The sequence below is a fragment of the Haliotis asinina genome, chromosome 8, assembly GCF_037392515.1.
Source record: "Haliotis asinina isolate JCU_RB_2024 chromosome 8, JCU_Hal_asi_v2, whole genome shotgun sequence".
Classification (NCBI taxonomy): Eukaryota; Metazoa; Mollusca; class Gastropoda; order Lepetellida; family Haliotidae; genus Haliotis; species Haliotis asinina.
The window spans coordinates 19,416,908-19,705,265 of NC_090287.1; the positions used below are offsets into that span (position 1 = coordinate 19,416,908).

A 288,358-nucleotide genomic window follows, 5' to 3' on the forward strand; every position below is an offset into this window, starting at 1 on the left:
AGCAGCGATCTACGCAATTGGGATATGATATATGACAATTGTCAACCAGGTCAGTGAGTCTGACCACCTGATCCCGTTAGTCGCCTTTCATGACAGGTACGGGTTGAATATCAATTCCAAGCCGGTTCTTCACGAGTACCGTGTCCTGATGAAGCACAGGTACGGAATTGATAAAAACGCACACCCAATACATCTAAGAGACGAGGCAGATAAAGACCTCCATATAAGGCACAGGGACGAGGCAAATATACTTCTTCAATATGTCAATGAAGAACAGTATCATACAGCCACCTTACAGCACACAGTTGATAGTTGATAAACACACCTGCCGACACGAAGCACAGGAACGGGGTTAATACATGAGCATGTCGATATCAAGCATAAGAAAGAGTTTCTTAAACATTTCTAGGATTAGAAAACGTCTTCCAGGTGACACTGGTTCATTCGTTGTCAGGTACACATTTTTCAGTAAAACTGCTGAAATATGGTCAATGATGAACTACACTGACCCAAAAAAGAAACGCATAGGTGAAAATCCAATGTTATGAGAGATGATTTATTAACTTAAATTGCACACAAAGTAATGGAACTTGAGCAATGATAATTCACACGGGTATTAACAAATGTGTGTCAAGACATATACAATCATTCACAGTGGTATTAAGCGTCTCTATTTTCCATGGCATAGTGAGAAAGTCAGTATCTGGTGTGACCACCACGGGCATCAATCACTGCTCTGCATCGCCTGGGCATTGACTGTATAAGACGTCGTATCCGCCTTTGTGGGATTCTTCTCCACTCATCTCGCAACGCATTCACCAACTGTAGACGTGTCTGTGGCTGCGGCTGTCGACGTCGTAACCGTTTACCCAATTGGTCCCATAAATGTTCAATTGGGTTCAAATCCGGCGATTTTGAGGGCCATGGAAGAACTGTAATGTTGTTGTTGGCAAGGAAATCCGTGGTAATGCGTGCTGTGTGCGGTCTTGCATTGTCGTGCTGGAAAATTTCCCTTCTAGCGTCAATTGTAGGAACAACATGACGGTTCAGAATTTCATCCCGGTAGCGTACAGCATTGTGATTCCCTTGCACATGCACCAACTGTGTCCTGCCGTTCATAGATATGCCCCCCCCACATCATTACACCTCCCCCACCGTGTCTGTTGACCTCACGAACGCACTGTCGAGCATATCTCTCATTTCGACGTCTGTAAACACGCATCCTTCCATCATGTCTGTACAGCAGAAAACGTGACTCATCGCTGAACCAGATCCTCCTCCAATTCAAGAGGTTCCATGCCCGAACGTTCCTGCACCACTGAAGACGTGCACGACGGTGATGGGGATGCAGAACAGGTCCTGCATGAGGTCGCATAGATCGAATTCCATGCTCTCTTAGGCGATTCCTGATGGTTTGTGGAGAGACTCTACGCAGCCCAGGAACGTGATCAGCGGTATACGTAGCAGTGACGGCCCGATTACGCAGATGAAGCACCCGGATGTAGCGGTCTTGTGCTGGAGTTGTCACCCTTGGTCTCCCACTCCTTGGACGGTCTCTGGTCGAGTTGTGTTGCGTGTATCGTTGCCAGAGACGGGAAATCGTGCTCTGCCTCACATTCAGACGTCTGGCAACTGATGACTGACTTTCCCCAGCTTCCAGACGTCCAATGGCTCTATTTCTGTTTTCTTCATTTAACCTTGGCATTTTCCGCGTCGCATAGAAAGAAATTCGAAGAATGAATCGCAACAGGACCTGTCCCCTTTTATAGCCATCATAATCAAGATTGAGATCCTGCATTTGCACGTGCATAATGCTTTCAGATTTTCCCACGTGCAGATTATACAAAGCGTTTTCAAGGTGCTGTGGTGTGGCGAATAATCACCAGAGGTTGTGTTTGTTTGTCTGTTTTGATTGTATTGACTATAAAAACACTTAATATTTACATTAATTGTCATTCCATTCCATATTTTCCGAAAAAATCTACTTTAAAAATGAGATTTCAGCTATGCGTTTCTTTTTTTGGGTCAGTGTATATAGTGATAGTTGTCAGCAAATCTTAGGACGCTGGTGTGATCTTGAGCGACTGTTGGCCCAGATCGAGGCGATATAAATTTAATATTTCGGATATAAAGTTCGCTCTACATCAGTGTGTTTTGTAATAAAGTATAGTTTTGCCCTGAACTATTATAATTAAGGCACGATGACGGTAGTCCCAGTGCTATGATATTATAATATAGTGTTATTATATACGAGGGTTAGCTGAAAAGGTCTAAGCCTGAGTGGTTTTTCCCCACCAGGTAGAGACAGGTGTTTGCCACCAATGAGGACAATCATATAGTGAATCATAGACACAAGAACTACAAACGTACTAATAGTTTTACCTCAATTACAGCTCTTTTGGTACACCTACCCTCTGAAATCATCAGAAATGGACAAAACTGAATACAGGGCACTCATCAAGTACTTGCAAAAGAAAGGGATGTCTCCAACACAGATACATGCTGACATGGTCTCCACTCTAGGGGATGATACTCCTTCATTTTCCACAGTAAAGAAGTGGGCTGCAGAATTTAAGCGTGGCAGACAAAGCCTTGATGATGACCCACGCCCAGGAAGGCCTTCAACAGCAACCACCCCAGAAAACATCACGCGAGTGCTCGATATGTTGATGGATGATCGACGATTGACTACTCGACATATTGCTAGTGTAGTGGGCATCTCTCATGAGAGGGTTGAGCATATTATCACCAACGAATTAGGAATGACTAAAGTTTCTGCAAGATGGGTGCCAAAGCTCTTGACAGCAGAACAGAAACGTGTCAGGTTCCAGACGTCCCTTGACAATTTGCGTCGTTTTGAAGCAGATCCAGAAGATTTTGTGGCACGATTTGTAACCATGGATGAGACCTGGATACATCACTTTCAACCAGAAACAAAACTACAGTCAAAACAGTGGAAGCATCCTGATGCGTCGTTTTGAAGCAGATCCCGATGATTTTGTGACACGATTTGTAACCATGGATGAGACCTGGATACATCACTTTCAACCAGAAACAAAACTACAGTCAAAACAGTGGAAGCATCCTGATGCGTCGCTTTGAAGCAGATCCCGATGATTTTGTGGCACGATTTGTAACCATGGATGAGACCTGGATACATCACTTTCAACCAGAAGCAAAACTACAGTCAAAACAGTGGAAGCATCCTGATTCACCAGCTCCGAAGAAAGCCAGGTCTGTTCCTTCAGCTGGAAAGGTGATGGCATCAGTCTTTTGGGATTCCAGGGGTATTCTGCTCAATGATTATCTTGGAAAAGGTCAAACTATCAACGGCAGATACTATGCTGATCTACTGCACCAGTTGCGAGAAGCAATCAAAGGAAACCGACGAGTGATGATCGCTAAAGGTGTCCTCCTCCACCAAGACAATGCGCCTGTTCATAAATCGGTGGTGGCCATGTCAACAATCCGCGATTGTGGCTTTGAACTCATTGACCATCCTCCTTATTCACCTGATTTGGCTCCTTCTGACTTCCACCTGTTCCCCAAAATGAAAAAGGAACTCGCCGGTCGCCATTTTGCAAGTAATGATGACGTCATTTCCGCTGTGACTGATTTTTTTAGGGTAGCTGAAGAAGATTTCTTCCTGACCGGGATTCGGGCCTTGCAGCATCGCTGGCAAAAGTGTGTGAACTTGGCAGCTGACTATGTTGAAAAATAAATTACAAACATGGACTTTGTAATTTTTTTTCACAGTGAGGCTTAGAACTTTTCAGCCAACCCTCGTATATATATATATATATGGAACCATATAAAGTTCTGCTACATCTATTCAATAAAAGAGGCTACAAAACGCGATCAGCAAACCCGTTAACTGGGAGCACATTACACGCGTACAGTAAGTGAGTAAGGTTTCACACCACTTCATGCAATATTCCAGCAATATCACCACGGGGAACGATAGAAATGGGCTTCACACATTTAACCCATGTTGGGAATCGAACCCGGGTCTTCGTCGGAACTTCTATGGCGGAGATTATATTTTACTTGCCCATATACCCGTGCCACCAGCCAAGATTTCAGCCATGCAAAATAATTGCTACAAAGATTTAAGATGTCAATGCCACACATTAACATTAACTTACGACTATCTTAGTGCTAAGAGGGCTCCGAAAATCTAAGCCCTATTATTTCACCCGTCTTACCTTGCTGCTTGGCAGGTTTGTGGTCCAGTGTTGTCCAGACTTGCAGCTGCCAGGTCGAGTGTCCCTCACAACTCTGATAACTGATAATTTGCTGTTTCTGTTTCCTCTAATAAATTTCCTCTTGGGAAATAATCATTTTCCTTAGAAGATCTGTCACGCATTGTTGTTCAGTAGCATTCCAGAGTAATGGCCTACATGTGATTTATCGACCTGTCTGAAAAACGTCAAGATTCATAATGACACCCCATGCACGTGTAGGAGGCTCCCATGTTGTGCATGTGCTTCCCATGCTTTGTGCTTACGTGTGGTGATAACGTGAAATGATCCTGCATACAGAAGGTGAATGTCATTCTAACGTTCCTCAGTGGGTTTTCTGTCTACGAGACTTCAAAGTTCAGGTTCCCCTACTATTTGTGGAAGAGTACAGATCATTTTGATGGTGTAAACCCATGTTGCAAGTTTAAGACACACGTTTCAAATGTCACAGACCGGGATGTGAATGAATATCTAAGTTCATGCACGTTGTTCTTAATTTGCTTAATCAATTATCCTTTTCTTTGTATAAACACTCTATATTTACCAATCTATAAAATCTCTATACCTGTCTACTGCATAACATACCACTTAATCTCTTTGAACTCTGTACATCTCAATCAAAACGTATCACTTAATCTCCTTGTTTTCAGTTTTCTCATTCTTAAATTACATCTCACTGGCTTCCTGCACATGTTATATATTTGGCGTGTAATCATATTCTGTCATTCAACTAATGGAAGGGGCAAGAAGTAGCCCAGTAGTTGTAAATCTATACCATTCGTTAGGACGCCATCTTCCAGCATCTAAATGCCCATCAAGCATCTTCATCAAAAACCTTCATCTAAACGTCGTTCCCATTGTAATACAGAAGCTCTTCATCCATGTATTGTTATCCTTCCAAACACTAGTTGAACTTACTGTTTAGCTGTGTGTCATTTGTGCGAGAAATGATTGAGACGACTCAGTACAGGTTAATGAGTAAATAACTTTGTTGGCACCTGTGCACCTGCATCTCAAACACCTGGTTGTACATTTCTCTGCACTCCTACCTCGTAACAAACAGTGAACAGTGTGAACTGTGTCAATATTTTAATGATAATTTGTTTCAAAAGATCTGAAAAAACTCACAGAGTTGGTATGATGTTTTGATTATGATCAGCGTTTCATTGAGCATTTAATACATCTTGGTTTTTGAGTTAGACTGCAATTCATCGGTTCGCCCTTGAACCAAACGGACTATGGTAACCGCATACTTTTTGTGAGTCGAACCAACAGACGTTCGTTCACAATACAAGATACATAGGTGGTTGTGACGTAATGCGTAGATGTGACGTCAACAGCTTCGCACACTGACGCCATCTTATGGAGCGAAGAATAAGATGGCGGTGGGACTAAATCACGTTTTCCTCTTTTTCTTTTTTGTAGTCTGACTCAACACAAGGCACATTCCCTCCCGTAAGCCCTTGTCGATAATCTTCGTCAGTAAATTCTAAAGCTTTTCATACTCATATTCAAAAGTTATTACTTGATGTCTATGGCTGTCCTTCAGAAAGACTGAAGGGGGACATCTGGATAATATTCCCAATTTTCAGGCTTGGAGACCAAACTGGTCACTAATACTATTCCCAATTTTGAGGGGTACGTAGTTCAGTCCCCGTGTAGTTATTCTTTCAGATGGATGCTTGAACTAGATTATTTGGGGACAGGTTCACCCGTGACTGACAGCATGATCAGATATCCATGATTACCATAGATCTCGATAGGGTTCGGACGGTGGGGTAGCCTAGTGGTTAAAGTGTTCACTGGTCACACCGAAGACCCGGGTTCGATTCCCCTCGTGGGTACAATGTCTGAAGCCCATTTTTGGCGTCCCCCGCCGTGTTATTGCTTTGAATACTGCTAAAAGCGGTGTAAAACTAAACTCACTCTCTCACTCTCGGTCAAAGGGTATGATGTAGCTAGAATTTGATATACTCGTACTTTTTTAAACAAAGCTCCTACTGAAAACAGTGCATGTCTCTGATTGGGAATATGTTGATTTGGTCATCAGGCCAGCAGCTGCTTGTGGAATGGCCAGGCATTCTTGTCACGTTGAACGTCTTGGACAACGCCATGTGAATTTCTGACAACACAGTGCGACCCTGCAAGATATATAGAAACGATACATATTTTGAGAATGCCTTAGAAACGCAAAACGTTAGGAATGCCTATTGTAAATATGGAAGACTTTCTTAGACATACATTGTCTTCATGTAACGACGATATAGATGAAGAGAAGATGCAGATTTTACTAATTTGAGGGATACCTACAGAGTAGGAAGTCCTTGACAGAGAGTGTACATATTGCAATTATTTTTTCTTGTTTTGACATACAGAAAATCAGCTAACAACTGCTATCTACACCGTCCTCTCGCCACGCTCAAAGGCCAGAGTGCGATTCAAGAAACGGGTACTATGTGTGAAGCCCATTTCTGGTTCCCCCGCCATGGTATTGCTGGAATATTGCATAAAATCATACTCACTCACTGTTTGTAAATATTCCCTAATTTTGAAGTGATTCTCGGGATCAGACCTATTGTGCAGAGCTCTGACCGCCGATGGTCTCTGTTTTGACTTTTAAGATCAATGTAATCTGTCTTGTAAAATAATTCTCTGAGCAGTCATTACGTTTCTCTGCTTTGTACACATTATCTTCACGTGAGAGTCCAACCGGAAGTACTCCATGACAGCCTTTTGTATGGCATTGATCTGTAACGTAAAACAAGCCACGAAGAACAGCATGACCATCTTATTCTACACTACAGACAGGTCCCACTGACTTCGGAAACATTAATCTGAGAAGAGGTGTAATATTTCGATTTGAATCACAGGCAATGGATGCATAGGATATACCCTATACTACCATAAGAACAAGGTGATCCACCCGCTATATTGGATACTTCGATCAACCTCGATTCTCGCTAATTTCTCGCTTGGAATGGATAAACATGATATGTTCCGCGAGGTAAGTGTTCTTTTTGGCTGTGCAACTATGGCTCACCTTCATGAACCCCTCTATTTGGCCTTATAAGGCCGTTTTGACCGCTTATTGACCGGTATCGCATTTCTGTAAGACGGATAGTTACGCTACTCGATCGGGGAATCAGCACCGAAAGCTACCGAGCTCTCTGATTTCAACCTCGCCATGTGTATGTGTTGTGATGGTAATGAGGAGCAATCAGAGAGCACAGCACTTAGCATTTGGTGATGATACCCCGATCGAGTAACGAAAACTTCCGTCACACATTTAACGTACAGGGATTGACAATCACACATTTAATAATAACGTACAGGGATTGACAATCACACGTTTGACGTACAGGAGTTGACAAACACACACTTGACGTACAGGGATTGATAGTCAGACACTAGACGTACAGGGACGAGATTCACAAACACACGTATGACGTACTGTGATTGACAGTCACACACGTGACGCACAGAGACGAGATTGACAAACACAAGACGTACAGGATTGACAAATACACGCATGACGTTCGGGGATTGACAAACACAGACTTGACGTACAGGGATTGGCAATCACACATTGGACATACAGGATTGACAATCACACATGTGACGCACAGGGACGAGATTGACAAACACACGTTTGACGTACAGGGATTGACATCACACACTTGACGTACAGGGGTTGACAATGACACATTGGACATACAGGGATTCACAATCACACACTTGACGCACAGGGATTGACAATCAGATATTTGACGCACAGGGATTGACAATCACACATTTGACGCACGGGCATTGACAATCACACATTTGACGCACAGGCATTGACAAACTGTAGTCGTGCACATGGCGTCCATGGACAATACTGATGGGCTCGTAGGTATGGATGATGCATTGGAAAGAGACAAATAACAAACGTGTCACAGCGCGTACGATGGATGGGTGGAGAGGGAGACAGAGAGAGAGAGAGAGATGGGGTGAGAGACAAGGACACACACAGCCTTGACACAGCCTTGAATTCACTTACGGAGTATGCCTTCGTACATGATGGCGTGATTCCAGCCTTCTCAAGCGCCCTGTCAAAATACATACAAAACTCTCTATGATGCTCACAAAACTCTCTATGACGTATTTGATGAAGTGTCTGTCTGTCTGCTTTGGATGACTGTGCGCTTATACCTACAGGGCAACCTAGGACATCATGCACTTCCCACCGATATCCAACATACACATACAGTATACTGAGTTGACCAGGCCTTGTCGTTTTTTCATTTTGTCGACCGTCCGATTGGCAAGCAGCATGCATCCCAGGACACTCTTCCCAGAACACTGAACGAGGCCACAGTTCATCGCTCATTCGCGAATCATTTCCTTTACAGCTATTTCGTATTTTCCGCTGGTCAGTGGGTTAAAGTTAAAAGCTGGAAATATGCCAACCGTATATTTGTTAACAAATTCCTAATGGGTAGGTTTGGATGTTTGATAGAGACCGCAAGGTCGAATATGTGACAGCTCAAATCATACTGCATCAGAAGTCGGTGTAGTTTTATCAGCGGTTACAAAGTCACAGTTCCTACGTAGTGTATTGACGAGGCAAGGCAGTTAGGAATAGTGTTTAATGCAAAACAACTTACATTTGCGGATTAAATGCTGTTACATTGTTGAGACTCAGAGCCTTTTGAAAGTAGCGAAACTCATTGTTCGTGGCTTCCAGGCTTGCTGCGCATGTGCCGTGGACTTTCCATTCGTGTTCCCTGAAACGATGTGAATACATAAGGTGCATGTACATTGTATAGGGTACAGATGGTCGGTCAGAACATGGAGTTAGGTGTTTCACTGTGGTAACTGAATGCGTACTGCGTTTTGTCATTGCATTGTGTCTGTGCAATTCACCGGCGTGTCCTGAACTCTCAACCCCCGGGAATTATTCAACCTAATAGCGTGGCATCAGAAACACACTAATAATCTGGTGAAACTATATACAACATGTGTACACATGTGTACAAGGTGAGATGTACCACTGATGGTCTATATTAAGTAAATGTTCAGAGTACAGTGTTAAACGTGGAGCCAACTCGCTTTATCTAGATACTAATCCCGAGACAGCACATTCCCAGATTAATGCATGACATGTGTGTTACAGTAGTAAGGGTTAACTGCATTGTTGCATATATATGTGAAAGTGTTCATGCTGTAAGTAAGTAACAAAGCATTGTCATTGCTACTCGCATCACCAACCACAGATAGGTGAGGTTTGTGTCGTTAAACGGGTTTGGCCAGCTTGCCTCACGGTGTTCTGATCATGTTAATACTGGGTATAAGAAGTTCTTAGGACTACGAACGGTTCGAAAATAGCTAGCCTGGCTTTGGTAGTTCATGACTTACAATGAGCCCTTTGACACCTCGTCAGCGTCTTTATTGATTTAGTCAACTCCTTTGTAGAGTGAACAAGAGAACAGAATAACAAGGAGTTCTATTGGTGATGGTTATTTTATTTACAATACATTTGCACAGCATTTTTAATGTTCAGACACACTAGGCAGCAAACTACCACAAGCATGTCACCGCTAGTTCATACATCATAAACTCAAGTTCAGTATTCAAAAGTCTGGTAGAGATTTATTCCACTCATCGACGCGTGGTTGGCTTGTAATGTAAGCTACAATATAAGTATGTAAGGTGTACAGGCAACAACAGCTTTATATCCTTCTGGAACCTGGGCAACAGGAAGGACTGAAAGTCTAATGAATATCCGGAACCATCTGCGCACCTCACATCTGGACTTCAATAGGTAGCGAGTCCCAAGGACTGCACAAGGCGGAATAGAATCTGTCCCAAATGTAATAAACATCCCCACAGGGCTGCGTTTGGAAATACGTCTATGAGCACATTGTGCATGGCATTTTCGATATCCACAATCAAGGTCTTAGGTTCAAAGCACAAATCTTAATCTAAAGCTTTCAAGTATTGATCGAAATATTTGTGCAAACCGCTTGGTAGGTTTTCTGTGTATTTATGACTTTAAGAAGGTTTTTTGACTAAGTTATTTAAATTAGCACTAAAGTGTTGTCATATGAACTGTTTAATGTATTTATGCATGTATGTAATCATCAGCTAAATCATGTACGAGATCAAACCGAAACCAAAATAACCGGTAACTTTTTCACACCAACAGGTGTTGTTTCACCTTATTCATAAATGAGCTTGTGACTAAATATTCATGATATTATGCTACTTTTGTTTGCCAATGATGTTTTAATTTGCTCTCATACTCTTTCAGGGTTACAACAGAAATTAAATGTGCTCCAATTTTCCCGTGAAAGATGTGGATTTCAAGTCAATTAATCCAATGTCATTGCATTAAGAAATGGGGGTTTTGTTGCTAAAACGTGAAAGCTGGGTCCTAAACAACATAGATCTAAAAATTACAGCAGATAATAAGTCTTTAGGTGTTCTATTTTCATCAACGCTAAATTGGGCAAATACATGTCAAGCGCTAGCGGCTCAAGCTGCAATGCTACCTCTGTTCACATTATTTCGAAGAAAGAACTGCACACCCTTTCCAGCGGCTTGTAACTATTTCATAGCATAGATTCACGAAACGTACTCTGTGAGTATGATATATGGGGGACAAGATCCTTTGGAGTTATAGAAGAAGTTCACACACAGTATTTAAAATGTTTCTTACAGGTTGGGTTCGGATCCAATAAGACTATGTTTCGTGAAACAGGGCGCCACACGATATCTGTTTCAGCACAGATAAAGGTTATGAAAAACAGGATGAAAATACTTCTTATGAATTGTTCTTTACGAATATCAATATCCATACGAATGCCACATAATGTTAAAAAAATTAGATGATGCTGGAAAGCAAAACTGGATGTTTCCGGAATTTGCTATTTTACACAGGTTTTATCCAAGTTTGGTTATTACAAAGTGTAGGTGATTCAACATTTGGGAAACTGATTTCCCAAATTGGCATACTTCTAGCCAGTGTTTATCACTATTCAGTGAACTCTTAATGTAACATATCAAATACAAACAACGAGATACTTTACGAGCACTCGCCATTTTTCTTAAAAATGTATTTCTACTGGGATGTAAATATTAATAGAAACATTGCTGCATTGTTCACCACGTGACACGTGTGCTATCAGATACAACTTTATTCTGAGCAATAATAATGCTTAAATGCGTATAATAATATAACAAGTTATTAATTTTGGTAGGATTATAGGGCAAACATATAGGAACGTACACTGGCTTCGTTTTCTTGCGATCATGACATTTGTACCACTGGCGGATGAAGTTAAACTTCAAAATGGTTTCATTTGTTATCATGATAGTGAAGGTGTAAATATTAATGGGAACAAAATAGAACATTTGCCAATTAATTCCAAGACGAACTCGGGAAATATGGCTCGGGTAGTCTCGTGGGAAAGACAAATTGAATAAAGAAAGCAACAATCAGTCCCGGGGAACTGCTCAGCGTTCCCATGCATTGACATGTAACAATATGGAATCAATGAGAGCTAATAGCAACATCCAGATAATCCCTTATAGTCACTTAACGATTCGTGGACAATAGCCTATTGAGTACATCCCAGCACATAACATTTGCACCTCTGTTAAGTAACTTTAGCGTTACAAACCTTAAAACCCATTGGCGTTAAGGGTGGCAGCGATTTAACTACGATTCGTTACGTCTGATTACAAACACCTTAATTTGGCAGTTGCCCATTGAGGTGGATGCGCAGCTGTTTCTATGGGATTATTGAAGCAATGGCCATTAGCAATATACTTGCATAAAGAGATCGCTCTGTTTTAGGTTAGAGCTACTTCCATGGTAAGAGTCTAGAACTGTCGATTTGCACGATATTTATACGAAAACAGACATCCAATGTTCACTTATTTCATGTTGTTTTCTTTGCCCCGTTTGCCACGTTTTGTTTTTACTGGTGACGATAGGGAATGCCTAATGTTAGTTATTTTGAATAGGCGATTTGTTTCCCAAATGCGAGATGTTTTGTCTGAATTATACGGTAGAATTGTTTGTTTTAGCTTCGAGAAATGAGTGTGTAGACCATTCTCTTTTCCTTTCCTGATGTGACTTTCTTTCCACTAAAATCAGCATATAAATCGTTAGCGTAATACTAGCGCAATGCTGTCAATACACGTCGTATTTGTTCAACTTTGTGTAAATGCTAAAGATGTTGATCATGCATTACATTACAAATGATTACTCTTGGTGAAGCCAGAGGCGATCGGGTAGCCATGTGGTGAAAGCGGTCGCTCATCACACTGGAGACCTGGAGTCAATTCCCGATATGGGTAAATGTGTAAAGCGCATTTCTGGTGTTCCCGGCCGTGATATTGCTTGAATACTGCCAAAGGAGACGTAATACCATACTCACTCACTCTTCATGAGGTCAGGACGAGGTAATACTGAGGGCACTGACCCTTGAATTTCGTGTCTTTGTTTTCACATATTGACCTTTCTAAGAGGAATCATTCGCTTTGTTTTACCGATTTCAAGTTTAAACTGCACGAAGCCTTCAAAATATTTAATCATCCTCTGTTTCGTTGCAGTAACGTTTGAACCGAGAATTAAAACTACCAGACGCCATCTTGTTTTTCCAGCAGATGCAATAGTCACCCCATTACACATAACTGTTAATCACGTGATGAGTCAATGTTCGAGGTCAGTCACGTGATTTGAAGATCTACATTAAAATATTGCTTCTTCCAGTCTGTCAATGTAACTTTATATTTCACAGTTGCGATAAAACAATAAGTGTTACGTTACCTCAGCCATTAAGATCCATAACGATCAATTTTGGTTGGTAAATACAAGCGTTGTCAAAACTGATCTACACATTTTAAACAGTAGTTTTAAATGAAAGGCCCATTATTGCGTCAACATGACGAATACGTATCCTAAAAATGACAATTTTGCCTATTTGAATACAATAACACTTACAATAAATATATTGTTTATGCTGTAGGTACTACGATCGAGCATGAAGAACTGCACTGTCACGTGTTCCAACTCGACGAATCAAGATCAAGTCAACATTCAATCAGATACGGAAATATTTGCTGTCTTGATGATCACTTGTGCAATTCTAGGTGTTTGTGGAAATGTTCTCTGTGTAACTGTCCTCTCGCGAGTTCAACAAGAAGTGAAAGGGACGCGTCTTTTGAAACTACTGTCAATCACAGAAATATTTGCCCTCGCCCTATGCCTTATGAGCAAAACCTTACCGGATTTCATATCTACAAGACATATCTTTGCTGCCCTGGAGTGGTGTGTGTCCCCTCTTACATTCTCTGTTTACACGTACGAAGTGTACGTCACTGTGTTAATTGCAATGCAAAGAGCGCTTGCTTTAACGATGCCACTGACGTTTAAACGATACTTGAAGAACTCTACCATTAACAAGACGTTGATCTTTCTGGGAGTTGCTTCAGCTGGGCTCAGCCTACCTCAGTGGATTGCCCTGTGTCCTGAGTTATACTTCAATCAGGAGCTCAACAGGACATGGCTTCACTCCTCATGGAATCCGTTCAGGACATCGTATGGATACTCCGTGTTATATTCGGGCTATGCAACCTTCATAATTCAGTGTTTCATCCCAATCGTAGCTCTTGCTGTCTTCAACTCCTGTCTGATTAAATCCAGGATACAAATGACGAAGAGATCCGTGATACCAAACGACAAAAATAATAGTAAAAAACTTATCATAGTTGTCATTGCCATAACATCGATATCGCTTTTGACACACATGATTTCGGCAGTAGCAAAGGTGTGTCATGAAAATCCCTATGTAACAAGACTAAACGATCTATTCATAGTTGTTAAACTTTCAATAAACTTTGTATTTTATACCCTTTTTGGTAGAATCTTCCGAGCAAGTTTGTTAACGGCCTGTAGAATAACAGAACCTGGAGATCGGTCACTGGGGGAACAGCGAATATAACTTTTATATGATGTCATTCATATTCAATACACGGTCTACCAAAGGATTTACCGAAGGACTTTGTTAATATATGGAACTATATATTAGGTATTTGTCGTTAGTGAGTGACGACGTTTTTGTGTAGGTACTATCTCTGTCATCATTCACTTGATGGAGGATGGAACACACGCGGAAACGTCGCCCATAGTAAAGAAGAAGTTATTCATCCACGCATTGTGTCCATCCTTGTCACAATCTTGCTCAGCTCCTTTTGACACGCGGCTCTGCTATATATGTGACCAGGCCAGTTAGCTAGAGTTGACAAGGCTTGTCGTATATCTTGGGCGCGGTTAAGTAAACTCTAAAACTGGCGGTAACAAAAGTTACAGAAATTGTGCCTGTTTGGATTGTGCAATAGCCCTCCGTTCCATATATCCTCCCTTTCAAACAAAACACTGTCTGAAGGTCACTTTAAGTAGTGTGTGTACTGTGTGCAAATATGTAGAATTTGTAGTATATTATATGAAGAATTATCGTTAACTGGCTTCAACACATACCCTGCACATATGCCATATAACGACGTTAGAACCTATACTGAAACTTCGAACATTTTTCAATAAAGACGTCGTTCGCTCACATTTTCGAGTCATACTAGTAGTCCTACTTCAAAATACTTCTCGATAAATCTCCATCCGTTCTGTGGACCCGTGAAGGTTCGGGGTAGAATAGGCCTTCAGCAACCCATACTTGCTGTGAAAGGTGACCATGCTTGTCGTAAGAGGCGACTAACGGGATCTGGTGGTCAGGCTCTCTGACTTGGTTGACACATGTCATCGGTTCCCAGTTGTGCAGATCGATGCTCATGCTGTTGATCACTGGATTGTCTGGTCCAGACTCGATTATCTGAAATATTGCTGGGTATGGCGTAAAACACAACTAACTCACTCATCACCCGTTCTGTAAGTTTAGTTTTACAACGCACTCAGCAGTATTCCAGCTATATAGCGGTGGTCTGTAACTGGACCAGACAATCCAGTGATCAACATTATAATCATCCATCTACGCAATACGATGACATGTGTCGGCCAAGGTAGCAATGCCGACCACCCGATATCGTTAGTCGTTGGATATCATGTTTTACTTGTATGTCTTATTTATGGTACTATTGTAAATAAGTAACCCCAAAGAGGATAATTCTCAAAACATAGCATATTGTGAGCTAACTGCTACAAACAACACACAACAAACATAATTAACCTATATATTTATAGTATATGGTATATTCCTGTATATATCCAAGCTACTGCAACTGTAACGGCCAAAGTGTACAGAATATGTTAGTAATGCGAGTACACTTACCAAATTTTCATGTAGTAATGTGTTAGCTCAAGTTTGTTTTGTTGTAGATAAACAGGCAAATTTGGCATTTGTTCCATTGGTTCATTGTTAAAGTTGTTTTTGATTAGCCACAGCCACAGCCACAGCCACAGCCACAGCCACAGCCACAGCCACAGCCACAGCCACAGCTTCCTCGACAGTTGCCACAGGCACTGCAGGCAAAGTGAATGAACATCCCCTAGGGTACAACTCGTCTGACTGGTCCCATAGGCTACGACCCCACACAGTTCTGGACTCTCATTGGGGTTTAATACAAGATAAAATGTATCCTCACTGATGCCGGTCCTAGTGTCGATGTTGAGAGCATGCCGGATTGGAGCGCTGTTGATTATGAGAGATCATTAATCTGTGGATTGATAATAAAGTATGCATCTGGAAACCAGCTTTGTGTTGAAACTGTTTTTGCTGAGTATTTTATCAATCGGGGTTTCATGGTTGGGCATTATTTATTACATTTTGCATCCATTGTTGCTATTTCAAGAAGTTAGTAATCGTCCTCATCTCATTTATCCTTATCCAACATCTGTTATTGTACACTTTCCCCAGTAAGATACAGATGCTATTAAGTTTTTAGGTTGAGTTCATCAGGGATTCGAACCAACACTCCCAGAGGGCACAAAGCCAGCGATCTAAATCACCTCGGCTTTGTAACAAATGGTAATCAGACAGTTTGTAGTCCAGTTGGGGAAATTACGTTGACAATATGTAAATATTCAAATATCTTAAGGTTTCTCTTAATCATTGGTTTGTAGATGTATACACCACTCTGAACAATAATCTCCTTTTGCTTGGTATTGACGGGTACTTAAGCATATTTCGATAGTGCTTGGTCATGACAGTCTCTACAACCTCCAATTCTCTCCAATTAGACATGAATGGTCAGATGAAATCTCTTTTGTTCACAACCTCAACAATAAAAACCAAAGAGATAGTATAAAGTGGTTCATACTATGATATGTAGCGTCGACAAACAACTGTTGTCAAATAGAAGTGACAAAACCCTCTCGACATCTATAAGAAATCTCTGTTATAAGCAGATCGATTCCTATTTGATAACACGATCTTATTAATAGATGCGAATGCCATTCACAATTGATTCATATGGTTATGGAAAGCGCGTTATCGCTTTTTACACGAAAAGGTATATCGGTACAAAGTGTCACATGCCTTGGTGTATTTTCTTGTGTACTCGTATAGCTTAAACAGCAATAAACTATGCTTAACCATGGTTACTGTGCACCCAGACAAATACCCTTCAAACGCTCCTCATTCACGGACCCAGTACGCCAAACACACACACACCCGCAAGCAGAAAAAGCATGTAAATGACGTCATAGCTTTGGTATAAAATCGTATACATATCTGTGTGGAACCTTCCGTTATGCCCACACCATTACATAACAGTACAAGCAGCTTTCTGTATGTACATTATGAAAAAACTAAGAAAGAAAACATGTTATAAATATATGTTATTGAAACAGCGATGTATTTGTTGTGCATTAGACTTCAAAGATGTGTGATTCAATATGAATCAATCTCTTCAAAGAACAGTTAATTGCAATCCATCAACTGTCATCAGTAGCGTATCATATCAGCAATTTCGAAACCTGAAGTTAGGCACTAATTTGTCAAATGTCACATAACGTTTTTCTGCAAGACTTCCTGGTTGTGTATTTTCCTTTCATAGAAACAAAGGATACAATATCAAGGATATGATAAAACATACTGAATACACTTTAGTTGGCCATACGTGAGTCATCATCAGTAAAATTCCCATAAGTTAACTCTTGCAAACATAATTTTCATGAATATTGTTTCGGTCGACTTGCTTTCCATTTCGGTTGGAAAATCATCTCAGCTACATGCACATAATTTCGAATGATCATTAAGAAAACGGAAAAGGTTTAAACAGCATATATTATACATACCACTCAGGTTTAACATGTCTATAGAATATATTTAAAAAGCTGTGGTACTTAAGCAGGTGTCATTTGATGACTAGTCAACGAAAAGATGAAAGAAAACTTGCAATTTGCAATGACTTCTACTAAATGTATGAAATTATTTTTGCAACAGTAGTTTACCATGTAGTTCTATGGGAATTACATTAATGATGACTCACTTGTGGCCATTACTGTACGCCGCGTAAATACAAGTTGATTCTACTTCTTCCTTAAGTAGTAAACCAGATCTATTTCTCATATTCGTCCCCAGTAGACGACCTGACCAGATAGTGACTCTGACGGTCCTTAGGGACATGCATCTTTGGTTGTATTGGTGTCAACGTCTTCTGGTGCTGGGAATGGCCATTGTTTTTTTCTTTTTTTTTCCTTTTTTTTTTTTGCTGTGAGGAACATTCCATCAATATACCTTAGACCTGTAAGCAGTACAGTGGATACAAGACAAAAGTCACCAAGTGGGTAAGATAGTTTTATCAATATTCCTGCAATATCCATATTCTTTCGGGACATCATAAATGAGCTTCACTCATGGCACCCATATGACGAACCGAACCCGGTCCTTCAGCATGACTGGCGAATGCTTTAACTACTTGACTAGCCAACCATCCCGTTTGTGCTCGGAATATGGGAGTAAAACAATAGTCTGGATAATAGTCTGGTATTTCAGTGGGACATGGACAGGCACAAGAGACAAGTGGAATCATCATAATACATCCAACTTGAAACTTTTCAGTTTCAGACACAATTATGTATGAGCCACTGAGGAATACCTGGATTACTTCTGAGTGCAACATGAAGCAAACTGACATTCACTCACTTAACTATCCCAGAATCTCCATGCTGACAATATTGCTGAGTGCAGCATGGCAACATTCACTGACTTAACTATCCCAGAATATCCACGCTAAGATAGTCTTAAGATGTTTAACCAAGCCTTGAAATGTTGTAACTATATACATACAAAGCAGCTGTAATCCACATCAATGTTTAAGACATGCACCGTTAAATTCTTAACACTTTTATAATACTATGTTCATTTTCCTAAGAACATATGGGGAATCAAACCCGGGCTTTCGATGTGAAGGACAAACGCTTTGACCACTTGACTACCCCACTACCCTCAAAACACCTAGACCTGACTACAGTGCTGGCTGACAGTTCTACCTTGCAATACAAGATCACATGGATGTAACCGTATGTGCAAATGTAACATTATTCAATGATATTTGATTTCGATCCTTGAAAAAGAAAAAAATGTTATTAACTATATCTATTGATAACACGCAGTTCCAAAATACATGCATGCAAAAGAGAAATATTACATTTTCTGCTCTGTTGACCAGGACGGTTCGCTTTGTGTGAACATAGAGGTCATGTAACCTATGGGTGTTTGGTAATACAGCAAACTAGTACAGAGAACTGTGTATATTTGTGAACAGACTAACGGAAATGCACTAATTGTTCAAATGTTCATGCACGGATACTTGGACAGTCCAGTAGCTGTTCTCATCACTTTAATAGAGCACTATGATTCCCCCGTGACGATATGGTATACATACATTATGTAGAGTAAGCTGAGAGATAGGTAAGATTATTTAGAGGCATTGCCAGATGGGAATTAAGTGCTCTACAATTAACTAATTCCATTTTAATGATTAATGTTTGGTCGTTTAGGATGCTATAGTATGTGTGTCTGTCTGTGCGCGAGCACGTGCTTCTATGTGTTCGATTTAAACATATTTTATTTTAAGAGAAAGAAAATGGGTTGACAAACAAAAGCCTATATACATACCTCTCATGAACATGTACATATTTACAGAAACTGCTTACTACGAATTAGTTGTCCATAAAGTAACAGAGGGTATTCGTACCACACGTTTGCTCGTTGTATAAAACATGGTATTTCATTGTTGAACTTTATGAATTATTTCATAGGTCATGTTTGAAAACAGGATTGAATGGTGAACAGAGGAGATCAATTTTTGCTTAGTTTCCGAGTCTATAATAATATTACCATATAATACAGAAAGTATGCCGTATCCATGGTGATATCAGTGCACAAAAAAAACGCCACTCTTTATACAACGGACAGGTGAAGAAGTAAAGAATATTATCTTCTATCGGGTGACCGCAATTGCAAGCCCGTTTTGAAGAGATGTGTCCATCGAACTTGTTTAAATTGAGCCTGAGGCGTGCATGGATTACTGGACATTGTCTGTTACCAGTGTTGATGCCAAAGAAGAGCGAGGCACTTGTACAAGTATTTATAAAACGTTTGAAATCAGTGTGATTATTAAAAGAGCTTGTTCATTGTGTCCGATCGTTCCATTGTCTGACCCCATCTGGCACAAAGGATCTAGAATAGAGAGCAGATCTGCAATAGATTTTGTCCCGTGCATTTTCTTAGCGTGCACTTGCAGTTTTGTTTTTCGATCTTCTTTAGCCCAAAGGGTAAAAAGTGCCTACAGCACGACATATTGTTGGTACTTGTCATGGCAATTGCTTTATTCCAGTGGTCTAGTGGGTGAAATGACGTGCTTTCAGTTTGTTAGGATTGTAAGCGACATTCTAATCTCTAGTCCAGTTAACAATTATGTGTGTTAGTGTGAGTTGTGTGTCTGCTTGCATGCATATCCGGGGTGTGACTGTGTATGATGTGTGTTTGTGGTTTATTTATGAGAAATGTGTGAGACATGTCTGCTTGTATGATGTGCAAAGCACATGTGTTCAAGTATGTATGTAATCATGTGAAAGAGTTTGTAAAGGCATATGTGAGTGTGTGTGTGTGTGTACGCATGTGTGTATAAACGTGTGTGGGAGTGTGTGTAAGCATGTGTGTGTGTGTGTATAAACAGAAGTGAGTGTAAGCATAATGTGTGTAATGTGTGAGTAAAAATGTGCAGGTATGTGTGTAAGCATATATCAGTGTGTGTGTGTGTGGGTGTGGAGGCATGTCCGAGCTTTTGCACGTGAGTATGTGTGAGTGTGATTGTGAGTATGAGAGTGTTTGTGTGTGTGTGTGTGTTTTTGGGTTTTTTTAAGCCAGGAACGGTGGGAGTACCTTTATTGCGTGACATTTCAGTACTATTTTCTTTGCAAAATGATAAAAAAATATATTTCTTTCACTATTTTGGGGTAGAAACTACCTTATTTATAACAAGTACACTGATTTACCCCCCTGAATGACGCTCCAACCAAATCTCGAATGTCCAAAGTCTTATCCCTAATCATCCCATTCATCAAACGGCACCTTAGACTTATGATATGTATATATACCTGGAAGCCAGAACCGGATGGGTGCTGTGATTATTTTGGTCGTTTATGTGCCCTTTTGCAATGAGCGTTCGCTTGTTTAATACGATGTATTGTATAAATGTTTGTTATAAAACTTTAGGCCTGTCCCTTGGGATGACAATGGATTAAAATACAAAGGTAGATTAATTCTCATAATAGTATTTGAAGGATCAAGGCCAGTGGTAATGGACAGTCATTATTCTGCATCACCTGGCACCGTCTGTTATGGATTCTGTAACAATAGCCAATGTGAGATAGCAATCCTCCTATGGCGGTTGGAATGATCGTTGGCTTACGGCTGCATTTAACCATATGTACATAAACTTCAATACAAACGGAAACCATTCTTAAGTATTTGCACTGCCTATCAGCGGATTAATGTTTTAGAAATATAAGAGTGAAATCTGAGGGATTTAATTCCACGTTACTTAGATATAGCATGTATAAGTGATGTTAAATACGGTAATCAATGCTTTGAATCTCGTCTATCAAACGGAAAAGCTGCATGTGTATTCTCTTCAAGTTTTGTCCATATACTCCACCATTTGCCTGCGTTAATAATTGATTCACCAAATCTAGTCAATAACCATTAGCCTGTGTATAACTTTGCTTTTGTTGAAGGAGAGACACATACTGTGCTAATTTACATCGATGGTTGTTAACTGCTCTCACCCATGTAACTGCAAGCCTCACTGATGTCCCGTGACGTGGGGGCACACACCAGTCAACCGTTTCCCTGTGGACTAGGGTTCTGTTTCAGTACATTCGCTGCCTATTTAAAGGAAACAGGATTTGTTATCCGGCAAACCGACCATGTGGGTACCTCTTGTGTTTACCTTCGGTTTTTACGTTACAGAAGCTGTTTTTCATCCAAATGAAGATATTTCACGTAAGTAGAATGTGTGTAGCCTGGTCTGCTCGGCTGTTGTTTACTGGCTGTATAAACTGCACATCAAAAGAAACGCAACCTTGGCTTTTTTGTCAAGTTTTTAAAAAGAAGACATAAACATGAACTATTACTTATATGAGATTTAATTTTTTCGACACTTGCCTTTCTATTGCTGTTTAGTATTTTGGTGTAATATAATATGATTTTAATATTTATTAGTTTTGCTTACTTGGTTATTAAGATAGACACATTTATTTTACATTCATATAAAATCTTTGACAAAAATAAACCTGTAATCAGACTGGAAAACGTCAGCTCTTCTCAATGATATCACACTACAGGAAGTTCATTCGCCGATACTTGGACGTTGCTTATGTTGAAAATCTGAAACATATTATTCTTTATCGAATCATAAGAACCAGGAAGTCCTTATTCTAAGTTGTTTTATTCTTACGGGAGCATACGGGAAAGTCATATTTATATGTGTTGGGTTTTACACAAGTATAGAACAATCCATTTTAACCTCCCCCCCCCCCCATCTGTGAACAATCAATTTACGGAGCAGTGTCAAAAGACCCATTTATTATCACCTCTATCACATTAAATATGAAGCGTGGATATTTCATGTTTACATGAAACAAATTTAATTTTTTTAACGACTATTCATTTGGGGTCTTTCCTTGTAGTCTTACGGCAGTGGTTAACTAATATTTGAGATTTATCTTAACGGTCTCTACACGTCTTGAATGGACAATCCTACTGTCGATGGCATTAACAAGTGTTTGTTGTTTCACGCGTCACAGAAATCGACAACCAAATTCTAAGAACAGGTGTTTTTAAAGAAAAGCAACAACAGGCAACTGCTGATGTAATTTTATAGTTGTTATTACTATGCTAATGGAGAAAGGTAAGTGTGGTATTTATTTTATATTATTGATAACTAGATAATATTCAGGCATTTGTCTGATATATGTTATATCATAACAAGTTCCGTGAGCAAATCAACACCTGCTGCCATGACACATGGGAGGGTGACGCAATAGCAGCTTAACAATATAGATATTAGACGTGACCCTCCATACATAGCGGTGGCGCATTGAATACGTCAAGGGGTTGAGACCAATCACCAGGGGAATAGCCTGGGGGTGTTCTTGAAAATGTTGATTGTGCCAACTCAGTTACCGTTACCGGCTGGTTCTAATCCTGCCGTTGTCTGTGTACATCTCATCCCAGCGTTGGACTGCCTCAAGGTGTCTGTTACAACAACTGGAACATGTGGTCCTCCAGTATTCTCCTGCAATGTGACGTTACGTCATTTGCTCAAAGGGTCCAAATGTCTCGAATGATGTCGTCCTGGTAGACTATTGATATGGCAGCGATTAGTTTCCACGAGTTGTGATGACGCCCCATAACTTTGCACGTCTGGCCCTCATCGGACCACGATGAAAGGTCATCGACTCGTGTTGGCCATCGCATAACCCTCAGAGCTTTGCGTTCGCTGAAATGTTTGGGACTGATGATGAGCTCCTTGAGCTATTTATGTGCGGTTGTTCTCTAATCCGTGTCAACACACAAATTGTCCCCGCTGTTAATTTGTCAAGATGGTATTCTTATCGTTGAAAAGATTATTGTCGTGAGTTCAATAAATGATGAAACTCAGTGAAAATTGGCAAAATGTACATCAAAACGCAGCTGTTTACACACGCTATGCGTTATGTTTTGAAGCATTTTGATGCGTGATCCTCGCGCAGTTCATGTGCATAAGGTTTGTAGTTGGTTCTACCAAGTTAGTGGAGTAATTCATCTTCGATGTAACCACATGTTCATGTCATATAGTGAATGCTTTAAGTGAGTCTAAACGTTTGATGGATGTTATATGTACCTAACCAGCCATTCAATTCTCTTCAAGTTCAGAATCACGTGTGGGATCAAAAATGGACATTTCACAGCCCAAATGCACATTGTGCATGGGCTTGAGCGTGTAAAATTATGAATCACGACCATAGAGTCATGGATTTGCATTTTAGTGTGTTTTTCAAAGCTGATGGTCAGCATTGCGCCACCATTTCCACTTTTGAATGTACGATAGATCCTGTGCCAAGAAAATATAAACTAGTGCTCAAAAGAAACTATGCAAAATGTTAAATAAAATTCAATTAAATAAAATATAAATCAAATGGTAGAACCACACTCATGCCGGATTAAACGGTGAAACGTAAAGGCGAATCACCTAAACGTAGCTAAAAATAAAAATAACTGATTTTTTTTCTGATGAAATACGAAATGCAGATACGTACAAGCGGTATGAAACTTTCTACGCAACACGTCAGTAACACAGTTAGTAAAAAGAACAGAAAAATATGCGACGTTTGAGGGACATCAAAAGAGAGAGAGGTGTCGGAATGGCCATACAATGAGCCAACCACACCGACATTGCCAGAACCTTTAGCTGCATGGAAACAACGGTCACAAGACGTATGTAACGACTTGGGAATCGAAAGCGTCATGGTGTGGATAGTAAACGGAGGCAATCTCAAAACGAGACTTATGGTTATTCATGGCAAGCTGAATGGTCTGGGATACAGGGAGGACTAGTTATTCTACCATTTATCCAGCAACAACCACGTGACGTTGCCTTACAACACGATTACACAAGGCCTTACACAGCAGGACTGACAAACGACTTTTCGGCTATGTCCGGAATGAAATTGTGTACAATTGTTGAAGAATTGAATACTCTATTGAAATTAAACAGAAGTTCATTATATATGTTTTTGTTTTCTTTAAAGGTTTGGTTAAACACACTGTACACTTTCTTTTGATCACTAGTTTATTTTATAGTATTGTTCATGATGTCTTCAAGACAAATGCCGGACATCCTAAAATTTTGTTTGTAATAAAATCTTCACCTCTTCCTTTAAGAGGACAGTGGAACAAAAATGGCAACCACCTCGAAATTTGTAAACTGTTATTCTGAAGCACACTACTTGCGTAACGTTCGCATTTGCTGGGGATAGATAATCTGTAACTTCTGGCACCTGATTTGCTATTGTCTAATTCCTTTTGACCTCACAGGGTGTTACGGACTCCAGTGTCAGAATGGTGGGACTCCTGACCTTGAACTCTGCAACTGCGATTGTCTCCAAGGATACAGAGGGCTATTATGTGATATAGGTGAGCTTGTCGAAGTGAGTAAGTCGCTTTAAAAGAAATAATCAAATTTGTTGTGGTATTATTGCGGCACGTATCTTCGGAAGACACGACCATATGTTGTTCTTCAGTATTTATTTTATCACGTGTAATGTTTTCCCTAAACAACTGCTGTGCTCGTCTCCATATATATTTAGCATATTAGTTCCACAGTCTTAGGATTTTTTATCATTTTTGTAGAAGATACTTTCATCAACATAAAATTGGTCTAATTTCTACCGAGATGAAAGTATAACTGTGGTATAGACAGCGCTGTCAAAGCAAATGCAAGTATTATCTCTGGTGCAGAAGTACCATCAACGTAAATGAAAGTAGTGACTATTGTACAGAAAATACTATCCACGTAAACGAACGTATTATCTTTGGTGAAGAAAGAACCATCCACATAGACGAAAGTATTATCTATCCAAAGTATTATCCATGTAGATGACAAATGCTTTACACCATGACACTGATACGCTTCCGTATATTTTCAATAATGAGGGATTTGGTAGTAAAAAGTACCACGACTCTTCTGTCGGTAGACTTCATAGGAAAACTCTTTTCCAGAAATTCAACCCAGTTCATGGCCTGTGGGTTCATATAGCATGCTATCAACCGTGTTTGGATGTCCGGAGACCGAAAGTCATGGCTGGAATATTGGCTATATCAACCTGACGCTGTCAAATGTCACCACTTCTATTCAACGGTTTCCAGAACGATTCCGACTGTTGGGGCCTTACCATTTACAGACATTCCAATTCAATTTCTGTTCACGGATTCACGACGAAGTCGAACCTACAGAAAACAAATGGCCTGCTGGACGCTACTGTTTACTCAAGGCTGAAGGAAAATTATGCTTACATGGTGAGCTTTTGTTTATTCCCTTCACTACCAACTTCTTCTTGTTCTTCTTCACACTGGTAAATGAATCAATCCTTCAGTTCTGTTTGACACGTTTTGTTTGACTGACAATTGAAAAACAGTTGACTTAACTGACCTGAGAATTGACCCGTATTAGCATGTATGTGTGCCTTCCACTGGCTCTTGCCATTGTGGGCGACTGCAGGTGGCCCGCGATGAAATGCTACTTCGACCACGTAAGAGTCTAAATAAGCAAAGCTTGTGCCACTTCTCGTACACGCGTTCTCTGCGCAGGTCCAACTTATCTGTACTTGCCAGTAATTACCTACCTATAAGTGATAAGCATTTTAACGGCGGTAAGTATAATGTATTTCAAGCTGGACAGGAGCACCGATTGTCGGATGATAAGGCTCACCACAACCTCGTTTGAATCTGAACGATATTAAGCACAAGATTAGTGTGGGTTCCCTCAAGGCTAAACCACCGTCACACAGGTGGAAGCAGTAACTAGCCATCTTGGATGTAATGGAGGCCACTGTCATAATGTGGTGTCCGAATGAAGTCAGGGCCTCAAGGAGGGCGTTTCCCATCATGGGAATGTGCGTGACTGACTGAGTGTGTGTGTGTGTGTGTGTGTGTGTGTGTGTGCGTGCGTGCGTGCGTGTGTGTGTGTGTGTGTGTGTGTGTGTGTGTACTTTTATGTTTTTTTAACATGTTATATCTGGGATTACACTTCCCTAAGTAAGCACAGATTCTAGTACATTGTGTGTGTGTGTGTGTGTGTGTGTGTGTGTGTGTGTGTGTGTGTGTGTGTGTGTGTGAGTGACTTAGAGAGAGAGAGAAAGAAAGAGAGAGAGTGGGGGTGGTGGTGGTGGTGGTGTGGAGGAGGGGTTGTGTGAGTGTCATCCGGGATTCGAACTCATACCCTCAGTGTCAGAACCTCAATCGCCAACACACAAAATTAGCCAACTAACCCGCTCAGCCACCGAAATGGTGTAATCATACTTTCATGTTTTGGGGGGCTGTACATGAATGAGTGCTTGTGTATGCTTTTATGGGAATATGCATGGATGAGAGCGTGTGTTTACTTTTATGGAAGGGTAAAATGGACTTGACACTCTGGTGTATTCTTGATGTATTTTTTTGCTAAAGTATGTTGTTCCTTCATCTCAATTCACAGGATTCCGAGAAGGAATGCTTCCATTATCCGACTATAGTTTGTGGGGGGACGACACTGGGGGTGTTGTTCCTGAGGTAGACATCACAGACCAGGGGATACAGCTGACACTGTGTTGCAGGGACGACGACGGCATCGACACCATTACACTACCTACAGCTTTTCCTTTCTACTTGATGAAGGTATCAAATCGATGGAGTGTTAATACATTGCTACAACCCCGTACACATTGCTGTGTGGCAGTGTAAATAGTCAATATAGTGTTCTGTTGTATGAATGTCAAAAGTCATTAAGACTATTGTCGACATGCATGCACACCAAACAATCAACTTGTCTTTTCAAATACACTTCTGTACCGTGCAGGAATATATTTAGCAGCATTCACAGACGCTCGATACAATGTGTTGGGTGTTGAAGGCTCTCTCACACACGTTCGACTTCATCTTCTGAAGCCCATCGGTGTCGTAAGAGGCGATTAACGGGATCGGGTGGTCGTGTATGGTGACTCGTCGGTTGACACGTCATCTTGTCCCAGTTGGAATATGAGTGTGGCGTTAAACAACAAACAAAACTGGTATCTGTGTCACTAGAGTCGATAACAGTTCGGGTAACGTAAGTAAGCCCTATCCCTTGATTGTGTTGTCTAGGACGTTTATTGATCATCACCTCATCCTGGCTGTGGTCCAGACCCCATTAGGTTCCCTTTGATACATACAGAACACTAATGAGCTGCCGCGTTGTATCAATTTTATGAAACGCGTTAATAGTTCTGGTGTCAGATGAATGAAACAATTGTTGGTTTTACAGTGGAGTGAGTTCATAGTATTGTATACTGGACAACAGAATAAACGCAATTTTCGAAAGAAAGAAATCTCATAAAAGTAAGCGTTCATGTTTATGTCTTCTATTTCAAAGGTTGACAAAAAGCCAGAGTTATGTTTCTTTTGCTGTTCAGTATGTATTGTATTTACCGTATTTAACGTCTTCAAAGTTCCCAGTCGTGTGTAAATATGTAGACATCAATGTGGCCGATTACATAACTCAACAGGGTGTAACTGATAAAAACCCATTTAACAGTGATACATATTAATTTCATTTAAAAAATGTCGACCTTTAGAATAATCGGGGTTTAATTTGTTCCACAACGCTGTCATGACGTTGAAGTAACTCCCATGCTTATATCTAGCCTTAATGGCTGCCGTTGAGCTGCGATCGCTTTGTGGGATTCGTTCATGTTCAAACACGCCACAAGACGCTCTGACGTAATTTGTGAAATAATATTGCCTGGCACGGAGGACTTAAGAGCCATGTAAGAGTTTCTAGGGTCAGTTTCGTGGTGATTTGTCATGCTGTCACTTAATAAATCCAAGAATATTGGAAGTTTTCAGTGTGTGTTAACGTGTGGTCTTATCATAAACAAAAGCACGCGCTTTGGCATTAAACAGGGTGTAATACAACACGTGGTTATGAAACTGTCGTAGCTTCTGCGCGTGAGTAATAATTCATTTGCTCCCTGTAATGTTTATCCATTGGAATGGCACATGAATGTAACATGAGGACACCGTTGTATTTGTATTATTGGAAGGTATGACGTACAGAAACTGCAGTGCAAGGTAAACCATATGAGTACATCCACCAACACATTTTTAGCTTCAGTACGTGAACATGAGACCCATAGACTTGAGATATTGTGTGAACCTTGCACTTTTGTATGATCATTGTGTGAACCTTGTGTGAATACTTTAAAGTATGCTAGAGTAATTCATGTTAAGACCAACATTTAAAAAATGCCTTTAGATTCAAATGGTGCTTAATGATTGTTGTTTGAGCTGCACAAACTTTAATTTATTGACAACATTCAGCTCAAACCACATGCCCATGTGTTTTTCTATCTTTTGGTTTTGTTTACTCTCAAGCCATCTCCGGTGGCTGCGTGTCAAGCCGTTACCAACATGGTGGTCACAGAGGAAGAGTTCTCCTTCGTCAAGACCTCCAACAGGAGCTGGATGAACGGGGACGGAAGCTTTGTGGCAGAGGAGTCGGAGACGTACTTCAACGTCACATTCTGCTACTATGAACCTTATGGTATATTTCCGCCTTCATTTCAAATTGACATTTTGAATTTTCTAGATTTCGGTTACTGTGATTTTATAAAAGTAATCTTCAGTTTTGCAAATTTCATCCAGTTTCTCCTCCGCACAATATATGTCCTTATATCTATTGGACAGGGATTTTCCCCGTATTTTCCAGAACGTTCCTTTTGGGATAATATAAGCTACAGTTTGGTTTGGACACTTGTTATGAAATGGATCATGCACGGATAGAGTTTGTATTTCTTCAGGATGAAGTTGAAATGGAATGTTTTCATATAGTAGTTTTTCCGTTTGCATTGTCAGTTATTTGTACTAGAAATGTCAGATTTCGCGGAAAGTAATCATGCCTGCAAACATTATCGTTATCGTTTTATTGCTTCCGTAATGAAGGTTCTTCATCTAAAACTAATAGTTCTAATAATTATTCATTTTCATTGGAGGCGGCGGAGTAGCTCAGTGGTTAAAGCGTTCGCTCGACCCGTACTCGATTCCCCACATGGGTAAAATATGTGAAGTTAACTTCGGGTGGCCCCGAATTTTGGAATCTTGCTAAAATAACAGTCCAAAGCTATGCACACTCACGCGCACGTTGTGATAAATGTTTGATAAGATATTATATTGACGCGCTCTTACGACACGTACAAGTATACTTTTATCTACAACGACTCCTTCAGTATTAAACTGTAAGGAATAGGTTGATCAAAGGCTGTGGTGCTCACGAGTTTCATAGCTTCTAAGGATAATCAATGTCCAAAGGGGTTGACGTAGTCGTCGTAGGCGTCACAGTTTTCGCTTGAGAGTTGCATCTTTTTGTGGTGCCAGAACAGTCTGTCCCAACCCTGTCATGTACGTGGTAAACGTCTAAGGTCTTCTTCATCTCTTAGGGTCTTTTCCCATACCTCGTGTAATATTTCCATCACTGTTAACTCATTTTATTTGCAGATGGACTTAACTGATAACATGACATTCGCGATACCTAATTAAGATTTTTCCGACCATGGAACAGCAATGTGATAAAAAAAACCTTCTTACGAGATATACTTAGGGTTCAATGTCCTGTCTAATTTATCACGTATGTTTGTTGTTATCTGACACCCATGTGCCGCTTGTGGAAACTGTAAGTAATTAGCACAATATGTTCGGACAGTATGTGTATTTGTGTAAGCATTCAACAACAGCGAATGAGGACTAAAAGGCAAAGTGGTGTAAATCGTATGGCAGAATGAAGCCATGAAAGTGGCATGTAGCAGAATTATGTTCTAAGAGATCGCAAAATAACGCTATGAAAGGAATAGCTTGTTGCGCACTCGGCAATATATCAACTACATGGCGGCGGTCTGTATATAATTAGCCGAGTCTGATCCAGACAACCCTGTGATCAACATCATGAGAACCAATTGGGATAATTAATTGACATGTGTCAACCAAATGATTCTTGTTTTGGTGATCCTATCCCGTTTGTCGTCATTTACAAGCATGGTTTGCTGGAGATCTTCACGGTTCTATAAGAATATGTCCAGTGGAACAAGAGATCTTACAATGCAGTCGCCACTGTCTACATCAGTATCATGATATAATGCACTAGTGAGACAAACGTTCACTTCCGATGCATTAGGAAGACTTGTGCCAGTTATATGGAGCCAACTGACGTAATTTAATTTAGTGTAACATAAATATTTTTCATGAATATACATTTTCGTAAGAATCAAGTCAATTCTTTGTACATTTGTGAGGATTCATCTAACCTACAATCAAATAATTTCTGTTTAATTTTCCGTTTCATATCTATTGATTAGCACCACGTTAATTAACATATGTACAGTGCCGAAAACTCCTTTAACACGGCTGCCTACATGACTGAGCATTGTGGAGCCATACATAAGTTGATATAGGTATATAATGTCATTAGTTAAAAGTGGTGGGAAACCTGAAATAACATGTAAGTCTGTGGAAATTATGCCAAGTGACCTAATATGACTGGCACGGGTCTGAATCTTGGACTTTCCCCGTGATATTTCCAGAACGCCGCGAGTGCATGTACAGTGAGGACCAGGGTGCATCCTATAGAGGCTGGGTCAACGTCACCGCCGACGGCTGGGCGTGTCAGCGCTGGGACAATAATTCGTATCCTATCTCCCAAAGACATTATGATGGGGATTTTGATGGGAACTACTGCCGTCAGACATGGCACACTCGTAGCAGACCATATTGTGTCATATATGACAAACTGTATGGGTGTGACATACCAATATGCAGTGAGTAGTGTCTGTTGTGTCATGACAATGTTCTTTACCACAAAGAGGGTGGGGTACGGGATAGAATGAGAGTTTCTGAGACGGAGGCTGTGGTACAAGAGACGGATAGGGTGTGTGGAGAGGGTACATGAAACGGATTAAGGGGGTAGAGAGGATACATGAGACTTATTGGGTGTGTGGGGAGGGTACATGAGACGGATGGGGTGTGTGGGAAGGGTACATGTGACGGATGGGGTGTGTGGAGAGGGTACATGAGACGGATGGGGTGTGTACAGAGGATATATGAGACGGGTGGGGTGTGTGGAGAGGGTACATGAGACGGATGGGGTGTGTGGGAAGGCTACGTGTGACGGATGGGGTGTGTGGAGAGGGTACATGAGACGGATGGGGTGTGTACAGAGGATATATGAGACGGATTGGGTGTGTAGAGAGGGTACATGAGACGGATGGGGTGTGTGGGGAGGGTACATGAGACGGATGGGGTGTGTGGAGAGGGTACATGAGACGGATGGGGTGTGTGGGAAGGCTACGTGTGACGGATGGGGTGTGTGGAGAGGGTACATGAGACGGATGGGGTGTGTACAGAGGATATATGAGACGGATTGGGTGTGTAGAGAGGGTACATGAGACGGATGGGGTGTGTGGGGAGGGTACATGAGACGGATGGGGTGTGTGGAGAGGGTACATGAGACGGATTGGGTGTGTGGGGAGGGTACATGAGACGGGTGGGGTGTGTAGAGAGGGTACATGATACTGAGGGAGGGTGTGGAGATAAGACGGAGGATGTGAAGAGGTACATGAGACTGAGGGAGGATGTGGAGAGGGTGCATGAGACTGAGTGAGGGTGTGGAGATAAGTCGGATGGTGTGGATAGGTACATGAGACAGAGGGTGGGTGTGGAGATAAGACGGAGAGTGTGGAGAGGTACATGAGACTGAGGGAGGGTGTGGAGAGGGTTCATGAGACTGAGGGAGGGTGTGGAGATAAGTCGGATGGTGTGGAGAGGGTTCATGAGACTGAGTGAGGGTGTGGAGATAAGTCGGAGGGTGTGGAGAGGTACATGAGACTGAGGGAGGATATGGAGAGGGTGCATGAGACTGAGGGAGGATGTGGAGATAAGACGGAGAGTGTGGAGAGGGTGCATGAGACAGAGGGTGGGTGTGGCGATAAGACGGAGAGTGTGGAGAGGTACATGAGACTGAGGGAGGGTGTGGAGAGGGTGCATGAGACTGAGGGAGGATGTGGAGATAAGACGGAGAGTGTGGAGAGGTACATGAGACTGAGGGAGGATGTGGAGAGGGTGCATGAGACTGAGGGAGGGTGTGGAGATAAGTCGGAGGGTGTGGAGAGGGTTCATGAGACTGAGGGAGGGTGTGGAGAGGGTTCATGAGACTGAGTGAGGGTGTGGAGATAAGTCGGATGGTGTGGAGAGGGTTCATGAGACTGAGGGAGGGTGTGGAGATAAGTCGGAGGGTGTGGAGAGGGTGCATGAGACTGAGGAAGAGTGTGGAGATAAGTCGGAGGGTGTGGAGAGGGTGCATGAGACTGAGGAAGATGTGGAGAGGGTACATGAGACTGAGGGAGGGTGTGGAGAGGGTACATGAGACTGAGGAAGATGTGGAGAGGGTACATGAGACTGAGGAAGATGTGGAGAGGGTACATGAGACTGAGGAAGATGTGGAGAGGGTACATGAGACTGAGGAAGATGTGGAGAGGGTACATGAGACTGAGGAAGATGTGGAGAGGGTACATGAGACTGAGGAAGATGTGGAGAGGGTACATGAGACTGAGGAAGATGTGGAGAGGGTACATGAGACTGAGGGAGGATGTGGAGAGGGTTCATGAGACTGAGTGAGGGTGTGGAGATAAGTCGGAGGGTGTGGAGAGGGTGCATGAGACTGAGGAAGAGTGTGGAGAGGGTACATGAGACTGAGGAAGATGTGGAGAGGGTACATGAGACTGAGGAAGATGTGGAGAGGGTGCATGAGACTGAGGAAGAGTGTGGAGAGGGTACATGAGACTGAGGAAGATGTGGAGAGGGTGCATGAGACTGAGGAAGAGTGTGGAGAGGGTACATGAGACTGAGGAAGATGTGGAGAGGGTGCATGAGACTGAGGAAGAGTGTGGAGAGGGTGCATGAGACTGAGGAAGATGTGGAGAGGGTACATGAGACTGAGGAAGATGTGGAGAGGGTGCATGAGACTGAGGAAGATGTGGAGAGGGTGCATGAGACTGAGGAAGATGTGGAGAGGGTGCATGAGACTGAGGAAGATGTGGAGAGGGTACATGAGACTGAGGAAGATGTGGAGAGGGTGCATGAGACTGAGGAAGATGTGGAGAGGTTGCATGAGACTGAGGAAGATGTGGAGAGGGTACATGAGACTGAAGAAGAGTGTTACACAACACATATACTTTGTATTATTTGTATTTACATATTCAGATTCCACTGACGATTTTCCCAATGTCGCAATGAGGAAGTTGTACCGATCCGCTCCGCAGCGTTCTGACTCCCCTATTGAAAACGTTGTAAATGGCGAAAAGGGTAATTATATTAGGCTTTTTTGTTATTTTTGTTTGTTTGTATTTTAAATCTCCTCGTCTCAGCTGAAAGTTCTAACTACCTGTCAATATCTGTGATCTGTACTTAGGGGGGTCTGCCACATAGGCCTTGGACAAATGCTATTCTTGTGCTCGCTATCATTTGCAGGAAAACCAACATTTGTTGTCGCGCGACCGTTTGTCGAACCATGGTTACAAGTGGATCTCAATGAAGATTATGAAATACACTCGATTACAGTCTACAAGGCCTACAGTAAGTAGAAAAGAAGAAAATGCGCAGACTCAGCGCGCACAGCTGACATGTACACGTGAATCAAACTAGATAGGAAAGCATTTAGTGTTTTAAACCTTTAGTGAGAGAAAATTTTTACTCCGCTTTTAGCAATATTCCAGCAATATCACGCAAGGGGACACCAGAAATGGGCTTCATACTAGACCCTAAGTAGACCTGTCTATTCTTTATGCTCTTACTACATGATGAATCAATATTCCTTACAGATTGGTACCCCTACAACACCCGTCGACTTGCAGTTTACGTCAGTCGAAAACAGTGGGACTTTCTCCGATTCGGAGCCTACAACTGCGACGGCCCTTACAACCCAGCCAGAACTACAGCATTCCGCTTCCAATGCCGCCGGCCGTTGACAGGCAGCTTCGTTACACTTCACAACTTCATCTACTATGAACCATATTATCATGACAGCAATTATAATTATTTTGAGGTGTCTGAAATAGTCATCCGTGGAAGAGGTAACTCTTGAACATCGTTAACATCCTGATTTTCGTTATATAGCCATTACCAGAATGTATAGTGAATGAGATGTTCCATTGCTCATAGTAACTACTTAAAGAATTAATTCATTTCAAGCTCCATTTGACATTCAATATTTGACATTTAATATTTTATATTTCATTCAAGCAACGGGCTGTGGGAAATCCCTGGGCGTGAGGACTGGCGATGTTAAAGATTTCCAGTTCCGTTCTTCCAGTGATAGCGTACATTACTATGCATATAATGCAAGGCTGAACAGAGCCACGGGATGGTGTGCTCATTCGGGCGATCGTAACCCTTACATAGAGGTAAGTCACTATATGGTCACATTAATACACAATGCCAGAATGACTATTTGTTTTGTGGTATACTCTGAAATAGGAGCGACCAATAATTTCCAAATTTATTAGACATTTCTTAGTTCGATTCCGGCTTATGAGGGACATGTTTTTGAAATAGTCCAAAAGGTACCGTGCGGTCGAATAGCATGTGAACAACGCTAGTCTGAAAATTTACGCAGACATCACAAGCTGGAACTGGTGGAATACTGCTCGAATATTAAATGCTAGAGAGCTTGGCTGATTTGCAAACATTAAAACGCTGTATGCATTATTCCATTGCATAAAGGTAAATATGTATTTGCACCTCAAATTAAACTCTGTTTTATTTGTTCCAAAGAGTTACAACTGTTTCGTATTTATAACGTGTTTGTCACATACTTAGGCCTGCTCTTTTCAGTTTGTGAAGTGATATTTTAAATTGTAACAAGTACATACATACATACGTACATCAGCTGAGATTTAAGGTTGCATCTTTCCTAAATGTATAATGAATGGTAATTTGTTCATTTCACAACTCCTGGGAATACAACATGTTCTTGTTATCAAAATTCCATGGTGGAAGGGTATGAATCTTTCTCAGAGGCTGCCTGATCAAAGTTACAACGTCCAAGGCATAAGGAACGTAATAAAAAGAACGTTTACGGTTGTCACATGCCATACCTTCCGATGTTGATTTGCCTTTGCATGTGTTTGTGATAGGTGCCTGCAGTAGGGCAGGATATGCTCACCTATTAGCGAACACCTGTTATCATCAATATTTCATGGTGATTCATAAACAAATGATACAGTCGGATTGTATGAACGACTATCGTGCTTTCAGGAGAAAAAGCCGCTATTGTTTATTCATAGACAAGGTATCTTGCAACCTCATTAGCTAAGAAATCCAAGATGTGATTCGACGTAATTGTTGTACTGTATCTATGAATAGCTTCATCAACGTCTACTTTAACAGTCCTTGTATCCGATATGGTTTTTAATATTTGTATTCTCTGGAATAAAACTGGTTTTCACGAAGCATACAAGATGCGGTTGCACAGTCAACCTGCAGCAAACTTACTGGTTTGCAATGTTAAAATGTCTAATATTATTAGCCAGAAAGACTATAACGATATTACTTGACCACATTTTTCATCAAACCAAGATCCCATGGAGATCCCACTTGGAACTTTGTCTTCAACAACCAACTACTAGAGACTACTAACGAGATCGGATGGTTAATCTCGCTACTTTGGTTGACACATCGTATCCCAACAGTACAGATTGATGTTCATGTTGTTGATCAGTGGATTGTATCATCCAGACTCGTTCTACAGACCGCTGGCATATATCTGGAATATAACTGAGTGCGGGGTAAAACATTAATCCATGATGTACTCATTAAATTATCACCATATCAGTGCTATGCGGAAACACTACAATGCTCAAATACACGTATGAGTGAGTGAGTGACCAATATTCCACAGCGGGGGACACAGGAAATGGCCTTCACACATTCTACCAGTGTTGGGAATGTAGCCTGGTCTTCGGCGTGACGAGTTAACTCCTTAATCATCACTAGCCCACCGCCCATACATTCAAGATGTTCAGTTTGACAACACTTTATCATTTGCGAACATCGATAAATCCGGAGCCCACCGTCATTAGTTACGAAATCCCCCGGACCAAGATTCAGATATCAACAGGTGTAGTTACATTATTTATAAGGTAGATATGACCAATATGGACTCATGTACTGATATATGGCTGTTTAGGTGGATCTGCTGACCCCAATGGTTCTAGAAGCAGTTATCATCCAGGGGTGGAATGAAGACAGGAATCAATATCTGCCCCAGAACTTCACACTCTGGACTGGAATGACTGAAGGCAACCTCACAGTCTACAAAAACGCAGTGGGAGAACCTAAGGTAAACTGTCCGTTTCTAAGCCTTTTTTCGTATAATATGAAAATCAAATCGCCACCGTTGCATTTCCCACTGTCATTGGTTGGACGCATGCAGATGGTAAAGTGATGACATGATAATGTTGACCACGTCTACATGCAGCCGTAATGTCATCATCGTCACCGTGATGTCATCGTTTCAACAGTAATGTCATCATCTCGGTCGTAACGTCATCATTTACGGCTTCTCTTTCGTTGCAGGTGTTTCGTCTTGATTCCGCATATGTTTCAAGTGTATCACAGAAATTCCTCCTGTCCACACGACTTCTAACAAAGGTTGTTAGACTTTATCTGTACCAGGAAACCTCGCCTGTTTGTGTGAAGTTTGACCTAATTGGATGCCCCAAACGAAGTAAGGAACTTTTGTCTTGTTCTACAGAGCATTTCGAGTGCGTCAGTTAGTGAGTCCCATGACAGGAAACAATATAAACAATTATGATATTTACTGGTAATTAATGTTGGTAATTGCCCAGACTGCAACCTATGATCTGGTTCCTTTGTAAGGTGATGCTAGTTCGGAATTAAAATGTTCTTGATTTAACATGTATTGTCTCAAAATCACAAGGTAAAATTACGCATACAATCAGGGTGTTGAAAGTGTGGAGCAGTAAAATATACATGCTACTCTGTGTTCATCACAGTCAGCCTGGACCTGACATGCAGTAAAGGAAGCACAAATATCGGCCTGTACAGAATGCCAGGTCACAGTTTCTACCAGGAATCCTTCAATGGCAGCTTTGTCGTGTCCAGTGGTACCTCAGAGAAATGCAAGGCCCAGTATCTGGAAAACACGCATATCTATGCTTCTTATCGGTATTCGCGACCGGATGATGTGTGTACATTCCTTATCGGAAATAGGCATAGCCGTCACAATCAACACTGGTGGATCAGTGGAAAAGGACAGACTACCGATTACGGACAAGCGTTGTGTCTGGCAGGTAGGACGAAGCTTGAAAATCTATTCCCTTTGTAGTTAAAATAATCTTCTAAATAACCTTATAATGCATTTTCAGGTGACAAGAATATTATTGATTTAATTTTACATTTGCAGTTAACTGTGTGGATAGACTGAACTATGAGTTATACTTCGGTCCCTTTTTCAGACGCTGCCGATGTTTCCGAATGCGGTGGCGTTGTCAACGGCACTGGGGAGATTTCTTCTCCATCCTACCCTTTCTACTATGGAGATAACATCAACTGCACGTGGACTGTCAGGCTGGAGGAAGGGTCCTTTGTCAGACTTGAATTAATCGATATCGATCTGGCAACAAAAGAACAGTCTTATGTAATAATGCTTTTTCTCGACGTTTTAATCAGTGTTCATCTTTTGTCAAGAGCAAACCATTGAATAGTTTAAGGGATTTGCCATGCATTTCATGTTCGAGACAGAATATAGTTTTATAGCTATAGTTTCTCCGGAGAAAAAGAATATTATCGAGGACAGGTTGTCATATTGAAAATACATTCCCCACCCAAAATGTGCAATGGTTGGTCCTTATGAGTGAGTGAGTTTAGTTTTAAGCTGATTTTAGCAACATTCCAGCATTACCACGGCGTTGGATATCAGAAATGGACTTCACATTAGTGGCATAGAATAATGTTGGGAGAATAAGCTCATCTCATTTCCAGGCTGGCAAAATATCTATGACTACTACTAGAACTTTTGAGGTTGGAGCATTGTCAGCTTGGGGTGTTGATGATTTATTATACGACAAAATGTTATGGATGTCAACTTCTTCTTTATTGTTTTCACAACGTTTCTGGGCTATTCCTTGCCCCTTCGTCAGGTGGACGAAGGGGCAAGGAATAGCCCAGAAACGTTCTGAAAACAATAAAGAAGAAGTTGACATCCATAACATTTTGTCGTATATTTGAATACCGACTTCTAAATGCCTCCCAAGAACCTCATCAGACATCTTGATAATCGATTGGTATGATAAATAATTCAGATATGCTGACAAAAAATGTGGTTCCGTAGAAAGTGTGTTGATCATGTCTCTCTTTATACAGGACACAAATGCATATTTCGACTGTGAAGATAGACTAACAATATCAGACAGCCACAGAACCGGAAGCCATATTGTTGCGGTACTGACGGGACATACATTTGAAACTCTCGAAGGGCCACACTATTTATCGTCGTCCAACGAGATCTCGGTAAACTTGATCGCATGTCCGAGAATAAGAGAAACTCAGGCTAGAGGTTTTACCTTAAAAGTTTATGAAACAGGTATAGTGTTTTCTAGTCACATCATGAAACAAGTAAATTATGTAATTACAGCAGAACATTGAACATGAACATGTTAATAAGTCATTATGTATGTCACGATGCAATTTGTCTTCACTTAACGAGTATATTTATTCCTTTGTCTTTTCAGCATTGAATTTATAACGTGAATTGTACTGAATATGGATTTGTCAAATTAGGAGGAAAATTTTAATTAACAGTCAGTATTATTTGGTTTCTTTGGATAATTCGGAAATATCCGTTTGTAAATAACAAGACACGTTGATTGGGCATTTGGAATACTTACACCAGCACGTTTACAATGCCGAATACAATTAATTACGCCTTAACGGCTTTAGTCGATTTCAGACTGCAGTGTTGTGTGTCAGGTCACGCCTCTTCATGCCCCTCCAAATAATTATTCAATAAATTAAATCAAAATTGCTATTATCATGTGTATTATAGATATTAACTCATTTCTACCCGATTTCGTCTTGAAGACTGCGGAGGTTGTGGTCAGGGCGAGTCCAGCTGCTCCAGACAGGCCGTGTGTTCTCACCAGTGTGGCTATATCTCCAGCGCTGCCTTCCCCAACTTCTATCCAGTCTCAGCCAGTTGTCACTGGAGGATACAGGGTCAGATCGGACAGTATGTCACGGTGACATTTGAGATGATTGACGTCATAGCTGTTGGAGAGTGTGAGGGTGACTACGTCAGCCTCTACGATCTTGATCTGGCAAATGAGAAAACGCTACTTGGGAAGTTTTGTAAAGCCAGAAGGCCAATAGGTGACATCCAGAGCAGTTGGCAGGTGATGGATGTTGAGTTTTATTCTGACTTCGACACTGTTGGAACAGGGTTTCTTCTCAAGTATTACTTCAGAACCATTGAACTCAGCACTAGTTCAGTGAATACGCCAGGTAACAAATCACACATTACCCTCAGACATCTTCGTCAAGTAAAGACACCAGCACACAAGGGTTAACCCTGTCTCTTTACATGTGTCATAGTGCCTTCTGTTTCAGAAAATCTTTTAATTATTTCCGCTTGCCTTATCGTGTTGCATATATATTTAATGAATCACGCCAGGGTGAAGTACTTTAATGAAGGACGAGGACTATTTCTAAGGACATAAAACTTCTTTATTCTGTATAGGCGACGTTTCGATATAGATTTTAATGTCGTCGTCAAGAAAATACTTTAATGTCCAGTGGAAATAATGATGCCGAATTACCTATGCAGTATGGTATTTCTCAACCGCCCCATCCGTTGACAATAATAGATGACATTAAAATACATTTTATTGTTAAGACCTGCTGCTACAATTTAGATACCAATTTTGCAGGTACTTGTGATAACAACTGGTATGCATATGAAGACAGTTGTTACCGCTTCATCACTGCCGATGATGGATTGTCTTGGTTTGAGGCAGAACGTCGTTGTGTTGAGGATGAAGGCCATCTCGTCAGCATCGGTAGCTCGGACGAGGCTCTGTTTCTCCACTCAACCATCCTTAACAATTATTTATTTACCGAACAGGAAATATATATAGGTAAAGGCGAATGAAAATACACACGTTATTTGCTAAGAATATTTGTCAACGTGATATGAAGTAACGACATGACCATTGTTGAATAAATATGCTATGTAAATAAATACTATAACTATCACTGTCGATAAATAAAATGTAAATGCACACTGTGGTAAGCTAAGGGGCCAGCATTGACTGAGTTCAGTGAAAGTCCACATATCTATTTTGTTTCCTTTTTCTTTTACCCATTACAAGTACATCAATATTTCTTCTTTGTTTGACAGGACTAAGAAAAACAGGACGCGGCAGGTTTGAATGGACGGACGGGAAGCCATTATCACACACAGAATGGTAGGCTAATATGAACGTACTGAACAGAGGACCTTTTTAAAAATATATGAAAAGGTGTAGATATATTTATCTGTAACACCATAATTCTTATTTCCTTTTCATAAATATATGAAAAGGTGTACATATATTTATCTGTAACGTCATAATGTGACGTCAATATACACAAAAGTAGAAACATAGTGATTAAGACATGAGCTAGGTGTAGATTTTAGTACATAAATATAACATTTAAACAACTCCATCAAACATTCGTGCTGGTCTGTCATTGTTGAGTGACGTCCACAGATAACATTTAAAATGAATAATCAATCTCAGGACGCAGATGGTAATTTGGATGCTAAAATTATATAAATATATATAATGATTCATTCTGTCTAAAGGTATGCTGGTGATGCTGACGGAGGTCCCCAGCCCGATGGGTTTGACAGAGAGGCGTGCACCATGATGGACATCTCCAGCATCAGATCCACCGACAACTGGCACGACGTGGCCTGCGCCTTTGACAAAATCTCACAGTACATCTGTGAAAAAGAAAACAAAACATCGGATCGATCAGGTGAAATGATTTTACATCTGCTTAGCTTAATGTAACTTCTTACACGAAACCTATGTTTTCTACGAACTTGGCATTTGAAGCAAGGTTACGGCTAAACATTTCACGGCATGCCCCCAAGACCGATATCAGGTAAAATATAAGAACGTTACGTTGTTCATGTATTCACAGTACTGGTGGGAGGAGCTTCAGTGATTATGATGGAGACCTATGACGACAGTCAGATCAAGGCCGGCTATTACTTCCCTTGCACAAGCGGCGAGCACATATCTGCCCTGTACACGTGTGACGGAAATATCGACTGTACGGATGGTACTGACGAGGAAAACTGCACTTCAGGTACAGCGTTCAGTTTTGTTGAACGTTACTTTGTACAATGTACGAAAGATAGCAAGAAGTTTCATTTTCTCACAATAAGCGTTAGAGATGCTTGACAGTAGTGAAGCACAGGCGCTCGTGTCTTTGAGAGGACGAAAGATTAAACAATATTTTGAGATGATTCCCGATTTGAAAAATGCTTTACGGTACACAAAATGATCGTGTTGTGAAGCATTTTGAGTTGGGAGTCATCTCAAAGAACTTTTTTAATCCGCGCAAAGACTCGAGGGTCTGTGGTCGTAAGATGCGACTAACGGGATCGGGTGGTCAGACACACTGACTTGGTTGACACATGTCGTCACATTCCAGTTGCATAGAACGATGCTCGTTTGTTGATCAGTGGATTATCTGGCATAGACTCACATACTTACAGATCGCCGTCATATAGCTAGAATATTGCAGAGTACAATCAACAAACCAAGCAACGATTGAATTGTTTCAAACTGCCATGTGCAGACAAAATGAGTATGGAGGATATTCAGTTTCAAACTGGTTTGAAACATCAGAGTTTCGGTCTCTTTCTTCGATCATACAGACGCCTGTCCACTTGGCATGTTCACCTGCACTGATGGAGGATGTGTTGACTTTGTCTTCTACTGTGACCATGAGGAACACTGCAGGGACGGGTCGGATGAAGCCAAGTGTGGTAAGGGTCAGATGGCGTTACCGTGTATTTCAGTGTAACAGTTTTCTCTAAAAATTGTTGCATCTAACTAACTTAATATTGCTAAAGTGGCGTAAAACAATACCCAATCAATCAATCAATCAATCAATCAATCAATCAACCAGTGAATGTTGCATCTAGAACTTTCTGTCCCGCAGTGTTCCGTGAATGTTCCGCTGACCAGTGGACATGCAGCAGTGGACAGTGTGTGTCAAATGACCAGAGGTGTGACCTCCTAAAGGACTGTGTGGACGGATCAGATGAAGAGAACTGTGGTAGGTACCCATCTATTGAAATAAGAACAAGATAATTCCAGTGAAAATTCGCCCTAGGTTCATCATACATTAGGCTGTTTTAAGACAGTGATCGTACGAGTTTACTGTCTCAATGCTGTGGTTCACACACCTTATGAGGGTTAATGGGTTAACAAATAATTAATTTGACTTCCTTGGGATCCCTTAACATTGGCTGGGTTTTTTTTTTGTGACTTAAGAGATACCTTACTTTCTATTTTAATCGTATTTGGAACAGGAAGCTGTATTCTGGTGACAATCTTTTTGCTAACTTATTCTTTGGGCCATACTGTTTTGTTATTTCCAGAAGTGTGTCGGGAGCCGTTCTTCCAGTGCTATGACGGGCGATGCCTGCCCCCTGCCAGTGTGTGTGACGGTTTCGTGGATTGTGGAGGGAAGTACAGGGAAGATGAGGGCTCACAGTGTACCACCAAGACTCTGCCATCCTGTAGAGCGTGGTATGCCCTCGGGGCTCGGGACGATGGCAAATACAGCATCGTCCCACAGGGAACTTCCGGTACAACCACTAAGATACCTACATGACTGATTGCGATCTGACGGATGTGTAGATATAGTAATGTTAACCAGTATACATACTTGTTAGAGAGACCCGTGAAGGTCCCGGGGTAGAATAGGCCTTCAGCAACCCATGCTTGCCATAAAAGACGACTCAGCTTGTCGTAAGAGGCGACTAACGGGATCGGGTGGTCAGACTAGCTGACTTGGTTGACACATGTCATCGGTTCCCAATTGCGCAGATCGATGTTCATGTTGTTGATCACTGGATTGTCTGGTCCAGACTCGATTATTTACAGACCGCCGCCATATAGCTGTAATATTGCTGAGTGCGGCGTAAAACTAAACTCACTCACTCACTCACTTGTTAGAGACGGGATTCCATAAAAAACTACCTTAAAACAAATTTAATTTGTATGGCCACAAGGAAGAAATTACCCATTTTTAGACTGAAAACATTTTGAGAACGAAGAACGATATCCCATTGCAAAACACAATGTTTAGTGTAGTGCTATTTTATGTCTAAATATAACGTGGATGAAACCGAAACACATAACTCGTCTTGAAGGTCTCTTCATGCCGTATATGAATTCTTGAACCCCTATGCTGTAAATAATGTTTCGGTGTGTCTCAGTCTTGAACATCTCTTTTCCAGAATCATTTTCTGTGGAATGTGCGTTCAACGTGACTGGTGAAAAGATCACCACCATAATTCACCATGACATGGAAGACTGGACAGTGACTGCCAATTCTGCATTTCAAGAGGATGTTCATTACACGCTGCCAGAACATGTCATTGCTTATGTCATGTCCATATCTGATGCATGCCGCCAGTCGGTGCGCCTTGACTGTCTCCAGGCGTTTGACTTGATTCAGCTAAACTCCGCCTGGTATGATGTGAACAAGGAACGGAGGACGTTTGTGGCTGATCCCGGAAGTAACTGTAGCTGCATTCTCACCGACGCCTGTGTTGGTAACATTACTAAGTAAGTAGTCCATTTTACTTTACAACTACACGCTTGTGTTTCCATAATTAGCTGAAAGATTGGTGTCGAAGAGGAAGAGTAAAACGAAAATGTTAAGGAACTGTGAACGCTTGAAGGTGAATACATCTTGATGAGTCATTACTGCAAAACGATGCGTTGTCTACATCGACGGTTAGGTCATCACTGTGATGTGGGCAGTAGTGTAGCCTAGTATTTAAAGCGTTGGCTCGTCAAGCCGAAGACCCGAGTTCGATTCCCCAATATGTGAAGTCCAATTCTGGTGTCCCCGTCGTGATATTGGGAGAGTATTGCTAAAATAAAAAAAAACATGCATGTTCCAAAAAAATATTCTTAATCTGGATATTACATCAAACAACATTATCTATATATTTTGTAAGTCAGGCGTAAATGATATTACACCTAGCATATGTACTATGCCCAGGTGTGCCTGTGACAAGACAAGAAGGGAGCTGTTTATGGTGGATGACAACACATGGTTTACCGACAGCGGGTACATTAATGACATGGACAGTTTACCAATAACAAACATATGGATGGATGACACCCTGCGGTTAGGCCGCGTGCGGCATAGTGTCGGGCCTCTGATCTGTGAGGAAGGCAAGTACATACTCACTAAATAACATGCAGTACTTGTGAGAAGAAGCACACATTGAACCATTAGTTCATGTGAACTCTAAAAACGCAAACTAAAAACCAACCTTTTCGCTGATACCGATTAGTGCCTTGCGCATGCAGTGTATGGAGTTTAAGCTCAAAACAAGCAACCAATATTATCATTAAATTCCAACGTAATGAAATTCTGTTCTTTCCAGGGTTACAGTCCAACACAAGTTCCCTGATGTGTGCGAGCGGTGTAGTTGTTGACATCTCTCACAAATGTATCCTTGATTACGACATCTATCAGGTCTACATGGGATGTCGTGACCTCACACACATACAGGATTGTGGTATGTTGCAATCCATGAAGTTTGTCTATATAGTTACAATCTGTTCTTGAGCAGATTCTATCAGCCTCTGAACCCTGTGCTTAGTCTTGAAGCAGTAGATACCAATCATGACACGACGCATTGTGTATGTGGTGCTCTTTTTAACAGAGAAGCACGAGTGTCCAGCGGACCACGTCAAGTGTCCCTCCAGCTACTGTATCCCCATGAGACTAGTCTGTGACGGCCGGCCGGACTGTGCTGATGGGATGGACGAAAGACGATGCAGTAGGTTTCCTTTTATCTTTGATCTGATGGAAGCTGAAAGACAATACCATCTGTATATCGTGTAAATGTTCACATGTAACAAGTATCACGTCCTTGGGATTTTCGCTTGATTATAAATCTAACGCCTGAAGTGTAATGTATTGACAGGGTCTATATTGATATTGCAGCTAATTTCACCTGTCCCGGTAGATACAGTTGTCGGGGTAACAAAGTGTGTATCCCATGGCAACAGGTGTGTGACGCTGTGAAGCATTGTCCTCTTGGAGATGATGAATACTTCTGCAACCAGATCTGCCCAGAAGAGTGTATTTGTGACGGAGTACACATCAATTGCAGAAGGTTTTATCTGGATATTATTGAGCAGCTACCTAGGTACACTAGAGTGCTCGACTTAAGTCAGAGTTATAATGTAACAATCAAGGACAACACGTTTTATCACATGGAGAGTCTAGCTATGCTGAATCTTGCCAACCTTGGTGTGCATGAACTGGAACAGGAGTGCTTTAATGGACTGGAGAATTTACTACATTTAGATCTACGCAGGAACCTTTTGAAGAAAATTCCAAGGCATGTATTCAGAAATATGAGAAATCTGCGTACTTTGCTGCTTGAGGGCAATGATATACTTGAGGCATATCCTGGGTCGTTTGATGGACTTTCAAACTTGCCATCACTCGATCTGTCAAATATGGCCTTTACAACCTTAGTTGAAGAAATGTTTCTTGGGTTGTCCAGTCTTATGTTCCTGAATCTTTCGCATAACAAACTCACCTTGATAGAGGATAGGAGCTTCAGCGGGGCCGGCAAGGTCCAAACGCTTGATCTCACAAATAATGACATTACTGAATTCACGGGAGACATATTTTCCGGCCTTGGGGAGCTCACCTACCTTCACAATGATAAGTACGTATTCTGCTGCTTCAGACCACACACTGTTCCAGAAGATCAGTGTCTCCCTGCGGCTGACGAGTTCTCTTCCTGCTCAGACCTGATGAGAAATGAAGCACTCAGGATCTCAATGTGGGTCCTGGGTTTCACTGCTCTTGTTGGTAACCTTATGGTAATTTTGTCTCGATGCATCTATGACAGACAAAGTTTGAAACGCAGCAATGATTTCTTTGTTGCCAACCTCGCTATTTCTGACTTTGTGATGGGAATATATATGGTCATCATAGCAAGTGCTGACACCTTCTACAGAGGAGTATACAGCTGGAACGATGAGGCTTGGAGAAGCAGTTGGGTGTGTCACCTGGCAGGTTTCCTAGCTACCCTGTCAAGCGAAGCATCCGTCATGTTTCTCTGTATGATCACGGCAGACAGAGTCCTGGTCATCAAATTTCCTTTCAAAGATTTCAATATCTTCAAACGATATTCGAAGTACATCGGTCTCTCGGTATGGATTCTGGGTTTGCTGATGGCAGGTTTGCCTCTTTTGCCCATAGATTATTTTGCAAGGTCGTTCTACTCCCGATCAGGAGTCTGTCTAGCTCTACCACTGACCAGGAACAGGCCACCAGGATGGGAGTATTCTACCACCATCTTTGTCATCTGGAACTTCATCTGTTTTGTCTTCATCGCTTTGGGCCAGGCTGTTATCTACCAGGCAGTAAGAGAAAGTCAGAAACTGAGAAAGGGACGGACGACCAACGACATGGCCATTGCTAGGAAGCTGTCCTTTATAGTTCTGACGGACTTTGTGTGCTGGTTCCCTATCTGCGTCATGGGTAAGTTATATTTCTTCACGGTGTATAGTTTTCACATAAGCTTAATTTGCATAGTTGCAGTACACATGACATGCATTATCGTCAATACAGCACATAACAGAACCAGACAAATACAACTTCATACAGTATAATTAGATTTCCCAACAACCTTGTTTAAGGACACAAAACCCATCTATATCAAAACAAAGAGATGTGAAGATATCGATAAACAATCCGACCGTTGGTATGTACATTTTGATTTGGAATGAATCAGGTTATTGCCCTGAATAACGTGAACTAGCACGCCTCCCAGCCAAACAACGCAGAATTGCAATTGGAATACAGTTAACATGCTTTGATCTGCATATATCTAAACCAGGATACCTTTACCAGCGTATCATGGCTATGTATTATTTTGATAGTTATGTCTAAATATTGATGACAAAATGACTCGGGCGAATGTGTTCTGGGGTGTTCTCGCGTTTTCTCGCGTTTTCTCAAATTCATTTGACTGAACAAACAGTCATATGTTGCTTTGACATTGTCGTGTACCTTGAGCTCCGAAATACCCGAACCATGCAATCTGATTGCAAGGAAGACGAAAATACATATTTAATTGTAGATCGAATGATTTCTTGCTGCAGGTCTGATGGCTCTCCAAGGTCATGCTATCAACTCTGAAGTGTACGCATGGGTTGCAGTGTTCGTTCTGCCGATCAACTCCGCCCTCAATCCAATCATCTACACCCTGTCATCAGTTGACACCATGAGAAAACGAAAGGTTTCAGTAATCTCTTTTGTTCACGTACTCAAGTACCAAGTAATAATTTTGCAAACATAATGTTTGATTCGAGAGATGTTTGTTCCTTGCTCTAACTCTATTTTCAATTGCGTGTTTACAGCTGAACAGAGAAAAGACGTTCTCAAGTACAACTCGGTCCACTGGTATGTGTTTGATGTTTGAATCGGTTACAAACAAAATGAATGATTCGTTTTACAATGCTTGTAAATGCTTGTTTTACAATGCTGTTTTGGTCTATCGCAAGTGTCTGAACCTGAAATCATTAACACTTTTATATCCATAATATAAACTCGATTCAAATGACAAAAAGTTTCGAATTTGCCATTCTGATCATTTTCTGTACATATCATTTTAGTCAGTACAAAACATATATGCAGTTTTGCTTACTTTTACAGTAAGGACAAGGTCGTCTGTCCCTCAAATTTTGCGAAAAGAACTCCTCTTCCTCAGCCAGCCCCCGAATTCAGTCTGTCTGTCCACTTACATTGGGTCACTGATGTCAGCCACTCAGATGCTGACCATTGCTCATCAGCTAGCAGGCTCTATCGACCTTCTTCACTCTAATGGGCTGGTCAATGGCATGGTGGAGACAGACAGCGTATACGTTGTCCATGATCAGGGGGTACGTTTGGAAAAAGTGTATTTATGTAGAAAACTGTCCGATCATGTTAGGTTGGTTGGTTGTTTACTGCGTTCCTCAGCGATATTCTAGCGATATGGCAGCGGTCTGTAAATAATCGAGTCTAGGCCAGACAATCCAGTGATCAACATTATCGGCATCGATGTACGCAATTGGGAAACGATGTGTCAAACAATGCAGTGAGACTAACCACCCGAATCCATTAGTCATCTCAAACGACAAGCATGGGTTCCTGAAGATTATAACCCGCATCTTCACGGGCACCTAAGACATCTAAGACACGTTAAGACATCTAAGTGTATTTAATGTATATACTGTGTCGTGTCATCTGGCACATAAATTAGATCTTTAACTGTTACAGTGTATGCAATCGGATATTGTAACACTAGCACACGAATTCCCGCCATGGGGTAGCCTAGTGGCTGAAGCGTTTGCTCGTCACGCCGAAGACCAGGGTTCGGTTCCCCATACGGGTACAATGTGTACAAAACTAAACCCACTCACTCACTCATGTAAACATTTTCATTCACAGATTATCAAAAGGGTGACTGCAGCATGTGTGCCCATGGCAACAGATATCGAAGAGGACTTCAGTAAGGATATCCAGGACTTTGGTCTTCTCGTGTCCAAGATGTTGAAAGCCTATACAGTTGCTAAGAAACAACATCTTGCAAATATGGTCAACCAGTGACAAATCCCATTGTTTCAATACAAACACGTGTTCATCTGATACGATGCCGCCTGACGACCATATCCTTTTACTGGACTCGATGACAAAAGCTATTGTGACATACAACTAACGTTTCACACAATAAAATCTGCAATATAACCAGTGTGTGTTGTTGTCTCATAGTATAGTTTTGGGGGGCCATTGGAATTGCTAATTCTTCGTGATGACAGCAGTTAATAATAATAGCTAATAAACAGCTACTCTAATTCTGTTTGCGTCTGTAAAATATTTACTGGAACGGCATTTTAGGTTTAGGGCTGATTGAATACAAATCTTTCAATGAATTGATATAAACTGAAAATGTTATCAAGATATGTGTTCACTTTAGATATGTAGACTTAAACTTCGGTTGACTGTACTGCATCGAGTAAAATGCTCATAGATTCAGTCGGCAGGAATTGGAAATATGACAGTGCATATGATGAGAGTGGTTAGTATTTTGAAGCTGTTCTACATTTTCTAATCAGATACCATGTTACAAACTATTAAAAAAAGCTTAGAAGGAATGTGCTAGGCACCGATGGATATAACCTAAAGCTAGTTTTGTACCCTGTTCTTTATTTAGTGACTTACCATGGGATTGTTAACTCAGGCCACGATTTCATAGCCAAAAGCAATGATTTAAACTGTACATAAACTGTAAAAGCGTATATTGTGGCTAAAAACGACCTCCCAGTCACATTTCCAAATACTGACGGTTGATAATATTTCATGGAACGGTTTATGGAACAGTGTTATAAATGGATACGAATCGCCTTTTCGTCTTTCCTGCCTACCGGAGGTGACGCCAGTTTGCTGTGAAGGTTACAGTGCCATAAATAAAAACATTATTAAATAAACTCAACAGCATCACAAATATTTGTTTATTCTGGAAAGTATCAAAGGAATTCAAGACAGCCATGTGACATTTTATACATCAACACAGCAGTTATTGAGACAATAACTGAAAATAATTAATTTTCCCCATTTATCTGTCTCAATAAATTAAAAATTCATAATCATAAAATACCATGCTTTTGCGTTCTCCCTTCTTCGGGAACCGTTTAGAAAAGCTAGACAAAACTCTTGTTGTTGTCAAAAGAATCAACTTTAGATGGAACTGTAGCCCATAATATCGACTTGTTCTTGGTACCTTCAGTTGTTTGACCTAGCAGAAAGGACTGTCTGGTTTTAATTTTGAATTATCCTTACAAGAAAATTAATCTTACTTTAAATTCTCTGACAAAAATCAGTTTCCCTAACCGTGACACATATCTTTAAATTCCAGGAAGCACAATTCGTTTCATTTCCTTCTAAAACCATCGTCATCAGCTGAAATGTCATGACACATCCATTCTCTTTCCTTAACTGGTTTCCAAAGCACGATACAAATCAGTACATCAGTACAGAAATAATCCCTGTCTCGAAGGTTAACCATAATCCTGAGTTTAACCATATTCCTGAGTACTACAACTGAGGAATTACTGTCTAATTTCAATGATTTTGAGTTATCTTTTCCTGAGACTTTCCCTTGAGGCCAAACGAAATTTGTTGTTGACATTAGTCAAAAGTGGATTTTGCATTGCACTGAAATTCTATTGTAAATTCACAGAATACATCAATTGAGACAAACGACAACAGTACCATGTGGATTCCAAACTGACCGAGGGATTTTATTGATATTTTGACGAACGTATTTCAGTTCTGTCAAAATATGTGATATTGCTATTAGATATAGCACTAGCCTTATCCGAAGTTTACTGAGAATTCTGAACATTAATAGCATTAGAGCACTTTGTGGAGGTACGATTTTTGGACCAGTAGAAGACTTCCCCTACCCCCGATGGAAATCAGTTGTGTTCTCGTTCATGCAGATATGTTTTTTCCCAAAGGGTATCTTACAACGCTGGCTCAGAATTTGTTTAATCAAGGTTACAACATTCCAGACATTCCACGTTTGACGAATTGTGGTTAATTGAGATGGAGATGTGGTAAAACATTTGCTTGAATCTTGCAAAATATTTGTACAAATTTCTATGGAACTTCACATTACGTCCGTTACCACTCCTCAATAAGCAATTGAAACAGACCTTTTCCACACCCAGAACATTTTTCTGCTAAAAGCAGAGTCTCAGTCCATGACTATCTGAAAACATGATACAAACCCGTGTTTTGCCAATGTTTTGCGAATGAATATCGATGGAAGGGAGAAAACTCTATTTTTTCTTAGTGGCGTCTGCAAAATCTAGCGATGGCTACGAAGAGATTTGCTTTCATTCCAAAAAAAAAATTTTGACTTCGTTTGATTCACAGGTTGGCTGAAGTGTACAATCCGATACTTATGCTTCAAACAGTTCCAAATTAACGTTGAGGTGTTCGGTAAGATAAATACGTTGTTCACTGGTCCCTCAGGGGCCCACGGGCGGATGTACCCTCGTGACTAGTGAACAACTTATAATATAGACCTCGACTGCACCCAAGATCTTGCGAAGACTGCTCGACCAAGAACCACGTTCGCAACATCCGGATCTTTCATCAGCGTTGGCTATGTGCTACTGCCACCAAGACTGATGATTCCTTTCGGACAGATTCTGAGTTAAAATTTAGGTTCCGACTTGGGTCTTAACTCGTAGCGTTGCATACAGTTATTCTGGTTAATTGGGCATGTTGACTATTACAGTGGAGATGACATGGGAATATGTGATTATTTTCAGGGTTAGATGTTTTGTTTTTTTGATGTGATGACAGTAGGACCTACTAGCTACCACTAAGCGCTTGAAGAGGCATGTCAGCGAACTATTACAGAGCTCGTGTTCCTTATTCATAAACCCGTGAAGTTCCGGGTTGTAATGTGTCTGCAGAACCCATGCTTGTCGTAAACCAGATAGGGTGGTTAGGCTCGCTGACTTTGTTGATACATGTCATTGTATGATCACTGGATTGTCTGGTCCAGATTCGATTAATTACAGACCGCCGGCACATAGCCGAAATATTGTAAATTGCGGCGTTAACAAACCAGTCAATCAGTCCTTGATAATATGATATTACCCATGCACTTAGGCGTTTAAAATATTTAGGAAGAGGAAGAGAAATGTTGGCTCGTGTTTTACATCATGCCCATATATTCCCTTCTCTCGTTTTCGCTACCGTTGACAAAAAGTACAATTAACAAACATGCACGAGAACTTCCAGTTAGAGCACTTTTGACATGTGACTTTGATTTTTCAGCTCGTCTGTCTTTTGTAGAGAATGTAATCAGTCATGTCAACACCTTTCGAAAGTAACAGATAGCTTTGGCGCAGACCTCTACCACACATAAACAGAGATATATTCAATACTAATGTGGACATCGTTGTAGCCACTAGAGTGATCATTTCAGATGACATTGGCAACGGAATCCTTTATAATGTTATAATCACTTCGAGATGAGTTTTCAGTATAACATTAGGCATTGCAATGTATTATGCCAGCATCTAACAGTCAGTGACAGGCATGAATAAAACAGTTATAGACACAATGTGACAGCTCTTACAACTAGTTCATTAAAGACATCTCGTCAACAATGTATTTTTGTCTAAATGTTTTGCGTTAAGACGTTTTGTCGTGAAAACGAAATATGACACCTGATGTAATCACCAACATTATTCCATTTTTTCGGGGAAATTTTTCAAGTCATTTGTATCCAACACAAATCAGGATGAACCGACATGAAATGTGTTGGGTGAAAAAAGATGAACATTAAAGTGTATCAACATGATTTCGAATGATATTAGGTTAGCGGGACTCGCTACAAATGACATTTCTTTAGGAAATATTGACTGTTGAAATATTCTCCTCCTATTCTCGAGGTACTTACGGATATTGGCTAAAAAAATAATGCATACAGTTCTTTTCGTATGTTTGCTTGTTGTTTTTAAATGAAGAGATTCCCCCTCTAACATGTGCATCTATCAACTGATTGATCCATCAGGTGTATTATCCCACTTGAGCTCGATGAAAAATATGGTCGTCCGCCGCCGAGTTTTTGAGGCGTCTCCTATTCTCGCGGCATAACGGGAAAGGAACGTTATTAGGTGTAAGGACGGGGAATCTTATCGGAAAGGGCGGGAAGAAGTTACGATCTTTCCAAGTTGGTTACAACTCACGAATATTTGTTACATTGCAAAATTTTGATAATTCACAGACTTGGTCCACTTCCTAGTTACCGGTCAATGATGTAAACACCCGCTAAGTACCACGCATCAGCGATCTCGGCAGAAAATGTGTTTACCGCGAGAATAGGAAACCCGCGAGAATAGGAGACGGCCCTATATATTATTTTAACGTTGACCTTTTCTTTTTTAATTTAAAAAGCCGAAACGACTACAATCGACTATCGAATGATGGAGATGATTGCAGGAGGATGACCATGAGGACCCACAGACGTCATTGATAGTACTTTCAACATATATAATGCACATGTACTATTCCGCACAAAAATAGACTCAGTAGTATAACTGTAGCTTGAAAATCCGGGGTAGAATAGGCCTTCAGCAACCCATGCTTTGCCATAAAAGGTGTCTATGATTGTCGTAAGGGACGACTGACGGAATCGGGTGGTCAGGCTTGCTGACTTGGTTGACACATGTCATCGGTTCACAGTTGCGCAGATCAATGCTCATTGATTACTGGATTGCCTGGTGCAGACTCGATTATTTACAGACCGCAGCCATATAGCTGGAATATTAATTGCTGAAAGTGGCGTAAAACTCAACTCACTCACTCACTCACTCACTCATCACCAAAACGAATCATATCCGACCTTCATGTGCTAATATCATTATTGATCTCTTCACTGGCTAATGGGTGGTTAACGACCTTTCCCTCCGCTGAATGTTGCGCCTACTTTCAATTTTGAAATGCTTGTCTCATCTGAAGAAAAATAATATGTGACAAGACTGTCGACCGAGTAAAGGTACGTGTCCAGTGTACGAAATAGTTTCAAAATGTTGCTAGCCAGTCGTGATAACTATGCCTGAAAGGTACTAGCGCATAAAAATACTTCACCCGCCCGAAATCTGAGTGCAGAAACTATACAAACGATTACATGAATAGATGAGAATAAAGTACTGTCGGTATGATACGGGTTTCATCATTAACCTGCTAATGTGATAAACACTTTTATAATGCCATAATATTGCATGATTTAAATGTGTATTATATCTTAACAAGTCGGAGAGAGTGCTATATATTTCCAAATACTCCAACGAAAAGCCAGTCGAACCAGTGACTGTAGTGGATATTTACTGTTCCCATTTGAATATACTAGCCACGGACTAGTTGGATAGTTATTTCGTATACAGACAGTATCACTTAAGAACGATTTTAACGACAATGTCGTTCAAATAGCATGTCAGATGCGTAGTTACCATTACAAAAGAGGCCAGAGCTTACACACGATTTTTGCTGTTAAAGTTGACGAAGCTCCCAATATTAGCTAAATGTAAAGCTTTGCAACCAATCGGGCTAACACAAAAGATGGCTTTATTTCGCACCTGCCTGTACTGGGTGGGCATAAACATGTACCGATGTTAAATGATGTTCATTTATATCAACATAACTTCGTCTAAACAAGCCGTATCACGTGACAGTAATGTTGCCACATTATTGCGTCGGTGAGTTACAGGACGCGACAAACATTTAGCGGTTTTCTTACCCAATGCGAGGTAATTATCTCCCCTAGTAAACAAGTTTGAGTGAAACGAAATTTTATTGGTGTATATGTTAGCGTATAACCCAATCAGTGGTCGTATTTCATTGCCCGGCGATGTTTACAACATGGCGGCAAATTTCTCTTAAACTGTGGTGATAGGTGCAATTCTTCGTCAAAATATAGACATCCCTCAGCTTTTTCCTGCATTATTTGACTCCCTAGGTACTTCATTTATGTGTTTAAGAAGGATTTTCATTTGTCTGTTTCTATTTTTAGAAAGGAGATCAGTAAATAGCTCCGTATGTTCATGTTGCAGACAGGGTGCATCATGTTTGGACTTGCTCGTACTGTTCAAGTGTGGGATTATTCAGTTCGTGAATGTGTGTTATATTATCGGTAAATAAATGAGCAGACTAGCTTGACTATAACGCAGGCAGGTATTACTTTTTTCGGCCCTTTGTTTCAACGTGAAAAGGCAGTAGAAAGTGTTAATGACAACGTGTCTTGTATATATTTCCAGTAGATAATTATGGACTCTCAAAGCATTGAATTTTCGGAGGAGGAAATACAAGAGGAACTTGCACGACTAGGTTACAGAAATGTCCCTGAAGAAAAATTACGTGAATTCAAGAAAGGTACGGTATTCATTAGCCACATTCACATGTGTCTGAGATTAATGTATGATGTGCAAACGATGCATGGAATATTATTTTCTTTTTATCAAATATTGCTGTTACAGAGTTTTCTATGGTAACTACAGAGATGTGTTGCATTAGAGTAGCTACATTGGAACTTTACCAGCAGGAACCAGCATGGGATTATTGAATTTGCTTCAGATCAGTCAAAAAGCTTTTGCTAGTTCAGTGGTGTATAATTACTGTAAATAAGCAGGTACTTAGATAATTGTGTACCACCATGTAAATGTTGTAAATCTGTAGATGACATTTGCATATTGATATGTTGACAATATTTCTATGGAAGTGGGGATGATTTGCCAACCTGTTTATTGCTTGTTTGTAAAACACTCCATAATTACTATATTAGTGTCTCAGATTTGAGCTCTGTTTTGGCTCTCACTGTTATAAGTGATGATCATACAAAACATTTTGAAGATGTTTCTAAGGATTGGTTATAATAAAGATCATTGTTCCTAAGGCTGATAAATTGTAAAAATGTCATTTAACCATATTTATCCAGCAACAATCAATTGTTATATATTACCAGTTATTGCCATAATATATATTTCAGACCTCCAAAGGTTAATTCGACAAGAGCGCAGCAAGAACTCATCCTTCAACACCAGTGGCTCATCACACCCAGGTGCTGATGGTGTTGACACGTCAGCGTCTTCAGGTAACATGACGATGATAACCAAAAGAAACATTTTGTTACCTTGGATAAAGATTACAATACTGCCATGCATGCAACCTCACCTGGGCCATGATGATCAAAACTCTCTTAGTGCTCAGATAGTCAATTAGTCATATGTACCATACATTAACTTACAACTATGTTAATGCTAACAGAACTTGCAAAATCTAGGCCCTGCTCACTCGAATTGTAAATAATGTTTTTGTCCCAACTAAAATCATGACAAGTCATCACAAATGGATCACAAATTCTTTAATAAGAATTTGCTTTGACTACTGTTTTGGATCCCATTGCAAGGTTTGATGGATAAAAGGCAAATTAACCGGCACTGTCGTGGACTTGGTTGGCTGGTTGATCTTGTTGATCATGTTGCTGATGATGTCTGTATGTTTTTGCTTGTGCTCTGTCAAGAGTTTAAAGTTTGATATGTTCTGGTGAACATTTCTAGCTGTGTTATTGTCACCAGAGATATTATCTTGGTTTTACTAAAGTGGTAAATATTTGTAAGTTTGTGGCTGTGCATCCAGGGCTCATGTCATGAAATAGCAGAACTCTTGCAAGTCAGACTGTCAAACTGAACTAACACATTCTCCAAGTGTAAGAATACGTGGGTGATCACTTCAACCATAATTATTCTTTTGTTTGTTTTCAGCACATGGAAGTGTGAGGCAAGAGAGAATCCCATTAGAGGAAGTTTCTGACCAGGGTTACCTTGATCACAGAACTCACATGTATACACATGTTAGTATTTTGAAATCATAAAAATTAAAAATTTGAAAATTTTCTTATTAACAGTACTTGCAAGTATTATAAAAGGACATGGTGGGACAACCCATGCTTGCCATAAAAGGCGACTATGCTTGTGGTAAGAGGCAACTAACGGGATTGGGATCTTGGTTGACACGTCATCTGTTCCCACTTGCGCAGATCGATGCTTATGCTGTTGATCACTGGATTGTCTTGTCCAGACACCGTTATTTACAGAACACCACCATATATCTGGAAATATTGCTGAGTGCGACATAAAACTAAACTCAATCACTCCAGTAACTTATGCCTCTAGTAAGATGTATCAAACGATTCAAAGTGGATGAGATGGACATCAATTGTCACTCAGTTGATTGCATGACATTTTTATCTGAATTTGTGGGAGATCACTCATAAGTATGTGGTCACTAGTGATGTGGCCGTGATAAAGCCAAAATAAAGCTGGATGCAATGAAATCTCTATAACAGCAATACATTACCAAAAGAAACTAAAACAGTCAATAAACTATTGATGAACATCCTGATATATGTTTCCATTGGAATGTTGGTGTCTAGTTTTTATGTGTAAATGAATCTATTCAACTGTAATATTTTAGAGAGGGATTGGAAAGGAGAATAAATATGGAGTGGAGCCTGTCTTGAAGAGGCCTGTGACTGTTCAGTCCACAAAAGGTCGTGGTGACATGATCAGGGATGATGTATCAGAGACTGACTCAGAACGAAGGATGGTGAAGAGGAAAACATTAAGGTGACTTTGCTAATTACACTTTCAACCTGACAGTAATCATAGGTGTATCAACATGTAAGATACTTTACATCATGTAGGTTTGTGGCCCAAGTGTTATAGTGCTGTATGTATAGCTTTCTTAACCTGAACAATCATGATGCAATTAGGTTTCTTTGGCAAATATGGATGCTTAAAACTTGTGTACATAGTCATGATAGTGAACAATGGTGAAAGGGCATTGAATAATTGTCAACAAATAGAAATTGTTCGAAAGTTCAGTAATCATGAATTAATTTTTTGCACCACCAAGACTTATGTTCTTTGATAAAAGATGGTTGCTTTCGGTGATACGATGCCTAGTTAAGTCTGGAAAATGTCTAGAAGCAGCGTATGATTCACTTACAAGGCAGGTTGGAAGCAGCTTCTTGGACTGTTCAAGCTGAGGTTTCTCAGTTTCTTTGATATATTTTGCAGGAAAAATGACAAAGGCTCAAAGTTTATTGACGAATCCATGACAGAAAGTGATGCTGGTATGTCGTGACAGTTTCTGTGTGCATGTCTGCAGCTTATTGAATTTTAATTTGAGAATGATTTTTAAAATAAATTGATTAACATTGTTTGAAACATTAATATTGATTATAGAAGTCTGAGGAAATGTATGGATTTCTATGTTGTAGTTCATGGTATATTTGCTACCATTTGCAGTGTGGTTTGTATAGAGTGGTGAGGTTATCTCCCTTTGGTCAATTAGCTATAGCATCGTGAGATTATCTCCCTTTGGTCAATTTTGTGAAATCAGTTGTCATTATCAGACTAAATAAATAATAATTTTATGTATTTGAAGGGAGTATCATTGATGCCAATGAACGGCTACAGCGACTAGCCTTACGAGATTCAGATGACATTGCCTTAATCCGACGACCACATTCAGCTCCTGCAGATGTGAGTATCCCAGCAGATAGGTTGTCTTTCATAATTACTTTTATATGAAATGTTGCAAGCTTGTTCATCTGCAGAATATGCTGTGTTGACCAGGTAGGAAGTACAAGTAATGCTGAAATATCATGATAATTTTAATTCAAATTCAATCTTTTTGTAATTGATCTCTTTATGAACATGATAAAAGTCCATCCATTTCCAGTTTTTTAAAACTTATTCTTTCTGTTGTTTTATCTGTAGGCTCCATATAGACTATCACCTGATGATCCACGTCCTGCCTCTGGTGAGTGTCAAAATACACATCTCTTAAAGCCTGTGAGATAGGTTTACCACTGATTACCACTGTATTTATGGCATGGTTCTTCAGCCTAATTTGGGAGAATAATCCATGGAGATGCAGGTGTCAGATATTTACTGCCTTGTTAAAACCCACAAACATGGGTATGGTGCAGACAGCAGTCTAAGAATCATAATCGGGGCGAACTAGGAGGTTCTCAAGTGCTGCAGGTCTTCACACTGAATTGCATCAGGCTTGCCACACCATGTGGATAGTGATGTTGTCCTAGAAATTGGCATCAAGGACCCCAAGCATTGTGTCCATGAAGATAATGGCTGGGCAAGCCAGCATACAATCTCACATGCACATCCAGAATATCGAGCCTCAGTGGCAAATTTGTGTTCTTTCAATATGATGTGGAATGAGTTTGTGATGATACACCCAAACACTGCATTCCTCTGTCAGTTCATATTGAAATTGAAGTCTTATAGGGTTTAAGCAATCAGTGTGTTTCTTGGGATATTTTAATCTTAATTTAACATTGAAGTAATGAACCCATGTTACAAATTGTTACAGACTTATGGTCCTTGTTATACGTATCTTGATTTAGCACACACTATGCTCATGGCAAACATCTTTTCTCATTTAACAACTTATGAATACTTGTAATTTAAAAGTGGGAACAAAACATTGGAGGGAGATATTGATGACCATGTCTTCTTGTGCAACCTGTGATTGCTTTTGCCTGTCTGCTTACTCACAAGGTCTGAGTAATAATCGTTATGTTTACTTCAAGTGATCCTTCGAACGGCTGATCATCCACACACCCGCAATATCCGGAAGTCAGACCCGGTGGCACGATACCAGCAGTTCCAGCAAGCCTGGCAGACACAGAAGGCCCCTGGGGAGAAGGGGCACAAAGGCCTTCGTTGGAACATACGGGAACAGATGCTGGTGCATGAAACAATTGAGAAGGTCAGTATTTCAACATCATTCAGTATGTCAAATGTATGTCCTCATGGACTCGGCTTGTATAAGGTATATCGGCAGAAAGTTACATATACTCTTTTAGTTTGTTGGCTATGACCTGATACTCCATTGAGGATAACAGTCTGTATTGTGAGATCTGTTATGATTGTTGGTTATAACTTAACAAATGGAATTATGGTAATTTCTGCAAACATTTTGAGATTGTTTTTTTAGGAAATATTTTAATGCAGAGTAAGATATTTCAACACACAATACATACATGTTAGTTTGTGCTTGCCTATTTCAGTGTTTTCATGTATGTGACCAAGAAGTGTTGCACCTGAGGTAAAATTAATAGTCTCATTGGATATTCTGTGAGACAGAGGACATAGGTTGATGAAGCTTAGCAATTTTTATATCTTTAAAGACGTAACTGAAAGATATTGTGTATGTATTGGGCATGTCAGTAATTAAGCAAATTTAACAATTCTTCTTTATTTTTTCAGAGGCCTCAGAGAGTGTATGTTGCCAATAAGTATGTGGTGCCCACAGAAAAGAAGAGACAGACCCTTCGATGGCAAATCAGGATGGATCTTGCCCATGGCAATAAGCCTGCTTGTGGATTCTTTCATGAATATTAATTATGAAGTGAAGTTATCTGTGGACTGAATATTTGCTGCAACCTATTTGTAAGAAATGTGTCAAGTCATGAATTTGTACATGTTAGACTATTTACGTAGAATAGATTTGTAATTTATTTTTTAGAAGTTGAAGATGACTTGTAATTTGTGATTCATGATATGCAAATTGCAATTTGTGATACGACATGCACGTTCATAAGAATCAGTACATGGAGATACATGTGCGGCTTAGTGCATTTGAGTTGATTGACATTTTCTTTCAGTGAATAGATCCATGTGGCTTCTTTCTCCTACCTAAATTATGACTGCATTTAGTGCCTTTGGATAATATCATTAACACCTCCAGTGATTATATTTTTTCGTTTTATATGGTATTTGGAATTCACAATTCAGTGTTTTATATGTATTCATTCGTGATATGTACTTGGCGATTACATGCATTTGAGCACCAATAAATTTTGCGAATGCTCAAGTTTTTACAAAACAGTAAAAGACAAGAAAAATATATGACTGAATTGAAATGTTGTTACTGAAAACGCTTTTAGAAACTTCAGACTTGTTTTAGTTACGACTGACATTACACAAACCAACTGTGATCTTGTATTGGATATATATATATATATCATGTAAATATTAACTAGTCGATTGTGACTGTGGTTTGCTATTTGTACACAGTATCTAGATATACTCATTAACTTTCAGAGTTCTGCATCATGAGCATCATTTAAATCATTAATGAGATGAGCTGTTTTTTAATGTAAGTAGTATCGGAAGTTTGGATGTTGTGTGTGGTGCCATGTATATTTTAATGATATGGTGTCTGCATTTTGGAAATTGTATAGAACAGGCTGTCTTACTTATGTGTTTTTATGTAAAATAAATACCATGAATGCATAAATTCTCATTTTGTTGATTCTTGTTGGAATAACCATAAGTGACACTCACTAGAGTAAGATTTAGTTCGTAGGTTTCTAGAATTCAGCAAACCCCTTTAAAAGTGTGGGGTTTCCAGCAAAGGAGGAATTGGATTAGGACAGTTTATTCTGACAGGAAACTTATTCTGGAAAAGTTATAGGGTCACCACAAACAAAATGTAATTACATTAGTCATAAATGAAGAACCATTTGAAATTAACACAGAGCATATGATAACTTTGTCATGTAACTCTTCGAAGAACAGGAAAATATGACAAAATGTTCAGATTGTCATCTTGTCACCCATAGGCCAGGAGGTCTATTTGCAAAATCTGACATAACTGTTGAAAAAGGGACAAGTAGTGAACAGTGACAGCTGCAAATCTTCAACATTTCCTGACCCATTAAGGTCAGGGGTAGAATAGGTCTTCAGCAACCAATGTTTGCCACAAAGGGCGACTGTACTTGTCGGAAGAGGTGATTAATTTGATTGGGTGGTCAGGCTTGCTGACTTGGTTGACCCATTTCATTGGTTCCCAGTTGTGCAGATTAATGCTCATGCCGTTGGTGACTGGATTCTCTGGTGCAGCCTCGATTATTTACAGACTGTCGCCATATGACTGAAATATTGCTGAGTAAAACTCGCTTACTCATCATTTCCCTCTTCATCTTTAAGGGATGTTGGTGTAGCCTAGTGATTAAAGTGTTCACTCATCACGCCAAAGATCCGGTTAGATTCGCCACATGGGTACAATGCGTGAAGCCAAATATTGTGTCCCTGACAATGATATTGCTTAATTTTAGGTTAAAGAGATGTAAAACATTTGATCACATTCATCTAATGTTTGTAAAGGAAGCTGATGCATTCATGACAAAATACATGTCGTGTTTCTGCTTACTATTCATATATGTGTTGCAGAGAGAGACATATATGTGTATCAAAATATGTAGAAGGCATATCTGGTCCAGTGGTGAGTAAAGAACCTACAGAAAACATATGCATCAGTACTGTTACATGATACCACTTATTGCTGGTTTATGGTATTGTTATGTTTGTGACAGTGGTATTATCACTGCATATAGTTCCTGAATTGAACCTACTTGAACTACGTCAGAACAGTTTACTTATAAAGTTTATATTTACTTAATGGCAGGTATTGATCATAGCATGTGAACATCTGAAATAATTGTATGGTGTGCCAAACAGGCCAAAAAAATCATGCGCACATAATTATGGTATCAATATTAATGCCTTTCGGGTTTAAAATCATAGGTGTTGCAATACCTTTTGCCATGTGCATATAAACAAATCATGAAGCGCTGAAAACAGACAGCCACCTGTACAGTTGTGACTGACATCCAATGATTGAGGAGAAAACATACCACCACCTTGAGCAAGCACTAGCTGTGCGAATAAGTGCACCTTGCAAATATCCTATAATAACATAACAATAATGTGGACAGAAAACGTTAAGGTCGCCGGGTCTTAAATGTTTACCACTCTGGTGTAACAACATGGCTCTTGTATGATACATGAATTGTACTTAGTCATTCCCTTATGGGGAGGCTAGGTCATTGTTGGGTATATTTAACAGAAACTCCCTTCAAATTTTGTGTCGTGTGGAAACAAATCACAAGCAATGTTTGGCTCTAACTTTAATACCTTTCCACTGGAAATAATGGATTCTGGCAAGTTTCTTTCTGTCATAAACACCAGTTTCTCTGCAATGACATGCTTACATCAAACATCACAAGCAGATATCGCCTTAATCACATGCAAATTTCTGCAGCACCTCCAGCAATCACATCACGGATGTAACTTATACACAGAGAACATGAACCAAAAAGAATATGTATTCATAATTCATAATTCAAAGATACTTTGCTAAAAGATCATGAACCCAGACAGTACTATGTTGGGTGATAACGTACACTTTTTGCATGACATCACACATTTGACGTCAATGCGCCATTCTCGTCTACTGTCTCCTTATCAAATTTACCTTGTGGATTAATAGCAATCACTTCCTCACTAGTCTGTACATTAACCCATACATAAGGCATATAACTTGGAATATTTCCAACATTTGTTCTGAACTGGCCTTCTCATAAGCTGAAGACGTCACATAAAGCAGCAATCCCACTGCCCTATACAAAAACAATAATGCATGCAGGGTTGCTTATTTACAAAAACGTTTATTTCAACTGTATATGTATAATACAAAACACAATATACAATGTAAAATGTTCTAGATACATTGAGAACTGACACTGTACACAATTTTTGTCATTTAAATGTAATCTGGCTAGATGTATTTCAGTTTAGATGCCTATTGACTTTACCAGTAATACAAAGGTTTTGTTATTGTACTATAAATGTTATTTCACAAGCGTTCTTTTTATCTACCACAATTAATATAATCACTTCATTGCCTTGATGTTTGATACAAGTTGTCAATCTGACCCGCTCATTATCGCCATGTATACAATGTTGACTGTTAGTCCCATTTATGGAGATTCCTAATTATCAGGTTTTATAAATATTAGTTCAGACAGACAGTCTCTCTTGAAAGAGTGAAGAGTGCTACCAAGAAAGAAATTTGATGCCTAATTGTCAAAACAGAAATGCAATGCTGTCATGAAGGGGTGTACCAATGGTATAACTGCAGTCTGAGAACCATGACTATATACCATGCTCATATATCATAGTTTTATGAATACAACCAATAACAGGTGAATGTTAGCAGATATTCCATGATATATGATATACCGGTATTAAGTCAATCCTCTGTGAAATCAGGACACACATCATGTAGTAAAAGACATACATAGAAATCAGTTGTGGAAATTTTAAAAGTCAGTATAATATAGGATGTCCCTATATACCTGCAGAAAGTGTTTTAGCAATACTTAGTAAAGTATTTTTTAACAATGACATTACAAGGCATTAAATTGAAATAATCCTAACTACAAATGACTAGTTTTATTTAGTCTTACGAAGCCAAAGATAATAACTAGGAAATAGATATAGCTTTGAGAGGACATGGAGACTGTTCCAGCTTTCATACACTCAAATATCTAACAGTGACTTGTATTATACAAGCATACAGCTGCAACAATGAAGACGAGAAAGCACATGAACACATTCACATCTTCAAAAAACATACATATCTACAATGTTCACATGCTTTTATTTTACAGATCATTCTGCTAACATAATGTGGAACAACTGGAATCAGACAAAGAGGTTTATGAAAGGACAAAAACTGTGATATTCATATTTACAAATACTGTTAAACAGTCAGTTTTGAATGGCGCATTCATCACTGTAAAATCACAACTAGTTACAAACATTTTAAAGAACTTATTGAAATTTGATATTATTAATTGATACTAAATCCTGAAAATATATTGTTGATTTGTCTGAAATGTGGTGTTCAAATTTAGTTTTTGCATCAATAACAACCAAAAATAATCAGTCACTGTATGTGTCTTGTAAAATACCTGACAAAGAATGAATAAATTGTTAAAATAATCATAAAGGTGGTTAAAAATATCAAACACTGTATCATATCGTTCATTTAAATTCTTTGGAAAACATGGAAACAATATCAGAAATATTTAGACATATTCCCTATCAAAAGACTAATATCATTTTGGAATGCATTGTTTTGTCAGAAAAATGGAATATTGTTCAGTATCACTCAAGCATAAATGATTGGGTACACATTATGAAAATAAATCCACAACTTTTTAAAGCTCTCACAACAAAAATTATGCAAGGTTTGTATTACTGTAATAACACAACAAAATGTGTTCATATCTTGAACTGTTTCAATTATTTCATAAAGCAATTAGATGATCGTCTGATTTATACTAGTAGTCTGCGGAAATAAGACTTCTACAATAACATTCTTAACTTGCTGAACCTACAATATTGCTTGCTCAAAATGTAACGTAGATCCATGTCTGTGGTAACTGTGCAATCATTCTTTTGATGATTTGAACAAGGACCCAATACTTAACATACTAATAAGGAGACAGAACAAAACAGCCTTCACTTGGTTGTTTAGAATGCATTATACTTGTTTGTTTAGAAAGTAGTATCTAAAATGTCAGTAAGTCATGGAATAAAATTATGTAAATGCATAAAACAAAAGGAAATTAAAGCACTGATCATATAAAAAGTATGTAGAAAATAATATTAAACAAATATTTTGATTTAGTTGAAACAAAAGAATAATTTGACATTTGAAGGTTCAGCCAATAGTGTTATCATTTGTTCTTGTAATCAGTGTTCTGTCATCAAGACAGAAAATCTAACTCAACTCAAGAGCACTTTATGTATGTTCTGAGTACACATAGTATCAACCACTAACATCAAACAAAAACAAAATTCAACAAAACTTGTTAATTCGGTAAGTGCAATAGTCAATATTCTTGCCTATAAGGTGTTATGGAATATCTATAATGCAAAATGTATTTGCATCCTTTGTTAATATGAATATTTCCTTGAGAGTACCTGAGAATAGATTATAGCAAAACACCTCAAGGTTGTTACAACTACAGACAAAACGTATCGTATAGTAGTAAAATTAGATTCCTAATGTTATAACAGAACTTAATGCTGTTATACTTGATAGTTAACAGAACAACTGATTTGGTAAATCAAAACTAGTATAACACTTTAACGCAGTGACAAGACAATATAGCAAGAGAGATTTTAATATTTTTTTCAATGTAACAACCAAGAGTGTTTTCACAATAATCAAATTAAGGTAGATAAATTTTCATAAATCTCTCAAGTACACTGATGCACCTCACAGCAGATTTGGATTAGTCAACGAGTCTACAAGGATAGGTCATGAGTAAGACCTGAAGGTCAAGACCTCAGCACCGCGTTCACTCATTTTTCAGATCACATTTGCAATCAACATGTGTGGCATGGAGGAAATGGTCAGGATACAACAAGGGAGAGAACTGCTCCCTAAACTTGCCAGTCGAGTCCTCTCACCAGTCATGCACATCAGTTCTTCGTTCAACACTGAACATGTCCACCTTCATTTCTATTCACAAGCAATGCACTTTGATATACATGTGAGCAATTATCTGTATCTTGTAAGTAGTATGATCATGTATGCCCACATAATGATACATCAGATTATGGTCAGTTTTTGCAAAGGAGCTTTTCTGTTCCATTAGCTGCAATCATAACTGAATTAATCGCACTGTTTCCTTCAATTTTCTCCAAGAAGCAATCTTCATGACTACAAATCTGAGTATCTCAAACAATTTGTAGATGAAGTTCCTGTCTTACAAATTGTTAGTTTTGCATGAGGAGAGAACTCGTCAACCAACAGTCAATCATTCCTTGAACGACTTTACTATCAATATAAGTACAGTCTGATAAAACTGGGACAAGCCATTTTTATGACATCATCCTTCTTATCACAACTTATGACATTCTTTAACACTCCAAGAATGATGGCAAGGAACTGGGACTGATTCTCCTCTCAGACATACCATTCTTTTACATCCTTCTTCTTCCCTCTTTTGCCAGTCTCTTCCCCTTTACCTAACAAAGCACCATTGCCTTGTTGCTTTTTAGATTCCAGATAGGAAAAGTTCTGACTTTCATCCACTTTGTATGTTCCTTCATCTCGACTCCGAAATTTGTACAGTGCAAATATTAATATAAGAATAGCAACCAGAACTCCTGCTGCTATTCCAATGATGAGGCCTATGTTGACAGGAGTACCACCTCCATTGTTGGCAACTGAGCCCCCACTTGTCTCCCCTGTTGGACTAAGGGCTGTGTTGCTACCATCACCACCTTTAGGGTCCAGGCTTGTTCCACGGTTGGATGTTGAACTCATAACCTCTTCTGTCCGTGGTCTTGGACATTCGGACCCAGCACATGGTGTTTTCCAAGATGGTCTGAAGAGGAAGGCAAGTGCATCTCCATTAATGATATATCAATCAAGGGTTTTCAGTATTCAGTGATTCCAATGGATTTCCATATATTCTAGACGTCTACACAAAATAGACATTATTAATGCAACATGACAGCCACAGTCTATAACTTGTTACCACCCACATAAATGATGCTGACATTTAAAAAAGATTTTTTGAAAATTCTTTTATCTACAAAGTTGATGCCTACATCTTTGATTAAGAACTTATATCTACATACTAGTAGCTAATATTGACTTCTACACATAGATATTATAATTCAGTCTGTGATATTGTCTTGTGACTATAGCTGGATATAGTTTATGCAAACGATTGATGTTGCCTTCACAATCAAAGATCTATTTAGATGTTTGTCCTTTTCTATTTTTCACAACCTACAGAAATAATTTCAAATGTCAAACTATCTGTAACTGTAAAACAGAGACTCATATAACAGAACTGAGAAGCATTAAAGTGAAGATTTTTTTATACAAAGCTCACATAATACCTCAATGACAAACCAATCTGAAATTCAAACAAATTGGTCATGGTCGATGGATGGCATTTAGACGTGATGTACATAAAGGAGAAATTTATGGATGTCAACATATGGTGAAAGAGTAAGAAGATACTCTGAAACATCATGATTCTCATACTACAGAAGTCGACATATATAAATTTATCCCTTAAACTGGTCATTAATTTAGCCAGAAGTTACACAAAAACAAACAGACACTGTACTTTTGTCAATTACTCAAGACAATTTGCTTGCCAAAATCAGTAATCTGATTATACACTCTCCTACATAGATTGTACATGTATTGTCTTATATGAAAATAAAAGCATCTCCCACATAGATGAAGGTATCCTCTGCGTAGATGTGATTATATTTGTTTTGTTAATGGCATCCTGATCCCAAAGGTCTGTGCAATTTGAAACTGACCCTGGCAATCACTACCAAATGACCACACATTCCCCACTCCAACCCCTTATATAGCTACAGGTATTTTTATGTAATATGAATGCCAACACACTATGAAATATTAATAACTGTTTTTCACTAAACATTTCTTTAACAAACTTAAACCCCATCTGGGATTGTGTGTGTATTACAGGTGTGACAATACAGAAAATTCACAATACCGTACATACTGCAGTATCTTGGAACGATAAGATTCGATTCGATTTGATGCACATCACCATATGCTATCTTTAGTCATTTTCTTTTAAAGCATATATTTTTTACCAAGTAACAGTGTAAATTTTGACATAAACATCAATTAACAATTTTAAGGTCAACAATATGCATTACCACACGAAAAAAAGAATCGATATATTTATCGTCTGATAAAGTATCATGACTATCGATACTATGATATACTGTCACAACTCTAGTGTGTATGTGTGTGTGTACGTGTGTTTAACACAACTCACACTTTCATTTTTAAGAGTGGGCTCTTTCAGAACAAGCTGAGGCTCACACTTAAACAATCATCAATGTTTCACAATATATGATGTGTCTCAGTTGTGATTGCCGGAGTTAGCGTCGATGCATCAGCAAAGTAGAATCAGGTTGTAATTCGGGGGTATGTATTCAAATACCCGATGCCCATTGAACTTTGAATGACACAGCTGTATTTATTCACAAAATTATACACATATTTGATGGACTAGAAGTCATACTTCCAGATTCAGTTGGTGGTAAGTAACGGAGAAAACCTTACTTTTTCGTAGTGGTTGTTGGTGGTGCCGGTGTAGTTTTGATGATGATAGTTGGAGTGATGATGTCGTCTTCTGTGCCAGAGCCAACTGAGGTGCAATCATCTTCATCATCACTGTGGCACCCTGGTCCCGATCCAGAAAATATTATGTCATCTGTCACTCCAAGCTTTGGTGTTGTTTGCTGTAGAACAAAACAAATGGGAACATCTAAATGAATGGAAGTCAAATGGTCATCACTTGTGCAGAAATCATAATTGTTCCATATGTCTGCTGTAAGCATATCATTAATAATTTGATCAGCTAACTTCCTTGGTCTGCATTTATATCATATAAAGCATACTTCTTATACGTATATATGTTAATAACAAATTCCAAAAATATTACTAGCATAATTTCTTTCCATCACTGACCACAGATAGGTATATCGATTTGTCAGTTTTCTCATTTTACTTTACTATAGAAATCCTATTTTGTATAGAATCTCTGATCTGTAAGACAAATATATTCAATAGTTAGTAAGTGAACATGACTATTGATTCACATATGGTGCATGTATTCAAATAAGGTGCCATGAAGACAAGACCATAGACACTCACAGTAAAGGTTCTAGAGCACCAACCATGAATAAATAGTACACAGACTGAAAGAAAACTAACACACTAAGAATTGAAAAAAGTTTATTTGAAGATGCATATTACACTAGCATGCCAATATTGTGCCACAATGTACATTCATATGTATATGAATATATTTACTGCTGTTACCATGGTTACATTGCAAAATCTATTGGCATACTCATTTCAAACGAATACAGACTTTTCAGACTTTCAAGATCTTAAATATTTAGAGGATAATATTTTGCGATAAATACAGTGCCGTACTGATAGATGTGCAATAATTTTTAAAAATCTTAAGTAATAATGCTGGTATGGATGAACACCTGTTTGTCTTAATTTCCAATTTCACAGAACAAGATTATGGCTTGCAGTTCAGAACTCAAACTTCTTTTCAGAATTACTGACAAACTGTATGAAATGAGAATGTCCAGTTCATACTGATACCATTGTATCTCCTCTTAGATATTTCCATAAAATATCTTAGAATAATATATTGAAAAATGCTTCATGACTGCTTAAACATAGCTCATAAAAATCAAATTGATACATTTTCATAAACATGTATACAAGACACTGTCTTTGGAAAACTGAGATTGATATACATATACATAAAATGTTTCAAAATGTAAATAAATGAGTATCACTCTGCAGCTTTGCACATGCATCAATTCACAAAACGAAGCAGCTAAAGCCACAAAAAGACTACATCTTAACCTTTAGCCTGCAAGATGCATACCACACAGAACAGACTTAAAACTTATTTTAAATGTCAATAATTAATTCCTTCCATAACTTTTACATTTACTGTTCCTGAATATCATGAATAATTTTTATTAGCGTTCTAAAGGTGAACATTTTGTACACCTACATGCTTTCTTGCCAAGTTACATATACACAAAGCCAATATATACAGTCCCCTTCCATCCATTTGAATTAATAAAAGATGGAAGAATATTATAAATGAAATGTCAAATATAATGTAAAACATTTAAGATAATTGTCATATACAAAAATGGCCAATATTTGAAGACCAAATACTAACTAAAGACTCTATATACCAGAAAACATCTTCAATCTCCAATTCATGCCCAGATATGAAGATAAAATACCATAAAAGATGATGTGGGTCCAATTGTACTCAACAGCCCAGCCATTCTGTTTGTCCAAACAAAGTGGCGAGATGTGTCTTCAGTTCGGTTCTTTGATAATGGTGTTTGGACTTCGTTGTCTTTGGACTTGAATACCAAAACTTTGGTAACACTAGAAGTCTCAGGTTCCTCCTCTGGTTCTTTGTGAGTTGTTGATGGTGGGTCTGACATTAATAATGTTGTAATGATTTCTGTACTTGTATCATAATCTGAGTAATCCTCTGCGTCAATCTCAGGCGTGTCACTGCCACTTCCTTCCTGAAAACGATGACCTTCCATGTCCACAAAACTTCCCCCGGCTTCAAAATGGCAGGTTCCTTCTTCTGATAAGACTCTTTCAGGAATATTAGATGCAATCTGTTCCCGTTGACGCCAGTCAGGGGTTGTACCCTTTCGTCCATGGGTTCTTTGATTCCGTGACTTTCCCACTTCCCAGGCCTTTTTCACGGAATTGTCATCTGGATCCCTGTCTCCCAATACAAGCATCCGAAACTGTCTACTGGACAAGTTCCTGTCTCTATGCCTATGTTTTCTATGTGAATGTCGAAGTCTGTTGTTGCTGACAATTTCACCATTGTCTATAATGGATCGTTTCTGATATGCTTTCACATTACTTGATGGAGGTATGGTGACTTGTGAATACTTGGTCCATGGTTCACCATTTTCAGTTAGCTTGAAATTGATGCAATGAAGTTCATATTAGCTTAAGCTTAATATCATGCTCATTATTATAGATTTAAATTTTTTTCCTTTTCTACAGACCCAAAAACCTTTATGAAATTCAATATTATTTGAACTCCTTGTGAAGATTTGATTACTTTCCCTAATATCTAATAATTTCTAAACACATATCAATGATATAATCAGAATTCTGCAGTCAGTTCCAATTTTGACAGAGGTCTCTTGTAATATGTAAGTAGTTTTGTCACATTGGTATATTGCAATGTTACAGTTCCAATAGTTTGATTTGATATTCATCAGATATTAATTCATATATGTCTGCAAATATTATTGATTCATTAGAGGCTCTGCCAAGGTATTATTGTACTTCTAAATCTACAGAATGTAAGAAGTCCTTTACAACAATACTTCACCAGCTAAGGAAGGAATGACATTCTTTCCTGCTCGTAACTTCATCAAGAAATATCTTCCATTTATAGCAACACAGATCAATAATTCATTTCATTTGCTCTACCTTACTCCCTGTATGACTTGCTCTGATCAAACTGTTACAGCAGCAGTTTCACAAAAAGGTGAAGAATGACTGTTAATGGCCCTCTGTAGAAGGTCTCAACATATGGTAAAAACAGTTTTAATGGAAAGGTTTAAAATTAATCAAAGAAAGTAGCAGACATTTTTCTTCCAGACCTAACATGTCTTCACTGAAATGATATTTGATTCATAATATTTCACAAACAATTAAGTCTTAACCGATACTGCATAAAAAATCTTATCCTATTTCTTTTTTTTGAATTGCAATACAAACATGTAACTTGGTTTGGGTTTAAACACAAAAGCATGTTGTGGCTTTTCTACATTAAATACAGTACATGTAATCAGCAAACTGCCTGACTGGAGATCTGGTAAACATTCTCAATACGTTCATTAGTGTAGAATGTCCTTACTAAACTATTGGCTTACCAGCATAACAAGATTATGTTACATGATTATTTAATGTAGCTCCACTATTCTGTTTTAAGCTACAACCAATTAGCCATAAATGATCAAACTAGAGCATCCCAGCTCAATCTTGAAAGAAAAGTTATTAAATTACTGATACATCATTCAGTGATTTTCTTAAAGAAAATGTTAAGCCATTCAACACACCACCTCCTGGTGTAATTATTTTTGTCTTTTTTTTTAATATCTGAATTAAGTGAAGTTAACAGAACTATTAATGGATTATATTGATTAGTTTTAGCAAATGGAAATAATTACAGTTCATAACAATAACAAGTGTTCAATTCAATGATGAATTATTCCACAAAGACTAACATGTAACAACAACAAATACGAACAAATATAACTGTGATCAATGGATCATCACACCATGGCCTGATGCTAGGAAGGTTTGATGGTCGAACAACTGCTACACAATTCACGTCTGCAATTGCACTCTTTAGGAATTAACTCTAGACAACCACTAGAGGTTATAACGTCATTAATTCCATCAGTGGACAACAGTTAAAACAATATTGGGCAAGAAATCCCTTCCTGAAACGAAGACTGTTTGAAATGCTACACACGTATTGATTTTTCCGCCTCCTCCCTGTGATCTATGTCATGGTAGTCTTTCCATCACAGAACTTGCAGTTATGTGAAATGAACACGAAATTGAAAAATATAACAGATACATATGGCTACAGTGAAACGAAATCTGAACCTAGGCCATTCAGTGTGGAAGACACAAACATTGGCAACATTACCTTGATACACATGATAAGGCAAATGATGATAGGAGAAGAAGGTTTCAACATCGTGATCTCTCAGTCCTGATAGGCTAGTGTACTGCCAGGGAACTGTAGGAATTTCCAAAAGCTCTCTTTTGAGCTAAATCGGCAATTAGAAGAGTCCACTCTGAGTGAGACACACAAAGCTTGTTGATGTATCGTCAACAGGCGCCAAGTACAAGGTAAGGACAAGCCTCCAGCTTGTGTATGTGGTAGGACAGTCCACAATTAGACTACCCCACTGCTGCTGCCAGTACAGGTTGACACTGAGTCTCTGAATCACAATGCTTATGAATATTTCACAATCAAAATGATAATGCGAGAATGGCAACTTCTTTAGAAAGAGCTACCTACCTAAGACAACATGTTGCATCAATAATTCACTACTGGAGATGGCCATGGATTTCTACTGCACTTACCCTGAACCCCATAGTTGATTGCATTTCCGACTCGTCTGGTATTGTGTTCCCTTTTTTATTCTTCTGAGACTTCCTTCTGCTGAATGAAAAATATGTTTCCATACTGTTAAATCAGTGTGATTTGCATACATCCATATGCATATTATAAAATTCAAAGAACATATATACTGAAGGAAAAAGAAAAGGGGTCACATGAAAGGACAGGTGTTCCTTTTTTTCAAAAGCTTCTTCGCAATCTTTATATCCCATAACATATGTGGAGACTTGGTTAAGAAAGGGAACACTTGTGCTTCCATGTGATCCTTTATTTTTTCCTTCAGTATATTAAACCACTTCAATATGTCTGCCACCATTACCTTGCCTTTGCATGTGACACAGGTGATGAAGGTGAGACAGTAAATCTCCCCTTTTTTCACACAACCATATCATCACAATTGGAAGACACTCACACACACGTTTATGGTGTAGTAAGCAATATACAAGGGTTTCCATATCACGAACCAATCTGACATTGATAAAGAATAAATGTAAAACATTAAACCTGTTGTCAATGGACTGTTCTATGTTGAAAGTGGGGAGTCAAAAACAAACATAATTAACTGATTTCACTCTGTTCTGTTTTAATAATTTTTGGCATAAAAAAACCCAAAAATCATTGTTGGTTACTGGTAGCAGTTAATTATCGATATGGGTCAGTAACTCAGACAAAATTTGAAATTACTTGGTCCTACTGTACATGGGAAACAAATGTCTGAATGACAATCTGAAATCAGCACATCATTACACAACTGTCAAATGGACATCCAACTAGCAAGTACAAGTTTTGAAAGAGTTTTCGGGAGACTGAGCTGCCTCCTGTCCTGAATGAGGTGACCTTTGACCCATAATGAAGTGAATTCTACCACAATCAGCAATATTTCAGGTATTTCAGATAGGCTTGTGAATCATCAAATATGGTCTGGGCATCTGTGGTTGACAGCAGCAGCAACAAGCATATTTCTTTGATTAGTATTCTTTTTGTTAAAAAGTGTCAAACACAATCTCAGCCTATTGTTGTGTAACTGTGCATAAATGATTATGGGAAAATAGATCATATACACTAGTTGTTTGCAAAGAGAAACATAAGTGCTAATAAATGTCAATTTTTATAATTATTTTTAAACACCATGAATGACATCTGTACAAACACAGTGCTTTGATGGTTTAAATTTACAATTGTCTCCAACAAAAACTTAAGTCTTTTGTATTCCATATTTGGTCATTATTGTGAGTTTGTGTCAAACCTTGATTAACTTAAAGTATTACCGTAGATCCCCAAAACGTCACATGTGCGTCAACTCAGTCTACACGAACACAGCTTTAACATGGAGACATGGTTAACAATAACCCCGACCACAAAGTTCTGTTCCTATTTAGCTCTTGTTTTCAAACTCCATCACAACATTTATGTCCACATATCTATAAGGTTTCTCAGAAAATATGTTCCTATTGTGGATACCATGCACTAAGTCAAGGAATACATGGCAAGGGCCATAACTCTGTAACAAATAGTAACATGGTTTCCATTTTCTAAATCCCTCAAGATATTTGTGTCCTGAAAATACATACCAAATTTGGTTCCTCTATCCATAATGGTTTTTTCGGAGAAAATTTGTCCCCATCATCTTGGATGGATGGACAGACAGATTAAAAACCTCTATTCACCTTCCATTTGTGGCAGAGTATAATAAACATATGTATGCACAGAATATATCAAAGACATGAGTAAACAGTGTATGTATTTGCTTCTTTGTATTTGTTTATGAGGTGCTTAGTACTATGGACATCAACTACAAACTCTGACATCAGTCAGCTGAATAGAGATGTACACTGCAAGACTGTATAAAACCATTTCATACTTCTGCAAAATCTCAACCCCAAATGGTCCTCATATCTCTATTCAGACAATTTCAAAATCTATTCCCTTTTCTCTTATTTAGTTGTGTGGCATCAAACCCATTTCCAATACCCTGAGAATTGAGGACATGATAAATTGAGGAAATCTCGAGTTTGCAATGATCGTAATATTGAATCTTTGCCCAAATAGCCTTCCAAGACATGGCCAAGGCACAATATAGTTGAATGATACTGAGGAAATCGATTCAAACCAGACGATATGATATCTATATTGAAGGTCCTGGTGTGGCTCATATACCGATACAAAGGCATGAAAATTCTAAAGACTGACAGTTTGCATTGGAGAATCTGAAATGCACACAAACTAAGGGTTTTCCTGTATCAGTGATGACAGTGGAAAGAGAGGGGTATTTCCTTGGTATCAATACAGGAATCCAGCACACACACAGTGAGGATATTAATCATTCTAAAATGTGTTTTCCCCCAAATATCACTGAATGTATTTTGAGTGCCTAAATGAGACATGATTTTTCTTATGCAATTTCAGTCTTCCCAAACAAATTCATCAAAATATTTGGAAACATGAAAATCTTTGATGACCACAATGGTTCTTGTCACTAATATCTGCACATGAAATTAGGTAAAAAACAATAACTGATACTACATGATCTAGAACATAAAAGGTTTCACTTTCAGCAGTGGAATAGATATTACAGACACACAGATGTAATTCACTATGCCATTCTCACAAGCAATATTACCAAAGGATTAAAGGATTGATACTAAATTCACTTTATGGCATCAGTGGATATGAGGTACTCATATTTCTATCTGTCTAAGAATAGTGTGAGAGTCTAAACAAAATTAAAACAATAAATCCCAGGGTCTTAAATCATTAATCCCTGTAAAGTTATACAAAGTGTTGAGCACATATTTAATCAAGAAGATGGTTCGAATTCATGTTACTGCTTTCACTGCTTTGACATTCAAACATTACTTAAGACCAACTTAGGTGACCTTTCATAAACTAGGAGATAGCATCAGCTTCTAACCTTAAATTTGTTTTCAAACACACAATGTTTGTCATGTTAAAGGTCAAATACTTAAGTCAATTTTTATCTCATTTTAACAATGTGTATTTTCTTAGCTTCAAACACAAAACCAAATAAAATCAAAGAAGCTGACACAAGCGCATTTTGAAATAATCCTTTGCTCTGCCAATATAATAACAGCCAAGGGTATTAGAAACAGGATTTACAACTGCAACATCCAAGGCGATAGGATCTGTTGAGGAGCACATGTCTACTTGAAAGAAATCAATCAGATGGTACGAGGATATTGATCCCCAAAATCAATAAAGTAATCAAGACCACCAGCAATGAACAACAAAGTAGATTACAGGTCTTCAACCTTGACATTGGGCAACTAATGTGCAGCAGAGTTGAATGATGGGATGTGAGTAAGAACACAGCTCCATGCCATGGCTGAGACATGTTGATGATCAATTTCCTCGTCTTTAATGATACACTTAGTTTAACAACACTCATACAGTCTGTCAGCGCAGTCCTGTTCAGATCACGTGATAAATGGATGCAACAAGATTTCCACTCAAGCATGAAATGCATAGACAGGTTTTATTATTAATCAGGTTTAAGAGTGTATACCATGCTAAAATAAGATTAAAAAGACTTGTATAAGTAATGATGTGGGCCACATGCAATGTAACAGAATCAGGACAAGACATTAACTTTCAAAATCTTGTCGACATGTTTGTTCAAAGAGCATGTTCATTCTATATGTATTATTAAACATCAAATGTTTGACATGTTTTTCAATGTCATCATGAGCCAAGTGATGCAGGTTTTGTGTCAATCGATAATGCCCAAATCTTCTCTTTGTGATTTTTTAATCATAAACTGATGAGAAAAAGAAAGTACACGGGTGTAATTGTTGCTACAATCCCAAATATGTGTTCTAACTGGTAAAATTATTGAAGAACATTGATAGAATGCAACCATCACCTTTCATTTGTCCAAATGCAACCAAAAACATTTCTACATTTTGTCGGAAGTTTTTAAAAATTGTGACTATCGTCCCATGCATGAGCAGTTTTCGTACAGAGGGTATAAAACAGTGAGCCACAAGCCAAAGAACTTATCACAACAGGGAACACTCTTTCTCTTAGTGGCATTTTCTAAAGTTGGAAATCACACAGGACAGGTTGATAACTTCTATAATTCTAGGACACCTCTCTGTAAAGGTTCTTGTATCATTTTCAAGCATACATGTCATGCTCTAGGATTTGTCTCCATATATGAGCACATTTGTACAGTCAAAGGTAATACTCACTAGTATTTTCAAACATATATATTAGGACATATGCACTGAACCCAGTGACATTATGGATCTATTTGTATATCAAAATACACCATAAAACTCTCAGAAACACCCTTCGTTCAAATACTAATTTTCAATTGAGTTATGAGATATGTGCCTTGATGATGATCCGATCATGATCTGTTATTGGAAGAAGAAGTCATATTTATTATTGCTGTTTTCACAAAAGTAATACCTGTGACAGAATCATCTTGTGTAATCTACCTTTTCTTAAAAGTAACTTCTGTCAAGCATTACATTATTATTTTGGACTGAATCATTTTGAGGGGGTTGTTTGTTTGTTTGTTATATGCTTCATTTAGCATTTTCTATCAATAAGGTCCCATTCACAGGATATAGAAGCTGTTAACTCATCCTAACTCGGATCCCTATGCTTCACCATGTGATATGCTTGTCTTCCCTATGCCCCAGTGGTCACTAAGTAGCCAAACTATCTTCTAGACAACCTGTTTGATGACTGTGAATTTGAACTTTATAAGACTATCTGAATCAAATGAAAGCACTTGTTGAGATCCTTATTGATAAGTAAGTGATGATCTCAATAGACAAATGCAGTCAAACCAAAACTCTGAAGACAACCAGAAAACAGGACTCGAATGTTGACATCTGTATGACTTCTCTATTTCTCACACCATAAATTTGGACTGCTTATTTACAATCTGACTTTGCCATAACAGTACACCTCTGAGGAGTAAGTGAGTGAAGTTTTACACAGCACACAGCAATATTGCAGCTATATTGCACCTGAAAAATCTCAGGTCTGGACCAGACAATCCAGTGATCAAAAACATGAGCATTGATCCGCGCAACTGGGAGCCCATGACAGGTGTCAACCAACTCAGTAAACCTAACCACCTAATCCCAAAGCCTCTTACGACAAGCATGGGTTACTGAAGATCAATATTCTAACTTCAAGGGCAGACCTTTGAGGACATCCAGTAAACTGCAACTCCTGGAAGTACATAATGAAAATACATTTCCACGATCTTCTTTTTTTCTCAAACCATATATTCTGACTACTTACATAAACGCATACTTTTAACAACCTTTGGTAGCTGAAGCAAGTACCATCATTATCTTCTTTGTCTAATGTGGTCTAACAACCTTGTGATGCAGTATTGCATCCGACGGCATACAAGCCCCATGGTACAACACATTTAGTTACCCTGTATCATGATATATAAAAAATCCAAGTAATATTGGTGCAAAAGGATGTGAAGAATGATAGACACTGTCTAACAACAGGCTTAAAGAAACTATCTCTAGGATTTACTGGTGGGCTACATGCATCAATGCATTCACAGTTCCCTCTTAGATGCTGTGATTCACCTTAGAAAAGATGGAATATGAACTTGTTTTAAAAGAGCCATATCAAGATACATACTGCCAGAGTATAGGAAGATATATATCCTATCCATCCACCTGTACCTTCTGTCCAGAAGGTCATTTATTTTTGTCAGACAAACTATATCTGTAAAGCTATGCTTACATCATCATATCATATGCATAAAGCTCCCAGAGCGGAGACAGCGACAATAAATACCAAGACCATCTTTGGGGAGGCCAATTTATCATGACATTATGGCCTGAAAAAGCTTTCCATTTGATTAGTTTTCTCTGTGGTATCCATTAATCAATCCATGCAGAAATATCTCGCAAACAAAAGACATCTTTTGAAACAGGTCCAACATTTTAGAATGTGGTATGTTTCCAAACTACCAGACAATCAACTAAGTGTCTGATTTTACAATGTCAGCATAACAGCTAAATGATTCTGATTCTGTTTGAGGTCTTGTAACTATTCATCCAGATTAACATTGCATGGATAATGAAATTGTAGAATATTTCAAAGTAGAATCCTACATCTTTAGGTTATTCATACAAAACAGTCACCTAAATTCTGAATTTATATATCATGTAAACAATCTAAAGAACTATGCATGTAGATGTGTGTCAGTCTGTAAACAATGTAAACAACTATACATGTAGATGCCTGTGTCAGTCTGTAAACAATGTAATGAACTAAAAGTGTAGATGTGTCTGTGTCTGCCCTGTATAAAAAGGTATTTACTAACTAACAGTGAACAATGTTATCATTGTGGAGGAAATTAAGACAAGTCTTTACTGAACTGGAAATAAGGCCCCACCAAAACACATGCAACTGTACTTAGTTTCCTTGTAATGCATGGGTAATGCAGAATGGTTATTAAATAATTTATACCAGATGGTAGATGTTCAGCCATTTGACACCAGTGACGTTGGTTTGGCACCAGAGATGTGGGTTCGGCAATAGGCAGAAATGCATTTGCGAAGACAGAGAATGTTTATAATGTTTGGCAATCTAATGTGTACAAGTACAATGGGGTATAACTTAATTTTTTGCACAGCCTAACTTCCAATCAGGAATAGCATAACCTGTTTGCAAACACCAGGTATCATCATTATCTGCCCACTTAAAATTGATATTCATTTATGTGCTCATTACAACTCAGCTTTTGGCAGAGATTTCCTATGAACATGGAATGGCTACTGTGGCTTTTATTATTATTGACTCCACTGTTGTATTTTTTCCAAACCCTTTTCAAAATAAAACAATTATTGTCACTAAGTCTGTTAGTCATTGATTTGCCTGTATAAATTATTGGCGGAGGTGGATATCTCAGCTGGACACTATCATACTACAGTGGAAAACTCATACGAACATGTACATACACAGAAGCACCTTAGAAATAGTTGCATGAAAGCATCGCATATATTCAAATCAATGCACACTTCTGCTGCTTTTATAAGACCCATGAGTTACTATTTCGATAAATTCTTAACAGCCTAATCTTCATGCAATATGTTCTTCAGTATAGATCCTGTTGCCATCAAACTGCTTTGCAATAATTACTTTCAGATTGATGCAGAAATTGAAACTTTTTAAAGTGCCAGCATGCATTATTGAAACATAGATGACCTAAGGGCATATGATTAAGACACGAATGAATGTTTTAATTGGATCTTGGGTTTTTTTTGTAAAGGGGTCTGGAACTCTTTATCGATTTCATTATTTTTCCTGCTTCTCTGAACTTCCTCATTACCATATATCACACTGCCTATTTATGTCTAAATCTGTTTGTGACACACTCTTATTTGGGGCAGTAGATACTTCATTTCCATTATTTCAGAATATTTTCAAATCTTGTCTATGCAATATAGTTTCATAGATTTTCAACATTTCAATTATTTATAACATGCTACTCGTACAGAATTTAATTCAACTTCTGAGGATTTAAAGCCATGACAACATACCTTTAAAAATGTGGTCAATTTTGAAATCCCCAACTATGATAATAAACTCACTAATAAAACCACTTAAATAACAAAAACAATGCATGTGAGTGAGTGTGTTTAGTGTCAGTGCGAGTGTGTGTATAATGATAATGATAATAATAATAAGAAGAATATTTACAACACCCCTTTTCCAGGCTAGATATCCCAATGGTCCTTAACTTCAACTCACTGTGACATGAGCTTTAAATATGACCAAACGTCACTACATGTATGTGTGATGTGAGTGAGTGAGTGTGTGGGAGGATAGATGGATGGATGATTGGGATTGCCACATCCTAATTACAGTCTCCACAGTTACCAATATAATCACTGTCAAGGAATGATGACATACATCCTTATTTAATAATTTGGTACTGTGCTTGATATGATCCAAGGAAGTTATCCAAATCACTGTGTCATAACCTTATCAGTTATTCATTGCTGCCTCAGCAGCAAATCATGACCAAACAGTAATGTCATTATGTCTCAATTTGATGCCATTATTTTGCAGTCAAGTTGGTGATGAATAATTCAATTTATCAGAGAACAAGACTTCTCTACTGAAGTCATGTCTGTTTGAGATAAAAAAACACTTGTTATTCTCAAAAACACTGATGACACAAATGATCACTGGAATCACAGATAAAAACTATTATTGTATTAGTGGAACCATGATTTATTCATCTATTCACAACACGTTCGCAGTTGCCTTCAGCCAGCAGAATAGTGCTAATTAATATACAAACATTTACATTTAAGAATAGCATTAAATGAAATTATTCTACACCAGAAGAGTTTTCAGGTACGAACAACATACTCCATTCATTCCAATATGCAAGGACCAAAGCTAATGATATCCATCACTAGTTTGTCTGCTTCTAACTCCATTATTTACAAACTGACATAATACAGCAGTGGTACAACAAACAAGAAACAGACAAAAAGGATTAGTATGTAATTGAAACATGTTCGATCTTTGCAACCTCTGACCAAGTTTAATTGTACATGTATTGTCAACAAAAACAACAAGCTTCACCAAATGCCTGTGGTGATGAAAATTCACTGAATGTCTGGTCTCAACCACCGCCCAAATGTAACCTTGTAGTGGATTAACCTTGCTGTGGACAAGTTATTTTCTGTTGAGGACAAACAAAATGGCAGCCTCTAACCATGCTAATATCCAAGCTGAGAAATATCTCAAGATGACCAATCATTTCCATAAGAGAACAAACATGTCCTATATTACTCATTATAAGGGTGTGATATTGTTATATGGCTTCAGCCTCATTTGAGTTACATACAAGTTTTCAATCCCCAACTACATATAGTTAGGGGACTCCCTCTCTCTTGTGCTCATATTAGTTGGGGGTGTGGTGGGCAAGTTGTCAAAGGCAACAGACTTGTGACCCAACGAGCTAGCGGTGCCTCAACAGAGCCTACGTGTACCTCCTTGTAAAAACCTTGCAGTCTGTTTAGCGTGCAGACTCTTTTTGTCACAACCCCTTGTGTACAGGACACAACCCACAAATCTGTTGGCAAAAGACCTGATGGTGGCCACATTAATATGTGCATGAATGGGTGCCTTGTAAAGGTGGGAAAGCCACATCAATTTGGCGCTTCTAGTGACTGCAAACGTTGTTTACTTACCAAGGAATTGAGATATTTAATACCATGTGCCATGTGTGTGTGTTTTGTGTGTGTTTTTTTGTGTGTGTGTGTGCTTGCGTGTGTGCGTGCGTGTGCATATCATCTCTTCAACCAACACTTAATTCACATCTGTATGATGTGTATCCCTTCCCTACACCAGACACCAAGTGAACATATGAAAGGTCTCAAAAACACACATACCCAATTATTTAACAATCCTTATCATTTTGAAACAACATTAGTCACTGAATGTCTTTTCCCCATTTCAGAAAAATTCCTGCTTAGATAAAAAAAACCAAAACAAATGCTTACATGTGTACAAATTGATCAGAGTGACTAAGTCAAGACCCATAAATGCTTCTCCTAACAGGACACAGCCAGAATGTTAATCTATCTGCTCTACATCAGATGAGTCACCAGCCATCACGTCACTTGCTTACCTAAGTGTATTGTATAAGTGACATGTTTTCTTTCCTGGGTATGACAACTCTCACCTTTCATTATCTTCCTCCACAAGCCGCACATCGCCTTTAATAGTAATCCTTGAATTCCCTTCCTTGGCTAAGTCAAGTATCCTCATACTGTTCAGGACAAGACCTGGAGAACAATGGTGCATCATGATACGTATGAGACATAGAATAAAGACGGGTGACAGTGGTACATAAAACATTTATACTGAGGATGATGCATGCCTCCAAAGGTTGGTTGGTTTGTAGTTTAATGCCCCACTCATCTATACTTAGGCAATATTCCAGCCAAATGGCAGCAGTCTGTAAAAAATCAAGTGTGGACCAGACAATCCAGTGATCAACAGCATGAGCATCAATACACGCAATTGGGATGCAATGATGTGTGTCAACCAAGTGAACAAGCCTGGCATCAATAGGCATCGCCTCTGTTGACTAATCCATTTTGAAGACAGTAAGTTGCTTAAACCAAGATTGTGTAATTTACCGTGAACAAAAGTATTCTTTTTTCTTGATTGATTGAAGCATATTTTATTCAGTTAAGAAACGGATTGGGTACAAGTTATCCAACTAAAATAAGCCCTCTCCACATAGTTGCAACAGTATATTACAACACAGTTCAACAAGAGGCAGACAAAGGGTAAAGATATGTACAAAGTTATATACCGTTTAGTGTTATGGATGTAATATGTACAGATTTAAAACCATAGTAAACTCCATCTATGACAAGTTGATTGTTGTTTTATGCCACTGTCAGCAGCATTGCAGCTAATTCTTGGCAGTATGGTAAAATACCATTATACCAAACCTAGCAGCACCATACAGACATTATCTATAGGTAGGTGTGGACAAGCGATTAGGTCAAGTAACAGAATTATACATCCATGATAAGCAATACCAAACACGACACAGATGGGCCACCATTTTTAGGTCAAGTAACAGAATTATACACCCATGATAAGCAATACCAAACACGACACTGATGGGCCACCGTTTTTAGGTCAAGTAACAGAATTATACATCCATGATAAGCAATACCAAACACGACACAGATGGGTCACCGTTTTTAGGTCACGTAACAGAATTATACATCCATGATAAGCAATACCAAACACGACACTGATGGGCCACCGTTTTTAGGTCAAGTAACAGAATTATACACCCATGATAAGCAATACCAAACACGACACAGATGGGCCACCATTTTTAGGTCAAGTAACAGAATTATACATCCATGATAAGCAATACCAAACACGACACAGATGGGCCACCATTTTTAGGTCAAGTAACAGAATTATACATCCATGATAAGCAATACCAAACACGACACAGATGGGCCACCGTTTTTAGGTCAAGTAACAGAATTATACATCCATGATAAGCAATACCAAACACGACACTGATGGGCCACCGTTTTTAGGTCAAGTAACAGAATTATACATCCATGATAAGCAATACCAAACACGACACTGATGGGCTACCGTTTTTAGGTCAAGTAACAGAATTATACACCCATGATAAGCAATACCAAACACGACACAGATGGGCCACCATTTTTAGGTCAAGTAACAGAATTATACATCCATGATAAGCAATACCAAACACAACACAGATGGGCCACCATTTTTAGGTCAAGTAACAGAATTATACATCCATGATAAGCAATACCAAACACGACACAGATGGGCCACCATTTTTAGGTCAAGTAACAGAATTATACATCCATGATAAGCAATACCAAACACGACACAGATGGGCCACCGTTTTTAATTTTCAAGTCACAATTTGCTGGACCCATCTCCCAATTGTAAAACAGTTCATTAGTTGACACTTGTTTCAAACATGAATAGACTTAGAGCAAGTATTCTAATCCCCAGCAAAGGCTCTTGACAACTGTGAATTTACACCAACATCAAATATTAAGTTAGATAGATTTTGCAAGAAACGCATAAAAACTGTTTTCTATGGATACTGTAGGAGTTGAAGGGATGTATGTGGAATTCATACTCCTTGTGCAAGTGAAGAAGATTTCAGAAGAGCGAGATCTTGCTGTTTCATCACAAAAACACACAAACCGATTTCCAAGGATCCAGAAGTTCAGGAGAGTACACTTCTTTGTGAAAACGAGCAGCTGTACAAAAATGGTTGGGATACCATCACATGTGTATCCTAGAGACACTGATAATAGGAAAGTAGGGTAGCCCAGTAGTTAAAGTGTTGGCTCCTCACGCGAAATGCTCAGGTTCTACTCCCTACATGCATACTATGTGTGAAGCCCCTTTCTTGTGTCACCACCATGATATTTCTGGAATGTGGCTAAAAGCGGCATAGAACCATACATACTCACTCATTGATGTGCTCAGAATTATGATCTCATGATTCTGACCTATTCTGTTTCCATGGCAATAATTATCCAGCTTCAAGAGTTTGGTTTTACTCACAAGAAAGCTGCAATTTTCTAATTAGAACATTTTATCGTACTGACACATAACACGATAATGATAAAAGGTATGAGTTCTGTAGGAATAAAGCAACACTCTTTGACAGTCCTTTTAAAGGTCATCTGACAGCAGATAAGAAAAACTGACCTAATGATTAATGGACTAACTTTTTCAATTTGTCTTCCTTTCCCTTAAGCATAAGATGTACTGACGCCACAACTTTAATTGATAGTGCATGTGATGTTACTGGGACACTTATAGATGGTTAACCAGTGCAGTTTCATCCTTAGTTAGTAGCATGTGAGGTGGTGTGGATGGTATGTTTCATTAGAATCGACAATAAACATGGATGCAACCTTGGGGAAAGGCGGGATGCACTTGGCTACCACAAATATCCCCAAGTCTTAAATGATAGCACACTATGTTTTTTTTGTTGAAACAAAACTCATCTAAAACTGACTTAGTGGTGGTCCTGTTTGACACATTTAAAATCATTAAACACTTTCATCTATGAAGGGTTTTTGTTGTTGCCTAGTGGTCAAAACAGATGCTTATCACACTAAAGACCCAGGTTTGATTCCTCACATGGATACGATGTGCGAAGTCTATTTTGGGTGTCCCATACCATGATATTGCTGGAATATTGAAAAAGGTGGCATAAAACCAAACTCACTCTTATATGAAACTTCCTTATGCATAAATGTTTAGTGTCATCAAAACAGGCTGGGGACACAAAGATGCAAGTAAGCACACACACGAAACACTGCATATGAAGAATCACATATCACTTGGCTTACATCAAGATATATGATTTGTGGTAATGCCCTGACATAGACTACAATAACTGTTTAATTACATCAATTGCACAAGAGGTTATATGAAAGTGAAATATCGTATGACTACAGGAAATGCATGATTTTCACACTGGATTTTGTGTGTACAATTTAGAAGTCACAAAGTACATATATTACTGTTGACAAGATGATCTCACAGATGAGACGATCACCTTGATGATTAAAATCAGGCAACTCAGACCAGCAGACATCTGTCAGTTACCAATAACTAAAACGTCCCATTATTCACAACAATCACTGTACACTATTTTTTGCCCAGCAAATTAACAGAGAAAGAACTCATACCAAATGCTATAAACCCCATATCACATTACATAGAATGCAACTCGCTGACATCATTCATATGAATAGAGTAGAAAAATCTCATTTTGAATTTCACATGGCCTTTTGAATAGGCAATGTATAAATCAATAAATAACTTTTTTCCATTTTTTCAATTTACTTCATCTGGTATCTGCCTTGCTAAATGTTTTACAAAAATTTATTGATATCTTAATATATTTGTGGGACTTTATTAGATCATAGTTTACGGTAGGCTGAAAACTGTGCAACAGTTTGGACCCCTATGGTGAGAAGTAGCACAATTGGCTCAAAATGAGTTTGCACTGCTTCAATGATGCAATGGATGCTCTCTGTTTCCTGACAGGCCAGGGTGATACAAACATATGTATGTCCAAATCAATTTTATTTCTTATTTTATAGATTTTAGTCAACAGAAAACCACATGGCAGGAGGGAAAAAAAATAAAAATAAAATCACCAGTCAAAGTAATATCCATTTTTAAATCTGACAATTTATGAAGGGTATTTGTGCCAAAGAACAATCAAAATAAAAATTTCTAGTAGGTTTACATTTTTGGCCAATAAAAACCATAAATTATTTCTTGAGTGGGTAAATTAAGTATTATTTTTGTTCTCATTCTTGACAAAAATACGACCAGCAAATCTGCAAAACAAGAAATAAAAATTGTCCGGCCTAATGGTGTTCTTTCATCACCATCACTATGTTCAATCATGTTCTAATGGCAAACTGAACAAAAGATACCATTCCAAAGCAACAGTCATTCCAAGATGAGCTATTCTGTAGTGATGAACTATTCTTGGTGGCAATAGAGACCTCTCTACACCTAGCTCTGTTACAGTGCACAATGAGGCTAAAAGGAGCATATTAATCACTGTCACTCACGTCAATTAAAAAAGTAATTGGTCATCCTCTGGGATGAAAGGCCACTCATTGAGATAATCCAAATTTAATTCTATTTGCCTTGATGTCATTAATTCAGAACATAATGACATTAACAGATATTTCAAAACATTTTCAGACCACTTTTTTCAATCCCTTTTCTCTATCTCCTGGGAAAATCAGACCAGTTGGCATCCTTTCTCACAGGATATCTCTTTCATAATAGATTCTGACATTAAGCCTGATAAATTAAAAGTGTAATACCTAAGGTTTATTGATATTTTTATCTCACAGCACAATTAAAAATACTTCCAACTATTTCATTTCATTCAGGATGATACAATTTTGAAATCATACAGTGAGTGAGTGAGTGAGTTTAGTTTTACGTCGCACTTAGCAATATTCCAGCTATATGGCGACGGTCTGTAAATAATCGAGTCTGGACCAGACAATCCAGTGATCAACAACATGAGCATCGATCTGCGCAATGGGGAACCGATGACATGTGTCAACCAAGTCAGCTAGTCTGACCACCCGATCCCGTTAGTCGCCTCTTACGACAAGCATAGTCACCTTTTATGGCAAGCATGGGTTGCTGAAGGCCTATTCTACCCCGGGACCTTCACGGGTCTGAAATCATACAGACTTTGTCAAGATCTTAAAGGAAATCATTTCAGCACTGCCACATTATAAGCATTTTGGATCATGATCTTTCCTGCTAAACCAACCAATCCACAAAATATATTGACAGGTGAATACAACACATCAAATCAATTGCATTTCAACTTGTATTTACAAATATTAGACATTAAAATGAAATTCAACTAAATGTCATAAAAATTGCTGAAAGTCCTTACGTTTGAAACATGAAGATTTCTGCGTGTTGTTTCAAATAGCACAAAATGTACCAGTATGTACCAGTAAGCTGTGTATTTGTGTATAATGCACTATAGAATACTTGAAATACGCAAGAAAAATATATTCCAGCATATGACAATACACTAGATATTTACATTTACGCAACATCAAAATAACAATGCATATTTACCCAATACATCCAAATCATGTTGCGTATCATATCAATTCAAGCCAATTGAAACAAACCGTAACTTTTTCCATCTCCAAATATTCACAATTAAACTTGAATAACTGAAAATGCATTTAAGATGCACAAAAGAGACAAAATACCAGTCATGGATTGTAAACCCTTCACTGATTGGCCCATATATACATAGTGACCAATGAAATAGCTGCTGTCTTTCTACATGTACTGTAAACAATTGATAATGTCAAGAGAGTGTGGTCCAAAGCTTAAACACACTCAAATAAAAATATCGTGATTTTTGTGCTACAGAAACTATTTCATAAGAGGACTGCCAGATGAATTAATAGGCAAGTGCTGTGCTTCATAATCAGATTCAACTGACATTGATATCTTAAATGAGCTTGTAACTTTAGCTGTTCATGGCAACAAAACAGTCATAGACTAAGGCACATGATGTTTCTTCCAGCATGAGTGTATAAAGCTGTATTAACAATAAGCCATAATTTAGCATTATTTAAAGCCAATCGAAACAAATCTTAATTTTTTCCACCTCCAAATTTTTGCAATTGAGAGAAACTTGATTAGCATTAGCAATAAGCAAAATTTAGCATTTTTTGTTATTTATCTTAACCTGGAGGATCTTGTATTATCTCTATTGTTAAATGAAAAAGATGTTGCACCTCTTAAACTTGCTATAAGTAAATAATCGTAACCACTTGGATTATAAAAAAAATGGTGGGCATGAAAAATTATACACAACCACTTGAAATTGGAAATACCCACTTGGTTTGACCTGTATGGTTATCATACTCACATGGCCAAAAGCTTACATGGTGCTCCAAAACTTCAAACCTTTCTATTCAGATATCTAAAAGAAAAATGCTTCACAAATACGTCAAGACTATCCAGAAGGTTCCACACATACCTTATGTTTTTAAGTTTCATGTTCCTTGAGAACAGAATAGCTCTTTGATGACGGTTAATTATCTTTCTGGTGATATTTCAGATACATTATCAGCCACACCTCAATGTATCATTTCAACCTTCAAACATGTTTGGGGTGGTGGGGTAGCCTAATGGTTAATTCATTCGCTTGTCACCTTGAAGACCCTTCCCCACATGGGTACAATGTATGAAGCTCATATCTGGTGTCTCCTGCAGTGATATTGCTGGAATATTGTTAAAAGTGTAGTGTAACCACTAACATATTTATCAGCAAGAATGCCACTAACACAGTACAGTGGAAGCTGTCTAAACCAGCATTCATCAGCACTAAGGAAGTAATCCCGTTTAGACAATGTGCCGGATTAAAGAGCTGATGATAAATGTACAAGCCACAGATGCAAATGAGGTTTTATGCTGGTGTTGACAACTTGATAGACTAGACAGATGCCAGTTTTGACAGCTTCTAAGGTATTTGAAACAGCCAAAGTGTTGTGTCTTGAACATTTCTCACACATTGATCAGCATGACAAGCCAATATCTGAAAACTGTATAGAAATAAGAGAAAGCATGTATCCCACTTCTGTCTATGAAACAGACTCAAGTCCCTGTCATCAAGTATACTTGGAAAGAATCAATATATTTTACATTCAACTATCTTGATTTGACCTTGTTGTCAGCACTGAAGGACACTTGTAATCTGTAATTTCCTTCAATTGAATCGGGTAACAAGAATCACAAGTAGGTCAATGAAGATTTGTGAATGAATCTAACTGATTTTATCAATATTGGTTTAATCATGTTGATTTGTGGCCCATTTCCTGGACTGAATAATTGTTAGTATAGGTTGTTTTAGGCAAACCACAACCTAAAACATGAGATTAACAGGAAGACAAAGTCATCAATATCCCCAACAATGGCAAAATACCCTTCATGAAAATGTCTATAAGTTATGATTATGTTAAATATTTGGCATGTATACAGCAAAGTGGAAGGAGGGTATTGAAAAGTTTTTAAGTTGTCCATAAAGGAGCAATACCACCACCATCAACTGAAGCCAACCTTGTTGCCATGGAAACACAAAAAGTACTTTAATCAGAATTCCAAAACTACCAAAAGGCACCAGTTCACCACTAGATACGCATATGTAAGAAATTTGGTGAATGGTTTTAGAGTTCTGCTCCAGTAAAGAGCACTACCACCAATGTCAGTCAAAGTCAAACTTGTTGCCAAGGAAATGTCAAAGATATATTTAATTCAGGATTATAACATTACCAAAAGGCACCAGTACACCACCAGACCTATCTATATGCCGAGTTTGGGGAAGAGGCATTGAACAGTTTTAAAGATCTGCTCCAGAAATGACAAATGCACAGGGACGCACAATGATAGGGTGTATGTGTTCAGTTTATCATCCTTTTCTTTGTGTTTATACTTATAAAGCCTCACCTAAATAATCTGATTTGAGAATGATCACAGAACAGCAGTAACAAAAGCAGATTAAACAACAGGGATGTAAAGGTTATCAAACACTCAGAGCTTGTAAGACCGATGATTTATCTGCAATCTTCAAACCAAGTGTCCTTGGCAGGCAAAGTGAGAAAAACTTATTTTGAGCAAAATTGGGATTTCATAAACGTCAGTATCAATAATTAATTTGGTATTTCAATGTTGCGTTCAACACAAAAATTTCTCTTTCTGTGATTGGTCCTCTTATCACTGAAATGTGAGTCGTCTCCACAAAGCCATATATTTGGTATAACTATATTAACTAAATTGAGAACTTCTTTTATTCCACTGTAAGGTATCTTTACTGACATTTGCCTCAGGCTTGGGGTGAAATATCAGTTTGAGAGCAGGTAAAGTTAAATCCCTGAAGAGAACAGTATGGTTAGGTTTCAGTTCAATGTTACAATGGCACCAGTGTACCATTTCCATGTTACAATACAAAACAGTGTGCCAGTTCCATGTTACAATTGCACCACTGTGCCAGTTCCAGGACACAATGGAACCATGTGTCAGTTCTAAACTACAATGGCACCAGTGTGCCAGTTCCATGTTACAATGACACCTGTCCACGATACATTGGTATCAGTGTGTCAGTTTCATATTACAATGGCACCAGTGTGCCAGTTCCATGTTACAAGGGACCGCTGTGCCAGTTCCATGTTACAATGGCACCGCTGTGCCAGTTCCATGTTACAATTGCACCACTGTGCCAGTTCCATGTTACAATTGCACCACTGTGCCAGGTCCAGGATACACTGGAACCACAGTATCAGTTCTAAGCTACAATGGCACCACTGTGCCAGGTCCAGGATACAATGAACTAATTTATCTGTCATTTATGACTTGTGGATAAATATGGTACCTGTTGGTCAAAGTGGATTACGACCTGTAATGTGATATTTTATAATTTATCACTGTTATCCTCCATAAATTCACACACAATCAAAATTTGCACACACAACAAAAAACCCCGCAATATTGAGTATTGTACATGTGCAAAGTTTCATCAGGTTTCGATACTGACTTTGTAAGTTGTATAGTTGGTAATGCAGAATTTCTGTACCTTGAAACATCAGTTAAATAAGACTCATGTTTTCTTCAGACATGTTGGATCTGTCTGAACAATCACAGCACGTATGTACAGTGGAAGCTGTCTTACTCATACCCTAAGTAACTCGGTTTTCTATGTAATTCGGACCGAATTGTTGGGTCCCGGCAGAGGTTAACTACGTTATCATTACATATAGGCTAACTAATTCGGACTTCATGTAACTCGGATTTCGGACTGAAATCTCCACCCTTCAAGTTAATTTACTATGAAAACATCGCTAATTAATTCGGACTAGCAGGACTGTCTGAGGCGGAAGTGCTTTGTAGTTAGCCGATTACCGACTTCAAATGGATTATCAGGTGTGATGATAACCAATTAACAAAAGGAATTAACAAAGAAGTTCAGCAAGCTGACACGACTCAGTGTCATTTTGATGGTATGCGATTTTGTTAAAAAAAGACGATACTCCAGTAATTTCTCACCAGTGACAAAATGCCTGAACCAATGACACATTGTATTTGTTGATTTCTGTGGAGAAGATTGAATCACATGCGCTTCAATACAAGGGCGTTACCCCGTGCAGTAGCGAGTAACACGAAAACATGGTACATCACTTATAGCGCTCGTGCTTACTGACAAGACACAAAATGTAGGTTGCATTTGAAACCACCGGACGACAGAACATTTTAACAATAAATTATTTATAAAAGATGACGTGATATTTACTGACAGAATTACAGTTTTGATAATCTACTGATATGCAAAAATGTCCATGATTATCTTTTGCGCTATTACCCTGAAAACTTTACACCATGGTAAAAGTACCGTGCATGCATATCTCCTGTTCAAGGGAGCTAACTCTTGACTCTCACCAGTTCAATTCGGACTCCTCGTAATTCGGACACAAAAGTCGGTCCCAGTCGAGTTTGAATTAGACAGCTTCCACTGTATTGTCATGAAAACAACTGTTATGGTTTGCCATTTATCCTTAAGGGCTTCAGCAAATACCGTTAATAGTTCAGAGAAAGTCAACAACAGCCATGGAGAGTTCTAAAACATCATTTGTAGTTACCATCAATGCTCCACTGGTCTATATTCACCATTCTATATTTACATATTATTTTCAACATCAAGATACTTGCAGTCATTCTGTAATGTAGTCCCTATATTTAAGCAACCAATCAACCAATCAAGACCTGACCTGCTGCCAGCCAGAGGGAAACCATCAAGTACTCTGACCAATCACAAAATGGCAATATTTCTCATATGCACCCTGGAGTCATGGGCCTCTGTTGCACTATTGACTAAGGTTCTCAAAAACACTCCTTCACACCTGGATGTTTCATTATGTTATCAGTCTGGAAAATCTTACCTGATATTGTGCCTTCAAAGGGTTTGAAAAGATTTCCATCTGCGTCTCGTTTTCCACCTATCAAAACCTCGGCCTGGTCATTGAACACTTCCAGCTGAGTGCCTGATTAGTCAAAAAAGAACAGAATGATGAAATTACATTCTTCACAAACATCTGTACATGGACTACACAGCATAAACTGATCAGTAAAATCTGAATACAGCAAAGATGATGGAAATACCTGAGGAATAATGGACACATTTTCTGGCATCACACAAATTATGAACACAAAGTTAACATTTCATGGGAAAAAAAAGATAGTGTACAGGTTTAAAATATATATTTTGATATAGATTGCAAAGTAGGTATACTGTGGTAGCTGATAACTCCTTATCTGCATGGAACAAGACACACGGTTGGTGTTCTGGGTGAGCCAGATTGGTTTAAGGTCGCAATATTACAGTTATATGGTGGTGGTCTGTAAATAATCAAGTCTCCACCACGGAATCTAGTGATCAACAGCATCAACCAGAACATGATGCCAAAACTATCAAAGTATTTCAACTAAATAAATATGACTGCAAATCATTCCTGTTAGCTATCAGGAATTGGTTATGAAATATGGCACTAAAGTAATCATAATAATCATTCATCAGAGCAAAACTTGTGTCGATAAATATAATGCACTGACAGTGCTTGTGATAGATCTGTGATGTGTTTTACTGTGATACACAGTGTAACAATCATCCCATTGTTTGACCATTGTTCAACCATTGTCTCCATTGATCTATGATGTATTCAGATCTCCTTGCTTAAGCATTGTGCATAACAAAGCTACAGCATAATCAGCAAGCCAGAAATAGAACAGATTTTAATTCATTTTAGAATGACAGTGTTAAGTTTCAAGAAAAATAAAACAAATACCAAACAAACATGAAAACTTGTAAGATTACCCCACTGCAGCCTGACGTGGGTTTATTGATTCTTAAGCCAAGTAATCCTTCTAGTCACTGACTGCACTGACATACATAAAATATTCAATCCATCTTCTGCAAGCAACAAACATTGTAATCTAGTAAGCCTGTATGTAATAAATTCCATATATGGGTGAACTTGCAGACATGCTTATACAGGTTTACAAAATGACATAATTTGTTGCCGCAGTGGAATGTTTTGACCAAATATACATAGCAATTGTCTTTTAAAGTAGAAACTGTTTTGGCTGTGTTGTGAAATAAAAAAATGGCAAGGTAATTTGAGCCTGAACAGTTTCGTTCTTTTGGAAATGCGGCCATCTATTCTGTCCTTAAAGAAGTACTAGACTTGACCCAAAATCAGTAAACATGTTTGACCTTTATCAGTAATAGCTTTCCTCCAATGTTAAACTGGCACACTGTGATAGAGCTGATATTCTATTCAAAGCATTTATGATCTCTGCCAAGAACTGTAGACATTCAAAAGATATACTAGTATATATGCAAACACACAAGAGACTCGCTCTTATGATTTTATGAGATAACGTGGAAATTGGTATTCAGAGGATCATCAGATATACAGGGATTATGACCCCATGTCCATTCAAGGGAGTATTAGTTACAGGGAGGCAAGAATATCAATAATAATATAATTTCAATATCAAAAGAGTATCAGATATATCAAAGAGCAATTTGACTGAACATACAGAAAGGCTGCCAGATCATTCCAGTAAATTATCACTGAATTAGACATCCAAAGAGGTGGAATCTGAAAAAGGTACAGGCCATTTTTAAGCTAATCCTTGATTTCACTGTAAATGTAATTCAAATATGATCCTTCAGAAAAAGGACTCCTGGAAATGTCCATGTCTCTGATTCCATAACTAGGGATAAATATTTGCCAACCCTAGGCATATGAGATTTCCAAGCATCAAAGTGGCGGTACTATGTTTGAGGAAACTCTATGACTGATCCCGAGTAAAGAGATATAGTGCTGTTTGCCTTCACACCATCGCAGATCAATAATTGGTCAAAGGTCAATAAACCCAATAATCGGGTGCATCATTCAATCACCGTTTGCTCTTTAACTTTTGCAAAGCCAGCAATTTTCCACCAAAATCAATACTCTGAGAATATTTGAATCAATTAAGATGTATGGGTCCCCGTGCCCGAGTGATCAGACCATGCATCAGTGCCCGAGTTTGCTGAAAAACATTGTCATGGAAACCAGAACATTAGTCATGTGGTCTGTGCAGTGTTAGTGGTTACCATGGCAACCTGTGACAGACAGCTGTCAATTACCTGGGTCGATGACTTCATCCAAAAGCCAGGAAAAGACTGTAGGAAGGCAAAGAGGGTGAAAATAGAAACTTCCCTACGAATAGTTAACCCTCAGCTTTCCCAGGAGTAGAATAAATGCACAATATTCATTTAAGCAATTTAGAAACATGTGACATCAAGGTGTTTGCTAATTGGTATTGATTTTTCTCCACTTGAAGTGGAACTGAAAAGTGGAACTGGTGCCATTAGAAGAAGTCATGCTGATTTTGGCATCTGCAATTGAATTTATTTGATTGCTTCTTGAAAGAAAAATGCATTAAATTAAAAATAACTCATTTTTAAGATATTTTCCACATTCTCCCTGAGGTTTACTCCTTTCATGGTAATAGACCAGTGAAAATGTGCATGCATCGGATTTCCTGAGGATATTCTGTGAAGTCTGCATATATTGATACAGTTCAGTTTGGAGTTCGATCTGTCATAAACCCTCAACAGATGTGCCAAATCAGCTCTGCTTCCTACTTTGATTTGAACATGATACACAAACACCTTGTGAAGGAAACAGGGAGACTTTGATAAACTGGACACTTGTCTTCTGTGAAGTAACCCTCCTGACTGTATTCCACTAATTTAGGGCACGTATGCATCTAGTTTCTCTCAGAACTTATTTTAAATGAAAGAATTCCTTTGAAATTAAAGAATTAATTTGAACAAAAAATCTATCAAATTAATTAGAAATTAACTGAATCGTTTCCAAATATTTGACGAAATTCAAACATTAATGCTGCCAATGAGAACAGGCTTACACTTTTGTGAACATCGTCAATGACTGTCAGTGATCCATTTATCTAACGTTCGTAAATCATTCTTTCATATCATTTGATGGAACCTGAAGATATTTGAGAGTGATTACTCTAAGACTGTATTTCACTGTTGTATCAAGATCTTGGATTTTCAGTTTTGTAACAGCAATAGTAATAACTATGAGATTCCCATGAGACATTATGTATAGGTTTCATCTCATCAAGGAGGTGCCCTAAATGAGTTGAATTCAGAACATGATCCTCTTGGTTTCTTCTCCTTGGCAGCAGTGTCTTGTAGTGTACAGTGTAACAAAATGCCCCTGTTTCCAGTTTACCCCTACCTCTAAGGTGAGCTGAGGAATAACTTTTACAGGATCTGTAACATATACACTGGGGTAGTACTCAACCATCAAGTCTGCAACACTAGTACATATTGACATATACCATCTCAATATGAGAGACTTGTTGACACAGAGGCCAAGGGTCATCATACCTAGAAATAAAAATCTGAGGATGATCGGTAGGGTGCACTCACTAATTTCACCTTGGTATTTCTTAAATGTCTATAAAATCTAGAAAAAAACAGCTTTGTAAATAAAAAGATCTTTCTTTTGTAGGCATTGGACATCAATTGTAATGTGCAATTAAAATGACCCTGATGAAACTTCTACTCTAGTACTGGGATTGATGGGTAGCCTAATGGTTAGAGTATTTGCTAGTGATACTGCCAACCTGGGTTTGATTCCTCACCATGGGTAAAATGTATCTCCCCTGCCTCAATTTTGCTGGAGTATTGTTAAAAGCAGCTTAAAGCCTTACTCACTTACCACTGAGTCACATATATAGACATATATGCATATCTCATCAGTCAAATGTTTTTAAGTGCGCTTTATAATGAGGAAGTATTACAGACAGGTCTTGTATTTTCAATGATATAATGAGAAATCTAGCAGATTTGTCTTCTGTTTTGTGATGCAAACAAAAAAAGAGTCTTATCCTTGGTAGGAATGAAGGGTAATGAAATTCAAATGATGAAACATAAAGAGACGACTGACTGGTTTTACGTTGCTTTTGGCAATATTCCAGCAACGTCACGGCAGGGTTAGAAGAATTTAAATACTGTATGTCTGTGAAATCAGATTACGCTCGCATTACTCCAGTCAGTTTGGGGAGAGGCGATCCAGGAACATATACTAGTAGTATAGGACAGCAAACCTGCACCAGTGACTATAATCACGTCACAAAATGATTAGTAAGTGAAAATCATTCAAATGAAACAGACTTGTGCTGAGTAGTACCCCTGTTTGCAGGAAACCATCAAAACTATTTTGTTTTCTGTTCAATCACAGTCTTCAGGAGCTATTTTAGCGAAAACACATACTTCATTCACAGTACAGTATGTTACAGACTGTTGATATGTTACAGTGGTGGACCAATGAGTCCTTTCCCAGTTTTATGTAAGAATTTTTTCTTCACATGCACATAAACACATACATACATCCCTATAATTTTTCATGACTTTGTTTCCCAGCCCCCTTCAAAAGAAACACATACAGGCGCTGTATTTAAAAATATACAGCAATGACATGTTTTCAAGCTCTTGTTTCAAACTACATCCTCCAACCTATTGTAATACTTTGTCTTTCTTCCTCAATATAGATATGATAAATTTTAGCGACCTTGTTATCTGCTTTGTCACTGACTACCATCCATACAATCTCTCTGTGACCTGTAATAACTGACCAGTCTTTTCTTAACGATTCTTTAAGTGAAAGTTCACTTGGAAAAATCTTTGAGTTATAAGCTCTAAGTGAAAAGAGGGGACAAATAAAGGATTCAGGCTGGAGTTTGGTGAGTGGCTGTAACCTTTTGACTTTCTATTCATTTTTTAACATGATCATAACACTTCTATTAGTATGTGATATCAATTCTGGTTGCAGAAAGGTTATCTTTCAAAGATTTCAAATTTCATACTATTATACATATGGAAAAAGACTGGTCTATGCTTAACCATAATATATTACTTCCAGAGCTACTGGAAAATATAAATGGTTTAAGGTTTTCTGAGTAAAACTGTGATATTATAAAATATGACCATGAAACATGAACAAAATAACATGTCAGAAGAAAAAGTGATTGATGTAAAAATTACAGTAATAAAGATGAAGAAATACCATATACTGTACTTAATGCCATATTTAATAAATGATTTCGCACCAGAATGTATATACCCTAATAAGCACACTGGGAACATGGAATCTGACATGTAAACCACAAATGAGTTAAATCTGTCAGTAGATACAGATGAGCCATGAAATCATTAGTTGTAACCTCAATGAAAAAAAAAATGTTGTATTTAAAGTTGCTAGCCATATATATTTATTAAAAAACAATAAAATCAGATCAGTATGGAAGTAGGTCAGGAGCACTTACTGGTGAGGGGCACACAATGCAACAGGTACAATAACCATTACACAGCCTGTTTTGAAATCTCAGAATCGTTTGGATGCCAGTAAAGGTGTATAAACCTAGCTGTAAAACTATCAAATTGCAGTTTAATGCAGCAAAAAAAACCATTGTTTTTTCTAAATGCACAGCTTGTGTTAAGAAAACATTTAGAGAAATTGCAAAACATCGGCGAGGACATGAAAATCTTACTGCAATGTGTAAAAAAGCCCCACAGCATTGCTATGTTAAAATCAATACAGAAATAGAAGTAGTATTAAAAATTCATGCTGTCAAAACAGAACAACCAGGTTGAATTTGTTGCAAGAAATAACACAACACAGTCTGCTATAGCCTTATTTGGGAATTGCATCAATATAAATAAATAAAGTATGTCTGAGTTCTAAATTAGAATAACATGAAACTTAAATGGTGCCTAAAGGCTTAGTGATTGTATGTATTTCAGGAAATCACATTGCATCTATATTTCTCAGAACGTCTCTGGAAGCTCTAGCAACAAAGGTCATGCTAACATTGCTCATCCTCATATGAGTGTTTGATGTCACATTCAGCAATAATTCAGCCATGGAAGCTTGTATGCTAAGTCTGGTGCCGATAATCTAGCATGAATCAGTATGGTTTTTAAGCCACTTTTAGAAATATTCCCACAAAATCACACCAGGGAACACCAGAAATGGGCGTCTGACATTGTACCCATGTGGTGAATAGAACCCAGGCCATTGACGTGACAAGCAAACGCTTAAACCACTAGGCTATTCCACCACTCCGAGTCTGTTGAGATGAGCAATGCCGAGCAGTGTTGCGCTATGAGCAAATCAATCGACCAAGTGACCTAATTTTTTTCTCAAATGACAACTATACTTTGTTCACTAAATAAGGGCAAAATCTACACATTTTGTATTAATACTAATCATTAAAGCATATTTTAACAGCCAAGACATGTTTTACAAATGAAAAGTCACCATGAAGCTGATAATAATGAAGATTTTTACAAATCATAATGATCAAACAAATTATAACATCCACCAACATGCCAAATGAAAAACGTGTGACTGATATAACATTGGAAATGGGTTAATTTAGCTATCTCAAAGTACACTGGTAACAGCAGTAGTAATAATAAACACACATGTAGTCGCATATGTATCATAAAAAAGTCCCAAGTACAAGAACAGCATACCAAAATCAGGATAATATTTAAACACTAACACAGAATCTACAAGGAATCATTTCCTACAAAGACTGTAGGGAGAGAAAATACACTATTCAGTGTATGCAGATGTTTTAGACCAGATTAATTTTTGTCTGGTTTGGAATATAACTGTTTAAATTTGGTTTGTTTGTTGTTTTAAGGAACATTCCAGCTATAGGGGGTCTTTTAACAACCATGACTTGACCAGACACTCCAGTGACTGCCATGTCATAGTGGGATATGTCATGCAACAACCTAGTCTTCAAGTCAGACTGTCTGATCTTGTAAGTCACCTTTTAGAATATCAATTCTAACCTGCTTCTTAATGTAATCAGATTATTTTGACATCATCATTTGTTGACATTTAGGAAAGTTGTTGCTGTAAAGAGCAAGGAGTCTCATAGACGGCTGTTCAACAGTATTTGAGTCGCGGTGTTCCAATGATCAAAAATAACAAAAGCTTGATTGAAGGATGGATTAGAAGTTATTAAAAACATATTTACGATTAATCAGAATTTTGCTGTTTTAGCATAACACACTTGAATGAAGTAAACTAAGCATTAAATTTGACGAATATCCACAAACAAACATGTACTCAAAAGCATAAAACAATTTGCATCGAGACCTTTAATAACAAATCCAGTGTTTTTCTTGCATTTGTGCATTTCACTGTGTGAAAGTATCAGTTTTAAAAAAACAACAACAAAAAAAACCCCATTCATTAGTAAAAAATAGGGGAAAACCCTTAAAATTGGTGTTTACATTAAAAATGTATATATTACGATTATAGTCGATGATCGTTCCCCGTTCTTCTGATTATCGATAGTGGATTTGGTTTCGGATTCCCATGGCAGCTTGATGTGGAAAACCTTAAGTGATGCAGGTCTGGGCAGTTTGCCACTTTACGAAACCTGCTAGCACTGGTACCAAGAATCAGTCAGGACAATCTGGTAGTCAAATCTGATGTCACCAGATTCTGAACACAATTCCACACAGAAAATTGTAGTGCCTTAGGCGAAAAGGTCACCCATGCCTCATTTAACCACTATCTGTTTTGTAATTTAAACCCTATGAGTCTGTTTCCACTCACTTAAGATACATCCACAACAGACAGTCTTTTAGAGAGGTTGAAAACTGCTACCCCTATTTCATCTTTGTTTTGAACTCCATGCTGTCATTTTGCAGACACTTTGATGCAGTTTGTTTAATCCTGTTGAATTCACTGTATCAATGCAGCATATGTAAATGAAAATAATTTACTATTGGTAGATCACCATTGTGACAGATGGGCACATGGATCACCATATGGACAAAGTATTGGTGAATCATACTGAAGATTTAAGTTAAAATCCTTCGTAAAAACTTTCTTCCATATGCCATTTCTTGAGCTCAACTGGCAGGAATACATTTAAATATATTTCTCTGAAATTTCAACATCACAAGTCATTCCTAAAAGACTTAACGTCAATCGGTTTCACAATGTAACAATCAACATGTCCCATGCCAGACTGTCTACCATAAATTCAAGTTTAACTATTAGTGCACAAAGAGTTGTCTCCCATGTGATACCTTCCTTATTGAACATGACAATTATCCTGATTTTGGTTCACAATTCAATAGTTTTCCAGTAAAAGACTTAGTTATTTCATTGAAACAACCACAATGTCTAAATGTTCCATTTGGTGAAAATAAATATTTAACCCCAAAACATTTTTCACAAACATTTTGCTTTGAAACTATGGAAACAGTTTACTCCTTTATTACGTGGTCATTGTAATGAAATAACTATCCAGTTGATGCTATGCACATGACAAAAACTCCCGGTCAGCAAAGTAATCACAAAGTCAAAGAAAAATAGCATTAGATGTTGTTATTTCATACATACATATTGAATAAATAGAAAACAAACAGTAGAGGAATAAAACCTGTTACATTCACATAACCTCAGCAAGATATGTTTCCTGACAAGTATGTTATAGCTATTATAGCACATTTACAAGTTTACCATGACACTGCATTGTGTTAGTATCCTCTCTATCTCTTCATTCTCATGCAAGTGAGACTGTACAATATAGCACGTCAATATCACTGTCTACAGGAATTGGCTGATGTCAATAGATAAAGCAATTCTCTGTCAACATGCATCCATGCTCCACAGAGACCTGTCACAGATGTCAACATTGTCACTATATACTTAGAGATTTCAATCATGCAGTTAGTCTAACTACCTCAAAGGGCCACCTACCTCGGGGGTTCTTTGTCTGCATCATGGCATTGTCAACTTGGATGGTCGAGTTGGCTCCATTTCTTGTAAACCTGACTATGTGATATTTTCCATCATTGACACTTTCAAACAGTTCTCCTATTGGATGGTCTGTTGTCCCCATGTTGTACACCACAAACACATTTCCATTTACCTGGAAAATGGGCCACAATTGTTAAAGAAAAGGCAAACATGTTCTCAGGCAACCACTCAGAAAACCGGACTTAGTCCAGTCTCTTTCCGCTCATATTCAAACAATATATTCAGTCAAACACCTCACATAAGACTATATGCCACATCAACAATTTTGCAGCAATTCAAGGCAAAATTATTATTAAAAATGAAACATCCCTTCATCTTTCATTTACTAGACAAGAAATATCCATACTTCATAGTTTACTAGGTAGGAATAACTATTCTGTATACTGGCACCCAATTCCTTGAATCATTGAGTCTCCAGTGAGACAAGACACTGCTTAAAGCCTTGTCAGAACAGTCCAAACATTGACAGTCAAATATGCTCTTGATAAATCTGTTTAAAGTATTCCAAAATTTAAGTGTTGCCTTACCAGCTCCAGTTGCAGATAATCATCATAGTTTCCACTGTTTATTCTGACGAGCACAGCATCCGTCGACCGTGTTCTGAAACCTAAGGCTAAGTTGTCCCGGATTGCGTTTGGATGTTTTCCAGGAGGATGGGTCAAGATTACCATGCCACCATTAGGACCAAACTCATAGGTGGTGCTCTCTGCAAACAAACAACATCATGATGACAACCGTAACATTGATCGGCGACAGCTTTTTATCAGCCTGTGCCAAAAACATCTTCATCTTCTTGTCCAAACATGTCCATACATTTTTCTTCAAGGTTCATGCATATATGGAAAACTAAAATTCAAAATGTTTTCAAGGTTTATTTTGTTTGGTTAATAGCTTTAGTCAGAATACTTTTTTCAATCCAGAATATTATATACTGTCTGATATAAACAGTAGCATTACATCGCAAATTTTGAAAATAACCATAGCGTACTGCACATTTTCTATTACATTTATTTATAACATCATTGTTGCAGTATCAATTATCTCGCATTCCCTTCTGGAAAGGTGTTGAGCAAACTGACATGACTACATAGACCGATTCACAGAGGGGTGGGGCATGGGGGTTATGGTGTGTGTGCAGGGCTGAACACCTCACCTTTTGTTCTGAAAGTTTATTAATGACCATTGAATCTCTTGTGAAAATGAATGAAAATGAACTGTGCACACCCCCTTTCTGAAAACCGTATCCACCTGCATCTGATTGTGTTAATTACTCAGTAGGGTATCTCTTGTACATACCTTCATCACATGTGGTGCCTACATAGGAAGTCATGTCACAGTCACAGTTGTAAGAGTTCCACTGCTGGACACAGCGGCCGTGGTTGGAGCAGGAGTCACTCTGACACTGGGTCGTGGGTCCTGCAAGGACAGCAGGAAAGAGTAGAAGCAAATTGAAATTGAAATTGAAACATTGAAACAATTGAAACAACAAAATATACATCAGTGTATTTGTTTCGTTTGCTGTGTGATTATATGTATAAACGATTACTTTAAGTACCGGAACTCAAGTTCATTTTTCAGCAAAAAACATTACTGTAATAAAACATTAATATAATTGGCTTAATTTCATTCCATGCAAACAACGGTAAGAGTTCCTCCTGTTCCCCTATCCTAAATATCATTCATAAATTGATATAAACTTGAATTTCAAGAAAACCTAACACAACACTTACTACAGGACTCACAAAAACAACTAAGAGCCCCCAAAATTAAGTACAATATATACTGCTAGACACATATTAGATGATCCTGCGCACTAAATGCATTTGTGACAAGAGAGGCGGTACAACGAATTGGGCGAGTACACTTGGCTGCTACAGGTTGCTTGACGATACATGCTAACCGTGACATTAAATCAACACCACTACTGATTAACACCTGTCTCACTACTGTGCAACACCTGTCTTGCTACTGTTTTACACCTGTCTCAATACTGTTAAACAGATTTCAGTTGTAGTAAAAAATGTCCAAGTTAGGAAAACATGGGCAAATAGTTCATTCTCAGGCAAGGGAGATAGCATACAATGTTATCATGTATATGGACAAAAATTGTGCAACCAAAGCAGATTCTCTTTTACAAAGTAGCCTTGCTACTGCACTCTCAATGGCAACTTTAAAGCGCATTAAGGCAGAAGGTGGTAGGAGTGCAAGTGGACCTACATTTATCAGTCCCACCAAGTTGCGCAAACCCAAAACTTGCAGTTACAAACTTGATGACTTCGACCGGTGTAGTTTATAAGGCGTAAAAAAACAACTACCCACTCTGGATACGATGTATGATATGGCAAAGTGCCTCCATACCACGCAGAACTAAACCCGACTGAGTTAATTTGGGCAAATGTGAAAAATTATGTCGCTTCACAAAACTGGCAGTTCACAAAAAGTTCCTTAAGAGTTGCCATAAATGAAAGGATGTCTGCAATCGGTGCAAAAGAATAGTCGGAATGTTGTAAACATGTTAAAACAATTGAAGATGGTTACTGGCAACGCAAAATCGCAGTAGAAAGGGAAATTGACAGACTAGTGATTGACTTAGGACTTGCAAGTGATTCAGACACCGAGACTGATTCAGAGAGTGATAATTAAAGCATAAATCAGTAAGTCCACCTAATTTTCCAGCATTGTTGTGTCTTGTACAATAATTGACACATACTATATCAGATTTTTACTGTTCCCATACTTTGTCATAAAAAAAGAGTAATCTTTGGTGAGTTGTCTGTATATTTTTTCAGTCACTGATAAATCTACTGAGTCTGGTACTGAGTAATCCCCAAACCGACAAATTTGTGTACAAAGATATTTCTCACTGACTTATCAATGTCAAAAGGTATTTTCAGTTTTCTGTACACAATTTTGGTGACCATAATAAAAATACGACAGAAATTTGGAAATATTGTTTGAATGCTAACCATTTCTCTGGAACCGGTTATATAAATTTCCAAGACATGTATTCCCGGGTCGATCACCAGCGGAATTATGGATGAAAATCAGCCCGTACAGAGAAATAGGAACATAATTATGGGATAAAAATATTTCCCCCTTGCTACTCTGATTTAGCCACCACCATTCAGTAACAGATAACTTTTAACGTATTAAAAAGTTAAATGAAACACAATTAACTATATGTAGTTATTATCTATTTAATATTTAGCAGACGAAAAGTCAACTTTACCCATTAAAACATCACTGCATATTCCTTCGAATGATAAGACTACAATTTCAGGCATAAGATACTGATATTCCATGCTAACCTTTAGTTAAGACGAAGACAAATAGATGATTGGGGCATTGACAAGCATTTTAGATATTCAACAATTTTGTTAAAAAACCCCCAGGAAAATGTCATTTGCTTCGTGAAATGGATCGGTGGTCCTAAACATATTTGCTCAGTATATTGTGTTGATTCAATTCGTTGGGACTGTACCTGTTCCCAAATCGAGTGTGCTATAACAATTCATGCTTCAAACGCACGGAGAAAATGAACTTCTCGATATTTATCAGACAACCTGTCTCCCTCTTGTTTCAAGCGGATTGTTCTGTGGGGCATTCCCAAGTATGCAACTTGGGGTCATTTGTCAGGTCGTGGATCATCTTATATGTGTTTACGAGTTGGTGTTGAACCACAGTGTTACCTCTGTTATTCTACTGAAGAGAGAATATGGGGGAACAGAAGGAACTCTTTCCAAACAACAGTGACAATAGAATAAATTGGCAAAAGTGTAAGAGAAACCACATTAGGACGCATGGTAAGCTTCTATCTATTTCATAAAGCAATCTTAAAGCAAAGATTATCACGAATTCATATCAAACTGTGGTAGTTATTTGAGATAATATAGCTTTGTGAAAAGGGGACCTGTTAATTATAACATTCCACAAACTTGTGAAGCTGAAATCTCCTCACCTTTGCATCCTTCTACCACAGACTCATGTATAGTGTCTGCCTCCTTCACCAACTGTGGCAAGTAACTGTTCAAATCTAAAGAACCTAAACATCCCAGAAATCCATGTCGAGACTTGATATTTTTGGGCAGAGAGTGGTACATTGTCTTCCTAACTCCACCCACGTACAAATGTCCTTCCAAATTGAAGTTCACAGCATGGGCTCCTTGCAGGTTGTCTACAGTTGGGGTATTGTCATCCACCCTGATCAGCTGCTTGTATGTTTGTGGCCTCAACAACTTTACCTCATGCCACTTGTTGTCATTCAACACCGACTTGGAGTTTGCGCGTATCCGTTCAGAACCATCACCCATATTGTACACATAATACAGATATCCTTCAGACATTTCTATGGCAAAGAAATCCTGCCCTCTGCCAGAATTATAAAACAGTAATCCATATTCTTCGGTTGTTTTGAATTGAAATGATAATGAAAAATCCTCATATGCTTGAAGCTGATTTAAAGTTGCAAATGCAGATGCTGACTTGAAGGTGACTGGGTCCCTCACAACATAGTCGTCAGTGCTAAATCTAGCTGTCACTACAATGTTTTCTATATCTCCTATCTTAGCAAGCTCAAAGAATGCATTCTTGTTAAAAAGGAATTGTTGCATAGATCCAATGAAGCCCGAGTAGTCTCCAAGGGAGTTGTCGTCCAGCATCATGTGACCAATCTTAATGCTGCGGAAGTCTAGGCCCTGAACTCTTCCCCCCATGTCAGCTGCAAGGTTAAACATAAAAATACAATTTTTCTGTCAAAATCATCACTTTCATAGACAAGTGATTCAATGTTTGATATTTCTGTCGAAATGGGCACTTTCAGAGATAAATGATGCAATGTATATTATTTCTATCAAATTGTGAATTTCTGCAGTGAGGAATGAATATCACATGACAATCAAAACATGTTATACAAAGTTGGTTAGAATTGATGTCGCTTCACAATCTACTTGCTAATATGCAATTATAACTATTAAAAACTTTTAGTATGTTTTAAAAAATATATCATAGATAATGTAACACTGAGGTACATGATGACCATGATACAAAACAATAACATCATGCATATTCACCCATGTCTGAAAACCTTGTTACCCTTGTATACACCTTGCTGTGATGCAGAGATGGTAACTAATTCTGATGAAAGAACACTATCTACCTCAATCTTTGGTATAATTCAAAACTGTAATGAGTGAACCAAAATTCAACAAAAGGAAAATGACAGACGGACAAGGAAATACACAAAAGTTGACAGAGTTGTCTCCCATTAACTTTTGATGTAGAAAGTGTTTTGAAATGAAGTAGAGGTTCATGAAAATGTGCTGTACATCTTTTTTATAAAATAATATAGGTAATAGTAGGTAAAATGTGGATTCTACACTGCATTGATTACAATAAATTTATAGAACTGAAAAACAATGTGCTGGTGTGAACAATTGGTGTAAAAGCAACAAAGAAGTTATCATGCAGAGATAGATAAATTTCTGGTACATCCAGTGTTCAGAGTAAGACTGACAGGTTCCCGGTTACACGTCCAGTAATTCCTCCATTAGAAGATTGAGTATGCTAGCTACAGCTTATGGTTTCTTCCCATTAGATTTAAAGAGCGGAGGTGTAGGGAACACATCACTTCATAATTATTTCACAGATGCAGTATGTTTTATTGACTGGTTCGAACAAGGCTTTTGGGTCGAGTTCTGGTTGTGTTTGTAAGCAAAGAAGATTAATCTGGACTTTCAGACCAAGTGCTTAAGTTAGAACTACAACAGATCTCCTTAAAATACTTCAATGCATAGAGGAACAGATGCAGTTATTTTGTGAAGATACTGGTTCAGTTGAGAGAAACATACAGTACTATGCTCATTAAGATTCATTCTTTCCATGATACATATAATAGAGACGCCAACCCTGAATCAAATGCAAGCGGAGTCATGCCTTGTTCCAAGAGACTCTCGGAACCCTGACAGTGCGAGTTGGGGGTTAGCATGAGAGAGGGTGCCTTGGGAGGCCTCCCCAACAAAAATAGATTTAGTCTGCTGGAAATACGCAATTTCTGTGCCTACTTAACCAGATAATACTTAACTCAAATGAACATATTCAAACGGCTGTTTACTAAAATTCTTTCAAACATTCTAAATTTATAAACATATTTGTATTTTCTAAAATTTTTTTTACAGACAAATGAGAGAATAGATTTTGTGTTTGTAAATAGGAGTAACTCTTCCAAAATCGCAGTGGTTGGCATCTCTATACATAACAATGTTATTTTTGAACGGTGAGTTTATTGGATGATTTTAAATAGCAATTTTTTTCATGTGTTCAAGGTTATACACTTGTAAACCGCCTTGAAATGTTTCTGCAATTTCAAAAAGCAAGTCTAATTCATTCTCAGTTACTTCCGTCATTCTCTTCCCTCAACAATATTTGGGTCTCCAAGATGGTTGAAATGTTTGAGATTCTTTTGAAATAAAACATTTGGAATCACACAATACATCATTATACTTAGGACATTAGGGCATTGTTTTATATTGCATTATATTGTAATACACTCAGAACCTTCATTAACCATCCCTATGAAATACATACATGAAGAAACCAACAGATGAACAAAGTAGAGACATGAGGAATAAAACAGAAAATTCTCAAAGGCCCTGTTGTTTGTAATTCTGCAACTAAAACCCTTGAAATGATAAGTGCAAATCAAGACACATAACACCATGGACAACAAACAGTGGGTGTTATACCAGCAGTAAGTGGTTCTAGCGAGCCAATGTAAATGACGTTGGAATCTAAGGACGTCTCCTGTCCTGGAAGTTGGTCTGAAATACAATACACACTTGGGGTCACCTCATTTCTGTCTTCATGTGAACTTAACAGACCTTCCACTAGGTTAAGTACCATATAAATCCATTTAGGCCAAACATGTTTGTTGTTTAATGCCACACTCTTCAAAATTGCAGCTATACAGCAGCAGTCTGTTAATGATCATGTTTGGACCAGTGGACATGTAGACATGTGGAAACCAAGTTAGTGAGAATAACTGCCAAATCCTGTTAGCTGCCTCTTATGTCAAATATAGGTCAGTAGAAACAATTTTTATGGATAGACTACTTCTTTACTGAAATAGACCTAATGTTTCAGGTAAGTTTAGCTTGACAACATTGATAGCATCTACACTGAAACATTACATCAATTACAATAAACGGTTTCAATAGAAATTGGACCCCTTCAACATAACAGCTGCCAAATGCCAGCATGGTTTGTTGAAGGAAATTCTACCCGGATCTTCTTTGTGAATGATACGATAAAAGTCAGGAAATCCTGTCAGAAGTTCTGCCACCAACTTTTCACCCGTAACAAGAATGGTCACTCTAATCGATTATTATTTTTGTCAGCTGCTAAAGGGGATGACACAAACATTGGTGGTTTTAAGTCTTTAAAAAAAACCACCCTCTCCAAGGATGCAATGAATAAAAACTATGACTGACAGCTATCAAATTCAGCAAGATGTCATCACTTATTTCAACATCATTTAGTGATATCATAAAATGTATACCGTTTTGACAGCTGATGACAGATGCTAGATAAAGTTTTTGACTCAGAATGATGACTTTGGTCTTAAGTTAAGATGATCTGAGATTGGAAGATTTTACTGTGCAGTACCAGTTCACTGAAGTGATGTAAAATATCATAGATAGTTGTCTCCCTTTACCTGTAACTGGTCTGTGAGCGTCAATACCAAGTTCAATAGTCTGAGCTCGACGTTTGATGACAACAGTATGCCAACGGTCATCATTCAAGACACTCCCCACTGTCAGTTCCTGTGAAATAGTAGTAGTAATTAAAGTACCATCATTCACATAATTTCTTCCTAGTAATAGGACTTCCAAACTGAGAGAAATAATCAGATTAAAGACCATTGTAATCCTGCCTTAGTATCCATTCAACACTAATCCTGGAGGCAAATGAGTGATATGTAAGTTTTTGGAAATTTTTTATAACATAGCATCAAATGAAATCTTTAAATAACCTAAAAACAAATATTTTAGGGGAGATTTGCTCCCTTCAACCCCCTCACCAGGGCATTGTCCAGGACCAAACCAGGGGCCAAGCTTCTCACTCCCTCATACTCTCAGGGATAGACAGCTATGCTTAATATAATTTATATTTGTCTCAACAATTAATAGCAACAAACTGATATGGAAGGAAGGATTTCAAAACATAACAATCGATAGATAATTGTTGGACTGAAAGATGCACTGTCCATTCACAAGGCTGAACACATACTAAAGGCTAAAGACTTGCACTTGCTAACCATCAGTAAGTGTCACAAATAACATTTAACACTGCCATGGGACATTCCACATGAGCTATTGGCTGAAGGATGGACCGCTTGGTCAGTGTACATGCTGGATCAGAGAAAGGAGGATTAAATGAAAGAGGTCGCACATTACGCTGCTCATGTGAATAATCTAGTATTCCCAAGTTGACCTTGATAACATCAACTTCAACATAAGGCATCGTAGCAATCAGAAAACAAGCATCCCCAGTTCTGCGGCATGAAGGTGACATTAGTTTCAGTGCATTATTTTCATCTAATGTATAACACCGTTTGAGACACCACAAGAAGTACTTAGCCTCCTGGTACAAACCTCACCTTGTTGTCACTGTCAACAACATTACACTAAGGTTTTAAGCCACTTCCTCTAAATACCAAAGTAAGCTAAAATGTAAACATTATACAGTCACTATCTGTTGTGTAGCCACATCACATAACCTTTAAGAGACACCTGCCAACATTAATTTTACATAAACCCTCACTAACCTAAGTATCTCTGTCAACATTAACTCTCCATACTGAAGTCACTCGCTAACCTCTGTACCACTGCAAACACTGATCGCTTTGTTTTACAGCTCTGATTCACTTTACTACACTTAGTACCACTGCCAACATTAATCCTACTTCTAGATGTTCACTGACACTAACACTAACATATCTCCACCGACAACATCCAGTCCTTCCTTCCAGAGTTAAGTCTCAGTTTGATAACTAACTTAGCCACCAACATTAAATTTAGTTCTCTATTTCAACCCACAACATATCCCAACTGACAACATTCACCCCTTCCTTCCAGAGCTCGGCCCCAGTTTGCTAGCTACCCTTAGTGCCATTACCAACATAAACACTAGTCCTAGATGTCAACCAACACTAACATATCTTGACTGCCAACATTCATCCCTTCCTTCCTGAGCTTGGTCTTTGTTTGCTAACTAACCTTAGTGCCACTGCCAACATCAACCCTTAGTTCCAGAGCCCCAGCCTCCAGGTACAGCTCCATTCTGTCTGATGTTTTGTCTGAGGTTGTCATGAACAACAGTCCATTGGGATGCATTGTGCGGAATCGCATCGAAATGTCTTCAGCTTCTGTTGATGACTCTTCTGGGAACTTGACCTTGACATACTGAGTGCCATCAAAGCGCAGACTAGTAGCAGCTGAAACAAAGAGTAACTGACAGTCACAGTAACATCCAGTTTGCTTCCATCTAATCCACAGTCCAAGTATTTTGGTAAGGCAAATGTCAGTGTATAGCTTAGTGAAAAATGAATAAGTGACATCAATAGTTTCATATGAAACTAAAAATTATAAGACAAGTATACGGATGGCAACTTCTTCCTTAGTATATAACACAACACTTCTGGGCTACTTCTTGCATTTTTTTTCAGGTGAAGACTGCTTCTTATATATTCTTCTAAATGGATCTCAAGAATCTACACTGAAAATTACTTTCATAAACCAAAATGTTTTCAAAACATCATTTTGAAATCTCAGTGACACTGCAACCATGGTATCTACTGCCATAATATTGGTTGAATAACATATATTGTCTCTGAAATATCATTTTGTAGATATTGTACACATCTTGTCTAGGTTATTTATAAATAGAGTAATGTTGCTCAGTCGTAACAACAGTACAAACTTCTAGCACATGCACAATGTCACATCCAGTCTGTTGCAGGAGCAAGCAGTTCCAACTACAGCATACACAATACACTGCACACATTATCACATAACTGCACTGTGTCAGGTATTGCAGATTCCATTATACACTCGCCTGCTGACATATATAACACATATCATACTAGGAAGTACCTGTGGTGCCTGCATTTAAAGGTACAATGACTAAGTGAGCAATATCACAGCATCCTGCTAGTAATCAAACGAGTGATGTCAATCGATGACACGTAATCGCTCTTTGCAATTCCTATTTTAGTAAGCTTTTACTAAAACGATGGAGTGTTGTAGAACTAATGGGCTGAGGGGATACAACGGTATTAGTGCTGACAGAATAATTTCAGAACATAAACCCATCGTCATGGATCACCCATGGAAGACAGTAGCAGAGTACAAAGTTAGAAAACTAAATGTTCAGATTCCTCACTCTTGCATACGCATACCTCACACTTCATTCACTATGAAGAAATGAAGTCAATATTTCCCATATGGGCACAATGTTATCTGAAATTTCAGGAATTACGACATAAAACATCAATGATAAACACAAGCATTAGGATCTTGTAGCTTTAGTTAGTAGTTTTACTGGGGAGGTGGGTTAGCCTAGTGGTTAAAACGTTTGCTTGTCACGCCGAAAATCCGGGTTTGATTCCTCACATGACATGATATTGCTGGAATATTGCTAAAAGTGGCATAAAACCATACTCATTCACACACTTAATAGATGGATGGCATACAAGGAAGACAATAGAGACATCATGCATCTAATTTCCCTTCATATAAATTATCAAAATGATGAGCAAGCACGTGTTATTTGTCTTGGGACCCATTCCACACGTAATGATAGCTCAAAGACCACCACTTAAACAGAGAAACTTCTGAATATCATTGCACCGAGAAAGCTTTGTGAAACAGGTCCATACTGTTCAAGCCTTCCTCGTGCAGCCTGCTAATTCTGTCTGTGTGTGTTGTAAACATTGATGCAGGCAATCTAACAGTAACACACTAAAACATTACATACTAGCTCACTACAAGGTCAGACAGTGGGGTAGCCTAGAAGTTAAAGTGTTTTCTCATCGTACCATACCACCCATTTCTGGTGTCCCCGCCATGACATTGCTAAAAGCAGCATAAAACTCACTCACTGCAGGGATTTACATAATGAATTGGTGTATAGAAAAATTCGAGATCAGTTTACTGGTTGCAAGTCCATCGCTCCAACACTAATGAAGTTAGTAGTAAAATATGTTTGGGAGGTTTTAACACAATCAAAAGTCTCATGAACAAAATAAGCTCTGTGTGAAAGAACATCAACAGTATCAAAACTAAATAAAGAATGTCAGGCTCAAGACTTCTAGAACAGGTCAAAGTGCTTAGGTTTCATCCTGGGACCAGACTTACGATTCTTCTGTCTTGTTTTTCATATTAAAAAGACATACACATTGCCTCCAGAAAAGAGTGTGTTACAATAACTGCTACTTCTTAAGAATAATTTCCTGGAATAATGTTTGTTTTTTTGTAACATTCTGCTTGCAAAGCACACACTGAAACAGATTATGTACATAAGAGCTGTGTCAAAATCAGAAACTGGTACATCTCTCTGTCTTGGTAATAGTGTATTGGGTGTTAAAAAAGACATATTCCAGATATCTGTCAGTCTATTATAGTTTTAAACTAAAGTTTTCACATTTCAGTAAATAAATACTCCTGTTTTTGTTGTGACAAACCAATCTGATACACTTTGTATTATGATTAGATAAATATGCAAATGAGGTTGCCAATCGAGAACACCTCACAATTCCTACTTCAATGTGATGTCTCAAAAAACTATCGACCAACACTGAGCATGCTGCAAACGTGAAAATGAGTGACATTATAAATATGCACTTATCAACATTCCAAATATGGTTACATAGATGTTTCAAAATGTGATGTAACGTGGTGAATAATAGCTTATACAATACAAATTTCACTCCTACCTTTTCACATAAACAATACAAACACTTATTCCCTATAACAAAAGATAAATATAGTACAAGTAAATTATAATGAACATAGAAATGTTATAGAAACTGATTCAAAACTCTTTGATAAACTACTCCTGTTAAGACTACATACTTGAACTGACAGCTCTGTTACAACTTACAACACAGAGTATATCAGCAATACCCATGATTTCATTAAACTAACTTCATGTCTGGAAAGAAAGTCAGTCCACGTTAAACACAGGTCTTGAGTGCAGTCTCAAAATTCCCTATGTCACTTAATGTCTTTCAAAACTAACAGAAAGAGATTCCATTAAGAAACATTAGTCTACAGTAAAAGATAGGATGGTGATATATTTCAGATGAGATTAAGTTGTTGTCAAAGTGTCTCAGCACATAACACTTGTTAATTTGAAATGTGATTGCTATTGATGAAACTAGATCACTGCCAATAAGGATTTGAGAAAACCTTTTGACGAGTAACAGTAATAGACATTCAGACTGGACCTAGATCCTCACAGACCTTCAATCCAAGCACAGACTGACAGTGACAAGTTGCCGGGTTTGATTTCAGGAATAACTTGATGAAAATCACAGACTTCAATTATCATATGAACTAATTCACTTTAATGGTCTCAACGTAAACCTAAAACCCAACAAACTAGGTTACCACGAACCATCGACTGGATCTAGGAAATGCTTGGTGAGAAATTGACTGCATTTCTCAGTCAATATTCAAACATACCGCTTGTTTCTTTGATGTCAAGGGTAAAAGGATTTTTACACGGTAGCAACTTGATACTCACAGCTATGTCAATGCATCGATAGGCTTTACAACATCTTGCTAAACTAATCCAACATGAAAATATTGATATAAATATTAAATGTATTGTGATTAACATACTTGACCTCAAAAGCAACAAACATAGTGATTCGTTGTCCAAAATTACATTTTTTGATGGAAAAGAGTATAGGCCTCACTAGAGTGAGTGGGTGATTATGTTTGTTAGAATACTAAGGAATACGAAGGCAATGTACATATGTTTGAAACTGAGACATAAGCCTCCCATGTGACAAATGAACACTTAAACTAACCACTCTAGCCTGGTAGAGTGAGTAAGGGAGGGGGGAAAGACCAGAAATGGGCTTTACACATTGTACCCATGTGGGGTATTGAACCTGGGTCTTTGGTGTGAAAAGCATACACTTTAACCACTGGGCTATCCCATCATCCCACCCTATTAGAAGTCACCATATTGTAGAAGGAAAATAGAGACACATAATAAACCGTTGGTCACAGCGCCAACAAATAATCATCCTGAAGACATAACCCAGTTGTGGGGTGTTAAAACTGGGGGTGCTTGCCTGCTAGAAAACACACAACCACAGCTTGGTGTAGGTGTTACCGAAACAGATACTATATATGCACTTTACGTGCACATGAGCCATTACCACCATCCAACACTACTTTTTAACAACAAATCTTCAATAAGGACTCAAAGCATTGATCAAACAGAAACTTCTACAACAAGCTTCCAGCACTAAAATGTCTGGCAATATAACTAAATGCAAGCAAAGATTTACAATGCATCTGGGAAAATGTGAACAAAGTCAATTTAATTCAATGTCATTTTTGAGAGGAAATATCATAAAATACTGTCTGGTCGGCACTCAGTAGAGCAAGGAGCAATTTATATGTATATTCCCATGGATCTCCCCATACAGAAAACTGTCACCAGAGCTTATTTCATTTTGGATCAGAGACAATACATTGCAGTCACGGTAAAACCTTAATAATAGATTCAGCTTCCTTTCCATTATTTGTTCAATAATCATTTAAAAGAAGGAGGAAAAATAATGCAATTTTGTTATTCGCCTTGACTGAACAAAAATTGTAAAATTGCCTGCAAAGATTGATGACATGTTTTTTCTTCTTGCACAATACAAGGAACACTTTTCACTGGTGGCATGACTAACACCCAATATTGAAGACTGATGACTGATGTTGGACAATATGAACATAATTAAGAAACTCTCTTCCTTCTAAACAAGACTTTTGTACCCTGAATAGTGAAAAGACTCAAAAAACTGATTCAGGGCGTCAGTGAAACTCTGGATATGCTAATAGTACCTTGGTGTCACTTACTTGTCAGAAGTAGCAACAACATGCAGCAGCAAGAAGCTGTATTCAAAAGCATAAATGCCATCAACGAATCCTTTATGACTGGCAGACTAGCAAATCTATAGAGGACGTAAGATATTGTATCTTTACTGATACAAATTTACAATGGTAGGATGCAATGATAAACTTAGCGGGCCCTGTTGGATGCACAAGAGCAAACAAATTGAATCTTGGAACCTAACGCCTGTTAAACTTAACCACAAATGACACCCCCTTGACAATTACAGTTTTTGGACTGGTGATATTGTGCTGATCTTGAAGAGACTTGTGTAGTCATAGATTACTGTGTTCTTGTGGAAGATGACTCTCAAAGCCCTATAAACGTCTATATACATTAAAGCAGAAGTATGGTAACTTACTTAGTCAATAGTCATCATTCATTAAAGTGGTTTTGCAGCAGCTTATGGGTCTCCCTACATTGGAGACTTATACACTCAAAGGTATTCATGTATTAGTGGTGTTACAACAACTTACATTGCCAAAGGTTCACTGGACCTATCACAAAATGACTTTAAAGTATTTCCATTTGGTACTTAAAATAGATGTTTGAATGCTTTACATTAGGTGTGATATCTCGTAGACGTAGGTGTGATAAAGATTCAAAGCTGGACTGGATAATGGAAATGTGAAACAGGTGACAGGGTAATGGCATGATTCTATGCCAAGTGTTGTCAAACAGATGTGTGGACATATAAATGCTTTCAATCTGTATAATCCTAAAAGCAACATAGTAACTTATAAGCGTCACATCAGATTGGACTATTTTCACTGAAAAACATTTACATCAGTCTTATCATCCTAATGACTGAATGGGTCATTTCACTCAGATGAAGGTAAATATTTTCAAATTGCACTTCAAACTTACAATATTTCAGTAACAGTGATGTGGTTTCCAAATGTAATAGACAGCTGAGTCTCTTTTCATAAAACAACTTTAATTAAGGTTAACCTTAACTCCCACTATTTAGCACTGCACTTAAAGGTTACCTTAGTGACTTACATTCACCATAGAGCATTGTGAAAGGAGGCCCAGATCACATATCTTCAAAAAGATCACTCCAATACACATACTGGCATTCTTCTAACATTCATAACCTTTCAAAACGTCTACAATGTCATAAAAAATGAGACTCCTGACAGCTACAACATGAACTGTACTAAAAACATCCAGCTTCATGGGCTAACTGACAGAACAAGTGGGACCTTCAAAAATGTGTCTTGTCTTGTCCAATACAAATTTAGTAGTCATGTCAATGAAGTTAGCATATTCACTTTTGACCTTCACTGCCAATCAAACCTCTGTAACAGAGGTCGCAAGATGGGGGAGGGAGAAATGCTGTTCAGTTCCCTCCAGACCAATCTACTCAAATACATGCCCTAGGACAAGTTGTATTGACAGATAACAGTCTGGTCAGTATTTAAATAGTTGAATAAATCTATGAACCAGACAATATATCTATATATTTGTCTATGGAACAAATAAAATACAGCTGAAATAATTGATAGTTGCCACTATCAGTTGCTCACAGTTTACAGAGGCAAACAGAAAGAGCTCCAATGAAATGCTGACTTAATTTTTTCGTCCTTAAAAGAGGATGAAAATTATGTGTTGAGAGGGTGAGTGATGTTGATGTCAATAAGAGTTGTCAGCTGTTCCTTTGTTTGTCATATGAGTGGTAATCTGGCACTGCAGCCTTTCACATCCTTCAACCACCTGTCTGGCTTTAATAGCAGATGTGCAGTAATCTCACAAGTTATCAATTAATATATTACCATTCTAATATATACTAACAATACCTAAATGCTGCTAAGTACTCTTGTGGTAGGTATAATGTTTTTTTAACATACCACCTTTTAAGCCACCTTTTAGTCATAGAGTATCTTATAAATATTTTTGCCTTATGAGCTATATACTGAGGGGGAAAAATAAGGGATCATATGAAAGCACAAGTGCTCCTTCATTTTTTTCCCCTGGGTGCTTCACATGCTTTGTATTGCACAATTTATGAAGAAACCTAGGAAAAAAGGTACACTTGTGCTTTCATGTGATCCATTATTTTTTCCCCTCAGTATATATTTATTATATACTTGTAAACAAGTTGAAAGATAAATGGTATATATGGCAGACATAAACAGAGTAATATTTTTCTTACATACCCTAAACTTGCATATTTGCACCTTTTCAACACTGAAACCCTAAAATTACACCTTTTCATCACTAAAACCCTAAGATTGTACCTTTTCAGCATTGAAACCTTAAAACTGCAACTTTTCAGCATTTAAACATATATGTACATTATGTGAAAAAGCGACATAAAATGTTGGGTACAAACCTATCTGGCAGACATCTCCATTGAAGCCTGTGGATCTACAGTCACAGACAAATCTGTTCCATCCCTCTAGACACTTTCCTCGATGCATACATGGATGACTGGCACACTGAGGCTCCATGCGATGGCAGTATTCAGCAATTCCCTGCGCACGCTGAGCTCGTGCCGTTGCGACCAGGTCAACTTTGTTACCATTGATAACCAAATCTTGGAGACATCCAACAAAGCCATGCCGAAGCATTCCTGCCCACATGGAATGTGGAAGTTTGGTTGAATCATGGTTTCTGCTTATCCCACCTAAGTAGAATATTCCAGACAGGCTCAAATCAACATCTTTCCCATCAGCGTAATAGGACTCCTTCTGTCCATCAAGAGTTATGTACCCCTGTGGACCTTGATAGTCAATGTAAACTTCATGTGGATTGCCATCACTGACTGGATTCCGACTGGCCTTGACCTTCTTTGATCCAGATCCAAGGTCAACAATCATATACAAATGACCATCCAGCATCTCCACTGCAAAGAAGTCTGTATGTCCTTCAGGGCCAGGATTGAACATGATGACACCATTGGATTCTGTTGTCTGAAACTGGAAGGCAATGGAGCCTCTCCTCTCTCTGACGTCCCATGTAGGGAGTGTGAGGATTGAGTTCGGGGTTGTGAAGGTTATTGGATGTGATTCCACCAGCTCCTGGCATTTGTTGAAGATGACACCACCATGAACTGTTATTAGTCCATGATCTGTTTTGGCCAGTTCTGTAAGGTCAAGGTCGATGGTGTCAGCCTTGTATCGTACCTGAATATAACAAGAAAAGAGATACCTCACTGAATGTGGCAACACATGATTAAATAATTAAGTTACAGTCAAGTAATTTACAGTACAGTTTTACAAACATTTCTTTTTTATTTTCAGCTTGACTCAAATGTGATACATCTTAAAGAATTAACAAAGTGACACTACTCGCAGGTTTGTTCAACTTCAGAGACAACTTATGAAATGATTTGTCTTAACACATTTAACTGACATGTCATCTTAATTGTGGAATACCATGTTCACTCTCTTTACTGTTCCTTGTGTTTCCTCATTCATCATCTATCAGACGTTCAGATATGGATCCCACAATACTATGTCACATTTAAGCTGTTGGGGTATATTTTTTCATGCTGAAATTCCTGTTTTGGGAACATTCTCTGTACATAATCAAGCAAGAGCATATCTGTTAAAAGATCACATCTGTGACAGTCAAAAATATGACTCTTGGTATGATAAAAGCAATCAATCCTATTGATTCTTATGCGATTAGCATAGGTGCCAAATAATGATGACAAACAGGTTTTTACAAAAAGGTGAGCCTATCCTGTTCATCACAAACACATGCAGCGGCAAGTTACCTGTTCACCTAAATTAGCACACAAACATATGAAGCAAGTTAAGAAAATAAAATCCATGATACATCATTTTGAGTGACTGAGTAATGAAAATCCCCTACATATGTATCATAAAACCTTTTAAAAGTTCTAGACCTTGTCTGATGTAGTCCTGAAACCTTGATGCATGTGTAATATGGCTCAACTACTAAGGAAAACAATGACCAAAATATGCAAATAAAAATGATAAAATAATTGATAATATAGATTAACAACAGAGAAAAAGAATGAAAAAAAACCCATTAGTCCTTAAATACTACAAACTTTCTGACTGATTGTGTGACTTTACCATTAGAAAGTCATTACTTATATCAAAGATGAAGAACAGAGGTAACATATGTTGAATTAGTTCCGCATAGACATGCAAACCCTCTTCAATGCTAGTAATCAGTATTTCATGGTAACATAAATCATCTAACAGAATATAAGAGGAGAAAAATCTACAGACCATTTGTATCCTTGATAATTTCTCTTTTGTGAAGCAAACCAGAAAACAAAAACTTAAACAAATTTGCTTCATACAAATATCAATTTATCAGCAATGTAGCTCATCAGTAAACTTCATTTTCATCCACACTGTAGTCCTCATCAAAACATATTCAAACATTCTTGGTCTTCCAAGATTAATAAACCACAATTATTTCCAAGCAGTCACATGACAAACAATTATATTTTTCCTGTCAAATTATCAATGGCAGCTCAGCTCTTATTTGCAATTGATAATCTTGAAGGCACAGTAAACTGAATTAGCAAAGCTTTTGTTGCAGGATCAGTCGGAAATTTGCCAGTTTTAATCATCTTCACTTGAAAAGGTCTTGTTGCACTAATTTCCCGGAATAATATCACATAAATGGTCCGACAATTACACTGCATCCCATTACCTTCATAGGCTTCCTTCTGGTCTATGCTTGATATCAGTAATGAACAATTACTCCTTCTATCTCAGGAGCAAATCCAATGAGAAGGAAACAATAAGTTTTGGATTATGGTTCGTGGCTACTTAGCTGCCAGAACCAATCTGGTCACTGTGCAACCCTTCAGTCAACAAACAATAATTGGCTTCTGTTCCAGGATAAAACAATGAACCCTATGACCTTGTCATCTCTGCTATCTCCACTGGCTTGCTGTAGAGGTGATGAAAAGTTTTGTGATACACTATGAAACCAGTGTCATGATAAATTACAGATCAATAGATATCATCATAAAAGTTTTAATTTAAAAAAAAAATGATTTTCACAATATCAAAAACCATGTTTTCATATTACAATGATGTTTGGAGAAGAACCTTCTTGTTCATATATATTACTCATTGAACCATTTGCCTTACCTTTTTTCATCTCGAGACTATATTTTCCTCATATTTATCAATCATCATACTCTGACAAAAAAAAAAATTTTAAGGACACACTTGGAGACTAAGTATACCACCATATTTCCCTTGCTTACTCATGATATAACTTCTCTCAAATGGATTTAAACATTACCCATACAAATATAATGCTAAACAGCAACCTCCATTTGCAAATAACAGGAATCTTTTGAAGCTGTGCTGCTTTCACAATCTTGTCCTTTGGTGAATGTGAATAATCAACAGAATTCTGCCAATTCCATGTGGATTTTGAATAGTTCAATTGTGTTTGAACTGTTTAAGTTCATGTAAACACTGAGTTCAGTTGACTTTGCTTTGAATTATATTCAGAGAAGCAAGCAAAGAAAATGTTTATTCTGTGAAGGAACTTGACCGATTTCACCTTTCAGAAGAGTCTTCATCCATCTCATTCCAGGCACTAGTGTTTCAAATAGTTCTATTCAATTGCACTTGTTACAATCTGAGTATCAAATGATAAAATATCCAATAGCAAGGAGTGCTCAGAACAGTTTGCTCACAGAAAATATTAACTGAAGGGTAATCTTCATGGTCTGGTGACTTTGTCAAATCTTTGTCTAGACAGTTTAATGAAAGTCCTCTTTTGGTACCCGCAGCTGATGAGCGTGTAATGTTATTACCAGTTTGAACTAGATTATCAAATTCAAGTTTACAGATGAGGTGGTTTTGGATGACCAAGTCATTTAGATGGTCTTGATTTTTTTGTGCATAAATGCAGGTTTTCCATTGCTAGGTCAGATAATCAGTGAAATATCCAACATATCAGTCAGTTCTGAAAGGACTAGTGGTTCACATTTTTATTTGTCCTGTCTTGTATCTGAACATGATTCTCTGGAAGAGCCATGGACATATCAGTCATCAAGCCAGACATATCTGGCAGATACTGGTCTCCATGCAGCGAGACATCCTGTTTATCTAAAACTTCCAAGCCCAAATAGGCCATGTACATCTTGGTGTAAAAGTGTAAATAATCTCTCACATTCCAGGCAGACACACATCCAGTACTTATTCATCTGCTAGGCAGAGGTATAACTGGTACATCTTCGACTTCACAGAGGACAGACTTTGTACATCTTGGTCTTCATGGCAGAGATACACCCAGTTCATCTTAGATGTCAAGTCAGAAGAGAGGTGCAGTTAATATTGGTCCCAGTTGGACACATCTAGTATATCTTCATCTTCTAGACAAAGGAACAACTAGTTCATCATAGACTTTACTGCAGACAGACTCTGTAAACCTTGGTCTTCAAGGCAGATACACATATAGCATATGTTGATCTTCAAGGCAAAGACAGTCCCTGTACAAACTGGACTTCAAAGCAGTTATAGTTCCTTCAGGAACACACATCCCGGATATCTTTATCTTTTATGTAGAGGTATGTCCTTGTCAATCAGGCAGTGTTGCCTAACTGGGTCATGTTGACTAAATCAGATCCTGCATGTGTTGGTCTTCTAAAACATATCAAGGAGACTGATTTCATTCTTGCCCCAAGATATAACCTGTGAGGCGTTCACTGTGGCACAGCAAGTTCATACATCATTGTTTTTTCTGGTTCCCAAAGCATAAGTTGTTTAAAGATACACACTAACCTTTCGCATACATCCTTTGAAGTTCTGGGTGACCCTTGAACCGACAAGGGTGGCTGTATTGGGGCTCCCTCCAACATACAGGAGACTGCTGGACAATAACGTAAACTGGCCAGTTGTGCTGCCGGACTTCCTATGGACACCATCCACTTCGACTGAGATCTTACAAGCAAAACAGATTTGTATAAAAATTGGGAAAATAATTTTTCCATTATTCTTACTTAATTGAAAATGCAAATTCAATCCTGTATAAACATTGGCCACGACATTGTTGGATGATCTTAACCCTCTTTTTCTTATTGAGAAATAAGTTCAGCAGTCGTAATACTAGAATTGTTCCTGCAAGTTCAACAACAGAATTTGATTGACAAAGTCTTAGTCAAGACATTTAGTTTTAAAGCCGAGAAACTTGTATTTTTTTTTTCAAATATTCACAGAAAAACAACAAAATATGGAACCATTTTCTAAAACATCATCCCCTTCCAGAAATTATAACCAGATGATGTGGATATCTAACACTTTAGAAAATGGTGCCATATAAAAATGATATATGAAGATGATTCCTAGAATGATAATATTCATTTATTTCATCAAGATAGAGCATCTAAGTTCCTTCTATATTCTATCAGCTTGTGTTATCATTCATGTGTGGATAGTGGCTAACATTATTATATTATATTTGTTGTGTTCTTTCTTACAGATACTTTTAAAAGCTGTGTATGTCAAAGGAACAATTTACAGGGGGAAAAAGAAAATCAAAGTGCAACTGTTATCTTATTTATATGTAACTTATACCTTGGAATTATGGTGATGAATTCACAACATAAATGCATGCAATAAACATGCCTCATTCTGACATGCAAATGAAAAAGTGCCCAATTTTCTCATGCAGTAACAATGAAATGAAATACCCAGTTGAAATAATACAATAAGATCAATATCCCTAATCAATAAACTATAACCATTAAACCGTCCCGAAAGATAAGTAAAAGAACCTGATGAAAGTTTTAATTGTCAAACATTAGACAGTGAATTTGAAACTTGACACCCAGAAGTCAATAAAGATAGGAAGTTTAAGAGACCGTGTGCCATGCACACACAGGTGTACTGACATTGTCAAACACTCTCAGATGAACATTTTGTGCTTCCTAAAATCAATTTCAGCAATTTCGGCCACAAAATAGTTCAAATACATATTTCTACTTTGCTATGATAACATCCGAGTTACAATTGTCATCTTGGTTATATTCTTGAGCCCATGTAACTGCAATGAAAATTGTATGAATTTGTCCGATAAACATCATTTATAATTACAAAAGTTTAAACCTGACATGTACAAAGGTACAATTTTAACATACATACATAAATCTAATCTTCCTCATCTTACCTGCAACATCATTTCAGAATATGTTTAGCATTTTTACAATATATTTACGTATATAATCATGACAGACAACAGGTTTTCATGCATAAGTTACATCGTTCACAATATTTGTTATTTTTATCAATATTATTTCATGAAACTGTCTCCCAAAAAGAGAACCTTGAACAAGACATATCCACTGTTATGACACAGCTGACAAACGGCTGGTACTCATCATATTTCTTCCAATATTGAATAAGGAGGCTAACGTAAATTTAGGTCAATGAACGCATGTCCAGTTTGCTTACTTGTACTTCATGCAACAATATGTAATGTTCTAAACAACGTAGACACATCTATGTAATATTGTTTGAGAATGCAATCACTGTCAGCCGAATGAAATGTACAACATTGACTGACAGCAATAGACTATAACAGATGACAACACTGCTGTAGAGTATGAGGTATTATCACCGGAAGCATGAAGAGTCATCTACTTATTACAGGGCAAGCCCGCCAACAGAAATACAGTCCTCCTTTAAATAACGATGGACATGGCTACACACATATAGCCATTTGTGGACAAAACAGGACAAAACATTGGCTCAAAACAAAAGGTTGTCAACATAAATGAAAATGAGAAGAAAGGAGGCAGAACATGTTAGACAAGTCGATTTCTGTTTCCTAACATTGAAGGTCATGATCCATATACAGTATTGATAATTTGTCCCTATACTACAACTGTGTCACGCCACAAAATAAAACTAGGATGAAAAACAAGTAATGCAGTGCAATTCTTTAACTGTTATCAAATCAACCTTGTCACATGCAGTCGTAGTGCTACTACTGAATGTCTGTGTTAAGGTATGGGAGTTACAATCACCTGAGTGTTAATTGCATTGTTGAATGTGACCCTACTTCTTGTAAAGAACAGAGTAGTGATATAGGCCAATTAAAGTTTATTTCAGGCAATGGAACTTGCTGACTCTTTCTGTGAGGTAATCTTACAAATCGGGTAGTTTGTGGGTAAAACTGATAAATATTGTTCTCTCATGAACTATCCCTGTTTGTACAATACTGATACTATCTTCCATCAAAACCCCTCTATTCACTGCAACCATATAAAGTTTATGGCACGTGATCTAACTCAAAAGCCAAAAAATATAACATCCAGCATGATTCTTTTGAGACTGTACAATCTGTCCCCAGTAAATTACCCCAGCATGAAGGCTGTGTGCATGTACATATATCAACTACTGCCTATAACAAGTACATCTCTCTCTGGGGCAGTCAGGTAGCCTAGTGAATATATTGTTTGCTCATCATGCCAAGACCTTGGTTTGATTCCTAACATGGGTACAATGTGTAAAGCCTAATTTTGGTGTCTCCTGCCAGATATTGCTGGTATATAGCTAAAAACAGGGAAAGAAACCCACACTCATTCACTCACTCGTCTCTTTCTCTCTTTCAGCCATGTGTGTTCTGGAAGCTTAGAACCAAGACAATCAACCACATTCACAATTAAAATCCTTTAACTGCTGTCGTAACAAATCAAGACTATCAATCTATAGCTGTAATGACTTTACAACCAAAGTCATCTTGGTTGACAGAAACCCATCTTCAAAGATCACCACGGTATCTCCTAATCAATCTAGACTTGTAATTTATGTTTTTGTTCAGATAACGATCTGTCTGAAACCATCTCATCTATGAACATGCTTCACATGGAGGCTGCTGAGTCCTTGACTTCTGTGAACCGAAACCTAGCTCACATTCCTGTTTCCAGCTTATGGATATCATGCCAAACATCCATCAACCAGAGTTGGGTGTCCCAGGAGGGTGGTTGTGTCATTCTATACTTCCAACACATTTGTCCATCACTGTTGAGAATGAAATCCATAAATGAAGCTAATTCATCTTCAGGGCCGGTCAGTGTTGCAACATAAATCATTCCATATACACTGGATATGTTTATCCTTTTAAACAGAAAAGAATCCTACATAATCCATAGAATTTTCCGATATATCATATTAATATCTATGTGTACAGCCCATTTCAGGTGTTCCCTGCTGTGTTGTTGCTGAAACAATGCTCAAAGCGGCAGAAAACCATTGTCATTCACTCACTCAGATCAATATATCACATCTGTGGTCTCTTAAAGTTTCTAATTCATATCAAGCTACTACTGTAATATGGGGATGTGGGGTAGCCTAGTGGTTAAGGTGTTACAGTGTGTTTTTCACATATTGTAAGGAAGACGAGGACACTGGTAAACTGCCTTACAAACTACCAAATTAGGATAAGACCAAAATAGCCCGATCACACTGAATGAGTTTTGAGCATGTACTAGTTACCTGGATATGTGCACTACATAAATATCCTATGATAATAATAATGTATTACTGACACCCCAACAATAGCACTGGCCCTAAGTGTGTATGTATTTCATGCATTTGTACTGGCCTCCATTTTGATGAAAAGGGGAGAAAATCAGAAAAACATCCATTCACTACAAAAACTAATTTCACTGATTACCAACTAATGAAACAAAGGCAGAACACAACAAAAATGTAATAATGTTCTTCTTTTTGAGAGCAAAATCACATCTTTATGTCTTTCAATTACATTTTTATAATTAACTGAAAGAACAGTGCTTCATAAAGCTGTGATAGGTTGATTTAGGTATTCAGTATCCTGTGTTGTCTCCAAACATCAAACAGTCCTCCAAGTCTGCCTAACGGTACCATCACTGACAAACTAATTAGTGATTCAAAAGGTTCATCACTTATTTCCCATATACTTTAGCAGTGCTACTTAGCATTGTAAGAGGACTGGAATTTGTTCTATGTGGTACAATAAGCTATAGTACAAATACAGTCATAAATATATCATGCTTGTCTTTGATACAGAGAAGAGTATTACCCAGTTTAATAGAAGCAATATATCAAATTTCAAGTCTAACATTTCTTCCCTTTTTGTATTCAATCATTCAACTGAAGACATTAATCCAATATTTACACTTGACATTTACTACAAAGAGAATCAAGCGCAATTTTAAATATCAACATTATTTTCAATCGTATCATTAAATAGCAATTTGATTCCTTACCTGATTACCTCAATTCTAATGAATACCATGTCATGTTCATCAAGAAGATGAATATGTTTCTTGGCAGCCTCATTTGACTGCATAAAGCCCATCAGGTACCATCAAAGCATGATTATCATCAACAACAGTATTTCATAATATCTACTTTAAGTATATCATATCCCATGTAATCTCACTAAATATGTTGGTACATTGTACATTAATATATATACCAAAACGAAACCAGTACTAAGCAATACTGTATTATTATGTGATCATACAGCAAATAATATGTTTGCAAAGATTTCCTTAAAATGTGTGTGACTGTATCTTATTAGAATGTATAAACACTGATGAACATTGGTAATTATTACTATTTTTACAAATCCTTTTTTCTCCAGTAACATCAAGACTGCTCTGTACACCAGAAAATTGGGCAAAGGTCTTTATCACCAATATCTCCTTAAATACAATACAACAATTATGTTACATTATGCGGTGACATTTAAGAATACCAAATACCAAATTACTCAAAGATTTAATCACTGTGACATTTTATGCACCATTTAAACAAGGAAGCTATTTTTTTAAATACCATTAGGTGTGTGCATATCGTTCCCTTCTCAATTCTACAATTACAATCTCACTGTTTTAAAAGGTTACCAATTATTCTTATCACCCACACAGAATGCTATTCTCCTGCCTTAGCAAAGACTCAGAATAATGAACATGTGTTGTTATCCGGTAGGTCTCACAAAGACTGAGGAGTAAACAGAAATGTTCATACCTGCATACATTCACTTGCAGCATTGGGTTTAACATATGAACAATTATGAAACACCCTAACAGTCTAATTAGTTTGATCACTTAGCAACAAATTTCTTCTTTGAGAGGCATTTCAGACATTGTATAGTTGAAGAAATACCAAGTTCTATGGATAGTCAACTTGGTTTTCCTTAACAAATTTCTTGCAAACTTCTTTCAGACAGTAAAATCATGAAAGAGGTTAAATATATGCATATCGTACAACTTTGATAGGGAAGAACATTATTACTGTACTGTAAACGTAACTTTGATTGAAGAAAGACTGTCATCAATACACAGAGAAGTATCAGAGGGGATATCAGCATTAGAGGTCTCAACAAGCGTGGTCCAGGACCAACAACTACAACAACATCCAACTAGTGTAGATTTCAGTTTTATAACCTATCTTTACTTCAGTGTCAATGACACTCAACCAATAATACCATGTGAGACACTTAATTATACAATTGGCTGTTCATAAAAATTCTGTACGAACCATCCATAACACAAAGTATATATATGGAAATACAAAAAAAAAAAAAAAAAAAAAAAAGGTGATGTATGCATTGCTTGGATCTCTTTGCTTGTGTCATCACTGAGAAAAAAAATACGTACATATATATGGACAGTTTATAGGGTGTAGCATGTCTATCAGTGTGTACTGTAATTTTAATGTTGTCACTATATATACTGGGTGTCCTTATACCTATTGGTCGATTAAGTATTACAAGATTTAAGCATTAAAAGAGAAACACTGTATTTTCTACCTCTAAACGTGCAGTTCAGTGGCACTGGGAATGAACCATTTCACCTTGACACTAACTGATATTGGTCATGTTTTACAGTTTGCTCCTCATGCCATAGGCCCAGGTTCAATTCCCCACATGGGCACAAATGTGTGAAGTCCATTTCTGGTGTACCGCATGGTGATATTGCTGGAATATTCCTAAAAGAGGTGTTAAACTAAACTTATCCATGTTTTACAAATGTATGAGCTAAAGCACATTTGCTTTCTAGAGTATTAGGGGAAGCTTTTTCTAGCACCCTTATATCTTGCATGTTTCATAGGTTTTGATAACTGTTGTCCATTTTTCCAGTTTCATAGAAACATCCAATAGTGGGACTTTAACGTAACCTAAAATATCTTTCAAATGTTAACAGACTGTGATGATATGCTTGTTTCATATGTTTATAATGGACAATTTGCATAAATGGCTAACAGACCTATGAAGATGTGAGGATTAGAAATGGTTTTCCATAGCCCATGCTTGTCATAAAAGGCAACTGACAGGATCGGATGGTCACGCTTGCTGACTTTGTTGACACATCATTGTATCCTAAATGCGTAGAGCAATACTCATGATGTTGATCACTGGATTGTCTGGACAAGACTTGATTATTTACAGACCGCCGCCATATGGCTAGAATATTGCCGTAACTGGCATAAAACTCAATCACTCTCTCATCCTAGTTGACTGACCCCCGAAATGCAGATTAGAATTCTTCAGCCACACATTTGTTAAACTACTTGTTTCAGTATTTACTTTCAAACTTAAAAGACAGCTCAATCACATCCCATGTTTATCTTCACAGTTTTCTATTCATTTCAATTTTCATTATGATGCAGTTGTCTTGTAATTATTTCCCTGGTCATGTACATCACTAAAATTGACAAATATTGTTGTAGTATTGTTAGGAATTTCTTTCAGACAATATCACAACAATTAGTGTTGATCTGAAAAGTGCCACATACTTATGCAGGACTTGCTGTGAGTAATCAGATTCCACACCTATCCTACTTCAGCATTTAAAATAATTATTTCATTGATGGCTTCACTGAAATTTACACAGAAGAAAATTGGTGAATGCTTTCAAAAATATCTACTGAATCAAAAAGGTTTTTGATTCGTATGTTCACCAGCGCAAAAGCCATTGAGAAAAGCTATTTAAGAGAATGTTCCTCAAAAGTGTTTATATAAAAATGAATTAATTTATCTACTTTATTTATTGCCACCAAAAGCAAATTAAAAGTTTCATTTGAAAAGATGTTTTCACAATAGCATAACTACATGAAACATAGAAACTAATATAAGCATCAGGAAGCAAAGATGATCATTTCAGACTTAAGAGGATTTTTTCCACTGATTTCAGCTTTCACCTATGACAACTGACAAATTCACACAATTCAGCATATTTCAAATATATCAAAATCTTATCAAACAATCTTGCAATTTTCTTTTCAGGTATTTTTTTTAAAAAGCTGAAATAAAAAAAATTACATTGAGTTAATCCATAAAACATTTAACAAGAAACATCATACAAATCTTCAACATTTAATTCCCAAAAGTTCCCTGAAATGTATGCGATACTTGCAGTTCTTGACGATGTCAATCTGAACAAGACGAACCCCCATAAACCAGCACAATATAGAAAGATAGTTGTTGATTACAATAGGAGGGGTAACATACAGGACAAGGCGGGTGAAAAGGGGGCTATACCTATCTACTAGCATGCCCGGGACATGCAAAATTACTTACAAAGCAAACCCCTTTGTCCCTAGTAAGCTGATATTACAAAATTGGAAAAAAAAGATTGCAACAAATAAAGACAAATTATGAAAATCATGTGACAAATTGTTAACGTATCACTCTCTGTGCATACTATGGTATTTGCTTGCCTGTGTCAAACACTCGTCATGGAAAAATGATCTAAAAACTTGGTTCATTTCAAGAAAAATTGATCACATTCGAAAACTTCACATCATTCTAAAATAAAAATGTCAAACCAATTCTTACATTCTGCTAACATACCATGCAGGCAAATAAACATATTCTGGCGACTACGGGAGTCTGATTTTACCATCAGGGTGTAAATCCCGTTTACGGGAACAACCAAGTTCCATTTCAAAACAAAGATAACAAACTATCTCATTCAACAAAGTGTAAACATCTAAGTGTATATAATCAATTTCTTCAAACAAATATCTCCATGCGCTGTTATTCATTTAACTAAGGAGGTGCAGGTTTGTGCAATAGGCATATATAATATAGGGTAGTATAAATATATCACTGGACTGGAGTATATAGATAATAGATTATCGACACCATGGGATTATGAATGTCAGCATTACCTCCCTTGCTTCTCTTCTAACCACGAGGTGGTGCCAGCGGCCATCATCAAAGCGTACATGACTTGGTCGGACTTCAGCTTCGTAAGCCCCTGAGCCCAGATTGATTGTAACAATTATTCCACCATCTCGTACGGCTACATTCAAGTAATCTTTAAGATCACCTGAAAAACAAGTCGAGTAATTGAAACTTGGATAACCTTTTCACTCAATGTTGATACTATTGCCCTAAGGCAACACTGCTGCTAATACCAAATTATGAATCACTGAATGAAATTTGTCTGTTTTTACATCTGTTTTGTTCTAAGTATTTTTGTGGTTTTCAATGTAATAATGAAGCATTGAATCGTATTAATTCTAAATGGCAAGCTGTGAAGTTTGTTATAATAAAAACAATCTGAAGTCAGTATTTGTGAATTTTGAAATACAACTTGTTAAAAATACTGTCATAAGAACTTGCTTCCATGCGGATTAGGACCTGACATCAAAATACAAAAGAGCTGAAAAGAAATAAATATGGACTTACTTATACATCCTATTTAGTTTATTGGTTACATATGTAGTTCGAATTACTGCTTTATAGAAGAACATTAGTCAGTTGGTCCATCAGAGTAATTCTCACTGAATTTGGTGAAATACCATAGGAATGGTTTATCCAGGGATCTTATTCACTGTGTTACTGCAAATGCATAAGAATCCTCCATCCATTTCAAAGTAGCATAGTAAAAAGCTATCTCAGCTTCTTTGGCACAGTTTGGTTGTTATGACATTCATAATGCTTAGATTGCTATGATCAAATTCTGGGTCAGTGTTTATTAAGTGGAATAAAAATTTATGTCAATACTGATCTATTCAGTAACAAATTCCAGGAATGATTTTATGTAAATTGTTTTCCATGCAGTTAAGTTGATCGCACAGAACAAACTTTATTTACTTCCTAATAACAACAACACTGGTATATTATTAACACTTGTCACTGATGAATAAGTTGTCAGAAGACTGGTACAAAATGAGTATTAAAATACAATCAATATGTTACTTACCTGTGAAAAACAGAATTCCATTGACTTGTTTTGTCCTAAAATCCAACTGCAATTCATCACTGTTGCTGACGATTGGGTCACCTCTACTGACCAGCTCGTAACTAAAATACTGGGCTCCAAGGAATGTGGCATCCGATGGAATCTTCTCTGAAAAGAAAAAAAAATGATAAAATTAAAGAAACTATGGCCACAGTTGTACGAAATCTGAACTTCAAATGCCAAACTCATTATTCAATGGGAAAAAAATTACTCACTCTGGTTAATAGCAATCGCATTTTTTGCATGTAACTTGCCATGAGGTTTACACACATAAAGGCATCTCCATGTGCCATTTCATTTAGAACATCAATTTGGAACCTTTCACAGACATAATCATACTGAAATATTGAATAAATATGTGTCTCTCATCATATCTTGGCCCTATGTGTTATGCTGTTGTGACAAGATCGTATTTCATCATATTTCTTCATATTTCTTCCTGCCCTTGAAAACAACATATCTTTATCAAAGAAGTTAAAGAACCCCCTGTTCTTTCATATCACTATAGTCAGTAAGCAGCACACTAAGTCTAGAATCGGATGTTCAAGTTCTTTCCAGTACTATTAATTACTGTTTTCTTGTGTCAATATGTCCTAATGAATAATCTACAGTCTATGGAGCCACCTTCCTACACATTCAAGGTTCAAGGCTGGATACCTTGAAATCAAAGGCCAATGATGAGTTGTAAATAAGGAAACTTCATCTACAGTTAGTAATCACCATGGTTACACACACATTTCCATGACCACAAACTGAGTGACAGGCTAATATCGACATGTCTAAGTACCTGAGAATAATAACCTTTCATTACTCTATATGATTCATCATGGCATCGTGTTATTAATGTGCTGTGTCATACACAGCAAATATATCAGGATAATTACTGAGATCAGTGTCATTAGCGTCATGACAGAGTTATTATTAGAGAACAGAATCAGCAACAACTGGCCCTTTCTCAGACATAACATACAAGGACACCAGACTATATACCAATATAACTATATGGTCCCTGTTTATACAAAGAAACCTGGCAAATACGAGTAGTATATTGTCCATCTTTCATAATTATGCAAGTTTGTTTGAAGGTTGTTACTGGCTGGTTTGCTGAGCATCAAACCAGCCTTCCAACACAGACAACCAATAAAATAACTGTAATTATTGTTTTGGACACATACTGTAATGACAGTTAAACCTTGAGTAACATATTGTATAAGTAATTAAACAGAAGTGACATTTTTGCTATAATGTTAGTGAATAACAGATGATAGTAACAATACATCCTTGCTCCACAATCTTATGGTAATGTTTGGAAATACATAGGTTTACTGAGAGTTAAAATCATTTACACCATGATTATAAGGTACTGGAAGACAATTTCCATAATCTTAGTTCATAATTATCTGATTATTCAAAATCTTCAATTATCTTTAACAAAAAACATTTCCACAAATTCAATTTTGTTAGTCCAAACTCTTAAACTGCTTTTCAATTTCCAAAATAGCACCCAAAGGCATTAGCCATTCTTTTTATCTTGGAAATCAAAAAAAGGCTTCAAAACCTTAGCTAGGCAACAACACTTGACTACACTAACACTATCTGATTGGCTTAGCCAACCTCAAACATACATGAACGCAATCCCCGGTACCTTCATTCCAAAGCATGTATTGGAATTTTCATTCAATTTTCATTTGATATAACGACTGCACTAACTTTGTGGTCAATATTGTCTTAAGCTTTTTAATACTGTACAAGCTGGAGAGAATTCTACGATCAATACCCAACAAGTTGCATTAGAAAACCAAGTTTACTGGTGTGTTACAGGTTAGTAGCAAGTGATTTGACCTCAAGGCCTGTAATTAAACATTTTTGTTAAGAACCCTTCATGTTGTCGTGACATGGTTATCTGTTTCCGTAGTCTTTCTACTTAAAGACTGCCATGGGAATCACAATGCCCTTGAAAACAGAATTTTAGTCTCCATTTTGAAATACACATTAGGATGAGACTGTTTTTCGAACAAGTGATGTGTATCTTCAATTTTATCTGTATTAACCCTGCGCACTTCTCATCCTTCAAATAAAACAAAAAAATTCTGAGGATGAGTGGCAATATTTTAGAACAAATGCCCCGTAACTACATATGAGGATGTCTCAAGAGTACAATTAATACCTGTGCACTTTCATATCAACATTATCAGAAGCCCATACAGTGGCCAAAGGAGCTAAGCAATTTCATTGTGGAACCATCGACTATGATTATAGGCACTGATCACCAAACATTACTGAAGGCAGTGTCCCAATCAGTGAACTGATGTAACTGGGAGTGTGGTCTTCCCATGGCTCGTGGAGCAATTCCAACACGGGATCAGCAGTAGTGAAACAGTATTGATTTCCCATGCATCACCCTACTCCCTCCATCTTTCCTCTCCACACTGAACAGATTCCACAAGCAACGAGTGCCATGAACAACAGCAAGATCAATGTGGTTTGAATATTACAGCCTGTGCTTCACAACGTACACGGATGATTTTTACAATTTTCGTAATGATGCAAGCAAGGTTAATGACAGAATCGTTCCCACATATAATAAAACATGAGCCAGCAATGACCTTGACATTCGAAAAAGCCCTTGTGGTATTCCTGGCTCAGAAAACCATTTTGAGGCGCTGTCATGGTGCTATCTGACTTTGGACAGGGTTTAGGCAAACATGAACATATACCCCAAGGCTTTCCAGACACAAGCCTGCAAATACTGCCATGTTTGGTAATCTCGGAAGTAAGAGATGGTCATATTCATAGGGTTTCAGCAACTTTTATCACTCATACAAGTACCTCTAGACACTTTTATCTCTTCAAGCCAACACCTCAGAGTAATGCCTATGTCAATACAGGCAATGCTTAATGCAACCAAAATAGTTCAAATTTTGGACTTAAAAGAAATCTATGCTTTAAGCCAAGTTTCTCCACAGATGTCAAACATGATCTATCATTTCAAATTTACATTCTGTTAATTGCTTTGACAGTGGTAATAACAGATTATCTGAAAAATCCATTTAGTAGTCAATAAAGTCACTTTTTAATCGAAAGGACTACTTTCATGTCTGCAGAATATGATGTGCTCAAAGTATGCATATTTTGTAGAGGTACATTTAACTAAGTAACCAAGTTTTTTGGCAACATTCCTAATTCATTGGTAGCAATGACATCTTTACTAAACCAAACCAAAATCAAGAATTACAAATGTAATCCCTTATGCTAATAATTGTCAAAGAACAGGCACACCATTACACATCTATCTTTCAAAACTGAGAAACGTGTTTCAAAGTATTTTTCTTCAAACCACCGTTAGTCATGTCTAATAACCCCTGTAAGGATACTCCTTTCACAATAATACATAGTGCATATGGTCTTCTTCCTTCTTCAAACCATGTTCTTACCCTCTTAACATCTTATAGATTACCTTAACATCTTATAGATTACAAATCATCAAAGAAATGACTCTTGGATGAACTGACATTGAGAAGCTATTGCAGCAACTGAGGTAAGTCACAAATCTACTCAATATCCCTTAATGTCACTGGTCTAACTCACTATCTTGTTTGCAAGCGTTTCATTTTTTTCTTCCAGCATTCTAAAAACATCCAGAAACAAATTGTCCCAGTCAGCATTAACTGAATGACTCATCAACAATTAGGAAATGCTTGATGGATACCAATGTGAATTGTATCTTCACTTTCAATGAAGCTTTGAATCAACAAAGACCTGAAGATCCACTGCTGCCTTCTCATCACACCCTAAGAGCTAGCCATCAATCAAGGACATATAACCACTTTATCAGACTAGGATTCCAACTGTTTCACCATATGCCCTCAAATACAATGGGCATTTAAATACAGGTTGGAAACATCAAAATCATCATTTTCCATTCTCAGGGGGCATATCAATGTGGGAAGTTATTATCTGATATTGATTAGCTGACCTGCATGTCACCTTTGTGTTCAGCACGATTTGCAGTTTACACCTACGGAATTGCCTGGGGTATTGTTATATTATCTCAGAACATGATGACAAGGCTTCTGTCATAACAATGGATATACAATTATTTTTTTAAACTTCAAAGGATCTATTACAAATACTCTTCAAATTATCAGTCTTGAAAGCCTCTTCTAGTCAAAACATTGTCAACAAGCAATATCACACACTTCCCCGAGAACCAAGCAGCAATTAATTGAATTTAACAGAAAAAGTTGCTTTTTTACCTCTTATGGCACTTTATAGACAGAAATATATATTTTTATACTTTCTTGTTCCTTTCCTTCCAAAACACAATATTAGGTAATTATCTGCCAACTTGATTCTTTACTATTATCTGGTAGCTTGTTGGAGCTGGGGAAGTTTATACTATTTCATTAAAACCCCTTAATTCCACACAAAAATGATTGCAAACGTAACTAGAAATGCATTTCACAATATATAGAAGGATACAAAAGTCTATCCTTCAGTAACATAATGACACCTAGCAGATATCATGTAGACTCCCAAATGAATATAGTGTCCGGCCAGAGAGAATCAATATGACTTAACGCTTATGAAATGAAGCTCAAGGGATGCATCTTGGATGCTCTGCTAAATGTCACCAAACTACCGAACCCTATCTTCAAGATGACGACAGGAGTCTTGGCAGCAATATGTGCTCCTCTTTACCAGTCTGGGAAACATCATGATGGATATCTTTCAATTTCCTTTCTTTACTTTCTGTCCACATTCAGCATATCTGTGTATTTTATGACATGATCGTTATCGTATTTCAGGTTCTCAGAAGATAGAATGGTTGAATGGTAGGATTCATTTGCTAGGGTTTGTGATTTTAGTGAATGTTTCAGTGCTCATAAAAGTCACCACTTGGTTGCTCTGCTATGCAGTCAATGCTACCACTTTTGAAAATAGGAATCCTATTTTGCCAGACAGAGATCTTTGACTGTCCTCTGCTGTTCCTGTTCTTAAAATGGCAGGTGACATGTGATGACTTCATTCTAATATGTGCACTGAACACATTTCTTCTGAATCCCTCTTTGGCCTGGATGTGTTTCTATGTTAGTCATGACCGTATTCCTGCTGAGCAACATCTTTGACCTGTACAACTTAAGGCTTTCGCTCAGTTTTTTTAATCTTGCTTTAAAGTCTGAATACTCTGACCTAGATTTAAGCTGATCCACTACAGCTACTACATACACATGGGTGATGACAATCAATAACTATTTCATGAAAATGTCTATCACACGATATGGCTGGCTTAATCAACAGCCATCTTATGAAGTTAGCCCAATCCAGTTGAACTAATACTTATCCTAGAAATAATCTGTGCTGAACTGAATGACCATTCTTCTACCATAACATCCTCGCTTGTGACATACCAAAATTAAATCTATGGGCTTCTAAGATGCCCCATGGGAAATCTGAGGAAAATGGCTCTCATCCTATAAGGACATTCAATTTGAGAATGTCATACTTTTAGATTGGAAACCCCCAAGTCCATGTTCAGAAGCAGTGTTATTAAGCACAGCAGTTACAACAGGATCAAAATTCTATGTAGACAGTTCAACTTAAGGACACAATTAGAGTTATGAAGGATTTACCTCCTGCGCAATGCTGACATACAGTTATTAACAATTCTCTATTGTCATTTATGGTCCAGTGCCACAGACACGTTTTTTTTGGTATTTTCCCATATTTCCTTACCACATACACACATCATTTTGAATTATATGATTCCTTAATCTAGCATGAATGACAATATTAACAGAGGACAGTTTGAAAAAGTTAACATCACAATAAAAATTGTATACGCAATACAGCAATGTGTATCTCCATGAGTGTGTTGCTTGTGCAATGCTAAACTTACATCGGTATTATAGGGCAAGCCTACTGAAGTAACATGCCTGAGAACAACTCTGATACCCTACTGTACACAGATTCCATACCAACCTGTTATTGTTTAGCCAAATGATGCTAACACCAGGCAGAATAACAACACATCTTATCTAACATCTTTGTTACGTAGCCAAAACACAGAACCATCAACCAAATCACAAAGGTGGTTGAAAATGACTCCAAAAATTAGTTACAAGACCTGAGATTTGAAAACGTATGCCATCAAATTTTCTTCAAATGCTTAAAATGATATAACTATTACTCTGAGACACATATGGCATCACAAAAATATAGCCTCAAGATATGTATTCTATCACACCATTAGCATTTATTCAAACATTGTATAAATCTTACAGTAATCCATAAAATTTAAATGGTCCTGGACAACAAAATGGTGGTCCCAGACACGTAATTATTATAATTAGAATTAATACTGTTATTGTATGGTGTATCATGAGCAACACATTCATTGTTACAGTAATGACAGTACAAATGATACCATTACCCACCTAGTAACAAACGCAGTGATAACTTATTCTTACTTGATTGGAATTATTACAAAAGTATTTTGACTTTTTCTGCATCCCTGTTTAAGTGCTGATAAATTTTGTTGCTTCCACAGTCAATTTTTATGGATACAGGGTGCAGGAATTTGTGTCCTGTAAATAACTGAATTATACATCAAAATATTTTTAAAAATACAATATATTAATGCTGTCACACAGGCCATTACTACATTGTGAAACCTTATCACTTGCAGACTAGTATCCAGTCAATCTATCTTTATTTCAGTTCTGATGAAGCCACAAGTCTATAGTACATTTCATATATACAATTTTCTCATCACCACTGCTTGATAAATGAAAACTGCAACATTATTTATTACACTTTCATTTGAAGAATTCAACAGAGATGAAAATCTATCAATTAAGGAATGGACATGTAGAGTTCTTTATTACAATTATTTTTATATACAATATTAAATGCTATGCACAGCAGAAGAAAATGATATTTGTCTTTTATAACATTATTATTACAATATCTACAGATTCTATCCTATCTTTTGATATTCATAAACTTGTAACTGGTCATTTCAATCAAGGACATGACCAAGAACACTGCAACGGAAAGCTAGGTATCCTTGATGGTCAAGATTACTCTGATCAATCTAAGCAAGGAGTTGTGCAGAACAGGCTGTGCCAGTCCTGAGGTGTTATTACACAACACTGTCAGCCCTGTTTTATTTCAGAATTTGTTCTATTGCTATTTACAACATAAAATAATGGGTTTGCAGGGCAGATACTGAAAGGTCTAGAAACAGAGGTATGTTATTTCATGTAAACACAGGGCCTTGAGGGAAAGGATACGTTTACTGGTGGCACTTGATTTGATTTGTTGATTCTGGGAGCCTGATCCACATTTAAAGGTGTTGTTCATACCATCAAATGTCCACAAATGTTAGTGATTTTGTCAAGATTTATTGCAACAAAGTCTCTTATATCACTGAGTTACAAGGACAAATATTTTGTACTGGTAGACTGCCTGGGTTACAACCTGTAACTCATCTCATCATTTAATTTGATTATACAAATGATTGAAGATTATTTCTGTCATGTATCAAATGTTACCAACCTATATAACAATGCGGTGTTTTAGATTACAACCGTTATGTTAAATATCAACGCAGCTGATCGATAAAGGATGGTCGGTTTTATCATGTCATCAATAGTCATATGCAAAGGTATCAAATCTGATCATGGACGTTTTGTAAGCAATTAGGTTATACTGACATAAACAGAAACAGGATAATTCTCTAGTCAGTGGAAACAGTAACAGGATAATGTTCTACTCAATGAAAACAGTCCCATAATGATGAGCTAGGATCCAGTTCAGAGCATGATGGAATAAAATCATGATAAGAAGGTGATCATCCAACAATGTTGAGGATGGTAACCTTACACCCAACATGTCATTTGGTTGGACATCAAAGGCACACCAACTATCACGATCGAAATTATCTGCCGATATGGTCCCAAGAGGGTGATGAACTGCCTTAATTACTACATTGACACACCTTGCCTTCAATCAATACACTGCTGGGATTACACACAAAAATTACAATCAACACACAATCTTCTTGTGATGTGAAGACAATGAGTGCATTTTGTGTATGCCACAGAAACACACTGATAACAGAGTGCGCAGGTGTGACTGTGCATTTGTATCAGAGTTCGTCTCCTTGACAATGATCATTACTGGAACATGTACTCCAAGCGTAACAGCCACACGTAAAATTCAGACATAGCACTAGGCACCACAACCACTTTGTTGTATAATTGTACATGGTAAATGGAAGCATGATAATATCTTTGGCATGTTGATACATCTTGCCTTGCTTTTAACGATAGTATAAAAAAAATATCACAAGACAATTAACTAGAATGTGAGCAAAAAAAAACAACCTATACATATTGCATACTATTCTTGAAAAATTTTAGAAAGATATATACAAGGTCTGGCTTTAATGAATAAGCCTCACTCTATCATCTTCAAAACATTCAAATATACACAAATCCTTTGGAGATAAACTTACTAAATGTGTGTCAACAATACATCATGATCTGTAAAAGTCGCTAAAGTGGTGCAATAATTTTGCTAAAGATTTAAACAGCTCAAATGTCAAATCATGCAAAACAGGCGTTTCAACGTTTGTAATACTTTACAATAACCTAAAGGCAACTTCCAGAGCCAGAATAGCTGCTATGACTAGAGTAAGTTACAACTATATTGTAACGTGACACATATCATCAGTTTCAAAGCTTCCCTAAGGTATATTTAGTTTCTGATTGGACAGTCTAGCCATGATCACTGTTTAGCATGGAATGAATGAAACAGACATGTAGAAATTTGTTTCCTACAGTTTAAAATGTGTGAGTTTAGATTTACACTGCTCTCAGCAATATTCCTTCTATACTGTGGCAGTCTGTATATAAATGAATCTGGACCAGACAATCCAGTTATCAACATCATGACCACTGATCTACATAGTTGGGATGTGTCATGGTCCAGCTAAGTCAGTGAGGCTACCCACCTGATCCTGTTAGTCACCTCTTATTAGGGTTGCTGAAGACAAATTAGAACGCAGTTGTAAAAACTGGGAACCAGTGGTGTTAATAGTTCGACTTACGTAGAGAACGCAATAAACCAAGACAGGACCAGTGCCGTTATGTGACTGAAGCCATTTCTGTACTTATCAAGTTAAATTTAACATATCTTTCAATACTTAGGTACCTTATGGTATGGTTGCATATTTAAGTAAATGACTTCATAGTGATGCGTTTAGTTTTAACCCGCTTCTGGCAATATTCCAGCAATATCACAGTGGGGGATACCAGACACCAAAACTGACCCTGAACCCAGGCCTTTGGTGTGACAAGCAGCAGTTTAACCACTACACTACCTTACATCCCTTATGGAGATGAAGACCAGAGACAAATAATATGGTGACAAGGAATAGCAGCAGAATCAAAGGCTAAAATTTACCTCCAGCAGTTATAGAACACAAATCTGCACAGTGAGTGAACGACTGGACACCCATAGCTCATCATAACAGTAGTTGTGCTTGTGGAAGCTTTGGTATTGTGATGCTAGTTAGCATGGTAGAGGTTGTTGATAGCAGGAGTTACCTCCAATTATTAGGATACCATTAATGGCACATGTGGTATTGGCAGCACTACCAGATAGAGAACCTTTGGTTGCTACAACAGAACCAGCGGTATGAACTTGAGCAATCAGACCAGTGTTTGAGGTTGTTCATGTGGCTGTCAGAACAGTGCTACTGGTTGTATATGTAGTTGTGAGATCAGTATTGGTGATGGTGATTCAGCAATCCAAACAGTATGAGGAATGTCACATGTATTCAGTACAGCAGTAGTAGTGGTTATCTATATGGTTGTCAGGACAGTATTAGTGGTAGTATCGCTTGTAATTGTTAAAAAACTGGCAATGTAACCAACATGGCTGTTTTGATTATTTAAAACAACAAAACAATTCAAACAGTGTAGTTGATCTAGACAGCAGTATATGTTCACAAATGAAAAGCATGATGGCAAATACATTAAGACGTTAAGAAAATTACTGATTTTTTTATCTCTAAACAACCCCACTGTTGACAAGGCTTACAGGTTCTTTCCTGAAAAGAACCAAAAACGTAAAAAGGAGTTGCAAGAAAATAACGGCATGATTGACAAAGACCCCCTCATTTGATGGCATTTTTCCACAGGCACCTTCCCGAGAGGCCTCTGATTACCCCATCAGTAGAGACTATCTGTGACATAATGACAGTGTCCAAAGTGATTCTCACACATTCACTTGATGCGCTCTACCCTTACTTAGGTATGCATTGGTTCTGGTGGATAGCCTAAATACTGTAATGGCATATAGCTCAAGCATCCCAGGTTGCAACACTGATGGAACATATGCTTGGGCAGGGAATCAGGATGTTATCCATGTTTGCTTAATCACTTTTACAAACATGAAAATCATTCCCGAGTGATGTCTTGCCATGCTTGTAACATTGTGGACATAACAGAGTTTACTTGTGACACAAGGTCAGCCTAGTTATAAGTGCTGGTCATGTACAAGTGCACACATCAATTTGTGTCGTCTGTTCCAGGCACCCCCCAAATCTAGCTCACCTTTAATATTGCTTACTGCAAAGACTCCCCACTCTTTCACTCTCAGTAAATTTCTCACAAAGCTGAAATAATTTGTGATCACTTGCATCAAATCCACCAACTGATAAATCAGTAATATTTTTCTCCCGACAACAGCTCCATCCTTTTCAAACTGAACAAATCCAATTTCCTTTCATGACATGGTGAAACAATTGACAAATGTTCTCCCAAATGAAATCATTCAGAATCACCAAACCCAAATAACATAAATCTTTAAGAAGTATCCAACACACCACACTGGTCCTCCACAACTGTGACAACTCTAAATGCCTTAACTCTAACACGTAACAAAAATCTCCCCTATTGATTGTAGGCACTTGTTTTCTGGTCGCGGCCTCAGCTCTTTTTCCTCATTCATGGAATTACACATCCATGGCAATCTAGCGATGTTGTCAGGTGGGAACAATAAAGGGACACAGGACCTGAATAATGGATAAGATTTGGGTCTAACCTATGCATAGGGAGAGGGCATTGTAACTTCCACAGTGATGTCATAAAAAGGCAATCTTGTTTACATCAAGGAGGTTATTCTATTTACCAATGTACAGGCAACAGGAGAATTGTAATGCTGAAGACATCCCACACTGGCTGGAGACAGATAACTGCTGTTCTGGCTAGCACTGCTTCCATGCAACATGACTCCTACAGTATCATACAGACCTATTTCAAAGCACTTATTGTTGAGTACTGTGACACTCCCTCTGTGAAGCAGACGTCACGCATATTGTTGGTGAAAGCTACACAAATAGGTCTAAGACCTTGAGACACAGCTTTGGTTGATGCTCATGCTTCTATGAATGTGTTGAAAAAAGGTGCTGATGAATAATTTATTAGGATATCAAGTTGAAAAAGAAGGCTTTGTGACATGTAGTGTTCCAAACACTGAACAGTAAAGCACTTTTTCTTGCTGAAAGAGATGGTTTTTTTTATTATAGCAGGAAAACATGGACAGTATAATAACACATAATGTACTTTTGTTTTTTAGTTTTCAGGGACGTCCTTAAAAAAAATGTTCTGTGACATTGAAAATATCAACCAAATAAGTAGGGGAGGATAACTATCTTCTGTATATTCGTGCAGCCAGAACATCTGCCTTGGATGATCGAATAGATGTCTCCGATCAGTTAAGTTAGCATCAGATTCAACCAGAAAACTTGTGTTTGAAGTCATGCTAGGCTAAGAAACTAAAAAAAACAGTGCTGAATATTTTCAGTGTTAAGTGATCTAATTAGCACTACAAAAAAGCAGTATGACTTGATCAGAAGGTATGATTTACAATGGCAATGATGAAGGGTCTGATTAAAAAGTATGTTCTACTCAACTAACCCAAAAAACAACTCCGAAAGTTTGCTGTTTGTCAATCCCTTTACAAAAAGTCTTCAGTTTTTACAAGATATTTATGTGGCCATATACAAACCACATCATTCCTCCAACCACTGAATAGAAATTTAATGTGCATCTTTTCACACTGTCATTTTCCCTTACTTGATTACTCCCACCATACATCATCAAGGGAACCAACAGAAATGAATTATTAGCATCCAGTTCACATATGACTCATGACTAATGAAGCAAGAAAGGAATAAATCTTTCAGGATGACGCTTGTTATTGATCTCAGCTGAAAAAGACAGAATTACTATCAAAAAGAGTCACCGCAATCCCATCTTTGGGTGAAATAATTTGATAAAAGAGCATTACAATTACTCATGTCGATGCAGGTTAAAATCTGCATGTCTCTATCATATATCTGCCACTGATAATACGAAATCATCACAGGCAAAAGCTTTCAGATGTTTGCTTCAAGAATGTATGTGGTAATTTATTGATAATGAGGGATAAACAGCTCATATGGGTTGTTTGAAGATGAGTGCACTTTGATCCATCAGATCCGATGTTATTCTAACCTCTACCATTAGGCATCCAAAGACTCATAATCATCAATAGAATCGGTAAAGCTCAAACATTTGATCATGATTAACATTTAAATCCTACTGGTTTATTATTCATACACTTACAAATTCAGACTTCAATCAAATAGAATAACAATGAAATTTCCATATATGTCTAAACTATGCATACATGGTGTCCAAGGTATAGACCTATTGAGCCAGTCAGATTTATTTATCAAAAGTTTGGGAATCAGCTACTTCTGATAAGGGAAATATAAACATTCCAGAGCCAATGTCTCCGCCACATCAACTCCAAAACCAATGGTAACACATATACTTTGTAACACCCTTTACTTCATGGGATAGTTAATGTTGATAAATTGTGCAAATATTTGATACTTTGCATAAATATTTAATTCTTGTTTGTGGCCAAAAAAATACCCCCATGCAAAAACAGACAAAAACCATTGCTGTATGTAGCTTTTGCTCAACTACCATTGTTTCAAGTTGCCTCTACTTGATTACCTTTGCTGTATGTCACGCTAGTTGATTACCATTACTGTTTGTTACCTCCAGTTGATTACTTTTGTTGTTTGCTGCCTCTAGTTGATCACTATTTCTATTTTTTACCTCTACTTGATTACCATAGCTGGATGCTGCCTCTGCTTGATTACCATCGCTATATGGTGCTTCCACTTGATTACTATTGTTGTTTGTTGCCTCTACTTGATAAGCACAGCTGTATGTTGCCTCTAGTTGATTCCCATAGCTGTATGTTGCCTCTATGTTCATTGCTATTTTTGTTTGTTGCCTCTACTTGATTACCATAGCTGTATGTTGCCTCTAGTTCATCAATATTGTTTGTTTGTTGCCTCTACTTGACTACCATAGCTGTATGGTGCTTGTTGCCTCTACTTGATTACCATCGCTGTATGGTGCCTCTATTTGATTACCATGGCTGTGTGTTGCCTCTAGTTCATTACTATTGTTGTTTGTTGTCTCTACTTGATTACCACTACAGTATCTAGCCTCTACTTTATTACCATAGCTGTATGTTCCCTCTAGTTAATTACCACTGCTGCATATTGCCTCCACTTGATCATCATGGCTGTTTGTTACCTCTTCTTGATTACCAGAGCTGTATGTTGCCTCTACTTGATTACAATTGATGTTTGGTGCCTCCACTTGATTACCATTGATGTTTGTTGCCTTTACTTGATTACCATTCTGTACATTGTCGCCACTTGATAACCATTGTTGTACACTGTTTCCACTTGATAAAAATTTCTGAACACTGTCTTCTTGATTTGTCTAGTTGATTCCTATTGATGTTTGTTCCCTCTACTTGATTACCACTGCTGTATATTGTCTCTACTTGATTATGACTGTTGAATGCTCTCTCAAGATGATTATCATTGTTCTTCTTGATTACAATAGTCTTGTCTACCCAATGTGATATTGATGGAATATTGCTAAAAGCGGCATAAAATTCACTCACTCACTCACTGACACACAGAATGATGTGGTGCCATATAAATGTACTTCTAAAATCACTCAGAGCTGTTAACTGTTCTCGAATAATTATGAATAAGATGTTTACCAAGTAAGGATCACCAATCACTAACTGTTGTTTCTAAAGGTAACTTTGTGTGAGAGACTAATAAAACACTTATAATGTTGATGTGTCTAAATGCTTAACTTCGCATTACCCTTATAAATAATTATGACTGATCCACTTTTGATGTAAAACAAATCATAAACTACCCCTTAATGAAGCACTTATAGCTTAACTGTTCAGTTGGTCTGCGTGACCACTGTCCACTAGTTATTATAATGCTTCTGCTAATTGCAATGCACTATGAACTAGGACGTGGCTGGAGTCACTCACCCAGTGGGTGGTCAAAATTCAATGCCACAGTCCATGCCTGTGATACTTTTACAATTGAATCTACGTTGAACAACAGTCACAACAACAGACTGCAACTTATCAAACAGAGAATCCGTCTTAACTTTGAAATGAAATGTTGAGTCATTTGTACTTGAAACAGTAATATCAGAAGTGCAACTATCAGAACAGGAGCTACCATGGATTCTACCAGGACCATAGAGATTCAGTACTTTGACCGATAGTTTCACTTGAAACAAACATAAGATGTAATTTGTCACCATTTGATTTCAATGACGTCAATACTACTATTGTTAACTAGAGCAAAACTTTCTGATAGGTTGTGATATTGGAAGCTCTGCTTGCATCAACCCGAAAACCAGGCTTCTAAAAGACATAAAGCTTGGGTGAGATCCAATGAGATATTGCTGCAATGAATTGAAACAAGACTTCAAATGTCAAAATAGGACGGACATTGTTCCACCACAACAGATTCCTGAACGTCAGATTCCTCTTAAGTTAGTATTGATGCAGAAGTTAATGCATAAAGGCCATGACATAAGGTTGGGCTTTGACAGTTGATTCTATTACGTTACGTTTGGCAGTGCTCTGAGCTGAACTGTTACCATAGTAATCAGTTAATGTGTTACTGGGTAACAGTCTCTAACATAAGCTGGGGCTGTGTACCTATCACTTTATTTCATGTTACTGTCAGTGAAAGGTTGAGCTTGATTTCCCCTGGTGGATAAACACCATGTTCGTGGAGTTTTTTTTGCGTATGTTCCTGATGAATTTTCATTGTAGTAGCAGCTGGTTCCTAGCTTGTAATGCTAGGTTCACGTCAACCTAATTTACATCTATTTCCAATTAAGGTAAATGTATTGCCTGTTTTGAAACAGAGTTGCACACTGTTTGTGCTCCTTTTGTCCTCTCATTTGCTTATGTTCAGTGCTTAGGGATTGGACTATTGTATTGCTGGCCTTTGAATGAAACAATCCTTTGTCAGTGCTGTCATTCTCACATTACTCTGACGACCTATGAGTAACATTAAATGCCTTATTTAATTCACTAACAATCAATCTCAATGAAAACACATCATTGGAGATGTATATTACCTGATATATTGAATGCCAGCCACTTGATAATTAAATCCATAATTCTACTGCAATTGTGAATGGCTAAACAAACACTATTGTTTTGGATCTCCAGAGAATTCTTACACATTACCTACATTGTCTTAACCAGTGACAGTATCTCTGTCACAGTTTCTGTTACCAAAATGCTGAAATTTGTTTTGTCCAGGCAAAATAACAAGAAGTCCACCATGTCTCCAATTTAACTTCCATCTCTGTATTCTGACTGAAGCAGTTTGTTTCAAAATCATCCATTAGGACTGCAAGAGAGTGGGTTTGTTTATATGTGGCGTTTGGCAATAATAATCCAGCAATAGCATATCTGGTACACCAGAAATGGGACTTACACATTTTACCAAGCTGGGAATCAAACCCAGGTCTTCAGAGTGATCAGCAAACACTTTAATCAGTAAGCTACGCCACTGACCCTACTGGTTATACCCATCTTCAGCAACAAGAGACGACTAATGGAATTGAAGGGTCAGACTTGATGCAAGTGACTGCTAATTCTGAATATCTGTGCTCATGGTATTGTCGGGTCCAGCCTATGTCGGGTCAAGCTTTGGTTATTTAGACTGATATCAAATAGCTCAGGGATTGCTGCATGGAGTATTAAACAACATACAAGTTTCATAATGAATTTTCACGGTTCCAGTGAAAGTTCAAAACTAACATCTTATAATAAGATATGGACTATAATATCTGTTTTTGATAATAATTTACCATGTTTATCCCATTATGAGCAAATGAACTCTATTATACCCCAGCATTCAAAGAAGGTCTGGAGTCATATAATCAAACAACATGGAACCTTTCAATGATAAAACTGGAACAAAGACTTCATTGTACATGGTTCTTCTAGTAATGCATGGTCCTTGCCTGTAATGTCTGATAGACAAGTATCTGATATAGTGCCAAGACGTAGGGTATAATCTAATTACCTCACTGTGTGAGGTACCACATTATTGTATTATCTCATTATATCAGGAGCCCCATGTCATTATAAACATAGCTATTAAGAGCAACAGTCTTTCCAGTTGGGGTAGACTCTTACTATAAAAACATGTTTGTATATAGTTTTGTTTTATGTATATGTAGAGATTATATAAACAAAATGCTGAAAAAAGAAAATGAAAAGAATATTAGCAGAAGAATGAGACATGGATATAAATTTTGTTCATATACACTACTTACATTGCTGGAGTATCTGTGAGAGAATATGTGTTCATAATGCTTATTATACCAACACAAATACAAAATCTTGTTTTTAAAACAAAAGCTTCCCGTTGAGTTGGATGTCATACTAGAAGCAAGATTGAACTGTACACCTGTTTCACATTTAATCCTTGACACCTTATACATATCTATCCACTTCTTATGCAGGGTTTGAAATGCCTTGTATGATAGTGTGAAATGCCTGGTTCCTGGGGCCTGAGGGCGGTGGGTTGGCCAAATGCTTAAAGCGTTCACTCATCATACTGAAGACCCAGGTTCTATTCCCCACATGGGTGCAATGAGTGAAGCCAACTCCTGGTGCCAGCCTTTGCTTCGCACTTGGAAATGATTGTCATGCAAACAGTTTCACATAACACTTTTATTTACAAAATTCTTTTTGAAAGAATTTTCAAAAACATTCCAAGGGCACACCTAAACATCTGTAAGAGTACTATAAGGAACACTTGAAATACAATACATATCTTTTCCTATTGAATAAATGTACAGGTACGTTACTGGTATTTTTGAACCTCAATGTTGTAGATGCATCACAGTTACAAAGATTCCTCGGCTGATCAGACATCCATAGTGATTCTTAGCTAGCTTATTATATGAGTGGATAAGCATTAGCAGCCTGGACTCTAACAACCATCATAATATTTGCCAGGGTACAAAAGATACGTGAAAATTCACATACCCACAAACCCTAACAGTCGTCATAGATGAAAAGATTTACTGCAAAAATTGTATATTGAGCATTCATTGGAGTCTGACAAGGCAGACTTTGAACTGCTACACAAACTTGATAAGAGCAAGTGTATCTAGACAGCGAAACTGACAAGGGGATATATACAGGAAATCTTTAAGACAGTTCTGGTGATATACATAGAAAATCTAGGACAAGCCATCATGCAGATCAAGCTAGAGCCAGACAGAGACATGACGATAAGTACTGCTGTCTGTGAAGTTGCTTGTTATCTTCACTCTTTGTCCAAGTCATCACAGTAATGACCTCCATACCGCTACAAAACTGCTGATATCTATTCATTGTGTCAGCTCTGTCTGCAGTGCAAGGGCCCCTGCAGCAGCCCAGGGCCTGCATATAATGACAGGTCATTCTGATCCAATAGCTGCATGGTTCAGTCTGCAGTATTCCAAGTATATTCCAGCAGACTGGCTGATGGAGTTTGGATTTTACCCCGCTTTTAGCAAAATTCCAGCAACAACATGGAGGGAGACACCAGGAATGAGCTTCACAAATTGTTTTCATGTATGGATTCAAACCCAAGTCTTCAGTTGATGAGAGAATGCTTTAACTACTCGGCTACCCACCACCCCATATTCCAGTAGAATGTGAATAATCAAGCATAGACCTTGCCAGGAAGTTGACAACATGGTGCTAGATTTTCAAAATTCTCGTAGAGCTAAGATAGTCGTAAGTGCCATACATTAACATTAACTATCTCAGCGCTAAGAGAACTTTGAAAATGTGGGTATGAACTACAACCTACACCTCTGGTCAAATACAACAAACAATGAGACTGGCTCATCACTGCAACTACTTATTGTCCATTTAGGGAGTGCAATGACTTGGCCACTGTGGACAGATTTAGCCCAAGCATTTTTCAGCAGTGATCACAATATTATAATCAGAGTAATTCTTCCTTCATTGGAGGAAGGGGAATGAGTGGTGCTTGTGTCCTATGCGTGTCTCGAACTCACACACTCAGAGAGAGACACCTGATCACCATCAGATAAGGCCAATGATGACCCACTGAAGAAATGAAGTCACAAGTTGTACGAATACTGGTGCATCACTGTGTGGAGTATAAACTGGCATGACTCCATGACTGAAAACTACAAATACACAATGCCTTTTGGAAGTGATCAAACGCAACAAATGTTAAATTTGGGATTATCGAAAGCACACATAAAGCACACTTTACCGGGACTCTTAAGTTCAATACAGAATTTTAGTGCAACCAAATTTTATCCTATCTTCTAGTTTGAAAAGAAATCTTCTAGTTTTTCATTAACAAAGTCTATTTATGATTTATATCTAATGTTACTTTTGTCAGCTTGAGTAAGGATCTTGAAAGGAAAGCTGCTGCTGTGTCAGCCTAGGAAAGACAAAAAGACAAAACTGATATTTAGAACATATTACTCAATTGCTACCTGTCACATATTACTCCGTAATACCTGATCACTAAGCATACAATGGTATCAATGTGTATTAATCTGAAAAACATTTCCTTCACCGTCCTACAGACTTTCACAGCCTCCATTTGTCAACTGCCAGGAACACGGTTATGTTTCTTGTTAAGGCCATCAATCATGAATGATAAGTTGTATTATATCACAGAGCACAACAAGCTCCACCCTAACTGTAACATCAAAGACAACCCGCTGAGCTGAGAAATCACCCCTACGAGCTGCTGAAGCATTGATTTTTTACCCTGATCAGCATGCAGCTTCATCAAAGTCTTTTGTATTTGTTTGTAGGTCAAGCAAACAAGGATAATTTCTGACTTAGGCATAGTATTTCCAAAACATTGTCATCATTCATCTGGTTTCCTGGTTAGAAACACTCATTAGGATTATTAACCATCAGTCTTAGTATCTTGGGCTGTGAGGATGTTTGTGCTACTGTCCTGATTTCTTGAAAAACTGCAACAGAAACCTTCAACTTCCCCCTTTGGACATGTACCTGCATGCAGTTACTTAGTTGCTTAAATTTATTTAAGTAATTCAACACTTGCTTTGGCACTAATCGTCTGTTGATGTTTCTTAGATTAGTTTTCACATTATTTTGGATTACACCTTCTCCATAAAAGCATTATGTATTAATTATTTAGTTTTTAGCTTAGGGTAAGCTGCAGTTAACATTTCACTAGCTTTATTTTAGTATTTCTTGAAAGTCAGCATTTTGTCTGAACATAGATATCTTGAAAATTGCATGTACTTAAAATTACCAAACATCATGTATCTCTATCATTCTTTTTGTATTGAAAACACTTTTTTTCCTCAAAATAACATATGTTTGTCAGTATAAATGCTTAGCGTCATTTTTGCATTAATGCTTCAAAATTAGCAGGTTGAGGTCAGGCAAACTTAACTATCTGTATCAATTGCAGAACAAAACCATTTGAATTAAAAAAATTGTTTTGCTGAGAGAAAAACAATTCATCAAAGCTTTGAAAACTAAACTTCGATAGTTAACCATTATAGGATTAACCACATATCTGAAGTGCCAATACAAAACTCTCCATGTCAATATCAATGAAGATTTAGAATCAATTCCTTTTTTATCATGTAAATCGTCAATAGATGGGTGCTTTGGCAAAAAGTTTTGCTAGCTATTTTGGTAAAAAGCATTGTTGGCAAAACAAATTCTTGCTGTCTTCAAGAGTGTGCTAAACATTACTTCAACGCTGTATATCCTGTTTTGATAATCACAGGAAAGAATGAAGAACGCGAGGTCTCGTTGGTAAGTGGAGGTCTTCAGCAACGAATGGACAATAAATGGAAATGTCCAATTACGATTATTAGTTGGGTACAAGGTTTGATATGGAAGGGAACTCTCTACAAGATTATTTGGTTTTGTTGGGATCAGTGATCCAGCATGCTGATACTGGGATGTTTCAAAACTATGTGCAGATAGATGTACAAAGGTACCAATATCATCAAAGCATTAATCATTGCCCTGCTTAATTCCACTGCAAGCATGCACAATCGTACATCAACAGTGATATTCTTTGTATTTATAGCAATACAGAATTTCAGTGCAACCAAATTTTATATTATCTTGTAGTTAGAGAGGGAATGCTGAAACACAAAGAAGCATCTGAGTTGTATTTTTTCAGTACCATGTGGGGAAATATTGATGACTATGCTGTCTAGCTGAAACTAGTTTATCTTTAAAACTATATTTCAAGTTGGAATTTGACGTAAAATGTCAAGCAAATTGATAGGACATTAACCTTTTTACCCATTCCAGACAAAAAATGAATTGCAAATTTGGTTGCCAACTTTCTCTAATGAACATCAAAGCAACTTTTTATTTTTGCTACTGCAAAGATTTTGTATTCTTTTTCATCAATAGAATCGTAAAGAGACTACATGACTGAGTGGAGCTGTCAAGCTTTATGCTTAAAAATACAAGCATGCTCCATTATAATTTTTACATCTTGATTTCACTAATTTGTGGCCTGGCATTTAGAAATGGCCTCGTTAAGAGGGGATATCCTTTGAAGTAAACTGATGAAGGAAGACACAACACTGACATGCCATTTCAAGCCGTGGATTGTTAGCCGATAAATCTTTATTTTCTGATTTGGAATTATCAAAAACCAGTTTGGCCATGCAATGAAACCATGCATGGTATGAAATAGTTTTATTCTATGGGTGTCACAGCCTTAGTTTGGTGCCATCATAAATAAACATTCCGAGGTTAAAACCTGCATGATGAAATGGAGAAAACAGATACGGCATTTCATTAAAGGCAGATAATATGTCTGGTAAATTTGATTTATCAAATATTAAACACCAGAAATCCTTGCGGATTTGTGCTCAACTAGTTTGCCACTCCTGCAGTCTCATGAATTAAACGAACAATCATGTAGGACATGTTCAAGTTCCCTGTGCTCTTCTGTGACCTTGAAATAATTCCTTTTTGAGAAAGAAATGGCCCCACTTCTCAAAGTGATTGTAGCACTACAACAGTCGCAAAAAAAAAACTCCCATAAAGTATGGGAGGTACAATCATCTTAGCGCAATGATCATTCTGGTCTTAAAACAATTTTCAGCCAATATGGAAACAATGTGTATATCCCCTCTGTGATATTCATATAACATAAAAACCCTTAATCACTAAACTAATATTTTTGTATGTAAATCTCTTATATACCTTGGGGCCCTTCATCAAAGCATTCATACTATTTCAGATATCAAAGCATGAATGTCAAAGCATGTGATTTACAATCACCTTACTACTAAGGTTGGTGCAGGGAACAGGTCCCATTACGTTTTTGTCGAGTCAAGAATAATGAGGTTAAGACTAAGACAAACAGCATACCTGTTTACACATAACTCAAAATATTTACTTTACCCAAATCAACAAAAATGCTGTGCAAGTTTCACAATTATATTCAATTTCCAGTTAAGCTACAAAGGGAAAAATCTGATTTACTTATCAGGAACACTGTACTGAAAACCAAATAGAATACAATCAGCTACACAACACACCTTTAATAAATGGAAAAAAGTTAAGGAGTAAGGTGTGCTAGCCCAGTGGTTACCCTAGCCAAAGGACTAGGTTTGATTCCCAACATGGATACAAAGAGTCTTAGAGCTGTCTCCTGCCTTGATACTGATGGAATGCTGTAATTCAACTCACTTACTCAGTTTGGTTAGTGGAAGTTAAATAATAATACACACCACCCTGAATACCATCTTCACTTGTGTTTAATAAATACATAAAACCACTTGCTGTCATTGCTTCTTTTTCTCACTGAAAGACCTATCCCATGATCTATTCCTTAGAGACTTAATTACGTTTCTGCCCAGGACAGATTATTTCCTGCTGAGGTTGTGCATGTGTAAGATAAATTCTGAAATAATTCCATTGCAAGCATGCACAATCATGCATAAACAGTGATATTCTTTCTATTTATAGCAAAGTAAATCAAGTGAAATGAAACATGGTGACAGGTTTGAGCATGGATACTGAAACTTTACACTGATTAGGCATCTCTGGACAAATTAAACCTTGTTCATAATTGTCTTTGATAGCACTGCAACCATAATTTCAAGAGCGGAATTGCTGAACAGGAAGTGACTGTGCCATTTTGGTCCCTTTCCTGACTCCAAAAACATATTGATGACGACCCTCTGTGTTAACATGTTTTCAGCTAGTTGGTGGTAGTGATACATTCACTCCATTCTTAATCAAATTAGGTGTTATTTATATTTTCTTTATTTGCATAACACTAATGAACAGTGTGGCAATTGATACTTGGAGCTGTTAAAATATCCTATGAATCATTTAACATGATTATTTCCCCAGATAATGAGGCAATTTGTTGTAAAATGTTGTAAACAGAGTCCTGGCTAGTTACCAGCCGATACTGATGGCTAACGTTAACGACACCTTAATCTGCTTTCTTGGGATTATGGGCAAAATAGGTCTCCTTCTATAGGATGCTTGTCAGATAAGACGTCTAATTTAGACATGTTTGATAGGCGAGACAAAATCCAGTGGTTGAGTCCCAAACATGTCCAGCTTCCAATTCATAGTTTGTCAGGACAATGCCACTGGTTTCAGGGGAGATAAGCATCTGGAACCTGTACCTGTACCTGTATCCTATTCCATGCCATGCTATAACTCATTTATATTTTCAGTAGGGGATGTGAGGTAGCCTAGTGGTTAAAATGTTTACTTCTCACACTGAAGACTCAGGATTGATTCCCCACATCAGTACAATGTGTGAAGCCTATGTCTGGTGGCGCCATGACACTGCCACAATATTGCTAAAAATGGTAGAGACCTTAAAACTCATAGTCATTTCATAGTATTGTAAAATTGATTTCATTCACTTCTAGTCTGTCACACATATGATGATCCCATGTCTCAAAAACGTCTCTGAGATGCTATCATTTTTTAACAACAGTTTTATCACAATCGTAACATGTTTGTTTCAAGCACGAGATGTTTGCATAATTCGCTCACTAAATTAGCGATAGATAGTTGACATATTTGATAATGCTTGGTAGGTTGAATACCAACTGTCTGTTGTGTCATGGCTGCTTTCGACCATATATTTCCTGCTGTCAACATATTTTCTTGGTTATCACACCATCAGGTATATATTGACATGTTATACATATGAGTTAACAAGTCAGCTATGCTAGCTGTTAAAAGTTTTGTAGATGGGAATTTCTTGATGCAAATGTTTCATGTCTTGTAATGAGTTCCATAATACTCAATGACACGTGTTACCGGGGCCCTCTTCCTCAAAACCTTTGTAGCATAACAACAGTGGTAATACTCAAACTTAAATATAAACTTACAACTATCATAGTGCTACGATTGTTTTGAGTTATGACTGGTCGTAATGTTACAAACGCTTTGTGTATTGGGACCCAGGGCCCTGCTTAGATTATGCAGAACTGATGAACCTAATTTAATTCAGTGCTGCATGTGCCTGCCTGTGGCTGCATTTGGTTGCTTGTATTAGTTATGAAGTTATTCCCCGTTGTACAGTTTGGACATAGAGTTACAAACTAGGCAACACACTTTTGTACTTTTTACATACAATTACTGTAAGATATGACATGCCTAGATATGATGTTCTTCAAAATTGCCTTTTCTCCAAATGTCAAACAGTACTCTCACAGACATTAATATACATAATTTTGAATAATGTGCTTCCATGACTTAGCATGAGATATATAATTTGAATCAAGACATCAGGTGAAATGAGCTGTAATTTCTTTTAACAGTATACATAGCAACAGCAACATGCACATGTGTACGTGGTGCTTGTATTAGCCTGGACATCAGTTTTAGGGTTTTACCTTGACTTACAAAAGTGGGGGCCTAAGTCTACCAATATATTCTAGGTCCTAGCTAATAATATGCAGGTTCTATAAAGTAATGAAATGGTCTAGTGTATACTATTTGTGGTATTTAGAGTTTTCTGTGTTCATTCTCTTCATCTGTGCCTACTGTACTTACACTTGTGCATCACATAAAACCCTGAGTTTGATATCTTGCCCACTGACACACCATGCTAGACTAATGCTTAGTCTCTCTCTATATATAATTTTCATAGTAACAAATAAACCTTTATAAATTGAAAAGGAGCCCCAGGGAGACCAGAGATTCAGAACCTGAACCTGAGGAAATCTAGACCTGCTTCATTTAAAGCTTTAGCACTGCAGGGAGGGCTGACTCTTGACGTGGTAAAAGTAAGCTTAACCTTTTACCAACTTGTGGTGTGAAATCGCCAAGGATCAAACCACAGACTAGTACTGTTGGTTTGGCTTTCCATACTTGAGACCACACTGTTTATATGTGCAGATGTGGGATGTCACGTAAAAAGACTTTTCTCCTCATTTTTGCAAGTTATCGTGTTTCATGGGAAACTAAATTATTAATTAGTTCAACCAATTTGTGACACTTTTTAAAAGTAAATAGCAAATGTAACATGCATATATAATTCACAGAATTAATAAATAACCTAACATTATAAAAAAGGAAGAAGAATATTTCAAACACTACTAAATTTGAGTTATAATCCATTATATGAACCAAATTCCTACAATTTTCACAGAATTTCCACTGACGTAAAAACATTAGACTTTATTTTAAGCACTTGAACATGTTGCCCATTAATCTGATGTGATTAAACTACGTCCATTTCCTCAACACAATAAACATACTAGTACCTCACTCCTTTCAGCCATGCCTTATAAATAATTGAGTGACTGTGGCTAACCACAAAAACTCAAGGAAGGATTCTCATCAATTTTAATGGACAATTCACCATTCCAATGAAGTTTATGGTGCATTTCATGCGGTTCTATTATGACATGCTTCTTGGACTACAAAGTAATTAGCATGTACCAACCATGACCTTAGATAACGAGATTAGCTAAAATTATATTGCTGTTGTCCCACAAAGTTGAAACAAAAATATCGATGCATTCCAATAGAGTATGTCATAGGATTGTGGCAGGTGACACATCAGCCCTTTATGTGTGGCAAACAGCCAAGTGTTTGCCTTGGATTAGGTTGGTGAGCTGAGTAAAGATTGCTGGCATGTTTGCTTTTGTTGACTTTGTCTTATTCTCCCTAGCATTTATTACACGCAAGGCTCAAAAACCTCATCTGGCATTGACATCAAAGACGTCTTTCGCAGAATCAAGAGAAATCTGTCCAAAATTCAAGTGTTGTTTCACTGTGATCTCAACAGGTCTGTTACCTTCATTCTTTATGAATAAATTATGAATATATATTCCTGTCCATAACGTACTTGGATACTGAGACACACATGACATACAACGTATTAACATTTCTTGATGAAATTAACCTGATGGAAATTCCTCTGCAAAACTATCTGGCTTTACTATGCTGAACTCACAGTATTAGTATTGTAGCCATTCTCAAGGGGAACACAGCCTTGATCGATAAATGATAATAGTTTACATGTAGGAAATATGTACTACAACATTACAACATCGCTGAATGTATATATACAAGATAGGAAACTGGTTCACTTTTGTAATGTTTCACAAAAAGCAGAGAAGTATGAAACTTGACTCATCTTTAGTTAAAAAAAAAATAGGAAAAAATTTAAAGACTCAACAGAAATATTTTACATATGAGTTTAAGAAAGTTGTACATGTCTGGACCTGTATTTTTAATCATTCAGTAATTCTCTTCATGAAAATTCTGTATATTTCAGTAGACAATTGCAATGGGTAAAGTTATCCATATTATGTACATTTAATAAAACAGATGTATGCTCACATTGAAAATGACGTTTTTCATCTAAGTGAAAGAAATGTCAAAGAATTTCAATGAATGTGAGTTAAGTTTTGCGTTGCTCTTAGCTATATTCCAGAAATATCATGGCAGGGAACACCAGGAATGGACTTCACACATTGTAACCATGTGGGGAATCAAACTCAGGTCTTTGGCATTCTGAGCAAACGCTTGCACTTGGCTAACCCACATCAACCTCAAAAGATTCCAACATGAGATCTGGTATGGTTTTACTCCTTTGACAGAGACTTCAACCAATAACCAAATTAGGTACCTATGGTTTTCTATATATCTATACCAAACCTGTCAGCATGCATACTACATCAACATAAGAGGAAGGTAAACACACTCGAGACACTGGGCTACTTGGATGTTGGTGAGGATGTCTACGTATTGATAAAAAGATAGTGTTGGCAACACAGGCAGATTTCTGATGAGCGATCAAGACAAACTCGGCCAAAGATGATTGATTTGGAGATAGCATTCTTCGAACACTTATGTCATTATTCCCAGTATGATGAACAAGGAACTAATGATTGCTCTATTTAAATCACCAGTTTTCAATCAGATTACAATTTGTTGTAAATGTGTTTAATACTGCCTGGAAATTATATGTTTCCCTAGATATCAAGGATGACATTTTGCCCACAATTTACTCTGGAGTGGATGGTATTACATCAATGATTACAACATTTTCCGTCTCATTCTGCAGTCTGCTATGGTCAGTGTACGATGCATTGAAAATCCTTCCCATGTAAATGAGATGTATCTCAATTCTATTTGCTTGATTACCCAGGTATTGAGATGAGAAGCAATCCATCCAAAAACCCATGATAAGATCAATACTTTTTATCTCTTGTACAATGTCCACCAGATCAAGGAGAATGTTACAAGTAAGAACAGGAAGCGCAAAAGTAGCATTATCCATAGAATTTCATGGCTAATTATGAATAGTTTCGCTTCAATTGACTTAAAAATGTGGCATTCCTGCCTGATAAATAATGCCTGCACAGATTATCTGCTATATTTAAAACAGTTATCAGTAGTTTGGGCCCAAATATGAATGTCCAGGTAGGCTGATATTGTACCACTTTGAGCACCCACTCTGTGGGTGGATTTTGCGCTGAATAATGTTTCAGTATTATAATTATCATACATCAAGACTACAACTTACCCAGTCAAATACATCTCAGTTCAAATGATCAATGTCTGAAGCTGCACTATTTATGCAGATGACCATGCAAATGTGGTAAATGGCCTTTTTGTACAATAAATTGGTTAAAAATACTTTATTCAGAGTCAATCAGTAGCTGTGTGAAAGAAGTCGGTGGAAAACATTTTTAACTTGACCGCCTATTGCTAAAGATGATGCATTAGCCACCCACAGAAGTAAGTCCTTTTTGGAACTTTAAGTCAATTGAAATTTGATCAGAACTTACCAATTTCACATCTCTCTCCTTGAAACTCTGTACGTGTACAGTCACATACAAGACCATGATCAGTTGTCAGACAGGATCCACTGTTTAAACAGGGGTTCCCTTGCTCGCATAAATCGGCTTCATTACCCAGAATTCCTTGTGAATCGATCATTTCTGGCCTTTCAGGTAGAGCACCACAATTACTATAAAACACATTCCGAATAGACCCACGGAACTTTGGTTCAAAGAGGACTGATGGAAGTGACAGTTTTGAGAGTTCACGATCATATTCTTCAGGTAATCCACCCATGAATAAGAATCTATCTTCAGTAACATTCTCTGAATCGAAATCAACTCCTAATGATTTTCTTCTGAATTCAATTGAGTCCACCATTAATGTAGTGTCCAAATTATTTCGAATAATCTCTACTTTGTGCCAAGCATTATCATTCAAATTTGACCCAGCAGATAATATGACAAGTCCTTTGCCAAAATTAACTTTCAATTTGGCAATGCCGCCAACAAGTTTAAGCTCCAAGTACTTCTTTTGGCCACTGTCGAAATAAAACAGCAATGCATTTGGACGATCTGTTTGAAATTCAAAATTAAGAGTTCCATTTAAGCATGGTTCCCAGCCAGGAAATTTTGCATAAGACCCTGCTGAACCATCTAGGGTGAAGCCAAGGCATCTGGGTAGGACCAGTGCCAGAAGCACAAGATTTAACAGGAACATTCCGTAATGTGACATTTTGGCACTGAACATCATGATTCACACGCAATTAGCACCTCATACTAACAAGGACACCGCTATCTTCTGGCTTATGGCAAGTCCAAATTGAATCCAGTAGTGTTGATATACAGACAATGATTGTGGTATTTCATAGTTGAGCAACGATGTAGATTGGCAAGCGTATCACAGTTCTGTCACTTGTGTACTGCAGGAAGCATCCAAATCTGCAAAATAAAACATACGGTAACTATGAGCATGTAATGCTAATTAATAAGAACTTCTTACAAATCATTAAAACCATTTTCAAGGTCATCCATGTTCTAATCACCAGAAAGGAGATAGTGGGATAAAAGATTTCACATGATGGCCAATTTGCGTGCATACTTTTTACTTCCTGAAAGAAAACAGATAGATAGGATAACAAATCACACTTTCATCTCTTGAGACTTTCCTGCATACGACTTTAACCTTATCATTATGTCCACAATCTAATAACAGGCACTTCACCAGCTGATGACAAATTTTCCGCATAGACAATCTCTGGCAAGTTGGTAATCATGCGTTCATAACTAATCATTGCACAATTTATGAGGCAGCATTCTGATGTTCTGAGCTAAGAAGAAGGAGAGTTATTTACTAAACCGAGCCTCATTTCAACGAACATTAGCACAGAAGATTGGGTTTGTGGAATCTCGAGACATCTATTAAGTTCCAGGAATAAAATCAGTTTCATCTAAGGAAAGGTCCCAGTTGCTGGTTCAGTAACTGGACTAACAATTGTAGATGAAGACAATTTTCTGATTACTTTCCATTGACATCCTAAGCCAGAGTTGTTGGAGATTTTATTGAGATATGTTACCGTAATGTCTAGCCGTTCCTGCTGGTTAGGGGTCCTGAAAGCATCCACACTTTGGCAATGAATGTAATTATGTATATATGGACCGACTGAATTACATTTGAGAATAGTTAGCTCTGGCTGGATGTTATCAGAGGCAGTACCCAGGATTACGACCTGCCTGTGTGAGATATTACCATAGTCAACTGGGTTAAAGTCAAGGACTCAACTGACTTCTTCACCCAATGTTTGAAGAGTGCTTTGACGCTGGTAATCAATGTTGACACACTTGGTATACCAAAAGTGGGTCATGCATAACAATGCTTTTCTGTATCCTCCTAGGGATTGTTAGAAATGTTTATATTAGTACTGGTAAACTTCAATATGATTTCTAAAGATACATATTGCAATATAATGCATGAGAACCAGTGCAGCAGGCAATTTCATTCCTGGTCTATACTTTTCAGGGGGAGAATCTGGCCTTGGCCAAACTTTCCTCAGGAAACTTTTGCCCTAGGATATTCTTACCCTGTGGAAAGTTTGACATAGGCCATATGATGTTCACATCCAGGCACACAGCCTGCTCACAGTGCTACATACATGACTATCCCTGAACATAGGACACAATCAAACTTTCTGATACTCATTAAACTCGCTGAGGAACATACAGCCATGCTGCCCATTAGGCGCAATGAACTTAACACTCACACTGCCAGCAGATCCTCACCGGTACCCATTTTACAGCTGGGTGAACAAAAACAATGTGGACTTCCGTATCTTGTCCAAGGATACTACGTAAATGTCCACCTCTGAAACCAAACCTAGGTGCTTCTACCTGGGATCGAACCCAGGTCTTTAGTGTTATAGGCAAATGCCTTACTAGTGATTCCTTGAGGTCCACTATTTCCAATTCAAATTGTCTAGAAATGAATCCATTTACATAGTCGTACAAGTACTACACCACTAGACCCTAATGAGTTGTGCAATTACTGTGTTTGCCTCCTGGCCTCCAGTCCTGAACAAGCCCATTAACTTTAAAATAACAAATACACAGCGCATTGTTTGTAAGAAACCACAGACCAGACGGTAATCTTGATTGGAACATTAATTTTTTTAAACAACAATTTGCACACCAGGAGTCCAATTTGATAGAGCAAGACAAAGTTGTAATCTGAGGGAACTGTCTCTGTCTTCATTTACAGTCACACAACATTAAGCCTCATGTTTGTATATGTAAACAAGACGTATCACATCAAACGGTTTTATTACACACCATTCACATGATTATTCTGCCCGGTGGCACAGAACAATTGCTTTTATACCTAATACTTATCAGTGTATACACAACTATTTCCTACTCAGCTGGTAATTTAACAATGGCAAGATTTAGACTGATAACAGACAATGCCCTATTGTTCATTTATCTTCTATGACAACAGCAAATGCTGGCTGTGTGCAGTCTCAGCATTACTGTAGCAATACAGCACTCAGTCTTCAAGCTTCATAAAAACCCAAATCACCTATACTGAACTAATAGCAAAAATAGTTCCCTTACAAAACTGTAATTTTGTGCTCATTTGTCACAATGTAGGGGTACGCAGCATGATGCAGAAATTCTGAGCATAATTTTGTGAAGTCTGAATATCAAGTCTTCGTGTTAAATTACCTCCATGACTTGTGTATGATTGCGATAAGTGTTATCTCTGAGAAAGCATAAACGAAAACATAATTGAACTTCTCTTCGCTTTTTACACTTGCGTTCGATAATGCTAGCTTAATTAAATGTGTCTTTCATATTTCTTAGATCAATATGAAAGAAAAACATCCCATGGTTACATAAGTGTCCATAACATAAAGTATAATTACATGCCTAATCTCTAGCAAATAAGTTTAGCACTAAAACATCTTCAAAGGGCTAAGCAAATTCCTTTTGAAGTGTTTCACTGTTCTGCCCACTCTTTGACACCAGGTGATATGCGTAACAAAATTCACACATAAACATTAAGTTTAGTTTTGCACCACTTTTAGCAATATTCCAGCAATACAACAGTAGGGTACACCGGAAATGGGCTTCATACATTGTGTCCATATGGGGAATTTGAACCCATGCCTTTGTCATGATGAGATGAGTAACCACTTGGCTACCATCATACATTGGTCATTATGTCCAAATCATACATACTCACTGTATCTCTGGTTCACTGTAGTTTAAGTATAAAATTCACTTTTTTAAGCTTACCATTCTCTACTGACAAGAACAAACTTTAATACAGATCCATCACAAAAATCTAGATGGTGGACCTTAATATGTCACATACGTGACTTCAACACATGGGTTTACTGAAACTAAACAGCCTTGAAATGCTCTGATGTTACATCTCAAATGCTTTTAGGTACATCATAACACTTTTGCACTCTAACAGCTAGTCACTGGTAACTGACTGGAGTATGCTAATGATCATTGCATATCACTGGTCACATCTTCATTCCTTTTGTTTTTAGAAATTATCTATGCTGTGAAAGTTCAACTACATTCTTCACAAAAGATCACATAAATTCAAAACTGACATGACAAAAACTAAATGTTAAACATCTTCCAGAAAAAAATATTCAATTGTGAGCACACAAAACAAAGAATATCAAAGATTTTTCTGGGCATGAATTCTAACTTCGTATGTCTCAGATAAAAAAAAAAATGAAGCCCCTCTTAGAGAAGAGTCAGATGCAAAAATGTGAAGCTTTCCTTCCTGCATAGAGAGCAAAACACTGACTGTGATTGTGGATCATCCCCTACACAAGACTGAAGTTATCTGGGGATTACAGAGGGATAAGTCAGAGATCTCACCAAGTAAACGATAAAGCAGAAGAAAGCTGGCAGAGGCAACAGTTACACAGACACCAAAACTTGAAAGGATGAAAACAGATACAGTCTTTGCAATAATTGTCCCTTTGATAACGGTTGTGAGCGAGTATGGTTTTACACTGCATTTAGCAATCTTTCAACAGTATCACTGTGAAATGGGCATCACACATTTTATCATCCAAAACTTTGTTCCACAGGAGATATCACTTGTGTGAGGTCAGATGATATCTCCTAGGCGATATAGCTTTGATACTTTGATACTTTGATACACAATGCCATGACAATGCTATGACATCATGAACTTGACGTCACAATGCCATGACATCGCTGCACTGCAAATTTAATGCCAGTGCTGTATTCAGAGATGTACATTTTTCATTGAAAACTAATGAAGAATGATTTTGGATGATAAATAGAATCTCATCCTTGTGTCTGTTGATATCAAATATATCAACACTCGTTAATAAAGGTAAAAATATCCTCGGCAAGCCTCGGATATTTGTTACCATATCAATTTGTTGACATATTTGATATCGACAGACACTTGGGTGAGATTCTCTATGTACCCATGATGGGAATCAAACCCGAGTCTCTAGCATGAAGCACATGCTGTCTAACCATGCGGCTCCTATATCAGCCCTTGACAATGACAACTACTTACACGAGTATGTTACAGTATAGGAGGTACGAATGCTACCAGAAAGGTTACGACATCTTAAGTTTATGAGAGCTTTCGGAAATGGGGCCAAGGGTGGGGATATCATTCTGCGGCTGTATCTTCAAAGCTCTCTTAGCGCTATGGTAGTCGTAAGTTAATGTTAACGTATGGCACTTACGGCTATCTTAAGCTCTATGGTAGTCGTAAGTTTATGTTAATGTATGGCACTTACGACTATCTTAGTGCCAAGACAGCTCTGAAAATCTAGACCCTGGCTTTGCAGCAATGTTCCTGGTACATCTACATGAACATTCCTGCCATGTGTTGATGTCCCCTCAAAATAGAAATTAACATAAAACAACAACCTAAAAAGAACATTTTTTTTGCTTATGTGTAGCTTATGTAAGGAATAGTATTCTTCCAACTACTGTACTATCATTACATAAGCCATGCATACAATGAAAACACTTTTAACTGACACATCTTTTTGTCTTATCTACCAGGTACATTATTCAGTCAGATGTCTGTATCACTACAGTTGTGTCAAACTAAAATTACTGGTGTGTTTTCATATTGTTATGACTATAGTTTACTGTATGTGGTTAGTTATTATTTCTTATGAAAGTGGGGGCACAATATTGCCTTAATATCATTATCAAAAGACAAAAAAACTAAAAGTGGAAGAGTTACTTGTTTAAAATCCTTTACTCCTACATATTTAATGAGTAATAATAGTCCCTGATGACTTTTTCAGAACAATAAAAAGATAACAGTCAAAATGCCTATGTTTAGGATATAAATCAATACCTTATCACATTTTAATAATAAAAGCGGCCAATCCATATCCCCAACTGCCATAAAACAGAAGAATCTTCCCATCTGCTGTTAGCTTCTATGTCAAGAATACATGTTTATGAATCATTATCAAAAGGTGATGATAAGGAACAAAGAAACATCCATTATATATATTGCCCACCATGAGGACATCTACTTCCTGAGTATTTGTTACCCTGTACTCGACCTACCTCAGACTAGATACATGCATAATCCACAAGTCCACAAGCACCGCCATGACTGAAAGACCCACTATCACCACGATTCAACATCATGTGTGTTAGATAAACAATGTTTATCCCTTTTAAGTTGTTTTTTGTGGCATGTTTTGGCTGTCATCTTCATACATGAAAAGACTAATGTTGGACAGGCTGCTACCCTAGGCTGTTGGTTTTACTTATCAAACTATGTCAAATATCTCCACTTCAAAACCTGTCTGGGGGTTAAAGATAAGCATCAGTGGCGAGCATACTTGGTCACATTTCAAACTGAAATATGTTACTGTCAGGCCTCTGGGAAATGTACATAAAGTTATAAGCAATGAGGAGAGAATATTTCACGTGATTAAAAGGACTTGTTAAGCAAGTATAAATAATGCTATACTATACTGGCTTCTAACTTTTGCAGTTCATTATAAAACAGGTTCCAAGTATGTTGAAGATACAAGTTTATTAACTACTTTTTTCATTTATAACTTTTACTACAAATTTACTACAAATGTTCAGTCTCGCTACTACGAGAACAAACCAACGAAATGCTATCAAATACAAAATGTTACAAACAAACAATTTTTCACACACTGTGTTTACTGATATGAGATTCCAAGGAAACGGTAAAAATAATCTCATCTCAATAAAGACATGTTGAGCACACGTCACTGGTGACAAACGGTTAACTAATCACAGTGCCTGCAAAAATTTGATTCAGAAGTTGCAAGACAATAACGTAGCTTCAACACAAATCATGCAAGTGTCTGGACATAAAAATGTACAGAGTGTGAACAATTATTCAAGCCTTTCTGATGCACAACATTGGGGAAGTTGAAGATCTGTTGTCTTCGACCGGAAATCAGCCTGCCATGTTTCCATACTCGTGTCGCGCTTCTTCAATCGTTCTGTCATCGGCAGTTTGTCCAAAATAAATATAACATCCTAATGCATGTCGTACACAAACACAGGCAAAGCCTTGTCTAGTGATGTTGTTCACACTATGTTCGGAGGTCCAATATACGGGGGGACATCCCACATCAAAATTGACAAATCTTTTATGGCAGTGAGTGAGACCCTGCCGTTACAAACCGTCACCGTGTTGCTCGCTCTCCTCTCAATGACACTTCTGACGACGAAAAACTTTCCCATTAACAATGTTTCCAGTTATACAATTCTTACAGTTACTTAAGTTGATAAAGATTAAATTTCAGTTCAAATTGTGTTTATATTTTTGTCTTCATGCAAGAGTAGCTAATCAATATGTCACGCTCTTTTCTTAGTAGCATTACACACAGAGTTTACGTCCATAGTGTCGCATCACTGTATTCTTACGTGACCTTGACCTTTACATCACGCGACAACAGCTGATGTCATTTTACGTGGTGTTGTTTAGAAATAAAAAGTTAGATACAAATGGATGATAAAGAAATTAACACTTACACGAGTGTGTCATATCGTTTTTACGAAACTCGTTTCGTAAGAACAATATGGCACACTTGCGAGTGTATTAGTCTCTATGTACGAAATGTGTGCCTCACACCAATATTTGATTAAGATCATGCAACTGACCAACTGACCATTAACAGACAATGAGACATCAATTTGAATCAAGACTGCTTACTGATCTTACATGTTCTCAAATTACTAGGTAAGTTATAAATATAGGCTGACTGAATGTCATTTTACAGAAGCATTATAATGCACTTCACTTTCTCAGGAAAGGCAGTTTAAATTTAGGATTTATACTGCCCATGTATAAACATGAACTGATGTATTATGTTATTGTTATGTGTTCAATAAATGATGAAACTGAGTGAAAATTGGCAAATGCTTCAAAAACCTTTTCATCAAACTGCAACTGTTCACAGGCATGATATTTGCACATACTCTGCAGCAATTTGATGCATGATTTTCACATGATATATCTGCATAAGGTCTGCAGTTGGTTCCCTTAAGTTAGTGCATAACATATAGTGAGTGTTTTAAGTGAGTCTAAACTTTCGAAGTATAGTATACTTGGATATATTTATCAAAAATAAGTTAACACAAGTTTTATTTAACCCATCAATAAAATTACATGAATTAAGACACTTGCTTTGTAAATCTACATTCTCCCAGTTTATAATGTTGACTTAACATATTATCAAACCTAGATCTCCATGGAATTTAACAGATATTGGTTCCTAAATCCATGGTGACATTAAAATCATTTGATCTCACTGGAGATGTCATCAAAATAGAATCATTACTTTCCTCTAATCCTTTCCCTATTACTTGGCAACGAGGACTATGTCTCCCAAAGGTTTCTTGTAATCTTATTCGGATCTAACACATCCTGATTCTGAGAAGTACCTCACTCCCCCTGACATCTCCTGCACTTGCTGTGCTCCTGCAACCAAAATCGATTGCTTTATGTTTCAAAAAGGGGTTTCATACAAAGGATGCCTCAACAGAGGTTTTTTACATGGTTGATGATTACGTGCAAGTTGTCAGTGCCTTGACATGTTAATTGCATTCCTAATTTAAGAGTTATCTCAGAAAAAATGTTTTCTTAATATGAGATCTCACAGTTGCGTGAGATAATTTGTGGACCAGATAATGCTTACGCCAACGTTTGAACTGTATTTTTCAGCTCATTCAATGCAAATGTTTATGACAAAGTGACGCCCTTGCAGTGATTTGTTTGTTGACATCTCAGTAATCAATGATAAACACTGCCGTAGCTGCCTCTGAAATTCTTTGATCTTAATCATTCAGTCACATGAAAAATTGATTTTGTTCAGCCAGATTCATCACAGCTTTGACAGATGACTCAGATCAGCCAAATTAAAGGCAAATTTAAGCAAATTGGTGATGAATAGCCCATATATATATACTAAATTTTACAGGCAAAATGTTGTGGTTAGCACTCTGCCCTGAACTTGTCTTAGAAATATAGATGTTTTACAATTGATTTGATAATCTTATTGATAAGAGCAAAAATTCTAAAGTACTCTGTTAAAAAGCATAATCAAAAGCTGGATTCATTGCATGTGCTGATCAGCAGAATGAAAAACGTTCTACATTCATTCCTACCTTCACAGAAAAAAGAGCATAACTAGAGGGTTTTAAAGAAATCTTGACAAATGTGTGCTGCAATGAAGTGGGTTGAAAGTCCCATAAAAAAGAGTATTTGAAGATTTGTCATGATAATGGTATCTAACAAGAACAATTAACTTTTTTTCTTAAACAAATCTCCATGCAGACATATTGATTGAAGTGCAATTGGAAATCGCCTTCTCTGTACATGGTTATTTGAAGTAATCTCTATTTTCTAACAAAGGCATTTGCAAAAACACGACATCCATGTCTCACAACTGATGAGAAGGGACAAATATACCTCCTCCAATCACATTCGTTGCAGTCCCAGCATGCAATATACAACAAGGCCTGAAACATGAGATCCAAGGTTTCCCTACTGATCAAAACTAATTGAGATCAAATAATTTTGCAAGAGACTAATCTTCCTGCAGGAATACAAACAGAACACTTTCCCCTACTAAGTCAACACCTTACTCTTTGTGTCAATTCAGTTTCCCTTCATAATATATACAATGAAATGAACTGACCTCTTTGACCTGGATGTAAAAAACAACTATACAAGAAAGTACAAATGCAGCATGTTTGGCACTTTTGTAGTCTTGTGGAATAAAATGTAGTCATAACATATTCAATAAAAAAGGATATGAGGAGCCAAAATGGAACAGACTGGGCAAACACATAAGCATAAACCTAAACTGGCCATTTCTGAACTAAGAATGAAATGGATTCAAATTATCACTGATGACAGCAGATGTTTGCAAAAATGTTTCTGTCTCATTGGAATTCTGATTTCATAAGATTGCCACTATATGCATAAAATGCTTTTTGTGAGTTTCTGCACAGTTTCTCTTATATAATTCATTTTTTTTCAGATATTTCAGAAAAAAGCATCTGCAGGTCAGACAAAATAATGTTTCTTGTGTATGTTTCTGTTGCCTATGTAGGCAAAGAGTGAGTGAGTGAGTGAGTTTAGTTTTATGCCAATTTGAGCGATATTCCTGTAATATCATGGCTGGGGACACCAGAAATGGGCTTTACAAATTGTACCCATGTGGTGAATTGAAGCCTTGCCTTTGGTATGATGAGCGACAGCTTTAACCTCTAGACTACCAACCACTACCATGTAGGCATATCATGCACATAAAACAAAGAACATTATGCTGCCTTCCTAACGACTTACTCTGCAGAAATACCACCCATCAGCAGATTTCAATGGTATTAGCATTAAGGATGCTTTCTTAATAAGCAATGCAGGATAAGTCCTTTCTTTGATGATATCTTTTATCTGAAGATATGGCCCTGTGAGCACATTTATGTCCTCACATCTGCAGAGGTTCGATTACTCAAAGTGCATGTCAGTTCTGCTCCAGCATAAGATATTTCTCAGTCCCTTTTAAGAGTAGACATAAATAAAAGCAAACATGACTTGTCAACTCTCTTGATATGTTCCAGCACTGCAAGCGAGTCAGAATACCCTAGACAACTACCATATATCACCTGATCACTCAATAAATTGATTTCCTTCACAGAAAATGTTTTAAGAATCACATCACATCTGTTGATGATCCTCCAGGATAAAAGATGACATGTCTTTACTCATGAAAGAAATTCAGAAAACATCATCTTTAAATATATAATATTAATGCATATATATAATTCAAGACATTTTACTCTGTGTTAGCAGTGGCTGTAGCACAACTTGTAGCAGAAGTCTCTCAATAGTTTGCTTAAAAATTTTGAATTTTGTCATCCTTAAAGGTAAAGCTGTATATGAACCCTCAGATCTGAGTCTGTAAGTGTGGTTTGGTTTGGTTTGTGTTTAAAGTTGGATACAACAATATTCCAGCTATATGTCCTGTAAATAATCAAATCTGACCAGAGATTCCAGAGATCCACAGCATGAACATCATACGCAGTTGGGTTAGGATATAATGTGTCACCCAGGGCACTAAGCCTTTGAAGGGCATTTAGAAGTGAAATACATAAGAATGAAGATTTTTATGGATATCAACTTCTTATATGAGAACACAACGTTTCGGAGTTAACGCTTACTCCTTCATCACCTGATAATGATGAAGGAGTAAGCATTAACTCCGAAACGTTGTGTTCTCATATAAGAAGTTGACTTCCATAAAAATCTTCATTCTCAGGGCAGTAAGCCTGACCACCTGATCCTGTTAGTCACTTCTTACAACAAGCATGAGTTGCTCAAGACCAATTCTCACCTGGCTCTTCAGAGATGATTCAGTAAGTAATGAGACAAAAAGGCAGTGTGTTTCATGTACAACACTTTGCTAGAGACTGATGCATTCAGGAAGTAAATGAATGTCATTTTAAGCAACTGTCAGAATACAGTTCCAGGAAAGAACCTTTGAGCTGCATCTGCTACGGTGAATTTTCAAATACAGAAATTACAATTATCTCAGCACTGTTGAAAGGACCAGTCTGTCTTTTCTGTGCCAGTGGGCTCTGCAGGACCTCAATCAGCCAGATACTAAACAACAACTATTCTAATATCATGTACTGGATATTCTACTCTTCTCCCTTAGTATCCCAAGAGAAATACATTGACTTGTATTGTCATCTAAGATTGCAGAAAAGCTAATTTGGCAGCAATGACATCATGAAAATATACCCCAATCAAGACAGTTTTTACACAATAGTGATAACTGAAATGGCAAGTACATGTATCATAAGATGTGCAGACAACTAGGTGCTGTTGTACAAAACAACCTTAGTGCTATGCCGGTCATATGTTAAAGTACAGGACTTACAAACACCTTAGTGCTAAGATCACCTTGTCAAATGGCACCCTGGACCTCTTTTAGTGGAAGGGAAAAAGTGTTGCTTATAGCGTAGAAAAAACCCTAGTACTTTTTGTAAAAATTTCAATCAAGTAACAGTAAGTTATCACTGAGTTTGCCACTACCTGGGTTATGGTACCATTTGCAACCTAATTACTGTAACAATTAATGTGATCATTATGATACACAATACAATAACAGTATTTATATATACACGTATCTGGGACACCCCTGTTGTAGTCGTGGACACCTCAAAATTAAGATTACGAGTCCCAGGGACCCTCAAATACAGGACTCTAGGTAAATCCCTGATCTTATGTGTATTTATTATCTAGAACCAACTTGTACAATATGGTGCAAACCACAGACATTAAGAACTGCTAAAAAGGTCTTTATGAAGCTTGTTACCCTCAAACCAAATTGTACCATGGCAGATGTACATACAAAGTCATTCAAGGTTGCAAAGTATGCGGTCCTAATCCAAATCTGTTTTGATGACCACTGACCCTTTTCACAAAGTGTTCATAGCACAACCTCATTCGTAAGCCAGTGATATAGTACAGAGTTACGATAGATAGACTGTAATGCTTTGTGGATAGGGACCAGTAATTCAGGGCTAACACAGTGGTAATACAGAGGAAGTATTTATGATGTGCTCATTTATCATCAATCATGATAATGTGGTAAGGTGCTGGATATCCATTTGACATGAGTGTAAATAGAACTGACTACAATACTGACATTTCATAATAGGGCTCAGTAGTAATATACCCATATATTTGCGGAATGGATATTCCTCGTACTGTATTATCCACACAGTTGGTCCGCTGCCAGAAATGACACCCACACTTCAATGTTGTAATGTCTAAATAATGAGCATGTTTCGCAAGTGTCATGCATATACACTTGGTGCTACCTCACACTTCAAATCTACATGGATATCTCTTTTTTTTATCCCTTTTTGTCAAAACAAAATCCCACTCTGTAGATCTGGTCATAATGACCTGCCCTATGTCAAAGTTTGATGTTTTTATTTTGAGGCATTTTAAAAAATCACTCTCACAAGTTACAAGTTAGATTTTTAGATCAGCAAAGTGACAAAACCATATAAGTTCTCTGCATGCTACTACAAAGAGGACCATTCAATATTTACAGCAGATTGTGACACCACTGAAAGGCACATGGCTTTCAGTCTCACATGATGTTGATCACTGGAGTGAGTGAGTTTAGTTTTTAACAATATTCCAGCAATATCACGGGAGGACACCTGAAATGGGTGTTGATTACTAGAATGATATGTAACATGACAGGAAGGACATATGAAAGGAATGGTGCTAGTACTCTGGTTGATCCCCATTTAAATAATCAGAAAATTAGAAGGGATAATAAAAGAAACCTACTCACACATTTTCTAACAACATTACTAAGTACAATTCTGACCTTGACCACACTACAAATATATCAACCTTTTCTCAATGTGGATGAAGACTTTTATGGACACACAACTTCTTTCTTGCAGTGAATACGACGATTCAGTGTACATTCTAACACCGTTATCAAGCTAAAGTTTGCTTGATAAAAGTGTTAGAATCTACACCGAAATGTAAACGTTAAAGTTTGCTTGATAATGGTGTTAGAATCTACACCAAAACATTGCATACACTGCAAGAAAGACGTATATCCATAAACGTTTTCATCCTCATCATACCAACTTCTAATATGCCACTTACTGAAGTTTCATCAATGTTTTCTCCAGTACAAATAACTTCTGATGGACTGTTTATCAAAAAGGCATTGCTACATTCCAGTATGACAAAATTGTTCATTTTATGCAGCTTTTGAGCACTGAGTTCAGTATTTCTGTCAAATATGCAGTTCTGTTTTTCACCCATAATAAACCCTTGAAGACAAAATTCACTTTAATCTGAGACAAATACATAAGGGAATCCAGGTATTGACACTGAGTAATATCACTACACTGCGACACAAGGTGCTTTAACCACAAACCAGGAGATTTGTTTGAGTCTCTGTATGACCCTTGCCAACTATCGCCTATGTTTGATATGCAATCAAGCCAGAAACTTTGTAATCGCAGTCGCCATGTTGACTTTTGACCTCCCTACTAGGGCACGTTCTTGGTCGTGCAAACACAATTTTGGCCCAGGATGAACATTGACCTGGATCGTGTGCCATGAGGCATGTTTTCAAATTTGCCCAAATCTCTGTCTTTGGTTCCTGTAATCAGGATTGGTGTCTGGCTGTTCCATCACTGCCAGTTACTCTGCATTTGCTATGAAGCTCAGTCACAATATATTTAAATAACTGCACTATTTCATCACTGATTGACATTTCAGAGCCAGGTTTCAGAAAAATAGGGCCAGTATTTCCACATGTATTAAAAGAAATAAAAGAGGGGATCAATGAATCATCTCTACCCCCTCATAGTGAATTTTTGGGCTTTAGATACGTTCCTTTGATCTCAGTTCTTAATTACACAAATATTTTATGATTTGCCTGCACAGAGCATTCCCTTCAAGGAAAAAAGGTGTTGCAGTTTTCTCTAATGCATCTCTCACAGACATAGACTCAAATCAACAGGAAGAGTAAAGTTAAAGAAAAAACTTTTTGTTATTTACTGAAAGCAAGACTTGTAGGACAAATCCAAACAAGATGAACAAACTACTATTTTATATTAGTTTAACCTTCTTATGTACTACCACAGTGACTAAAGATGAAATACTTATCAGAATAAAACATTCAATGAACCAGTTCATTCCTCCCACATGATTTAAGTTAACTGACAACACCAAACATTCCATATAATTCACTTGAGGAAACATACAAAATCCACATAAAGAAGAATGAAAGAAGTCACCCTAGTCTAAGGAATATGAAGATAGGAATTAACTGGCAACCAATGGAAACCCTGAAAAGTGAAGGACTTGGATAAGAATCCCACGAAACAGGCATATCTTGGTTTTCATTTTCATAATGGATAGCCATTCATTCTTCTAAAAGAGGCCAAGCCAACTGAAAACTGAAGAGAGAGGGGTCATTCATGCAGAACATATTACACACTGTATGAATTCTTGACAATGTTTGCCTATTTCAAAACTCAAAAAGCATATATCATAGACTTACTAAAAGAACAAGGCCACAAAGAATCTTGATTACAATGCCATGGCAGGGAGCCCATCAGTTTTGCTATTCTGTCCTAACATCAACATTCTAAATATGTACACTTTGAACTCTTTAAGCGGTGTGTGACACAAAGCATGTTTACTGACATATATATCGTCTTTGACAGCATGCAGCACAGTTGGAAACCTTGGGTACAACCAGTTAAAACCTTTATCATATACCAGTAAATTAGATTTTAAGTAGTAATATTTGACACAGAAAGATGCATTTTTTTTCAAATTACATACTGAAATGACTACCATCATAGGGGTTATTGTGCTCTATATGGCTATTGATTTCCGAGTGACACATTTGTGCTTCTCATATTGACTCAATGTTATTAGAATACAGGGTGTCAGTTTGTTTAATGCAGGAGAAAGCATAAAGAAATTGAGAGATTTCTTATAGATACAACTATTGCGAATGGTCTAAGAATGCATAAATTATACAGTTTTGACCTTCAACATCAGTATTTAAAACAAAACATGTGGATGAGATTAATACATGCTGTTTAAAGGAATGTTCTTTGCTGCATGAATGTTACACATATTTCCATAAAGTAATCATTCATACATACTTCCAAGCATCGACAACAGCTGTTTGTATACAGGACACAGCATCATAGGTACATTCTCTCGCAGAATTTCAGCTGGCAATTACAATATCTGTACTGCACAGGCTAAACATACAAATCAGGTTCTCAAACAGACACAATGAGACTTCACTGTTTGCTGAAAAAGTGTCAAAATCATCTTAGCTGTCACAAAGATAAAACTGTAATCCAAGGACAAAGGTGAAGACTGCCCAGCATACTGGGTGTGAAAACATACCAATACACTGACAGGACTGATCACACTCTTAGGATTCTTGTACATCATTCCCATGAAGGTTAAAATTGGTTTCCATACTTGATGTAACACTAACGGAATCAGGTGGTCAGGCTCGCTGACTTGGTTGACACTTCGTCCTATCTCAATTTGCGCAGATCAATGCTTATGCTGTTGATAACTGGATTGTCTGGTCCAAACTTGATTATTTACAAACTGCTCCCATATAGCTGGAACACTGCAGAGTGTGGCATTGAACAACAAACAAATTTGTACATCTTAATGAGTGAACAAACTATCCTATACATATATCAGACCATTATTCAGAGAGCATCTAATGAGAATGCAAATCAGGATCTTCAGCCATCCTTGAACATATTAGCTCAATCAGTTAGGAACTAACACCTTTCTACAAACCATCATTGTACACATGATATCATTTAGATGAACAAAAGTCTACAAATAATCCTTGACCACATTAGATCATCAGGTGAGCAACAAAACATCTGCAAACATCCTTGAACATTATAATATACTGGATCTTTCAAGCAAAACCAAACATCTGGAAACCATCCTTGAACATGTTAGATATCGTAACCAAAAGGGATGTTTAACCTATTGTACAAACATGCCCACAGGATACATAGATGTTGATGCACAGTTCAAACATATCCCTGACCACAGTGACTGACAACTGTTCAACATGACAGAAACCTTGAACATAATAGCATTGAGTTCGTGCAAGTAGCGTGTCAATGACTTTCATCTGGGGCAGGTTGAGAGGGATAAAAGCAGAAGGACAGATGTAACTGACATGTTATTAACAAGTCTACCCTTCAATTATCTCTTCACAGGGATAGAGAAGATCCGCAACAATAATATTTACATCTTCATCTTCTTTGTGCATATAACCTTTTCCCATGACATTTCATGAACGAGATTCATTAGTGATTGCACACTTCTTCAAAATGATGGCCTGGAAGGCACATTTTATAGTCATAATAAATAGTTATGAGCCTCATACGTGTGTGGTGTATTTTATTAACGTAATTGATGCAGTCTGTATTTTACCGTTCTCATGTTACCGATCATTTGTTATGCATGTGCAGATCATGTGATGCATTGTCAGGCTCTATTTCAACAATGTCACAGCTGCTTTCTCTTTGCCATGCTATATATAGCATATGTCCTCCAAAATACTCTGCTGACTTTAAAGACTGATATCAGAGCTTTAAAGACTGATGCCAGTGCATTAACAGCTATTTTGAGCATGCCAAATTGCATTTTTTTTATGACAGGAAAGATCCTGAAGCAAAAGGAATCATAACCCTTTTTAAAGGCACATCCTTCTTAGCCCTAAAAAGTCTCATGAACCTGCATTTTCAGTTGATACCAGTTATACCTCTACACACTTCAACAATATGACTAAATGTTGGTTTACTGTAAGCCTAAAATTTCAACCTAATTTATGAGGCATTCTGAAGTGTTTCTTATGATTGTGAAATCAATCACATTGCAATCATGGTGCCCTAAACATATGCTTAGAATGTGAATGAATAACACTGAGTGAGTGAGTTTTACGCTATTGTTGTCGTTATTTCAGCAATATCATGGTGGGGGGGGAGACACCTGAAATGGGCTTCACACATTGTAAACACATGGTAATTGTATCTGGGTCTCTAAATGACTACACCACTGCCCTCGTATAAATAACAAATACAGCATAACCCCACGAAAAGTTATTCCATTTTGTTTTGATCTTACATCACCCTCTTGATGCATCACTGCAAAATTCCAGGCATTTGTCTCAGTAATGTTCACAAAAGCTCATACTGTATCTTCTTTTGACTAAGGCTGTAGTTTGCAATCCCTTTGTATAAATAAAATATCAAATACCTGAGAAATGTAATAAACTTACTTCTGTCCCTTCGTAAAAGTATAATGTAGCCATACTCACTCTTCAGTGTATCAAGCAGAACTGTTGAAATAAACAGCACTAAAACGCCACTTTCCACTGTTTCTTTGAGTCCACATATCCCCAGACACTGAGTTCAAAGCCATGGCCAAGTGAAGCTACGAGCAGAGTATACAAGGTTATATTGCACATGGAGAGTTGGGCGCAAGTGAAATAACAGAAATCACACTGTACACTGCTCAACTCTATAGCCATGCTGATATAAGTCAATATCATCCAGGCTGATGAACAGAAAATCAATGATGTTTACAGCATTCAACTTCCAACACAGTGAAAGATGTTTTAGAACCACTGCTGCAGTCCCTTGATAGAAAGATTTAGTTTCTGAGTGGATCTATATTATGTTCAGGAAGCGAGAGGCCCTAATGGAATTTTCATACATAATATTTCCTTCAAAAGATGTCACAACTGTATATTTTGCAAATTCAGAATCTATATATCCTTGTTATTTATGACCAATAATATATGCATGTAATTCCCCTTCTTATAAACTGTATACCATTGTCTTGACTGTATGTTAAAATCTGGTTTATATTTTCCAGATTGGAGATTGATGTTATGCTGTAGTAGTCTCACCCTGAGGCTAACCATGAACGCTCTGATCAAATTATGCTGGAATCCTGCAAGCGTACAGACCTGCTACTACAAAAGAAGAACATGTAACTTGATTGCTAACAAGTTTTATTTTTATCTCCGGTCTTGAGAATCTGGACTGTTAGAGAATAGAATTGTAATTACATTTGTTCTACACAGACTATTGCCTAGCCAATATGGGAGAGATGAACTTCAACAATGAGTAGTCATTAGTGTACTCATTAATAACAATCATTTTCCAAAAGGACTGTAAATGCTTGCCATTTATGAGTCAGCAGGGATGGCTAAAAGTTACAAATGGAAGGTGGACATTAAAAACAATCCTTCACTTAGTTAATGCCCTCTGGATCAATGGTTAGTTAGGACCCTGCTGCAATGCAGTCAACATTGCATTAGATATAGAAACCACATGCAGTGCAATTTTCTTGGAGCAATAACCATGCAATGACAGATGAATGATATGTGTGCTGGGATACAGGCAACTAATGAAGATGCAGTATTGATTTTTATCAAATAATAAATGGACTGATCTCATTTTAGGATTACTCTGCAACATTGTAATTGGTCATTGGTATTATAATATGGCAAAGCTATAACAAATTCCTAACATAAAAGCTGTTTAATTATGAAAAGAACCAGGAGTCATGAATAGGCAGGAAGTCCTATGATGATGTGGAAGGAAGCTGGCATTTTAACTATGTAAGAAGCTGACAAATTTAACATTTTGTAGAGTTTTAATGCTACATTTAACAACAAATGGAAAATTCAGAGCTTTTAACATAAATTTACTTAAAAGGCAAAACATACAATAGGAAGTAATTACCTTGATAATGCTGTAGAGTCGTACCCAAGTTTATATGTAAAATTCATGATGGTTTTACTTAATACAACGAGAGTGCATTGTATAACGGCCATATTTAAAAAAGATTAGGATCAATATCATCATTTTCGCACACTCTTCCCTGTAAAACATATGGCACTTTTTTGTTCAGTATATATTGATGCACAAGGGATTATTACAGATATTGATCATTACAGTCACACTGACATTTATATTTTCAAAAAAGCAACAGAGACCCTGGGGTCTTTTGAAATATTTCCCTGTGAAAGAAAAAAAAAAGAAAAAAGAACTAAACCTATGCCAACAACCTACAAAGCATCAAAGTAATATCATTGTCACCTAGAGCATTGTAAACTGGTGTAAACTGCCAGCGCCACCAAGCCATATTTCACAGAGAAATGGTCACGTGCATGTTCCACTTCACCAACAAAACCTGGTGTGTACATTTCTGTTGTTCATGATCAAAGCACACCAGCCTCAGGTTGCCAAACAGGGAGTGGACTGCAATTTCCTTCTATTTCACATTAATTTCACCATGTATGCATTGTGTGCACTATCCTTGTATCGTAGCATCCAACATCTCTTTACAACAATTTCCTCACTCGGTGCTGCCATCTTTGTACCCTTGTTATTCCAGCTGGGCAAATTTTGAATTACATGATTATGAAGGGAACGTGGAATAACAACAGTTGTGTGAGTTTATAAAATAGTAAACCAAATGATAATGTACTATGGGTGATAATACCTACTGTCTGAAACATATATATTGACCATGCAGATGGAAGTATTATGCCAGACATTTTAAAACTGTTCCAGGTTAAAAGATTTATTCCACATCCATGTCTATATCACTGTCTATAAGGTAATATAAATTCATATACTATAGCTGTTTATTCACTGTTAATATGAGGCACCAACCTGTAGTGTCCTACACTGCATTAATTAATAAACAGTGAAGGATGCTTTATTTCCATTCAGAACTCCTACACACAGTTATGTCTCATCTGTAAGTATAATGTGATGCATATGTGTTCAGTGAACCAATGTTTGGAATATAAGATATTCCTACAATAAAATTAACCCAGTCCTAAATGTGCTTCCACATTCATGTGAACTAATAATTCTAATAAGTGCATTTACAACATGCTAAACTAGTCACTTCGTCAGTGCTCATAGTGATAACAACCTCATTATTATAACCCCACATAACCCATGCTACCTGTGAAGTGCTAGGTTAGGAGTCACATGACTTATTCCTCCAGGTACACATTTTCAGCCCATTTATTAGCATAATGAAACTACAAAAAATTTTACTTTGCATCTCTTACCAAACCAAGCCTTATTCAGTATGCTATATACAACTGTTACTATTGACCATATCAACCAGTTGGTATGTATTTCTGTCTTGCCAGAAGTTCCTGGTAATTGATCAATAGAAGCGGTATAAAGTGTGACAGCTGATACGTGTATCACTAGTGCCACCTGTATGGCCCAGTTTACCTTGATGCGATTACACCACAAAGCATGCTTGATCTTATTTCCGTATCTGTGATATCAAAGACCAGGTTTCATATGAACGACAACTACACGAACACCCAGCTTTATTATGGCTTCTCCTCAGCAACACTACACTCAAGGGGCTGCATACAGCTCAAGTGATGAAATATGCAGCTCTCTATTTGTTTATTGTCTGGTCTGAAACTGCCTGATCAGGGTCTATTCTTATTAGAGTATTACTAATTTATATAGCAGAAGAATAAGCTTGTGATACGACAAGTGTCCTTCTGGTATACATAATAGTAATGTTAATCAAATAAGTCAACTGAAGAATTTTCACCGTAAGCATGTAAAAACATGTCACAAGAGGCTTTCCTTTTGAAAGGAAAAGTAGATATCACTGTCAGAACTTAACAAAATCAACATAAACAATCATCTCCAACTGCTAAACGTAAAGTAAGGTTAAAGCAACTCAACAATACTCCTCTAAGGCATGTCACTTACGAGGTATTTATTCCTACTTACACATATTTCTAAAATATTACAATGTTTCAGAACAAAGTCAACATAACATTAAATCATTAAATGTTCAGTGTTGGCTACAAAGATAGGATTAGTCTGACATCTAATAGCACCACAACTGAATTTGAGAGAAAATGACTGTTAATCATAATATATGCAATACATGAAATAATATTTTTTAAACAGAAAAGACATTTAATGAAGATTGCTTTATATCATCTAAACAACACCAACAAGAATTTGTCAACATGTACAAATTTAAAAATATCAAACTATGATCTATGATCTGAATTGTAAATTACCCTGAAATCAATAGCTCTGAGCAATTGTTCGTACAGGCTGCTGTGCAGTATTTTTAAATCTAGCCCCAGGTTCTCTGATTATATTGAAGTATCCTTAGTCAGCAGCTGCAGCTGATTTCAAATGTGTTCTATCATTATGTGCCTGAACACCTGTGCATCCCAGCCTTGTGTATCCTGTTTCTCTGCCCACTGCAATATCCATATATAGTGGTTGTAGGTCAATACCCAGGAAGACTGTCAATATCAGAAGGATGTGGTGCAATAAAGCCTGTCTCTCAGTGATATACATGTTAATAACACCACGTCATTAACGATTGGAAAAGAAGTCGCTGTGAAAATGTGTGAAAAGTAAACATCACAAAAGCTATCATGGTACTATATATTCTGGAAATATAACATGGAAGAAAAACAATTAATGTGTTGCATGATTTAAGATGATTAACTTTGTGGAACCAATAGTGTCCTTATCTGAACTATATACTCATGGAAATAAATAAGTGAACACATGAAAGTACCAGTGTGCCTATATTCTCTTCCTGGTTTCTTTACAAGGTATGTATTTTTTTTTTTTTGCACTGTGGGTGAAATTCCGGAGATAATTAAAGGAACACTGGTAATTTCATGTGTTCCCTTATTTGTTTCCATGACTACATAGAATTTCTGAGCACCTGTAGTAGTTTGCCTTGAAACCATATGTAACTTCAAAATGTAGTATTTTCAGTCCCCAAAGTATAGTCAAATTTACCCCTATGCTTGTCTTAAGGCAAATGACAAAGGAATCTGATCTGTTTCATGTAGAACTGTTAGTGCTTTGATGTGTGTAACTCTGTCATTATAACACTAACTTACAACAATGACTGTGCTAACATTGTTTTGAGGAAAAGGGCCAAAAGGTACTTTTCAACAAAAAAGTTGTTGGGTTTTTTTTCATTCTGTTCCCAAGAATAAAAGTCAAATGAAACTATACCTTACACATTCACAGCAAACAGAAATGTTTTACACAGCTATATGCATGACCTTCCATCCACACATGTCACCTTCTGTCAAGATCCTTGTGTTTCTACATAAACATTTTGTTACTCACCAGCATGTCCCAAGGCAATGTGACAGGGCAACGTGTATCAGCCTCATGGGCAATTAACTTACTCTAGATGTTCCAACAGTATAGATTTTGACATCAAAACCTTTCTCTTTTTCACCTTCATCAACTGTCAGTTGATGGAATATGGCTTTATATTTCATACTTAAATCTGTGAATAACAGTCAAACAGAATGAGTAATTAGATAGAAATACTTCCTACAATACCAGTCAGTGTTCCCATCTTTCAGATCTGATTTCATGACCTCCCCCTAGGTGATAAATTACATGTAAATTTCTAATTTATTTTTTTTCCTTACGCATAACAAAGAGAATAAGATAGACAAGCACAAAAGGCTATGATAATTGTACCTGATTTTAGAAATTGATAAGTGTAAACGCACACACACATTCCTTTCCCACATGCATAAGTCATGTTATATCAATAAACTATAAGATAACAATAGCATAAACAACACTGATTCGTTTGTCTTCAGTCAACATGATATCTCCAGGTAGGGTGACTGCCCTTTGGATATATAACTTCATTCAACAAAAACACAGCACCACACTGTCCACGATAAATATAATCACTAATCACACAAATAACAAATTCAGAACAAAAACAAACACCTACCTCAAACATTTTTAAATATGAAAATCCCACATGTTCTCCCTGAACTGGTTTACATCCAGCCACAACATATATCCACAAGTGCATATGACACAGAGATAGCGTTTTGGCACACTGCCTTCCCTTGCCTACTGTATGATAACCTGTGTCAAGCGAACCACTCCAGCACCCACATTCATTCATACACTGGGACCCTTTCAGGTGTTACATGAGGAGGGAGGGAGGGAGGGAGAGAGAGCTCATCGTAAACTGAGGTAGGCCAACCACTGGCGACATTCCAACCAGCAGGCGATCTCACTTCACTACTGAGTCCCTTCAAAGCGCAGCCTTTCTTTCCCTGACAAGATACGGACAGGTCAATCGTTAAATGTTGGGGCATACATAGTCCCTTCGTACAGTCTGCATCCATGGGCCATGACAGGGGAACAATGGTTGAGTTTTGGGGGGTAAAGAGCCATATCTTGCTATTCACATATTGGCTGAAGGTATGACCTTGTCACGTTATTGTAGAACTTTGTGCTCAGGAATGTCAATATTATAATGGATATTGCTACTGTCACTGCTCTGTGCATTATGGCCATTGATTGTTCATTGTAGTTCTGTGAAAAAATCTCAGCAATGAAGACACAGGTTTATGATCAAGTCGACCCACAATTGCAAATCAGCTGCAAATCACCATGCAAAATACATCACCCCTTCTAATCAGACAAGTGTATCAATATTATTTGTTTATGATACATGATACATGGTTTAGATAGCACACAAACAGAAACAAATTATCGGAAAAAGCATTGAACGTTTTAATTATATACATATGTCTACTTATTAAGCATAAACATACCTGACCTATCCCATGGGAATTAAAGTATAATCAATGACTAAAGAAAACTTTCATTAACCAATATGAGTGATATCTTATATAAATGTTCAATGGCTGAGAAGCAATACTTGTAACTGCATAATAATTAAATAATGTCATCCCAACTACATGTATATCATTAATCAGATTATCATATTTAGTTGTCAAAATGGTGTTCATACCTTTTACAGACATACTATGTAAAATATGTCCAAGTTCACTTGTCTAGCTATGATTTTGCATGGAGATATCTTACACTGGTAAAACCATGGCTCTCCACCACATATGTATTGGACATAAAATCTACATCTGGGTTAGATCATTTCTTACAAGACCAATTTATCATGTTACATTACCAGATTTGACGCTAACTGTTGATGCTTACCTAAACTTGGATAACATGTATTGGTAAAATACAGATGCCACAGACCTAAATGACAACACATGACCTTCATCATAAACTTCAGTAATCCCTCTTAAACTTGTACTCAGCCTGTTTTCTGGCATTAACAGACATGTCACATGCAGGTTAGTTTATGCTGCTCAAACAGCCCTTGGTGAACTAGAGAGAAGAGGTTACCTAAGTGTGCCAACATGTCAAAATAAGGTCGCATCTGTAACCTTTACGAACCACCAATTCCCTAATAGGCCTACACATTTGCTTTACTTGTTTACAGATCTGCTGAATTTTGCTTAAGCAAGGAAAAAAACACTTCTCAATTTCCCTATGGCCTTCCCTTCTAATAAGCTGTGAGCTTACTGCATCCCCAAAAGATGTCTTCTTCAGAAGTATAAAACATTAATGACTTTGCAGCTATATTTCACAAGATTCTTGTGATGCATAAAAGTCTCTTTTCGTACACCTGTCTACAACATAATCTGTATTTTGTTCACATATCTTTCTAATTTACCAACTGACAAGTATTTTCCTAGTAAAAATCTCTACAACAAATGAAAAAGTTTGTGTCCTAATTTGATGTCTGATACTGTAAGCAGAAGAACATACTGACTACATATGTGTCAGTTACTGAAGACAACTGGAGGGAGAACATTAGCTTTCTACCACAATACCAAGCATTTGTATTTTCTACACTCTTCAAAAAAGTAGGGGAACTGTACTTTCAATGTACGATTGTCGAAATTGGGAGAAATACGGGATTGAATCAATGCTGATACAATAATAATGGATGTTTTGAGAATGCATCACCACTTGGATTTTATTCAAAGCAAAGCCGTTCGTTCAGTTATCCCCCTTGTTAGGTGACTTGTATGACATGAAAATTTCAGGTTTACGATTTTCAGTCAGTAGTGTGTGATTTGACCTTGAAAACCCTGACCAAGCACAGATGCAAGAAAATTATCCCAAAAAATGGTCTATAGTGATTTACCGACCTGCCTAAAAAACGTCAAGATTCATAATGACACCCCATACACATGTAGGAGCCTCCCATGTTGTACACGTGCTTCCCATGCATTGTGTTTGCGTGTGGTGATAACGTGAAATGATGCTGCATACACAAGATGAATGTCAATGTAACGTTCCTCAATGGGTTTTCTTTCTACCAGACTTCAAAGTTCAGGTTCCCCTACTTTTTTTGGAAGAGTATATGTCTATATCTAGTCAAATTTGGGCGATGCTAAACAAAAGTCACCATTTCTGGAAATGAATGCCTGATTACTTTTTTAAAAGGATAACTCACCTCTTTACAAGGAATACAACTACCATCTATGCATTAAACATCTATACAATAAAACAAACAATTTTGTCCATTTTCCTTTTGCTACTTACATGATATTGTCACATGCTAGGTATACAGTCAGGTTTAGATGGTTGTTCAGGATTAATGAGACCTTAGGTCAAGTTGAAGGACAATGTTTAACTTAAACTGACTGTATCTAGGACATTTACATATCAATTGAAAGAAGTATTCTTTCTCACAAAGACAAGGAAAAACATTTAGATACTGATAGATATTTGGAATCTGCGAAGACACTTTCTATTTTATCAAAACACTCACATGATCAAAAATATCTCATTATGGGTACTCCTGTTGTGTGTTACCCATGAACGTTAGTAAATTTATACATACATACCCACATATCTTGAACACCAACTCCATTTTACCTCACCCTATACACCCACAGGACATTATATATCAGGTAGCCCCAATCTATTTTGCCATTTGTGAAGTGTTTGTTTGACTAATAGTCCTCATTGCTAAGCACAGTCTTTGATTGAAGTCTATGTCACTGTTTGTGTCCAGTACTTGGGTAAAGTCCAGTACAAATACAAATCACTTATGGGGAGGCTGACCTGTCTTGGTGCTTTACCGACTGCTATTTCCACATAATGATACCCAAAGGAAAGGATCAGTCTGGGCTATTCTCATCTAACAAGTCAAAATGAGAAATTAATCCCAGAATATTTATACCACATACTGCAGACAGTTACCAAACCAAAGTAGCACTACTACTTACTCTCTTAATACCTGATAATTATTTTGTCTCATCTATTATATGTAGGTCATCTGGAAAGTTCAAAAATCTTCTAGGTTTTAATGTCAAGCAAGTCATTATCCTCATTATCATTACCATGTACTAATGACTCAGTGGAGTAAGTTTAATTTTATGCCACACTCAGCAATAGTCCAGCTGCATGACGTCAGTCTGTAAATAATGAGTCTGGACCAGACAACCCAGTGATCAACAGCATGAGCAACGATCTGTGCAGTTGGGAACTGAAGACATGTGTCAACCAAGTCAGCAAGTCTGACCTGTCAATCCCATTAGTTGGCTCTTACAACAAGCATGGATAACTAAAGACCAATATTCTAACCAGCACTTTCACGAATGGATTCAACTGAGGAATCACCAGAATCTCTCTGAAATTTGTAATTTAAATGCATTCAGTTCAAAACATAGCGTCCACTAAATCTTATCAAAGCTGAATTTTCACCAGTGCCATCTGAGCGCTACGTTTCTGAGGTAAAGTGTGAAAGGTATATGCCACAATATCCAACTCTAGATCCTGATGATGTGCTAACCGATATGGTCACAGTCACTGCTTTTAGAATACTGTTATTAAAACAATGAAGCATGCAAAGACACTTTTTTCAATATGGTTCCATTTGTTGAGTCAACTTGGGGACCATTCAAAATTTATGGCTAAGGGGAATGAGGATGATTTTTAGCGGGAAGCATGTACAATATGAATTACCCCCCTTACTTTTATGTACATGGCAAGTGACCCCCACCTACCCTCTCTGCATGCCATGTACAAAATCAATGATGATCCCTCTACCTCACCAAACAAATTGTTGTCTCTCTTTGAAATCCCCCCTCACCCTCCAAAACACATTAATAATGAAGAGGCCTACTTGAGCACTGCCATACATGTATACTGCCTGCAAACTTCATTGTTTTTCAGCTTGAAAGGCTGAACGATTATCACAGTGACTGAGATGCAAATGCTGTTGAGATGACCCCACATAGCATTTCATACTAGAGTGAGTGTTACTAGATGCTGTGTGTTTTTTGCATGCCTATATCACTGTAAGAGTGAAATGATGCAGTTACAATTATTTTTATTATGGTATTCTTTGTCTGTAAGGGATGGTATCTCAAATCCTTTTCTGTCTCTGCTTGGCTAGGTTGTTTGCTATGGTAGTCATCTTTGTGAACTCATTCGGAATAAGAACAGTGATCTGATTGGATATCATGTTTTTGTTACAAGGAATACTGATTGCATATCATGTTTTTGTTACAAGGCATACAACTCCTTTTCTATATTGGCATTAGCATGACTGAGCCAAAATAACCAGGCTTGAAATGCCAAGAAGGGAAGCAAAAGCTTACATAAAGCACTCACACACTTACAGTTGATGCTGTCCAAACTGACTGCTGTCCAATCCAGCAAAATGTCAACACCAACATAAAATCTCAAGCTCGTCCATGCCCTGTACATTTATCATCATTTAAAAGCTCTACAATCCGGCAGCTGTAAATTCTATATCTCAACATGAAATGAGTTGCTCGAATATGTGTTTTTATAGTAATTAAAGCTGTCTACTCCAGCCGAGACAGCCAGATCTTTATGATCACCAATTAATCCTGCGTTGAAACTACATGGCGGCCAACTAACATAAAGACAATTTAATCTTAGTTCAGTATTGGTAGACTTGCACATGCAGTTAGTGAGTTGAGCCAATGTGTGCATGCAGTAACTGAGAGAAGCATATGATACAAAAAGGTATATCATGAAAAGTGACAAAACTAGTTCAGTTCTAGTCATAGGTAACAGTGTCAGCTCTGCAGTCCGGCACGCTGCCTAAACTGGATTATTTCTTCAGTCCTGATTAGTGCCCGTTTAGACAGCTTCCACTGTCTTTCAACTTACAACCAATGAATTTCTTGCTTGTGAAGGACTAAACTATTTACAGCACATAGCGATTCTTTCATGAAATTGATTAATTTGCGTTTCCATGGTTAGTGCCTCAGACATTTGCAGGTATTGTTTACAGGAATATATTGTAAGAGGCTCCTACAGTATGGATACCACTGTATCCAACACATTAATATTGTGTAACGATATACTGTGTGGGCTGTTATATATACAAGACTTTTCTGTTTTTTGGTTGACCAAAATGTTTTTTCAGAACCCTGGACATTTGAGGAGAAAAATAGATATAAAGTGTTTCAGAAATTCAGCTTTGCCTTTCATGAATCGATGATATTTCATTGATTTCTTAACATAATGTTATTGGCCTTGTGGTCTGAGGTGTCATTGTGACATTTCATTGTGACGAGTGTTGTCCGGCTTATGAAAGATGCTTGATTTGAAAGCACTGCATGCATAAAACTGATTGCATGTCATTGTGCACCATTGATGTATCTTCTTTGATCAACTCTATTTTCCACTATGGAGCTGCAATGACCTTCCTTATTTCCTCTCTAATCACAAGTAGTTCCAAGTGGACAGAAAAGGCTCATTATTTTATAATGAGGCTTTAAATCCTTCATGTGGGTCATTGTTTTTTGTATAACTCCACAATGATGTGAAACATTTACTGCTTTGGTGAAACCCAGGAGCATGTGTGATGATGTTGAAAAACCTAGGAATTTAATCATCGCAAACAGGGATTCGACATCACAATCATAGGTTTATTGGCAGAGTGTATGAAGGCACTTTGGACAACTAAGGCCCGAAAAACCTGGGAATTTAATCATCGCAAACAGGGATTCAACATCATAATTATAGGTTTCTCGGCAGAGTGTATGAAGGCACCTTAGACAACTAATGTTGAAAAAACCTAGAAATTTTATCATCACAAACTGGGATTTGACCTCAGAATCATAGGTTTCCTGGTAGACTGTATTTAGGCACCAACTCTGCCACCTGTGCTATAGAGTAAAGTGTATGTGTATGTGTCCACAATCCTGCTTCTGCTTGCTGCTGGTCACTGGTCTGGCACACCACCATTTCACACCATGCCACTTCACAAAGTAAAGGTAAATACATGTTTTTCTGGGATCTAAACAGCACTTGTGTATCATGCACAATATAATAGAGTTGGTATTTCATCCACTGTCTTCACATGCCCCATATTCTTATAGTGTTCTTTCAACTGACAGTCATCTGACGCAGGAAAACTTCAAACAGCAGTTTAAAAGCATCTATTCTGAGCACAAAAAAAATCCAGAAGGAATACAAAGTTTGTAAAAATCACTCTATTCAACATTCATGGTATGGAAAAGAACAATTTTCTAAATATTGATCCAAAAATACAAAAGCTTTGTAGTCTACTGTTTGTTAATTAAATGAGATATTTTCACCCTGTGTCATTGTGCTTGCTTCCACAAAACCTAGTTTCAAAGAATAACAGTTACAAAAGATGCCCAGCAATAGCACTGCATGTCTCCTCATCTGTATTTTAGTATCTCCTAATGTCTGAAGCAAGATTTGCAACAAGACTCCGCTGAAGTCATCATACAGACTAGCTAGCCTTAAGCTGTAGGGAAGTGATGTCTCAATATCTTATTAACCAGATCATTAAAGGTGTAAGAAACCTCAACCTGAACACCATTTACATTCAATATGGTGCCTGGAACATTTTATAAAACCTTTTCTTCTGTTATTTATCGCAGAATATAGTTTCATCATGAGTAAGCTAACAGCAACAACAGAATATGAGTGAACGAGTGAAGTAGTTTTACGTCGCACTCAGCAATATTCAAGCTACATGGTGGCAGTCTATAAATAATCAAGTCTGGACCAGAAAATCCAGTGAACAACAGCATATGCATTGATCAGTGCAATTGGGAACCAAAGATGTGTCAACCAAGTCAGGGAGTCTAACCACCTGATGGGTTTTCTGAAGACCAATATTCTAACCCGGACCTTCACAGGTAAATGGAACATGAGATTGTCTGAATAACAAACATACATTTGATGCAATCCATTACCTAGAAAGCTATATTCTCTTCGTATTTACCTTTCCTGCACATCAATGTATAAAGTTCATCATTGCTGCAAAACAGCACATAATATAAACCTCAGGGTTGTGTTGCCAGGAAACTTTTCATCATGCAAAATGATCTTGGTCCTACTACCATGCAGAACTGTAGGACATCACCTTTGTTAGTGTTTCTTGCTATGATGTAATTTCCCTCACCAGTAGGGCTGCAACAATTCACCCAGACCCCCAATTCAAATCGATTTTCAATATTGGACCCTCGATTTAATCATTTTCAATCCAATTTTCATATAAATAAAAACATCAGTTTTCAAATAGCATTCAGAGTCGGCATTTTTTTCGTGAAATCCATTGTTAAATTGGCTATGTCTACTAGTAACAATTTCTCATTGGATAATTAGACCAATGTCAACCAATCACATTTTGCCTTATTTGCTTGAAATTGCTCAAGTTGGAGCGAAAATTATGTTCTGGCTGCGTGGAAATTTGTTAAATAAGTATTCACATACTGAATCAAAATAGTGACAATGGTTATCGAAAATCAAAACTAAGGTGTCATATTTTTTATGAATCGAACCAAATCATTGCAGCCCTACTGACTACTGAATAAAACGAAAAACACATGTTTGATGGTGAACGAAGGAGTGCATTCAGTTTTACATAGCACTCAGCACTTTTCCAGCTATATGACAACTGATGAAGAACAAAAAGGAAATGTACAAGAAACAGTTGTTTGGTTATTTTACGCTTCTGTCATATTTGTACCTTAAACCTATCATCAAAATTGTTTTTAGACAAATATCATTCTGATAACATTTGTAATGGCTTGATGATATTGTATGATGCATACTTTCTCTTATTCAGCCTATCTGATGAATATTATAAAGATGATGCCAAAGTATAACATGAACTTTCACCCACTAAAGAATCAACGTTCCAATTAATTTTGATAGATTTCATAAACATCGAATGAAATATAATGCGTATTTCATAAAATAATAGAAATATATAAAGTCAAGTCAACTTGTAATGAAGATTCACTGATAACCAAAATGAAATGAAACATGATATATAAGATGTGTAAGTTTATGTTAAGATATTTCATCTCATGTTTCTATTCCAATGAAGAGTGACAGTTGAGAAGAGTTTTAAGCCAATTTTGGTTTGCTTGTTGTATAGTGTCACACTCAAAAGACAATCCAGTCACAACATCATAAGCATCAATCTACATTGTATTCAAGTTGAGGATGACTAACATCTAGAGCTTACCATATTTGACTAAACAGAGACAGAACACATGTGCTCATCTTTTTGAAGAATGTATTAGCGCAAACATTACACATCCTTTAACAGTATATTCCAGTAGACACAACAACGCCTTAATGCATTGTTTCTGGCAAATTGTTATACCTGAGGTCCTTTCGAAACAAATTTGAAAGTGACATTTATACGAAGGCAAATCCCAGCTTTCCAATCTTAAATATTGCCTAGGGACTGAGGAAATGACATGAAAACAAGACAACAAAGCCTTTTGCAAGAAAAGACTTCATCCACTGACACAAGGATATCAGATATCAAAGAGTAAAATTAAAATGAATTTCACGATGCTGACTGATTCTGCAATTTAACAGACAAATACTACATCTGAAGAAGGATATTTAGTTCCATGCTGATCATGAAAGTAGAGTGTTTAACCATTGACGTGGAGGCACTTAGAACATGCAGCATAAAAATGTAGCTCAATATAATCACTGAACTTCACATTAAGGGTTTCCATGGACAAATGGTACAAGATTTATGGTTCAGATTTAGTATCTTTGCCACTTCAAAGGTCAGAGCAGGCAATACTTATTTAGATTTGGACTTTAAGCCAACAGTTTACCATTCCGTCTTGGAGGTCACCAACACTTTCCTTTCTTTATCTTTAAGATCTACATACAGCTGCACCAAGTACTACCTCTTTGAAATGCACCTACAAGTATAATTATTAAGAAAGTTGTCCACTGAAGCACCTGATTCTGGGTGATAAAGTCAGAACTCTTTCAAATCTTCCATGCAAAAAATGAATTTTGGCAGCACCGTACATCAATTTCACAAGTTATTACTTGCTTGAGGTTTTTGGAAACATATTCCTCATGTGGTTGTTCATTCAAGTGCCCTGAAGAATCATGGAATTTTCACCCTAAAATGAACATCATGCTTCAGTTACTAATTTCTGACATGTGTTTTAAATTTCAGTTTTATAGAATCAATGCACTTCCAATCATATGAACTAACACAATTATCTGCATTCACAAGGGATGAAGTTCATGCTAGCATTGATCTCACTGTCACATAAGAAAGTGGACAGACTCACAGTATACTATTTGTGGACTTACTCAGTTAGTACTCTGTTTAGGATAACCTGCAAAAGCCTGAACTACTAACATAAAGCAGAGAGCGCACAATGCAACTCTTCTTCACTGCCAAAAAATGAATCCCAAGGCTGTGCTAGCAGCTGTTAATCAAGGGTTCAATACCAGAATAGTATGTATCGTTTTCTTCTTTTACCCCTTTTTCTTCTTGAAATGACTTTTATTGCAAAGAATTTAGACATGCTTTCACAGCCCTGTACATATTGGTTTGGCAGGGAATTCGTAGCTTTATACTGATTTGGTATTTCTGAGAAACCAGGAATACTAAAAGCAGCAGATGAAAAAGGACTGCACAGAAGGTTGACATTTCTTTGATAATAGCATTTCGACATTACCGTTATACACTCAATCATAAAACAGAACATTTTTGGTCAAACATGTGTGCTATTTCTTCTTCAATTTCTGATGGTATATTTTTAGGAATTTCCAAATAAATCATGTTAGTCTCTGGTTTGCAATCCAAGGACTCCTTCCACAAAGCAACCTTTACTAAGGTGAACCCTAACTCCCAATCTTTAAGTTTGTTACCTTAGTGACTTATGATCACCTTAGTGCCTTGTGAAAGGAAACCCTGGAGTATAAACATCTTACATTAGTAGCATCATAGAACTCTTCATACATTTTTAAAACCTACTTTGGGGCGTTCCCTAAGAGCTCTCGCATGTGTTTATCCATACTACAGATACAAGAGATGTAACCCACGACTTGCCTTGATACGTTCTTTGGCAATGCAGCATAAGAAGTAGATATGTAAGAATACATATAGTGGTTAAAATATAATACACATCCCAATATTTTAAGGATTGTGGAGTTTATGTGGACAAGGCATTCTGCTTTGGATCAGAAGGTCAGTGGTTTGAATCCAAGCATGGAACTTGGAATTATAACTTGCATCACTTGCTTAAAACTGACCCCATCACAGAAGATAAAAAACCCATCTCAATCAATCAAACTCAAAATACACAATAAAATATAAAAAATATTGTGAATAATGACACACATCGTAAACTACATTCAGACATCCTAACTTACATTATCAAAGTAAAATTCAATGTTTAGGCTTTGATCATATAAAAAAATTCATCACCAAGTACCTTAATCTAGTTATCCTTTCCACTGTACAACAAGCAATAGTTCTGTTTGTGATAAGCCATAGCCAAAAACAATTCAATTATAAACCTAATTTGAAAACATAAACAGAACTGTTCCCATATTACTTAAACAAAATTTCTATTCATGATTTAGGGCATACAAAAATGCAAAGCAATCAATTTATGGAACAGAAAATGGAAAGATGAGGGATGACCATGTTTCTCCCAGCTCAGAATTGTGGATTTCCAAATCTACTAGCATAATCGGTCACATAAATCGAAGGAACTTTGAAATTGACAAACTGTCTTGCTGTGATAGATAATATTTCATGCAATACAATTATCATATCCATTTAAACCTCCAAAGCAGAGGCATAACATGGCTCAAATTCTTTAGTCAGCAAAAATTTACAAAAAAATTATTAAAGAACCTTTTATACTACAGCAAAGAAGAGGAAACTGTATGAACAGTCAGTAGAAATCCTTTGCTAACATAGATAGGTAATCTACTAGGTAAATGGCAGTATTAAGGGGTAAAGACATTTAGGTCAGAGAACTTCAGACTTGTTCGGAGATCATCGTGTATGTTGGCCAACTACCCTCTAAGCTGAAGTTTACATATATAATCCCACAAGTCAGCACTTTTATTCCATTACTGAACTTTAAATTAGGTGTTTTATGGTAATGGCCTCAAATCTCATGGGAGTTCTTCCATGAGAATTGTGCATTAAACCATTATGATAAGAGTTTTTCAAGCGTTTTTCAAAAACACACTCCGAAATGATCTAATGCTTGCATGTCCAACACTTTTACCATCAACATAGGAGCAAAAAAGTCCAACATCATGCACAGATTTTAGAGGAAGGAAATTCTCCACAAGAAATCACAAGAAATCCACGCCTACAATATGCATGATGATAAGACCTTTCCTAGAAGATAACAAAACTTTCTCAGTAACAAACTTAATCAAGGCCTCTACACTCACGGATAGGAAACATTTCTACATAGACCATAAAACCAACAGCGCCCGCACCAGAGTATGCATAAGAAAATCAATAAATGATTTATTTTATTTTTTCACCAGTTTTACCTTATCGTAGCCAATCGCCAAGTCATGACGACTACAGATAACAAGGGTAAGCAGGGGCTGATGTGTGGCCTGTTTACCCACTACCATTCCATCACAAAATAACCATAATCTCCAACTCTTATTCTTAGGGTCAAGGTGGTCCATCTTTCAATGGTGCACTGCTCAAATGTGGGCTTGGTGGGGTCGTAATGTAAAGCCTTGGATCAATATAAATCGCTTTCCTTCACTTCCATCAAATCTCAGTTATGGCTCATATCAAAAGAAAATCCAAGCAACCAATGCTCGTGTTGAACTGATGGTGCCATTACCTCTTAAAGCATGCATGCACACACGTTGCAAGCTGAGAGGGCTTAATATGTTTGGCTCTTGGTTCTGACTGCACTTGAATGAATTTTCATTATCAACTCATTGACAGTGCTAATTTTTCTATAAATAAAAATAGCTCAACAACCAATCTACACTGCCGATGGAAATACGAAATCTTGATTATGTTTGCTTCTTTAAATCACGAAGTGATTTTGGTAAGTTCTCTGAAGAGCAGAAGATTGCATCCATCGTGAAGACAGAAGTAAGGGAAACAGCCAACGGCAAAATAGGGATTAGAACATGTCGAGACATTCAATTATGTTGATAAATTTGTCCAGTACAGATTCACTTAATTTGACCATGTTGACATATGAAGCATCTAATTTACAAGGATGCTGCATTTTGGGGGGAAGCATTGTTAAAAAAGATCACTGCTTACAAAAAACCCATGAAAGACATCAGACTAAACCTTCAGAGAAAAAAATCTAAATTTCCTTGCAATCGGCTCAGTATGCTGAAATGTGGTATTTATTAAACCTGATGATCAATACTCAGAATAAAAGACATGAAAACAAGGTCAGTGCCTTAGATAGAATTGCTATGTCGGTCAGTCCATGTTGAATCAATACTAGACCATCATTATCTGACCATCCTCGAGCATAAGTAGATTTACCTAATTTCGTCAAACTTGGGTCACTAAGAACCACTGCATCAGTTTCTGTAACAAATTGCAATCAAACGCCATTTTTGACTCCACAAATTGGTTCTTGACATTGACTGGTTCAACGTCACTGTGAACACTGTGCTGGAATTTGTTGTACTTCTACATTAACAAAGCAAAGCACCTTGCTCTACAGTAATGATTCATTCCTAATTTGAACTTAATAGAATTTTTTCAAGCATTGTTTCAGGACCTCAAGCAGAACAAAATTACACGTCTGGACTTCAAGCAAATGTTAATCCCCTTTTCACTGTTTAAATAAGTTATGAAAAATTGTATCACCAAATTGTTTATTAATGCAATTTGTTCCATACAATTTTGTTTTCCTTGATTAGCTATTTAGTTATGGAACAACGCTTGATTTAATGTTTTGGTGCTTGCATTCCAATGCAACCTAGTATTCAGACACACACCTGCACCATGTAAAAGCCAATTTTTGAGAAATAAACCAAAAATAAATGTAACATTATAAGCATAAGTATCTCAGCTCATTTGTCTTCTAAACTTTGAATAGCTGCTGCACCAAACCATTGCTATTTATTAACATATTTTGGTCACGACAGCTTTTGTAAACAGCTGCATCTCTGTGTTCATGGGTACCACATCATGGCAAAATGTTCATGTGCATCGACACCTCTAGCGTTTTAACACACTATACCTAGGTCTTAATCTTAGGTTAACATCCCTTAAACAAAGCACTGTCATATTACATGAAGTCATTTCCACACACAGGGTAATGAAGGTCACCTGAAAACAAATTGTGTTTCTACAAAAAAAAGATATTCCTCCACCTAAAGCAAAATTTAGAATAAATATTTCAATGATAATGTTAATTTGACATCATTTTGGTTTTATTCAGGTTGCTGTGTCACCATGGTAAGACTAGACATGTTCAACCTTTTTGGCAGAACACCCAGTGTCATTCGTGATACTGGTACATGTTCAACCTTTTCGGCAAAACACCCAGTGTCATAAGTGATACTGGTTACATGTTCAACCTTTTTGGCAGAACACCCAGTGTCATTAGTAATACTGGTACATTCATTTACCATGGCTTTAAATGAAACAGAATCCTTTTCAGATCATCATCAAGATGCAAATCTCTGTTATTTATGTTTGCTCCTGATAAAAAGATATATCCATTATCCTATCCTTTCTTGAAGGAAATAATTGGTGATAGATAATGATGCAAAACATTACAACTTCATTATCTCATGATAAATTTGAACCTGTGACCAAACCACAGAGCACCTGGGCCTGTATAAGCTAGACACCAAAAAGGTTCTCGGGGTGGGGTCTCTTGTGAACAAAATCAGACAGTATTACAGCCGACATCTGGGAACAACTTGTTTCCCACCAAGACTATTTCCTCTTTTGAAAAGTCCACTCACTCATTCACTCACTCACATCGCATCACTCAGGTTAACAATTATTTCTAAAACTAAGTCGTAATAACAATTTGCACTCTATGTTTTTCTGTGTAATCTGAAAATGATCTTTCATGTGTCAAGAGGTGCCATTTTTGCATTCAGATTTACAAAGAGCATCTATCTTCCTTGAAAACAATTAACTTTTTCTATGCTAAAGGGGACAGGAGAGGCCATCAATTTCCTCAAACACATTAAGTTTCAACTTATTACATTGGAAATATGAAATAACATATAGATATAATCAGTTTCATGCTCACAGGTCTCCGTCTTATTTAAAGAGTCACTAGAAACAGTTTATCCATCATCTGACAACTTGAAACGGTGGCTGCAAAAGTTTTCACAAAAGCTTGCAGAAGTAATATGATGCTGGACTTGAAAATTACAAAATAATGCATACTTAAAACTAACCCATATTTCTGTAAAATCAAAAGTTTCAATTGTGGTATATTTCAAAACCACAGCAACACTGATCAGATCAAGATGTTAAGTCCTTTGTGGATATTCAGCTAATTTTGAATAAAACATACTATGATATTACCATCACTAATACTATGCTTCTACACATCAAGATACCAATAAAATAAGGTCAAGTGACATGTTACTGGCTTTGATTCCATTACACATCATCCCTGTGTAATGTCTGAGCTGCTCAGCTCGTCATGCTGAAGACACGGGTTGGATTCCTCATATGGTTACAATGTGTGAAGCCCATTTCTGGTGTTCCCTGCCATGATATTGCTTGAATACTGTCAAAGCCGGCATAAGTCCTGACTAACTCACTCACTGCAATAGATCCAAATCATAAACCAAATGCTGACATGCATGTCATCAAGAAGGCATTAAGTACATTTGGACTCCTCTACAGATTGATTAGTAAATGCCTGTGGCAATGGACTGCTGACTTAAGGTTGAGTGAGTATACCACAGTAAACTGCACCTATAATACTAAATAATGCACATGCATGGCTCGTTGAGAGTTGATTGTTTCAAACTTCTGGAACGATGTAATTAAGGTTTGCAGATTGACTGAAAATAACCTTGAAAATCCATGGCCAATTTAACACATGAGAGCACAAATCAAAGAAGATGTTTTTTTATGTATTTGAACTTGTATAAGTTTAGTATGCATCGTCAGAGCTGCAGTATGAGTACTTCATTCATTATGCCATCAAATGACCACTTTCGGAAGGCAACTGTGCTACCGTTACACTGCCGTTTTTATTTGAGCAGATAACTAATACCATATACAACTGTAACGTTTTATGCTTCCAACTATCTTTCAGTAACTTTGTGATTTGTGGCTTCCATGGATGCGAAACAATCATTAATCTTCCATTGAGCTTCGATCAGTAGCTCTGTTTGGAGCAGTGCATTTCCTGCATAGACACAAGTCATGAAATAATCAAACAAGGAAATCAATTGCCTCTGTGTCCCTTGATGCAGCATGTGTACAAATATTCATCCTCACGTGGTTACCAGCAAGGCTGATTCACACAAACCTGCTGATTGTGAAAGCCAGGCTGGGTTGGGTTTCATTAACAGATCAAGATGACAGGTCAGGCATGTTATCCTCACAACACATCTCAATATCCCTTAACCAAGGGTTGACTTAAGTATCAATGTTATTTCAGATCAAACACAAAATACTGATATGCAGTCCAAATGATTTTAAAATCCAGTCCAAATTTTACTGCAACAGCTCTTTAGTTTGTTAATTTGGTAAGATGTCTTGTCAACGGTACATTAGTCTGTATTACATTCTGTCTTACATGTGAGACTTGACTTCTCTGATTTGCAACTCTATGTTCTATATATTGGACCAGTCATGGCACTGACACAAAAGTTGTACTGGTACCATGTAGACCTCGATGTTCTTATTTGTGAATTAAAAAGAATGAACTCTTAACTTTATTTTCAACATAGGTATCTAAATCTACAAACAAAAAACTTCAAATAACATTTTGACACAATCACATTCTCTTAATGTTCTGCCTGTTAATAAATAGATATAGAAAAATGATCAATACACTTTGAAATTACATGATAGTATTGTAGGGGATCACTATTCTAAAATACAGTAAACAGTACTGTAACCTTAGTAAACTCATTGAATCATCCATGTTCAATATCACTGAAGACAAGTGAAGGTACCGGGTAGAACAGGCCTTCAGCAACCCATTGCTTGCCATATAGGGTGACTTCTCGTCCTAAGAGGCGACTAACAGGATCGAGTGGTCAGGCTCGCTGACTTGGTTGGCACATGTCATCAGTTCCCAATTGCGCAGATCGATGACCATGCTGTTGATCAATGTCTGGTTTTGGACTTGAATACTTACAGACCTCCGCCATATAGCTGGAATATAGCTGAGTGCAGCGTAAAACTAAACTCACTTACTTACTCACTCAATATCATTGAAAAGCGTAGGAAAAGGAAGGCATTAAAATGGACCAAGAATTTACCTTTAAACAACCATAACAAAACAACAGAGATTGAATGCAGAGCAAATCCATAATCTTCTGAAGATTAAAAATATCATTCTATGTGAAAACTGAGAAAGTCAAAGTGTGTTTAACACACAGGTTCTTAACTACATTCAGTTCTGGTCTCAGATGAGTTGATGATACACTTTGTTGCAAAAATATGGATATGTCTTACAGCCTGAGTAGACAGGAAGGGCAGACAGTGGTCAGAGCTGAACTATGAGCTGCTTTTGCATTATAGTCAGAAGGTCAATACATTCGCCAATCCTGCACCTGAAGAAGACAGTGAGGTTTAGCTTCCTGACTCAGCATGTTTTGCTATCTTGTAATGCTGTTTTGTTATCAATATGGAAACAAAGCCACAAGGCCCATAAAAACAATATCCAATTCTAAAAGGTACAGATATACAAGTTAGAAAACCTGTACTACAAATGCCAAAAATTTGGCATGGTAGTGATGTCAAAAGCAGAAACTGCACTGTCTCTGGTTGTAAAAACATAATACAGGCATGCATGATATGATGTTCCTGAGAAAGATCATATTGTTAATGTTTTGACAGGAACTCAAACCAAAACCCACGGTGGAAGCATCATCCTGGCACTTGGACAAACACCAGGATTACAGGAAGATGTATACTGTTGTCAACTGTTTGACAGCATGATCCTGCAGCCAATCTGACCCACACTTAAAAAACATACCTCCCTCCTAGCTCAGCTTTTTGAAGACCCCCTCCCCCACATTCCCGGTCATGAAATATTCACACTGGATCTATCAGTTCTTCCAGGCTTCTAATCCATACAACCAACTCCATCTGACGTAGTCAATTTCTTCATGATCAGGTTACAAGCCATTAAGCTTTTAAGATGTTCCTTCAGTTGAAAGCTTGGGGTCTAAATGGTATTACTACTTTAACCAGAATGTTATTAGTCAAGTCTCAGAAAGTGAGAACCCACTGGCACTGGGTGACATGTGACCTTAATTAAAGCATTTGTGAGGTGACATGAGGCTCAGTGGGGACAGTTATAAGCTGCTTTGTGAAGATACATGTGGTATAGTGCCAACATGTACTTATTCTGCTTTAGTCAAGAGGCACATGTGGCATAGTGGGGACAGTTCTTAAAGCCGCTTTTGTGAAGGGACATGTGGTTTAGTGGGGACAGTTCTTAAAGCTGCTTTTGTGAAGGGACACCTGTGATTCGGTGGGGACAGGTCTTAAAGCTGCGTTTGTTAAGGGACACATGTGGTTTAGTGGGGACAGTTCATAAAGTTGCTTTTGTGAAGGGACATGTGGTTTAGTGGGGACAGTTCTTAAAGCCGCTTTTATGAAGGGACATGTGTGGTTTAGTGGGGACAGCTCTTAAAGCCGCTTTTGTGAAGGGACACATGTGGTTTAGTGGGCACAGATCTTAAAGCCGCTTTTGTGAAGGGACACATGTGGTAAAGTGGGGACAGTTCTTAAAGCCGCTTTTGTCAAGGGACACATGTGGTTTAGTGGGGACAGTTCTTAAAGCCGCTTTTGTGAAGGGACACATGTGGTTTAGTGGGGACAGTTTTTAAAGCCGCTTTTGTGAAGGGACACATGTGGTTTAGTGGGGACAGTTCTTAGAGCCGCTTTTGTGAAGGGACACATGGTTTAGTGGGGACAGTTCTTAAAGCTGCTTTTGTGAAGGAACACATGTGGTAAAGTGGGGACAGTTCTTAAAGCTGCTTTCGTGAAGGGACACATGTGGTTTAGTGGGGACAGTTCTTAAAGCTGCTTTTGTGAAGGGACACGCGTAGTTCAGTGGGGACAGGTCTAAAAGCTGCTCTAGTGAAGAGACACATGTGGTTTGGTGACCACAGTTACCAAGGATACTTTGTGAATAGATAAATATGGAGTCTTCCACAGACTAAATACTTGATCTTTCATACGTTCATAATAAGTTATCTGGTTCCATCACATAAAAATATGAATCTCCAGGAAAAAGACTTTTTCAGATTAATCTGAAAAGAGCAACAGTGAATCTGGGCATGCTCATTTTTTGCATTTGTAAGTAATGTATCCAAAGAAACCATCCAAATAAATTTTTCAAATATACAAAGTAAAACTATATTCTTCTAGGACTGCATGGATCATGTACTAACTCATCACTAGTGTGATTAATGGTGATTATACTGTGTTCAGCCATGAATTACATGTACAGACAAGAGTGGTGAGTGAGTGAGTGAGTGAGTTTAGTTTTACGCCGCACTCAGCAATATTCCAGAAATTTGGTGGCAGTCTGAACATAATCGAGTCTGGACCAGACAATCCAGCGATCAACAACATGAGCATTGATCTGCGCAATTGGGAACCTATGACATGTGTCAACCAAGTCCACGAGCCTGACCAGTCAAGTGTGATTGTTCAATAATGACAAAAAAAAAAACAAGATAAGGACGGTCAGGTAACTTGTACAATGTTCCTACCTGACCTTTCAGCAGAATACATCGTTGGAACTTCAATGCCCCAAACTGTCATCACAAATAAATCATCCTATGAGTGTACACAAATAAATTATGAACAGAAATAACATAGCATAGATACTTGCTCTTTAAATCCAATTTCTTCTGAGACATCAAAGAAATGTATTTCTATTTCCATCTGTACAAGAGAGTTAAGCATTATGAAGTATTCATGCTACACTGCTGAAGATATTTAATCCTGATATCAATCTGCATTGAAAGCAGTAGCCTATTGAGTTCCCCAGGTTATTAATGAGCTCCTAACATCAACTAGGCATTCACAATATTTTGAATACTATAATTATGGCTACATCTCTTTCCATTTCACGTGAACTACAGCAATGGCAATGCCTACGCAGTAAATATCACATCAAACTGATCATGAACATCTTTGAAAACAAAGCCAACACCGAAACACCAACATTTCTTTTCAGCCACAAATATTGCTGCACTAACCCCTGAGATAATTAATGTTTGGGACAAGTATGCAAATAAATGCTCTGAAAAGTAACATATCTCCCGTATATCTTTCAAATATAGAAGACTTTGTTATTCACATGACAGGATTACTGCTGATGGACTGCAGCATCAGGCAACAAAAACCTACTTTAATGGACATCGTGTTAAAGACAGTGCAACCAGCAGGGCAGGACATGCTTAATCCTTATAATTGTAAATCATATCATTATAATGACACTTAAAAATAATTATAAAATCATAATGATAAATAATGACTACTGATAAAATAATTCAAATCCTATGTGTAGCAGAGCTGATCTTTGTTTCATGGATGAGCTTTGGGGTTTCTTCAGATAATGGAGCATCTGTGAATTTTTGGCATTGCTTTTTAATTCTTTTTCTTAATTTGACAATGTACAATACATTAACGGCTGCAAAAAGATTACATATTAATGTCACACACGAAACAACCAAGACACACTTGCTGATGCAGCATTTGTAAAATCAGTTAATAAACAAGCATGGCTACTATACTTAAGTAATATTTATGTAAGTGAATTATCAAACATTTTCTTCCTTATTCAGATGTGGAGGATGAGTTGTTTAGATTTGATGTTTCATAGACCAAAATCATGTCCATTACAATTTTGACTGGAGACATATTCTCCCATGTTCATGGAGGCAAAGTCTTCACTTGCCTTTGCAAACAATGGGGCAGGATAAACTACAGTAGCAATCCTTCAGACATATTTGATATCACAAGGAACAGAGAACAAAATTTAACCTTACCTGTGAAATCAGAGAGCTCTCTGAAGATCAATATTCTTTCACTCGGTATCTCTGAAAAAGCACAGAACATGTATTAAAGGTTACCCATTTCCTATCTGAAATAAGAAGCATGATAAAACTTTCAATTTGATAGCAATGAACAATATTTCAACTTGCCAAAATATTGGTAGACCTATATATTGCAAAGGTATTCTACACTACAAGGCAGCTGAAGAGCTGCAAAACATTCATAAAGAAATATTCAGTTTCCATTAAAATTTGCTATGGAAAACAAATTCCCTCCTCCATGTCAATATCATTCCTTTACAGTGATTGATTTAAGCAACAAAAACTTGTACTGATGCATCCTGAAACTGCAAAATGCAAACTTTTACATACACCAATCTGCACCCAATGTATAATAATTATCTGGTGTTGAAAAACAAAGCTGGAACACAGTAATGAAGAACTGTCTTGCAGCAATTACATACGGACAGGGAATGGTAACATAATAGTTACAAACAGTAAGTAAATTTTTGCTTGTTTGTTTGTTTCACACTCAGGCTATGTTCATGCTACCTGATGGTGGTCTGTAAATAATCAAGTCTGGACCAAACAATCCAGTGACAGACATCATGTGCATTAATCCATGCAGTTTAGATATTCAGCATCAATCAAGTGACAACAAACCTACCCAACCAGTATTTGTCAACTTGGGTTGCTGAAGTCCAGGGCCTAGATTTTTTAAGCTCTCTTAGCGCAAAGATGTTGTAAGTTAATATTAATGTATGACACTTACGACTGTCTTAGTGCTAAGAGAGCTTCAAAAATTTATCCCCAGTTCTGTCCAAGAGGTTCATGGTTACAGTATTGCATAGTATCATTGCATGTTGTGATACACTTTGTGATACCCTGAATCATCATCATATATGACCAAAAGAAAATTACATGGGGCTGCACAAAAATAACATCATATCAATATCATCTACACAAAATTTCAGATTCATCACTACATTCTTAATTTTGTATTTCAAGTGCTATTTCATGGAAAAATCAATGTGTAATCTCCTCTCATCATGAAATGTGCACTCTAAACCTAATGATACATTTTCTGTTTAAATATCAGCTATATGGGACTTATAGTTCCTGAAAAATTAATGCATTAACATTTTACACAAATGAAATATATTTTCCAGCTTCTCTCATTTCAGTGCCAACAACAAATTGACTGGGATTTTGTATTCACTGGCATAAAGAAAATTTAATCCCAGCATAATTGTTTCACATAATTTCAGATGTCGAGATTTTGGCAAAAGACCTGAATAGTGCCATATATATACATTTCATAGGGCTATTTTTCCTGTCAATTATCTGTCATCATTCTGCTGTTTAATTTTCTTCCTTGTGTTACACCAATGTCTTTAAAGCAGCTTAACTTGGTTCAGATGTTATTACTGGCTGGTGTTATGACATGGAATCAATGTCAAATGTGTACCAATGACGTCAGTCTCTGGGGCAAGTTCACATATAGAGTTCATGTTTTCAAAAGCATCAAAGCTTATTACTTTTATAAAACTTACTAAAATAACAATAAAACATTCATGACTTTCATAAAACGATGGGCAAGCATACAGAACCAGATTCATTACATATTCTCTCACTACACCATTACAGTTTCCTCCGTTTCTTAAACATGAACTAAAACACAAACACTTAGTGACACATTCACACGAATGTGAAGACAGTTAACTTAACAAGTCATGACATCATTCTGGAAACAATCATGAATAATTACAACATTGAAAAACAAGTGCAACATCACCTCTATCATACGATTTACACAATTGTGAGACCTGCACCAAAGACATCGAGTTATTTATCTTTCAGTCAAGCTTTAATATAATAAAGCCCAGTTATTACTGGGGTTTTTGTGTGGGCCTGCTAAGTCTCACTTTGTGGGTGGTACGCAAGATAATCAGTCAGATTGGCACTACTGTGACTGCCAGTTGTTGCCACTGCAAAGGTTCTGGCAGTCAAGGAGGTCACGTGACCTCGTCACTTCATTCAATCAATTGCCAAATGTAGGTGACTGATGACCTTTAGCAGGACAAGATGTGATGGATTCTTATAGAACAGACACCATTATTCTCTGACAATTTATTCTTACAGAAGCCTCTGGAAATGAAGTGTTTATGAACATTAAAAGGACAGTTATTGTCTTGATATTTAAGAACAACATCCACTTTATGCATCACAAATGTTTTCTATTAATGTTTTTCAGGTAATGTTCTGGATAGTTGTTAGCTGACAACTCTGTTTGGACAATTGTTATCTACTTTAGGACAGAACTTCGTCTGTATTGCTGATACCATGTGTTCAATGAAAGGTAAGCATATCTTACCGTACACATGCAAAGGAAAGCTGATTGCTTCATGTAGGATAAAATATGCCATAAGGTCAGATGTAGTTTGTTTGTTGTATTATCTTTTAATTATGAAGTCTGGACCTGACAGTGATGAACATCATCACGAGCATTGGTTTGTATATGATGACATGTGTAAACCTTATCTGAAAATCTGACCATAGAATCCCAAGGTAGACTCTCCGGACAAGCATCATAGGGCTTGCTAGTGAATATATTATCCTGGATCCCTATGTGCAGCCAATATGTTTTGCAATATTGCTAGACTTCAGTTGCCTCCTACCACTGTGTATGAAATAGCATCTACCCGGCATCCGACTGCTTGCTAGTTCCATGGCGGGCTTGCAACTGTATTTTATAGTCGGTCCTGTGCGCCAATACATTTTCCAAGGGTATATATTTGACCATGTCATTTACTACGGGAAACGTTCTGAACATAATTTACAATTGCGGTAACTAGATGATGTCTGTATAGTTCATGATCAATCAAACTGTAATTTCCACAGATCAACCTACCCATTTATCTAACACTAAATGTGACTGGTCTAGAGAATGCTTTCAGCCAATGAATAATGTTGTTCTTTCTGCTGTTCTGATTCAAATGGCAGTGAAACTCAATCAATCAACAGTGGCCACCAAGTCATGGTTTTATTAAATTTGCTTTCGCGCATATTTAAGTTTACCTCACTACAAGTAATTCATTAATTATTTTATTTGAACACCATATCTCAATTTCCTATTTTTAATGCAGGGCTTGGTACATGTTAACAGGGACGGCAACATTTTCAGTTATCAGCCCTGTTGGACTCCTGGCACTTTTTAGGAGCTTCATACACTGCTCCTACTAGATGCCTCTTATGACAACCATGGGTTGCTGATGAACAGTCCAAACCTTGGCAGTCATATGAAGCATTTGTTTGGAAAATGGGTGCTTGAAAGGAAAGGAAGATGCAAAATTAGACATCACAGTAACATCATAAACATATTCTTTTTAATTACATTAGCATATCTCATTAAGCAGTGCTATTTTTAACAGTTGAGTAAGAAAAAGAACACACAAAATCAATAACAGAATATATTCAGACTCTTTTTGAACAATTCCTGAAAAGTTGAGCATAAAAACTGGAAATTTTATGGATTAGTCAAAAAGGATTACGTCAATGCAGTCAACTTAGTCACCATCTGAAACCATTTCAACCTTAAGTGAACACACCTTATTACCAAGAGATTTAAATGAACATAAAATGTCAGTCTTGATTATCCAATATCAGTGGATGAATGGACACTAAGAATCCATGACACCAGGTGTCCATAAGCAAGACATACTAACCAAGTACGTTCTTGTTACAAAATACCAATGGACATTATCAACAAAGTCCATGCTATGAGAGTCAAAGTTAAGAACATTTTACTGGTTTTGTTTTTCAGCACATGGCTACAAATCTTTTCTACATATTCAACTATCAAAGCTACACCATTCATTTCATGTTACACATTACTTAAAATTAATCCGGTCACCTTAGCGAAATAAATCAAATTGTCACACATTGAAACTTAAGACTTGAAGTTTGCGAAACAATTTCTCAGAATATGATATTCATATTATCGACGTATGCTTTCAAAATTCTACTGTATTTATATACCCTTAACATTCCTGATGAATCCACTGAGGAACATATTTACTTGATACAAACAAAGGATATCTTATTACAAGAACTATCAAAACGGGACTAAATGTCTCAATTCAAATGCTTTGTTTACTGGAATAATCAAGAGATGAATCATCCCTCTAAGATAAGACAAACAATACATTCCTGGGTGCCATTGTTCAAAGCAATATTAACACAAAGGTAACTCCCATACCATCACATAGGCTTAAGGTAGTCTTAGCACTAACGTTTTCTACAACAGCACACTGGACTGTGGAATCTGAAGGAACACAAGTACTCATTAGACTTTGTGATCATATGAAAATAACTATGACCTGCTCGACAATCAATCACATCCATTGCTTAAGAGAAAAAATATAACGCAGGAAGACAATGCAATACAATGATTTCAGCTGCTTGACATGAGTTCTCCAAGTTGACATAAGAACCTAACTACAGCACAAGATTGACCAAGCCAAGGAGCCCATATCGCTATCAAATTTGATGACTTAAACTCAGATGACTTAAATAGCCTAACTTTATTTGAAAATTAGAGATCTTTACACAAATTAATAATGGACAGCTGTAAAACATAACAGTAACATGAACACCAATCTTTGATTCCCATAACCAAGGGGCATAGAATCTGAGAAAGAATAAATAGTTACATGTAACAGTGATTAATGATGCAGCATGATAAAAGTAGTGTGTGAGTATTGAGTGTGTTAAAAGATCAATGTAAAGATGCCAACCCTACTTTAGCATAATTAGTACTTTGGACGAAAGCTGCTGCAAAAATGAGTATTTAAGGGTCAAAATTAGCATTAACTTTTCAAGAGAATATATAGCTATATTAAGGAATTGTTATTAACAGTCCTCACCTAAATTATTTGTATCAACACATAACTTGATACTGAACAAAATGTGATTGAAATGTATTGTTTATGGTACATATGCAAAGGGACTGCTTGATTTAATATATTTTTTTAAACTGTATATTTTTACTGATATTGTAGCCACATACTTTGTGCTGTTTTTCGTAACAAATAAAAAAAAATTGTGAGAGTTTGGCATCTTTGTCAATGTCACATAGAAAAGCAATGGCTAGTCAGACAAAAATCAGAATATATTTACACAAACTTCATGCATACAGATGGTAATATTGTGCTGAACAGTAAATGAAATGCAAAACAGTACAACACTGAAGTATGTCACTTAAAACCATGTCAAGTCAGTGGGATACATGTGTGAGTAAACGCTGCCTTCAGCAATGAGCTGATGGTTGCCAATCTTTTCTAGGTTAACTTCATGACAACCTGTTACTTGCTACTTGATTTCAACAATGGACATCAATTATTTTGTGGGCAAAATGGTTGAGCAAGAAGGGACACATTCATTGCCAACATTTACGGCATTACATACAGACTGCCACAGACAAGCTGCAAAAAGACCTTTTGGACATACCCAAACAGTAAAAATACATCCGAATAAGACCACTTGTGCTTCTTTTGCTGTTCAGTATTGTTTGCACTTTTACTTAATAAATTCAATGGAATATGATTTATAGAGCCAAATCCTGCAATGCTTTCAGAATGTACATAGAAACTACAAGAGGTTCAAAAAAGGTTTGTCTCCTGAGGTAAATTTAGAAAATCACTATGTTTTCAGCAGGAACCATCTCTACTAAATGTGTAAAAGTGTAACCTACTCCAAAATTTGTTTATAAATACTTAATGAAGCAAACTATCAATGTTCACATATGTCAACAGAATTAAGACTATTATTCACTGTATTATAGAACAGAAATGTAAAAAGTTTTCCCAACAATTATCAAACAACATTTTGTTCAGCATTCAGAAAACTCATTACAAACTCTTCACAAATGATAACGCCAAGGACATTTTCTGGATCATGTTCTGCACATTATTATTTCAAACTTGACTGTTTGTCTTAGTGCTTTTGGCAACTGCAGTATAATTTACCACGCCATGATTTCCACATTCAGAAGACATAATGATTATCAGAACTATCCAATTATTAAATTATGTATATTTAATACTTGATTATGCTGACATTGAAATGCTGTAATGGCCAATATGGATGGTACCTGTACCAATCTAACAGACAGTCACTGACAACTATTTTACTTTTACAACACATTCAGGAATATTTAACAACTGTATATCGAAGCAAACTACCAGTTCACCTTTACAACTTGGATTGCTGTATAAACTGGACTGAACTTTCGGTCCAAGCCCTCAGGCATCGATATAACAAATTTCTGTGTAACTTGGACTGCTGTCTAATCCAGACTTTTTAGTTGGTCCCAAGCTGGTCCAAATTAGACAGAGTAGTGGTAGTGGAGCAAGGCTTAAGGCAATGACAATGCATGCACTAGAATTAGTTGACAGTACATAGTCAATTTACAGTTGAAGCCAATTTTTTTTAGCATTTACCTATGTTGATATTCATGCAGCCATGACATTTCTTACATTCTGAAACATAAATTCATACATCTCTTGCTCAGAAGTGGTTTCATCAAGATTACAACATTATGTAAACATTTTGAGTGAGTGAGTTTAATTTAATGCTACTTCCAGCAATATCACAGGGACACCAGAAACAGGCTTCATACTTTGTACCCATGTGGGGAATCAAACCTGGGCTAGGAGTGATGAGCAATGCTTTAACCACTAGACTACCCCACCACCCCTGTAAAATTACTGGCCTCACAAAAACTGTCAAAAAGTGTAATAGGCAACAAGTGCAGGACATTTCATACTTTGATAAGACTTACATATTTTAAGGTGAACAGTAACTGACCATCCTTTGCATGAGGTTTTGATGACACACAGACACACAGAGGACAGTGATTAATAAATGTAACTGACTGATGTGAGAGCTCTCATATGGATGTGGAAGGGATTCAGATGCTATTATTTGTCATATCACTCCACTCACTCACTTACCCATTGTTGAAAGAACACTGTTTCTACATACAAACACACTTTACTTCAAGCCTTGGATGAAAATGAGAATCCACTTTGTCCAACACTTCTTATCATCTTGCACATTTTCATTTTCCCCTAAGGCAGTGGAAAGCTTCTGGAATGAATTAATGTGAAAGGAAAATATTCAACTGACCCAATATTTCTAAAGAAATGGATAAAAGGAAGCTTGTACTGGGATTTTAGAATGAAAACCTTACCATTTCAATTCAAGAATTTTAATCATAGAAAATTCTTTTTGCAGGACAATCTTGGCAAAAAATGTTGCAAACAGCCTCCAAATACCACCATCACCAGGTTTTTCACATATTTGGCATCCAGGGTCAAAGATCTTGAATTTCCAGCTATGCTCTTAGTACATCTGTGCTTTACCAAACAGGCAGAACAGAAATTTACATGTGCTCCAGAAAAATTGGTTAAACTGCAGACTACACTTTCAAATCAGTGACACCCTTTAAATACTGAAAGGGTGCAGAGTTGAAAGACAAAATTCTACAAAGGTATCCCATTGCTTAGAAAGTTTTTACTTATGGGCTGGAGGTACTTTCTGCACAATCAACCACTCCTATTACCCTTTTTGTGTTGATAAACTTGGTGACTCCATGATAAAAATAAAATGTGGATGACAGACAACAGTCTCAATTCACTACACAAACACATACTAAAGGATGTAAACAGCCAAAGTGTGGTGAAAATTATATGAATGGATCCGTGAAAATCAGTGATGATACCGTAATGTAAGCCTCATTTCTGGAATTAGCGATAATTGGAATGGGCACTCAATGGCTAAATCGAAGCTAGTCATGTACAATTCCCACTGTCTGGCTACTCGAAGTTTATATGGAACATAAAACTACCAGTAATTGATTACTATAAATAAATAGTGGCAATGTTCCAGTTTCATACTAACAGGAGCACCTTGACCTAGACTATTAGACTAACAACTAGTCTTTCACATGAACATAATTTACAGAAAAAATAAATACAGAATAATAGATATACACATATAATAAGAGGGTAAGATTCTTTATGGATAACAACTTCTTTATTGCATATGATGTGACGTTTCGGTATGGATCCTTATACCGTTGTCAAGAAACACTCTTTCTTGACAACGGTATAAGGATCCATACCGAAACGTCACATCATATGCAATAAAGAAGTTGTTATCCATAAAGAATCTTACCCTCTTATCACTTACCAGCTTCTAATAATGCCAATCAAACAAATCATTAATGAAAAGATGTTTTTTGTCTTTTCAGACTAATCTAAATCTGTCACTTATTCTAGACTTGAATGGGCTTTCATAGATACATGATGATGATGAGCCTGTTTTGGGATCTGTATGACAGATTACTAGACTATCTGAGTGAGTGAGAAAGTGAGCTGTAAGTGAGTGAGTGAGTGAGCGAGTGAGCATTTTCTTATGGAGTTGAAACATAATATAGAATAACTTCAACAAAATAACTCAAAAAACAAAATGACACATTTACCATATGCTATGCAGTTCCATAATAGGAGGTCAGTGGCCTTTGAATGCATCATTAAAAATGACTTGTGGAACAGCGATTACAAAGTCAGGGAGCAGCATTCATCCATAACCTTCTATTCACCAACAGGGAGACAACTATGTGAGCTATTCAAATGTCAGTGGACAAATTCCTTGGCCACTGACAGTGTGTGAAGTCAGAGTATTGTTTTCATGTTGCAGTTCAAGTTTAGTTTGAGATAGCCTCCATCTGCTCCTTGACATATACATGGAACACATCCACCCTAAAATGTATAGCTGACTTGTAAGGTTCCAGTTCAATTAAGCTGACACAGCTGTACTGATACAGTTAGACGCCTGTTCTTCATCTGTGTGCATATTAACTTTGATGTCAAAATATAATACATGAGTGATAAAATACTGAAATACACTTTGACAGGCAATATGAGCCCATTATTCACTTAGGGTGTCCTACACTTTGCCTGATACCTTGAGGACAATTTTATGCTAATTCTGTTTATTTTAGCTTTTAGATGAAACAATTATTTTTCTCCAAACTTGATGCTTAAGTTGACTTTTAACATTTGCAGTATTACTGACTGAAAAAGTCTGTTAAGGTATGCAGGAGTCAGATTACATTTTCAAAACATACTTCCAAAAGAGTAAATTGTTCTTATTTCTTTCCTTGTTTTTGATTTGTGGGGAAAATTATAGATAAAAACTCCCTACATCTTATGCCAATGTTTTCCATGACTGACTTTCTGCTGACAATGATTTAGATGCCTTATGACCTATTGTACAGATGACATATAAATCAGTAGTACAAGAACAATTTATCTAGAAACAATATTCAAGAATGATACTTTTGCCACCAAAATGCCATTCTTCAGGCCATTTACATAGTTTTCACCATATTTGCCTTTATAGGGGCTGATTTGCCATTATATAGGACTTTGTAACCCTAAATTTCTGCACATTTCTGTAAATTAAATACAACCAAACAAATAATCTATAAATATTTCAAAGACAGCTATGCATGTCATAAGCTCACCAAGGTTTTGTCTGTTGGGGAACAAGAATTCACTTCAGGAGCAAATCATTATCAAGCCTCCAACCCTAAATTTCCTTCAAACCCAAATTTCATCTATGGTTATCTTCCCTGTTGAAACTGACAAAACCTATGTTGGCTGTGAGTCATGTTGTCACTGAGCCTAAAGGCTATGTAACCAGTGTTGAGCAGACTGAATTTCTGGGGTAAAGGTATATAAATGAAAGGTGAAATGACACAAATTGATTTTTGAAAAGGAATTCCTTTGCTAGAAAATCTGTTTGAAAGACAGATGACCTTTCCAGGCACATCCACTTACATGTATTCTGGAACTTAGTGCTACACTTTGGGAGGCTGTCAAGAAAATCGTCTGAAGTAATCTACAATTGCCAGTCAGATGGACAGGTAACACACACTGTCGTGACAAACTGGACGTACCTTCTCTAAAATTCATAGCTGATTCACTTACATTACATCTATTAATTATTCAGATTTGTCAGTTTTTGATTCACAGACAATATGTGAATACATATTTCATTTCTGACAAATCTGATTCTTTCATGATTTATCAAGTGCTAGGGAGCCATTAGGGCCTGAACTACAATGTCTCAAACTCGACTGAGAAGAATTCTCAGGTGTATCGAACTCATCTCTCAGTCCCTTCCAAGTTTCTTATATTTATCAGTATTTCTAGGCTGACGGATATGTGGAACACTGGGATAAGTCAAAGGTTTCCACTTGCCCCGATAACTTCAACACATCAGAATTTGACTATAAAGTGAACTATGAAAACAATCTCGGTGCATATGCAGCATGATCAGAAGATGTTATTTATAACAACAGGCACATACTACCAAAGCCAGATGTACAAACATTCTATTGTACTTCCATACTTCCATGAACACCACATTACATACCCTTTGGACTTTCGTCAACAAAGTCTCTGCTGTGATTCAATACCATGCGCACATGAATGTTATATGCAATTCCACTAATCTTGAAAGTATCATTAAAACCCACTTCATCTGAAAACATAGAAAACACACTCAACAGTATAGCTCATTGCAAAAAAAGAACTCCTCATACAAATTTGATACAAAACCACATAATTACCATTATGGCATTGCAAATTGCCAGCATTCGAATTGTTGTCATTCAAGCATGAAACCTGTTGTTAATATCAAATTTGTAGTAACTAGTAACATCACCTCAATATGCTGAAACCAAGTACTTTCTTCTGATATTGCATGAACATTTTGTGGTCGTTGAAAAAATGTTAATCATTCCACCTGAATAACTTACAGAGATTAAATTCATCCAAAATGTCCATGCAGACGCGAAAGCTGCAAAATCTGGCCACGTGGATCTTTTGTTCTGAAAGGAATTTTCCACCCGAGAGAACAGGAGTGTTTTTAGGAGTCAGGGCCCTATCAGTTTATGTAAATTACCACACGATACATTGTGCAGAGGGTGCATACTTCAAACCTATCACTGTTTCATGATGAAAACATTGAAACACCCTATCAATCTTCATTTAGAACAAAGAGATTTGCTCCTATTCTTCTTCAAGAAAGCATAAAACACTCCACCGGACCAGGATCACTTGTATTGATTTTAGGCTGAAACTTAGTAACGAACTGGCCTGAAATGTTCTAAAGAATGCGATTTGTAGTTAAGCCCATGAAACCTGAAACTCCCATGCTGCAAGATCACTTCCTTTAGCCCATGGCTTCCTCTTGGGCTGGAGACATTACTTCTTCAAAAGAGATGTTACAGGGTTTTCAATTTCTAGACACTAGTCTGACAATTTAGTGAATGGGCAAACAAAAAAAATGAAAATATGTATTGATTTGCTACATATATAGTACGACTTAAGTAACTTACTGAGTATATTTTTTATGGAAGACACCATGCATCAAACAAACATAACCACCTGAATTTCTCCCCTGTGAACATAAACCTCCATAGGAATGAGCAAGCGAGTGAGCTAGTTCTAGACCACATTCAGCAGTGTTCCAGCTAGTTGGTGTTGATCTGTACATAATTGAGTCTGCGTCAGCCAATCCAGTGATCAACAGCATAAGCATCAATTTGCGCAATTAGGAGTGGATGACATGTGCCAAACAAGTCAACAAGACTGACCTACCGATCCCATTAGTCAAAACCCGGGCTTACAGAACATCAATATTCTAACCAAGATCTTCACAGGTGCCATAGGAATGAGCAGACATGAGAATAATTCTGTTCTAATGTTTGTAATGTTCACTCAGAAATTATTTCACAGAAAAAATTCAGGTGTCCTTTTGAGTTTCACAGAAAAAATTCAGGTGTCCTTTTGAGTTGGTTTGACCAGAGATAATAAAATAGATTATTATCACATTATATGGGCTCTGGTTTGACAATAAGAACTAAATCAAGACATGACAACTCACTTAGCCAGGAAGTTTTAACTGGATAATTTCCTATCTGTGGACACAAAGACAACCTTGAGCTGGTATGATTATTGGGTATGAAGCAATATCACATGAAGCATGTGGTTATGCAGTTAAATAAAATAAACAAACATAGATATGGGTCAATTTCTATGAAACAATGAATATTAATACAAGCACCTGCACTTACCAACATTATTCATTAGTACAAAGGCATACATGAACCTTATACAAACAATGTATGGCCATAATATGATTTTAATGATGCTACTTTAATAGGCATGGAAATATAACCATGAGACAGTCCATGCTGTATAGAATTCCACGATAGAATAGTATCACAGTGTGAAGATTTAATGTAGCAGAAAGTCCTAAATAAGTTACAGCTAGCCCTTGATTACTTCAGTGTAAACCACAAGGATGGGTATGGTGCTGACACAGCTGAAAACATATGATACTGTAAGTTTCTTGTCTCTAGCTCGCAGTCTCAGTTCATTTGTACTCCACTATCAAACAATGGGGCACCCTCCCCACTTAACCATTAGAGTTAAGAATTTATTACTAAATGTTCGCAGTATACCATAATCTACTGTCTTACAGTCTTTTTCCTCACAAAGAGCAAAATACATAGCTCAAATTTCAGTCTGACTTTAAACATGGCTGCCATGGCAGCCATATTGGAAACTATACTTTTAGACAACATTTGTTCATGTTTGTATATATCAGTATGAACTTTGTTGTAAAGCAACTTCTTGATAGCTCTTTTGAAACTACAAGGAGAGCAGATATGAAACTTTGAACTTTGTTTGAATAATCTATGCTGTGGTATCTAAAAAAAATACACACAGAATTCCAATCTTTTTTCAAACAAGCCAGACATTACTTATCAATAACTTTTGCTACAGTGCCTTGTGGCTCTATTTCAACAAAATCTTTTTATTGGTTTTGTCCAAAATTTAAAACTGATTTAAAACTATAATACTCTACAGTTAAATGTTCAAGATTCTACTAGTCTTAGGAAACCTTAACATAACTGAACTGAGCCAAGTAAGCATGCTGATTTCCATCCACAATGTGTACAAACTTAGGATAAATATCTTTCATTAAAAAGGAATAATGACAATCATATACAGATTTAAGAGCTAGGTGCTTAGATTAATATAAAATACATCAGTACACCTCCAGCTCCACAAACTGTGCATGTTTAAATACTACATGTCCACCTGTACCATTTCTTAATGTTGAGAAGAATCTCAAAGCAGGTCATAGTTTAAGTTCATTCTGATATACCTGTCATTGATATAAAGCCACATGAACACAAGATCTGAGACTGATATTCCCTGACAGGGGCAGAGCAGAAGGGCAGACAACCCTTGACCCAGCCTTCACCACAGATAATGAAAGATGTGCAAGCTTCAAAAGTTCATGTAGCAACTATCCATCTGACCCTTATCTAGGTTAGTAAAACAAGTGTGCTAATCTTTCACATTACTCTAAAGGGAAAACACTTCCAAATCAATAAAACCCTGTTTGTGGTGACCATTTTCATGCTCATCTCCTACAACATGATTTTGAATGCTGTTGTTTCTTATGAAAAAGTACTCACTGTCCTAGCATCAAGAATCAAGAATTAAAACTTCAAAAGAATATTCCAATTAGCGTAAAACCCATTTCCAATTTAACAAAATGAATTTGGCTCCAAAAGTTGTGAATTTCAATTACATTCAATTGAAACTCAATCCAAGAGCCTGACAAGAGTCAGTTTTGATTGCAGATTATAGATTTTTAGGCACATGTCATTTTAAGACAGTTTCTTATTTTAAAATCTGCTAAATAGAAAACGTAATTTCAAGTGATGGGTTAGTAAGTTGCAAGTAACACATGTAAAAACTCTGTACTTTCTGTCTAGGGAACACTTAACTACTTTAAAGCCTTAAAACTCAGTGACAAAGGGGTTCAAAAATTTTTTTAAAAGCCACTTGCCACAGGGTGACTCTAAGAAAGTAACTTGTCCTGACTGATTTTCCACTTGCCCTGATTTTTATGACATACCAGTAATCATGATGACATAATTATGAAAGAATGAATCAATATGGTATTTGAGGTTAATGTTTATTGGACTATTTATTGAGATGTGATAAATAGGAAAGAAAGATAAATCTTCTTTATTATAATTGTGAAATTTGTTAACTACATTTGAGCAGATATGAAATGTAATCCACATTTACTTGCAGTTTGAAACCAGGGGTTCAAAATCTCTTTCAAAAGCCACTTGCCCTAATTATCATGACAATATCATGATGGTGCAGTTATGAAAAAATAAATTATCATGAAAGTTCATGTTTATTATTACTGGACTTTTTATCTGAAAGTGATAAATAGGTAAGAAAGAAAACCCTACTTTATTATCACTGCAAAAATTAATAGTTACATTTAGAGCACATACATAAAATGAAATCCAAGTTTATTTGCAGTTTGAAACCATAAGCGGAGAGTATCTTGCAGCCCATGGACAAGTATAATACCATTATCTGATGGCCAGAAATGAAAACTGACTTGTCCCTTGCGTCAGGCACTGGGATCCTTGAACCCCTGGTGACACTTTCAAGACATTAAATGCTTCTTATATGGTTACTATAACAAAACACAGCAAAGCATGCACACTCATCAATAGTTATTATTCTTTAAAAGCTCCAGTTTCCTAGAAATAATACTTAAAATACAAAAAATAATACCTCAGTTTCAGTACTCTATTTTACATATAGGTCCACATATTAAATACAACTACAGAACAAATATGATACTCTTTAAAACAAAAGAAATTGACCATTTGCACAAAGTCTCTCTGCTCCACAAATAATACAACTGTTCAAGTCACATAAAAGTATTTTAAACAGAAAAGTCTTTCACTGCATTTTGAACGTCATTCATTCACACGAGTTCCTCTTTGATATCTAGAGTGAGGCACACAAAAATCCACTATCTCTACGCAAACATTACAAGTGAATGTTAAGATGAAGGATGACAATGCTCTCAGCTGGGCCACTTAACATACACCTGATGTATGTGGCAATCTAACTCTCCAAACATTACATGTTGTTGCATTGACGCTTAAAATACCAGTGGAATTGTTTCATCAAAATTCAGAGGTCACGTAGAAAAACGAAAAGAAGCCGAAACATCATGTACATGGAGGACAATCGTTAATGAAAATATGTTCAAGTGTTTCTCAAAGTTTCTAACAAGACATTATTAACAAACAAGTTAGCTAGACTGAAGGAATAATTTCTTCTAACTTGATGTAGGAATCCATAATATTTTGTCTTAAACTTCAGCTGTGTCCTATTCACATACCCAGTAGTACATTTCATTTAGTACCAGTCCATACCACATGCTCAACAGACAGAAGTTTTGAATACTCATTATTTTTGTGCAAATACCAGATCAAATTCCTGCATCAAATATTTTTGTATTCCAATTATAAATGTCATTAATACAACTCGTACAAGGGGTAAGTAACTTCTAAGTTGTATGAGAGATGTATTAACAAATTAGAGAAATATCGTCATGCACTTGTGGGGAACCTGCTTTTTCAACTTGTGGGTGAGCCATGCTTAACACTGGTTTGAACACAGAGCTAGTTTTCAGGGCAACATCTTCTTTCTGTCATATGACTGCATGTCAGCTTTACATAGAGTAACGCTCACAGTGATGCTGGCTTTGGACACATAACACTTCAGGGAATCCCCTAAGTATAGGTATTGCGCAATCAAACCTAGAAACATATTCTTGGGGAAAACAGGATTTGAACTTAGTATCACTGCTGAAGATTATAGCATGTCCAAGTAGGCAAGGAACTCTGCATCACGCAGTTTGATAATAGGACTGGAATACTTTTGACCCTTATATCAATCTGAACAGTGATTTGAAGGTGTTACCATGGCAACTAATAACATAGATAATCATATCTCCATTGCCAGATCATTCAAGGCAATCCAGTGGGAAAATCCAAAACGGTAAGATCAGCACACCTTCTGAGATGCCTCATCTGGCAAGCTCACTTAGTCTCAATATTCTTATTTCAGTCAATCCTAACAACAGATGTTATTCCATTGCCTCTTCGGTCACACAGAAGGAGCATCTGCCCAGGAAGATGGGGGACACGATCCCCAGCCTCATAATATAAAAGATGTTAAATGATGGCACACATTATTATCCTACCTCATGCTCAGTGAGTGAGTGAGTGGGCTGGGTTGAAGCAATATTCTAGCGAGGATTCTATGTGAGGAATTTTGAGTGAAGAGCTAATGCTTTAACCACTAGGCTACCCCACTACCCCACCAGCCCATCTTGTGTTCAGAATTATGGGGGTAAAACAATAGTCACATTATTGTGTCTGAGTGAGGTATCCAGATTACACTGTGGCATGGTATGATAGTGGGATAGCACTTTCAAGATTATCTCAAGCAGTCTCATAGACAAGCAGGCACAAGACACACACATGGAAACACCATGAATGCATAATACATCCAACCTGAAACTATCATAAAAACTTTTCAGTTTCTGACACAATTACTCCTTAATCATTGCACAAAGCAACATTCTCATAACTATCCCCGAATCTCCATGTTGAGAATATTGCTGAGGCCGCGTGAAAATTGTAAAATTGAAATTATTGACACTGTTGTATCTTATCTTACACTTAAAGTTTCTTTTCGTATGAATTAATTCTAAAACTACTATAGCATAAAAAAGCATTCACTCACTCAAAATGTTGTTATATCAAAATATTTATGACATGCATATGCAACTTTGAATAATCAATACTTTTTTTATACCAAAAGTTCACTTTCATAAGAAAATATATATTACTACTATGGTAAGTACATCTTTATCATTCTAGTGTTACACCTGCTGTGGTCTTAACACTTTGACATATTGCTCCATGGTCGCCATGACTCCTGCCCAAACACCAACGAACATACTTTGTTAAAACATCCTGTCACAAAGTTTCACATTAAATATGGATGGTTCAACAGAAAGAAGATGTTTTCCTGAAAACTAGCTTTATTTGTATTCAAGAATAATATTCTCCCCCAGGATATGAGATTGTAATTGGGCAAATATTACAATCAAAGACTTCAGCGTGGAACAAGACCTTTGAAATTCTGAACAGCTTCTGTGACATAAGAAACCTTAATCAACTTCAAGGTTTTAGATGCATTCCTCCATAGAGGGTGCTTCTTTTTGTTCAACTGCACATAAAAGTTTATGTTATTTGATAGATTCTTTTACTTAGTCAAGTAAATGGAATCAAAGAACCTTATTTTCATGCAGGATGTGTCCATTGGAGATTAGATGCCGAATATAATTCTCCAACTAAACAGCATGCACAGGGCAAAAGGCTTGACTTTTCTGCCATATGGATTTTGATTAATAATTAACATCCATAAAACAACTTCAACACTTCACTGCCTGTTTTATAAAAATGTAGTGAGAAAAGGAACTAACTGCGCAAAAAAGAACATTTCTTATAATATTCTTTTTACACTGCTGTGTCAGCTTCGAATATTGATAAACTTGAAAGAATGTTCACCTTTCTTTCTGCTTGCCATTCCACCATTTCCATCATGTGCGAAACTGTAACAGCCTTTAATATTAGATGACATACAGAAAATGCAATCAATTGTGAATGTTCAGTTGATCGTGTCATAAGAATATAACATGGCATATGAAGTTCAGGAGTAGAGTTGCTTCAATGCCTTCTGCTCACAATGTTCAAGATGATGCATGTACACGGGTAGTAAGAGATGCTTCATTTCACATGAACAGAATAATTTATCAGCACCTACCATATTGAACATGCAACATCTGAGTATGGTCTGGGAATGTGTTCCATGTGCACAGGATGTTTTATACGCCCATGGATGCTTATTATCCCACTTATGCCGTGGAAAAGGTTGCCAATTTAGAAAATGTTAATTTTGATCGTAGCAATAATGTTAACATTAAACGTAAGCAATAAATAACCAAATAATTAACATCAATTTAGATAAAATAACATTAGGTAATTCTGTATTATACCCCAGGAAATTTGTTTTGCGTCACATGCAGTTCTCCAGGTTTTTCTTTTATAAAGCAGCCATACATCGCATTGCAAATGGTAATCATAACACTATTGTTTAAAATAACCAGGTTACAAATAACATTAATTTAGTAGACACACATAGATATTAAAGAGAATTTGATAACTGGAAGACAAGTCATTCATTGAATTTGTTGTTAATTCATCTAATACTTGCTGGAACAAATGGGTGGAAAACCCTGTTTGTCAACATATACAGCCTGCGTCCAGAAAGAAATGATGAATATTCCAAAAAGGGTATGTGAGTAGGATCATTTAAAATTGTGTTTGCCATCTTTGAAATTTGCTGCTCAAACCAACTGTCGATACTTTCAATAGGAAGCCCAATAATTTTTGATGCAGTGTTTATGACTTTTGAGAATTTGTTGTCATTCTGGACAGACAGGTTCGTGAACCAACTCAAGAAACTGAAGATTATGATAAATTTTGGTTTTGTAAAATCTTGTAATAGAGGATAGCTGTACAACTAACTTGTGCCTGAAGCATGTGACACATATGACATGCAGTTGATTTGTCCTTTGTTATGACTGTCATGTTAATACAAGTGTTTGTTGTTGATTTCCAATGATGACTGGACAATTTCACAATACATTTGGGTGTAGGGGTAGCTTAGAGGTTAATGCATTTGCACATCATGCAGAAGACCCGGTCCAGTAACAGGCCAAATTTTCCCCCTTGTGAAACTTTCTCTAGGTAACTCTCCCTTCTGATATAAGAGCAAAGGTAGGAAAGAAGTGGCCCAGCTAGGCCAGAAACTCTCCCCTTTTCATAGAAAAAAACACAGAACATCTTAGTTTTTTAAACAGGGGAAAACTTTGGGCCAGGAGTAAAAACTTTAGACTAGCCCAAACTTTCTCCTGGAATATCCTACAGCAAAACTTCCCTGCAGAAAGACTGGCGTAGGCCAGATTCACCCAAGAGAAAGTTTAGACCAGGGAAGAAATGGTTTGTTTCCTGGTCTGGAATATTGCTAAAAGTGGCATAAAGCTTATCTCACTCAATACACAAACTTTGGGCTGCCAGTGGGATTGAAACAAGCAAAGTACCTGACAAAGGCCACCAAATGTCTTTGCTTGAAATTTTAAGAAAGTAGATAAACTAAATTACAGCTTGACTGATGGTTTATCAATTAATAAATGGAGAAATATGTTCAGTGCAGTACCTTTTATGTTAATTTAAGTGATAATGTAGCCTTTTGTAGAAAGAGATGAAAACAAATTACTTCTAACTTGATCGCAACAGGCCCTCAACACGAGAAGGTTCAACATGTGTCACTGACGCATGTCCCAGTTTGTTCCCCAGAACCTAATGTACACAACATTTTTGATGTTATGGTTCTTTAAATGTTAGCAATGGTTTAAAATAATTTAGCATGAGTGAGTGAAACATTGATCAATACTGCATCAGCAATTTTGCTGCTATTTGCAGCGACTTATAAGACTTGGACTTTGGTGTGACTTGGACTCTGGTGTCTAATCATGTCAATAGTTTAACACAGGTACTCCTGTCTCTAACATATACACAAATGTCATATTCACAATTTTTGTTTAGCATTACAAAGTCACCAAGCTGTTGCACATTGTGCAGAACTTAGGCTAAATAAAAAAGTGAAATGTTTCTCGGGCATCAGCGCATCACTTTACTTTGTGCATGTGACAATATTTTATTAAAACATAATTTTGACTTGGCCGTGTTCCGATCATCCATTTGTCCACTACAAGAATGAGAGTCTGTAGGGACAAGTGTCACTGAATCTACAACTCATCAACACGTGCTAAATTACCCAAACTATATTTCTGAGAGGAAAAAATGTGTTCCATCACTATTTTTGTCATCAAAAATTTAAAAAAGAGTCATACCACCCTCATCACTTTTGAAAGAAATGTGCCGAAAAACATCTGATTTTTTTATGCAGCCTCAGACTATTTAAAGTAATACTGCACTTACACCCATAAAAATCCGGGTTAAAATTGGGATTCACTTATTAACTCATGTGTGTTGTAAATTGGACAGGGTGGTCAGGCTCGCCAACTGGGTTGACACATATCATTGTATCCCAGTTGGACAGATCGATGCTCATGCTGTTGGTCCCTAGACTGCCTGGTCCAGACTAGATTATTTATAGATCGCCGCCATATAGCTGGAATATTGCTGAGTGCAGCATAACACTGAACTCACTGACTCACTCACTCATACTGCTGTCAGAAATTAAAGATAAGAGTCTCTTTTGGATTATTGTTCACATATTTCTGAAAGCAAACAAGGACTGTTAAATCTACATAGTGGCAGAACTCAGCATGACTTTTCCATCTGTCACATCAGTCAAGAAATTTGTCAAGAAAGTTAAACAAAAGCAGTAAGTAAGTGTGTTGCATCTTATTTTGCTTCAGTCATATTCTTGCTATATTGATAATAGCTCGATTTTTTAGGGATGCTAACCTGCTTGCACCGGGTGCAACCTGAGATAAAGTTGCACCTGTCAGATTCCAGTCACAACATACACCTACACCTGGTACAAGTGTGACTAATAACTAGGTTACACTTTTGGGTTGCACTAGTGCAAGTAACAAAGTACTAAATAGAGTCCAGTTGATGTTTGGGTGAAACCAAATATTCACATATTGTACCCATGTGTGAAAATCACACCATGGACTCCAGTAAATGAGTGAAAGTTTCAAAAGGCGACTATCAGACTGACAATCCTTAAAAATCAAGTAGCAGATATGTTTTTACTTATTTTAAAATTTAAGCCAGAAATAAATAATTACTTCCTACTGCAGAATCAGTTCATTTTCATATAATTCTACTGTACAAAAGTTGAATGTACAAATAAAAGAAATTATATTGTAATTACAGAAAAATAGCAAGTGTTGTTTTAATGTTTTGTTCAATGAGAAATATTTCAACTGAAAATTTCAGTGGCCTATTTATGATACTTCTGGCAGTGTAAGAACTAGTTATGCTTCATTTCTGGTCATCCGTCATCACAGTGCTGAGCATCTGCTAAGTGAGGCTTGGTACACACAGGACAAACTTACCTGCATTGTGCAAAATCTTACTCAAGATTACTTATTATTCACATCTTAGGAAATCAATAACCTATCTCAGAATGAAAACAAGAAAGGCAAAAGAAAATAAGTGTGACTTCTGTCTCGAAAGCTGTCAGGAGGAAGGTGTGATGCTGTTGGCTGTCTGCAATGACCAACTGGGATGTCGTAACACCATGTTCAAGATCTGTCATGAATGTGGCTAAACGCCTGCTGGGGGGGTCATCAATGTTTGATGCAAGACAGCCTGACATGGTATTTATAGAACCTTTGCTCCACAAGCCACAGGCATTGATCAATACCCAGCCCTTCTTCAGGCCAACTGACCACAAACTCCACTGCCCAATTTGGATATTTTTTTTCTTTCCAGGAATGCTTCTTAGGGTGCAAGTCCATGGTCGGAGTATATTGTATAGGGCTTAGACTGTTTGATATCACTTGGAAGTTTGCCCTTTTGGCCCTCAGTCGAACAGGGAGAAGAAGCTGGTGTGATGTTCTATTTCTAGAAGGGTATTCTATGGGAAAGGACCATTTGTTCTGTCTGAAGAAGACTTGACCAGACCTGAGTAGTGGTTTTCATATTGTGCCTGAAATGTCATTAATCATGTTGTTTTCCCAACTCTGAAGCACACACATGTATATCTTGTGGTAAAAACAGAGTCAATCTAAAGGGCAACTAGCTATTGTTATTTTCCAATCCTTTTCGCTTTGGTTTTTGTTGTATCACATTACTGATTTAATCAATATAATAACGTCAAAGTCTTGATGACATATTAACACAAGTAAAGTTCAAAAATATTCCTAAGCAGTATTTCCATTGGTTTTACACACATTGATTTACTTTTGGATAATGCAGATGAGTTTGTACTATAAGAAATTTCAATAAAACTTTGCACTGCTATTTATACTGTACATTACAGTAATCCCATCACGCCTAGTTTATGCATAGCAATCATTCATGCATCATGTCCATGTGCAACTGTGTAAAAAGAGGCATCACAGAACTACATGGCTATGAAACTGCTATTCTCAACAACATGATGCACTACAAAGGGGATTGATTCTTACTTTAACTCATGCCCAACCCATGGACCCATTCGTTTACATGTTAATTTACTTTAACTTCAGGTGCACATTTAAGGGCTGTTAATCAACGAGCATCTTTTTATATCTAATAATAGAAAATACTTCAGATATATGTGAAATTTAGTAAGGATTAAAATAGGACACTTACATTTTTAAAGGTTCTCAGAAACAAAGACACAAGGTACTCCCGTCAATTTAAGAATTTTCAATAGTGTTTATGCCCCGTGGAATTACACATGTATGTTTTGTTGGTTGTGTGTTGTTAACACTGCATTTCATATTTCAGCTCTAGGGTGTCAGTGTGTAACTAATTGAGTCTGCATCAGAAAAATCCAGTGATCAACATCATGAACATGAGTCAACACAACGTGGATATGATGACATGTGTAAGCCAAGTCAGCAAACCTGACCAGCCAGTCCCATCAATCACCTCAAGCATGGGTTGCTGAACACCAACCCTAAGCCAGATCTTCACAGGTTCATGAACAGGTACCATATAGGGACATAGATGTATCACGGTATCACTAGATTTTAATCTGTTTGAAAATTGTCTACACACTACCACCCACTTTGGAGTTCATTTAACCTGAACTGCAAATCAACATTTACACCAATGACACCAAACAAATTGCACCTTTTCATGTTTTATTATTGTCATTATTTCAAACAGTTACAAACAAGTATATCATCAACAAGTTCAGGTGCGACATCATTGTCTCTGATAAACGTAATATCATATCAGATGATGTCTGTTATACATAAACCTGCAAAATACCTTTTTTACACAGACCACATCTGAATCCAGAGAAATCATGTACCGGTAATTTACTGAAAATAAACACAGCAATTACACAAAGAAGGGATTGCAAAGCAGAACTGGTTAAGGTATTGATGTCTGTTTTGCAGCAACCTTACAAGATTGTAAGATTCAGACACATAAACAAGGATAAACAGATGTGGATCTGTCGAGGTTTTATTATAATCTAAAACAATTCTCAAATCAGCATGATATCAAGTAGGACCCCGCATTGAGCTAAGCTTGTGCAATAAAATGCTGAAAAGGCAGACCAATGTTTGTCAGAGGAATTTTGGATTCATCCACATTGCAGTTTTATCAAGAATTCTGCAGGCTTTATTGTCTAACGGCCTATTACAGTCTGCCCATTATGCAGCATTATTAGTAAGAAGGTGAGTGGGTGAGTGAGTGTGTGAAAGAGTGAGTGAGTAAGAGTTTAGTTTAATGCTGTACTCAGCCATATTCCAGCTGTATGGTGATGATCTGTAAATAATTGAGTCCAGTGATTAAAAGCTTTGACATCATACTATGCTATGTTCAGGTGAAATGATTTTGCATGTGTTTGTGTTTTCTCGAAATCCTGGAGTTGTCACTACTTGTACTTCATATTCAGGAAGACATTCAGATTATATATGTTATCCAGTTGATGAAAAGACTGCAGGACATCTTTTCACATAAAAAAAAGTTTCACAAATGTGGAGTCATCACTATTTGACTTTCATAAAACCATATTCAGATTATATTTTTTATCCATAGAACAGACTTTGCAGCAGTTTCTCATGATTCTTGCAAAGATGTTGCCACTTTGTTTGAAATATACGTAACGCATATTTTGCAGTCGCTATTATTATTTTATATACAGCACATAACATAAACATTGGGATTTAGCAGATTTACTTCTTGTTAGGAGAGTTCATTATCAGTTATCCAGCATACCAGTATATCTATATATTTGCACAAAAGTTATATATACTCAATAAATAAGGCTGCAAAACTCAGTAAACAAACTAAACAAAAGACAATCTTCTTAACTTCACAATGCCATTTGTAAGTGACATATAAATCAAAAACCATTTGTTCATCACGTAACTTTTTTTTCTCTCCTAGGGCCATTTGACAGATTTCATATCAACTCCATTACAGACATGTTGTTTTTACTGGCTCAGTCAAACACCAATATGTTTTCTTATCAGAAAGCTTCCTCGCAGCTAACAGAAGAGACGTGCACTGCTGTTGCTTTAGGGGCAGTTTAAGAACTCCCAGACAAATGTATATTCAAAGTTCTTTGAACACTGCACTTTTGTCATCAAGGAGTTTTACTTCTAGTTGAAAGGAAGATGTGATTGAAATTTTAGTACTTCATTTTCCAGACAAAAAAGCCACTGTTTTAAACCAGTTTTTCTCCTTTCATTTGCTTTAAGGCAATTTTGTTCGTGAAATTGGTCTAGTCATGTAAATTCCCCTAAGATGTCTATTCTTCACTGCATTCCATAAATATGCAAATCACAAGTCCACCTACACTGACTAGTAGAGCATATGGCTCCAGGAGGGGAAATGGAATCGTTCCATAAATCACTTCCTTGTCGGAGAGCAGATGTTTCTTATGCCTTCAAGAAATTGCCTAAAAATGTGAAGAGCCTTTGGAGATAACATGATTAATTTCTCTTTCAAAACAGCACAATCTGTTTGTACAAGAAAATATATGATGAACCATATCTGAACAAAGACATGAGTAACATCCTGAAAATTATACATCAAATGAAATCATGCAAACTGACAAAGTCATATGTAATATTTTCCCCACCAAATATTGCATAAAATATCACTTTTGAACATTGGCAGCTGATTAAAAAATTCAGTACATGGCATAATTTGAACAATCACTAAAAGGCACTAGTAATACCTAAATAGACTTGTAAAATAAATCCAAAAAAGTAAGACACAGTCATTCATAGAGAATATCAAGGATGCAGTGTAAAGGTTTCAGTGTTTGTCATTCACTCTAAATTGATTCCCTTTACATGGATAATGTGAGAAGCCAATGCTTGGGAGTCCCAAGATATAGTCAAGCTTGAATGTGTCAGAAGCAGCATAACTCCCTCCCAGTGCAAATCCAAAGCCATATGTTATCCTCAGAGTTCCATTTTCAAACATGAAAGTAGCAAATTAGCTAACTTGTGTCAAACAACATATACAAGCAGTCAAGAACTGTAAAAAGTTATTTTTTTCAACTGGCCTGTATTCTATACCATTATTCCCTGATCACCAACTGGAATTCTTTTGACTGACAATATACACTGTCGAACTACCAGCAGTTCCAGGTATCTATATCAGTACAGAGGCAATGTGTAACATTAACACTATCAAAAATGTGGAAAGGAAAATTATGGATCACAAAATGTTTCAGGGTTTTTACTGGCCCTTCACCAGGTGGGCAACAGAGCCCAGAACCAGAAGACATGAAGACTTGAACCATGCATAAAAGGAGAGGTTATTATCCATAATATGAGTGACAAGTGTTTATGGAAGATGAATGTCTTGACTGTACAATAGTCATTTCTTTATAGATACTTGTTTTCAAGCATCACAAAATAATTTAAAAAAATAAAATCCACAATACTTTTTGTCATAATATCAAACCTCCATATGTGTACAAAGTTATATAAACAAACAAAATACTTCACAGAAAATATTTCAGCTACCTTAGCATTACTTTCGCAACAACAGCAAAACTCACGAACAGCAAAACTCAGCCAGTCATAAAAACACAGGTCTTTAAGACCCCATGAACGTTTCTGGAATACATAAACGTTATCACTCGCGGAAATGGTTGTTAAATTATACAAGGACGTCAAACTGTGTTGGCAATAGTAGCTTCGAAGTCGCACCGAACACGTGCTCGTTGTGAGAGCGAATTGCCATGGGAATCCCTACCTGTGATAATGGACGTTCTTAGTTTCTAATGACACCATGACCGCTCCCCGTCTGTCACCGTAACAGTGGACGGGTTAGGGGAGCAAAGAAATTCTAATGACAGTGGAATGAATTACATTTGACGCTTCCAGCCTTAAGGAGATACTGAAAATAATATTTTCTAATGAACTAAATCATAATCAAATATGAAACATTACGAAGTAGTCAGTTTTGTATATTATGAAGCATATATACGCCATAGTGCAATCCAAATCACTACGGCGAAGTAGACGACATGTTCGATATTGATACATCGGGTCGATATGTGTTTATCAAAAATTAAATGTGGTAGTTCTACCCAATGTAGTCTTCCGTTTTAAAGTACGAGAACTTTCATATCTGTAACTGGTTCGATGTGAAAAGCTACGGAAAATCAAATCAGGGATGTGATGCAGTTTGACAGGTTTCGTTCGTTGGAAACAGACGATATCAATTTTGATTGTGACGTCTGCTAATGTTAGCGCTAGAACACCTGCCACAACACTGATTTAGCACATTCCACGACACTTACCTTTAAACGAATAGATACAATGTTCATTAGAATCACTGTTGTAAAGTATCGCGAGAGTTAAAGCGCATCCAATGTGTCATTTTGACCAGAACTCCCAATAGGAACCATTTTCTTCGCAAGCAAACAGCGCCGACGCTTCCATTCACCAAAAGCGTAGACCTGCTGCGTCGAACGCCCTCTATGAAGAACTTGCTTGTCAATCGCATCCGGGCAGTGCCGCAGTTTCAGATCGATCTCCAATATAGCGCGCTGAATCATTATAATAATTAAAGCATCAGTGGTTTGAAATCGAAACCATACCACGTGTTTCAAATCCGTGCCAGACGATAAATCCGGGACGTTATGAAAATTATACAAGCACCGACGGGGAATTTCATGTTTCCCGAGACCTTTGTTATATCGAGGTGATAATTTACGCTCTCCACACTATATTGAACTTGACAATGGTGCCGCGGTATTGATAATAAGATATTACAACATGTTTAATCATTTTTACTCCGAGTGTACCTTCTAATAGAAAAAAATAGCTTTGAAAATCCTTCCGCGATTACCAGATCATCGATTGATTTTCTGTCCGCATTCGCCTCCATTGCAATAATTCTCAAACTTTGAGCGCTCGTGATGCACCAAACGCCAATATTTCGAGGTACTGATGTGCGTAACCATCTTGGTGTTGTAAAAAGCGGCGTGTTTATGTGTACACCACTAGCAAACAGTTTGACTGACTTGTTTGCTTGTAAAGACAACTTGCGATAAAAGGGCGAATATATGGTGACTGGTGCGATAGGATTGATTGTAAGTGAGTGTCCGACATCACTGGAGGATGGGCACTCGCGGATGAAGATAGACAAATGGATTGAAATGAGCGTATTGAACAGAGTGGAGAGGGTTTTGGAGAAGTGGAGATGCACATGAATCACGAAGTCAAAGGTTAGCGGTGAATGCTCCTGGGTGAATTTATTTCTGGGGAGAAACGGGGTGGTCGCTACACACCTCTGGATAGGTGGAACACCATTGGTGGATGATGACAGATCTATGTGCTGAAATCAGCGTGTTATGGAGTCCAGTATAGATCGGTGACCACTGACAGACTAAATACATAGAGTGAAACCCGCGTATGGCTAGTATGGGAGTACTTGTGCAGGTGGATTAGCATTACCTGATAATGATTGATGAGTGTATTGAAATCAGCATATGACTTTTATGGAAGAACTGTCATGAGTGCGTCAGAATTGGCGGATGGCTGAGCTTGGTGTTTGAAGCGTCCAGCCTCTACTAGTTTTCCCATAAAGGCCAATTAAGGAACTATATTTGCATTAAAAAGTTAGCCGCAGCTAGGCTTAAAGCTTCAATTCGTTTTGCGATTACCTAAACACAATCCATCATTGTGTTCACTATTCATTATAACCACCAAGTATGCTCATGAGCAATAATCATGCACCGCACTCTTCTTTAGTACTAAAACACGATTGTTGTATATGCTTTGAAAACCAAATTCCGTGTGTTGAAATGGTCACTATAACACATTTTACTTAATGTTGTGATTGTTTGAATCATTTGTAGTGATCACCTCAGTACCTTGTAAAGACACTCCTCGCGCGGATTACATTTGCCACTTTCCTCCTCATATTGACATTCAAGCATCAAATCCTCAGCTACACCTACAGGAGTGTTTGCGTAACTCGTGCAGATTTAGAACAGGAGGGTCTCTGGCAAAGTTCCTTGGTGCTCATGTAAGGACGTCTTTCTCTCCTTGCGTTTCATGGTAAGGTTTCGGATGCGTTGATGGGCAAATGTCCAGTAGCGATAATAGAACGTTTACCCCTAGAGTTGTCGTCCTTGACTGTCAAGAGGATAGCACGACGATGGTTTCCAGCATTTCCTGTTGACCACTGAGCAAGACAGGTAACGTAAGGATATCCAACTTGCAGTCATATGAAACGCAACACCACGCAGTCACTGAGGTGGCCCCTAACGGCTCAGCTGCATGGATCATCTATTGGTGACCTGCTTCCGACGGCGTCTCCTCGGACCAGCAGCTCATGCCACAGCTTCCTTGTTGTGGTATCGTTGGAGAGTTGGGCTCTTTCCATTGGCACCGACTGACAGATGGACAGATTGTTTATTTGAGTTCCACACCTCATACAATAAGAGAGTAAGATTCTTTATGGATAACAACTTCTTCATTACATATGATACAATAACTCATACAATAACTAAATTACGAAAAACTTTACAAATTAAACTGTACAGTAGATGGAAAATAGAATGTAGTTTAAAACGTAACACTCATAATGAATTGTATGAAACGTTTTTCCCTTTTCGTAAGATGAATGGCAGGTTTTGGCATCTAAAGTACATATTGCATAATGCAATTGTTGGATAAAATATAGTGTTTTTAGTATCACATACAGTGTAAAACTCCGGGCATATAAAATGGCATATTTGTAAAAGGTTAAAGGAGAATACTAACGTAAAACTATTTTTTTGATATATGGAAAAGGGCATTCTAAAGATCACTTTCCGTATCAAAATGTCTCAAAAAGTTTGTAAAATCGCAGTAAAACGTGAAAAACGACCTCGGATTTACGCTTATTACGGAAACACCCGACAGTTAATGAGCAGAGGCGGTGTCACGTGACATGACGTCAAACGTGACTATAGCCGGTGGCATTCTCTTTGGTTTCAATACAAACTATTTATTAGGTAGTTTGTCCATGTGACCCAAAGTACAATTGATTGTGACGACATAGCCATAACACGTGACAGGAAGAACATATGTACATCTTCATGAACAGGAAAACACACGTTTCATGAAAATAGCGACAGAAGTTATGTTTTGGATATTTTATGTACCGAGAACAAACTTTGGAAACTGATTAATTATTTTGTTCCAAAATGCGCATACCTTTCACATACAAATAATACATGGTACTCATCTTCGAGAACTCCTAGATTATTACAACATACATCAACAGTGCATACAGGAATGCTTTCATTACTACAATGTTCTCAATAAATTAACTTTAACCTATGGCAATGCAATATGTAATTTACAGAATGCACGAGTCAAGGTGTTATCACTTAGTACTGTAAGGTTTTATTTCAGGCTGTAATATTAAATGAAAGATTAAATGAGATGTTTTCACTGTACTTTAATATAGTGTGACTGTGATTAGGGCATTCCGATGTCAATTGGTGTTGAAAGTATGGGCTCCTGACTCAGAATGATCGGAATATTTCTCTTGCCTAAATCTGTCTTTATACTTGGAAAGCGGATGAAATGGTGGCTCTTTTCATTGTTTGATGATTCCATGCATCCCCAGACAACTGAATAAACTGCCATTTGCTAAAACGACAGAAACAACACGACTTGTATTACTGCAGCGCTTGGTTTTCGGGAGCTAGTCACACCTGACGTCACGAGCGGTAAGGTCACGTGACTGCCAACGGAACATGCATAATGGCTTTAGCTTTCACACAGCAAATTACTGAAATTCTCTCATATTCCCCACAGACTAGTATACAGGATAGTTGATTAATACATACATTTCCCCCGATGTTGCGACAGGACATCCCTGCGTTATGCATGCCAACCATTTGCCACCGGGTATTTTCTGAAAATCAACTCTTGCCATGTCAAGAAATGTTTTGTCCTGTCGTGCACTGTTATGCAACTATGAAATATATAATCTGGTGTAGTTAGCATCTACAGGCGAACACACCACTAAGCTTTTGAGATAATGTATGGAATTTGTGCTTTACCTGCCTAATCTACTATGCTAGGGTATGTTCGCCTGTCTGGACCACAATTTTCAAACTTGTCCTTGAACCTAACCAGCAACTGGTTTGTTATTAATTCATCCTTTGTAAACTACATTTTATAGCTATCAGATAGATAGTGTTTCGAAGTCAGCACAAATGTTGGCTTGTACGGGAACATTATAGATGGATCAGCAGTGGCGGACTTTAAGAGGGCAAACGTATTGGATGAAGCAAAGGATGGATATAAATGGGAGGACAAGTATTGGTAGATCTGCATGAGACGGTGCATGTATGTGTGAAACATTACGAATAGTAGAGGAGAATAAGTAGGTCTTTTTCTGTTGCTTTTAACGCCGCACTAAGCGCTATTCCATCTCCATGACAACGGCCTGCAATTGCTACAGTCAGAACTAGACGATCCAGCAACTGATAATGCGAACGTCGTCTAGATTCAATGACACACTAACAACCGGAAGTCTGTTTCACAAAGCGATCGTAGCGCTACGGCGTCGTAAGTCTACGTTGAAGTATGGGAGATACGGTCACCTCAGCGATACGATCGCTTTGCGAAAAAAGCACTAAGGTGGTCCTAATTTACTGAAGTTACCCTAGTGACTTACGACCACCTCAGTGCTTACAACCGCCTTGTTCAGTCACCTTTCGCTATTTTGTACGAGGGGGGTGGGGGTGGGGGGTGGAACACTTGCTGGTAAAACAGCCAGGTAATCAACAAGTGTGTATTGTCAAGATGGGGTCATCTCAAAAGCTGCTATCTGGTTACCACTGGAATTCTTCAATGGGAGTCAGTGTTGCCACTTTCAGAATCGGTGTCGCTGTCGTCAGAGTCTATCCTGATGACGACTGGCTTGATGGTGGCATGGTCCAGTCCACTTTGTTCCCAATAATGTCTTTCTATTTCATTCTCAACTTTCTCAACGCACTTTTGCCATGTTTCCTGCGTGATGGTGTCTATTGACTGTTGAATAATCGTCTGTACATCCCGAAGTTTGAATGTTACATTTTGCCTGCCAACATCCGATTTCATGATACCCCAAATGAGTTCTATTGGGTTTAAATCGCAATTATAGGTGGCAATCGCAAAACTGAATGACCATATTCTGTAACGTACCCATCAACCTTAAAGACAGGTGTGGTTTTATTTGACTTTATGATGTCATACAGAACAGGTTTGGCTGCTTTTTCTGGATACGATATTGCTTTGTTTTGCAACCATTCTATCATGTCCCCCTTCTTACTGTTACATTTTGTGGTCTTTGCATTAGGTACCTGAACGCCATGATATGGAGCGTTATCCATGACAATCAGACTTTTGGGGGGCAGTGCTGGTACCCATTGATCTTGTACCCATTCTAAGAGAACCACCCCGTTCATTTCGGTATGATAGTCTCGGTTGTCTTTAGATTTTGCCTTGAAGACTAGGGAGCAGCCAGGTAGGAATCCCCGACTCTTGCAACCAGCATGGAGCACAATCAGTCGCTCTCCCTTGCCAAGTGGTAATTTTCTGGCACAGGACTCTGAAGAGGAGCTACCGAACCATTGTGTCCCTGTGGTATGGGAAGCATTTACCCATGTTTCGTCCAAACATACAGGCTCGTAACCCTCTGTACGTTTCTTTCGAATTGTGGTAAGTACTGGTTTCTTAGTCGAACAATATCAGACCTCTCGCACAGTGCACGTCTATTTTCTGAGCCTACTTTTTTGTAACGGAAACCAAATTTGTGAAGCAACTTCCATAACTGAATGATTTGTCTCCATATGGTTTTTCAAAATACAAAGACAAAGAAGACAAAGGTATTTTGTTTATATAGAGACTTAATGGCGTTGTTGAAATGAATTGACTTTCTCACATCGTGTGGGTTTTGAGATGGCCCCCTCAGTTGTGTCCGTGCAGGTTGAATCGGTACAGTTTTTCAAGATTTTTAACTTCCCTTCCGTCATCCCAACAGCACGTGCAGTTCGTAAACGATACTTAGCCAAAGCATATTGAGGCCTACCTCAATATGTTAAACAACTTTTTTATTCGGGTGTCCCAAATTATGAGACACATCATCAGAGTTGGTCTGTCGATTTCATGTGGAAAATTTGGTTTTGTTGCAATTTTTAGATTTTGTGTTAGTGAGCAATTCATTGGTCTCAAATGGAATCAAACGGAGTGCAGTCGCCTTTGACGGCAAGCATGGTTTGCTGATGATCAGCTCTTAACCCGCACTTCAGGGTGTATTGTTAACGTAACTCTCTTTGTAAACAATGGATTGTTTTGCAAATGTTTGTATTTGAACATAGAATTGGAATCACAAATCGATTAAAATATCATTACTGATTCTAAAGGGGTTTTTTAAAATAAAAATGTATATAATGTATCGCAGTAATCGTAAACCTTGGATACAGGAATAAAATGAATAAGAAGAGAAATGTTGATTTATTAAATTTTATAAAATGCCAAATACAATATTTTTATGTTCTCATTTAAAGGTTTAATTGCTTCCCCTATCAGGAAACGGATCATATGATTATCTATTAAAGAATGCAAACAATCCAGTACTATCAAACAATGCTTCATCACAAACATTAATTGTGAAATCAATGGTTTCAACCTTTACATTCAGCTGGAATAATATCAGTTGACATTCATTCTTATCACATCGTACTTATTTGGTTCACATTTTAACATTATATATAACGATAGAACTAAACTAAATGTTTACATTTATTTGGCTTTGAAAAACATAACCTAATACATTCAATGCGAGGGTTTGCCCTGAAAGCAAACATGAGAGAATGCATGGAAGTGTGACAGACAGTGCGATAAAGTGATTTGTACAGCAGGGGACATTTTTTCGCAACTTTATTTATGCTGCTTGACACACAGGTCCCTTATCTGAACTGACTGCCTTTTGAATAAAGAAATATAACCCGACATCTCCTTATAGTCATCTTTTCACACTTCGTATAATAAACCGAGATGGGCACACGCCCTGTTGATAGCACAGGACCCCATTCTTTTTGATAAGAGAGAGATATCCTCAAATGGTGTTTCTTTCTCTGTTTGATTTGACACAGAGCGAGTGTTTGAGTTCGCTGGGGCTTTGGAACAGATTCGGTCAAACAAGTCAACGGAGGCGACTTGAGGGCTTTAATTGCGGTTACCAATATTGAATCAAGTCCATACCGCAATATGTTTCTGGGTGGTTTATAGATAATATAGAGCAGGGTATTTGAACAAAATATCAATGCCGTAATTTGATTAGAACTGTTTATTTTACTGTTTATTAATAACAACTCTGTGTCGGCACCAGGCGCGGTAGTTGGTGATGGTGGCCATGTTTGTGATGTATTCTGGACAACTGTGTTTCACGTAGGGTTTATGTAACAACCGCGTTCGCAATTTCTCCCTTGGCTTACCGCCATGGCATTTATGCCTCAAAGAAAAGTGGATCGAAGCAGAATATCCTCGTACGTTAGAACTATATTACAATGTCAGTCTGTATAGTCAGCGAAGTATCCCCTGCGTAGCCTTGCTCTAGGGCAGTACTGAATGCTAAGCCCATGGATGAGTAGTAATTCTGTTCTTTAAAGAGGCTATCAAAAGATTGCTTTACACAATGATCATACTGGTAAACACAAACATGGCGGAGTGTTGACTGAAAATGCACTTTCCAATATGGCTGTCATGACAGCCATGTTTAAAGTCAGACTGAAATTAACTTTCAGTTATTTGAGCTGCAAATGTACATGTATTTTCTTCTTTGCGAGGAAAAGTCAATTCATTTATGACTGTAGATTGTGGTATATTTTGTAATAATTAGAAATGAATTCTTAGCTATAATAGTTAAATGGGCAGCGTGCCCCAGTCGTTGATAGTATCACAGTTGACTCTGCAGAGATATATCCCCATAATGCTTTTGTATATCAATCCCTTGCACTTATAATGTTTTCTGCTGTGTCAGCAACATGCCTAGCATTTGCCTTGGGCTGTACTGAATGATGCGCTGCATAGTAATTCCATTCTTTAAAGAGGTAAGTCTGGATAAACGGACAGTGCATTACCCCAATCTATATTTATATATTTTTCAGAAATTATCATTTCAGCTATTAATTATTACCTTAGAGACACGTGTAAGTCTGTTCTTTACGTGGTATCCAGGACTAGAATACACATCTGAAAACATGGTATTTGCAGAAGGTATCCCCAACTGCCGTTCTTTACAGTGTGACTAGGGCCAGAATATGCATTTAACAACAAGGTATTGCCAGGAGTCTAATTGTTTCACCAGCGCCTTCTTGGGGCTATTGCATGGTTAACATTACACCTTACATCTTACTGCTTATATACATCAATATTTCCTTATCATCAGTGGGTTCTTTTGTCCTGAAGTTGTTATCGTCATTCTACCGTTCTCTTGTTTTAAAGAAAGACGTTACTGTCGTTTCGCTGAGCAGTTCCAGTGATGACGCCATTCACTGAAATCCATTTCTGAACAATAGTGGTGGTAGACTCATGTGTATGTTTGAACCATTCTGAAAGCATGGTGGCCCACTGATCTAAAGCGCCACAAATCGATTTAGTCCCTAGTTAGTGCCAGGATTCAGTGATCATAGGTTCAAATACCCTATTTGCCTATTTTGCCAGAATAAAACCAAACCTATTCATGTCAACGTGGGTTCAAAGAGGTAGACGTCCTACCCTGAGACACTTTTTCCATTCTTTCAAAGTTGTCTCAAAGTAATATCGCTGAAATACTATTCTAAATGTACTCCACCTCACTATGCAATCCCTCCAAAGAACACAATTGTTACCTCTAGTATTGATATCATAAGATAACAGTTCCAACATCTAGGTTCCTGGGTCCAAAGGTAAGCAATAACATACTCCATTTTTCAGTCCGAAAAAACACTTAATAAATAATTTGTAACAATTCCAAGATAGCAGTTGTATCCTGCTGTTTAGGTCCAGATGCGACACAAGAGATGATTAAGTTATGATGATTAGCTACAAAGTAATCACTGACGTCTTGTATTGCTTTGTGCTTTTATGGTTCATGTTTGAGTGCTTCTATTGTTCACTTTGAGGACTGATTCTGTGATATTGTGAAAACAACGCTAAATGTGCTGTAGCACTCACGTCACAGACTCATAGTGCTCATGAGTTCTCAAAGAACGTTTGGAACCATGGTCTAGCGGAATAAGCGTCTGCTTTGGGAGTTCCATCCAAGTCATCCATGGTACTGGTTCCGGCTCACACAAGTTGTCACAGAGATAGATATGTGCAGCCATGTATATATTGTCATTTGTTTGAATTAGTAGATAAACGAACTCTGTTTTCAATTTCGCGATCTTTTATAGTTGATTTTAGATCGCTAAATGTAATTTAAAAAACCGAACGGGTTAGTACTGTTTTGACGAGCTCTCAGACAATCAGAATCGAGCACTACACAATGTCGTGCTAGAAATGTTGCGTATAATTTCATTTCAGTTATCCTTACGCCCATAATATTGTTTTCTTCCTCGTCAAAAACCTCAAATTGTAAACATATTTTGCATTCTGAAATATACACGGTCCTACTGTAGTTTTAGAGGAAGGTATTTGCGTTTTACTGTATCCCCAGGCAAGAAAGTAGCTGTTATAAACGTGAAGCCTGTTATAATTACATATCTAATATGCATGTAGATATAATGCCACATCCACGATTCGTGTCTCATAATTCATGCCTAGTCTCACAAGCTAGGAAGTAAACACTTTGAAGCACTGTTTCATGATTCAAGAACCGCTCTTCAATCTATCGTTGAGTCTTTGATCGTGATTCACACCACTGCGTGTAAACCAAAAATAAACATTTAAAACTAGAATTCCGTGCTCATATTTTTATTTCTAAAATCAAATTATGATGCTGGTGTGGAAATTAAATAAAATTTCAGGACAATTTCATAGAATGACAACAGCTGCAGATGTCAGGTTGCTGGTCGTGTTCCAATTCGTTGTTCCAAGTGGCGTTGTCCAATTCACTCCTAATTATTACCAAAGTACATGTTAGATAAATCCATTTGCGGTTGTAAGAAATGACCCCGTCCTTGTGCATCGAAATGTCTTTAAAAAGCTTGCAGCTGTCAGAGGCGTGGGATCTAAGATGGCTATCGTCACTTCGATCTCGCGTGCTTTCTCGCCGTTTCTCGCTGTACTATTCCCTACAGATCTCCAAGAGCTCTCACTGCTATTTCCTCGAATGAAATTGGCATCCTCTATTATCTTTTCCGAATATACATCGGGGTGCGATCGGAACAGTGCACGTTTTGAACTATCACTTTTGTCTGTCCGCACTAAATGGATTACAAAGAGGCAAATATGCATAGAATGTCAGACTTATACTTCTTGAGTTATGGTCCAGATACCTAAAGAACGGTAAACATCCCCATGAAGGTATAAAGGTTTGATGAGCACTATGCTAGTAAATGTCAAAGTACGATATAGACCAGATATGATGACAGGCGGAAATGGGGCGTTAAATGAGCACTGATATAGATCGAGATACAGACACCAAACACCAGTGATGTACCAGCATCTCATCATTCGGCTGCAAGTATTCGGTACCAATCCAGACTTTCCTAGACTGTAACTGTCAGGGATATTTGTACATATGTTTAGAGAACAATATGACAATGGTAATTTTAAATGTCAATTATAATATTGTGTTCGTCATAATTCCCTTGAAGTTTTATCAATGAAGATGTACTATGTGTGCGCCTTCGCAAAAATGAAGGTCACATATATATACAAGATGTTTATAAGCTCACATGTTAAGTTCAGAGGAGAGAACAATCGGGTCCATCAGAGGAAAGAACAATCGGGTCCATCTGAATCGTCTGTCATTCATCTTTTAAATGGTTTACATAAGGTTTTGAAGGATGGAAACAAAGAAGTCTCCCATGCGTATATAACAAAGAATAACCCATATACTCATTGGATGAAATATTTAATAACATATCCATTAGGCCGTAATGTGAAGAATGAAGAAGACATTAATAAACTAAGTTATGTTGAACGCACCAAGGTACTCGTGTGAATACCCCATAGCTCGTTGCTGCCTACACGCCCCTGATAAGCATTCACACCTGGAATCAGTGAGTGATGTCTAATTACGCCGCATTTATCACTATTCCAGCAATATCACGGCGGGGGACACCAGAAATGGGCTTCACATAGTGTGACCATGTGAGAATCGAACCCGGGTCTTCTGCGTGACGAGCGAACGCTTTAACCACAAGACCACCCCTCCACCCCTTCATATCTGGAAGTCTGTTTCGTGTTGTGTATCTGGTCCTCAAATCTATGTGTAATATTTGTGAAGTGACCGGTTTCAGGTATGCCAGCTTATTTATTTACTTTACGTTCTCAGGGTGGAATAGACGTGACATACCAGCATACAGATTTAGTGTTATGATGGATTTTACAACGTCAATAACTGTTATTGTGTTTGTTAGCCGAATTATACCAGAGACTTTAACACTCATTAACTCTACTTATAGCTAACGTAACTACCAATACAAAACCTTGGATGGAAATCCACTGTCACCTCGAGAGACGGAAAGGGTTTTACATAGAGCATGGGTCTTCGATTGAAATAAGGCAAAAGGTTGTCTGTTTCTACTTAGTACTAACTTACTTCGGTTACTTGTAATTTCTTTAGTGACATGGAGTAGCGTTGTGGATGAAGTGTTGGCTCGTCACGCTGAAGACCCGGGTTCTAATCCCCATATGGGGATATGACCATTTCTGGTGTTCACCGCCGTGATGTTGCTGTAATATTGCTAAAAGCTGCGTAAAACCTAATTCAGTCAGTCAGTCTTTAGAGACAAAATGCAAACTGCCTTGGTGGGAGTGAGAATGAGTTACATGAAGTCGTGACAGTTTTACCAAGGGATGTGGCGCATATTGAAGGTTTGTTTGTTTGCTTGTTTGAACATGTCCTGTTCAATGTTGAAAGGGATTGGGCTCAAGTCATTTAACTTATTACTGTCCGCCCTCATCAGAAACACGAGCACACGAGCAATAATGCATGGACGTAATGAATGGACATAAATATTAAGAACTATTATTCATTAATCGAAGCGCTTACGTCGTACAATGTATCTATAAACATAACTGAAGATATTTTCATTAATAGTATTTGGCAGAGCAGGGTCGTCGTTAAGAATAGTATCAATGTCTAAGTGAACGTTTGATAGTTCAAAACTTTGCTTCAGATCAAAACGGCAGCTGACAAATGTTGGCCATTTTGAAAAGAAATGGTTTGCATCTTCCACTGGGGCACCACAACTGCAAGCCTAACTATTTGGTAAATTAACACGAAAATTGAAGACTTGTGTCTGTATAAACCAAGAGAACGGGTATGGTACTGCCACAGATGGCCTGGACTAATCCTCATGTAATTCTGCAGCAAATCGCGGTGCCCACAAGCATGCACATGATCATATGAACAGTTTACTGATTCTGGTTTCATCAACCACCGGTTTGCTTTGATCATGGAACGACGTCAGAATACTGAAATGTTGATGCTGCAACGAACAACGCCAATCACCCATACTGTTCACTCTCAGTATCACCACCTAATCTCAGTGCTTGAACGTAGTCTGATAATCGACGAGCATCTGGAGACATTTGATTCGAAACAAATTAGCGGATCAACCGTTTGAATGTTAAATTATTAGATGACTTTGTTATCTTAAATGTTTTGTTACAAAAATAGTTTCAGCAGACGGTTTAATGGTCATCATATGTTTCCTTTAAGAAATAATAAAGTTTATATGGAACGAACATTTATGTTGTGCTGGCGATTAGGTGACTCTGAGGGTGCGGGTTCGAATCCTGGATGGGACTCAACTAAAAAAGTACTAAGAAAGTGAAATCCCGAATATGACATACGTTGCGGAAAAGAAATATATTTATTTATGACGATCGTAAATCAAAAGCTGGAAAAGGATCAATTTCAATGATGAACTCAAGGCACGGATTTAACTTTCATTATATTTTTAATCCAGCTTGGAACCATGGATGCCAGCCTATACAATAAAGACGTTTAAACAGCAACGTGCTCATTTCACCATCAGGCTGAAACAGGCGAAGACAATGAACAAATTGTCAATAATTTTATATTTTGGTGTGAAATAAACAATCAAGTAATGCTGTAATTTTATTTTGGAAAGAAAACGAAACGTATGACCATGGTACATGTGGAACACACAGAGTCGAACTAACAACCAGTCTATTGTGAAGAGGCAACGTTGCAAACTGGCACATCGGTACAAACTAGTTTTAGATTAAAACAACCTATTTTAATATTGTGCGCCCCACAGTATCTCTGTATGTGTATATAAAATTTCTATATGCACGTTTATATAACATTACGTCTTTCAGGAAAATTCTTTCAGCATCATCTTAGCGCTAGACCAATGCGCTAAATCTCCAAACCAGCGCGCTTTTTAACCGAATTCAATCTGACGATATTTTATATTAAATTAAAATCGTCAATACCTCGGGGATGCGCATATCGTATTTTGGCAGCAAAAACATAAACAATCATTTTAATGAAAAGATATGAAAAATCATTAATTTAGACCATCTCGCGGACTAACACACAGTACATTTTTCTTCCGATTCAAAACGTTTCAAAGATTGGGCAATGGCGTGTGGCTTAATGTGGTCCAGGCTCCTTATGGTCACTTTACGACTGGGAACGTAATCAACCTATCAATCAAGGCTCCATATTTCCTACTGAAATTGCCCTGCTGTTGTATTGCCTAGACTACCCAGCCCTGACCAGTAGGTGTTAGATGCCTACGTTAGCCATTTCATATTGATTGTGATCAAGTAGAATGCTGCATTGCATGTATTTTGTTAAATTCAATTTGGTAAATTGCGAAAGAAATGTATAGACTGGGCGTTTGTGTTGAAATGGCATCGGGATGATAAACGTCAGTTACATGTATCGTAAATCAGTTTAAGTTCTTGGATAATTCAATTTGAATAAAATCGTTATCGACATTATTATCATGTTTAGGTTGTTGTGAGTTGACTCTGACGTCAGCTCCCTGCGTGGACGCTGTGGACACAATAGGTAACGTTGCCAATACTAATAAGTAAAGTTAGTATACAGCTGACAATTACAGTGTATGACAAAGCTGACTGTGTGTCACCGACACTAGGAGTGAGTGAGGGAGTGAGTTTAGTTTTACGCCACACTCAGCAGTATTCCAGCTATATGGCGGCAGTCTGTAAATAATCGAGGCTGGACCACACAATCCAGTGATCAACAACATGAGCATCGATCTGCGCAATTGGGAACCGATGACATGTGTAACCAAGTCAGCGAGCCTGACCAGCCGATCCCGTTCGTCGCCCCGTACGAAGCATAATCGCCTTTTATGGTAAGCATGGGTTCCTGAAGGCCTATTCTATCCCGGGACCTTCATGGGTTCCGACACTAGGAGGTGTTGTGCATGATGTCATCCACTGTTTTTTATCTGCCCCTGGATCCATACGTTAAAGCAGATGTAATGCTTGTGAGTTTATTTATACAATTTGTTTTGCAACTTTCTATCAATATAAAGTCGGGGTAACACCAGAAACGGGCATCACACATTGTGTCCATGCAGGGAGTCGAACCCGGTCCTTGTGAGAGCGAACACTTTAACGACTAGGTTACCCCATTGCCACCCAGGATGTAAGTGGACATCACTTTAGCATAAAACAACATTCCTTCAAAAGCGGCATGTGCACCGTGATGTGTAATAATGTCGGTACCCCACTACGACGGTGAGGTAGCCTCATGCCAAAGTTGGCGGTTCGATTCCCCACATGTGGAAGCCCATTTCTGGTGCCCCCTGCCATGACATTGTCTGGAATATTGCCAAAAGGCGGCGTAAAACTATATTCACTGACTCACTCCTACTTGGGCACAACAGGCAATGCAGTGTAATAATCATAAGAAATTCATGCGAAAAGTATCTTAGCCATGTGTACATGAATGTCTATCAAAACATGATTATAAAAGGTGTTGGTTAAAAAGGTGAGTATATTCGGGCCAATTACAAACGCTCAATTATTTCTCTGAAAAGACCCGGGGGCATAACCATATCTCTGGTCAAACTACTGAGTTTCATCAGAAATAAGATTTTCACCGACGTGTCAAAGTTGGAAATGTCCTCCCTGGAATAAAATATTTACCTGACATCCCCATGAAAACCCAAATGAGGGCTTGAATGTTGTAAGCAATTACCGTATGAGCATGAGTTGCGATCCTCCCTGAAAGACTATGATCCAAGGTACCGTAAATGTTGTGAATTGCACACACCCATAACTGAAACTTCTGTATTATTGCTCGGGAAGGTTGACCATTGGGAAGTTCGAGTTATCCCTCTTGTCAAGCAGTCATGTAGATGGTGCTTTATCACTATATGTCTTTATGCATACATCTGAGAGGCTGTTTCTCCCGTTGTTGTTGTCCTTTTTTCTTCTAGTTTGGTCACGTAAATCCAAAGAAAGCGATTGGTTATTTGACAATTATTGAACGATGTGAGATTATAGATATCCCCATGTCTATGTTGTCTTCCATATTTCTAATTTGCTGAATTATATTCAAGCAGACAATCTGACTCATTTCACAAAGGTACCGATCAGCGAAGAGGAGAGCACAACCGGTGCCCATCGGAATGTCTGCTCTTTGCCAGACTGTTCTTTCCCCAAACAACACGCAGTGCGACAATTAACAAAGTGTGATGCATTATTATGATTATGTGTCCTGTATACATTCTAGAGACCAAATATACTCCGTGACTCAAAAATCGATCTTGCTCATAAAGAAAAATAAGCTTTACCATCTACAGCCATTACGTTTCGTTCGTCCGACACCAATTGTGCAACAAGGGTCTCTCTATCCCGTTATCCAAAATGAAATGGGATAAGCAAATGGAGGTCATTTCCGGCAAGACACCGTCAGTCACATTGTTGTTGCGATCTACGACCTCTGGCGCGAAGACAACCCCCGCAAACATGACCGGCGTCTGCCAAATTCAACTGTCGTCTGCTCGCTATTAAACCGACGCCATCTTGATTTATCCGTGTGATCCACTGGGCCAAAAACGACTTGAAATCGACAGTCAAAGAGTGTTTTACACACGTAATTTCCTTCAACGCCGTTTCTCATGCTGTGGCCTAATACCACGGAACATAAAACTGATATCTCAATTTTGGCCCAAAGTGGATACTTTAAACAGTCTGGTACTTTAGTGACAAGCTGTCTTCTTTCCACTAAATTTTAGTAAGCCATTGAAAATAGGTTTCAGTATTAGACGTCTTAACTTTAGCCACTCAGATTCATTACTGAGTTTATGTCTTTGCTGTAAAGTTCGACCACGGTTATGTGAACGCTTTGACACCAAGCATCGATACCTCAGTCGTGCCGACAGATTGTTTGTGACTGGAGACACATGAGTCACCTCATATGTCACACACTATAATGTTAGACAACTGGAACGCAGATATATCGGACATACCACTAAATCAAACCCAAAGCTTAAAACATATGCATCAGGCCTGAAATGGGCTGTTGGGTATCTTTATGTTTCAAACAGCTTCGGATCCTTGCATTGGTGCTTCAACATTGCAATTCGTTTGGAACGTCTCCATTCTTCGGTACAGCAGTGACGAATTCGTGAAAGATTACACCAACAACGAAAGGGTAAAAGTATTCAAATAACGAAGAACCTCCACCCCCGGTTTTCTCGAATACCTGTTTCCGCCTCGGACGGTTATACCGAACCCAGTTTGGGGTCTCTCTAAGTTCGTTAAATTATAAAACCGTAGCTAAGTGTAATTACACTGCATGGAACACTCAGAGTGTTGGAACCCATAAACAGAAGGAAGGTGAAAATCCTTTTTATAAATTTGTTTCATACGTTATGTCTGGGTGATCCGTTTTCGCTACATAAATGGGAGCGTTGATCATCTGAGTGACAAGCATCAAATCCCATGAACACGTATGGCTCGGGCGAATCAGTTGACATTATAACGATCTCTAGCAATTATGGTGTCCTGCTCTGCGATTGTTACAATGATAAGGCAATATGATATGGCCAGGACAGTGCCCTGACATTACAACAATGCTTCTTAAAGAACATGCCACAGAGAGGTATTACTTGGCACAATACTAGTCAGACCATCAGAATGTTCTCACTTATTAGGTTTCGGTCGTTCCAATCCAATGTGCAGAAAACGGTTGAAAGGTTTGATCACAGGGACCGACAGAAACGATCATTCCCCCGGCTATAAGGTCTTCCTGCTATACGTCTTCTCTTCGTGGTAGCAGGTCGCCACTTACGTCCATTGAACCCTCGAGCTACTGGTGCCAGATTTGTTAAAGTCAGTCTTGTGTTGCAGTGTTTCTGTGACGTGACATTATACAACCACTCTCCAGACTTCATAGTCGGGCCCTGAAGGTATTAGTGCGAGATTTGTCACACTTGCCTTGTGTTGTAATGTTTCTGTGTCGTAAGGTTATACAACCACACTCTCGACTTGACAACCGACCCTCGAGGTACTAGTGAGTGATTTGGTACACTTGTCTTGTGTTGTACTGCTTCTACAATACAATAGCACTCTCGAATTCATAACAGGGTCCTTGAGGTACTAGAGCGTGATTTGTTACAGTCTGTATTGTGTTGTACTGCATCTGTGTCGAAAAATCATACAGTGGCACTCTCGACCACAAAAGCAGACCCTCGAAGTACTGCGGTTTTAGCTTAAGTTGTGTTGTACGGGTTCCACCTATGTTTGGTTAGAAGGTGAAACAACCAGACCCTCGTCGGTTTGATATCGTGCCACTTCACCTGATACACCTCAAAGGAAGCGGGCAGCCAGGATCGGAACATCTTTCCTCATTAGTCCCCGTTTTTCTGCCACTTCCTTATCAATCGTTTTGGTTCAAATAGTATCCGAATGTATTTTTGTATTTCGTCTGACATTCTGACTATATGTTAGCGTGTGGAGGCCGAGAAACAATCAATCAAACAAGTCCTCGTCCCCTTATTGCGTCACATTGAGGACTTCTCTTCACTGACATTTCCATCCCTGTATGCATAAATCACTGAAAATAAAACTCTTAGGTCGGGTCTCAGAGGACCACCTAGAGCTTTATCAATGCCCGCGAAGGTAATGATGTGTTTTTTTTCCCTGGTGGGGCTAGAGTGATCCTGGGGTTTTCTAATTTGTAACAACGCCCCTGTGCAAGGAATAGATCGAGGGCTGAGGCTGACTCTTCCTTCGGCCTCTGTAGTGTTAACGTCCTAATGCTTCTCAGATAGCATCCTTGTCGGACTGGATTGCAAGGCGTGAAGGATTATTTGTTATGTGCTACAGCTAAATAGCATATCTCTCAGGATCGGCATTGACTTAGTTGACATCTTGTGAGGATGACGGTCAAAATAGGTCCCCAGACTTATTTTCTGGAGCCTCTGCTGAAAGACTACTGGATCATTCCTTGATTCACCAATTATTTCTTATAAACAAGGATACATCTCACTTGCTGTTTCAAACCTGCACTTTTACATGCTGCAATTGAACATGACATGTCTACACATCAAACGTTTGTTTTGGATGACAAAAAATCTCACAGTGCGCTCCGTGATGTTGTGGTGAAATCGATTTTATTGCAGCAAAAATTGGTTGACATTCTGCACCAAAGACCAATGAATGTTAAGTTTAGTGTCGTTGAATCACAGCCAACGAGACATCGGTGATCGCCTGCGTAACCCTTAGGTAGACATGAACCCAGTCAAGGTGGTTGGCAATAACATGGTCTCGCATGTCATCTAGGAACACCTGTGGTACCATGACAACGCAGTTACACTCACATTTTCTATCACTATTTTGCTTGTTCTCATAATGGTTGGCACGAGGTAGGTTTTCGTGGAAACCGTGGCATAGAGTTATTTTAGCGCTATCTCTATCTTCCCCCATATTCCGCGAATTCATGGGACGAAGGTGTATGAGATGATAGCTCAATCCTTTATCATTTCTTCGCGTGGAGCTTCCTATTTGGGTTGTTTATGAGTCTGGATGGAATCGGTGGACCATATTCTCCTCATCATGGTCATCTAAGGAAGACGTCTCGGTACAGCCGTCTAGCCTCTCCCCATAGTTAAACAGCGGATTGGCTCTGTGGGTCTTGATACACATTGTCTGGGTAACACATATCTCGCTTGAATAAGGCATGTCAGACCGTAGTAGATATTGATAGTGTTATATGAGCTTTCACGACCCAGTGGGGAAAGACTTTCTACCTGATCAGAATTTGGCTCAAGCAACGTAAAATATGTATGTCTTCAATTGGGTGCCAAAGGAAAGGGTTTCACTCTCACTTTTGCTTTCTAATGCACGTGTGTTGTGTTCATGGAAGCCTGTGTTTGTTCTGATGTGCGGATTTCAGTTCGCCCAGTAAGTGGGGTTCAACAGGTGACTTCATAAATGGCCTTTATGTTGTTTTCTTGAACTAGGAAATCCTTGCTTACGTCGCAAGTAAGACGAATCGATCCCTCTCAGACAAACGACGCCAAATCCATATTGTTAATATTCGTGTAAATTTGGTCGACCATTTTCTTGGGTAATCGAGCGTTATGACAACCTTCCACATTAAAATTAACAAGATTGCGAGGAAAGTCATTTAAGTTAAACTTACACTGGCGAATGTTATACGTGCTCTCGTCCCCATTTAAACAAACCGTAAACAATTTTCATAAGACTGTCATCAAGAATTACAAAGTCTGCTTTTTATGTTTATCCAGTCATTGAAACCGCTGAAACAGAAAATACTCTATTATTTTACTGGAACTTTACATGTACGTTAATATGAGGTTATCAGCTACTGGGATAGTCTCAGTTTTAATCGGCGGCAGTTAAATATCCATTTACTTGGGAACATCAGTTAAGATGAGTAGGAATTAGGAATAGGAATACATAACGTATACAATTTGTCGTTGTAATTTGCATGTCTACATGTCAAATGTAGATTGTTCTATATGTGTCGAGTTTTAAAATAGAGAAATTAACCAACAGGCTCCAAGGCGTTATGGCCTGTCTCTTCCGAATCCAGGAATGGTGTTTCCGCGAGCCTTCGAGGAACCTATAGCAATCCGTCACGAGGCTAAGTTTATCCGTTCTGAGACGCTCCGCTAAAAGATCAAAGGCGCCAACAGTACTTTATCAAGCGTCTTCGTACTGTAACTATAATAGTGTAAGGAAATAATCTATACAAAATACATTGAGGTAGAGCGAACTTTATTTCTTAATTATTACAATTTTCGGGCAGAGTTTTCTATCTATTGATCAATTTTAAGAAAAAATAACTCTCAACTGAGAACCTATTAGTCAGCAATTTGTGACGAGATAAGCATTTTTGTGACGCGTCCTATTGTGAGGGCATTATAATTTTATGAACAAGCACCAATGAGAATTTGCTGAAATGTACATATGCAGATTTCGGAAACATTGCATTTTGTCTTCCTACCCTTGTGGGTATTATTGTTGCCATTGTTCTCGCTTAAAACTGGTGAATCAGTTCCTTGCATTAATTCAGTGTGTAGACATTGACTAGTATAATGCTTGGTTTCTCGATGCATTACCTCTCACATTTAATGGAAGCGCTGTAATATTTCAGTGGGGGTAGACATGCGGTAACCTTCGAAGACATTGATATATGCAACTGTCTTGGTTATTCTACCAACCTTCAGCAGACTTAAAAACAACAACCAATTTCCAAATCCTGCCGTCTACCAGAGCAATATGTCATCCGAATATTAGTAACGTTGATTCATTGATTTACAAAGAGGCTATTTTCCTACTAAATGTACTGAAGGCGTGTGTGAAACGTCGTATCGGCTGACGGTGTAACGGCCATTCGTCGAAATGTTAATACAATTATGTCCTTATATGTCTTCACCAATATTCTCGACCAAACCGTTGATTCCTCTGGGAACGCATGTTGCAATTCAATAAAGCTTTTGTTACGATGTGTGTGACAGGAATATGATAACTATTAGCGCCGTGCGTTCTGTCGTGATGCAATACCGTTACCTGGTTTGTAACGTCAGGTGTTAGTCTGCTGGCCGTTATAATTAGCTTCCACTGACACCGTTATCTCCAGAGGAATCAATACGTTATTGAATATATGAGTGCTGTTTCATGTCTGAACGATTTATTGCTCGATGTGGTTTACGCAACAAACATTCTAGGGCAGTCGAATTGGTAGTTCAACTGCTGCAGTATTCCCACGTCACGTTGTATGTGACCCGTGAAGATCACGGATAAAAATAGGCTTTCAACAACCCATGCTTGCCACAAATGGCGACTATGCTTGACGTAAGAGGGATCGGGTGATCAGACTCGCTAACTTGCTTGACACATGTCATCGGTTCCCAATCGATGCTTATGCTGTTGATCACAGGTCCAGACTCGATTATTTACAAACCGCCGCCATATAGTTGGAATATTGGTGAGTGCAGCGTAAAACTAAACTGACGCTGTATGTCCTTTTTTGATTGCATGGGTACAATGCCATTTTCCAGCGTCTGTTGTGATCTTGGTAGCTGAACAAGTGGTCATGACAGGACACCACGTGATGTTTCTTACATGGTCAGTGTCAGTGTTGGTTCTCCATCCGGGCATTGGTGCTTACATTGCTAATCATAACGGATCGGTAAGCGTCTGAATGGAGTCAGCAAAACCCATGTTGATAGTATTAGTGTGAATGTCCTTGACAATTGGATAATTCGGCAACATGGCAAGGGTCCATATAAAATTGAACAAACATAAACACATTTACCCAATGTTTAAGTACCTTGCCATCTACGTACTCTGTTCTCAGACCTGCTTCTAGGTTCGAAGAACAACGGGGTAGTCGAGTGATTGAGACACTGCCTCCTGACGCGATATGTCGGTGTACCATTCCTGTTTCGGTACAATGGTTGAATCGGTATTCTGGAATGTTTCATCTATATGTATATATATTACTTTTTCTCATATACATTGGCATTTTCTAGTGGTAAGCACACCAAATGGAATACCCCTGTATTTTTTATTAAAGGAATATATTAACGACTTTAATTTTGTATATTAACCTTTTGACTTTCGTCACAACAAATATACTATGGAACAGGTTTGTCGTTGTGTTAAGCGATGGCGGTTTAAGTATTGTAACGTGTTCTTTGTCGTATCGCCACCAAACGCTCATGTGAAAAACAATCCCTTACCGTCGCCCTTTAGGGAAATAACAGCAATTTTCGCTGCGGAATGTCTTTCAATGGCTTCTTCTACTCTTCGTTATTTTAATTTTAGTTTTTAGCCTTTCACAATTATGTGTATTTGTACCACGAAGAGCCAACTCCACACTGTGGAAATACATTCAAATCTTTTTACCTTTCAATGTACATAATTTTCGTTATCTTTTCTGTAGTTTCTTCTATATTTAGTATTTTCTTGCTCATCTGGGAGTTAACTTGACATTTTCGAATTTCGACAGGCATATCTTTTTGCCACATGTTGAATTTTCCGGAGGTTGTGGGAATGGACATTTTGATGCTTGAATCTATTTCGGAGGGACTCATACAGTTTGACTTGCAGACGTTTCAGAATACGTTTGAAACGCATTAACCAAGTGAAGTTGTCAAGTCCAGATGGCCTCAGCTCAAGGTTCCGACTGCACCTGTTACTACATGGCTGAAAATGCCGATGCAATGTATCTTTACTTGTTCATTCACTCACTCCATTTGGAATTTATGTTATATTTAGTAGGTATGTATTTAAAAAAAAGATATATGTCTGGAGCTAAATATTTTCCGGGGTCATGGAAAATCAAAACTTGTTTCTATGTCTCTTTCGTGTAAGCATACTTACGGCCCTCGAGTTGAACGTGACAAGGATTTAACAGTTACAGGGCTTCCCGTTGCAAATGTCACATGTAGTAAACGAAATAAGGTTTCTGTTCAGTACTTGTGACTTTGTTAAGACACACAACACATGCGTGAGTTTTCTGTCCCGGAAAACAATTTATTACGAGAGGGGTGCTAAGAAGTAGGGATGCTCGACACTTCCAGAATGATCAAGAATTGGTCGGGGAGGACGCAGAGCCCCTGGGTGGAATCATTGCATGTTGGAGATTCCTGATGTTTTTTTTCCCTGTTTTGTATTGTTCGATAAATCAAGTTTGGAAACCTTTATCCCTCGAAGCAACTTCGTTGTAGAAAACTCAATGGTATCAAAATGCAATTATCGCCAAAATACGTTGCCTCCCACAGGCCTAAGCTATTGGAGGACGGTCTGTGCGTTCCTTTGACTTGACTGGTTCGAACTGAGCGGAATTATTAATGCCAAACGAGACGATCTTAGTTGTATTTTTTAAGAAATTTCGAGTGAGGTTCAACACTGAAATTGAAACTTGTGAACTGCAGGATGAATGGGTCGGAATTTATCACAACCCGTGTTGAAGACTAGGTCCTCGGGACGCTCCACTGCCACGGGCTGATCACAGCAATCGGCCTCTGTCCTACTTTCACCTGCACCGTGTTGGAGGAAGCTGGTTTTAATACCGTAACTGATGAAGTCGATTCATGGGAGACGCATCACGTTATATAAAGATACAACGTGACACTTCCGGATGCTAAAATCATTTTTATATTTGACTATGCATGTGTGCGTGCGTGCGTGTTCCACGCCACCTCAGTAGTGTATATCGCGTATATAAACGTAATACACAGTTCCTCTAAGATATCCTAAGGTGTTTGACCATTGTTCAACACGTGTTTACCTGTCTGGACAAACATGGGTGGTAAATATCACTTTATATGCCCCGCCGACCACTCCGTATACAGTCTTGTAAAGAAAACTACACACGAATACGTATAATGGAGACTGTCTGTGTTGTGTTTCAGGTTTGTTGTTCGGAGGGCAAGCAATAATGGGAATCGTGTATATGTTGCCATTTACTCATCAGTGGTAGCTGATATTCAATACTTATAATGTTAATAAAACCAGACCAAACACAGCATCGTCATGCGAATATGTAGTGCTGGTGTATTAACGATATGTCATTGAACAGAGGAAGACGAGCTGGCGGGGATGATGTACGTGGTATTGGCATGATACAGAGGCATGTCATGGAGACAGGCAACCAAAACTACCTACACCAGACTACAGCTACACAGATTTACTTCTTTACGCGTTTATGTGCGTGAGTACGTGAGGAAGTGAGAGGAAGGATTATCCAGCCACCATTGCCTGAGACATCAGCTATATCCTATCAACATGGAGACCTGTGCCTAATGATGTCTGGATCCGGAAAACTACTGGTTGATAGCCAAAACAAAGATTCACGTCATGTAAAGTAGCCTTCTCATCCAACTCTCTTCAGCTGAATCGAATCAAGTAACTGCTACGACTACGACTACGACTACGACTACGACTACGACTACGACTACGTTTGCGACTATTCCAACGACGACTACGTCGTTCGTGTAGACAAACGATGACACACAGTCAGCCACTTCAGAGAGCCTGTCGGCCCGATCCAGCCAGTCGCCCTCAGCCAGCATGTGTTGTTTGATACGGAATGCTCACTGATCTGATGATGATAACCTTAGAACGTTCTCTCGAGCCGCAGGTCGTAAATGACTGGGTATGGTATGTATTACGTCTGTAGATAGATTCAAATCAAACTCTTCATATTTTGTAGTATTAACAGGCTAGAATGCGTGTGGTCGCATTTCAGAAAACCTTGGAAACCTTTAGCATTTAACAGACGTTCCACACAGGAACTTTATAAGATACAGTGATATATTGTAATCCTGGGGCATGTACATTATAGATAAAGGTGATGGTCGTTAATTCTCCTCGTTTTCTTCCTTTTATACTCAGGCTTAATATACAGCAAAGTCATCTACACACAGCTGTCACTCACCCTTTGCAAGTGACAGTTTCAGACAAGGTATGTGGTTTCCGTTTCAAAAAATAACGATTAATGCATTGTTTAGATAGATGTATGTCTGTGCATGACATCAGCTAAATCCAGTGAAGCTGTTTTACTAACCCAAAGCCTTAAAAGGTAAAACAGCACAGCTAAATAAGTTTCCCCGTATGTATGTATAAGTAAAATGGGAAGCGCGCTTGCCTCATCTATCATTATGTCAAGAATAGCAGTAAAGATCGTTATTTTCACGCTAGATATCCAGTCAAAGCCTGTTTTGGAAGTGATAGCAAACTAAGCTGACTTAGTATATCCAATGAGCTGAGTCTACTTCAAATTTAGTGTGCTTCTGGACAGACGCGTTACATGTGCTGTATGTGTAATGTTGGAGTGAAACGGGAGCAGTAGCGTTAATTAACTGATGGAATATCAAGAAGTGCAGGCGAAGTGTATATACTGAGTGTAACAAATACAACAACATGATTAACATATTAGGTCACTGTCAGTGGTACAGTAACATCTTTGAGTGGTAGTTTAGAGGTTGGGAAGTACAATATAGAACGAACGTTTAGGGTAACAACTTCTTTCATTCGTGACGGTGACATTTCGACACAGATTCCTGTGCACGTAGGAATCTGTATTGTGACGCTGCCTTCACAAATAAAAGATGTTGTTATCCATATAGTCTGTATACATTGTACTTCCCACTCAGATGCATGTTGATTGAATACATGTACATAGCGAGAGTGAGTGAGTGAGTGAGTGAGTATGGTTTTACGCAATTTTCCAGCAATATTGCGAGTGACACAGAAATATACTTCATATAATATTAAATACTAAATATTAAATACATCCATTACAAACTAACTATCAGAGTCAGATATAACGACTGTCGAATCAGGAACCCGTATACTTAGGGTCGAAAGTACCCAAATGGTCACCATCACCATCATAGATACACTAGTCACTTAAGTTTAGACTCACTTAAAGCACTCACTGTATCACTGTATGTTATATGTACACGTATGGTTACATCGGAAATGAATTTCACCGCTATCTTCGGGGAACCAACTGCAAACCTTAAGCAGATGAATTGCACAGTGATCTTGCATCAAATTACTGAAACGTATGAGCAAATATCGCGAACAGCTGCGTTTTGGTGTAAAGTTTTGTTAAGAATTCGTCATTTGTTTCCTGGATTTTTATCATTTATTGAACTGATGACAATACTTTCTCAACGTTACAAATTTGTTTTACAATACATCAGTTCACATAAGCAGTACCTTGAAACAGAATCTAGCTCAGAACAGTTGACTGAAGTAAGTAGCTACATTTACATCAGTAAGTCTTAACTTTTGATGGGTAGTATGTGTGCCAGTATAGCCACGTTGTGCCAATATAGCCAGGTTGACAATGGATGATGAAGATTACACCATGGAGACTGCACCCAGTTTAGACACCCAGAAGCTGTTAGTGTTGTTGTGTGTTTGACAATGTTTACTGTGTATTGTATTGTGTATATTGATACTATAACCGGGGCCTTCTCCGCCTCTTCCTCCTTCTACGACTACTACTACTACTGCTGCTGCTGCTGCTGCTGCTGCTGCTGCTAACCGTTACTACTACTGCTGCTACAATTTCTGTTACTACGACTACTATAATTACTGCAACGACTACTACTGCTGCTCTTACTACCGCTACTATTAGCACTACTTCAGTGACTTCCAAAAGCTGCACTCGCCATCTTCGAGTTGTATGGCGGCGGCATGTAATTCACCGTCTCTAATTCAAAAGAACCCAGGAATTGGCGACAACTGTGGAGAATGTTTCACGCGACCGGGATACAATGACTGCAGTCACGTCACCTGATCAGCTGATGCATATCTGTCTGTCTGTCTGTCTATATATCTATTTATCTACCTACCTATCTCTCCCTAAAATACTTGTAGAGGTCTAGGATCAGGTCGAACCACTTAAAATGCTGTACTGAGCTTAAAGCTGGCAGTTGAAAACTTGTTAAAGGCCTTGTCGATGAAATATCGTATACCTTTTGGAACGGGTAGGTCTATATTTATGCTTTGGACGCTGACAGTTCAAGACGCGATCACTGAATGGCAGACTGTTCCACAGAGCAGGTCCGGATGTGTCGAAATATCTGTATCTAATTACTCTCCCACTAGCTACTCCTCAGCAGTGTAGATGATACCTGCCCACAAGTGACAGGGCTGTAAAGAGCCTGGCAAGAGTCGACATAACATATATTTTATATATGGCTTATTTGAATACTTCATTGCTTTGCATAAAAAAAACAAAACAAAAGAAAACAAAAAAAAAACGAAAACAAAAAACAAAACAAAACAAAAAACAACAAAAAAAACCCCCAGATATGACAGGGCATGGAGGCCACGCCCCATTTGTGTACAGGTTTGAACCTCGGCCTTTGACCTCTTCAAGAACACCTGGTGTCATCACTATTTGTCAGTGCTTCATAAATACATATTCGGACAATGGACCATGGACCTTGGCAACAATTCCTTATGATTTTGGCAACATCTGTAAACTTTGGGTCTTTGAGAACTTTGCCTCAAACTAAAATAAACTAGTGACAAAACTGTAACGCTGATCATAATACCGTTACTGCCACTCACTCACTCACTCACTGAAGTAACTGAGCAGTGCAATGTCGCGTATCATTCATTTTTAATCTGAGGTATGCATAAGAAGCTTTTCTAATTGAATGAAAACGTGAATGAAAAATTGAATGGCGTGTGTGTGCATGTGTGTGTGCATGTGCGTGTGCATGTAGATTGCGTGCTTGTAAAGGAAGATGTTCTAGAGACCCCAGCTTGTAATTAGCGGCGTCATTTCTAAACACTGAATCCTACCAAAAGAATCAATATGATTCTTTAAGCGTCCATTATTTTAACTCTCTGTTCTTTCCCCGTCTCTTTCTTCATTTGGTCTCTGGGAGAAGTGTTCCATTTCTTTCAAATTGATATATTTGTTCCAAGCGAGATCAGCAGTATACTGTTCAGAGGTTGATAGTGATTTCTATACTCTACAAGCAAGTTTTTTTCTGATCTGCATTGACACACTTATAGGATCCAAACTAAAAACTAGCTGTTCCTCATCTGGCAATGGAAAACATGGGGTGATGAAGATCTTAAACCATCACTTCCACGATGTTGTAACATTGCGCTGGAATTATTTCGCTGCTTTTTGTAAGAGGTTTCTTTAAAGTGTTGGTACGCAGGAGGTAATGTAAACTCGTGAAGGATTATGCTGTAGGCAGAACGTTTCCTGCTGTAGATCTGTCGCTTAGTTGAAGGCTATAGATCTGTGTTACTCTGTGGATGCATGCTTCAATAGAAGATAGATGGACGTTTCTTCAGACGGGCACGGGTGGCCTGATTAACTCAGATACTATAATGAGCTTTGCAAGGTCGTGGCTGGACATCCCTGTGTCCAGACTTCCGATGTGTGGATTGGGCAGAATTCTTCCCCAGTTAGCAATAGTTAATACAATACCCTCAAAGACATGGGGAGCTGCATTCGTGACACACGCCAGATGTCTATCGACGCTTTACCAAAACATGCTTGTAACATATGCTACGTTTAGGATTAGGGGAGACCGGGGATCATCTGTACCACTTTTCACTTCGTAATAAATACTATGACTCCAAGTGTTACAACTGACCAATAGCACAAGGCAGGTGTTGCAGTTTGTAACAAACTAGGTTCAGATGCAACAATATTTTCGAAATATAATCCAACTAAAGTGTGGAAAGATGTATCAGTTGAGGTGGAAATGGATTAACATTAAATCTTATTCACTATCGACATTTAAATCTTTTGCATTTAAATTTCATGTATTGGTATGACCAAATATGATACAATGCGACTAACTTTCACCCGAGGGTCAATACTATCAACATAACACCGAGAATGTTCCACTTTGAAAAAATACAGCAAAAACCTAACATAAAATCTTCATCACAATTTGCTTCATTATCATCACATAAGACAAGGGAAAATTACCTGGGGCCACTTGTTACGCAGTATTACAATGGTCCCCGATTATAGTAACCATGTTACATGCCACATCACATATTACGAACTTTGAGCTTCTCAATTTTTTCTACTTCAAAATATGTCGTGATATCCCAGTTTTATACTTGAAGAGTTAATTACCAAATGCCAAGCAACATTTACTGCATTATGAATGTTTTATTACGTTTTGTGAGAAAATATTTACCTATGTGAAGAACGATTTTTCGTCAATGAAGGAGCAGTTGAAAAACGTCTGGATGTGTACTATAAATAACTCTACTCACCTACACTAAGCTTGAGCGAAACGTTTAGAGTAACTGTCCTTGTACAAACCAAAGCCTCTCAAAATACAAAGTATAACAACAAAATAAAAAACAAACAAACCTACCAAAAAAAACCTCCAAACACAAAGCCCTAACCAACCAACCAACCAAACAAACAAAAAAAACAACAACAAACAAACAAAAGCACACAAGCATAATTTGTATAACTAATGCTAAACCAAACCACTTACTTTGTCTTCAAATGCTGGTCTCACCATAATTCCTTTATAGCAGCGAATTATCTATTAGTCTTGATTTTTAGAGTTATATGCCACTTTTCATTGTTTCAAATTTTAGAAATGCATAAAATAAGACATCATACACGTTTCATCCTTGTGCCACCAGAAACTATGATGTATTTGTACAGAGACTTATTGCCAAGACACATTTTGTGGTGATGTGATATCCGTGTGGTAAGAAGATAGCTGTAGCCATGATGAGGTTGGAATGAGCGATGATAAGAATGGATCTAATCAAATAAAGACTAATTGTATATCGTTCTATTAATAAAACTGATTTTAATAAATCTATAAATCCATTAGTAAGTCTTTTAATAAAACATGAAATTTATGTGTATGCATTCATTTACTATTCCACACTGTCATGGAGAAATGAATATACCGTAATGTAAGTGCATTCCCCTTTACGTACTAAACTTAAATGAATGCAATATACGTAAAGTGGACAGATTTTTTTTATCCTCCTGAACAGGTTGGTATTTCCTTGCTTTAACAGCATCAACATGAAGTGGTACATTTTTATCAGCGAACATGATCCATGTGAAATCTTATGAATTAATCTGATAACCGACATAAAGAATCTCTTTGTAATGGCCATATGGTGAATCTGTACATATGTGCGGGTCTATAAATGTGTTAACACCCATTGATAAAAAAACCCAGATGACGCTCGTGTTCAAATTCAAATGCCACAATGACAGAAGACCTGCAAATTGTGAGTCATGGAATGCAGGAAAAAGGGCACTTCAATTTTCTTTGTCCATCTATCGACACTGTATAAACAGTCTCCAAGGACGCATGTGTGCTTATTAAAATTGAACAAAAAGTGTGCATTGTGAGAGGTGAATCATGCATTTGTTAGTGCAGGGTAATCTGTCAGACATCACATGGAGGCTAGCTGCGATAATGGATGATGTTGCCTCTTGCTGAAGCAAATTCTCTGGTGGGTGAGATTTGTCACTAATGTATTTAGATTTGGAATTATTCCACGACTATCCTCCAACTCGCCAGTTGTTTTCTGCGACAATGTGAACGCCGAATAACTTAAACAGATTAACACCCCACAACGCGGAGCACCAAGTTCATTGACAGTTGTTGCTCACTTCTTGATTTATCGAATAAGCATTGGGTCCCACAGTGCCTGTACGACCATGTGTCATGCTTGGACAGACTTGACGCTCTTGGTACGTTTGGTGCATACCAATGATAATACAGGAGCGTTGGTGAAGGTTATCTCAGTTACGGATGTAGCGTACAGGCATCATGAAGATTCCATCATTCATATTTTTGTGATGGTCAACCGATTAGAGTTTGACCATAAGTGTGTGACGAACATGACTGTGTAGTGGGAGTACGTAATCTCCACATGGGGGTTAGTTGTAAGGCAATCGTAAGCCTCTTAAAATGTTGTCTGATCATACGACGAACATAAGGTACTAAAGTTTAATTATACAACGAACGCAAGGTATTGAAGCTTAAGTATACAACGAACACAAGGCACTAAAAGCCTATTTTTACAACGAACACAAGGCACTAAAAGCCTATTTTTACAACGAACCCAAGGTACTAAAAGCCTAATTTTACAACGAACACGAGGTACTGAAGCTTAGGTATACGACGAACACAAGGTACTGATGCTTTGTTATACAATGAACACAAAGTACTAAAGCTTTGTTATCCAACGAACAAAAGGCACGGAAGCTTAGAACAACGAACGCAATTTATTTATCAAACGACGAACTCAAGGATCTGGAGAATTGTCATAGAACAGATTTCAATACAAAGTTTCTTGGAATAAATAAGGTAAATGGCACAGAGAGTTCTCGTAAACACACATAACTCCAGACAAATCAGTTCTCTGAATCAGCAATACCCAGTTATTGTGAAAACTTTGAAACCGATATTGCGTGCAAATTGAAATATACTACTTCGCTTAAAATTCCTGGCATTTCAATATATCGAAAGTACTTATCCAAATATCATTTATTTCAAGCTGGCATATAAATATATTTAATGAAATCGAACACGATATAAAGTGCAAACTATTAACGTCTGCATTATGGGTCATAGACAAAGTTTACTTCATGCAATATTAATCTAGGTATTATTTCATTTTATAAATTCTTATTATCCAAAAACTAAGCCCTAGTCTGGGACTCATCTACGGCATTTGGGGGTATGATATCTAGAAGTAGGCATCACCATGCTACCAAGTATATACAGATGACTGTTGGTGTGTCTCTTTGTACGTATGTTTGTGAAATCAAAATATGAATAACTTCAACTTTTTATGCCAACTGTCCCTTGATGTCGTGTATTCGGGATTACAGCTTTCGAAACATTTTACGGTAGACATGCTGAGGACCAGACCGGATGTACGTCAGTGTTAGGAATTGTGCCATTATGTTCCCTTGTCTCCTCAACTACATATTTGACTTGCCTTTGCATGTGTTTTTGACAATGTCGTCCTGGCATTACACTATTTGGTGGTGATAAATAACCACAAGCATACTGCGATTTCTTATAGGTTGTTCAGTATATCCATCCTATACCGCGAGGATATGGCGTCTGAAACGTAACAGAGAACTGGCCCCGATCTCTCGAAACAAACTTAAGTCTGAGTTTTGACTTAAGTTAAAGTTTGAGAAAATGCAGGACATACATTTTCCAGAATGAAAGGAAATTGGTGTCCAGCTTAAACATCGTAGACAATCTGAATTTGGTGGAAATTTCTTTAGCTGTTTGGACTTTTTTAGTCTAAAATGCAGTTGAGATAAAAATTCAGCAGTTTCAAATCGTAAAACTCAGTTTGAGATTTGAGTTAAAACTAAAGTTTGTTTCGAGAAATCGGGCCCTGATGTATGATGTAAGCTACGATTGGATCTCGGTTGCAAAACGTCACAACATCGACCTTAACTCAATAGATCAAATCCGACAAAAATAACATCACATGTTTTCCACGTATTCCATCTCGTAGAGGAAACATACACCATACATTGAATGGAAGTAGGTAATAGACAACCGATAACTACAGGAAGTACTGTAAAGACATGTGTCCTCGGCGTGGCGGGCAATGAATTCGCCATGTGAATAATAGGCAACGCTGCCACAGACTATATCTGTTTTCAAGACTTCAGTTATATCACCGATGTACAGTAACACATAACGATGTCATTCTGGACCCACAAAAGTCCAGAAAATCTCCGCCTTGTGGCCACTTTCTGGAAATGGACATGGCAAAAGAATATGCAGTCGTTTTGAATATATGGTAAGGACGAAAAAATTATTTCAAACATATTATTAATTTTTCAAAAACTCAAAATTAAAACTCGCTAGCCCATGGGTGAGAATGTTTAGGTTTACTCAGAATGCATGTTTTGGAGTTTGTAAGTGAATGTTAGTATGTTTATAAGCATCATGACACAGAATTCAACTGATTTGGGCTAATTTAGAGCGATATTTAAAAATCTCGCCCATGAGTGAAATAACATGTGGCCCATGGGCGAGAATATTTACGTTTTTTCAAAAGACATGTTTTCCATGTTTTGGAGGTGGTAAATGAATGAAAGTATCGTGTAAGTATCGTGACATAAAATTTAAATCTGTTGACTTATTTCAGCTAAATTGACAAACGATATGGATAACAACTTCTTCATTACGAGAGTGCGATACAGAGCATTAATGCTTACCAACGGCACAAGAATCTGTATTGAAACGTCGCACCCTCGTTATAATGTTACTATCCGTTTTACCCACTGGCAAGCTAACTCATTTTCAAAATTCATTATTTTTGTTTTGTTTAAGTTTGCCAAAAAGAAAACATATATCAGTGTCTATAACTATCCTGACACTTGACAAACTTCTTTCTACGTTTTACGAAAACGCAATGCGATAACGTTCATAGAAAAAAATGAAAACAAATCAATGATCAAAACGATATCAGTTAAAATATTTCGTCCCATCGGCAATATTTCAGCCATATCTCGACATGAACCAGTTAAACAGTGATAAGGAATAAATGTACATTATAGACTATCGACAAGAGGCAGTAAAATGACCAAGCATTTAATGTTTATATAATAAAACTATTTGGACAAATACACAAATCAAAAACAGACTATAGACAGCCAGCAACTGAAGGTAGGTCACGATGGGCACTTACGGTGCTTTTGCTACCTTCTATACCCTAGATGGATTTACACGGTCCCTTCAAACTTTGGCGATTGTGCACAAAGTTAGCCATCACTTAACTTCAGTTCAGTTTGTGATTTCATACCACGTACCACTCGCACCCTATAATCATAAACCTGGTATGTCTAAATTTACTTCAAATGTTTTAAGAGTTACGTACCCTCTCAAGAAGACAATAAAATAGAATACCTCCAGCTGCCAGAAACTTCAACAAGATCATAATATCACTGCATCAATACATCTTCAAGATTAAACGATTTGATAAATTGTTGACACCATTATTTGTACACAATTAATGAAATGTAACTTCAAGTTCAAGTCTCATACGCACGTACAATGCACATTTATCCTACCTCGTAAAACAATGTCCACCTCTGATTGATTGCCATGAACAAATTACCTCGTATGTCCGGTAACACAGCGCCCAAGCATATGGTAATTTATGAAATACAGACATACTGCCTTATATCTGTTACATTTGGTCCAACGGCAGCATCTGTTATAAACGCATGCGCAGATAACTTTTCACCGAACAAAGCCATAAACACCGGTGCTAAAGTTAAAAGGGAGGTAATCTTTAATATCCTTTTGGTCACAGATAACTAAACATTGTCTTCCATCAACATTTTTGAAAACCGTATGATTTGTAATTCTTTATTTGAACCCAATTTTCAAGTGTTGTCACCTGCATTCGGTCGGATTAGCCGGTTTACCTTGCCGATAATGGTAAAGCCATACATCCTGACTATCTGAACTGAACACCACTGAAACCCCCTCGTCGGTTTCATATTTAGATTTACGCAACAGGATTAAGTGAGAATACATCTTTTAACGCACTGTAGGACAAGAGGAATGGCTTAAACATGAATTCAATGTCAAATTTCAGCCTTTTGTGTCTATGTTTTCGAGCGTTTTGGTGTTCAATTGTGCATGCTCTTTCCTTCAAGATTTCAAGGAGCGTCATCCGACCCTCGCTCAACATTCATGATCTCAATTGATCTTTGAAAAGGTCTGATTTTAGAAACGTTGACATCTTTTGTTCATAAAGACATTCTGACGATACAGTCGGCATCGCAAGCTCAGCTCTGTTTATAGTACTCTATAAAAATGGAAAATGCATTAGCATTGCAGGTAGACAAGTTGTGAACGAAATACATCATTGTGTTAAGACTAACTTGCATTTCTATATACAGTGGGGGCTATCTAAACCGGCAATCATCGGGAGTGAAGAAACAACCCATTTTAGACAACGTGCCGGATTGGAGAGTAAATGTAAAAGTCACAAACGGGACTAAAATTTTTACCGGTGTTGACAGTTTGCCGGCATGGACAGATGCCGGTTTTTACAGCTTCCACTGTATGTATCATGGCTCACACTTGACTGAATGTTAGAGATGATACGTGGTCTACACCCAAACCGGACATACGGCTGATCTTTGAGGTAAAAGTGCCTGTCATCTGTCCTTGGTAATAAAAAAAACTACATGGCGTTGTAAAGAAACTCACTCCACACATTCCTTGATTCGTAATCAACCTGGTAGTGTCACTTCACACATTCCTGGATTCGTTAAACAGAACAGGTAGTGTAAATCAGAACAGGTAGTGTAAAACAAAACAGGTAGTGTAAAACAGAATAAAAATGACAAATCGTCGTTTGTGTGTGACGTGCACTTGAAAATAGGAAATGAATTCAGCAACCATTTAGCGTTATGGAATACAGGTTACTTCAGGAATGTAATGTAATGTCTTTAATTTGTCTAGCGAGTTGACCTTTCGCGAGTGTTGAGAAATGACATACACCTCTAGATGCGATGGATGAAGAGAACGTTTTTAGAACTGTTGTGTTCATGTCTGTTTGACATTAAAATGCATCATGTGCATGAAGAAAACAGATTTCTCATCCTACACAATGCTGTAGTAGGAAAGGTTGGAATGTTTCAATAGTGTGCACTTTACCCACCGTGACTCACAATCGAAAAGAGTCAATTGTTATGCCACAGACGACGTAAAAAAATCAACGTCTTAACAGTTAGAACAGAAGTATGTTTATCCAAAACCCAGAGGGGCGGTGTGGTAGCCAAGTGGTTAAAGCGTTCGCTCGCAAAGTCAAAGGTCTGGGTTCCATTTCTGCAATGGATTCAGTCTGAAGCCCATTTCTGGTGTATATAATGTGCCATGCGGAGCGGTGTCCCCCGCCGCAATATTGCTGGGATATTGCTAAAAGCGGCGTAAAAGCAACTCTGTCACTGGCTCACTTCGATACCCTGAAATATTAAGCATGAGAGACTTATAAAGTTGTGTGTCGCAATGCAACTAGCCAATACAAGAGGATTTAATTGGGAATTCTCCATCTGGTAGAAAAAAGTAATCACTGAAACCGAAAACTCCAGTCAAATCATAGCTGAAGCTTTGTACGTTGAGGGGTCTGAATTACGAGCTTGAAATACATCTGTGATCTCTCTGTACGTCACCGGGCTTGTCATGAGTTGTTTCTCTCTGTAGTGAACCTGCTTAGTAATAAATTGCAGCCTCAATACCAGTTTTCCAAATAAGTTAGCCATCTAATTTATGAAGCTAATGGTTGGGAACATTATAAGTTAAGAAATCGTGATTGCCAGCAAGTTGATAAATGTACTTTGAACTGACGAAATCAATAACTTCACAAAAACACAACTCAAGGCTTTGCCGCACTCGAAGATCATTTGACAGTGTATGTCATGAGAGGTCTTGGTGCCCTAGTGGTGAACCCACCAGCAAAAATGCTCAACACGGTGTGATAATTCATCTGTGTTCTTAAACTCCTGATAAATATTCGCGAAAATACTTCGATTTTCTATCCATAAGTTGTCAAGCTACCGATTAATGTTTCGGCTAATCATGTCAGTGTTTTCATTGCCTAAAATTAACGACGTTGAATCTATTCATATTTTCTATTGAATTAATTCCATTTAGATTACTTTCACAATGACAGTTTTCTGAAATTGAAAACTCGTGCTGACATTGGTAATTTCACGAATGACATGGAGTAATTCTTGAAAGGGTTGGTCTCAAACATTAATCATAATATCATAGAAATACAGTCTGATTATGATGAATCTCATGTCGTTCTTGACACGGAATAAACGAGATATTTCAATCTGGTACATGATTGGTTTCACTGCACGTCAGCAACACATTGTATTTATCATCAGTATGTTTGACCTCTTTTCAGAGGCACTGTCAAGATAAGGTTCATGGTGTATCTAAACAAACGTTCACAATACTCTTAACAGAATGTCACATGTGATACCTTTTTCTTAAAGGTCACATGCAACCAAAAATCAAACATAATTAAAACACATTTATCACTTATTCATGACATATAATAAACACTGCTGCTTTTAAAAAAGCAAATAAACACAATTATAAGCGTACAATTGCGATTCAAAAGTGCAGTATTTTGTACTTGGGCTTACTTCCCTCGAAAAGAAGCCCTCGGGAGACCGAACCCAGTCATAGCGGGTGGATATGCACTCAAGTGTAACGACGGCTTCCGATTGGCTGTTTCATTTGCTGATATGCTGAGGGTTCATTGTGTGTACAGAAAGATGATTTTTTTGTGTGGGCATTTTGGAAGTATAGCCAGTCACAAGAAAGTAAGATTCTTTATGGATAACAACTTCTTTTTGTGTACTTGTTGCGTCGTTTCAGTATGGATTCATATACTGTTGTCAAACAAAATCATATACACGAAAAGAAGTCGTTATCCATGAAGAATGTATATAGAGATGTTGGGTTTGGAAAATACATGTTCTCTGAATTTGCGCTCGATCCAATAAAAATCATGTCAGTAGAGATGGTAAACTACTGCGTGGCTGGAATCTGTCATTCGTCCAAGTACAAAGCAGGACTTGAAACTGACAAGAGTTTGCACCAGTTTCCGTCAGATCCAGTCATCCGAAAAAATGAATGTAGTTTGTTTGCAACCCACAGACATAAAAACATGTCATGTGTATCACACGTGCCTAATTACATAATGTGGCAGACACGGGACTCGGGTGCACGAGTCATAAATCAACTTATTTTCTTTATGTCGTATTGTCTGATAGGTGTTAAGTTCAAATTGCACGTGGTCAATGATTGAAGCTGTGTATTGCATGTTGTCTTTAGCAGACAGGCAGACAGACATATAGGTGTAAATAAACCAGACACTGAGTTTTTTCTGTGACAGAGACTGCTTACCACAATCAACAAGTTGTTTTACGTAACGAGTAGATTATTTACTTGTTTGTGTACACAACCAAGATTAGACTTCTGCTCACAACCTCAGACGCTGGGCATGCATACTGTTTCAAGCTCCGCGAACCTATTCACTGCGCATGCGTCATGGACGCAGCGCAGCACAGCTGCTGAAACCAGTTTTCCCCACAGCGCTGGGGGGAATTTAGTGAAACGTTAGAACTCCGATTTTCGCGGGCTTTTTTTTCATCGCGTTTTTTCAACTTTATAGGTTGAATTGGCATTTTTGATGATTTGTTTCGGTAAGTGCATACCGAAAGGTATCAGAATCTGCAAAGTTGTGTTTTACGTTGCATGTGACCTTTAAATAACTAAAATCTCCATGTGTATGGTATTGAATTAACGAACCATTCGCTCGAACGTATCCCTCAATAACTGAACTATAAGCTGTAATGTAATTAGTGGAGGGACGAACACGCACTATTTTGTCATCTCGATAGCTGAAGGTCGTTCCGAGAGCTCTCTATTCTTGCATGCCTTCCTTTTATAGATTTTGAAGTTTTTGTTATTGGTGGTTTCTTTTAATTCATCGATGTGATTTCGTTGCAGAAAATGTGAAGCACCACCACTATATTAAGAATTTTCATTCCCTCACTAGGTGACGTGAACTTATTGAACTGAAAGAGCCTAACAATCGTCAATAAAGTAACTGAAGGCATCTTATGCTCTCCCTTGAGGATTCAAGGTTTCAAATCCCTCATGCTTTCCCCTGTGAAGATTCCAGGTCTGAAAAGGTCTATGTTATCCTATGTGATCCGGTGATAACTTCAATAAAGTGTGTAGTAGCCAGGTGTTTTCTCTTTTGATAATTCCGAATTTGTAACGATCCATAGTACCCAAGTGTGTCTTCCCATTGTGATTCTAGATCACAGTTTGTCCCTTATTTGTGTCTGATTTCCGATGACGTGTGCCCATATGTGTCTCCACGTGATGATGATGATCAAATCTGGCCCCCCGTGCACATGATCGTGTGTACGGTAATTCCAGATCAGAAGAGTAGTCAGAGTCCATGCTTGGGGTGAATATTGACACTGACCCCACTAGGAAGTAATAGGGGTCGATGCACTGTGAGGCTTGTGTGTCAACGGGAACGTTGTCCATACCATCACCCATTGTTTCACGGTACTTCAGTTGCATGGTACTTCAGCCGTTGATCGGGTCGACAATATTTCTCAAGAGGATTTTTATCGAGCTTTTTTCACCTTCGATGTATCGCTAAGGCCATGCTTTTTGTGACCACATTATTGCACACGGGCTTCGCCAGATCTTTACCGATGCGTGCTGTAACGCAGTAAACGAAATTAGAGCTATTACCAGCTTCCTACTTAAAAAGCAAATGTTTGATCATATCACCTGACCTCTAATGCATTAAAACCGTTGAACATGTCGAAATAGTGATAGATGGTTGACGCCATCACAACGATATATAGCTCGTATATAAATGTAATACACATCTCCATAAAGTGAGCCGGGTTTAAAACCGTTTTTGGAACCATTCGTGTAGTATCAGTGCAGGAGCACTACAAAAGCACTTTGCACATTGTATTCATGAGGGGCATAACCCGGTTCTTCGGCGTGACGAAATAAAACTTTCATCAGGTTATGTTTCTAGGCCTGTCAGCACCGTGCACAGTTGTAGAATTCACCTCAGTAGTAAGATCGGTACTGTTTCCGACTTTCCTCGTACAGTAAGTTGACACACCGTAATTAGAACAGCCAAATGAAACACAAACCCAGTGACCTTCATTAAGGATCTGGGAGAATCATCCGGGTCAATGCTTACCTTTCTGTACATATATAACCGTGGCCCTCACACATGACTTACTTTACATCGCAAGGCTTAATCACTTTCCCTGTGACTACCTATCAACTAGCATTTATACCACCAGAGAACACCTGTCATCATCCACTTCATGGAGGGTGGACGTGCTGTGGGAATGCTGTAATGGTAATGGAGGTTGATACCCCATTACATCATATGTCCATGGCTTATTCATCTCATTTGTAAATCTGAGATCTGGATGAAACCTTGAGCATCTTTATAGCATAAAATAATCACTGCCCATGGGGTTTTAAAACTGCTATTAAGGGTATCCATCGAGCGCATAGTCAACACTGCTTAATCTCCAAAGAAAGGTATAAACTATCACTTGATATTTCAAACCAAATAGGACATTAATGAATGTACAGCCACTCGAATCGTGTTGAGGTAGGTACAAACTAATAACTGTTCTTCGGGTTGTAGAAACTGCAGCACATTCTATCGTGTACTGTTGCTATGAGCTGTGTTTCTGGTGTAACCCTGTCACTATATACTGACACTGCTTGAAATAAAGGAATCAACCGAATTCACCGGAGATTTCTCCATTTCGATGACAGGTCGTTGTATTACCAAAACATGTCTTTATCAAACGTCTCATTAAGACAAGGGTTATTTACGTTCTTGAGAATTATTTCGGCATATATATTTGAATTCACAACCAAACTGAGATTTATATGTGAAAACAAGTCATAGCAAGGTTCTAATCAAAGCTGAATGTAACTCCTCAAAAAAGGCAGCTGAAGTAAATCACTCACTTGCAATGGTGCGAGACTGCTATACCTTAAAGATACCCATCGCACAGTAGAAACGCTGCGTAATCTCCACAAAAGGAAATAGAGTGTCAGCTGATGATCACAAACTAGACCTCACTGGTATTACAGCCACCTGAGTCTTTCCCTGGTACGTTATTCCACTGTGGAGTATATAGGTCATGGTACGTGTGGTCTCGCAGCCTTTGGAAATCGGTCGATGACTTTCTTTAAACCAGCTATGTAACCACACCAAATCTCAATGCTCACACCCCGACTATCCACAACGTAAAACAAAATCCATCACACGCTCTTTCAAAACTCTGACCTTCACCAGTTAACACATTTTAGGTGTAAGCCTGAAGACAGCGTCCTTCTCAAGGAATTGTCAGTTAGATCGAATCAGTATCTGTTGAATGCGCTGTACCTCTCTCCTGGATACATTAAAGAAATACGCCTGGTGGTGAAGTCTAGCACAGCCATTGTCCACTCTCTCTTGTCATTACTCCGTTATCAAGCTCACTATCTTGTCAGACAAGTTTAATATGTCGGTGGTTAGTGAGTTGACCAACATGACTGACCAACAAGGTCCGGCGTGGTTGAGCTATGTAATTGGCAAAGATTGTTATGGAAAAGTTGACGCTACTGGTAATAGTCCTACACAAGTCAGAGCAGACGTTAAAGACAGGCTGAAGAGGGCCAGTTACACAGTGATTGCATTAAAGATCTTCCTGCATTTCCTACCTCAACCAAACAGGTTGTGGGACAGACAGAATATTCTTCCTCGATCAGTGGCAATGTGGGAAATAATGAGGTTAGTAGACAGAAAATGAAGTTTCCATAGCAACAAATACATCCCCAACGCCAGTTTTCACCGTCTGGCAACCTGAAGTTAGTCAAGAAAGGTAGGTCCCCTCCCCGACAGTCTTAACGTCCTCTATTCCCTCATTTGCACGTCAGAATTCTGATTTACGGATGGTCGCCGTCTCAAGTTTTGGTTTGTTTCTAACAGCTTCATATTGGCCACGGTGTCTCAAAAATGTCCGTTTTAGCAAAATATACATGGTTCCGTATAGTCTTGTCTTTATTGTATAGCTATCACCGTGGTCCTCTTACTTCACTATGCGGCATGGCTTTGTACTGACAGCAACTAAATCACTTCAAATGCTCCACCCTCTGCCAACTGTTTTCATTCGATTATCTAAAGTTGCTTGCATAAAATCTACAGGTTTGGTACCATGGATAACATCATGACATTGATCTTGTAGAATCTGGCAGGTCAGGGTCTTTGTGGGTGAAGCCCAAGTAATAAATGGTGTCTAAGACGGTTTGGTATCTACCGGTGTCATGGATTTTATGTTTAGAATATATCGGTGTTGTGATATTTTCTACGGTTTCTATGATATGTTCTACGGCGTTTTTACAACGCTATCAGGGAACTGAAACGATATTAAGAGCAAAAAACGAGCTATGACAAACATGATTTGGTGTTTGAATGACTTTGTACTTGTGAAATATTTACCAAAGGACAATGGAAAAGCTCAAAAGAAGATTCTCAAAACCCTTTCAACCTTTCGAGCAGACAAATGTGCAAAAGTCTCAGGACCCAGAATACTTTGCTGAAGTGTACCTAAGTCGTAATCCATAGTGTTTTTTAAAAGTCATTGCAGTTGAATGACATGGATGATGTCTTTCTGACATCATGCGGTATTGTACCATTGTACCTTACATCATGTATCTTATACCATGGAGTCGCTCAAGTGGAGTGGTGAAATCAGGCCACTTATTTGATAAAGGTTTAGTGGACGTTATATATGATTCATTCATTACTAGCTTAAAGGGATTCAGTGTACCGTTACATGGGAAGAAGGCCCATATCCTTATGCACACTGAAAACTCATCAACTCAAGATAATTTGAAACATCTCCAGTTATCTGCAGTATTTATACTCATGAAATGCTGGTATGAGATAATAATGGCGGTGATGTCTCCCACTCCATCATGCCGTGGCAGACGTTGCAGTACTCGATAATTTCCATCAGTGATAATTTTGACACGAATACCAAAAGTGTCTAATCAGACCCAAGTAATCAGGCTGGAATGAAAGCGTCACATGCATATTCTCTAACTTGTAATAGTCAGAGACGCCCCTTGGCTCCACGTGAGAAGGTCAATATTGCAGGTTTGAGGACAATAAAATAAATCCAATAATAGGAATTCCGTGTTTTGTAACGAGCTGACAATATAAATTTTCATCACACATATTTGATTGTGTGTTCTGCATTTCAACATCCCAATACAAGCGACTATTAGCATATCTCTGTTATTGTTAAATGTTCTTTACACAGAAACTGTTTCCTTTGTAAAGCACATTTTGTGGGAGGACCCAGAAAATAGCCAGTGTTTATGCTTCTTCTCATGAATAATTCAAACTGGAGCTGCTAGTTTGAAGTTGGTTTGGATTTCGCATGTTTGTGCATCTTCATCATCATTTGGTACTAACAAATACGTCTGAAAATCCGTTACATGCACGACGACTGATTTAAATTATGGATTACAACTTCTTGCTTATTACTTTGAGCGACGTGTCGATGTGGAATCTTACATCGTTTTCAAGCTAAATGTGAAAACAACCAAATAGTGAGAAGCTTATATACATGGTATGTTGGGACAAACAGCGGATTAACATTAACAACAGCATGCGATAGTGATAAATGCACACACACTAGCAGTTGGATTTCTGATTATCATACAATGATGTTAAGAATGCATTCAGTCTCACTAAGTAACGTGATAGCATTAGGAACGTATAGCCATTGCTGCCATTTACAAGTGCTGACACGTCAGTAGAGAACGGACATAATATCTATAAACCAGCGAATGAACTGGGTTTCACCCTGTTCTGATTAAGTCCTGTGCATCACAACATCGACCATAACTCTGCACTTGAAATTCAAAAATTTGCCCAAATTAGCAACATCTCTATATTTTCAAATATCCTGACGTTCCATATTTTAGGGTGATAACATAAGACAGTCATCTAATTTTGATAAATATCTAACATCATACCGATACATCTGACACTATATGATCTTCCAGGTGAAGACAAAAGTATAATCAGACAAATCTTGACATTATTGCAAAACCATCCGCATTGTTCGATTCCAACTGCATTTTATATTTATGAAACACTCCCATAAAACTTGCATCTGTGAGAAAATGAACAGATCAAAAACTGCTTCCATCCGTGTACGAATTTTGTGAATGGCAGGTGCTACCGGGAGGGCTTACCCTTTGCGTGAACTTCAGTGATCTATCTATAAATATTTCCCAGCTATTTTTCCTGAAAGCAAAAGGAATTTCCCCCTGAGGATAGTCAAGAGTATTCTTTTTCAATACCGTTTGTTAGCACGAGCATATGATTGTGATGCAAATTTGTTTTAGGCTATTAATATATGAAGGAAGAGCTGATACTACTTTGAAGAAACGAATTCCATGAGCCGCAGACCACAAGCAAGAAATGTTATAGAAAGAAATTTTTATCCGGTGGTGATGTATATACCAGTGTGTCGTGAATTGTGTATTGTATGTGGATATTATATGAAGGAAGAGGTTGTAAACATTCTTCTTGGAGAAATGTCATCCACAGACTCAGATGAAGCCGCTATCACAACAAACGAGCAAACTAAATATACACCTATGTTTGATGGTGATAATAAATTTTAATGCTATCGACATTAATGGTTAACGGGCGGTTCTGTATATTTATCAGGAATCATTACTGTGTTTTGGATGTTTTCTTTGCAGGGTTCCAGTGCCTCTCCTCGTCTTTTTATAAAATTGGTATGTTTTTTATCATATCTAATTTCATAGGTTTTAACCTTTCCAAGATAATGGAGCCACAATACACATCTCAACTGAAAACCATTGAGAACGCTCCTTGTGTTTCATAATTAAATCTATGCAAAATGTTTCGGTGATAAAATAACTATCTCAGGACTTTGTGATAAGACTAATGACTTCAATTTAATGGTCAACTTTAACTTAATGTCTGAAGTCTCCTGTGTCTATATTTTCGGCTCAGATGCGCATGCTTCTATCACGGTTTCAAAGATCGTTATTTTACTCTCGCGCAACAATCAAGAGTGTTGAAAATGCCTGGTTTTAAACATGTGGAGGTTATTTGATTCATGTTCACAATAGAGTCAGAATTGTAGTATCAGCTCTGTTTTAGTGCAGGTTCTCTGGGGATATGGAAACTACGTAAGTATTACATGGAAGCAACAAGATGGATTATTGAGCTGACACCAACATGCATTACTACACGTCTCTGTAGGATACGTGTGGGCTACAGGCAGTTATCTATCTTACTGCCTTACCTGACATAAGACTGACTTTTGTTGCAACAGGATCTGTGATCTAAGATTTTGCCCTAGTAGTAATTAAGATAAGATTGGATTAAAAGAGACGGGGGAGTGTGACTTGCTCGACAGATCCCCGGATTTTTATCAGCACGTAAAGCAGACCATTTATTGGGCACCAGAACTTGACTGTTTTAACCTTTCCAGATAATGGAACCACAATACACACGGACTACCCGAACTGAATATCATCGAGGCCGCCTCATGTCTTTCATAATCAAATCTATGGAAAATGTTTCAGTGACAAAATTATTTCAAGAGTTTATGATAAGTGTAATGACTTCAACTTGAAATCTATTAGACAACTTAATAACGTTTCAGCAGCACTGACTGACAGGTCTTCTTTCGTGTTTGTGCACTTAAAATGAGAAATTCGTCATGTCTACAAAACATTAAAATCTTCACGAAGTATCGATGTCAATGAAGCAGACAGATTTCTCACCTATACACGTGTGGTCTCTCTGTGCGTCACTAGTCTTATCATATTTATACCTACAGTGGTCATGCTAAGTAACAAATTGGAGCCCCAGGGTAATTTTCCAAATAATTTCACCATCTCATATATGAAGGTGAAAAAATCGTCCAAAAACCCTTTGCACTCGAGGATCATTTTACAGCATATGGTAGGAGAGGTGCCCTCTAGTGTGAACCCACTATCCCAAACTATTACATGATGGGATAATTCATCCCTATTATTAAACTCCTGATAAATATAACAATTCCTTTTCCATCCATAAGTTGTCAGACTACTGAATCGAACTTTGCCTAATCATGTCAATGTTTTCATTCATTTGAAATTCACGTTGCTTAATTTATTCATGTGTTTTGATTGAATGAATTGCATTTAGATTATTTTCATAATAGAATTGAATAATACATTCCTGCTGGTGTTGATAGTCTTACCACGGATATGAAATACTTCCTGAAGAAATTAATCATAATATCATAAAATGTAGCCTGATAGTGATTAATGTCATGTCGTTATTGACTCGGTAGGAACGAGCCATTTCAATCTGGTACATAGTTGGTTTCGCTGCACGTCAGCAATACATTTGTATTTATCATCAAATTGTTCAAAGTCACATCTTGTTTATGATGCATTTTAATAAACGTATGTGGTATATTTCTTGAATGACGAAAGGTAGGCATGTTTTCTTTCTGCGTAGGGCCTTAGAAGAACATTTCTCGGGAAGGTATGTCTCAATAATTGAACCATGGCTGGAATGTAATGTAATTAGTGGAGGGACGAAGAGTCACTATTTAGTCATCTTTAAAGCTGAAGGTCGTAGAGAGATTGCTACAGCTGTCTTGTTGTGCATGCCCTCCTTTTCGTGAATTCTTTGTTCTGCAGTTATTTTTCATTGGTCTCTATTAACCCATCTGTGTAATTTGTTTGCATGCAAAGTGAAGCACAACCAATTTTCAAAGAATGTTCTGTCCTTTACCTACTGAAGGTGGAGTGGTTACACCTTTGGCTCGTCTCAAAGAAGAACTGGGTTCACATGGTACAATGTGTGGAGCAATTTCCGGAACAATTTCCGAAGTCTTCCCACTGTAACATGGCTTGTAAGCACTACAGCATGACGTCATGCCGAGTCCCCAAAACCCACATGAAGATAACTGCCCATGGTACATAAGACGCCACACTCAAAACTGTTAAGTCCATTTGGTATAGAAAGTAATATTTCTCAGTCGAAGTGTTATGCTCTCCCCCGACAAACGCTGTCGGATGATTCCAGGACGGAATCGTTCCCTAGCAACGAATGCTTCCCCCTGTGACGATGTCCCTAATGCCACATATGATCCCCTGTGATGATTCCAAGTCAGAAAGGTCCCCTATAGCTAGAGCCCACATGTGATTCCTGTTTAATGATTCCAGGTGGAAAAAGATCCTTACTACAGATGTGTCCCTCGGTGATTCTAGAGCACAGATGTCCTTTCTTCATATGTGTGTTCCCTGTAGTGACTTCAGATGATATTATGCCCCTGGGACCACATGTATCTCAATGTGATGATTCTGATCAGGTTAGGTCATTCATACACATGATTGTGTGTACGATGATTCCAGGTCAAAAACGTTGCCAGAGCCCATGCTTGGGAACTATCGAGAATGTCCCCATGAGGAAGTAACTAGGATCGAGCATGTCACTTGCATGTCATTGTCCCCGTGAATGTTGTCCATACCATCACCCATTGTTTCACAAGATCCTGCAGGAGCAATGTTGACTGTTTCGTGATGCAACACTCATTCATAAGCTCGTTTCATTTCCTTGGTAAAAAAACAGGAAAACAGAATTCACTAAGATGATGATTCCAGATCAGAAAAGCTGCCTGTGTTCATGCTTCAGATGAATATTGACTGTCCCTACTATGAAGAGAACTCACTAAGATGGGACTTCCGCCGTTGATCGGTACAACAAATATTTCTCAAAGGGATTTCTTTCAAAGCTTTTTTAGCGATGTTTTGTTAAAGCCGTGGTTTTGAAGTCCACTTTCTTACACATGGGCTTCACCAGATCTTTGGAGTGGCGTGCTCTCACGCACTAACGAAATCAGTGCTATTGCCAGCCTCTTACGTAAAAAGCAACTATTTGACCATACCGATCCCAACCGAACTAAAACCACTGAACAGGTCGAAATAGTGCTTGTGTGTTTCTAATCATCACAGTACTATACAAAACATAATCGTAATACACACCTCCACTAAGATATCCTGTTTGTGTGTGACCACTGTTCAACACATGTTTACCTGTCTGGACAAACATGGATGGTAAATATCACAATATATGCCCCGCTGACCATTCCGGAGTATACGGTCTTGTAAAGAACACTACACAAATAGGTATAATAAAGACTGTCTGTGTTGTGTTTCATGTTTGTTGCCCGTGGGGAGGTCTTTAATTGGGATCGTACGTAGTTGCAATTTACTCAAATGGGTCTTTGAGTAAACACTTGCAACATTAATGATACCACAGGATCGTCATGCGAATAATGTAACCAGTGGTCTCTGGTCAAGGAAAGGTTTGGTGATGACGGAATAGCACAATGGTTTCTTGAAGAGTTTCATAAAACAGATGGCGTGGAGCTAACGACGCAGTCGCCGGTGTCAGAAAGGAAACCTACTGTGTAAGTGAGTTGAGTTTTAAACAGTTTTGGAAATATGCTTACAGTACGAAAGCAGGCGCATCACAAAGGTTCTTCGTACGGACGAAATAACGCTTTCACTGGGTTGTGTTTTTAGGCCTGCCAGCACTGTGTACAGTTGTAGGATTCACCTCAGTAGAAATATCGGAATCGTGGCATAGTTTATGGCTTTCCTAGTATAGGAAGTTGACACTCGTCACTAGAACTAAGCCAAACCTGTGTCGTATATGTTGGGTCCCGGGTTATTTTCCGGCTCAATGCTTCCCTTTCTGTACACATAGGACCGTGGTCCTCAAACACATGACTTTTCTTTACATAGTGTAAGACGTGATCACTTTCCCTGTAGACTAGCATTTATACCACTGGAGAACACCTCCAATCATCTTGATTCATGGATGTTGGGCGTGTTGTATGGATGCTGTGAAGTTAATGGAAGCTGACACTTGCTTTCGCTCTATTAAACACAATGTCCAGGACTTGTTCATCTTCTAAATGGATGAAACCCAGAGCATTCTAAAGCCACAAAATAGTCCCTGTTCACCGGGTTTAAAAACAAATACCATTACAGGTAGTCATAGAGCGTTCAGACAATTTATGTCTGTGTGGGTTCAGGTGGGGGAACGGTCCCTACTCGCGAGTGGAGATTATAGCACATCATGCTAGTTTATCGGCGCTTGATTTTCCATTGTAACTAGATCGAAATTTAATGTATAGCCACCTGGTTCGTGCGGGGGTAGATACAAACTAATTACTGCTCATCAGGTTGTAGAGATTGCCATCCTATTCTATACTGTTGCTGTGAGTTGCGTTCCTTAACCCAACCAGGATCCGCTGACTTTATTTGGAATAACAGAAACGCTCTGAACAAAATCTATCCCATCCCTTAGAATTCTATCCTTCATCAGTTAACACATGTAAACATTCAAACTCCTTCACCTGAAACACGTGAACCTAAAGACGGCGTCCTTTTAGACTGTTGGTTAGATCGCGTCAATATCTATTGAATACCCTGTGTTTCTCTTCTGGAAAAGAAGACGCCTGCATGGTGTACATTGGTGAAGTCCTGCACGACCATTGCCCACCCTCTGGTCATTGCATCGTGATCAGAGCCCACTATCTTGTCAGACAAGTTGAATATGTCGGTGGTTAGCGAGTTGACCAACACGACTGACCAACAAGGCCGAGCGTGGATAAACTCTGTAATTTGTACAGTGCGAGACAGCGGTTGTTATGGAAAAGGTCATGCTATTGGTCATAGTCCTACACAAGTCAGAGCATTCGTTAGAGAGACGCGTGAAGAGGGCCAATTGCATAGTGTTTGCATTAAAGAGCATTTCCTACCTCAACCACACAGGTTGTGGGACAGACAGAATGTTCTTCCTCAATCAGTGGCAATGTGGCAGATTATGAGGTTAGTGGACAGAAAATGAAGTTACCATAGTAACAAATACATGACAAACGCCTATTTTCACCGTCTGGTAACCTGAAAAAGAAAGGTAGGTCCCCTCCCCCAAAGTCTTAACGTCCTCCATTCTCTAATCTGCACGTCAGAAATCTGATTTACAAATGGTCGCGGTCGGCAGTTTTGGTTTGTTTCCAACAGTTTCAAAATAGCCGCAGTGTCTGAAAATTGTCCGTTTTAACAAAATATACAATTATCCTTAAGTTGCAGAGTTTAGCGAAAATGTGGTGGTTGTTATTAACTTTATCAACTTTTCTTAACTGCACCAATCACAGTTCTGTTATTTCGGGACAAAGTTGCAGTGTAGTTTTGTCTTTATTATACAGCTATCACCATGCGCCAGTTACATTAGTGTGCAATATAGCTATGTATTGACGAAAACTAAATCACTTCAAATGCTCCACCCTCTACCATCTGTTTTCATTTCTTTATCTCATATTACCTGTATACAATCTATGGGTTTGGTACCACAGATGACCTCATGACATTGATCGACTAGAATCTAGTAGGTCAAGGTCGTTGTGAGTAGACCCGAACTAATGGTTGGAGTCTGAGACGGTTTGGGTATCTACCGGTCTCATGGAAGTTTAGGATGCATTGGTGTTGTGAAATTGTGTGAACGTTCTACGGTGTTGTAACAGGGAGTGGGATTAATATTAGAGAAAGAAACGATATGTGGCAAAATGATTTGGTGTTTGAACGAATTCGCATTTGCGAAATATTTACCAAATGACAACCGAACCTCAAAAGAAGATCCTCAAAACCCCAAACCCATTCCACCATTCGAGGAGACAATGGTGCAAAAATCGCATTACCAAGAATCGTTTCTTGGAGTATGCCGAGATCCTATTCCATAGCGTTCTTTAATTTCAGTGCAGCTGAATCTATACTCAAGTCTGCAGTATTAGTGTACACTTGGTACACTTGAGACCATTCGCTAGTGTACCATTGTACCTTATACAGCAGAACAGTTCGAACCGTGTAGTGAAATTAGGACACCTTTCCGATAAGATTTAGTTGACATGATATATTAATCTATTTTAACCCGCCTAAAGTATTTCAGTGTTAGTTAAGGTGATAGGAAGGCTCATATCGTTATGCACACTGAAAACTCATCAACATCAACTACAGTTACCTGTAGTATTTATACTCATGAAAAGCTGGTGTGAGATGATAATGGCGGTTATGTCTCCCACTCCATCATGCCGTGGCAGACGTTGCAGTACTCGATAATTTCCATCAGTGATAATTGTTTACAAGCACACCAAATTTTCTAATCCGAATAATCATGTTGGAATGAAACAATCAAATGCTTATTCCCTAATTTGGAAGATGCAGAGAAGCCTCTTGGCTCCACGTGAGAAGGTCAGTGCTGCCTCTTTGAGAACAATAAAATAAATCCAATAATAGGAATTCCGTGTTTTGTAACGAGCTGACAATATAAATTTTCATCACAAAGGTTTGATTATGTGTTTTGCATTTCAACAACTCAATACAAGCGACTATTAGCATATCTCTGTTATTGTAAATGTTCTTTACACAGAAAGTGTTACCTTTGTAAAGCACATGTTTGTCAGAGGATGGAGAAAATAGTCAGTGTTTATGCTTCTTCTCATGAATAATTCAAACTGGAGCTGCTAGTTTGAAGTTGGTTTGGATTTCGCACTTTGTGCATCTTCATCATCATTTGGAAGTAACAAATACGTTTGAAAAACCGGTACATGCACGACCGAGAATGTGGTTGTGCTCATCGTCTGTTGGAGAACGTCACAATTTGAGAAGGATACACCTACATTTCCAAACCTTCATGGTATTACAGACATCGCTATAGCTAGTGATAAATACACACACACTAGCAGTTGGATTTCTGATTATCATACAAAGATGTTAAGAATGCATTCAGTCTCACTAAGTAACTTGATAGCATTAGGAACGTATAGCCACTGCTGCCATTTACAACTGCTGACACGTCACTAGAGAACGGACGTAATATCTATAAACCAGCGAATGAACTGGGTTTCATCCTGTTCTGATTAAGTCCTGTGCATCACAACATCGACCATAACCATAACTTCAAATTGAAATCTAATGGTCAACTTTAACTTAATGCTGAGTACAGTTTCAGCAGCACCAGTCTCGTGTGTCTCTATTTCCGGCTCACACGTGCATGCTGCTATCAAGATTTCAAACATCGTCATATTTCTCTTGCTCAATATTCAAGAGTGTTGAAAGTGTCTGATTTTAGATATTTGATTCATAAATACATGTTTTGAATAGATTCGTTATTGTACAATCAGCTCGGTCTATACTACAGGTTCTCTGGGGATATGGAAAATACATAAGTATAACATGGGACAGCAAGATGGATTGTTAAGACCAACATGCGTTACTACATGTCTGGATAGTCGAGAGGATGCATGTGGGCTACAGGCGGATATCTAACTTACTGCCTTACTTGACATAACACTGACACCTGTTGTAACATGATCTGTCATCTAAACCTTTGTCTTAGCAATAATTAAGATAAGATTGGATTGGAAAGACACTGGGAAATACGGCCCACTGGACGTGTCCATGAATTCCTAATCAGCCTGTAAAACAGTATTGGTACTGGACAATAGAACATGCCTTACAAATCATCTTTTTGTGTTTTGTGATCAGAAAGAGTTTTACTATCGCTAGTGTTGACATTGTTATTATACATCAAGTCTGAAAAAAATTTCGATGTCAATGAGGCAAACAGATTTCTCGCCTTACATCAGTAGGTGTGTCCACGATGATGAAAGAAAGACTACGACCCTTGTTCTCAACCACGAGTTTGGAAGGTTGTAATATTTCAATAGTGTGAAAGTTACCCAAAATGAATAAAATAAACAGTGCCAGGTACATTTATTGATTCTGAGGCGAGCTAGTGCTGAGATACCTAACGTCAATGGTTATTCAATGACATCTAGGAGAGCTAGGTAAATATTTTTCGGATCCTCTGAAAGAGATTTCCGACTTTGTGAGCCAAAATGCATCAGGCCAGTATTGGTGGATCTAGTGCGGCATTCCGTTGGAAAAATAATGTGCATTTGAACCGAAAACTGTAGTCCAGTTAAAGCGGATGCTTCATAAATTGAGGTGTCTGAATTACGAGCTTGAAATTACATCTGTGATCTCTCTGGACGTCACAGGTCTTATCACATCCAAACTAATTTATGTCTGCAGTGGTCTTGCTAGGTAATAAATTGCAGCCTTAATACTAATTTCCAAATAAATTCCCCATCTGCTTTACGAAGGTGATGGTTGGGAAATCGGGATTGCCAGAAATTTGATAAATGTACTGTGAATTGAGTAAATAAAAAAACATAAAAAAAACCCTAAAAAATTGGTACTCGAGGATCCTTTTGCAGCGTATGGTAGGAGAGGTTTCGATGCTTGCTTTAGTCTGAACTCACTATACAAAAGGCATTACATGATGGGATAATTCTTCCCTGTTATTAAACTTCTGATAAATATTCGCAAAAATACTTCCTTTTCATCCATAAGTTGTCGGACTACTGAATCATTCTTTGTCTCATATCAATGGTTTCATTCATTTGTTTTGATTGAATGAATTCCATTCAGATTATTTTCAAAATGACAGGGTTTTAGAATTAAAGACAAAACATTTTACTCGTGTTGATAGCTTTACGAGTGATATGGAATAATTTGAGAAGGGAACTGTGAAAGAAATTAATCATAATATCATAAATACAATTTGTGTTTGATGAATCTCACGACACGGTATAAACGATCACTGCACGCCGGCAACATATTTGTATTAATCATCAAATTGTTCCACCACATGAAATGAGTAACGGTCAAGGTATGGTTCATAATACATTGAAAGGAAAATGTCGACTTGCTTCGTGTGGTATGTTTCTTAAATAACTAAAATGGTCCTGTGTGGGGTCTTGGAAGAACATATCTGGAGAACGAATACCTTAATAATTGAACCATAGCTGGAATGTAATGTGATTAGTGGAGAGACGAACACACACTATTTCGTCATCGTGAGAGCTGAAGGACGTAGTCTGTTTACTACAGCTCTCTTGACGTGCATTCCTTCCTTTTATGAATTTTTTTTATTCTGAAGGTATCTTTTATTGATTTCTTTTGGCTCATCTATATGATTTATTTGCAAGCAACGCAAAGCACCACCAATATTCAAAGAATGCTCTGTCCTTCATCTGCTGAAGGTGGAGTGGTTACACCTTTGGCACGTCTCAACGAATACGTGGGTTCACCTGGTACAATGTGTGGAACCTGTTCCCGAAGTCTGCACACTTCTCCTACTGTACTATTGCTTGTAAACACTACAGCATGACCTCATGCCTAGTCACCCAAAACCCACATGACGACACGTTGAAACTGCATGAAACCCCGGAAATGTTGTTCATACCATCTCCCTTTGTTTTACGAGGGCCAGAGTTGTGATGCAACACCTCTTCACATGGTCGTTTTATCTCACTGGTACAGAGCCTTTTACACCTTCGATATATCGCTAATGCCATGATTTTTGTGATCAAACGGGCTTCACCAGATCTTTACTGGAACGCGCTCCAACTCAGTAAACGAAATAAGAGCTATTACCAGCCTCCTACTTAAAAAGAAAATGATTGATCAAAATGCATTAAAACCTTTGAACATGTCGAAATAGTGTTTGAGTGTTTCACGCCATTACATTAATATGTATCCGGCACATAAACGCTGTACACATCTCCACTAATATATCATGTAAGCAAGTGTTTGAACATTGTGCAACACATATCTTCATGTCTCGACAAACATGGGTGTTAAATATCACAATATATGCCCTTCTGACCATTCAGTATACAGTCGTAAAGAACACTACACAAGTAGGTATAATGGAGACTGTCTGTGTTGTGTTTCATGTTTGTTGCTCGGAGGGAACTCAATAATTGGAATCGTGTATATGTTGTCGTTTACTCATCAGTGGTATCTGATATTCAATATGTGTATTGTTAATAAAACCAGAACAACCATCATGCGAATATGTAGTGCTGATGTATTAACGATATGTCATTGTACAGAGGATGGAGACCAAGCGGAGATGACATACATGGTGTTGGCATGGTACAGAGGCATGTCATGGAGACAGGCGACATCACATCTAAAGTACCTGAAACAGAAACCTGTATCACAAATTTACTTCTTGATAATTATTATGGTCTATCTGATGTTCGGATCTTACAAAACCACGTGCTGAGAAACAAAGGTTATAGCATTTCCAAGTCACGACAATTAACTCGTCATAATTTAACTCAAATACATTTGTGCTAATAAAGAGAGCCATCGAGCGCTCAGTCAACACGCTGCTTAATCCCCAAATAAAGATATATAGTATCTTGCTATTTTATCACTTCATTTATCAGAAAGAAAACCTGACAGGTCGCACAGCCACCTTATTCAACCAAGGCTAGGTTCTTTTTGCTGGGTTATATGTAGCTTACTTTTGGTTGTCCATTCTTTGGATATCCGTAGTCGGCCTGGTTGAAGCCTACAATGTAACTTCATCAAACATTAACTCTTACACCCAGTCCATCGTAACTCATACATGGCTACCGCTGCGTAAGCAAAATCTATCTTACTTTGTCCTTCATCCAATTTGGTTATGTCAACGTGAGCAAACATTGTCCAGGAGACACCGTTCTTTCAAGGAAATGTTCGTTCAGATCGAATGAGTGAATGCTATATACACTGAGCCTCTCTACTGGAAACGACTGTAACACTGAAGAAAGACACATCGTTGTGTACGTTGGTGAAGTCTTGTGCACTCGCTGGTCATTACTTCGTGATCCAAGCCCACAATCTTGTCAGACAAGTATAATTTGTCTGTGGTTAGTGAGTTGACCAACACAACTGACCAACAAGATCGGAAGTGTTCGACGTGGAGGAGATATGTGACTGGTACAGTGAGAATATTATGGAAAAGGTGATGCTATCGAAAATGGTAATACAAAAGTCAGACTAGACGTTAGAGAGACGCGTGGAGAGGGCCAGTTACGAAGTGTAACAGTATTACAGATGTTACAGCATTTCCTACCTCAACCAAACAGGTTGTGGGACAGACAGAATGTTCTTCCTCGAGTAGAAGCAATGTGGCAAATTATGAGGTTAGTGGACAGAAAATAATGTCTCCATAGCAACAAGTACATCACAAATGCCAATTTCCACCCTCTAGCAACATGACGTCGCTCCAGAAAGATAGGTTCCTCCCCTAAGAGTCTGAGCCTCATCCATTCCCTAATCTCCACGTCTTCCAGAAGAATTTGATTTATGGATGGTCGCGGTCTGAAGTTTTGTATTGTTTCCCATTGTCATCGGTGAGTGGACGTCAAGGTATAAAGTGGTTTAATCTGTGTTACACTTAAGTGAACATGTTCCACGCGACCAAGCTGCTACACTGTCTTCACTGTGCAACAACTACATCACACCACCCTCTACCAACTATATCCATGTGTATATCTAACATCAATTTTGAATGTTATAAATCGGTGGGGCAGGTAGCACAGATGATTTAGAGGAATATGACAGGTCAAGGTCCTTATGTACGAAGTAATAACCGGTGTCTGTATGTATCTATTGATCTCAGGGATTTCTGTATTGTCGATATATCTTCGTTGTGATGACTGTTGAAGCACCCTGTCGGTGTGAGGCTCTTTTGTAAGTTATAAAGTTATCAGTGAATTAAATACGTTACTGGAGCATCGCGTTGAAGGAAGGAGTGAGGCAGGTCTTAGACGTTTCCCACTGTAAAACCACCAACACGAGTAAAGTGTTGACAAAACGCGGAAGGTGATCATCGCATCTTGTGTTCAAT

The 288,358-nt window shown here is 37.8% G+C and overlaps 6 protein-coding genes across 13 annotated transcripts; 3 read left to right on the plus strand and 3 right to left on the minus strand.

The window, feature by feature from the left end:
- Positions 1-6,238: 6,238 nt before the first annotated feature.
- Positions 6,239-11,324, minus strand: LOC137295146 (ribonuclease Oy-like). The gene is made up of 6 exons (XM_067826468.1): positions 11,312-11,324; positions 9,492-9,549; positions 8,888-9,007; positions 8,281-8,329; positions 6,909-6,989; positions 6,239-6,382 (listed from the first exon to the last, which is right to left on the minus strand). The coding sequence occupies exons 1-6, from the start codon at positions 11,322-11,324 to the stop codon at positions 6,239-6,241; spliced, it is 465 nt and encodes a 154-aa protein (XP_067682569.1).
- A 1,949-nt stretch (positions 11,325-13,273) lies between these two features.
- LOC137294469 (FMRFamide receptor-like) lies at positions 13,274-14,233 on the plus strand. The gene has a single exon (XM_067825492.1). The coding sequence runs from the start codon at positions 13,274-13,276 to the stop codon at positions 14,231-14,233; it is 960 nt and encodes a 319-aa protein (XP_067681593.1).
- Positions 14,234-22,645: 8,412 nt separating this feature from the next.
- LOC137295147 (uncharacterized) lies at positions 22,646-49,633 on the plus strand. Its single transcript, XM_067826469.1, has 35 exons — positions 22,646-22,661; positions 24,830-24,928; positions 25,514-25,810; positions 26,988-27,166; positions 28,901-29,069; positions 31,378-31,442; positions 32,372-32,703; positions 32,775-33,169; positions 33,388-33,726; positions 33,773-33,874; positions 34,040-34,144; positions 34,390-34,641; positions 34,811-34,971; positions 36,756-36,908; positions 37,145-37,295; positions 37,585-37,881; positions 38,047-38,228; positions 38,954-39,173; positions 39,671-40,090; positions 40,516-40,644; positions 40,986-41,052; positions 41,433-41,608; positions 41,777-41,944; positions 42,519-42,629; positions 42,806-42,922; positions 43,248-43,457; positions 44,112-44,442; positions 44,885-45,060; positions 45,276-45,410; positions 45,558-45,674; positions 45,842-47,398; positions 48,022-48,158; positions 48,280-48,322; positions 48,575-48,801; positions 49,352-49,633. The coding sequence occupies exons 1-35, from the start codon at positions 22,646-22,648 to the stop codon at positions 49,508-49,510; spliced, it is 7,794 nt and encodes a 2,597-aa protein (XP_067682570.1). The 3' UTR covers positions 49,511-49,633.
- Positions 49,634-55,265: 5,632 nt separating this feature from the next.
- On the plus strand, positions 55,266-61,810 carry LOC137293819 (centriolar and ciliogenesis-associated protein HYSL1-like). Its single transcript, XM_067824576.1, has 10 exons — positions 55,266-55,442; positions 55,741-55,855; positions 56,469-56,573; positions 57,244-57,332; positions 57,956-58,107; positions 58,561-58,616; positions 58,931-59,028; positions 59,266-59,308; positions 60,099-60,277; positions 60,778-61,810. Exons 2-10 carry the CDS (start codon positions 55,750-55,752, stop codon positions 60,910-60,912), a joined length of 963 nt encoding a protein of 320 aa, XP_067680677.1. The 5' UTR covers positions 55,266-55,442; positions 55,741-55,749; the 3' UTR covers positions 60,913-61,810.
- A 2,191-nt stretch (positions 61,811-64,001) lies between these two features.
- On the minus strand, positions 64,002-232,184 carry LOC137295072 (neurexin 1-like). Of its 8 annotated transcripts, none has more exons than XM_067826346.1 (20): positions 232,024-232,151; positions 205,439-205,489; positions 161,399-162,331; positions 133,587-133,733; positions 132,547-132,707; positions 131,954-131,980; positions 124,165-124,323; positions 119,763-120,555; positions 112,525-112,742; positions 110,961-111,069; positions 109,993-110,067; positions 107,211-107,969; positions 104,549-104,668; positions 103,780-103,958; positions 103,193-103,364; positions 94,253-94,354; positions 83,884-83,986; positions 74,135-74,210; positions 69,503-69,681; positions 64,002-67,763 (listed from the first exon to the last, which is right to left on the minus strand). In XM_067826346.1, exons 3-20 carry the CDS (start codon positions 162,141-162,143, stop codon positions 67,340-67,342), a joined length of 4,548 nt encoding a protein of 1,515 aa, XP_067682447.1. In that variant the 5' UTR covers positions 162,144-162,331; positions 205,439-205,489; positions 232,024-232,151; the 3' UTR covers positions 64,002-67,339. The 8 variants fall into 8 exon arrangements, with proteins under 8 accessions (XP_067682447.1, XP_067682444.1, XP_067682445.1 ...); XM_067826343.1 differs by having other exon boundaries at positions 74,135-74,213; XM_067826344.1 differs by lacking the exon at positions 232,024-232,151 and adding an exon at positions 223,062-223,116 and having other exon boundaries at positions 74,135-74,213.
- Positions 71,123-73,742, minus strand: LOC137294216 (uncharacterized). Its single transcript, XM_067825212.1, has 2 exons — positions 73,692-73,742; positions 71,123-71,937 (listed from the first exon to the last, which is right to left on the minus strand). Exons 1-2 carry the CDS (start codon positions 73,740-73,742, stop codon positions 71,200-71,202), a joined length of 789 nt encoding a protein of 262 aa, XP_067681313.1. The 3' UTR covers positions 71,123-71,199.
- Positions 232,185-288,358: the final 56,174 nt, after the last annotated feature.

Coding starts and splice junctions, on each gene's coding strand:
- LOC137294216 (XM_067825212.1), bottom strand. CDS start 73,742: ATGTTGAAACCTTCTTCTCCTATCATCATTTGCCTTATCATGTGTATC. Junction 71,938..73,691: donor GCCTTATCATGTGTATCAAG/GTAATGTTGCCA, acceptor ATCAATTTCAAG/CTAACTGAAAATGGTGAACC.
- LOC137293819 (XM_067824576.1), top strand. CDS start 55,750: ATGGACTCTCAAAGCATTGAATTTTCGGAGGAGGAAATACAAGAGGAA. Junction 56,574..57,243: donor TGACACGTCAGCGTCTTCAG/GTAACATGACGA, acceptor GTTTGTTTTCAG/CACATGGAAGTGTGAGGCAA. Junction 60,278..60,777: donor TGCATGAAACAATTGAGAAG/GTCAGTATTTCA, acceptor TTATTTTTTCAG/AGGCCTCAGAGAGTGTATGT.
- LOC137295146 (XM_067826468.1), bottom strand. Junction 9,008..9,491: donor ACAAACCTCACCTATCTGTG/GTTGGTGATGCG, acceptor ACATCGTTTCAG/GGAACACGAATGGAAAGTCC. Junction 6,383..6,908: donor TGTGTACAAAGCAGAGAAAC/GTAATGACTGCT, acceptor TATATCTTGCAG/GGTCGCACTGTGTTGTCAGA.
- LOC137295147 (XM_067826469.1), top strand. Junction 31,443..32,371: donor TGGTACAAGAGACGGATAGG/GTGTGTGGAGAG, acceptor TGTGGAGATAAG/TCGGAGGGTGTGGAGAGGTA. Junction 32,704..32,774: donor GTTCATGAGACTGAGGGAGG/GTGTGGAGAGGG, acceptor AGGGTTCATGAG/ACTGAGGGAGGGTGTGGAGA.
- LOC137294469 (XM_067825492.1), top strand. CDS start 13,274: ATGAAGAACTGCACTGTCACGTGTTCCAACTCGACGAATCAAGATCAA.
- LOC137295072 (XM_067826343.1), bottom strand. CDS start 162,143: ATGATGTTCAGTGCCAAAATGTCACATTACGGAATGTTCCTGTTAAAT. Junction 133,734..161,398: donor AGGAGAGAGATGTGAAATTG/GTAAGTTCTGAT, acceptor TTTTCTTTTCAG/AGAAGATTCCATCGGATGCC. Junction 104,669..107,210: donor TGTGGTAGAAGGATGCAAAG/GTGAGGAGATTT, acceptor CTGTCCTTGCAG/GACCCACGACCCAGTGTCAG.